The sequence below is a fragment of the Pholcus phalangioides genome, unplaced genomic scaffold (assembly GCF_987345545.1).
Source record: "Pholcus phalangioides strain wild (caught in Gottingen) unplaced genomic scaffold, Ppha-v1.0 ptg000032l_1, whole genome shotgun sequence".
NCBI classification, from domain to species: domain Eukaryota; kingdom Metazoa; phylum Arthropoda; class Arachnida; order Araneae; family Pholcidae; genus Pholcus; species Pholcus phalangioides.
The window spans coordinates 3,561,645-3,835,518 of record NW_028301622.1 but is presented as its reverse complement, the minus strand read 5'-3'; the positions used below and the strand labels follow the sequence as shown (position 1 = coordinate 3,835,518).

The window sequence follows — 273,874 nt, the reverse complement described above, 5'->3', positions numbered from 1 at the left end:
TTCATTCGGAAGACCGCCTTCTAATTTCCAGAAAGGTAACATAACGAAATTCCTGAAAAGATATCAACGACTCAACTACAACGATGTGGCGCTACAGTCGGCTGATACACAAGTTTGTGGACATTACGTCATTTATTACGTGCACTGTAAATGTCTGGGAGAGAGCATGAATTCGATTGTATTCCGCTTCAATGTAACCAACGATTTGCGCGTGTTCAATTTTGTAAGAAAATATTTTTCTTTCTAATAAAACTGATTTACATAGTACGCATCTCGTCATTATTCAAAATGGAACCATTAACATTACACCACCCGTTCACGGCAGTCTGTGCCGGAGCAAGCGGCAGCGGAAAAACTTATTTTCTGAAAGGGTTGCTTGAACACCGTGATAAACTCATAAAACCATTACCGGAACGAATAATATGGTTCTACGGTGAATCCCAACCACTGCACGCGGAAATTAAAGATGTCGAATTCCGAGACGACTATGATTTTGAGGGGGTTAATAACGCGTTGCTCATTTTTGACGATCTTATGTCTGAGCTTTCGTCCGAGCAGAAGATGTCTAAACTATTCACTAAATACAGTCATCATAGAAATTTATCAGTGATTTTTATAACTCAGAACTTTTTTCATAAAGGGCTGCGGGAAATTACGCTAAATTCACATTATATATTTTTGTTCAAAAATAGGAGAGATTTGAACCAAGTCACTCATTTGGGTAGACAGCTGTATCCTACAAAAATTAAGTTCTTCCAAGAAAGTTACGCAGATGCTACGAAATCCGCTTATTCATACCTCTTGATTGATCTTCGACAAGAGACCGATGAAAAAATGCGTTTACGCACTAACGTGTTACCTACGCAGGTGCAATACGTATATCAACCGAGACGTTAAAAGACTGCGGCAATGAGCGGAGCTTCTTATTTAACGTCATGTCTACGAGAAAGCAACAAGTGTTGAGGTTGTTACGCGCATGTCCTCAAAAACAACGTGCGACATTATTAAAAAGACTTTCAAAATCAGATGTTAAAACAGTTTGTGAATGCGCGTTGAACTTGCTGCACGGTAATATTCCGGTATCAGTCAAGGAGAAGGAGAAACTTCGAAAATATAAGAACACACTCCGAGTGTTAGCAGAGAAGAAGGTACCTTTGTATAGAAAGAGAGAAGTCCTTATACAAAAGGGTGGGTTTTTACAAGTTCTATTACCGGCGGCTATCGGGTTGATATCCAACCTAATAGGATATGGAATTCACGAAAAAAATGGTGGTCACCGTCCCAGAAGAAAGAGTAAATCGTCACGTTGTCAAAGAGTCACAGCTTTCGGAACTTGACCGCGAGATGGACAAGATAATAAACAGTAAACTACCCGACGATGTTAAGATAAAGTTTTATCAACAAGTTCTGAATAAGAGGAACACCACGCTGGAGAATAACTCGCCGTTAAATCTTTCTTCGCTTATTGAAGAGGAAGAAGAAAAACCGAAAGTGCGCGATCTCGACAAACCGCCGGACCCGTTGCTGACTATACCGAAATCTCACCGTCCTTTTTCAGGAAAAATTTTGAATTATTTAAAAGACTTTCCAGACGTCATCCGATGGTCGCCGAATGGTCGACTCATATATAAAGGTGTGAAGATGAAAAACTCAAACATTTCCGATTTGATATCGAAAGTTGTTAGTGTACAAAAAAAGAAGAGCCTTCCAGCCGAAAAAGAATTCTTAGATGGTTTACAAAAGATACGCCTACCGCAACACTTGATAAGAAACAAGAAGTTCAAGAAGAAATGGTTGACTCTGTGAAGCTGCGTGTATTTAGAGGGCTGTTAACCGCGGCTTCTCTTCTCTCGCTGATAACGGTAGTGACACTTGTCTCTGAACATATCGTGCTGATATCAAAGAACTGTACTGTTTCCGAGCCGCTCGGTGATAATGTTTTTTTAACTCACTGTAACACAACATACGATGTTAGAATGTTTGTGAATAATAAAACGCAGATAATATTGAATTCAAAACAATTGCGTCTCTTGATAAACTACATTTTGAAATGAATAAAAAATTTATTCAAAATCGTCGTCGCTTTCTGACAAGTATCACAACCTGCCTAAATACTCAATCTCAGGCATCGATGATGTTGAGGGATCCCCAGGTGATCCAGGGTTTGAGGGCGATTCGGGGCTTGAGGGATCCCCGTGGTTTGGAAATGGTTCCGTTGATGCTTCATCATGAGGGGGTGACCATCGTGCATCATCATCTCTGCGGGTGGGGGGAGGCCAAAGATCAGCGGATGGTTCTGATGATGACTCCGGAGTAACCCTCATCCTAGGGAACACAACAGCTACCGGTTTTACCACGACAACGGTTTGCTCTATCTTGAAAAAAAAACAAAAAAAAAACATTGGTTTTCTACTACTTATGTACATATATATATATATATATATATATATATATACACCATTTTTAGTGTATTTTCAAAAGCCAGGGGCCCCCTGACCCTGCCCCAAATGACGGGTCTGGTTCCTGGGCCTCAACAATCACTTTTGGACTGTTTATTCTACTTATCGTGATTCCCTAGCAATGTGCGTTTCAATACATACCCTTACAATGGTTTGCCACTTCTTCAATGCTGTTAGTATATATCTAAAATAGTTTATGCCTTTATAATGGTTAGCACTTTTTCAATCTTCCCATTATATAGGGCTTTTTGAATAGACGTCAGAATCATCATCAGCGTCAGTTTGAGGGTCAGGCAAAGGATGATCTCCATAGAAACCAATGTTAAAATTTCCGATTTAAATGCGGAAATTTAGTGGATTTTTCCGTCCCATCAATAATTTAAAAAACTGAATTGAATTCTTGATTTTTGATATATTGATATACGAAGCCCACAAAAAATCTATCTCTATATATATAAAATTGATTTTCTGTGTGTGTATGTTCTCTATACAAATCTACAATTTTTGATCGATCGTTGCCAAATTTTGCATATATACCAAATGGGACCCGACTTGAACGATAGGCTACTTTAAAATTTCGTCAGATCAGGGCAAATGCCCCAAATGGGCAAAAAACCGTAGGGCAACAATGGTTTTTGGGCCTCAACAATCACTTTCCGAACGTTTACTTTGGTTACCGTGGTTCCCTAGCAATGCGTTTAAGACGTGTATATACCTTTACAATGGTTTACCGTTTCTTTAATGCTGTACGTATATGTATAATATTTATGCCTTTATAATGGTTTGCCACTTTATTCAATCCTCCCAGTAATGAGAGCTTTTTGAATAGACACCATCATCAGCATCACTTTGAGGGTAAGGCAAAGGATGATGCCCCACAGAAATCAGTGTTAAAATTGCCGATTTTACTGTAGAAATGCTGAAATTTTGTGGAGTTTTCTGTCACATACATAATTTTAAAAATTGTGTTGAATTCTAGATTTCTGAAATATTGAGTTTGATTAGAGATAAACGAAGCCCAGGAGATCAAATATGAAGTAATTAGCCGGACCTACTTTTGAGTTGGACATTCATGCAATAACATTGATTTCAACTTTTTATTTATATCTTCTCAAGCGAAAATTAATGTCTCCGTAGTGTCTTTTGATATTCAACTGCATAAATTCATAGTTTAGGGTGTTTTAAAATTAATTATGGACCCGTAAAGTACATCAAAGAAATTCCACAGCTTCAATTAAGCATTTTTGAAAGCTGAAACAGGCAGATGGATAAATTAAAGTTCGGGGGGGGGGGATTGAAATACCTAGCACCCCTTAAAAAAGAAAAAAAATATATATTCGTTTCTATGTTGCTTTAAATCTAGATTTGTTTATATCATGAAGTCGCGCAGGAAGTCGTCATATTGGTTAACTTAGACACGGTTTGCATGTCCCTCAAAGAAAGAGGGAGATATCACGTGATCCAAAAAAGCCTCATTGAAGAAAACCCGGGCAACGCCGGGTATTATAGCTAGTTAAATATAAAATAATTAGTCAGACCTATACTTTTGAGTTGGATATCCATGCGATGACATTGATTTCAGCTTTTTATTTATATCTTCTCAAGCATGAAAATTAATGTCTCTTTATTGTTTTTTAATATTCAACTACATAAATTCATACAAATACAACGCCACAACAGGTGGATGTAATGCGGCCAGTACGCTCCATAGGAAACACTTGTTATCATCATTCTGTATGTTGATGACAGCTTTCTTTTTCGCAATCGATGGAGGAAGAGGAATATATGAGGCCGGCGCTAGGGGTATATATGACGCAACATGAATGTCTAACTTCAACACTTTTTCGAAGACCCAACCGCTTGATGTATTCGTCGAATGAGGATAAGATTTTGTTGCATGCGGTGTCCATCTTATCATCAAGCCCATCTTCTGAAAGTAGAACCTCAACCCTCGATCTAAAAAATGGTTCAACGTATTCTATCTCCCCCAACTCGGTTTGTCTCGAAAATAGAACCTTAACCACTATATAAAACTTTCTTCTAATTCTCGGATCAAAATATCCCGCAGCTGACCCCGGGTATGATTTAAAAATGTTATCAAATCAACCTGATTATCAGGTGATGGTTCTATCGTAAAAACGCTAAATTTATTTAACGCCTCTTGTTGTGGTTCTACCTCCGCTTCTGCAAGCGGGGGCTCCACTACTATAGGAGGTTGTTCTACAACTGGAGTTTCACGGATGCATGTAAGTTCATGCCTCTTCCGATTGTCATCTCGTGCGAAATACCTTCCACATTTTCTGCACGCGAATTTCTTTTCACCTGTGTGCTGCTTGACATGCCTGTTAAAGTGATATTTGTTTCGGAAAGTTTTTCCGCAAACCTCACAAAGGCGAGATGCATTAATGGGTCTGTCACCTTCACCCCGTTGGATGCTTGAACACGTAAGTTCATGTCTCCGCATGTTATCTTTCCTTGAGAAGTGTTTGCCGCACTCCCCACACGACAAGTTTTTTTCCCCTGTGTGGAGTTTACGGTGACGAATGAGGTCGCATGGTTTAGCAAACTCCTTCGCACAGAACTCACATATTCTTTGGGGTTGCTCTACGGTCACACGATCAACCCCTTTGCATACCGGAAAACGAGTACCGAAAATTAACTACCATTCGAGCGAATTATATTATCAATGTTCGCGAGCGAGGGTACGTTACGGTTATTTAAAAAATTTGATAAATGAAATTTTAAAAAAATAACACTCACAATTCCTACGGGTTGCTCTGCAGTCGAGCAACTAACCCCGACATTGATTTCACATTCCTGAAAACGAGCACCGAAAATTAACCACGACGAGGGATAATTATATTATCAACTTAATTATCGGAAATTATGGTTATTAAAAAATTACACGAACTGAATTTTTTTTTTAAAAAAGAGTACTCACGGTGACTTTCGTCTTCTTTACCGTTGGATTCAAATCCTCTGCCGGTCTTTTAACACAGATGAATTGATTTTTTTTTTTTTCAAAAAATCTTCTTCCAACTCGGGTATCATAAAGTCATCAGACATGTCCGAATTCTCAAATATAGAATCGAATTCCCGTTCGGAAATGCCGAAGTTGGCTAAGGTTGATGCTCTATCATCAACAGTTAAATCATGGAACTCTAGTTCCGAAATTCCAAAGTTGATAAACTACGACATCGTTAAAAGCAGAAACTCGAAGCGAAAAAAAAAACGTCTGAGGTGGACTCGACTAAAAGTGAGATGGTTATCATGGTATACCCCGAGTATTTAAACCCTCTTATCTAACACGGTGAGGGGTGTATATTTGAGGAATGAGGGTGAGGATTTTTGAGGTGCGTGAGGGGGAGGATATGAGGCGCGTTGGGGTCATCTGAACACAGATAACAATACGACACATTGCCAAAAATAAAGTCACAACAATACGTAGAACGAAACGAGGAGCAAACATAGGATAGAGAATACATTTAATCTTAGAATGTGAACCAGGACATCAGCGGGTCTTTTTTTACATACATTTCCTTTACCGCTGATAAAAACTTGTCGACGTTTATTCCATGTAAAAATTTTGGATCTACGTTAAAGTCCTTAGCAACGTCTTTGATATTTATCTTCACAAAAGCCCGATCGAAATACTTGAGAAGCCGTGTCTCGTGAGAAAACTGCAGGCAGTCATGGGAGAGTTGACTCCCCGCTTCGATATCACATCCATCGCACTCGATTATTTCACCTATGCATAGTTCAAGTTTATCACACAGCAGTTTCGCGAACTCGGTTTCAGGATCAGGCAGTTGCACGAAATGTTCTTTCACCCCCATACATTCGCGCATGAAGTCGGTGCACATTACACGGCGTAGGTAAGAAGAGCACTTTGAATCAGTTAGAGTATTGAGATACTCACTGCGGATGGAGATAAAGTTCTTACACGTTATGTAAAAACCATCGTCCTTTTTCATAATGGGTTGGAATGACACTTCGCTTCCGTTAGACCAAACTAATAAATCCTGACACACCGTGAAGAAAAATCGTTTTCGTGGTTGCGTAGGAATTAATTCTCTCAGTGACTCGAACACGAAAGGGCTCATTGAGACTCCTTTCTTGGTGGGTATTAGATAACCCTCTTCGTTGTATTCGTATTGTCGCAGATGCACTCGCAGAGTCTTTTTGAAAATGTTCACAGAGAGGTAGACACCGTCGTGCACATGGAAAATATTCTCTTGTTGTGGGTCAATTCGCGGACGTTTCACAGTATCGAAGACTTCAACATCGCGAGCGCGTTTGGTGTTGATGTTGAAAAACGTGAGGCTGATCCGGACGTTTTTAACTTCGGGATCGCTTGGAATGCTGTGGAACCAAAATTGGTTAGTGGGCGGGCGTACCACCAGAAGAGAGTTGTTCCGCAGTACATAGTTCACGGGTTCGAATCCAGAGCGAGTGAAGACGATGTTGCGTTGTGCACCGAGGGAGATAGTGGCAACAGTTGAGTCTTCTTCATCTCGATGACTGCCGATGCGATGCTTACCATTGGAGTACCTGTTTACGAGGACGAAGTTGAACTTGCACTCCGTAGCTAATTGAACTACGTCTCGTACTTTTTGGAGCACTGGAAGCCATTCTTTCGCCGTTAACGTAAGTCCACTGAAGCTGTACGAAACACCTCGGTCTCCATACGCTGCATGCTGACGTGGTATTTGGTAAACCTTTCCTTGCACCGTGACTCGAGACTGTTCGGGAGGTAGGTAATCAACTTCTCTTTCCAACTTTTCGAAGACGTCATCAGGCGAAGTCAGAATGTTTTCTTGATAATTCACGTCCATGGATTTAGCTAATTGAATGAATTTTTTTTTTCTTTTTTAGATTTCAGTCTCTACACTCCACAAAAGTTGCTAGCACATATTTTATTTTATTATTATTACTTTAAAAGAATTTTTTTTTTTCTCCTGCTAATGAACGCAGTTCAACCATTCCCTGAATGCAGCAACTTTGGCTAAAGTGCAATGACCTCTCTGCTTTGGGTGATATGGGCATGAAGCCCTACTCTTTGAAATAGATTTAGGACAATCCAGTAGCGTGAAGGAGTGAAGGCCGAATTGCCGCTTCAAAACATTTGCCTTTTCCTCACCCTTCACGTAGATGGTGTTGAAGTTCTCATTAATTCGGTTAATGTCAACCGTCACCATCTCATATGGGTTAAACTCCTTAGACCAATTTATGTTATGTATGTTCCTATACACCCATGAAACTTGGGTTAATTCCCAATCTGATAAATCATGTACGTCGAATGGTGGCTTATAAACGGTGTGATAAGTTTCACTTGATTCCAAATTGGAAAAACTTAATTCCTTCACGATGAATTCACGTGAATTCAATCTAAAACCTTCGATATCTAACACACAAGACATGACGATTCAAAAAGGAAAATACTTTACTTACAGGTAATGCTAGCTGTGGAGTGTAGAGACTGAGAGTACTCAAACAGGCGAAACGTTGAGTAAAATGAAGTGGTTGCAGTGCAACAGCGGCGCGTTTAAATAAATATGTGACGAGTTACGCCAAGTTGGCGTTTACCGCTTGCATGAAATAGTTTCTCAAAAATCAAAGTCTACGTTGTTGGGAGCGGTGCATTGGCTAGGGTGATAAGAGGATTGAGGGAGCGGATGTGAGGCGCGTGAGGGGGCGGATGTGAGGTGTGTGAGGGAGCGGATGTGAGGTGTGTGAGGGAGCGGATGTGAGGCGCGTGAGGGAGCGGGTGTGAGGCGTGTGAGGGGGCGGATGTGAGCCCCCTCACACGCGCGTCCGCGCCTCCCCCTGTGTTTGAACTGTCCTTTTTATACTACTTATGTTATTTCTTTCAATGACTTGTTGGAAACCAGATTCCGATAATTGTGATACCCCTTCTATTTTTTGTGGTGCCCCTTTACTCTTGATGCCCTAAGCACGTGCTTATTTTGCTTAATCGTTAATCTGGCCCTGACTCATATGGTCACTGACCCAATCTCTTGGTCACTAATACTCATTCACTTACTTGGTCACTCAATCGGTCACTCATGCTGTCAATGCTGTTGAAACGGAGCAGCGGGGAGAAATTTCCGGTTTCCCTCCAGGGTGTGAGAGGACATGGCCTCGTCTGTTACTGTTTTTCCTCTTCTGCCGGCCCCTAACTCCAACAGCGCACGCGCGATCCAGTTTCCTCAATTTTTTTAATAATACAATAATAGTCCAATGTGCTGCAGTAGACATTGGACCTTTAAGCAGTTTATGAGACCTTCTGAATTCCCTAAAAGCTATCACGGCATTGTACAGTCTGATGTAAAACAAGTAAAGCACGTTGAGGTAGGGTAGGGCGATTAGACGTCACTCTGAACAGGAAACTGATTTTTCCCACCCTCAACAAGTCCGTTAGAGTTTGATGTCACCTTTGCATAATTTATCTAGATATGCATGCTAGTGTGTACGTGACAGTAGCGCCAAACTCTCTGGTATCGGTGACTTTGGTACTTTTTTTGCGGAATTCATCTTTTCATGTCGTCCACAGTCTGTACGTGAAATTTAGTTTCGTTTCGCAAGTCTAGACGAGTAGACGTGGTCCGGGATTTGTGGTCCTGCTGGCCTGGTCACGTTAGAGGGCTCACACGAGCTACCAAGCCCCGAAGAGAAGACGTGGTCCAGGACCTGGTCTCGCCACGGTAGAGGGATCACCCGAGCGACCAAGCCTAGAAGAGAAGACGTGGTGGAGGATCTGGCGCCTGGCTCACTAGAGCTACAAAGTCATAGACATAAATTTTGTACACTGGGAATTTCTCTAATTGTAACTTTTTAAATCTCTATCTACTCTTTTTTTTATGTGTTTTATTAATGTATTATAGAAATTTTGGTGGTTTTCTCATCCACCTCGTTGGGCATTTTGCCTGTTGTGGCGTTGTATTTGTACGTATTTGCATAATAAGTAACTCGACGCCGTCTTCCCCCCCCCCCCCCAGGCAATGGTTAAAATTGATAATGGACGTTAGGGCCTGGGCGGAGCACGGTATGAAATAAAATCAAAGGGTTTTAGCAGCGAAACGCCTCCAAACAGGGGAAAATTATTTTATGACCACCCTGTAGGGTCTGAATTTTGAATATGATTTTTTTCAACGAGAACGCCATCTATTGTTGTACAAGTGAGTTAGGGATTTAAAAGGAAATCGGTATTTCTATTTAAAAAATTTACAGCAAGTTTAAAAAATTTTAAATAAAATAAATTAAAATTAATAAGCGATATTTTCTTTCCTAATAAAGGTGTATAGTTAGTTGATTTGTTATAAATATAAGTTATTATTTATATTATCTAAAACAAATTCACAAAACATAGTAGAAGTGTTGAGGAATGTTATTGTGCGATAATTTCGAGAATTGTTCGCGGCTCAACGACTGGTGTGGTTGACTTTTACATCACTTCAGCCTCGTCGTCGGAAAATTTTCGTTGCTGTGAGGGGTGTCTTCTGATTATGGCGATTTCATTTTTGTTGGGCAGTCAGTGCGCTTGAAAATGGAAAGTAAGAGTATGTCGAAACTGTTTTTTGCATGGGATTTCTTTTGCCAGCCATCGTGCGGCATGGGACAAGGTATCTAATGCTTATATTTCAGTAATTGAATATGATATGAATGCACGTAGTGACGAGGCCCCTAACGAAGCTAGTGTTAACACGACCTAATAGTCGCCATACTAAAAACTCACGACATGCATTCGTCCCGTACGAGACACGCAGAGATTAAATCGTCTTCAAGAGGCGCTTGCAGTGGTAACAATTCTTTCTGTGAACTTATTGAACTGGGCTTTAGGCGCGTAAACTGTGAATTTGATTATGACAAGTACGAAATTGAGGATGCTATGATATGGAAACTGGGTGAAGTGCTCGATGCCGAGGCATCATCTTGTGGTATATTTCGCAAAAACAGCCCTTCTCCCCGTCAATCATCTGATGACGATGCAAATAGCGTCAATGGAAAGGGAGGTCAGAAGAAAAAGAGAAATAAGAAGAAAAAGAAGAGAGATAATGGCCCGAAGGACATTATTTGTGAGCCCATTACTGTAGAAAGGTGTGAGGTGTCCCAGGGTACCCTGTGTAATGATGATTCAAACGAATTCCCACTTATTAGTGCCCACGCTGTGGCCAGCGCATCATAGGTCGATTTGACCGATGCTGTAACAGCAAGTAATGACGTCGTCGCTCCAGCCAATGGGCAAACAGCTACTTGTGACGTCATTGCTACAGCCAATCAGGACTCAACCAGCAATAAGACGCGCAGGAGCGATGTCATTGACGCTGTACCATCAACAAGTACCGTAGGAAATGCGGGAAATACAGGACAAAATATCGGAAACTCTGGAAATAATTCAGAAAATGAAGAAATTGATGATCCAGACCCTGATAATCCTAATCAATGGAGAGAAGTCTCTCATAAGAAAGTTCGCATTCCCACTTTGACTCTTACCAAGTATGGGAACTGGATGGAATTGCTGCAAAAAATCAAAAGCACCTGCCAAGAGACTTTTTCGGCAAAAACAGCCGGTAAAAATATGATGTTGTTTTTGAACTGTGAAAAGTGGTTATCAAGGACTTAGAAAGAAATACCCCCTGTGAAGTGATCAAAGAGTCGCTGGAAGCCGAGGGCTTCGAAATTATAAATGTTGCTCAGTTAAAAAGCCATAGAGGACAGGGCCCTGACAGAATAGTAGTACCAATTCCGATTTGGCTAGTGGAAATGCCCCGAAAAAATCGGAGTAAGGAAATTTATAAGTTGACTTTGAACTACATCAGAATTCGAGTTGAGATGTATAGAAAACGCCAGGGTGTGGGCCAGTGTTTCAATTGTCAGGCCTGACGACATACATCGAAGTCATCTCATAATGATCCACGCTGTGTCAAGTGTCCAGGGGAACATCACCCCTCTGAATGCAGTCTGAAGCGAGGTGAGCAAGACCCGATATGCACCAACTGAGGAGGAAAACACAGTGCAAATTACAGAGGCTGTTTATCGTGCCGCACTAGCAAAGGCAGAATGGCCAGAAATGAAAACACGACAAGACGTCCAGATATACCAAGAAACAGACCAAATATTGGTATGCATAATCGTGAAAATGATAGACAATCCGACAAGTTGAGACCAAGTCACAAATCTCAATATAAATCTCAAGATGACCATGATGATGACTGCTCAAGCGTCAGTTCAGCCAGAGGCTGGCCCAAAGGAAGGAAGGGAAGGTTCAACGAAACTAAAAGGACTTCTACTGTACCAACGGCCGAGGCAGTGCCAACTCATGATGACGAGAGTGTCGTGGTTCAGCGGGCTACCGACGAGATGGTGCCTTTTGCCAAAATACTGAGGTCCCCTCCTCGACGAAGTGAATCACCGGCAACAGCTGTTAGAGACGTGCGGGTCTCCAAAGCAGCTTCCAATAGCAGTAAAGTAACAAACTGCAATGTGGTGAAACCAACAGATTCGAATCAACGATCTGAAATGTGTGGTGGCAACCGTGTGGAAAAAGAACCCACGAAAATAGCAAATAACGATATCAATATGAACTCTAATAGCATAATTTTCCCGATTCAAAAACTAATATCTATTACGAAGGACTGCTTTCTGAAAATCCTCAGAGCTACTTCAAACGAGGAGAAAATATAAATCTTCTTCAACTGTTTTCTAACTGCAGCTGAACATTTATTTGCTTCAACACTCACAAATGTCTAGCTCATCAAACATTGTGTTGCATAGCATGAAGATCATGGCTTGGAATGCCCAAAGCTTGGTCTCTAGCATGACTGAGTTCAGGGACATCCTTGACACTGAGGGTGTTCACTTGGCACTGGTGGGGGAAACTTGGCTTCGTCCTTATCACACTGCCAAAGTAGCAAATTATGACGGTATCAGGCAGGATAGAAGCTTTGGTCCAGGTGGGAGGAGTAGCTATATATGTAAAGCGACACATTAATTATGATATTATTCAGCTACCTCCCTCGACACAATGTGAGGTAATAGCAATAGAGATCTACGTAAACAATCAAAAAATTAGGATAGGAGTGTGCTATAAACCTCCGAGAAACACTATAGACATTCCACTTTTTAACGAATTTTTCAATTGTCAGTACCCAGTGATAATGTGTGGCGACATGAATGCTAAATCCTTTCTGTGGAACTCGTACTCTACAAACACCCAAGGCAGGGTGCTCGAAAATTTATGTATCAGAAAGGGCATTCAACCTTATGCGCCATACACTCCAACTCATTTTCCTGACCAGGCTGGCCAGTCACCAGATATTCTTGACATAGCGCTTGCTAAGAACCTTACATTTGCTATGTCGGTTCACGTTCAACCTGTCACGGATTCTGATCACAAACCTATATTTCTGGTAGCGGATTTCCATATTCCTTTTATATGTAAACCAAAGAAAATAGTGATATGGCCATTATTTAAGCGAAAGCTGGCCAGAATCACTTTGCCTTCCTTCACGGGTGGCAATATTGATCAAATTGAATCTGACTTATTGTTTCTCACAGAAACCATCATTAACACTGCTAAGGAATCCACCCGAGATGCTCCCACTAATAATCCACTGGGTATTCCCCGCTGGATTAAGGAACGCATCAAATTAAAAAACAAATTTAGGAGGAAATGGCAAAGAACGTTAAATCCTACTACCAAGATAGATACAGATCTATAAAAAGAGAAGTATCTAGAGAAATCAAAGAATTTATGAGTGAGCGTTACTTCAGCTTTTTACGTGAGGCAAATTGTGCTGATGGCACGTTATACAAAGTGTATAAAACATGTAAGCCCACTTATTCGAGGATTCCTCCGATTGTCGGCACAAGCGGAACAGTATATAGTGACAGTGATAAAGCGGAAATATTTGCTGACACATATGAGAGACAGTTCTCTCCATGTGATAACACTCCTCCTCAGCTTATTGCCAGTGTTGAAAGAGAAGTTCAAGTATCCTTTAGGGATATTCCCCCAGAACAACCGTCTGCTTTATTTCCTACGAACACTGAAGAAGTAACAAACATTATCAAAACCTCAAAAAGAAAAAAAACACCTGGTCAGGACACCATCACCAACAACACTATCAAGAATCTCCCCGAAAATATGGTTCGCCAGCTGGTCAACATATTCAATGAATTACTCCGTACAAACCACTTTCCGGCAGAATGGAAACTCGCTAAAGTTAAGGTCATCCCCAAAGCTAGACATGACCTACACTATCCACAGAATTGGCGCCCAATCTCACTTCTCAGTTCATTAGGGAAACTTTTTGAGAGAGTGGTAGCCATCAGACTACATAAATTTGTAGAGGACAATAACATTATCGGTCCAGAGCAGCACGGTTTCCGCAGCAAGCACTCGACCACCACTCAATTATTGCGGTTCGTAGAACGAATTCAAGAAGCCAAAATTTATAAAGACACTGCAGCAGTAGCCTTTTTCCATTTAAAGACATCTTTTGATAAAGTTTGGCACAATGGGCTGCTGTTTCAGATGATTCGCATGGGAATGCCGTATGACATCATCAAATTTGTGAGCAATTATCTCGACTCGCGCTCTTTCCGAGTACAGATAAATGACTCAATATCTAATTCTAGACAGATTCGTTCATCAATAGCGCAGGAAAGTGTGTTAGGTTCCATCCTACACAATTTTCATATGAATGACTTCTCAGTTGCCCGTAAGTGTTTCACCGCTCTTTATGCCGACGACAGTGCTCTTTGTTGCACAGATAAGGACCCTGGCAAGGCCCTTTCAAACTTGCAAGAAATGGTAAGATTGGTCGAGCGCTGGTGTGTGCGAACCCGTGTTGAACTGAATGCAGATAAAACCAAATTCATGTATTTCACTAACAAGTCCTCATTACCACAACAAGCACACATAGAGGTACAAAGAGTTATAATCAACCCTGTCATGCACAATAAATATTTGGGGGTGATAATGAACAAGAGATTCAGTTTCTCCCGGCAGTGTGTTGATGCCATCCGTAGGGCGACCGTGGCCTCGGTCATGCTCAACAGACTAAGCCACAGGCACTCAAGTCTTTCAATTCGAAATAATATTATCCTGTATAAGATGGCAATTAGACAGATTCTTTTGTATGCTGCGCCTGTCTGGTTGTTCTCGAAGAAAATGAATATCATCGTTCTGGAGAGATTTCAGAACAAGACTCTGAGTTGATACACTGGACTACCCTGGAACGTTAGAAACGTTAATATCAGACGTGATTCCGGAGTAGCTGATGTAACGTCATATGCAAAGAAACTGGCAAAGAACTTATTTGATAAATTGAACGATTCTGAATTTCCACACCTTGCGGAGATTTCATCATACGACAGTAGACACAAAGCACGATTAAAAAGACCAAAAAATTTTCTACACATGCCTCGACCTGTGTTGCCAGGCTTTTTGAAAACTTTTGAAAAAAAAAAAAACAACCCCTTGGGTCTCAGGTGAACCCACGTCTTCACCCACCTTATTAGAATCTAACTATCATTGCAAAGCGCACTACTGCACAGGAATTGGCAGAGTCATGATGAAGGGGGTTTGATGGATTATAACTATCCATTGGAACCCCGTTTCACCAATTACGGTTTTCGGTGTGATATCTATAAATTGTTTGCGTTAATAATATGAAGCCTAATGATCTTGGCTTTACAATAAAATTTCCCATATACCGTATTTTAATGTGTATGTACAAGGAACCCACTGATTTTTTGGCTTATAATTTGGAAAAAAGTTGAAATGATATAATTATCTATATAATACTATCAAAAAATTATGTATAAGAAATCCTTCCTATTTTTGGGATAGAATTTTTGCCAAAAAGGGGTTCCTTATACACGTTAAAATACGATAATCTTTATCTCGTATAATGTTCAATGGCAGTGCGAAATTCAACTACAATCCACTGGTGTTTTTCCAGGAGAGAGAATGTGTAGCCCTGACTTTCGCAAAATTTAAAAAAAAACTATATTTTTTCACGAAAAAGTGGAAAGTGGGGGGGGGGGGAGTTAGTGATTATAACAGGAAAAGAGTTATAAGCCACTTTTGCAGGCTAGAATATCGTCAAAATGTAGCTCGCTTGTTGCTTCATAGATGGCAGCACAAGTTCAAATATTTTTGGCTACTTTTTGGCTACTTTTGAAGAGGATTTCGGTTGGAAATTTTTTAAGGACCTGGCAACTCTGCCTCTCTTGTATGTATAATAAATAGTCTTCTTCCTGACACCGACTCGTTCGCAGATCCTTCTTTAACAGTTAGCTCAAAGCCACTGTTTATGGCGATAATAACATAAACAATCTGCCGGAATTGAAAAATGCGATACACCGAAATGCGATACACCTTAACATTCCTCCTGATATGCTAAGAGCTACTGTTAAGAACGCAGTAATGCGATTTGACTTGCTTCCATAAAATGGTGGACGCCACATTGAACATATTTCGTAACACGTTTTAGAAACAATTAAAAACATTTTAAACCGAATGTCTTCATGTTTTATTTCGTTTAACAATATCGCATACAGTGCCATTCCCCTCTGGTGGTGAGTTTTTGAACTTTTTTTTTTGCGGAAAATTGAATCCCATGAGCTCCTGTAAACTACTACCAAGTTTGATAACATTTTGTCCAGTAGTTTTCCTTTTATGGGCATTTCAAAGTGGAACTTTAATTGTAAAGACCCCGTATATACCAATACCTGTTAATTTAAATGATTTTTAATTTTTATGCCCCTTAAACAGGTTGATCTTGTGTCCATGGCCCCCACATCCTGAAGCAGGCCCCTAGGCTCGGATCTTTCACGGGCCCCTTTATGATAAATTTATAGCGTGAAAAACAAAAAAAATGATGAAAATCATCCCGGGCCCCAGGGCTGGAGCCTTGTCAGCCCACCCCTTGTGGGGGCCATGCTTGTGTCCGTTCCTGGTCGGAGCCGCCTTCGGGGGTGTGCGGTAACAATAATTCCTCTCATAAATTCTGCATTTTTATGAATTATGGCAATGGGAATTTCGATCTGGAAAGAAATAATTCTGGAATTATTTTATTTATTCCGAATTTTTCCACCATATCTAGAATTTTTCTTTGAATCGATTCTGAATTTTCACCAAATCTGTAATTATTTCTCTTTCATATGTTTTGAATTTTCATGGGCGTTGGGGAAATATTTGTTTCATTTATTCTAAATTTTCACTATTTTCATTTTCTGAATTTTTGGTTTTCCTATCTCACGGAAGATGGAAATCGGGGTTAAAGGATCCCCTCATCTGGTAAGGGTGGCCCAAGGTAGAACATGGGTGCACAGCCTCAGGCCGCAGGCAAAATGTAACCCTCCAAGAGGTTCCATCCTCCCCGCGAAATATGTTCCGGTAGTAAAGTATCAATACCCACAACACTATAAATTTCTAGGCTGATCATAGAAATACGGAAATCGCATCATACAGAATACACAAAGTATCTCACAAAAATTATCAAACGAAAGTAAAGCTGAATTTATTTTTTTTTTTGTTAGCTAAAACAGTTGTCAATTACAGCCAAAGCAAAGTGTCTAATTCAGGTAAGGGTGCTCACAATCCCGCAACTAAGCTGGGACAACAGGGGCACTGCTCCAGGGCAGTTCAAGTGATCTGGTAATTGGCCGCAGATATGGAACTGCACCGCTGGGTAACTTGAGTGATGTGGAACTGCACCGCTGGTAGCTTAAGGGCTTTGGAACTGCGTCGTGGGTCACTAAAGTGATCTGTAAATGCGCTGCGGGCCACTTAAGTGATCTGAGAATATGTTACGTGACATTCAAGAACGAGACACTAAAGAAATATTTTCAAATATTGATATATTTTTTTTTAAATATAGCTGCGGGTAAGACGAGAAGACTTATTGCAGATGGAATTGCCTGACTCATGCCAGCAATCTTTTATGTTTCAGACAATACCTATAAAACATTGAAAATACATTTCTTTTAGTTTATTGAACATTGAGAATATTTTGATAATAGACTATTTTACAGGGGGGGGGGGGCTGGAGCCCCCCCCCCTCCCTTCTCTTCACAACCTATCTTGTTTATTTCATCCCATTTCATCAGCTTGCTATGGAAAGGCACATGTGAAGAAGCGAATTTTACAATAATAAAGCAACAAAAAAAAATGTGATTCATCAAGTACCCCCTGAAAATTTTCCCATGGGGATCCCCAGACTCCAATTCACCGAATTTTAGTGGGCCCACACTGGATATATCTCGGGCTACCGATATGTTGCAAATTTTACAATGTCAAACAACAAAAATCAATGAAATTAATCCAGGGACAAACGAATGAAACGCTGCATGGCCCCGACCTGCAGGCTTGTCGGACATCCACCTGTGAGGGGCCACGAAAATTTTTCATTTTTATCAATTTTACAACGAATAAAATCCAGTAGCGGGGACCCATTACGCAGATTTTTAGTGGGGGACCCAGACTGGATTTATCTTAGGCTTCCGCTGTTGCAAATTTTACAATGTCAGAAAAGAATGAGATTCATCCAGCGCCCCCAAAATGAAACCTGGACACATGGCGCTCCCGACTTGGAAGGTTGTCGGTCATCCCCCGATGCGAGTGCCATGAAAATTTTTCATTTGTAGTCATTTTACCAACGAATAAAATTCAGGGCCCCCAACCAATTACCCGGGACACCAATTCGCATAATTTTAGTGGGGCTCCAGACTGGCTTTACCTCGGACTTCCGCTGTTGGAAATTCTACAATGTTAAAATTAATAAGATTCATTCAAGACCCTCAAAATGAGACCTGTAAATGTCCACATGCCCCCCCCCCCCGACTTGGAAGCTTGTCGGACAACCCCCCCCCCCCCCACTAGTGCTATGTAAAAATTTCATTTGTATTCATTTTCCCAACGAATGAAATCCAGGGCCCCCAACCAATCACCCGGAACACCAATTCGCATACTTTTAGTGGGCCCCAGACGCGTTATTTAAGCCGGTATTACACTATAAAGTTTGATAAAAGTCCTTTTATAAAACTTGAAAAATTCAGCCAATAAGGTCAATGGTTGCATTTAATGTAACCAATAAACAGAGCTACCGATGTTGCAAATTTTACAATGTTAAAAAAATAAAAATCAATGAAATACATTCCAGGGCCCCCGAATTGGAAACTGTCACCTTTTCCCATGGGAAAAGGTTCCGACCTGGAAGCTTGTCAGATATCCCCCTGTGAGAGGTCACGAAATTTTTTCATTTTTATCAATTTTACAACGAATAAAATCCATGGCCCCACATCCAGTAGCGGGGACCCAATACGCAGATTTTTAATGGGGGACCCAGACTCGGTTTATCTCCGGCTTCCGCTGTTGCAAATTCTACAATGCTATACAAATACAACGCCACAACAGGCAAAATGCCCAACGAGGTGGCTGAGAAAAAGATGCCCATAAAGCAACAGAGAAGAATGAGATTCATCCAGGGTCCCCAAAATGAAACGGGGCCTCTGACTCGAAAGCTTATCGGGCATCCCCTCTGTGAGGGCCACGGCAAATGTTCATTTGTATTCATTTTACCAACGAATGAAATCCAGCCCCCCCCCCCCCACACCGTAAATGAATTCGCACATTTTTTTGGAGGGGCCCCCAGACTGGATATATCTTAGGCTTCCGCTATCGTAAATTTTTCAGTGTTAAAGCAGCAAGAAAACAATGAGATCCATCAATTGCTCCTTGAAATGAAACTTTCAACTTCCCCATGAAAGTTATATGTGCAATCCCCGGGTACCCCGACCCCGTGTGTTGGGAGCACTGATGATATATGTATATCCCACATATACATAACTCTCGGCATGACCCCCACAAGGGCAGGGCTGATAGGGACCGGAACAATTCTTATCACTTCTTGATTTTTCACACTATAAATTAACCACAGAGAGGAGCCCGTGAAAAAGCTGGTTTGGTGGCTCGCCATCTATTCCAGCCTAGGGGCCCTGCTGTAGGATGTGGGAGCCTCTCGGTACATGCGTATAACTTGGTCCCGGTATATGCAAAGAGTTAAATGAAAACTTGACCCAAAATCCTAACCGACTTCCGTAACACAAAAACGTAACAGATTTCCTTCACTCAAAAACGTCACCGACTTCCGTTACATAAAATCGTCACTAATTTCCGTTGCATGGGAACAGGCCCTTTCCGAGTTTGTGATTTTATATTATAGAGTAGATAAGTATGTGAATCACAGGTGCAACTTTTCACTGACAATATTTCACGAAATCTTAATAATTTTAAATAAGTATGTATTGAAATGTTGAGCTACTACTTCACCAAACACCAACTCTGGCCATATCGCTATATTGCAATTTACTGCCATTAGTGAGATGGGTTGGAAGTAAAGGCGCTGTCTATCGGTGGTCGCCTCGAGTTCGTTAGGGAAAATATCTTATCTATATCCTCCTTTGGGTTCGAACCCGGGATACTGACAACAACCTTCACGATGGTAGACGAGCATCTTACCACCATGCCACTCGGACACGAAATGTTGAGCTGGCGTCCCACCAAATATCTTTGATTATCTCTGCCTATGGTGTGAAAAATGCACATTCTCTAAGGGGTCGTTCAAGCATTACGTCATCATCGATGGGGGGGGGGGTTCCGATTTGCTGACTTTTGATGACAAGGGGGGAGTGGGGGGGAGTTTGGATAATGCTTACGTCATCAACCACCCTATATGAAAATCTGAGTTAGGATTCAGAGGGGCCGAGCTGATGACGAAATTTTGCTAACAAGCGGGGGGGGGGGGTCAGAAATGGCTAAAAATTCTATAATCTCAAAGACATGAACCTAATCACATGAATACCACAAAAAATAATAGCTACTCATACAATTGGAACAGGGATGTTGGAAATGTTTTGCACTAGTGGGTGTTCATCTTGAGCTTCATGTTTAAAAAAAACCGATTTCTGGATTGGTTTGGACTTTGTAAACAACGGTCGAAATTCACTGGATTCTTCTCAACCGAGCGAATTCAGTTTTATAGAATGAAAATAAGACACAATGTAGTAAAAAAATGACGAGCTATGTGTGTGTGTGCACACATACAAGAATATACTTAGATCGAGGGGGGGTTGATAAATTTATCAATTTTACCGGCGAATATGCATAATAGCCAAGCGTCGTTGGTAAATTTCATAAATACTAAGAAAATTATCACTTTCACCGGCGATTATGCTTATCACCTAAGGGACCATTCAAGTATTACGTCAGCATCGATAAGTGGAGGGAAGGGGTTTCCGATTTGCTGACTTTGCTGACGGGGGGGGGGGTTTGGATAATGCTTACGTCATCACCCACCCTTTATGAAAGTATGAAATATTCTTAATGGCACCTTACTCGGTGCGCCAAAGGCGAGAAAAGCCTTTCGATTGTTTGTGGGCACTAGAAGTAACACCCCCCCCCCCATTGATAAGTGTCCTAGAGAGTTACTTTAGTGATCTCTAAATGTTTCGCGGATCCAAGTGATCTTGAAATGTATCCGGGCCGCTGAAGTGCTGTGGAACTAAGCCACATATCACTCAAGTGATCCGCAATTATATGCCGCGGATCACTTAAATAATCTGAGAATGTGCCACCTGTAACTTGAGTGATGTAGAACCGCAACATGTAACTCAAGGGAATCTCTAAATGTGTCACGGATCGCTTAAGTGTTCTGGAACTGTGTCCCAGGTCATTTAAATGATCTGAAAATGTGCCACGAGCCACTTAAATGATCTGATATTGTACCACGTGACACTTAAGCGATCTGTATATGTGCCGCTTAATTAATTTTTCACAAAATTAGGTTTGAGGAGGGCAGGCCTCATCAGATAACACCTAGGGACATATTTGGTTCGCGGCCCAAAGGTCTTTATGCGACTTATCATTATATGGCTTGGAGGGTGGGGGGTAATGAATTTATTAAAAATAAATTTTGAGTTCATAGCCTTCAAATAACATTAAAATTAACAGAAATTTATTACAACAACATATAAAGGTATTTTCTTCCGAAATTTCCATTTAAAAAAAAAAAAAATTCCATTAAAAATTTTGATCGTCGGGGAAAGCCCCCAAGCCCACCCCCCCCCCCCCCGTGTATGGCTCTGATCTCACCAATATGCGTTAGGATACAAAGCTGATGACGAAATTTTGCTGACAAGGGGGTCAGAGTTTTGCTGACTTTTGCTGACGATGGGGGGGGGGGGCAAAAATGCCTAAAATTTTTCTTACGTAATACTTGAACGGCCCCTTTAGTCACTGTCATGGCTTCCTTTCTATTTGATTTTTACTTGTGCCCTCCTGAAGTGTCCCGGTACCATAAGGGGCTCATGTAGCCCCAGGTTGAGAAACACTGGTATAGATCAGTGGTTCTCAACCGGAGGGGGGCCCTAGGACATTCCAGGGGGGCCACTGATGACAATCTCGCAAAACGGGAGCCACGGTTACTGATACGGGGGCCACGAAGAAGTTTGTGATATTAAATTTCTTTTAGTCACTCTGACTGAAAAAATTTAATTTCAAACAAAATGCATAGAATATTTTTTTAGCAATTTTTCCCCTATTCAAGTAACATTAACATGAGGAAGGAAATAAAAAAGTGGTTCATGTAATCTCCGTGGTTTTACGACTTGGGGGTGACAGTAGGCCCTGACACAAACTATAGAAGAAGTTTAAGCAAAATGGAGTAACTGTAAAGACAGAAAATTGTGTGTGTTGGAAGACTTTTCGTTCAAAGAGGGCTGCCATAAAGGAAGCAGACAAGGATTTGTTGACCATTCTTTTGAGTGCTGGTAGTAAATGTAATCCAAGAAGTAGATGGGTGAAAAATGAAAGCTTGGTAAAAACCCCATCGTTTTCGTGCAATTACAGACGGATAGTCATCTAGTTTAGCACAACGCTATCTTCAGCCGGCATTGAGTGGTCTGATGGGGAATATATTTATAAAAATCGAATAAAGAATGATTGCTCTGGGGTATTTTTTTATGAATTTTGAGGGGGTGGGGTGCCAATCCATTGCCTCTGTTGAAAAGAAATAAAGTCGAATCCGTTATAACGAACTCCAAGAGGCCAAATACAAATACAACGCCACAAGAGGCAAAATGCCCAACGACACGTGGCTGAGAAATAGATGCCCATAACAAATATGGATGTCATATATTTAAAAAATACAGTAACCCAATTGAAAACACAATCACAAAAATTATAAACAATATATACACATGATAAAATATTATACAATGCCATTATGGTTGTCTTATTCTAAATATAGATAGCTTCTCGATTTACCCCAACATGTTTATCGTATTCAAATCATACATGATGAATAATCAGGGGCGGCTTAAGCGAGGGTAATTATAATGTTATATATATATATATATATACCCAATTTCACACCTACCATCGAAAATTTGACCAGGTCTGACTTTCACGAGGTGCTTTCTGCACTTGAGGTCCTCGGACCGTGCCGGGGTGAGCCCATGCGTTAAGACGGCAATGAACATGACAAACATGTGAGATTAATATCGATATTTATTAAGGCTGGTCCGATCAATCGACGAATTGTTAATCGCAGTTAAAAATTTCAGCTGAGTTAATCTACCCGATCAATTCGACTGAAAATTCGATTAAAATTTTTTATAAAGGTTGTTGTGAATTAACTTCAATTGTTTGAAAAATAACAGAGATTAGATCTCTTATAAATCATGTTCAATACAGCATAAATACAAATACAAATACAACGCCACAACAGGCAAATTGCCCAACGAGGTGGCTGACTTAAGAACATCATGGATCCCCGAGCCATTTTTTGGAGGCCCTACCTACTACTGCTACACCACACATGCACCCCCCCCCCCCCGCGGAACCCCCCAACGAAACCCCCCAACGAAACCCCAACGAATCGGTACATGCGGGAATGTGCGTGTACGTGTAGTGCAACCTGACGTAAAGTTTGTTTCTGTGTAATGCTTGTTATGTGTAGTGCTGTCATCTGCCCCCAGTTTTTCTAACTATGAGTGAAGTGTTATGATTGAATGATTTACCGTTGTAGGACTGTTGCTCTCTGTGGCGAGACTTTTTAACGGGGAGATCGGCTCGCATTTGCGCCTTGAAGTTGGGAACCACAGAAAACCAACTTCAGCCGACCACCACTGTGGGGTTCGAACCCGGATCCTCGCATCGCGAGTCCGTCACTATAACCACTCGACCACCACAGCGGCAGTAACTATATATTTGAATCAATATTTTGATCAAATTCGATTCAATGAAAACTGACGATTTCAATTTCAAATTGATTGGAGAATTGGATTCAACAATCAATTGGATTGGAGGATTGATTGGAATTTGATTAGGGGCCATTCAAGTATTACGTAACCAGTTTTTTGGCCATTTTTGACCACCCCCCTTGTCAGCAAAAGTCAGCAAAACACTGACCCCCCCCCCCCCCCTGTCAGCAAAATTTCGTCAGCAGCTTAGAATATTTCATATCTTCAAAAAAGGTGGTTGATGACGTAAGCAACTTTCAAACCCCCTTCCCCCCTTGTCATCAAAAGTCAGCAAATCCGAAACCCCACCCCCCCCCCCCCCGATGATGACGTAATACTTGAATGACCCCTTAGAGTTTTAGAAGACAAGAACAAAATTTATTGCCTCCACTATGTGAACAGTAATTTTTACGTATTCTTGCAAGCATCAGCTTATGTCTTCACAAGTGCCTGCCATTCGAGAGGAGTTTCTAGGAAAATAAGCAACAATATAATAGAAAGCAGTTTCGTGATCAGTCAATAATAACCAAAAATAACCGATTTCTTTAAAAAAAAACGACAAGATCCAAGTGAAGAAATTATAGGTTTTTGGCATATATTAAATTGCTTGAAGCGGGCAGCCTCAATTTCTTAACCTATTTCTATATTTGTTTACGTGTACGGAATAGGTGAGTGAAAAATCAATAAAATATATTTTTATGCCATCTTTTTTATTATATGATCAATATATATATATATTTATATAAATTCGATTGAACAGTTAGGGGCCGTTCAAGTATTACGTAAGCAAATTTTTAGCCATTTTTAGCCAATTTTTAGCCTTGTTAGCAAAATTTCGTCATCAGTTTGTCCCTCTGAATCCTAACTCATATTTTCATAAAGGGTGGTTGCTGACGTAAGCATTATCCAAACCCCCCCCCCAACCCCTTGTCATCAAAAGTCAGCAAATCGGAAACCCCCCCCCCCATCGATGATGACGTAATACTTGAACGGCCCCTTAAATATTTTAATCGTTTCTCGGCCGTAATATATATTTATACTCATAATTACGGAATTACGGTAAGGGGCCGTTCAAGTATTACGTCATCATCGATGGGGGGCACGGTTCCGATTTGCTGACTTTTGATGACAAGGGGGGAAGGGGGGTTTGGATAATGTTTACGTCATCAACCACCCTTTATGAAAATATGAGTTAGGATTCAGAGGGGCAGAGCTGATGACGACATTTTGCTGACAAGGGGGGGGTCAAAAATGGCTAAACATTTGCTTACGTAATACTTGAACGGCCCCTAAGGGGTATGAATAGAAAGGGTTATGAAATGAAGTGAAGTGAGAAGAGCTTTGTTAAAAAAGAAAGGGCATTTTTCATACGAAAAAAAAATGTCAAGAAGAGCAATATTACGAAATTTTCCGAAAACGTGTCATATTATCACCCTAATTATGATAAAACGGAATGATGACAAAAAAATTCGTCGTTATATCCGAGGTCGTCGCATTTTAATGGACAGTATAACCGAGGTCTGTTATCATTATTCTCCATCCAAAGTAGTCAGAACCATCAGTTAATGACGTTACAACTAAGATGTCGTTATAACCGAAGTCGCTGTAATCGAGTTCAACCGTACATAACAGGAAAAGAGGCCTACGGCGCTCCACCATAGAAATGATGCACTAAAAAGGGCTCTGTGAGTCGAAAATGTTCGAGAACCGCTGGTTTAGAAGATATTTTTAAATTATGTAGAAGAACCATTTCAAAGAATAAATGGGCGCACAAATCAAATTCTCCAGCTCACCGCGATACCCCTGTCGACAGGGCCGTCTTAAGAGTATAGGGGCCCCTGGCCAAGTGGTTTTTCGGAGGCCCTACCTGGTAAATCCTAGAAAATTTCAACTGGATCTCATTTTTGTGAGGCCCCCGGGCCGTGCCCGGGTGCGCCATGAGACGGGCTCTCACGATCGAGGGGGCACAAATGTCTTATGGGCGTGGGTCGCAATGCAGAGAAATTTTTCAGTTCTTAGCCCTCAAACTGCATTGAAATTGACAGAAATTGATTATAGTAACATGTTTGTGATATATATTATAATAACGGTGTTTTCTTCCGATATTTTTGTATCGAAAATAGATTTTGACTATCTGGGGGGGGGGGGGTGGAAATGGGGCAGAGCGGCACAGTGACACGAGGCTCCCCTTAGGAGCGCTTAGGTCTCTGATCCCGATATGCGTAAAAGGGTAGAGTGCATAGCTGACGAAATTTTGATGACCGAGGGGAAAATTGGGGGTGGGGGGAGTCAGAGCTTTGCTGACGGGGGGCGGGGACGTAACAAGGATTTTCGTCGCCCAGGACAATCATTATTTTGCCACCCCCACAACTTCGAAATTCGACAATTTTACAATGGTCCTCTTTGTCCCCACCTAAAACTCCTACCCAGGGCAACGAAAAATAACCGGACGTGGGGGGCATCCTGAAACAGGGACCCCCCTCCTCCCAAGTGAGACTTCTCATGGGTCCTTCTATAATGAATTTGTATAATTCAATACAGATGGCCCATGTTATTCAGAATTATTCATGAAAAACACAAAAAAATGATGGCAATTGTCCCGGGCCCAATGCTGAAGCCTTGTCACCCCCATCCTCGTAGGGGCCATGTCCCTTCATAGTTTCGGAACTGGGGAGGGAGGGAGAGAGGGAGGGGGGGGGCGTCAAAAAAGACTAGAAATCTGCTGACGTGGTACTTGAATGCAGGGGAAGATCTACAGCTCGCTGTTGGGAGGGGTGATTTTTCAAATTGTTGTGGACCGGGTGACCATACATCCCGCATTTTTTTCCCTGTAGAAAGTCAGTTTTCTCTGTTTTTTTCTCCGTCCAGACATTTTTATTCATATCATATATTGATTATCATTATCATATATTCGTATTTCGCTTGGGGGGGGGGGGGGTGAACGCTCCTGCCAGGGCCGTCCGTCTTAAGGACATCATGGGCGAAATGATTTTTCTGAGACCCTACCAGGCAAATTTTCAAAAATCTCAACCAGATCCCATTTTTTGTGACTCCCACTTTTCTCTTGAGGCCCCCGAGCCGTGCCCGGGTGGGCCCATGCCTTAATACGGCACTGGCTCCTGCTTGAAAACATCCACAAAGATCTTTTACAAAACTTTCACACAACAGTGTAGTGCCGGCTTCAAAGACGTTTTTGTTTACGATGAAGGCGTGGCGCCGAAACGTTGTTATGGCAACCGCTTCTGCCTGCCGAGTCGTGAATGGCTGAAAAGTTGCTCAAGTAGCAGGCAAGAGGTAGGGAAGGAAGGGAAAGGGAGGGGGCAAATGTTTCTGATCTTGCCGGCCGGGACCGCAATTTTTTCTTTTTCTCTTCTGCTTTTTTTTCTCTCGGGAGTTTTTCCTTGAAGAAGACAAAACCCGCCCTACTTTTTTCTTCTTTAAAGAGCGCTCTTTTTGGAGATGCACATGTTCAACAACCGGCTTCCAGCATCACAAGTAAAACGACCTTCTTCCGAACAACACACACACACACACAACAACAAGGAACAACTCCATTCAATTTCATATGCACACACAATATGCATCGAATTGTTGTGTAAGAGGAGAAAAAATATGAACGCAATACATTTAGGAACTATATACTATACATACCGGAACGAGATCAATTATCATAGATGTTGATTGGATATTGGGAGGAATATCGATTCTAATTTGGAATAATTTCTTGTGTGAAATCGAGTAGTTTAATTTACATAAAATTATGGCGTGGATTATCAATCCAGTGACTTTGGTGGTGAATGTGTTCGTCGTCATTAACGGTAAGAATTATTTATATAGTTTTTCCATTAATTTCTATAATAATTTTTCAACTGTATTGTTTTGCGATTACGTCAGAATTTCCGTGATTACATCACAGTTTTCGTTTTTTTGTGAATTTATTTTGAATAATTCTCGATATTAAATTAATGTCTGTATCTAGCCCTTTTTTTTAGATTCTTCACCACATAATTCCATTTATATAAATTTTTCTTAATTAATAAGATTTATGGAAACGTGAAACAGTTCTGTATTGCAATCGGTTTTTCTTTTCATTCCGATTTCGCTTAGATTCGTGTTTCTCGAATGGGGTGTCGAGGTACCTGATGGTACCCTGGGATCTAAATTGACATTCCCAGAAACTACTCCACTCAGAGACGTACGAAGAGACCAGCATAAAACAACCTTTTCCCATGGCAGGGTTCTTAACCCTTTACGTTCCAGGACCCCTTGTACTAATAAGTTCAAGGACGGCTTTACAGAATACCACTGCATTAAAGAAAAAGTATTATAAAAACCGTTTCAGCAAATGGTTCATCTCATATGGTTAACTATTAATTATCTCATTCAAGCTCACGAGTCCCCTCCATCCCCCGTAAAATCTTTCTGAGGACCTCTTGTTGAAAGGCAATCCAAAACTAAGAAGTACTTAGAAAAAAAAAGAAGTTAAAATTAATTAAAGAAAATGTCTTGATAGGCTATTTTTTATATATTTATTTCGATATAAAAAAGATATATTATATTTCGTTTTCCATCCGTAGCCGGGATTACACTCTATAAATGTTTGATAAAAGATCATTCACAAAACTTGAAAAGAATAACCAATAAGTCCATTGATTACATTAGCTCGAAAGTAATTGATGCGGCTATTAATTGCATTTTTTCCAGTTTTGTAAAAGAACTTTTATCAAACTTTTATTTTAGAGACTTATAAAATCCATGGAGGAAAGCCCCGTATCCTCTCTAATTCAGAAGTGTATCCCTCTCCCGCCACTAAAAATTTGCCCTTTTTAGCCCCTCGTTCTATAGGTCATCGTGGACAGCACCTTACGGGCAGAGGCGGTTTTGCCACCGTGAGCTACACGTAGACTAGTGTAATTTTCTTGACCACTCCTTCTGGAATTTGCCACCCTTTGCTATAAGTCGCTTGGCTTATCTCCCCTCCTGCAAGTACACCCGTTTATCTAAGTCACTCTTTTGGTCACTCCCACGCTCACACACTCTCTAAGTCACTCTTTTAGCCATTCACATGCTTGCACACACTCTAGGTCATTCTTTCGGTTTCTCATTGACATGTTTCCTGGCTGGGTCACTGTTTTGATTATATACACGTTTACATATGCTCTAGGTCATTTTGTTTGCTCATTCACATGATTGCAAACGCCCTAGGTCACATTTTTGGTGACTCACTGACCTAGCCTCTACCTGTCTCGGCAGAGGCGGATTTCTTGAGGGTTATACAAATTTTGCCGCCCTTTTCCATTCTACTAATTTTCTTAGTTAATCATTCCTCGAATTCGCCACCCTTTGAACTTGCTGCCCAGGGCTATATAGTCCGCTAAGTGCTCCCCCAATACGCCACTGCTTACGGGGTGAACATTTCCTCCTGGGCATTCAACGCTGGGATTATGTCGAAAGATTACAGACAATTTTGTGCACTTGATTTTCTGGTTAATTTTATATAGCGATTGAAACATTTATTAATTTTTATGCTAATCCCCTTTTTTGTGTGAGTTATATCAATTGTAGGTTCATATTTTAGTAAATATTACCCAGAATTCCTGAGCATTTTCTTATATTGCATGCTCTTTTGCTTTCCGATTTCCTATCCCGTAAAAGAAGTATAAAATTGGGCTCAATGGGGAAGCCTCAAAAATGTTTGGCCCCTGGCCACAGAAATCGTTACCACGTCCTAGTTCGTAAACCAGGGGTGCACAACTTCCGGCCGACGGGCCAAATGCTACCCATCAAGGGATTCCATCCAGGGCGTGAAAGTTCCGGTCACCGTTGGGACAAAAATATTCGTCCGTAAAAGAGAGGAGACCGTTAACCAGATGTTTGAAATGCACACTTTTATTATGACAGGGAAGATTATTATGTGGCCGTAAAAGAGGAGGGGGGGGTGACAGCATCTGATGTCGTGTCCGTTAAGAGGGGTTTTACTGTATGTTACTGCCAAAGCCCGAAGTTCGCCATTTCGCGAACTGGCCTGCCAGTTTATCCGGCCAATGTCCAAATTCGGGAATTCATCGAGCTCCCCCATATGTCGATCCCTATACATCCCTATGTATGGATCACCAAGATATCGATATCCAGATTCCGCTTATCGTTAGGGTTGTCATAGCTAGTTATAAATGGTCATAATTACCACAAAAAAATACGCCAACGTAGTGATGACCCCGAATCATAGAGATCAATACCATATATATCGAAAGCCCAAATTTCGGAGATTGACTGAATCAACTGGGCTAGCCAGTTTACGAAGCGGCCAACTTCGGACTCCGGCGGTAACATATACAATGTTCTGACCCGCAAACGGCAGAGATATCGCATATCTAGCCCCCAGACTAAAAAAAAAAGGTGCGCACCCGGGTTATAGACCCATCTTTGGTACATTGAAATTTACCCTCCTTCATCATTATTGAGACTCTATCAATTAATGCTATATATCACATCTCAAAGAAAAGGCAAGATTATTCAAAATTTTATAATGGAATGCGTGTTATCACTACGTATCCAGAAAAAAACACTTTCCACGAGAAACGTATTAATATTGAAAATGAACACGAATAAATATTCCCAAAAAAGAAAACGAAACTAAAATTAATCGATTTTTCGTAGAACGGGGGTCTATCCGTCATCATCAATCGCGCATTGAATCGCCCGATACATTATCGGATACGATCATGTCATCATGGCGTGCATGCATGGCATCATCATGCAATAACATGCCGGAGTCGGGGGTTTAATATGCTCGACCGCATTCAGGTATTTTCTGAGTCACGTGTGCGGAAAGGAAACAAAAAAACTTGCTCGTTGTGTGGTTTTTTTAATGGCGGGTTTTATACCCACTAAATATTGCACACCATAATAGTTAGTTGTGTGAAGAAAAAAAAAACACGAACGAGTTGTAATCGATTGTGCAAGAGGAGGTTGTTTTCAGGAAGGTGAAAGAATGGAAGCCACACGACATTATAGAGAAAACAGGTACAGACATGTCTTGACATGCGGGACCGCAAGACGGAAAAATATACGGCAGCAGGTGGCGGACGGTTACACGCGCCCGAGGGTCTGGGCCAGAAGGAAATATTAATTTGTCATTTAGTATTCATCCTCATAAGCCTGTTGTAACCTTCGCCTTTTTTTCTCTTCCACGACGTGACGCAATCTGGTGTATTTATGGCTGATACGAATATCGATTTAAGGTCGTAAAACTTAAGCCGGAGTGTTTGTTGCGTCAATGTGAATTCCTTAAGCGTTTTTGGGCGAGTCGGTATCCTTCCCCCCCCCCCTCCGTTTTGGCACGATGACGTCTTGATGTAGCTCGGAGGAAAACGTTAATGACTGGATTTATTTAGTTATTCCGCTGAGTTTAATGAAATCTGAATGTTTTCGCTTGGGAAATTGCCTGGTACCGGCTTGAAATTGATCAGATGAAATCTGAGTTTAGTCAGTTTTGTAGCGGATGCTTTTTTTTCTTCTTCTCAATAATGTTACATTGACACTGATTCTGAGTTTTCACCAATTCTGGAACTATTTCTTTTATTAACTCTCAATTTTAATTAATTCTGGAATTATTTACTTCATTAGTTTTGAATTTTCATTGATTGTGGAAATATTTCTTTCATTGATTCTGGAATTATTTCTTTCATTGATTCTGGAATTATTTCTTTCATTGATTCTGGAATTATTTCTTTCATTAATTATGGAATTATTTACTTCATTAATTATGGAATTATTTACTTCATTAATTATGAAATTATTTACTTCATTTGTTTTGAATTTTCATTGATTGTGGAAATATTTCTTTCATTGATTCTAGAATTATTTCTTTCATTGATTCTGGAATTATTTCTTTCATTAATTATGGAATTATTTACTTCATTAATTATGGAATTATTTCTTTCATTAATTATGGAATTATTTACTTCATTAATTATGGAATTATTTACTTCATTAATTATGGAATTATTTACTTCATTAATTATGGAATTATTTACTTCATTAGTTTTGAATTTTCATTGATTGTGGAAATATTTCTTTCATTGATTCTGGAATTATTTCTTTCATTGATTCTGGAATTATTTCTTTCATTAATTATGGAATTATTTACTTCATTAATTATGGAATTATTTACTTCATTAATTATGGAATTATTTACTTCATTAATTATGAAATTATTTACTTCATTAGTTTTGAATTTTCATTGATTGTGGAAATATTTCTTTCATTGATTCTGGAATTATTTCTTTCATTGATTCTGGAATTATTTCTTTCATTAATTATGGAATTATTTACTTCATTAATTATGGAATTATTTACTTCATTAATTATGGAATTATTTACTTCATTAATTATGAAATTATTTACTTCATTTGTTTTGAATTTTCATTGATTGTGGAAATATTTCTTTCATTGATTCTGGAATTATTTCTTTCATTAATTATGGAATTATTTACTTCATTAATTATGGAATTATTTCTTTCATTAATTATGGAATTATTTACTTCATTAATTATGGAATTATTTACTTCATTAATTATGGAATTATTTACTTCATTAATTATGGAATTATTTACTTCATTAGTTTTGAATTTTCATTGATTGTGGAAATATTTCTTTCATTGATTCTAGAATTATTTCTTTCATTGATTCTGGAATTATTTCTTTCATTAATTATGGAATTATTTACTTCATTAATTATGGAATTATTTACTTCATTAATTCTGGAATTATTTACTTCATTAATTATGAAACTATTTACTTCATTAGTTTTTAATTTTTATTGATTCTGGAATAACATCTTTCATTAATTTTGATATTATTTTCTTTCATTGATTTTGACATTATTTTCTTTCATTGATTATGGAATTATTTTTTTTCATTAATGTTCTGGAATTAGGCTTTTCCTTAATTCTGAATTTTTATTAATTCTGAATTTTCATTAATTCTGGAATGATTTCTTTCATTCACTCTGAATTGTCAAGTTGCTGACATAATTCTTTCATTTACGGTGTGTTTATTACTTTTAATTCACCAATCCTAAATTTTCATTACTTTTAAGATTATGCCTTTCATTAGGTCCCGATTTCATTAGTTTTGGAATCATTTCTTCAAAAACATATTTCTTCCGTTTTTTTCAAAATTTCCATAAATTTCTGTGTTAATGTACATTTAAATTCCTCTTTTATTTCTTCTTTTTTATGTATATTTTCCAGCATTCCTGTTTGTATATCCTGTAACAATGCATGGGTTTTTGGATGTCGATTTCCCCACAATTCGAAACTGTTAAGACTTCTCCCGGCCCAGCAATTATTTTCTCATCTGGGCCCCGCGGCTTGTAAGGACAGCTCCGGGTGCCCCGTAATGTTATTCTGATTGACGGTAGCTATTTCTGTCCATCACATCTGCAACAACACTTGCGACATCCCCGGTTACGTAGGATGGCCGTGCTTTCTTTCGGACATAATTTCGGGATTTGACAACTGAGATAACAGCAAAAATATGTGATGGAAAATAAGCATTCGCAAAACATTTCAAGATTTTATGTCCACATTAACTTAAAAATGACATTAACATATGATGAGGCTTCAATGGACCCCTTACCCCCTCAAAATCGATTGAGCCTGACTTCGAAATGACTCTTGTGTGTGTCACTCGATTCACTTCCATATCGTAAAAAATATCGAATTTTTTTGTTCTGTAATGTGCGTTTACACCAGGGGTCTTCAAACTTTCCCGAGTCGCGAGCACTACTTATACCGATCTCCATTACCTTACGGCAACTTTCACATATTTATCCCTGAGATTTCCATAATTGTAATCCTTGAATACAACTTTTACAGAGTGTTTAATCGAATGATCAAGTGTCCGCGAGCACGAAATCGGATGCCAGCATTGGTGCTTCCAGTAGCGCCACGGTGCTCGCGAGTAACAAGTCGAAGATGACCGGTTTACACAATTACCCCCCCCCCCTTGTGTTTACATTTACCTCAATTAACACTGATTACAGTCAAACCTCCGTTTCAGAGAGAATCTCTCGAATAAGAGACACCTCTATTCACTAACAAAAAAGTCTGGTCGCATTGGTGTGTATTATCGAGAGGTTTAACTGAGTTACCCTCCCATAAATTGATGGGATTTTTTTTTTTTTTTTCCGAGCAACTTTTGAGCAATCTTCAAAAACCAAAAATAACTTTGGCAGACATCTTGAAGACTATTTTTTTTACACCATTGCCCTTCGCGACTACCGGGGAAAAAAAAGAGAGACGAAATTGGCACATTGGTGAGTCCCGTAAATGAAAACGAGACATTTTTCAAGAGCAAAGACCTACGTCAAGGACAAGTATTATTAAATTCCCATACACTTTAATTTCATCTGAGAAAGCACACATTACATGAGTTAGAATATACGTAAAAAATGAAATCATGTTGGCTATTATGACATGATTTTTCCTCCTCCCCCCTCGTCCTTTCCCCCCTCGCTGATAAATTCCAGTAGCAAGTGCAAGGTAAAGAAATAACTCAAAAAAGTAGGAAAAAAAAATACATACATAACAGAGCCCCCCCCCCTCCCCCCAGGGGACCCTCAAAGACCGCCTTATATATAAAAAAAGAGCCACTGGAGGGTCTTAACATCCGGTGCGATTTTTCCCCCTTCAGAAAGGGGGGGGGGGGAGCGACCAAAAGAATCAGTTCGAATTACCTTCCGTTTTGGTCACACACACACAAGAAAAAAAAACGTAAACCCCATGTGTAACAGCTTATATACAGGGTACGTCTAGTGATGATACTTGGAATGAAGGTTCCTTAGCGACAGGTTATTCCATGGGGTTAAAAGCAACCAAAAGGAAGGAGGGGTTTCCTTGGCAGGAAAACCTGCCTTGAAAATGCCCCTTTCCCCCCCCACCACCACCTTCCATACACCTCTACGAACACCATCGCGCCCCTCAATCCCCCCCCCCCCTTAATATTAGGTACACCTTACTTCTAATACTTACGGTGAAGTATTTTTCCCAACGTCTCCAATTTCAAAACAGGGGCAGAATTGCGAAGAAAAGGGAAGGTTGTGAAGGGAATTTCTTAGGGAGTAACGAAAAAAAAAAAAGGAGCCCTACAATCATCATGGGATGTGTACTATGTGGTATTTGGAACGCACTGTACAACATATATGCTCAACCAATGGTACGCGGGCCAAATTTGGCCTTCGGAGTCATCTGATGTGGCCCGTGACCTCAAACCTTATTTTGTAAAAATGAACTTGGTGGCACATCCACAGATCACTTAAGCGACACAATTATATATAACTTGAGTCACCTTCGGTGCAGTTCGACGCCGGTTAAGTGATCCGCGGCATATATGACAGATCACTGAGTGAACCACAACACAGTTCCAGAGAGACTCGTGTTTTATATCGTTTCGTATAGTTTCAGAGCATTTAAGCGACGCGTGTTGTAGTTCCATATTCCCCATGGGGTTCTATAGGGGCCATTCAAGCATTACGTAAGCAAATTTTCAGTCATTTTTGACCCCCCCCCCCCTCCGCCAGCAAAAGTCAGCAAAACACTAACCCCCCTCCAACCTGTCAGAAAAATTTCATCAGCAGCTTAGAATATTTCATATCTTCAAAAAGGGTAGGGTGTTGACGTAAGCAACCTTCAACCCCCCACCCACCGATGCTGACGTAATACTTGAATGACCCCATATCACTTTAGTGACCCACGACATATTTAAAGATCATTGAGTGACCCACGAAGCAGTTCCAGAATACTCAGAGGGGAGTATGACACAGTTTCAGAGCACTCAAGCGAACTGCGTCATAGCTCCAGAGCACTGCATATCACTCAAGTGACCTGTGATTGAGTTCCACCTCACCCAAGTGACCTGTGGTAAAGTTCCACATCACTCAAGGGATTTGGGGTGCAGTTCCACGTCACTTAAGTGACACATTTATGAAATCACTTAAGTGAATCGCGGCACATTTATCAAATCACTTAAGTGCCGCGACATATCACTTAACCAGCCCTTGAAACCTTTTCAAACCTATGAAGTGGCTCGTACTCTCCTGAAGGTTGAGCCCCCCCCCCACCCCCTGACTTAAGTGACTCCAGCACGTTTCCAGATCACACAGGGCATGTTTCACACATGGGCAAATGGTGGGGCACGTGCCTAAGCCCCACAAATTTTCAGGGTTCACAAATTGTCTGCTTTTTTGTATACTAGGCAGAGCCTACATGCCACCTTTCCTTGCGGTCGCCTCTGTTCCAGAGGAGACGACTACATACGAGACCCCAACCCAAAAAAAAAAACCCCATATTTTCTCAGGGCCCAACTTACAGCCCGAAACAGATGCTGTATTTACAGATGACTCAGGTGACCCGCGGAACATTTATAGATCGTTCAAGGGGGATCCGTAGCATATTTACAGATCGCTTGAGTAATCCGTGGCACAGTTCCAGAGCATTTGAGTGGTTCGTGGCACGTTTACGGGTCACTCAAGCGGCCTAGGAAATATTTCCACATCACTCAAGTGACCCATACCACATTCTCAGTTCACTTAAATGACCCATGGCATATTTATAGATCACTTGTGTGATATGTGGCACAGTTCCAAAGCACTTGAGCGACCCGTGGCACGTTTTCAGATCACCTAAATGGCCCAATTCTCACATCACTCAAGTGGCCCGTAGTGCATTTCCCATGTCACTTATATCACTGGTGGCATATTTGCAGATCACTTGAGGGACATGCGGCACAGTTTCAGAGCACTTAAGCGTCTCGCGGTGCTGTTTCATATCGCTAAAGTTACCTGTGGCACAGTTCCAGATCACTCAAGCAGTCCCACGGTACATCTCCACTGATTTAAGCGGCCTGCGGCACATTCCCGGATCACTCGAATGATTTTCGTCGCATTTACAGATCACTTAAGTGCCCCGCAGCACGTTTCCAAGCCAATGAAGTGGTCCGCACTCCCCTAAAGGTTCATAACCCTTGCTGTGCATATTCTGTCTCTTTCATCGATTTTTATTCATAAATAAATATACATATTTACTTTTCTTGTGGTACCTTGTTTGTGGGCATGGTTGTCCCACTCGTCCTCTTCAGACTTCAAAGAAACCAATACAAAAACAGCTTTTGTATACTATAAAGATTGCATGTGCTGTTTACAGTGATTTCTCCCAGAACAGAACTTTCAACGGGGAGAAAGATTCAGTCGTTCTCAGGGTCGCAACTTGGGGAGGGCAAGAGGTCTAGTGCTCCGCTCCGGGCGTTGGACCACCAAGGACGCCAAACTTGGTCTTTGTTGGTTAGAAATTACGAGAAGGAGTCGCCGTAATGGATACTTACTTGCCCCGGGTCAGAGAGTAGATTTTTGTTTCTAGTGGTGGCCTCCCCAATGGTACTGAGCCTGAAAATAATAGGAGCGGTAAAACATGAATAAAAGACATTCAACATTTCGTCTTGACTTCAATTTCCTTAACGAGGCCCTACATTAAAGTTTCAACAACCTGTAGGCGTTTCATTAGTAGCAAACCCTTTGACATGCGTTATATAAACCCTCGCTCTAAGAACAGGACACTACTGAAGTGAATTTATACTGGGCAAAAAAAAAAAAAAAATTGAGGTGAATCGTCCCGCATTCCATTCTGTCAGACCAGAAAGGACCGGGGCTCAGTGCCGTCTTAACGCATAGGCGCACCCGGGCACGGCCCGGGGGCTTCAAGAGAAAGGGGCCTCACAAAAATGAGATTCGGTTGAAATTTACTAGAATTTACCAGGTAGGGCCTCAGAAAAACCACTCGGCCCGGGGGCCCATGATACTCTTAAGACGGCTCTGCCCGGGTTCTGTCCCTTCGGGTACGTAAGCCCTTTGCTAGTGAGGGTCCGCGTTCCCGGCTGGAGCTCGGTCTGCCCCACACTTCTGGGTGGCCACGCAGTTCGGGGTCTTATATACATAGCTAGAGAGAGTAGGGCTGACAGAGCTTTTTGGCCTGGAGCACTGGTGATCAATCTCTTGGTGTAGTCTCTGATCACATCAAAACTATTCTCGAGAGGGGGGGGGGAGGACGCTGATAAATTTACGGTGAAAAAAAACTGGTGTCACTGATAAAATTTTTGTCAAACAGTGGGGTCACCGACAAAATTACTTTCAAAAAAAACGGGGGAGATCATCGATAAAATTCTTGTAAAAATAAGGATGGTTCATCGATAAAGTTTTTGTCAAAAAATAGTGTTAAAAAAAGGGTTTGTACTCTTGTAAAAAAAGTTTTCCACCAAAGCCGGAACTGGGGCGGGGGCAACTGTCCCTAGCGGCAAAATTTGGTGGGGAGCAGTTTTAGGTGGGAACGAAGAACACCGTTACAAAATTATCAAATTTTAAAAATGTGATTGCGGCACAATGATGTTTGGGTGGGCAGAATTCCTAGTTACGGCCTTGATTTCTACACCGACGAAATTCTCGCGAAAAAGATAAAGACGCTGAAAAAACTTCTGTTAAATAGGGGGGAAGGTCGTCAATATATAAAATTCTTATAGCAGGGGGAGGATCACGCTTCAGAAATTCTGGTCGAAACACTGCTCCATGGGAATCAGAACGGCCCATCAATTAATGACGCAAGAGCCGAGGTGTCGTTTTAACCGAGTTTAACTGTGTATGGCAATAGACTGAGGTAGTGCACCGCAGTGATGCAAGCTTAGTTATTTTACAAATAGATCCGGCCTTTTTTTTCGGCCATTTAGTTGGAAAAAATACCTATCCAGCTGCTAAATTTAATTATTATTGTAAGTGATGAGCACAAGTTATTCCAGTCATTATGTGGGGGGGGGGGTGTCCGGAATCATTAAGAAGAGTGATCCCAGAATCATTGGAAGTGATTCCAGAATCATTAAGAGCGATCCCAGAATCATTAAGAGTGATCCCAGAATCATTGGAAGTGATTCCGGAACCATTAAGAGTGATCCCAGAATCATTTGAATGATCCCCAAACGACTAAGAGTGATTCCTGAATCATTAAGAGTGATTCCAGAGTCATTGGAAGTGATTTCAGAATCATTAAGAGTGATCCCAGAATCATTTAGAGTGATCCCAGAATTATTGGAAGTGATCTCAGAATCATTGGAAGTGATCCCAGAATCATTAAGAGTGATCCCTTAATCAATCATTAAGAGTGATCCCAGAATCATTAAGAGTGATCCCATAATCAATCATTAAGAGTGATCCCATAATCAATCATTAAGAGTGATCCCATAATCAATCATTAAGAGTGATCCCTTAATCAATCATTAAGAGTGATCCCAGAATCATTAAGTGTGATCCCATAATCAATCATTAAGAGTGATCCCATAATCAATCATTAAGAGTGATCCCATAATCAATCATTAAGAGTGATCCCATAATCAATCATTAAGAGTGATCCCATAATCAATCATTAAGAGTGATCCCATAATCAATCATTAAGAGTGATCCCATAATCATTAAGAGTGATCCCATAATCATTAAGAGTGATTCCAGAATAATTGGAAGTGATTCCCGAATCATTAAGAGTGATTTCAGAGTCATTAAGAGTGATTTCAGAGTCATTAAGAGTAATTCCAGAGTCATTAAGAGTGATCAAAGCATCATTGGAAATGATTCCAGAATCATTTGAAGTGATTCCAGAATCATTTGAAGTGATTCCAAAATCATTTGAAGTGATTCCAGGAACATTAGAGATGTTTCCAAAATCATTTGAAGTGATTCCAGGAACATTAGAGATGTTTCCAGAATCATTATAGGGGATTCCAGAATCATTGGAAATCTCTGGTGATTACAGAGAATCATTAGGTAGCTGTCTATAGTTTTGTTCCTTCAATAATGTTCTCCTTTTATTGAATATATATCATAGTCCTATGCCTATGATATAAATTCCATTAAAAACTACTCCGATAAATTTTCATCTAACCATGAATTAAAAATTAAATAAAATTTCAAGTTAGAGGAGTGTCAGGATCCGATATCCTTTAAATGTATAGCCTGTAATACCAAGGTCTTTTCTAATTTAGTCGTACGCAGAGATTGTCAAAATTTTCAGTTAAATCTTTTTTAATACAAAATCTTCAAGCAGAATCAGGCACGGTGAATGTTGCTTTTTTGGATTCATGCTAACCTTCGCATTAGTAATTAGGTGCTGCTACTACTACTACTACTAAACCAGACATGCACCTCGTCCATATTCCTCTGCGGAACCTCTAACGAATTGGTACATGTTGGAATGTGGGTGTATGTATAGTGAACCTTCCGTGAAGTTTGTTTCTGTGTAATGAGTAATAGGTGCTGCTGTTCTACTTTTGCTTATTTAACTTTCTGCATCGATCCTGAAAGAAAAAAAAAATTGTAACACTTGAGGCAACGCTAAGGTGGGGCGCACACCGGTTAGACGCGACAAGACAAAACAGCTTTAGAAAAGCTTAGTCATTTTTATTCACGTTGATTTGTATGGTAAAACGTTCCAATATGCATGACTAACCGGTGTGAGTTGTGTCATACAAGTCAACATGAACAATAGTGACTACTACTAAACATGCATCTAGTCCACATTCCCCTGCGGAATTTCTAACGAACTGGTGCGAAGGGAATAGGCATGTACGTGTGTTGCGAACCTAAGGTGAAATTTGTTACTGTGTAATGGTTGTTATGTGTAGTGCTGCCATCTGCCATAAATTTTTCAGAATATGCGTTAGATGCAATGACTGAAGATTTGTACCGTTGTAGGGCTGTTGCTCTCTATGGGGAGTTTTTTTTAACGGGGAGATCTCTCTGCTCGAATGAACAGTGGTGATTATAAAATTGTCTAAAGCTGTCTTGTCTTATCGTGTCTAGCCGGTGTGCTATCATCCTTAGACAAGCTAAGTCATTTTTGTTCACGTTGATTTTTATAATGCAGCCGGCGTGAGTTGCTCCGTACAAATCAACGTTAACAATAATGACTAAGCTTGTGAAAAGCTGTCTTGTCTTGTCTAACTGGTGTTCACCCAGCCTTGGTAATTTTTGTTCACATTGATTTGTGTGGTGCCATACAAATCAACATGAACAACAGTGACTAATCTTGCCTAAATCTGTATTGTTTTTTCTTAACCTAACCCGTGTGCGCCCCAGCCTAACATAACACCGAATTTCTATATATATAAATAAATAAATTTGTTGATAATAACGGTAGCGACTAAAATTATTTCTGGTTATTTAAACCCGGTTTCTAGTTGATTTTTGGTGATGAATAACCGGTGGGAAAATCTTTTAACTGTTGGCAACAATGCCCGAAAAATCCATTCATTTTATGTAGTAAGAAAATTCGTATGGGTTATCATGTCGGTGTGTATGGGAACTTCGTTACTCAGCGTAGTAGTGAGCACTTACGAGCACTCACGCCTCTCTTGGCGATGGAAAAACCAAAACATCGGAATTCTTATTATGTTAGTTCTAAACGGGCGGGGCAAGGAATGTGAATGTGCTTGTGTATACGTGAGTTTATATATCAGCGGTTTTTTTTTTTTAAAAGGAATGGGTGTTGCTCCCTCTTTGAAAAACTGACCTTTTCACGTGAACTTTCTTCGGTAAACAGGAGGGTCTTTCAGATGTCAACCCCACCTATATCTCCTTCTTTCTTCCTTAACTTTCTCTTTCTGCTTCTTCTTTGGTAAACCAAGTGTCTCTCTTTTCATGTCAATGCAACCATAAACACCTGAGAAATTGTATGTGCCTTATTTGCTCAAAGATCTTGATGAAGTGTGCCTCCAGGCGGCTTTTTTTTTCCAGATATGTCATTGATACTATGACTCCCTTCAGAATGACGTTTTCGCATTTAGCATCAGAATTGGAGAGCTGTATCGCCGTAAGAATTTGAAAGTTTTCGTTCTTTTGAATCTGATACTCGAATCCGATCTGTACTTGTTTCAGTTATAAAGAATGATTGCGAATTCACGACACAAACTTCAAAGTGTAGTAATAGACCACACTAAAACAAACATTTTTCGTGTGCATGGGCGTGAGTAATGTGTGTAGTCTTTAGTAGCCAATTCAGGCTAATTGAACTAAAATGCAATTAGGTGAAATCAACCACAAAGAACTACAGTAAGCAATAACGAATTCGTTCTTCACAACATAGCTTGAAAAATATCTTTCTATTCACATATTTTCCTTGAAGTGTTTTATTCATAATATTCCTTGAAAAATTCCATATTCTGGAAATTCCTTAGATTCTGGATGTCCTTTATTATGGAAATTCCTCATATTCTGGATATCTCTTGTTCTGGAATTTTCTTATTCTGAAAATTCTTTATTCATTATATTCTTTTAAAATTACTTGTCTAAAAAAATTCCTTAAAACTTAATTTTTTTTTCAAAAAATTTTGCAAAATTACTCGTTCAGTTCACAAAATACTTATTCAAGGTTTGGTAAAGTTCAGCAATAAACGTTAAGCGTAACATTCATTCATGCACTTCCTCAAGAATTTCTGTCTCAAAATATTCTATAAATTTTCTTCTTCACGGCATTCCGTGAAAGTCCTTAGAATTCCTTATTCACGAAATCCTTTGAAATTCCTTTTATTCATAACTACAGCCCGGATTATATGCACTAAAAAAGTGGTAAAATATTCTCAAAAAATATGCAAAAATGCTCTAAAAATATGTAAAAGTGCTCTAAAAATATGTAAAAGTGCTCTAAAAATATGTAAAAGTGCTCTAAAAATACGCAAAATGCTCTAAAAATATGTAAAAGTGCTCTAAAAATACGCAAAAATGCTCTAAAAATATGCTAAAATGCTCTAAAAATATGCAAAAATGCTCTAAAAATGCAAAAATAAGCACGTAAAATACTAAAATGTGCACTTAAAATCCCAAAATGTGCACTTAAAATCCCAAAATATGCACTGAAAAGGCCAAAATATGTACTAAACACCCCAGAATATGCATTAGAAATCTTGAAAAATCAAAAATTCCGAAATATGTATAAGAAATGAGAAAATATGCATTAAAAAAATCACCAGGCAAAAAACAAAAAAAAACCAGATATGTTTTTAAAATGCATCTATTTCCAAGTGCATATGTATTTCATTTACAAAAAAAAAAATCTCATATATACCGCATATGCAAACAAGTTCTACATATTTTTTATTCAGGCATTTTTTAATTTTCAGTTTTTTGTAGTTGCTAAATAACGAAAATACCAGCAACAAAATAATTTTGACACAATTTCTTATGAAAATTAAACACTTTGACATATCTCTAGAAATAGCCTTACAATAAAACGGTTGATATTCGTAAAATCTATATATATAAAATTGATTTTCTATCTGTCTGTGTGTGTGTGTGTGTGTGTGTGTGTGTTCTCTATACAAATCTACAATTTTAGATCGATCGTCGCCAAATTTTGCATATATACCAAATGGGACCCGACTTGAACGATAGGCTACTTTAAAACTTTGTCAGAGCAGGGCAAGTGCCCCAAATGGGCAGAAAACTGTCGGGCAACAATGCTTCTCGGCCTCAACAATCACTTTCCGAACGTTTACTTTGGTTACCGTGGTTCCCTAGCAATGCGTTTAAGACGTGTTTCATGCCTTTACAATGGTTTGTCATTTCTTCAACGCTGTCAGTGTATGTATAATATTTATGCTTTTATAATGGTTTGCCACTTTATTCAATCCTCCCAGTTATGAGAGCTTTTTGAATAGACACCATCATCAGCATCACTTTGAGGGTAAGGCAAAGGATGATCCCCCCATAGAAATCAGTGTTAAAATGCCGATTTTAATGTAGAAATGCGGAAATTTGGTGGGGGGGTTTTTTCTGTCACATTAATAATTTTAAAAATTGTATTAAATACTCGATTTTTTGAAATATTGAGTTCGCTTAGAGATAGATATACGATTAAATATGAAGTAATTAGCCCCGGACCTACTTTCGAGCTGGATATTCATGCAATAACATTGATTTCAACTTTTTATTTATATCTTCTCAAGCAGGAAAATTAATGTCTCCGCGAATTGTCTTTTGATATTCAACTGCATAAATTCATATAGTTTAGGTTGTTTTAAAATTAATTATGGGCCCATAAAGTGCATCGAAGAAATTCCACAGCTTTCATTAAGCATTTTTTGAAGCAGAAACAGGCAGAGATAGATAACTTGAAGTTCAAAGGGGAGAATCGAAATACCTAGCACCCTTTAAAAAAAGAAAAAAAAAATATATATTTTTTTTTACGTTTCTTTAAATCTAGATTTGTTTTTTTCATGAGTCGCGTAGGAAGTCGCCATATTGGTGAACTTGGATACGGTTTGCAATTCCCTCAAAGAAAGAGGGAGGTATCATGTGATCCAAAAAAGCCTCATTGAAAAAAACCCGGGCAACGCCGGGTATTATAGCTAGTACTTTATAAATATGTATCAATTCACAAAATTTCACCTGCCGGAGAAAAACTGATGTTGTGAAAAAATATTATGAACAATATTTATTTGAAAAATTATGAAGGAAATTGAGTGGACACTTGAGCAAACCGTCAAAAATATGCCCTTATACTGAAAAGTCTTTGTTTTTATGCATTTATATGCATTGATGCTAGAAAAAGCCAAAATATGCAAATGCATATGCACATATGCATTTGCATATAATCCGAGCTCTATTCATAACATTCTCCAAAATTTTTTGTTCACAAAAATTCATCATGGTTCTCTCTATCCACAATAGTCGTCCAAATGTAAATACTTCATGTTCCTTATTCACTAAATTCTTTTAAAACTCTTTTTCACAAAATTCCTTTTATTCATAACATTTATGGTATCGTTGGCATCTTTCTTGAATTGGAGTTGCTAGTACCCACCTCCCCCCTCATCAAATGCATATTAAGTATTTATTTACGGTAAAACAATTCTAATTTATTAGTTGATGAATAAAATTCAGTCAGTCTCGCGTTTCACCCCCGTAAAGTAGTTTCACTGACAACAACACTTTAGTGCGCAACACAGCGGTTTATCGTTATATCGAGTATCGTTGTAGTGAGGTTTCACTGAAATTAAATGTTTTATTAGACAGCTGGAACGTTTATAGGACACGAACACTCTACGAAAAAATGTCTTAGATAATCAATTTCACGACTGGAGAGTCCTGTTCATTCACGAATATTGGATCAAAACGATCTGAAAGACGATTGTAATCCAGATAAAGAAGGAATTTTCTGTAATTTATAACATGGCGGAGCAAAAAAAAAAAATGAAGTTCACATATAACGAGAAGTCCGTTATAAGGATTATTTTCATCGTGGTTGTCAGCTTTTATTATAACGGGCTTCTACTGTATTTCACACCTTTGAAATTTCTGCCATAAGTTCAAAACCATCGTGTACATATCAAGTGCGGATCCGGGGAGGGGGCGATCGTCCCTCCCATGAGCCGAATAATATGGGAAAACATTGTCTGACCTGTAAAATACGGGATGAGCCGATGCACTTACATAATAGTCGCTTCTCCGACTCATCGATCTGGATCCACCTGCCTGCGATCAGTTCAGAGCTAAAAATGTTTGCCTTCCCTCCAATCGAATCTTATATTGTCTACTTTCGCTCCATTCGCAGCTGATGTTGTCTGCCTCCACTCCAATTCAATCGCAGCTGAAGATGTTTGGCTTCGTTCCAATCGAATCTGTTACTACTCTATTCCATTCGCATTCGTAACTGAAGATGTTTCCTTTCACTCCATTTGCAGCTGAAGATGTTTGTCTTTGCTTCAATCGAATCTGATATTATCTGCCTCTACTCCATTCGCATTCGTAGCTGAATATGTTTGCATGCACTCCATTCCCATTCGCAGCTGAAGATGTTCTTTTGCTGGTTCCATTCACAGTTGAAGGTATCTGCTTCCATTCACAGTTGAAGGTATCTGCTTCCATTCACAGTTGAAGGTATCTGCTTCCATTCACAGTTGAAGGTATCTGCTTCCATTCACAGTTGAAGGTATCTGCTTCCATTCTATTCGTAGTTGAAGGTATCTGCTTCCATTCTATTCGTAGTTGAAGGTATCTGCTTCCATTCTATTCGTAGTTGAAGGTATCTGCTTCCATTCTATTCGTAGTTGAAGGTATCTGCTTCCATTCTATTCGTAGTTGAAGATGTTTGCCTTCGCTCCATTTAAATCTGAAGTCGTCTACCTCCACTCCATTCGCAGCTAAAGATGCCTTCCTTTGCTCCGGCGAGTATCGGGGGTGGGGGGGTGGGAGGAGGGGCGATACGAACGAAACGAATGATCTTTTCCATGAGCCGAATAATATAGGAAATTTTGTCTGCCCCGTAAAATACGGACGATCAAACGAACTTAAACAATTCGCCCCTCCCGTCACATCGGCCAGGTTCCGCGCTTGGTACATATAGTGAAAATGATGATAATAATCAGTTCCTAGACGTGATTTTTGTCACGATGGTAAAGATCTCCAGACAAGTGTTAACGGCTCTGGTTAAGTGTGAAACGTATCGACTGAAAATAATGTCAGTGATTTTACGCTCGATCGGAATCTAATTTCTTGCGGTTTTTTTTTTTTTTTTTTCTGTTCCGAGCGGGAAGCCGTTTCTGAGAATTGCCAGATAGAGTAAAGAATGTTTTGCGTTACACGTAACGAAAAATAAAATCAGAAGCTATCAACACCGAATCGACAGGAAACCTTCACTTTCCACTGGCCTTCGTTTTGAGCCGCGGTAGTTAGGCTATAATAATAATGAATGCGTGTCATCGCCGTCGTCGTTGGCATCTACGCAAAAGATTGCAGAAAGATGATGGATTGGGACCATAGACTCTCGTCCCCCGTTCCTTTATCTACGTGTAATTCACATTCCCCTCCCCCCACCCACTTTTCTTTTGAATCTCTGCAAAATAATAGTTCAGGAAACCGTATGTGTGTGTGTATGAATATAGCGTGAGCCGCCTCCGCTTTGCGGAATTCGATTTCAAAGAGAGTGCTATTATAATAATTGTACAATTGTGCCAACACCGATGTGGGAAAAGAAAAGAAAAATGTATTACAGGAGAGTTGCCGTGAAAATCGACGGGTGGTATGAAATCATAGTACCGTGAAATACTTGACAATGCCTTTCGTCAAAGAAGTGTTTGTGGGTATTTCTCTTTGATTTCTTTGAAACAGCCGTCGAGTAGGTACGCACAGGGTATTTTTAGTGTCCCGATATGCATCGTAACTGGAATTCTTTTCCGACAGTGAATGCAATTTTTAGGGGATTTGTCCTAGAGATAAATATGTGAGATTTATGCTGCCGTTTTTCAACCTGAATGAAATCTTTCAGTGCAGGTGCATTTTATTAGTATTCGGCTATTGCTGGAAAATGCTGGAGAAAATGAAGAGAATCGTACTTTTGATTGAATGTTTGAAGAGGCCTCCTTGTACAGCCTACAAATATGGCATGAAGATGTTAGTGCTCATGGCCGAATGATATGATTACGAAGCTTTTCGAGGTTTTGTTCTTAATTTGTTCGTCAATTTTAGCGCATGATTTATTTATTAACATGCACATTTCTTTCGGTCTGTGAATCTGTAGATTAAGATCTAAAACTGAGCCCCAGAGTATTTTTAAGAGAACGGTTTCGACAGCACTTTCCCATGATAGAAGCCAAAGAGGACCATCTATATACATCTCTTCCTGAGCTCAACGAACTCTATTGAAAAGAAAGGAGTTGATGGTTTCCGTTAACCCAAACAAACTCGCATGTAATTAGAACCCAGATAAATAAATAAATAAATAAATAGACGGCAATAATCTTCACTCTTGTCTATTAAGAAGACGTTTTAAAAATAAGAAGAAAAAGACGCCGCCACATCGTTGTATCGGATAACATAAACGTTCTCTTCTCCTCTTTGTGTCGTTGTTGCTGTCTGGTGATTGCGCGTATTATCTACGTTTCTTGGGCATCTATGCCTCTTTTTTTTTTTGTTAAATGCCTGCCTACCTCGACAGGGAATAAAAAAAGGTCTCTGTCTTTTTTGTTAATGTTTTAGTTCACATACTTGCAAGAACCAAAACAAAAGCCTCTCTATCAAGGTCTGTCTCTGAAGTCGCTATAGAGTTATCTTTGGTGAGTGTATGGCTCGGGAATTGTGATTGTCATCAACGTCGAGCACACACAAACGTTCCGAATGCTTGATGTGTCTTGTGAGCTTCCCCAAGACAGTTGAAGCCGGCGTCTTTTTTTTTTATGCCAATATGTCTTTAAAGTCGGCTATCACTGGCTGGAAGCTCGAAAAGCTGAGTGTCGCGGCATGAAAACCTGTCACTTTGAATATCGTTGTATCTCAATGAATACACTACACAAATAAAAGATATAATTATTTGTTGTGCGAAACGGGGTGTCTCTGGGGATTAAGTCTTATTGACATAAATTTTTGACGGTTTGATTTACGAGAATATGCCTCGAATTCCAGTACCAGGCTGTATCACGAAAACTGGTCACGGTTTAAAAACTAGCGCAGAGATAATCTCATTTGATCTGATAGATCCAATGACGGGCGGCTCGAGACAAGATTGTCACCCGTGCAAGACGTATTTTCGTGACGTCTGAGCCGCGCCAGTATAAGGACCCTGAATACTATCAAATTTGTGAAAGCAATGCATGTATATCAAGAATTAATTTTCTCCCCAAACTGGTCTATGAAATGGATCCATACTTTGAATTTTACAAACAATAATTTTTTTTCAAAAATTTTATTTTCTGTAATTATTTTATTTTTTCGCCCCCAATTTGGTGTTCTTCCTTTAGTGGCGCCCTCGTGTGGACGCAAGGGTAGTTCAGCCCCTCCCCCATATATATATAAGTATATTGGGAGAAGGGCTCATGTAGGCCGAGCCTCCAAGTTCTGATTCCTGTGTCTGTAATCATCGGTTGTTTCGTATGTTTCCAGCCGAAGCCTCTCATCATTACAGTGATGGTCAATATTCATAACTATGAGTTTCCAAAAATTTTAAACCCCATTATGGCTACTAGAAGTGCTCTGCTGGGGCTCCAGTTACACGGCAATCATCTCACGATATTTAAATTTGAGGGATTTCCGATAAGCCTTAGGAGTCAATCAAGTATTACGACAGCATCGATAGGGGAGGTGTTTCGGGTTTGCTAACAAGGGGGAGGGGGGGGGCTGAATGATACTTACGTCATCACCCACCATTTATAAAAATATGAAATAATCTTAATGATATCTTACTCGGTGTGTCAGAAACGAGAAAAACCTTTCCCTAGTTTGTGGGCACCTGAATTAACATTCTCCCTATTTGGTAACTTCAGTGATCCACGGCTCTTTCAAGTGATCTGGAAATGAGCCCGGCCCGTTCAAGTGTTGTAGAACTGTGTGGCGGAAAGCTCAAGAGCTCTAGAAATATGTCGCTTCCCGCTTAAGTGCTTTGGAACTGTGCCGCGCGTCATCCAAATGATCCGTAAATACGCTGCGGATCACTTAAGTATCTGTGAATGTGACATGGGCTTACTTGAGTGATCTTAAAAAAATGTGCCGCTTAGTTTATTTTTACAAAATTAGCTTATAGGTGGCGGGCCACATCAGATACCTTCGAGGGCCACATTTGGCCCGCGGGATATGGGCTTAGCATATATGGCTTTGACGATGTTTCGCAATGAATTTCTTAAAAATAAATTTTGAGTTTTTAAGAAATTCAAATGGCTAATTTCAATGTCATCAAATAGCATTCAAATTAACAGAAATTGATTATAATAACATATAAAGACATTTTCTTCCCAAATTTAAATTTAAAAAATATATAGTTTTGCATAAAAAAAAGAAAGATTTTTGATCGACTCCAAGGGTGTTATGCACCCCACTCAAGTACGTATCTGATCCCAATACGCATTAAGGTAGGGAACAGAGCTGAAGAAAGTTTTCTGACGGGGGGGGGGGTCAAAAATGGCTAAAAATCTGCTGACGTAATACTTGAACGGCCGCTTATTGGCATTCAATTTCATTTCAATTCATTTAGCGATTTCGGACATTTTGGACCTTTGGTTGAGCAAAAGTCATATTCACGTCCAAACATTCCAATCAGGAGTCATCATAATAGAGTCATAGACCCATGGGGAAGAGAGAAGGAAAGAAAGAAAGAACACATTCCACGCCTGCCACAATTTACGTCAATTTTAATGTAAGAATATCTCGATGCCAAATGCACCTGGGAGTCCCTGAGCTTCACTCTGGGGTGGCCTAAGATTTAAGACGGCTTCGTTTGTCACCGTTTTAAAACGGTGAAAAACCTTCTTACGCAGAAATATTATTACAAATATCATTTATATCCACATCCATTAATTTCAAATGTTTATCGCATATATTTGATTGTGTATGATATTTTATGACAGTACAAAATTATATACATATCTCAAGACTTTTTTTTCACAAATTTAAAAAAAAAACTGCATTAAAAACAGCTAGCGTGCATGATCATTTTTGTCGCACCACGGTCATTTGTTGCACACGAGGACTAATTAGATCGGGACCTACAATTTATTGCCGATCCCGAACGAGAGGCTTGTTTTTATACTCATCGAGAGGTTGGTAAGCTAACCCCTCGATGTGGGAATCCGTGAGGTAGCAATTTGTTCTGTGGTCACGTCGCCAGTTCTGTGGTACCCGTGTCAGTAAAGTTTTCTGACGAGGACGAACCGGGTATCGAACTCGCGACACCTCTAAACACCCTTTGATATTTCAGGCGAGTATCTTATCGACCTGGGCTACCACGCCCTAACGCTCATGATCAAATTGCATGAAATTAATGTAATTGAATAAAAAAGTAACGTTAAATTTTAATTTTTTTTAAATTTCATAACAATTATTTATGAATGAATCTCAAATCTTTTCCGTCATTTTATGAACTGAACAGTTTCCTTTATTTTGAACTAGGTCTGATTAATCGATTAATGGGATCGGTAAATCGATCATTTGTTAATTGCAGTTAAAAATTTCAATTGAGTTTATCGACTCGATCGATCCAATTAAAATTCGATTAAAATTTTTACTACCAGTTAATAAGTTTACTTGATTTATTTGACTAAACTGATTAAATCTCTTAAATTATGTTCCCGTACTTAACATTTCAGTTCAGTGACCGTATTTAAAAATATTTTGTAATCAGTATTTTGATAAATTTTTCATCACGGAGGAAACGCAATTCGGTTCAACGAAAACTAGTGATGATTTCTAAAATTTACTGATTTGTAAAAACGACAAGATCCAAGTTAAGAAATTCCAGGATATGTGAAAGCATGTTCAGCATATCGTTTCTCCCCATGCCATAGACATGAGTGTGCAAACTTTCACTTTTGGGTTTATCAGCTGGTTGAACAACTTATTTTGATAAGTTTTGACAGAAACGCGTCATGTGTCATTTCTAATTTGTAAAAAATTAAGTATTGAGATATGTATAATTTTGTACTGACAGGATAGCATACACAATCAAATATATATATGGTAATAATTTGAACATAAGTCAATGAATAAATGCTTTTAAAAATATTTCTACATAAAAAAGTTTTTCACCATGTTAAAAAGGTAAGAGACCCCCCCCCCCCCCACTTCCCATAAAGGATGAATTTTCCAAGATACTCAATTCAATTTTTTCCAGAAAATATACAACTGGGAATACAAATTTGAATTTCAGAGACAATTGACAACATTTTTCAGTTTCTTCCCTCGAAGAAACTTAAAACAATTCCTCACGCAATTATATTTTTCCTAATCAATTTTTAAATCGTTGCAATTTTTAATTTCGAATTCCTTAATTTCAAATTCTTCGACCATTTTAGTTTCTAATTCTCTTTTAGCATTTTTAGATTTCAGTTTCTTTAAGCTTTTCGTATCAATTTATTTTTCATTTGATTAAGGTATCCGACTACCTTTCTTGTCACTTTTCTTTAAAATGGTTCTGGAGTGAACTTTAAATACATTTTTTGATAGAAAGTGTCTCAAAATGGTGAAAACAGTGACAAATTTTGGTCTATCTATTATATTTTCTATGAAAAATTCGTTTTTCGTCAAATTTTAGGCAAAATTCATGTGATACTCGAAACACGATTGCAAAAAATTTTATCAATGAAATGCTTTGTGATTTTCACAGTGCATTTAGCTAGTTATGTTGCAGGTTATGAACCAAAATTTAAAGGATTGCATGATATGCTCATAAGTTACTCCAAAATATGTTTAAGTACGTGTGAATTTTTTGAAATTTCATCCAATATTTTGTCTATAAAACACTGTAATTCAAAAAATTTATGTGATAGACCTTAGATTTTGGTTCATAACCTCAACAATGTATAGTAAAATATCACATTAAAATTTCGTAAGGATGCAATGCATCAATTTTTACAAATCATGTCACAAAGTCAAGTAAAATGTCAAAAATAGCATTCTTCGTAAAACACGTTTAAAGTCTTTATTCGCGTATCACTTGTATGTAAAAACGCAACACTAAAGTGAACGTAACTTTGATTCTAAGCATCATATAAACAAAACAAGGCCCGTTTTGGAATCACAACAAATAGGGCTTTTATAAAAAACTAGCTGATACCCGGCGACGTTGCCCGCCCTGTAAAAAATTTACATATATATATAGCTTATTAATTATTTCTTAATCAAAATATTTCTGCATTAAGTAAGAACAAATTACTTTCATTTTTAAATATTTTAATTAAAAACTTCAGGCAATCGCTTGTGGATGCACAATATTTTTGTTTGTCCATCTGGTGTGTAGATGTACAAATTTTTAGGATTACCAACACGCGAACAGGCGACTTAAAGCCGTCCGTGTGAAAAACAGGGCTCAAGTAGGTTGATACCTGCCTTTGCTAACGACTGACCTTGCGTTCTGTTGATTGTCATGACAAAAGCTAAACGAATCTGGAACTATAATCGCTTGAAAGTGAATGGCATTTCTTCAGTGATAATTGGGGTACGTGGAATGAAGACGTCTTCTCCTTCAGCACATTCAGTTAGAATCGTTGCTTCAATGATGTAATTGTGCAGTTTCTTCACGCAGAGTCTGTTGCCATTGCAGAGTATCGGTGTCTCCAAATTTCTTAAAATCATTATAGGTGCTCCGACTTTGAGGGTCAAGTTGTGTGGTGGCACACCCGGAATATCCAAAGAGTTCAGAAGTTCTGCAGGGTACAGAACTGTCTGCGCTGTGTCTGTGACAGTGGCAACCGATTTGTAAGATGTGGAGTCTCCCGGAATAATTTTTAGGATTTTTTCGTTGATCTTGTTCACACTGTCATTTTTCGGTTCCAGAATTGCTCTCTCACAAACCCATTCATGGTTTCGGTGATTTTGTTGAATGTTTGGGAATACTTCGTCAGCAAGTTCTTGAACTGAGTTTATATATATAAGAACTGGCAAAATCCATTTGGGAACGTAATCAGTCCAGTGCTTGGGTCTACGGGAATTCTTCCATTGCCAAGTTTGATCAACTGATGTGAAAATGATAGCAGTGCTGAGTCATTTTGCAGTTGAACTCGCATGTTGGTGGATAATGATAATTTTTTAACTTCGTGCCAGAGTGTTGATGATTTGAGGCAAGCATTGAGTACATCAGTTGGCGTTGAAAATTTTTATTCCCAGTTTTGTCGTCGTAGTTGTTGTTCTCTGTTGTTAGCGACGTGACGTCATACGTCCAGCTTGTGCAGCGCATATTATTCAAACGCCTTTTAAGCATTTTTTAAATTGAAACTATACCTATACGATGGGCGGTTGATGAGATAAAGGCCGCATTATCACTTACAGGACAAACTGTATGTAAGCTAGCAGAAATACCCGGCGCTTCCCGGGTTTTTCTTCAATTACAGGGAGGATATAACAACCAGTATGGAACATGTGTCTCCTTGGTTGCCAATAATATAATATAACATGTATTCACACAAATTTTAAAATAAATTTGAATTGAAAAAAAATTGAATTGGATTGGAAAAGTGACAAACCGTTATAAAGCAATAAACTATAATAACAGATGTTAAGTTGTTTAGTTCTGGTGCGACAGTTATGAATTAAAGGTGTGACAAACTATTGTAAAGGCATATATATATACGCTTCTGAAACGCATTGTTGGAAACCAAGGTAACCAAAGTGAATGTTCCGAAAGTAATTGTTGAGGCCCCAAAACCATTGTTTCCCGACAGTTTTTTTGCCTATTTCGGGCATTTGCCCAGCTCTGACGAACTTTTAAAGTAGCCTACGGTTCAATCCCGGACCTGTTTGGTATATATGCAAAATCTGGCGACGATCGGTCTAAAATTGCCGATTTGTATAAAGAACATACATACATACATACTTTCACATTTATATATAAGATAAGAAAATGAAAATCCATATTTTCTTCAAAAATGACGTTTTCAACATAGTCGGATACCTTAATATAATTTAATATTTAAATTTATTTTATTCGGTTTTTACTTTATCCCCTAAGTTCTTGCACCTTAAATCATTCATTTCAACTTTTTACATTTTTAAAATTATTCATTTTCAAATTTTCCTGATTGTTGCTCTTTGAGTAATTTTTTATGTATTTTCAAACATTTATTTATTGACTTTTAATAATTTATACATATTTTTACTTTCGATTAGCTTTTATTAATTTTCTCCACACAAGTTGTTTTTTTTTCTTTAAATTTCTTTACCTTTTAATAATTTTTTCTCGGGAACTGCCCAACGAAAGCGAATAGCAATGGTATCGTCAGATGCACATTGTAAAGGTGCATTCAATCATATCACTCCGGTTTTAATATCTCTTCCTGTCTGGGCATCTCAGTCCTCATTCGTAACAATTTTTTTCCGCTATATTTTGAGTGGTTCACAACGAAAATAGACAACATTGGTATCGTTCGTTACTAATTCCAAAGACAAAACCTACTAAGAGATGCCAGGCATGAAAAACGCATTCACGTCAAAACTTGCGACCGTTCGTGGACACACAGCTATTTTACTCTATACTCTTTACTCTATCATTTCTATTTCTTTCAATTTTTCATATCAATTCATTTTTCATTTTATTATATTCGTTATTTAAAATTTATTTTACTTAGATTATGTACTTTATTGTCTTTAAATTTTAAAGTTTCAATTCTTTAGAATATTATTCATTTTTCAAGTTTACACTTTTAGAATTTTTCGTTCACGTTTCTTTTTCCAAAATTACATTTTTTGCAAAATTTTCAACTTTTTACCTTAATTTTTTACATTTTTTTCAAATTGTTCATTTTAATTTTTTGTTATTGTTTAATTTTTTATGTATTTCCAAATATCAATTTTTCATCGATTTTTATTCATTTATAATTCCTTTAATTTTTATGAATTTATTTCATATGAATATATTTTTTTGTTTTTACTTTCTTAATTTTTTCTCAGATTTTTTTTTTGCATTATATAATTACGTTCTACTTTACATGAACTTTTGGTTTGTTTTATTATTTCTCATAGGAAAGAGGTCCATATGTTTTTCATTTTCGCACTTTCACAAAAATCCTGCACCTTTTATTTTTGAAAAATAACCATTTTTACGTGAAAAAAAAACCACTCAAAACCAAAGAAAGATCGAATGATACCGATCGGTGCGAATCGATCCCGAAAAAAAAGAAAAATCCAAAAACATTAGTAAGAAAGGAAAACGCCGACATGATGAATGGGTATCATCAATATCATTATCTCATTCCTTTTTTTTTTTATACATCGCACTATTCATGTTAGATTACGCAGTGTCAAAACATTCACGATTGGCCAATCAAAAAGAATAAGAAAAGATCGTGTGACATTCAAGGTATCTTCTTCGTTTTTAGGAGACATTCCTATATATATATTTTTTCGTAATCTTCTTTAACGTCCTGTTTCTTATTTTCTTTCGGGTGATTCATGTTACTGGAATGTTTAGGTGGAGTACCCTGGACCGTTTCGCACCGCGGAGGCGATTAAACTGCGTAGGATGTACCTACACGCACACACTGAATGAACCCATGATAATTTTTTTTTTCCCTGTTCTAACAAACCGGCATGCGCCATGTTAAACCAGCAGCAATATTATGACTAGAGATGCTTTCTTTTTTTTTCGTATACTTTCATCTGGTTGTGGGTGGAAGAGGACATTACATATATAATAGTCTCTTCTGTGTTTGTAATAAAAGTAAAGGCGGGCACTCCCATGCGACCGACCACGGGGGTAAAAAAACGACGTCCGAGACCTTTAGGGAAAAGAAAAAAAAAAGTTCAATGTTAGAAATGTAATAATGTTCGGTAATGTCTTAATGAAGGACATTCGGGACCTGAGAGAAGTTGAAGATCACTTTCTCATGACCTACACGAGATTATCCGCCAGGGCGGATGCTCCAAAACAACTTCGTACGGCCTTGGCTCGGGGATGTATTTTTAATTTGATTATAAGGACTATGAACCTTCTAATTTTCTTCATCATCAAGTTTGCCGTCAGTCATCTTTTGTGAATGGATATTGAATATGAATCGAAAAAGTTTTTAGTCCTCGTATTACCATTAACAGAGTTCAAGAGGTCTTTAGCCTTTCAGACACTGCGGGCTGAAAATGATTTTCCACATGAAGCCCGATGGCCAAACAAGTCGTGCTTCAGAATCTAGATTTGTACAGTGGTGTTTTAACGGTGGGGAGGGGGGGAGCCCAATGGGGTTCAGAGCTCCAAGTCAAAAAAGGGTGTCCCTATGTTATTGGAGATTTTCATTTATTGTCAGATTGGTTTTAAGTTAAATATGAATTTTCATTAATTCTGAAACAATTTTTTCATCAATAACATGGATTTCCATGTTAAATGTTTTTCCAAATTTGTTATGATTCTGGAATTATTTTATCAATTAATATAAATTTTCATGAATTCTGAGGAATTGGTTACTTCATTAAATATGAATTTTCATCAATTTTTAAATCATTTTTCCATTAAATATTAATTTAATCAGTTTTGAAATTATTTTTCTTAAATTTTGAAATTATTCTTTCTTAAATTTTGAAATTATTCTTTCTTAAATTTTGAAATTATTCTTTCTTAAATTTTGAAATTATTCTTTCTTAAATTTTGAAATTATTCTTTCTTAAATTTTGAAATTATTCTTTCTTAAAATTTAAAATTATTCTTTCTTGAAATTTAAAATTATTTTTTTCTTTAATCCGGAAAATTTTTCCTACTCATTATGAATTTTTAATAATCCGGGAGTTATTCTTCATTGAATCTGAATTTTCATTAATTCCGAAATTATTTTTTCATAAATAATGTGTGTTTCCAGTAAATCAGAAATAATTTTTTCGTTGAATAATAATAATAAGAATAAGAAATTTCTTCTTAAATAATAATTTTGAGAAATTGCTTCTTTCACCAATTCGAGAACACATTTTTTCATTGAGGGGATTTTTTCCATCATTTCTATAAATTCTGCTACTATATAAACTATCGAGGGGCCGCTGTAAAGATCTTTAAAAATGCCACATGCTGCCCGCGGGCCATGCGTTGATGACCCTTTACCATCAGGATATTGTCTAATACAGTGCTGTTTGCCGGTAGCTACTGTAATATACGGATTTAGCAGCCCAAGGGTAAGTGACCCTTCATAACGCGTATTGAGCAAAATACTGTTGATTAAAAGAGAAAACCCTCCTATCAAAGAAATTATATCTCCTGAGAGCTCAAAAGGAGCCCCTCCATCTATTTTTAAGGTTTATCCCCACCGCCCTTATCTATGTACTGTTTTAAGATTTTTTTTTTTTCATTCTCCCTTAGCATTATTATTATAGATAATACACTCCCGTAAGTATAACGATGCCCTCGAGTGCTCAGTGTTACGTTTAAGCACCACCATCTTCAATTTTCTTTTCCTTACTTCTGCGTAAGATGTGGAAGAGCTTCAAGAGAAGAGAGAGAGAGAGAGAATCAACATCTGCGCGTGCCAGGTGCACGACGGGCACTGGCACGCGAACTGACGTCGGTAACTGTTTTTATGCTTCTTTTTCTTACTTCTTTTTTCTTTTCTTCACCTTTGATAAGTTTTTTTTTTCTTACTTTTTTTTTTTACTTTTTACTAAGAAAAAATATGGCTGTAGAGAGACCACGCGAGGATGCGAACGTAAATATATTCGGAGTACCTTATAATTTAGTTCCGTTGTCTCTCTTCAAAGGAAACTTCATAAACATGAGAAAATTTACATGCCGTATTAGTTACTACGTTAGCCGGCATTCCGCCTTGCATTTCCACTGAAATCGAGTTACAGATTCCGGAAAAAATTCTTAAATACCCGGACTCAAAGAATCGATTGAATTGGCTGATTTCAAACTTGTCTGTTCTCTATATTTTGTAATACAGGGTGGTCATCTCATTGATGCATCCCTGACCCACCCTTAAGGGTATACAGGATAATTTAGTAAATCCGACGCTACGGTCCTGCCCCGTACGAAAAATTTTCAGGGCGAAATGGGATCTCCGAGTCGAGTGCTACTGAGGCCAGATTTGAGTGAGGTGCCACTCTCTTAATGTCCGTCGCAGGGTTTTATGCTACAAATACAAATCTATAGTCTTTAACCTATAGGGCTTGGCACTGCATAACGGCAATGCCAAGCTGAAACCCTACCCTACACACAAGGGCAACGAATTACCCAACGTAAAGCTAACCTATCTCACGATGGTCATACAGTGTGTCATAAATAAACTCACACTACTCAGATATATGTAGCGCCAATTCTGATGGAACTTGGAGGATATATTGGACCATGAGAAAAGGAAGATTCAATAAAAAACAATAGTTCGATTTGTAACCACCAGGTAAAAAGTGGCGCTTTTTTATCACAGTTATATTTTTCCCACGGTCCAAATAACATACGTTCCAAGTTTCTATCAAATACGTCCACCACAACGGGCGCTGCATAAGTCGAAGTAATGCCAGTATAATTAAGCTGAGTAGTGTCAACCTCCATCAGAATGGGCGTTACATACGTCTGAGTTTATTTATAACCACCCATACATAAAATACCATGGTATATGAAAAATAAATCTGTTCTTACCACTCTTTCGGAGGACTTTGTGGTGAGTTCCTGGATACTCCTATCTTGTTATAAGAACGGATAACTCTATTCCAGTAACTCTATTCCTTTGAACACAATTACAAAAAAGCCAGGAAAACTTGATAATTTAATTTATATTATTGCTCAAAGAGTATTTGTCAGTATCACACCATATTGCTTTTTTCATGGTTTTTTTTTTTCAAGTTTTGTGAAATATCTTTTAACAAACTTTTATTCTGAAATCTTGGCCTAAGGCAGAGGTCCTCAGTCTTTGTTAGCCCACGGACGAGTTTAATTCATTTTGAGAGTGAAAGGCCCGGTCTTACATACGAATAACAGGAAAACGAACAAACGGTAAAAATGAAACGACGAATCACTCACAGACCGGTTTGACTAATGTTAGGACACCATATCGTGTCGCAGCCCGGTGGTTGAGAAACAGTGATATAAGGTAGCAGCATGGTATAGTATTTTGCCATTTCGCACATATATCGAAATTCTATACCGGTCGGTGCAGATTGAAAAAAAATACAATGTGTTCCCCATCTGGAAAAGAAAAGTTATAGGGCACATTTTATATGTTTGAAATGAATTTTTTCCTCTTCTCCACGAGCATCTCTGTGTTCATCATCCCTCCCATTCTGTAGCCAGCCCCCCCCCTCCTAGACTGAGATTTTTGGTGAGAGCCTTATCTATATTGAATTTACAGTGTATGAAGGAGTCATTCAAGTATTACGTTTTGCCGCTGTGGTGGTCGAATGGTCATAGTGACGGACTCGCATCGCGGGGACCCAGGTTCGAGCCCCACCGTCACCACAGTGGTGGTCGGCTGAAGTTGGTTTTCTGTGGTTCCCAACTTCGAGGCGCAAATGCGAGCCGATCTCCCCGTTAAAAAGTCTCACCACAGAGAGCAACAGTCCTACAAACAGTACAAATATTCAGTCACAACGCATCACTCACTTCACTTCTGAGATATAGATGGCAGCACTGAAAAATTATACACAACACTAGACATGCACTCAGACTGTTAGGTACACGCACTTACACTTCCGGCACAACTCACTAGGTAGTAAATTGCCTATGGCAATAGACCTGAGTTGTGCTCGTTGTGCTCGGTTTGAAAAAAAAAGAAAAAAAAGTATTACGTTAGCATCGATGAAAGGAGGGTTTCCGATCTGCTGACTTTTGATGACAATGGGGGGAGGGGGGGTTTAGATGATGCTTACGTCATTTTAACCACCCTTTATAAAAAATATTCTTAATGACGTCCTGAACTGTGGCTTGTTAATAAAGTTAACAATTTCCCCATTGATAAGTCTCCCAGACAGGCACTTTAGTGTTCTCTAAATGTTTCGCGTATCCTTCAAGTGATCTAGAAATGTGTTTGGGCCGCTTAAGTGCTGTGGAACTGTGCCACGTATCATTCAAGTGATCCGTAATTATGCCGCAGATCACTTAAGTAATCTGGGAATCTGTCGCGGGTAACTTGTGAGATATAGAGCCGAACTGAAGGCTGCTTAAGTGCTCTAAAACTGTGCCAACTGTCACTTAAGGATCCCTTGAGTCAAGGGATCTCTAAATGTGCCACGGATTGCTTCAGTGTTCTGCAACTGTATCGCGGGTTACTTAAGTCATCTGTGAATGTGGCACAGGCCCACTTGTGTGATCTGAAAATGTGCCGCTGGTGTACTCGAGTGATCTGAATATCTGCCAAATGCTATGGAATTTTTCCACGGATCACAGCGGTTTGTAAATGTGTCGCTTAGTTCATTTTTACAAAATTGGATTTGAGGGGTAGGACATAACCCCCAGATAAGCCCCAGGGCCACATTTGGTCCGCGGGCCAAGGGTTCGCCATATGTGGCTTAAAGGGTGGTTAGCCTTCAAATAGCATTGCCATTAAAATATATTGATTATAATAACACATATAAAGTTATTTTCTTTCAAAATATTAATTTAAAAAAATATTTTTTGCATTAAAAATGATTTTTTGATCGTTTGGGCAGGATCCCCCCTATGTCCCCCCCCCCCACACATACGTCTCTGATCCCACCAATATGTGATAGGAGGTAGGGGACAGAGTTGCCGAAATTTTGCTGACACGGAAGGAAAGGAGTCAAAAATGGTTGAAAAATTCCTGACGTAATACTTGAATGGCCCCTAATAATAATGAGATTTGTTCAAGGCGCTCGAGCTAGAGTCCTGCCAGCCCTATCCTTGTCGGGTCATAATCCCATCAACTTCAACCATTGAAGATAGGTGCTTGATATTGCACTTGAGAAATATTCACCGACAACACAGATGAACACCCTATGATTGTTTCAGTTGAAGCATAGAGAGTTGAAGCATTGTCAGAGTTCCCGTATGGAAGCTTTTCTTTTAGTGATGGTTAGAATCAAAGCTCTTGATTCGTGAAAATGTCTCCCGATAGTCTGACAGGGCTATAACCTCGTGAGTCTCAACCATGAGTTCAACCAGCCATGGCACGGAGACCTCACATCTCGCAGTAGGGCCTTTGGTTGAGATTTTTGGTGGGCTTTCAAGTCAGACTGTGGGGGGGGGGGACCATGAGGGAACTTCAGTTAAATAATGGCTTCCACGATAAGACCACGCAAAATGATTAATGACAATAAATATGTATATTAAGAGGTGGTGACAAAGTCCTTTTTTATTTTGCCCTATGATGCTGTTGAAAAGGCAATTCGCCCATTCCCCCTCATCCGGGGCAATGGCTAAAATTGACAATGGTTGATAAAGCCTGGGCGCGGTGCACAGTATGAAATGTTGGCAGCAGGGCAATAAAAGGCGGCAGGGACATATTTTTCGGGTAAATAATCCAAATCTAGTTTGAGTTTCTCTCATAGAACAGAATCATTATCATCAAGGGTTCGGTGGGAAGCCCTTGTCCTACAGGCATATTTCCAATTACAAAAATTAGAACTCGTAGACGTGTAGAACTCGGGGGCCTTCAGAAAAGCTATATAAATTCACATACATAGGAAATTCGTAGCATTTAAATTGGCTTACGGAAAATTCACCGCCATGCAATTCACCGCTAGGAAAATTCACCGCCGGAAAATTCACCGCTAGGAAATTTCACCGCTAGGAAAATTCACCGACAACAGTTCGATGAGAGTCAGAAAGCGAGGGAGTGAGCGCGCGAGAGAGCTACTGAGTGAGTGACCGAGCTACTGAATCCGTGAGTGAGTGAGCTACTGAGTGGATGAGTGATCTACTGAGTGGATGAGTGATCTAGTGAGTGGATGAGTGATCTAGTGAGTGAGTGAGCTACTGAGTGGATGAGTGATCTAGTGAGTGAGTGAGCTACTGAGTGGATGAGTGATCTAGTGAGTGAGTGAGCTACTGAGGGGATGAGTGATCTAGTGAGTGAGTGAGCTACTGAGTGGATGAGTGATCTAGTGAGTGAGTGAGCTACTGAGTGGATGAGTGATCTAGTGAGTGAGTGAGCTACTGAGTGGATGAGTGACCCAGTGAATAAGTTTTAATTTATTTAATAATAGATTTTTTAATCATTTGTGACACTACTAAGTTAAAACTAATTCACTCACTCACTAGGTCACTCGCTCAATCACTTAATCACTCACTCACATACTCACTAGGTCACTTACTCACATACTCAGTAGGTCACTCACTCACTCCTCTCTCACTGACTCAGTAACTCAATTGCTCACTCCCACACTAACTGACTCGCATCGAACTGTTGTCGGTGAATTGTTAGTCGGTGAATTTTCCTAGTGGTGAATTGCATGGCGGTGACTTTTCCGGCGGTGAATTTTCCTAGCGGTGAATTTTCCGGACACGATTTCAATTTCGTACGCGTTTCCGACATCGTATCGTTCTGACGGAGATGTCGTAACAAAGAAAACTGAATTGTCTTTCGTCTGTACGACAGGTTCTCTTATATACACGCATGGAATGGGAAAATATTTCGATCATTTCCCCAGAATTTTCTGGCCTTCTTGCAGAAATGAGGAAATGACGAATCATTAAAAAAAATGTTACATAATTAAATTGGGCAAGTGCTGCGCAGAGGAAATTATTGAATGGAGATCGGATTCCTTGCTGTGTTGAAATTTTTAGTGTTTTCTCATTTATTCATATACACACATGTGTTGGTGTCGTGTTTGAGCAGCTTTTGCACCGGAAGAGAACCTTTTTTTTATCCATATGCATCTCTCTCTCTCTCCCTCTCACTTCCATGATGTAGCGAAAAAGCTGTGGGAAACTGTTCATCTCTATAACAAGATGAATCGTTATCTTCTGATGATGTTTCTACAAAACTCACCAAGTCGTGGGTGTTTTCTCTTCTTCGTTTCTCCTTATTTTTTAGGGGGGGGGGGAGGGGGCGTCTGACTTCCGGTGACCCGTTCTTTTCTTAATGAAAATTTTTCCAGAGAGAGACCCCTGCTTCCCTCTTTTCTGTTTATCATTAAAATATAGGAAGCCGCTGCTGCTGTTTATGGTATAGCTTATGAAATATGTAGGATGCTCTATAACTTACATCATCAGAATATAATTAATTGGATGCGCTAAGGAATTCACTTAGTCACATACCTTTGAGTTTGGATCCAAATTGGTAAAAAGTATCTCAAACTCAACAAGAGTTCTTATCTTCTTGTCTCTGTACCTTAAGCAGCAAATAGAAAAATCGTCACAACTCGATAAATATGCGACCAATTTTGTTAAACTTTATAGTATAATCATTATATCATACTACAGCTGTTGTGAACTGTCCTCGCAATACAGGTCGATGCTAAAATCTAAAACTTTCCGTGATGCCCGCGGGTCACCAAGTCATGGCTATTTGGAACTGTGAGATTGTATCCAGAATCTGAAGGACACAATGTACTGACGTGGTGTCATCTAAACTGATCGGCTAATCACCACTAAGTTGAACGGGAAACCCCAGATTTACTGACGACTTATGTTTTCTGGAATTGTTTCTTGCGTTAAATATACATTCTCATTAATTCTAGAATAATTTCTATCGTTAAATATGAGTTTTCATTGATTCTATAGTTACAATATTTTCTTCCTTTAAAATGAGTTTTCATTGATTCTATAGTTACAGTATTTTCTTCCTTTAAAATGAGTTTTCATTGATTCTATAGTTACAGTATTTTCTTTAAAATGAGTTTTCATTGATTCTATAGTTACAGTATTTTCTTCCTTTAAAATGAGTTTTCATTGATTCTATAGTTACAATATTTTCTTCCTTTAAAATGAGTTTTCATTGATTCTATAGTATTTTCTTCCTTTAAAATGAGTTTTCATTGATTCTATAGTTACAGTATTTTCTTCCTTTAAAATGAGTTTTCATTGATTCTATAGTTACAATATTTTCTTCCTTTAAAATGAGTTTTCATTGATTCTATAGTTACAGTATTTTCTTCCTTTAAAATGAGTTTTCATTAATTCTAAGATAATTTTTTTCATTAAATATGGATTTTTATTGATTCTGAAATTATTTGATTCATTAAATATGAATCGTTGTTGATTCTGAAATAATTTCTTTCATTATAAGAAAAAAAAAAAGTTTGATTAAATATTTATTTCATTCTAGTACTGATATCCCTTTCAATAATTCTGGAAATATTTCTTTCGCTGATGCAGGAATTGTTTCATACACCCATTCTGAAGTTATTTCTTTCACTGATTCTGAAATTATTTTTTTTTCGCTAATCCTGAAATTATTATTTTTTTTTTTCAATCATGAATTTTGAAAAATATGCAAATTATAAAATAATTTTTCTCTCACGAATTCTTGAAATTATTTCTTTTATTAACTTTAGCGTTTTATTTTAAACGCAATCTTTTGTTTATCGAACGTTTTTTACCCTTACAGCGGCAATCCAGAGATATTTCGTCAAACTTGATTGGTCGGTCACCCCAAAATACATACCTCGGGTTCTTCACACGCTTTTATTTCCAACGTTGCAGTTACAATGCGGATCAGGAAAATTTTAAAAACCGTTAAAGGGTTAAAGGAGTCAGTTGTTTTATGCATCATGTCCATATATATGTGTACGCAACTTTTTCACTCAAATGTTCCAAAATTTGCTTATTTTAAACATTTTTTTCTTTTTCAGGATTTCCCATATGAAAAAACGCCAATATTTCTACTTTTTTTTCAGGATTTACCATCCCGCATAAGCAGTTATTTCTTTTCACGATTTCCCATTTCAAGCGCAGTTGTTTCTTTTTCGTGATTCATCATTTCAAGCGCAATAGTTCTTTTCACGATTTGTTTGTTTTTCACGATTTCCCATTAAAAATGCAATGCTTATTTTTCACCATTTCAAATGCAATATTTCTTTTTCACGATTTCCCATTTCAAATGGAATGTTTCTTTTTCACGATTTCCCATTTCAAATGAAATACAAGATATACAGAAGACTGGATGTTGTGAAGATATTTATTATTTGAGATGTTAAATTTTTAAGGAAGGAAAAAAACTCATCTCTGCCTCTACCGGGAGTCGAACCCGGGTCCCTCGATTGCCGGACGAGTGCTCTGACCACTAAGCTACAGAGGAGATAGAGATTTTCCTTCGCTAGAGCGTATATATGCCGAACGGAACCGTGCAATGGACGGTGAAACCGATCAGCTAATAGCTCATGGACGACGAGCCACCAGAGGGCTAGAGATGAGTTTTTTCCTTCCTTAAAAATTTAACATCTCAAATAATAAATATCTTCACAACATCCAGTCTTCTGTATATCTTGTATTGACAAGTGGAGAGCGACATTCATGTCATAAAAATGAAATGTTTATTTTTCACGATTTCCCATTTCAAACACAAATGTTTTGTCCTCATGATTTCTCATTTCAAACGCAGTAGTTTTTGTTCACAATCGCTCATTTCAAACGAAACGTTTCTTTTTCGCAATTTCTTATTTCAAACGCAGATGTTTCTCTTTCACCCATTTTAAATGCAGTTTTCTTTCTTTTTTGACTATTTCTCATTGTTTCTGTTTCACGATTTCTAATTTCAAACGCAATTGTTTCTGTCTCACTCTAAAATTCACTTAAACGTAGTCGTACTTTTTTTCCGAGAGTTGAACTTATAAATGCAACTGCTTTTTAAAATATGTATCTTTTCTGCTTCGTGAACAGTAATGTCTGAATTTTCTATTCTTGGATGCAGTTGGCCATTGGTTTAGTTAGGGGGCATTCAAGTATTACGTCAGCATCGGGGGGGGGGGGAAGGGGGTTTCGGATTTGCTGACTTTTGATGACAGGGGGAGGGGGGTTTTGAAGGTTGCTTACGTCATCAATCGCCCTTTTTGAAGATATGAAATATTCTAAGCTGCTGACGAAATTTTGCTGAAAAGGGGGGGGGGAAGGGGGTCAAAAATGGCTAAAAATCTGCTTACGTAATACTTGAATGGAACCTCATACGAAAATGTTTCTACTTCAATTCTTGGAAGTCCTTCAACAGATTTCAGGGATTCGTGAGTTTGGATGAGAAAAGAAGTAACTCATCATTTTTACTTCTCCAAAGTTTTTTTTTTCTTTTTAAAAAATCTTTTGACAATTTGTAAAAGGTATGTGGTCTTCATTTTTAATGGCACGTGGGGTCTATGACCTCATCTTATTGGCAACCCTTGGTGGAACACTAAAGGTTACAAACCCCTTGTTCTACAAGAACAGGAACGACAGCAATGTTCTTATAAAACGCAGTTTCTTGCGTGCTATGCAATTGCTAAATTAAATTTGTTTTTCTGTCTTCAAAGATAAGTAATCTTAAATGATTAACATAAAATAAAATTTTATACTTTCTATCTTCAACACAAGTCAATGTCTACTATGGTAAGAAATGCATCAAATCTGTCTGTCTCATTGATCCATAAAATGAATATGTTGTTATTTATGGACTGTGTGTGTGTGCGTGCACATATTTTTATAGTCTAGAATTTTTTTTTCTTTTTCCTCATCATAGAACTATGATTTTTCTTTCTTATGTCTGTACCAAAAAAAAAGTGCATTGACAAGTTGCGTAACGGACCATAACGAGAACGTTTTTTTTGGCTTACGCTTAGGAAAATAAACGATCAATATAATATCGACGGGTGGTCATAAGATCTTGGAAGAATGAAAATGAATAAAATTCCATTCGCATCATTCTTCTTTTATCTTACATTCCGATCGATTCTTTCCTCGATCGAAAAGAAGTCGCGACTTTTCCAATGAATCGAATCAAATCAAGCTATATGAATTTATCAATAGATATATACACGTGCATATATGTATTAGGAGCGAAGATTCTACTTTAATAAACAAGTTAATCATCTATCTTTCTTTTCTGTTTCCAAACCGGAAAATCGACCGACATTCTTGCAGCAGCAATGAAAAAGAAAACAAAAAAAAGCAATCCAAAACTATTCCAGCAATTTACCACAAATATGAAGACTTTTGTGCAAAATTGTGTTGTTTTTAAACAGCGATGCAGAAATTTTTCAAATGGCAGAACTTTTTTTTTGGTCCTATCGTTTGCGGGGCCCTTCCGTTTTATTAGATTCCTATATTGTTCTAATTGGATTAAAGACAGCTTTGTGTGGCAATAAATTGGATTACCAGATTTTCAACACACGCAATACGAACGACTATGACTGATCATATTCAATTGGAATGAAAGCGAGATATTTATCTGTGGCCGATTAGCATCTAATAACGAGTAAAATCAGTGTAATTACCAACCTTTCACACCAACAGTGTTCACACTCGAAATGCGTTGAAGGCTCGGGTACCCACTTGAAATGCTTTGAGAACGCATGTACCTTCTGGAATGCGTAGGAGATATGAGTATTCATAAGAATGGGTGAGAAGTTCGCTAACCCCCAAGAGTATGAGCCCTAGGCTCTTGTACGTCTTCACATACTGCGCCTCTAGAAATTCGTATCCATTTGAAACACGCGAGAAGTGTGTAACTCCATGAAACGCTTCGGACGTAAGTGTACTCCATGAAACGCTTCGGACGTAAGTGTACTCCATGAAACGCTTTGGACATACGTGTACTCCATGAAATGTGCGAAAGGCTTGCGTATCTCTAGAATTATGTAAGAGGTGTGCGTACCTCTAAAAACATTTGAAGTGCCGCGTAATCACTGAAATTCGTAGGACGCTTGTGTATTCCTAGAAGAGGAATAGAAAGCTCGCATTTCTAGTCTATTTGTGTATCCTGTTATTAAAACAACTGAGACGTTACTCAATCCGTACGTATCTGAGCTGGAAATGTTAACATTAAATCCTGAAAAGGCTTTCATTAATTTTGGAAATGTTTTCATTAATTCGTGAGATGTTTTAGTTAATTCTGGAGTTATGTGGTTCTTTCATTAATTCTGGAGTTTGTATTTCTTTCATTAATTTCAAGTTCTCATCAATTCTGAACTTTTATTAATTTTCGTCAAAATATTTTTGAGCATTTCTGCGCACTCTGGATACCTGTGCATTTTTGGATACCGATTTCCACGCCTCCTTCCCAAATAATAAATAAATTTATGGCTCAAGAGGGTCCCAGCCCAGGCCACTGAAGTCGTCAAAACGCTCTTGAGGTCAACGGCGCAACTAATGGATTATAACAGGATTTTAAATGGATGGACCCGAGTTTGGGTCGCGACCCAGAGGTTGAGAACGCCTGTCATAAGCTATACGGAAAGTCATCGTTTGCTTGGTTTTTTTTCCAGTCGGCGTATTTTCAGTTATTAGTAATTTTTAATTTACAAAACTAAAGCTTCTTTTTTTCCAGTATCGAAAATTTTCAAGGTTTAAATTGTTTTCCACGTTATTTTTTAATAGTTATATTACTAGGGATACGTAATTTTCGTATTAGGCGATAAATGAAAAATTTGCCATTTTTGATGAATAAATGCGAAAATTTGATTTTTTACCACTTTTCCGCAAAATCTTGATAATTTACACTTTTTGAAGCAAAAATAGGTAGTAATTTTGCTGAGCACTTCAATTCTAGAACAGTACAGCACTTTAATGCTTGGCTCTGTAATTGGCATGTTTAAAAAAATGTGTCGTTAGTGTAGTTCGTTTTTGCGAATGAACGCAAAATTTTTGATTTGGGAAATGTTTCTGGGAATGAATGCAACATTTTTGCTTTGGGTTTTTTTTCCTTTTTTTGCCAAAGAATGCAAAATATTTGAATCGAAAATATCTTTTGCAAATGAATGCAAAACTTTTGATTTTGAGATATCTTTTGCAAATGAATGCAAAACTTTTGATTTTGAAATATCTTTTGCAAATGAATGCAAAACTTTTGACTTGGAAATATCTTTTGCAAATGAATGCAAAACTTTTGATTTGAAAATATCTTTTGCAAATGAATGCAAAACTTTTGATTTTGAGATATCTTTTGCAAATGAATGCAAAACTTTTGATTTGGGAAATGTTTATGGGAATGAATGCAAAATTTTTGCTTTGGGTTTTTTTTTTTCCTTTTTTTGCTGAAGAATGCAAAATTTTTGCTTTGGGTTTTTTTTTTTCCTTTTTTTGCTGAAGAATGCAAAATGTTTGAATCGAAAATATTTTTTGCAAATGAATGCAAAACTTTTGATTTGGAAATATCTTTTGCAAATGAATGCAAAACTTTTGATTTAGAAATATCTTTTGCCGAAGAATGCAAAATGTTTGAATCGAAAATATCTTTTGCAAATGAATGCAAAATCTTAGTTTATTTCATTTTAATTGTTTTTTGCGGATGGACGCAAAATTTTCGATCAAAAACAATCTTTTGCGAATGAATGCAAAATTCTAAACTTGAAAAAAATGCGAAATTTCCGATTTAAAGAATATTTTTTGCGCAATATGGATTTCTTTTATTTGCGAAATTAACGTATCTCTAGATCAGCGGTTCTCAACCTTCTTTGACTCGCGGAGGCCTTTTTAAGTAAAAGAATTCTTTAGCGGAGCTCCGGAGGCCAATTTTTTAGTTATTTATCTCAAAGTTACTGAGTTACTTTTACTATTTAAAAATATTTGTAATTATTATTTTTTTTAAATTTTATTGTTTTTTTTTATTTTCATCAAACGGCCCTGGAGAGTGCACAAGGAGCCACAACGGCTCCGCGGATCACCGGTTGAGAACCGCTGCTCTAGATATTGCCAATCGTTTTGCATTACTGTTAAGAAACTACTCAAGGGAAACACACACAACACACACATTGGAATTTCCAAACTTCACTCATATTCTTAAGGACCCCACCAGGCCTGAAATAGAACAATTTTTTTTCTTGTAAGGTTGTCCCGCAGAGAAACCCGCATATTGAGATGGAGAGGCGCCATGGTTAAATGAATGCCCTCCGCCAACCGGGAGCAATTTCTTTCTCCTCATGTAGTATTTTGTTGGGCAATTTCAAACGGGCCGATGAATCTCCACTGGAGACCTTAATGGTCCATCGAACATTTTATTGTTCAATTTCTCTGTCTGTCTGACTCACTCATGCGTCCTTCTTTTTTTTTTTCTCTCATGTGGCCATAATTGCAGTTTTGTGTAAACACTGACCGCCCGCTGCTTGCGATGGCATTTTGGTGTGTTGAATTTTTTCGCACGTGTTGGTGATTCCCACGACATTGGTGGTGTCTACTGAGGGATGGGTTCGGGGTGATCGGAAATTCCTAGTACAACTAGAGCTAATAATTGGGAATTCTCGGAATGTTTTTTTTGCGAGTTCAATGTGTTTATTGGTGTAAACATTTATCAACAATTCACGACGCGTTAGGAATTTTTTTTTCTTGGGGTAAACACTGGCCAGCGTTTTCATAGTCTGTTTTCTCACCAAAATAATTTAATACGTTAAGGTATAATAAAATGCAAAAAAGAGTTTTGCTGATTGTAGGATGCATATTTTTCTACAAAATAAATTTTGACAAAGTTTCTGCGTCCAAAACAAAAATAACGATTTATTATGTGTTTTAATGTGCTAAACACCAATTAAACCAAAAAAAAAAAAATTGGATTGGCTACATTTTCTCTTGAAATTGCATGTTTTACCCTTTAATTGATAATCACTAAAATATCCAGAGGAGAAAGATTTTGAGAGGTTATGTATTAAGCAAATGCTGTAGGTACCCTGAATGCTATTACATGAAAAAAATTGTGAATATTTAAAAAAAGATATGTGATGTTGCACTTCAGGGCACCTTATTTATGATTTACATAGATTTAAATCGTTTAAAAATGACATTTATTGTTTGCCAAATTACTTTTTGTCATTATTGAAGAATTCACAGCAATATGTCTCCTCCGCATATGATATTTTCCTCCAAAATTAAGGGCCAAAAATTGTTATTGCTTTTCTTGTCAAAGAGACATTGGAAACCGTTGAGCCGTTCTTCTGGTTATTATAGAAACATCATGTACAAACAGCTCACCAAAGCGTATTAATAATACGCTTTGCAGGTTTAATACGCTTTGCAGCTCACAAGTAGAAATCGAATGTTTTTGGAGTTGCTTAGAAGCAGCAATGCTGAAACGAGCTAAAAAATACAAAATTTCTCTATTTCCAAAACAAAAGAAACTCATATTGCCGGACATCAACACGGTCAAATAAAGAGATAATGCACATATAATAATACAATACAGTACGATGAAACACAACATAAGTGTATAGAAAATGAAATAGATGTGCTGGAAAAACCAAATGTCCCCAATATACGGAGGCACAAACAAAAATACATAGAGACGTAAATGTATGACAGCACTATAGTTCCTTTAATCTGCGATTGGAGTGCACTTCGTTTTAGATTATGCTCGTACTGGATATTAGTAGCATCTCTTACATTAGTCCAACAACTGGTCAGTCTGGATTGAGATCGACTATTTTCCTTTATGGTCCTTACCACTTATTCACTATACAATAACGCTCGTGAAGCTCTTTTCAACACTTAAAAGGGCGGTATCTCTAAAATGAGAGCCAATAAAACTTTTTCATGGTGATTGATGTTCATGTTCAGCGCGTCAAAATCATTAGAATATTTCCATGTCGGACGCAATTTCATAGTTGTCCAGGTTGATTGCATGACCACAGTAGAGTGCTCACTCCAAGCTGGAAGGGGAGATGTGGCCCAGTGCCTGGGCTGCCACAGTGGCACGAAGGGCTCACCCGAGCCACCAAGCCTTGAAGAGTAGACGTTGTTCAGGACCTGGCCTGACTACGGTAGAGTGATCACTAGAGTCACCAAGCCAAGAGGACGAATGTGGCCTAGCACTTGGGCTGGCCACTGCGACACGAACGGCTCACCCGAGCCACCAAGCCGACAGGAAAGATTGGCTCAGCACCTGGGCTGCCCACTGTGACACGAAGGCGAGAAAAGTAGACGTGGTCCAGGACCTGGCCTGGCCACAGTAGAGGGCTAACTAGACCCACGAAGCCGAGAGGAGGGATGTGGCGTAGCAGCTAAGACGGTCACTACAACACGAATGGTTCATCCGAGCCATCCAAGCTGAGAAGATTAGACATTGGTCTAATCTTCAACGATATATAACGAAGGGCTCAATAGAGCTACAAAGCCATAGACATAAATTTTGAAAATTGGAAATTTTTTCTAATAGTAGCATTTGCAACTTTTTAAATTTGTAACTCCTTTTTTTTTTAACGTGCTTTATATTGGTCTATTATATATGCATAATAAACCATCAGACACCGCCCAGCCTCTCATCAAGGGCAATGACTAAAATTGACAATTGTCGATAGAGCCTGGGCGGTGCACGGTATGAAATTTCCCGGTAGATCAATCACCTATCTTTTGACTGAAAATAATGTTTCTGAGAAGTATGATTTTTCTCTGGATGTTGTGCCGAAACGAATCTTTTGAAAAAAAAGTGTCTCCTCCGGGAATCAAACCCGGGTCCCCCTGCTTACCGGGAAAGTGAATTTTCGAACCAATACTTCAGACATACACACTTTCCGTTCCCCTATAAATCACTTTTCTTTCCAAAGATTCGTTTCGGCATAATATCCAGTTTCTTAATACGTTTCGGACAGAAAAAAAGTAAAATCTCTAACGTTTCTCTCTTTCCGCAGTTGTCAGATGTTCCTGCTTCTTCCCGGTCGAATACCAGGGCACTTTCTATCTACAGACCCAGATGGGTGGAATATATGGAAACCATCTGTCCGGGGCCGCCACGTTCTCAGAAATCACTTTCGAACCAGACGCCATTCCACCCTGGGGAAAGTGTCATCAGAGGCGAGGTAACAACGTCATTCTGAAAGACAGGTACGTAACCTTCTTGCATACCTTTGATTGAATTCTCTAGTGTTCAATTTTCGTCCTAGTTTCGGAATATTTGCTTGGTGAGATAACTAAGGTTCGGATTTTTATGACATGCCATAATTCTTTTTTTTTATGAGAAGTCATATTCAAGGCATTTTCGAGGTAGGGCCGTCGAAGTATTACGTCAGCAGGGTTTTAGCCATTTTTGACCCCCCCGTCAGAAAATTTTAGTCAGCACTTTCCCCTACCTCCTAACGCATATTGGGATCAGATACGTACACGCGCGGAGGGGGGGGGGACGTGGCGAGCCCCACTATGTGCTCCCCCCCCCCCCTCCCATGATAATTTTTTTTATGCACAAAATATTTTTCTAAAAATTAAAACTTCGAAAGAAAATACCTTTATAATTACCTTTTTATACCTTTATAATCAATTCCTGTCAACTTCACCGCTATTTGAAGGCTAAGAACACAAAGTTTCTCTTTGAGAAATTCATTGCTACCCACCCTCTAAGCCATATATGCTAAACTTATGGTCCACGTGCCAAATGTGGCCCTCGGAGTTATCTGATGTGGTCCGCCACCTCAAACCTAATTTTGTGAAAAATGAACTAAGTGATACATTTACAGATCGCTTAAGGGAACCCTTAGAGCACAAGTCCAAAGTATCTAAGTGACCCGGGATACATTTTCAGATCACTCAAGTTGTCCCGTGACACGTTCACAGATCAGTTACCCGTAACACATTTGCAGAAGAATTAAGTGGTCCGTGCCACATTTAGAGATCCCTTGGGCGCATAGGCGTACGCATAATTTTCTCGAAGGAGTTTCAGATTTTTTTTCCTTCTGAGGGGGTTTATGTTTTTTCTGCAAAATAACACTATAATCAAGGGGAGGGGTTAGAACCCCCCCCCCCTGCGTACGCCAATGCTTGGGTGACACGTGGCACAGTTTTAGAGCACTTAAGTGGTCCGCAGTGCAGTTCTACATCACTCAAGTTAACCGCGAGACATTCCCAGATTATTTAAGTGATCAACGACATAGTTACAGATCATTTCAGTGACGCGCGACACAGTTCCAGAGCCCTTTAAGCGGCCCGCTACATATTTATTCAACATTTGAGCAGCTCGGACACATTTCCAGATCGCTTGAAGGATCAGTGGGACATTTAGAGATCACTAAAGTGTTTCTATAAAGGGCTTATCAGTACAAGAATATCAGTTCAAGTGCCCGCAAACTAGTGCCCAAAATGTAAGAAATGCAAATTACAACCACACTACATTGGCGATATTGGCTTCCTTTACTGCTCTTGAGAGTTCCTGGTGTGTTCTAATTTTTTGTAGCAAAATACATCCTGTACATTACTTCATATCAAGGGTGTTCAACCTTTATGAGAGTGCGGGACACACACACGCACACACACACACACTTCATTAGTTTGGAAACTTGTCACGGCAGGGCCGTCTTAAGAGCATCATGGGCCCCCGGTCCAAGTGATTTTCCCGACGACCTGCCTGGAAAATTCACGAAAAATTCAACCACTTCTAGTTTTTTGAGGCCTCTCTTCTCTTGAGGTCCCCCGGGCAGCGCCCGGGTGGGCCCATGCGTTAAGACGGCACTGGTCGCTGGCTACTTAAGCGATCTGGAAATGTGCCTCGGACCACTTAAATCATGTGGAAATGTGTCGTGGACCACCAATGTAGTAGTCTGGAACTGTGACGAGTGTAACTTGAGTGATGTGGAACTGCATCGCGGGACGCTTATGTGGTCTGGAACTGTGCCGCACGTCATTTAAGTGATATGGAAATGTGTCGTGGGTCACTTGAGTGTTGTCGAAATGTAAACGGGCAGCTTAATTTGCACTGGAACTGCGTTGCGGGTCACGCAATGATTTGTAAATGTGTCGCGGGCCACTTGAGTGATGTGGAACTGTGACCTTCAAGTACCTGGGTCACTCAAATGATCTGTAAATATGCCATAGCTCTCTTAAATGATATGGAAATGCTCAGTTCATTTTTACAAAATTCGTTTTGAAGTCACGGACTACATCAGATAGCTCCGAGGCTGCACATCCCATAGGCCATGGGATGAGCGTATACGCATTAGATCAGTGTTTCCCAAAGTGGGCAATATCTCCCACGATGGGCGATGGAATGATCCAGGGGGGCTACAGGAGCTACAGATTTAACATAGAATCCTATGGGTTCATTTGAGTTCGGGGCGATGAGGGAAAAAAATTTCTGAAGAAGGGGACGATGGAATGATAAGTTTGGGAAACTGCATTAGATCATGTTGATGTGAAATTTATCATCGCGCTTTCTCAACCACACGAGCGGTACGACGAAAAATTGACATAGTACCGATGATATAGCACCGTGACATAGTACATAATTGACATAGTACCGTGGTGATGATTTTCTTCTACTTTTCGATGAATAGAGATTGCCTTGCTCTGATCAATCAGAGATAGGTGGCTTTTTTCTTCTTTTTTTTAAATTATGGATTTCTTCTTCCTTAAAAATTTGAACGAGCAAGACTTAGTTTCATACCATACTTTGATAAAATTTTCTAATTACACTCTGTAGTTTTTGTCCATTATATTTGTCTCTGTGTCTATATGATGCCAGTTGTAACATTGAAAAAGTGAAAATACCAAATTCAAACTAATATTATTTGCTTTCTTGATATTCTTATACTTATAGCTCTGGTGGTGAAGATTGCATGAGGTGTTTCAGACTGACGTTGAAAACGCCGAACATCATCCAAATCCACACTGAAGGTGAACACGCTCTCTCTCTCTCTCTCTCTCTCTATTAACCCTTTCTGTGGTTTTATAAATTGCTCTGACCTGCATTTACAAATGGCACAGTGGAAGTCACTAAACCCCTCTCTATATCGCCACATCTTTTTTCTAGAAGACTATTTCCGATTTTGGACTCCAGTGCGGGATACCCCCCCCCCCCCCATAGTGGTGGTAGGCTGAAGTTGGCATTCTGTGGTTCCCGTCTTCGAGGCGCGAGCCGTTACAAAATCTTGCCGCAGAGACCGATATAAATTTTTGTATAGGTGAACTGTAAATTTATATTTTAGGAACTATATTGACTTTTCTATTCAATTTAATCTTAAGATTACCTGTTTAATTGGACATTTTTCCTCATGTTTTCGATAATCCGAGGCTTGATTCAGATATGTAATTTGCAAAATGTCTGTTTTCTCAGAAATTCTGGCTAAATTTTGGTCATCCATTATTTTATTCCGGGGTTTACTGATCATTTCTAAAATGAAACATGTAGCCAACATTGAAAAATTTACAGTATAAACTTTTTTCCTTGTGGCTCTGAGCAAGACGTTCTAGCAATATTTTCGTTTTCAGTTCCAAATGCTGGCGTTTGACTTTCAGTGGGCAGCTGGAGTTTCACCGGTTCTTGGATGATTTCACTAGAACCTGCCAAGAGCGCATGCAAATGACACTACTCAGGAAATACGGGAGTTTGGGGGTGTGTAGGCGAGAGTGGAAATCTGTACACCATCAGTTTCCAACTAGTCTTCCGCGGAACCCTGGGATTCTGTGACAGCTTTTTGGGGTTCCACATGATCAAACGCCACGGAACCCTTAAAAATTCCGGAACCCGGAGAGCTTCCAAAATTGAAAGTTTTCCTGTTACTAATACTTACAAAGCTGTGCTGCATTTTGAATTTTAACGAGATAGTGTCTTAAACAAAAATCCATCAGATTGAAAGAACAGCACGGAAAGAAGCGTTGGCCGTTAGTTTGTACTGTTTTTCACCAACTTTCCTCCGATTTGTGAATTCATGTGTCTGCGAATATTACACATATAAACGTGGAATTTTTTTTTGGGCTCAATAGAGACAAGGTGACAACTTTCTAATTAGGTTTTTAAGGACATCGTACCTGCACAAAAAGTTAATTTTTTTATGAATATACAACCCCTTGCAATATGAATGACTTCTCTGATGTCTTCACGTTATATTTGGACATTTTTTCTAATCCTGTCCAATCCTTAGTTCTGTCCAACACTTTCAAATGCTACGGACTTGTCATAAAAAAATACGCCGTTGAGAGAGAGAGAAAAACTCGAAAATTTCATCTCTTTCATCCTCTAACTTTATGGTTCCCCAAACTCTTTGAAGGTCGACCCCCTTTCGACAAAAACATTTATTTGTGACCCCCTACACAGGCTGATCATATGGACTGGTTTTCCGGGACATTCCGATTTTTTGCCAGTGAATGTGTTCCCGAAAGCCTTTTTCTAAACTCTTATTTCGGTTTTAATTAGGCGATATTCACTTATATCGATATTCTTTTTATATAATATTATATCGATATTCTTTTTATATAATATTATATCGATATTCTTTTTATATAATATTATATCGATATTCTTTTAATATAATATTATATCGATATTCTTTTTATATAATATTATATCGATATTCTTTTTTTATATTATATCAATATTTACTTTATTTTATTTTTTTGATTTACTTACTGTTCCATATGCAAGATGTAAAAGTAGCGAGGTGTGTGGCCCTCGAATTTCGTATACAGGGTGATTAAGAAATAATCGTCTGATTTGAAAATAATTCTACACTTGAAAAATTCACTATTAATGACATTTTCCATAAAACGAAGCCATGTTTAAGAGAATTCGAAAAAAAATTAATTACAAATCTAGAAATGAAATAATTTTCACGATCATTTTCGTTTCATAGGCATTGTAACATAGATGATAGATTCAATAATTACTTTTTAAAGTTTTTCATATTTGTAAAATTCCAATTAGATCAAATTACAATTCGAATTTTTGATAATACGATTTTTTTTTTTTTTATGCTATATCCTTGAGCTTCAAATTAATCAAATTAGAGTGTAGATAACTAATTATTTTTTACTATTCATGAAATCTGATGTTGATACAAAGCAAAAATCGATGATCGCGATGACAAATTTTTCCCATTGGAATAAATTTTGTACTTTCAAGTTCTCTGGAGAGTAGTCTAGATATTTGAAGCAATTAATAAAATTGGAAAATTTCAAATGCAACTGACCATCAAAGTAAAACATCACAAATTTCCTGTAACATATTGTTTGTATATCTTTTTAGCATGCATAAATTACTCGAAAATCTGTTATTGTCAAGCCCTTCATTTAATTTTTGAACATACATGAGAATAAACAAAAACTTTTACTCTTCAACACATCATTGTGACACAATGACACGTTGCCGAGTGATCACTAAAGCCCCGCTAAGGAAATAGATGATCCCAGAGTTCCAACGATCCAAAAAACCAACTCTTCCCCTGAGTAAACACTGTGGTCTTCCTCTTCGAAGGTAGCTAGTCGACCGACACATTCTCCTTAACTTGAAATTCAATTAAAAATCAAAGAGAAAACCGAAGAAACTTCACCCCCAATACCACCAGTTTCATGGAACGGGAGACAACCCTAAAAGGTCTATCTCATCAAGCTGTCTCACCTGACGAACGCCTGAACTGGATGGTATCCTACGTTTTCGAGTAGCTCCGCTAATTCAACCAAAGCCTCACCCTCCAAATGAAGAAGTAGAAGTGGAGGATTCTTCAATCTCTTCAGGGGTCGGACGATGGTCGACCTCCAAAGTGAACTACCACGTTGGACAACCACGTTCGCAGGAAAAACCAGCTGCCTCTCCAGATTAAAGTGGAAAGGTGCACGTTCCATTCCAACAGCTTAACAGGGGAATCAGTTCCCTCAGAAAACTCTTCGAAATTAATAAATCTCAGTTTGAAATGGGGAAATGAAGTCAGTCAACCAACTGAATAACCTTCACCGTCGGAACTCCAGGAATATGGCTCAGAAAGCGTTCTTTATATAAGTTGAAAAAAAGCAAGTGAATCCCGCTCGACATTGTTGCTGCAACAATGGGTCTTCAACAGTGTGGTCAACAGACCATTAGTAACAATATGACAATTCACCTATGGTAAGTAATGTCATCGCTAAGTTCTGGCATTGTTCGTTGTTGACGATATATCTGGAGTGGAATAATATGGGCTGAAATCCACTCTCTTCAGTGTGTAATAAATCTTGGAAATAATGATGCGTCTGATGAGTTTCAGACCCACCAGTGAAGTATAAAGTCATATACGTAGAACATTGTAGGACACGGAGCTATTTTATGATGAAAGGTTTGGGTTGGATCTCTAAAAATGATCGCTAATGATATGCTTTGACTAGATGTATAACCATGTCGCATTAATGTGATTACCAGCTGATATTGAGAAGAGGGCAATCGAGCAGTCCGGTCGAGGGTTTGGATAAACAATCAGAAATAGTTGATAAGGTTTTCGCGGCCATTCGGGTTCGAAGGATGTCGACTGTTTGAGTTAGCCCTCAACGAATTCTCCTGAAGATGCCAAACACTAGTGTTGAGAAAACATTGAGGACTAACTCAAACGGACGACGATCTTCACACACAAGTATACAATTTACATCAAACATTCAGCATTTGGTTATTTGTGGAGCAACAGATCTACAACGGTAAAAACATTACAAAACAACGTCATTAAACTTCCCTCATAATTTGAAAAATATATGGCAGCACTAAACATTCGCGACAAAAAAATATGATTCTCTTTCAGACTGTTAGGTAGTCATACACACTTCCATCACAATTCATTCTCGATACTGGCAGAGAATTCTAGATTTTTAAATAGATAATAGTTTTAGAGTTACAGATCGTTTTTATTTTTAACTACCGTATGTTAACGTGTGTAAGGAACAACATTTTCGCAAAAAATTGTTTTCCAAAAATAAGGGGTTTTTCTCATACATTGATAGTATCAGAGATACAGTCGAATCGAGTTGAATACCATTATAACGAAAATCTCCTTTTATTTAACACTTGTCTAATCCTCCAGATAAGTTTGCATAGGAATAACGAAGAAACATGGAATACTTTTTGTAACGAAATTTCGTTATAACGAAGTGATTTCTCCAGTCTCTTGGAGTTCTTATAATTAATGAGATTGATTAATAAGTTACCCCATTCCTTGCGATTTACGATGAAAGTAATCAGAATTGTGAACTTGTGGATAAAGATGATCGTCATGAAAACTAATTTCTTTTGATATCGTGAAATAAAAATTATCTTTGAAAAGAATTTTCCAAATTTTAGGCCGAAAAAAAAATCGAGTGTTTGACACGCGGGATCATCATACACGTTCGAATACGGTGTGAACGACTACCGCGGACCACCACTGTGGCTGCGGAATTCATCCGTGTGATGAAAGTCCGTCACTATAACCACTCGTCCACCACAGCGGTAGGAGCAAAGTCAGCCTGCGATAGAAAATAAAACTTATCGATTCATGAAACATTCGGAATCAAATTTTTACGTTGACGAACTCTATATAGTAATCTGGATATTTGACGCCATTAACGAAACTCGAAATTTTCAGAAGCAGCTCAACATAAAAATTAAACGTCATAAATTTCCTGTAACGTTTGTATATTTTTTCAGCATGTGCATAAAATGCTCGAAAATTTGTTCTCCATTTAATTTTTGAACATGCATGAGAATAAACAAAAACTTTTACTCTTCAACGCATCATTGTGATACAATGACACGTTGCCGAGTGATCACTCAAGCCCCGCTAAGGAAATAGGTGATCTCAGAGTTCCAACGATCCACAAAGCCAACTCTTCCCCTGAGTCAACACTGTGGTCTTCCTCGTCGAAGGTAGCTAGTCGACCGACACGGTCTCCTTAACTTGAAATTCAATTAAAATTCAAAGAGAAAACCGAAGAAACTTCACCCCCATATCACCAGTTGCATAGAACAGGAGACAACCCTAAAAGGCCTATCTCATCAAGCTGCCTCACCTGACGAATGCCTGAAATGGATGGTATCCTACGTTTTCCAGTAGCTCCGCTAATTCAACCAAAGCCTCACCCTCCAAATGAAGAAGTAGAAGTGGAGGATTCTTCCATCTCTTCAGGGATCGGACGATGTTCGACCTCCCAAGTGAACTACCACGTTGGACAACCACGTTCGCAGGAAAAACCAGCTGCCTCTCCAGATTAAAGTGGAAAGGTGCACGTTCCATTCCAACAGCTTAACAGAGGAATCAGTTCCCTCAGAAAACCCTACGAAATTAATAAATCTCAGTTTGAAATGGGGAAATGAAGTCAGTCAACCAACTGAATAACCTTCATCGTCGGAACTCCAGGAATATGACTCAGAAAGAGTTCTTTATATAAGTTGGATAAAAGCAAGAGAATTCCGCTCTATACATTGTTAAGGCAACAATGGGTCATCAACAGTGTGGTCAACAGACCATTAGTAACAATACGACAATTCAACTATGGAAAGTAACGGATTCTCTAAATTCTGCAATTTATCTTAGTAGATGACAGAATTCAAATTGCAAATAAGGAGCGATATCCATTCTCTTCAAAATCCATGTAAATTCTTGAAAAAAACGATGTGTTGATCAGTTACAGACTCACCAGTGAAATAAAAATTTAAAGTCAAGTACGCAGAATATGCCAGGACCCAGATCTATGATGGTAAGTTTGGCTTTGATCTGTCATTTCTGGATGAATGTACAGTCATGTCACATGGATGTGACTACCAGTTTATATTGAGAAGAACGGAATTCTGCAGCCCGGGTCGAAGTTTCGGGCAAACAAATAGCAGTTGGTTATCTGCGGAAATCAGATCTACAATGGTGCAAATATTCTGTCATTACTAGAGCCCAGAACTTTTAGGCATTTAAAATTCTCAAATTCCGCCGTTAAATAGGCCCAAGAAATGCCTGAAATAGGTATTAAAAAATAAATTTTCAATTAATATAGAAAAGTAACTAAAAGCTACGATGATAATGATCCGGAAATGGCTAGAAACTGACTGCACTCAATGAATCTACTTTTTCAAAAATAAATTATAGCAATTTGCCAGGAAATACAAAAAAAAAAGGGCAGGAAATGCTCAGAATATACATATTTAGAAAAATATTACAAATATAAATTTCACGCTGATAAAAATGCTACAAGAAATTTACACTTCGGAATTAGTTCATAATGACAAACTGGAAACTGGAAATGAACTGGAAAAATCTTGAGAAAAATAGCACAGTCTATCCGGCTCATAACCTTTTCCAGAAAACCATCATGGAAGAACTTTGCAAGCGAAAACGTTTGAAACGGGAAATTTCGATGAGTATTAGTGAAATTTGGGACCACGAAAGTAAGTCGTATCAAGCGGATGGCGTATAGTGGGAACGTTAAAAACCACAATACACTCTATACAATGACGCCAAAAGAAAAGGGATGGGAACACTTTTTCCAATAAGAAATCAGTACTTCTCATTATTCCGAAAATATCAGCTTCAACGATTGGAAATATGCAGTATATATACGTATATATGGAAAATATATATCGCACGGAAACGATCGAAAAAAATGCATTTCCGGTCAAAAATTTTACATGCCCTGGGCATGCCAGGCAATTTGTCCAGCCTGCTTCCTCTACATTCAAAACATAATAATCAATCCATTCAAATGGCGATGAGCGTACGTATTGAACAAGTGCAGAAAAAGTTTTTGAGGTCATTATTCCGGAAGACTTTTGTTGTGTACGTCCCAGATGTGCTTACTTCGGGGATCTTCCCTTTTTACAAGATGACATCTTTCGACAGCAGTCGTACAAAGCGAGATCTATCATTCCTTCACAAAGTTCTTCACGGCAGAATCGATGACTATTATCTGACGAGCCTAATCAATATCGCCGTGCCATCTCGCGAGCGACGGGTTCATAGTTCCTCACATGGGCGGAGATAGATACGGAGCGTCAAAGGTGGAGTCGACTGATCTAATGTATATATGTATATATGAATTGACATCATCATCATCGTGCCCCCCCCCCAGCAATAATGACCGTGCCCCCCAGACTTCCAAGTCTATCACCGCCTATGGTTCCCGAAATGTTTTTTATTTACCTCGTGCACGCACGAACATTTTAAATGCTTCACCAATTTTGCGAGCATGCATAATACGGGTGAATTCCTAGATATTTTTCATAAAGATTACATGTTCCACTAGGTTCTATATTAATTTGTATATATTTTCTAGTTTTCTCATATATTTTCGGACATTAATATCTTAAACCACGTAGACATTTCATCATTGTCATGTCATCATTGTCATGTCATCATTGTCATGTCATCATGATTCATGTCATCATTGTTGAATTAAAGAAAACAAACAAAACACACAAAAGAAAAAAAAAGAATTCAACTGTACTTTCCAGGCTTATTCAATTTCACCATTCTTTATTTTGGACGTTTTCTCTTCCTCATATTGAATTCTCAATGCGTGTTTCTGTTGCTCATATATACTTTTGTATTATATGTTTGTTGATGATCATATTTTTAACGTGTAAATTCGGTGAACTATTTTAGTATTTGTTTTTCTATTAATTTTCATTACTTGTATTTTTCATATTCTTTATGTCCGTGTGTTTCCCCATCTCTGTAATTGGGCTCAGCCTGTTGAGATGTGTAAATAAATAAAATTGAAATTAAATTTTATAAGTGGGCCCAACTTATGAAAATATTCAAAATTATTGAGGAATTTATTCCTCGGATAAAAAGAAGTGAAGTGATGGAATGTGAAAAAATCGATCAAAATTAATAAGTGTAAAATTAGAAAGTAATATTCAAAGTCAAAGATAGATGACGATATAAAAACAAAACTAATTTATTTAAGCATGTGTGTGTGTGTGTTATAACCAATATATTTTAATTTCAATGCTAAGAACCGCAAATTTCTTTTTCAGAAATTCATTGCTAACCACCCTTTGAGCCATATGTGGTAAACCCTTATCTCGCGGACCAAATATGGGGCCCTGGGGGTTATCTGATATGGCCTGCTCCCTCAAACCCAATTTTGTAAAAATGAACTAAGTGACACATTTACAGATTGCTTAAGTGACGTGTGGAACATTTGCATTGCAGTGTGTGGATCCATAGCATTTAGGCGACCCGTGGCACATTCACAGATCAAAGTGACCCGTGAAACAGTTCCAGAACACTTAAGCGATCCGAGGCGCATTTAGAGACCCCTTGAGTGGCATGTGGCACAGTTTTAGAGCTCCTAAGCCGCCCCATATCACCCAAGTTACCCACGGCACATTCCCAGATTGAACGATCCGAGGAACATTCAGAGATCAATAAAGTGATTCTATAGGAAACTTATCAATAGGGCGAATATTAGTTCAGATGCGAAACAAACTAGCGAAAGGTTTTTCTCGTTTCTGGCACTCCCAGTAAAGGTGCCATTATTTAATATTTTTATAGCCGCTGTGGTGGTCGAGTGGTCATAGTGACGGACTCGCATCACGGGGGCCCGGGTTCGAGCCCCACCGTCACCACAGTGGTGGCCGGCTGAAGTTGGTTTTCTGTGATTCCCAACTTCACGGCGCAAATACGAGCCGATCTCTCCGCTAAAAAGTCTCGCCACAGAGAGCAACAGTCCTATAGACAATACAAATATTCAGTCATTACACTCCACTTCTGAGACATAGGTGGCAGCACTAAAAATCATACACAACACTAGATACGCACTCAGACTGTTAGGTACACATACTTACACTTCCGGTACAACTCCCTATGTAGTAAATTGCCCATGGCGATAGACCTGAGTTGCTCGGCTTGAAAAAAAAATTATAAAGGATGGTTGATGGGCGTAATCAAACCCCCCCCTCCCCCGTCATCAAAAGTAAGCAAAATGGAACCACCCCCCTCCCGCCATAGATGCTGACGTAGTAATTGAATTATCCCTTACCTGTAACAAATATAATTTTCCATTATAATGCCCTTGGGCGAGACAATGAATCAAATGCAGTATCTGTAACAAGTACCATACACAAGAAGCAAATGTTGTGTACTATGTTTATGCATAGCTAATGTTTTGGACGTACGTCATTTACAGGTCTCGGTAAGTGTTACACAAAAGAAGAAGCCGCAAGAGCCACGTGTCCTGATGACATTGGAATCGCACAAAGAAAATTCAAAGAAATCATGTTGTACAGTGAGTATTTTCACTTTATGTACCGTTTTTGATACTTTATGAAAGTATTTCAGCTTGGTGCTGTATCACTTATAAGCTTGCTCGATAACTTACTTTTGTCCGATCTCCTATCCAAAAATTCTCTGACTAGTTTAAACCATGTCGATGAATTCCGCCCTTAATGATGCTATAGTTAGTGAGTGAGCGACAAAGTGGTTATTGTTCGAGAGTGAGCGTGAGTGAGAGTGAAATAGTGAGTAAGCGAGTGACAGAGTGAGTGACCTAGAGATATAGTAGGTGACCTAGAGATATTGTAGGTGACCTAGAGATAGAGTAAAGGGGCTTAGTGGGCGATGAATTTTCCATTCGGTGGATTGTTGGTCGATGAATTTTCCTGGCAGTGAATTTCATGGCGCTGAATTGCTGGTGGTGGATTTTCTGGACGCGAGCGGCATCGAGCTCAAAGCTTCCAGGGACCTCGACTTCCAGGAATACAAATTTGAAAATGCTGCTCTTGGATTGCTGCTTTGGATCTAGGTTAGGATTATGAATTTAAGTAAGCGTCCTTAAAAATACGGGATATTTCTAAAGAAGCCAAAAATAAAAAAATAACGGAATAAACGGGAATGAATGTCCAGTAAAATAGGGGCCTTGGGCGCCCTCCTATATAAGACTGAAAATTATAACCGCAAACAGGAGTGTCTGCTGATAAAGAGCGAAATGCTGTTAATTTTTACACAATTCCACGAAATTCGGAATGGAGTCTAGTATAACGGGACATTTCTAGTACGGGAAATGCCCGCTATGTGAAGTTCCACTAATATTAGAGAAAATCATTCGCATCGTGAAGGCAGTCACGTAATTATTTTCACATCGGCTCCGCGTCCGCTGAGGGCGGCCCTGTGGCAAGTTGTCGCGTGAGTGCTGTTGCTCTGAACCGGGATTCGGAAAATTCGTCCCTGTTACTTTTCGCACCCGGTCGTTTGGATGTTTTCGCCCCCGTCGTTTTCCCCCGGACATTTCACCCCTAACATTTTGACCGGGAAATTTCTCCCCGGACGGGGGCCAAGTGAGAGGGTGAGTCACCGACTGAATGAGTGTATATGTTACCGGCAAAGTATGAAATCCAGGCATTCTATAGCCCTCCACCCACTCACTTGTTCACTAATACGAGTACTCACTCATACGATCACTGCCTCGCTCATATGGTCACTCACTTGACACCGTCCGAGTTCAAAATGTCAGGGGCGAAATGTGAGGGACGAAATATCGTTTGCCAATGCTCATCTAGCTGCGCGCATCAAAATTCAATTTTGCTCCTCCAAATTTCGTTGAGGAGTGGAAATACTCCTTCAAATTTTACGTATAATCTACACATATATAATAACATGCCCTGACTGACTGACTCATCATCACCGAGCCGGAACCACTAAAGCTATAAATATCAAATTACAATAGTTTTGTTTCATAACGTAAAGACTCACTAAGAAGGGAAATTTTTTTTGAAATTCGCCCCCTATGGGGGTTTAAAGGTTATATAGAGTTCAATCATGCTGAGCCGAAACCGCTATAGCTATAATTATGAAATTTGGCCAGTAGTTTCGGTTTGTAAATATTTAGAGGCTCACTAAAAAGGGATATTTCAAAATTCATCATCCAAGGATGTCATATGCGGGGGGGTTCAAAGGGGTTATATAGAGCTCAATCATCGTTGAGTCCAAACAGCAGAAGCTATAAATATGAAATTTGGAGAGTAGTATATTTTATAATACAGAGAATCACACTATGACGGGATTCCTAAAAATTTGACCCTCCCCCCCAATGTGATGCAAATTTTATATGGGGGGGGGGAGAATCATTGCAGAACAATTTTAAGGTGACCAAATTCACGCGAGCGAAGCTGCGGGTTACTGCTAGTTAGGTATAATTTTTTTAATAGTTATTTTTTCTCACTGATAGAAACAAATACCCCTTAAAATTTTGGAAAGGATGGAGCTTCTGTTTAAAATTTTATTTTTGGAAAACATTGATCACAATCGTCTGAACCAGACCAGACAAGAATGTGAGCATTTGTGCCGGTTCCTGGCATTGCCATCACGGGGCTTAAAAAGTGGCTATTGGGACCCGCTGTTGGTCTCCTACGACTAAACAACACATTCATCCCATCCATACTCCGCTATGGAACCTCTACCGAATTGGTATGTGTTGGAATGTGTGTGTGGGTGTTGTGAACCTAACGTGAAGTTTCTGATGATCTATACATTGCTGCCATCTGTAATCTATTTTTCGAACTAAGAGTTGAGGGTAAAGATTGAATGTTTGTACTATTGTAGCATGTGTTGGTCTGAATTTCAAAAACTCCCTGCTTTACAGAATCAAACAAATCAGACTTTTGAGAATCAGTGACCACTGAAATAATCTGAATCATTCTGTGATTTGTCTGATATATACATATGAGTGAATTCACTGTTGCTTTTGTTTTGTTCATTGCAACAACAGGAAAACAGGATGTCTCGTCGGATGATGAAATCGCTCCGGATCCAGTTTTCTGCCCGTTAAGTGGGAAGTATCGCTTCACTTACAGTGCCAGCAACGGCGAGTACAGGTGTGACCAGACCTTGTCTGAATTGTCCAACTGCCCCTCGGGTAACACTTTGGTGGTTAGGTTCAAGCAGTGCTCTTTCCCTGATATCGGTAAGTGTACAAATGACCAATGGAAAAAAAAAAAAACTGTACGTGCGTGCGTTTGTTTGTTTTTACCACGTCAGTATTGTACACATTTGGTTTTCAATGTATTCAAATATTCACAGAGGTGCAATTCAAATGTCTTGGTGATTGGCCAGCAACAGGTGATAGTCGTTACTTGGCTGTGATGGACTTGAGAGCCAAGTCGGAAGAGCGGTCGAAATTCCGATGCGGGGTGAGAATTAGATATACTTTTGTTCTTATCATCACATTCCGTAGTTTATTTAAGACTTGTTTGCTTGTGGTCATTTATATCATAGCCCACATTACTGACTGTTGAATTGAGTGTGAACTTTGTTTATGGTGTCTGCTTTTTTTCTCCTTGATGCAGCTGTATCGAGTGGATCCAATGACAGGTCGGATGTACGTGTCACTGTCTGCCGATTCGACCTGCTTCAATCAATTGAGGTCACCTACAGATGGATATGAGTCTTTAATCCTTACTCCTTGTAAGTATACTATTTTCATATACTCTCGCAGCACTCGTTGATGCAGGCATTTCCCTGTAACAAACGACCTGCTTTCTCTAATTCGAGCCAGCCCCCCCCCCCCCCACCTTAAGTTTGAAAAAAATCTCCACAGTGTAACAGATTTCACAAAATTTAAACCGAACGTCATTTATTTATCGACAATTTTTTGTTCTTCAAAAGTCGATCAACGGAACGTTTTGCTGCATTACTGTAACATTCTCAAGACGTTTCGCAGATCTCTCAGCACTTTGGGGATCTCATTGCATCTTAGGCATTCTCACACTTTTTTTTATGCTTGTGAAAACCTCGGTAATGAGATGAGAATTTCACATCTCTTGTGACATTTCTGCTCAATATCAGAATTTTAAGACAAAACCTGAAGTACAGAGTAATTATGATTGAAGAGTTTCCGTTCTCTGAGTAGTTTTTCTCAAAAACTACTTATCCGAATACAGCCAAATTTTTAGGATATATTTATGAGACCATGGGAGAGAGATTTATGCAATTAAAAATGATTCAATGTTTTACCACCAGGTGAAAAAATGGCGCTTTTCTGTTGAATTTTTTCCCCCTATGGCCCATATAGAGTATGTACCACGTTTCAATGGAATACGTCTACCAAAACGGGCGCTACGTAGGTCTAAGTAGTTTCAATATAATGACACTGCTCAGGCATTGAAATTTGGTAAATGGAAAAGAAGAAAATTCAATTTAAAAAAAAACACCACTTTTTCACCTATTGCTCAATAATTGAACTTTTTTATATTGCAGAAATTTCTCTCTCATGGTCTCATTAAGATATCCTGAAAATTTGGTTGTATTCGGATGAGCAGTTTCTGGGGAAAACTACTCAGATTACGGGAACTTTAATTATAATAACCCTATACTATGACTCATCGGTTAGGTATCACCTATGGTATTGCCATTTTCAGTTTTATCATATGTCCAAAACATTCAGCTGCTTATTGTCCCCGCAAGACCGATGATGAATCTTATTGCACCATATAGCATCACTGAGAATTCAATGCTCTAGGGTTGTATCTTTAATTTAAAAAGGACTCTATCCCCCCCCCCCCCTCCACTTTGTACTTTGCCATAGAGCATAGAGAATCCTTCACAATAACATATTTCATTCTAATTTATGTTTTATTATGAAACACCTCCTTCGAAGCCCTTAGGAACCTTTCGCAATTGTCTGCGGACTACCTTTCGGAACCAACTTGGATTTCAGATGAACCCTCAGATATATATAAAGAGCATTTGTTTGTCTCTTATCTCTGCTCTTCTGATACCGGCCAAAAAGTTCATTCACGACTCAAACCAAGTCAAAGAATCCTGCATCAATTGCATGAAGGACGATGGAAAAATTCTTTCGAAAAATACTAACAAAATAATTTTTTTTCTTCCGTTATCGCAGTCCCACGGAAGAGTCCACCGCCAGCCGTACGTCAAGCCCACTGCCGTTTCCCAGAATGGGCGCAAGGCCGCTGGGACGACGTCAACGTCCAGGTCGACACTCTGACGTTCCGCGACCACGGCTCGATGCAATCGGTGATGGTCAATTGCATAAAGCGTCAAAACAACACGTCCGAAGACAGATTTATAGTCTTCTCATCTGCGCATTGGTAAGCGATTAAGGAATCATCTCTCACATGAAATATCTTATCAATGAATTCACATAAATTTTCATCGTTAATACTGGAAAATTTTTCGAGAAGCTGTAAACGTGTAGGTAATTGTTGATTGGATATATTGTTAATGAGTGCATTACTTTTTCCCACGCAGCGGAGAAGAAGCATACAATTGCATCTGGTTGAAGCGGAGGAATCCGAATGTCATGGAATTTCTCATCGGTGAGTCTTGATTCTTAAAAATAACACTCAGTCCACTCACATTAATATGACTACCTGTTAATATCCAGAATTATTACCATGTACGCTCCCCAGGTAGCGACTAGACTATTCAATGATTTACGGGAAATTCACCGCCAATAATTCATCGATAGGAAAATTCACCGACAAACAGCTCACAGACGGAAAAATCGAAGGAGGGAAAGTTCATCGACAAACAATGTACCGACAATAGTCCGTTATGAGTAAGTGACCGAGTGATTTAGCTAGTGAATGGGCGAGTGAATGAGTGAGGGACGTATGAGTGAACAAGGGAGTGGGTGAATGAGTAACCGTTTGAGTGATAGAGTGAGCGGGTGAATGACCAAGACAGTGGTTGAATGATCGATTGAGATAACCGGTGAATGAGTGAGTGAGCGATTCGATAATGTATGAGAGAACCGGTGAACGGATGAGTGAGGGATTATTGAAACAGTGATCGTAGGGGTGACTGAGTGCGTGACTGGCAGAGTGAGAACGAGTGAGAACCGTATGATTGGCCGAGTGAATAAACGATTGAGTGAGCGACCGCATGAGAAACTCGCTCACTTTCTCACTCACTCGATCATTTGCTCAGCTGGTCACTCTTCTGCTGACTTATTTTCTCATCTATTCACACTCGCTTGCTCACTCACCAACTTTCTCACTCTCTACCCATTTGCACACATTCACTCACTCATTTTGGAATTGCTCACTCCTTTACTCCCTCACACATTTGATCTTCGACTCACTCACTATGTCACTCTGACGATGAATTAATTGTGTGTCGGTGAATTTTTCCAGAAATTTTCCTTTCGGTGAATTGTATGGCGGTGAATTTTCCGACAGTTAATTAATGGTGATGAATTATGCACACACACACACGACTTAGGAAAGTGTATACGGGAATATACGGAGCCTTGCTGACCGCAGCGCGATTGCCATCTGCTGAAGAGCGCGCGTAAGAGGGTCTACAGAATGAACAACTGAGCAACCCAATCGAGGTAGTCCCTTAGAAACTCGATTGGGTTCGAGTCTGGGGGAATTTCGAGGCTAGGGAAGTGTAGTAAGTTTTTCCTCGTGATTTTCCAATCACTCACGAACATTCCCCAATGTGTGACCCGTCTCATTGTCGTGCTGCAAGATACCGTCATTCCTAGGCAACAGAATCCGCATTTATAGGCATAAGCATGTTCTGCAGGGATCGATGCATACTCGATTCGATCAATAAAAGCTATTCACGTCGATGAGTGCACCCAGAAAATGCCATGAAATCACATCCCAGATCATATCGCTGATATTTTGTTTTTGTTTTTTTTCCCGTCCACAAATGGCGGAAGGGTGTTTGTTCTCCGATGTTTTCCCGCCGTTTGCGCCAACATCCATCCGTACAGTCAAACAGGAGAGAGAAAAGTGATTCACGCCAAACACTACAGGTTCACAGTTGGTACTGCCGTGCAAAATTCCAGCCTCTGTCGGTGACGCCATACACAAGGTTTGTTGAACTGTCGTTTTAGACACACTTGGACGCCTATATTTTTGGACAGTGCATCGAGTCAGCACCTCCTAGGGATAGAAAGCCTCCGCACGCTGCTCGTGACGTCGCAAAGTAGTCCATTTTCCCTCAGAATATTCAGGGAAAAAAATTCCCTGCTAGTATCATCGTTGCGCGGAAAAGAAATGATCGGGCTTAGAATTGACGATTTCTATGCCCCACATCCAATCACTATGCGGTATTTGTGAGCCAACCAGGAAGATTCTACGCCAAAATAAGAAGAAACGAAATAGGATGCTGCGCTTCAAAATGTGGATTTATAACGGTTTAAACGTTCTATCTCCAAATGAACCACAGGTCACTTTAGTGATCTGTGCCACGGGTCACTTACGTGATCTATAAATGTGCCGCAAACCATTTAAGGAGGCTTTAAATGCACCTCGAGTCACTTAAGTGATCTGTAAATATGCTGTGAGTCACTGAAGTGATCTGAAAAGTGCTGCTCAGTTTATTCTTACAAAATTAGGTTTGAGATCACAGGCCACATCAGATGACTCTAAGGGCCACATTTGGCCCACGCGTTATGGGTTGAGTTGATCGTATGGTCTAGTTGTTAATCATGTTTGGGAACAAAGAACTATTTGGTGTTGCTGGTACACTGTCTTGGTCCATATCAGTTCTTTTCTGCTGAGTTCTATCTCAGTATTGTAAGCCTAAATTTTAGGATGCCAAAATAGCGCCATATATACACTATCTACCAATAAGTATTTGGACACCTGTGATAGAAAAGAAAAACTAACTTTATTCAAAATCAATAGTTGGTAGAGCCTCCACGAGAGGCAATTACAGCGTGAACCCTCCGGGGCATACTTTCCACAAGTCCTTGTGTGACGGCTAGTGGTATTTTCTTCCACTCGGCTTGGAGAAGACATGTCAGTTCCTTCACCGATTTTGGACGGGTAGGGCACCCCTTAATTCGGCGATCCAACTCGTCCCAGAGGTTCTCGATAGGGTTCAGGTCTGGGCTCTGGGCAGGCCAGTCCATTCGATGAACCCCATTGGCACCATACCAAGCCTTGGTTAACCTCGCAGTATGACAGCTGGCATTGTCGTCCTGGAAGTAACAGGGGTCCACCCCGTAAAACTGCCACAACGTAGGAAGCACATTGTCATCCAAAATAGTGCAGTAGGCATCGGCGTTGAGCTTACCATGAATGGGGACCAAGGGTCCCAGTCCATACCAGGAGAAACACCCCCAGACCATAATTCCACCTCCGCCGAACTTGACTGTTGGCACAATGCATTCTGGCAGGAGACGTTCTCCAGGCAGACGCCAGACCCAGACCCTGCCATCCGAACGGTAGAGGGTGAACCTTGATTCGTCGCTCCAAAGAACCCGTTTCCACTGACCTACGGTCCAATTTCGATGTGCTTTGCACCACATTAACCGAGCAACGCGGTTGGACTTTGTGATCAAAGGCTTATGGGCAGCAGCACGACCATGAAAACTAATCAGATGTGCTTCCTTACGGATGGTATTCATTGAAACAATACTCCCGGATGCCTGTTGAAACTCCTCTCGGATGAGGGCCATCGGTTGGGTGCGGTTCTTTCGAATTTCTCTGGACAGCACTCGTCGGTCTCTATCTCCCAGTTTCGTTGGTCTGCCGACTCGGGGCTAATTCCGACAATCACAGCTCACCTTCCACTTCTTAATCACATAGGTCACTGTCGATTTTGGGTACTTCAGCTCGCTAGATATGTTCCTTAAGGATCGGTCATTTTTGTGATACCTGATAATTATACCTTTCTCGAAATCAGAGAGCTCCGAACTGCGCGGCGGGCATCTTGCATGCGACTAATGCCGATGTTGTTTCCTACACGATATATACCGGCGGAGGGCGTGACGTATCTCAAGACCACAGATATCGTCATTTGCATAGGTGTCCAAATACTTATTGGTAGATAGTGTATAATAGATTAATAAATTAGTATAATATTATGGCGTAATCATTATTCTAATATAATCAATTGTATAATTATCGTAATCAATTACAGAACGGATCATCATTTCACATGTTATATGGATCGCAAATTTTAGTTTTTTTTGCCCCGTTCAGAATAAAAACGTCTCTTCCCAATAACGGCCACATGTTCAAGGTCCCGCTAGTGACCGTTGTTGGGAGGTTTTACTGTGTATTGTTTTTTTTTTAGTGACTAACGTTCCGTTTTATGGCGATTTCTTGTTTTTCAGGGGCCCAGGCGAGCCTGTCTCCCCACGACGCCCTCTGCCACGACCAGCAGTTCGATTACGGGGCCTGGATCACTCAAGGAAGTAAGTTATCATATTACGGATTCATTGACAATTTTATTCAAATAATGATTTGTGAGAGTCCGTTTGAAGGTCGAACATTATCTAAATAGTTTTATATTCCGAGGATTATTATCTCCCGGTTTCTCATCTTTCTATATAACTGTTTTGTTTTCTACTCGTTTTTCCCAGGAGATGAGACACTACAGGTAGCTCCTTGCCCAATAACCGGTGATTATACGGGAGTTCTGCCCGAGAGTTCTGGAACTCTGTGTGCTAAAGTCGCTTCGGACTGTAACAACCCGGATGTGATGTTTTACACTGTCAGCAACTGCCTGAATAAATCTCAAGTTTACGAAGGTAAGGATTTGACACTCTATGTACCGTATTTTCCTGCTTATAATCTGAGGATTATACCTGAATAGAGCATCGAAATTTCTTATTGCGCATTATTATACGCTACTGCATTTTATCTGCAACTTCATTTTCTGAGATATCGGGATAGAAACAATTATTTTGAAAATTAATTTGTAAAAAAATCATTTTTTTAAGGATTTATAGATGGCGTATGTGGATGTGAGTAGATGAATCGGCATTTTTTCTACAAAAACGTGACAAAAATTCCTTCAATTATTTAACTGAATCACTCTTGGCACTTTAATTAAAATTAATTTTGACAAAAAACAGTTTTGATCTATTTATATTTCATATTGAACTTAATGTATTCATAAAGTCTAAAATAAATTAATTAAAACAATGTATTCCAACTAAAAAAAATTAAACTGTAAAAAAATTGTTATTTTTTTTATTTTATGAAAATCAAAATAAATTACTTTGAATGAAATTAGAATTACTTTGAATGAAATTAGAATTACTTTGAATGAAATTAGAATTACTTTGAATGAAATTAGAATTACTTTGAATGAAATTAGAATTACTTTGAATGAAATTAGAATTACTTTGAATGAAATTAGAATTACTTTGAATAAAAGTGTTTTTCTGAAAAACATCTCAAAATGAATCAAAATTTGTATTGTTAGTTGTTCGCGCACGCTATGGATAACATATTCTATTATGCCAATATAAATTTTCACTATTGAGGAAAAACTAGGGCACTTAAAATTTCACACTACAAATCAACTTATAAAGAATATGCAATATAAAAAAAGACACATGCACACACATCTTTGTCTTTCTTTTTCAAGAGTATTATCTGATTCAAACCAGTCACTGCCGGAATCACTACTTTTTCTTTCCGGTAAGGTAAATATAGCAGAAAATCATGATTTTTGTTGTTAGAGTTTGTATCCTAAGTCGCCTCAGATTTTTATGATAAGAGATAATAAGAGATATTTCTACACACTGTGAATGAACGTCGGTTTCGTAGGAAGCTTTCAGATCAGATGGTGTCATGGAGAGTTATGAAATGTCAAGCCAAAACAAAAACTGAGCTTGCCAGGTGAACAATCCGAAAAAAAAAGTTCCCTCAATTTGATAGCAGAGCTCAATAAGATATAGGGTTTTGATTGATTATACATACTGTCTCTGTCAATAGACTCTTTAGATTGCCCAGTAACATGATGCAACGAATAGCATTATTTTATTTATTTTTTGTTATTGGTATGTTATTCCTGAATATATGTTGTGTTGTGTGTGCCATCAGGTAATGATAGGAAATAAACCTAAAATTAAAGTTTATATTAACGCCCACCACAAGGAGAGAATATATAATATACAATTTACATATAGCAGTCGAAATGGCCGCTCTTGGCCGTTCTAAGTATAAACGTCGTATCTCCCAAACAAAAACTTCAATGTCTTCAAATTTTTTTACACAGAAATAATGAAAAGCCACCAAAAATGGAGTGTGTACGTCTAATACTACCGAGATTATAGCTTTTCAAAACCAAAAAACCGTCAAAATGACTGCTCCGGCCGTTCTAGTGTTAAAAACTGTCATAATCGTCAAAGATACGAATTACGAACTACTAATTATTGAAATCACTAAATTTCGGTAATATTTATATATTAACACAGATTTTGTCGTTATTATTTACCAAAAAAAAGTAATCCGTTACATCGAATAATTTCTTTAAAGAATTTCTCTCCATAAGATAACTTTCCTATTAAAAGTTTTTGCGAATTTTTCTTTTCAGCGTCCAATGCGATATCACGTAACGCCATTGTTTTCGATCACGAGATTTTTCACATAGGATATCATTTTCTCTTTCTTTTATATACAAAAAAAAAAGTAATTTTAAAGAAAAAAAGTTATGTATAAAACAAATTAAATATCCCGAGAAAAAGAGAGAATTCTTAAACCAGGTGGAGAAGGTCAATGCATCCAGGTCAAGACTAAGTAAGAAAAGAGCAAAAATAAAATAGAGGTGGAGGAATATTAGAAGACAAGGAGGATGGGTTCGAACCAAATAACTTTCCGCATCGTCTATTTCTCTTCTCCAACATTTTTTTATTTTGCTCTTTCTTGCAATAGCCAAAGAAAAACTCATCAAGTTCTTGGCACTTCTTCTTCTTATTTTTTTTTTTTTTATCCAGAACTATTCCAAGTTGTCGTATAAAGTTCTTATTGCGATGTGGCTGGCGGTATAGTGGCATTGCAATCTTGAATACATACGTCTAGTGGTGTTTTTACGCTCAGTTGAGGAATAAGACCGCTCATGCCGACTTCCGGCTCACTTATGTGACACTGACACCACATTGCACATCTCACATAACACCAGATTAATGACCTTTAAAAGTTTGTTGGCATCTGTTGCTTGCTTGCTTGCTTACTTACTTGTTTGGTTGGTTGACATCTCTTGCCCAAGTTGAACGAATTGGTGCGCGTTGTATATGTTGCAGATGGATTAACTTTGGTAGTAAGAATGTCAAACGCTCGTATACTAACAAAAAACATGTCTGCTTTTGATAGGTTTTTTTTTGCGATGTCTACTGGAATTGGAGTCGGGTCGTGTTTTGTGATTCGTTTAGGCAAGTGTTGGGAAGTCCTATACTGTTCCCCCAATCGCTTTGTAACAGTCATGTTTCTCTGTAATAAATGATTATTAACATAACCTGTTGTCAATGTTTTTCACACTGTAGTCCGGGGACACCTCTGGGAGTCTGTGAGTTCATTGTAGGTGGTCCACGAGATCATTTCCATTATTTCTATTGCATACATTTCACACATTTGCAAAACGACATTTGTACTGCAAAATCGGAATTCATTACTTCAGTTTTCATAATATGCAAGTAAAAAAAATTATGTATATTATTTTGCATTAGCTTTCACTTCAAGGAGGCTGTAACATCAAAAAGGTTCGGAAACAGCGATTTATGCGGTGGACATCATATTTATTTGTGATAGAATCAACCGTACCTATCTCAGAGCAAAAGACCGTCCAGTATCTTTATACAGCGGCATGGGTGAAGATACGGGGGGGGGGGGGCGTCAAAGGTGAAGTTGACTGATCTAATGTAAATGTGTATATGCATATATGAATTGACATCATCATAATCGTACGCCCCCCCCCCAGACTTCCAAGTCTATCTCCGCCTATGTACAGCAGAATAAGACAGCTACAAGCCATGCTGGCCACATCGCATTTGTGTTTGTCTTAGGTGAATGTGCTCAAACTTTAGGGTAGTGCGGGCCACTCCATATTGGTTTGAAAATTTATTGCGGGCAACTTTTTCGTTTGAAAACATGTCGCGGCCCACTTAGTGGATCTGGAACAGTGTCGCAGTTCAGCGAGCCGATCGCCCCGTTAAAAAGTCTCGCCGTAGAGACCAACAGGACTACAACGTTACAATTATTCATTCTTTCACTTCACTCACTACAAGTTGAGAAAAACACATAGTTTAAAAAATTGATTGCAGATGGCAGCACTACACATAACAAGCATTACACAGAAACAAACTCCACGGGAGGTTCACTATACGGGCTACACACACATTCCAACATGCACCAATTCGTTAGAAGTTCCGCAGAGGGATATGGACGAGGTGCATGACTGGTTTAGTAGTAGTAGTGTCGTAGTTCAATAAGTGATGTATATATTTGTCACCGGCCGCTTGAGTGATGTGGAACTATACTACGTGTAACTTGAGTGATGTGGAACTGCACCACGGGCTGCGTGTGTGCTCTGGAACTGTCGCACGGTTCACTCAAATGATCTGTATATATGCCGTGTTTCACTTAAGTAACTGATATCGGTCTCTTAAGTGATCTGGAAATGTGCCGCGGGTCAAAGTTATGTGGACCAGCACTGTCGTTCACTCAAGTGGTCTGTAAATGTACCGCTTAGTAAACTGCTACAAAATTCATTTCACGGGTCAAATCAAATGGCTCCAAAGACCACATTCGTCCCACGGGTTATGGGATGACCATGTATAATCTAAGGCAACTCTATCGCTAGGGTTTCCGACTGCACCTATTTATTTTACATCAAATCTAAATTTGAAAGACATCTTATCGATACTTCCTTTGATTTCATCGATAAAAAGCAGGATACAAGACAAATGACACCACCTTGTGGCCCCTTTATTGAACTGAAAAACAGTTATAAACAGTTTCGCTGACTGGTGGAAATTAGAAAAATAATGTGCGGACAAGCAAAAGAAAAAATAGGGAGATAATTGCGGACTGGCGAAAAAAGAAATTCATTGGAGAAATAACTTGCGGACCGGCATAAAATATTGAAAGAAAATGTAATTTGCACATGCCGCCATGGAATAAATAAATAGGGAGAATAATTCGCATGGTCCGACATGAAATAAATACTGGGGGGAATAATTTGCTGGCCGGCATGAAATGAATAAATAATTTGCTGACCGAACAGAAAAATAAATAAATTCGAGGAATAATTTCCTGACCAGCAAAAATATATTCATAGGAGAAATAATGTGTGGACCAGCAAAAGAAAAAAAAAAGAATAATTGCGGACCGGCAGAAGAGAAATTAACAGGCAAATAACTTGAGGGCTGTCATGAAATAAATAAATAGGAGGAATAATTTGCAGAGCAGACCGTGAAAGATAAATGGATAGAAAAAAATAATTTGCGGACAACTTGACACAGGCAAAACAGAAAAAAAATTATACACATTATTTAATTTTTTAAGTCTCAAATTATGTAGCAGTTACAAAGATTGACACTGATCAGGGGACCAACAGTTCTAGACTATTCCGGGAAGCCTAGGATAAACGATGATAAGGCAGAGGGAGCCACAGGTGGGAAAACGTTTGGCAACCACTGGTCTAAAAAATTGTAGTCGTTCACCAGCTATTTTTATCAAGCTATTTGTTTTTTGTCTGAATTGTTAAAATATTGTTTTATTCCCTTCTATTAACATGCTGATGATGGTATCTATATTATTTTTTTAGAGCGTGAATATCGCTGCTACGGAAGCTGGGAAGAAAAAAATGGCATCATGTACACTTACGCCAAACGAAGGGAGATGGAAGGATTTCAGTGTTTTGTAAGCCGCCGCATATAAGCATTACTTTTCAATTGAAGTTAAATTAAATGAACAACAAATGAAATTTATTCATTCTCACGCATACAGAAAGATTTCAAAATTAAATTTTTTTAAACATATTTACCAAATATATTTCAAATTGCTATTATTTACACTTCAAAAAATAATATTATTATATTAATATTTTTTAAAAACTTGCATGATAATTAAGGAATAAAATAGAAATATGACATGAACACACACACACAGAAACATTAAAAAACTCTCATATAAATACAAATGCGAACACCAACGCCACAATAGACAAAATGGCCAATGAGGTGCCTCAAAGAAAAAGATGTCCGAGAAAACTATGGATGTGTCAAATACAACCGAAATACAGCAGCCCAATAGAACAGTATATATCACGTGAGAGAAAACTAATGATTAGTATTACAGTGGAACTTCGATTAACGAGCTTAATTCGTTTTGCCAACGAGCTCGTCAACTGAATAGCTCGTTATTCGAATCAAACTTTCGCCTAGGAAATAATAGAAAATCGGATAATTCATTCCACAATTATTCATTCACATAAAAATGCTAACGAAAACGTCATTCAATCAATAATTAAACGCAATAATAACAAAATATGCATAATATAAATAACGCCAAAAATAAACATACAATGCGATAATGTTTACAAACATTGTTGGCTATAAACTTACTCTAAACCACGAGAGAGATAGAGAGACACAGGAGGACTATCGTTTATATATAGGACAATTTACAGACCCCTTGTTGTCTGCAAATTTTTTTTGCATGACTTTCAAAAATAGAATACAATGAAACTTGCTTTTGCCTCCTTTTTAGGATTTCAAGGAAATGGGAAATTTCAGTATTCTTGGGCAGATTCATTGCTCGCACATTGCTACACATCTGCACATTCTGCACATTTCTCTAATCTTAGTTTATACGTGGGACATCTCCTTATTTCTCTCTTCTTTAGATGAGATACCGTCCATAAACTCTTGCTGGTGCGCGCTAAAGAGATCCATCACTTCATCTATCGTCAACTCCTTGGCATTTTTTATCACTAGTTCTTGAATGTCTCCACCGTCGCCGCAGTGGTGGTCGGCTGAAGCTGGTTTCCTGTTCGAGGCGCAAATGCGAGCCGATCTCTTTATTAAAAAGTCTCGCCACAGAGAGCAACAGGCCTACTACGATTCAATCATTACACTTCACTCATAGTTAGAAAAACTGGTGGCAGATGGCAGCAATGCACATAACAAGCATTACACGGAAACTTCACGTCAGGTTTCACTACACGCATATTCCCACATGTACAAATTCGTGAGAGGTTCCGCAGAGGAATATGGACGAGGTGCATGTGTGGTTTAGTAGTAGTCTTCCCCAACCACACAATCTCTTCGACATGTAGTGGCTCCTGTTCATGAGCTAGCTCCTTCAAAGTCACGTTTAATAATGCAAATCAGCCCACAGTTTTCTCCAAGCAAGAATATGAAAAACTTCAAGTGGCTTCGATGCTACATCTAGTTTCGTACCGTAAATATTCACATTCGCACGTGTGTTAATTTTCCGAGTGAAGAATGCGAATCATCGCTCGCTAACCGCCTCACAATTTGTTCGAAATTTTTGCTCGTTAACCGAAGTTCCACTGTTTATAATATACACTACCCATGAAAAAGGTTATGGTTGTTTTTATCTAAGTATGAATAGCTTCTCAATTTATCCCAATATGTTTATAGTACTACTTCTTTTTGAACGTGTTGCAATTGTGTGCTAGAATTCACGACCCCCAGAGGTAAGCTATTCCATTTAATGACAAACTCCATGAGACACCAAAACTTGGAATTGTTCCTTACTAAACGATACCGATGTCCTGTTGTCGAAGCAGTCGATGGACGGTTTATTAATAAGTCATGGTCCATCCCGTTGCCAAATGGTAAAAATTTGGATCATATCCCACGACACCTGCGCACATCCAATGTAAACACATTCAAAAATGAAGTCTCTCTTCATAATTCAAGCCTCGTGGTGCCAACAAAGACGCGCGTAGCTCTTCTCTGCAACCCCTCAACCAAGCCTATGTCTCTCTAATATGGGTCTCCAAAATGTTACAGCATATTCCAGTCTGGGACGAACACTAACTGTGGAAAAAAATGAAACTCGCACGTGTACACAATAGACAACACAAACAAGGGCAAATTTTTCTGCACTAAAAAAACATACATAATCAAAGTGAATTCCATAACTATTGTATAATTGTTATTATCACCTACACGTTATATACTGATGATGAATGTTTTTACAGTCAGGTAAAGTGGTCCAGAACGGAAAGGAAGCCTTCATCAAAGAAGCTGGACGTAGTTGCATACGAGGTGAAGATCCTTCCGTGTACGGGATGAAAATCGCCAAACATGGTAAGCTACCTCTCTCTCTCTCTTGATGACACTTCGGATATTCATGATATTCAATAAAGTCAAAAGCAGTTTTAACGACCTCGGTTATAACATCAATAATTGGCACTTTGGGATTATCCTCTTATAAAATAATGGTTATGAATCTTGCTTATAACGTCGATGAAAATGCCTTGAACTCGGATATAACGACACATTTTTTGTCGTTTTGTGACGTTTTTGGTACCTAACGATGGAAAAAAAACCAGATTTTTAAAAATTTTAGACTCCAACGTGATACTAATTAATATGACCCGTATACGGGACATCACTGTATTTTCATGTAATTTTGCCCTTACTGACCTTTTTCATTACAAGAATGTCCCGTTTTTATGGTTTTTGGGCGAAATTATTTAAGTTATTTTAGGTATTTTTGATGTCGTTATAATCGAGTTGGACCGTATTTTCTTATAAGTAGCCGTTGCAAATTACAATTTGGCTGAATCAGTAAAGCATTTTACATTGAATCGTCAAAGTCCTTAATCGTTCAGAATTGACCAGTGGTCGATGCAATTCAATAGACTGGGGCAAGGTACTGAGATGAGCTTGAATAGACTTTGGTCAGCAGCAGAATAATGGCTTTTCCACCTGCGGGCCATTCAAATTTTGCTGTCCTTCTCTCATGTTATGTAATTATTTTAATGTTTTCGATCAACAATTACTGAAATTTTCCGCCCTTCCGAACTTACTGACGTGACCTATAGCCCGCTTTCTTTGCCTGTAAATACTCCTCTGACTTTGGCAAAAGGCACAAATATAGGTTAAAAAATACTTTGGCAAGGTCTTGCTAACATTATACTTGCACAAATTTAAACTTAGGCAAGGCACAAAGATGAGCGAACATAAAATTGTTGGCCCAATGGCACAATGTTGGGTTAAATAAGGATGATGTTATACGGCGATGGTCAAATATTGGTTTAATAACTCTTGGCGAGGCAGAAAGATAAGCTAATATAGACTTGGAAAGGACTTTCTAACATAGACTTCCACAAAGATGACCCTAAATAGACGTTGGCAAGGCACAAAGACGGGCTAAATCAGACGTTGGCCATGCACAAAGTTAAACTCCGCTAGGATACGGTCACATAGAATTGGGTGAGACACAAAGATAAACTCAGACAGACTTTGACTAGGCACAAAGGTAAGCCAATATAGACTTCAGCAATTCACAAAAACAAGCCAAAGACTTTAGTGATGCGCAAAGATGCGATTGAATAGACTTCGGCAAGAAGCTCTTAATACAGTGACTTTGGCAAGGCACAAAGACGAGCTTGCGTAGACAGTAAGACAAGGTTAAATAGAGTTTGGCAAGACAGAAATATGAGCTTAAATGGATTCTGGAAAGACACAAATATGAGCTTAAATGGATTCTGGCAAGACACAAAGCTCTCGGATGACTTGCTGAACTCGCGACTCATGTTGATAGCGCAAGTCAGTTGGCTGCTTTCTTTTTTGATGATTTATGCTTGACTTTCGAATCCAGTTGCACAAAAGCTTGTTGGGAGGCTGAAGTGAATCGAAACAGACAAAACACGCACACACACACACAAACTCAGACGAGTCCGCTGACGCGCAAGAGTCTTGAGTTGCATGGATATTGTCTTCACATGTTCTTGAGGCACGTTGCATTAATACTATTCATTTCCTTGACAGCCTCTTGTCCGGATTTCGGCCATCCAGGATTGAATTCTCCGAGGCATCCGACGTACCACGGCACATCCTCATCAGGCAATAGTGACTATGTATCTTCCGGTGATGTAGTTAGATATGGCAAAGGAAGTACGGAGAGTCCAGATACTAGGCAGAGGATACCCGAACCTCCATCCAGTATGTTCTTACCTTACCCCTTATTTTGTAAACCAGTAAAATTTCCATACAATACATCAAAATTGTTAAGTTTTAAGTACCTAAATAAAGTTCATTTTCTGTTTTTTGTCCAATAGGTACAACGGAGATCGAGAAGCAGCAAAATGGCGGCTCAACCCCAACTGCCAGCCACGTGATGCTGATTCTCTTGTTTAGTTCCTATCTTTACAGTTTATCCACCATGGAGGTCCTTTGAGCAAAACAAAAGTTCCGATCGTTCTGGAAAGACATTGTATTCTTGTTCTACTTTTATTATTATTATGCCTTTATAAGACATCGAGTCACGTATAAAAGCGAGAACACGGAAATCGACTGAGAATGGCGCGGGCGCATCGTTCGATTTCGCAAGTATGGCATTACCGAGAGCCAATTTTTGTTCATTATTAACGTGCTAGAAAGCCAAGATGGCCGATACTTAAAAACTGATTTTCACTAAATAAATTTTGTAATGCCGGCAATGCATTGTCAAAAAAATTAAGTATTGAATATCTAGGAAATATGGAAATATTTCAAGGAATTATGACTGCGTGGCATTTTCTTCTTGGTTGTTATGTCGAAGGAACTAACCCAGTGCATCTACTGATGATGTTCGACACAGTTACAGATGAAACTAGTGGTTCTAACATCTTTATTAAGACATGAAGAGCTAAAAAAAAAATATTTTGCAATCACACTGACTCAGGTCGTAGAAGAGGATATTTCTAAGCGTACCCGCAACTAGAAGCTTGGTCAGCCGGGATAAGCATGCATTTTGGCGCCCATGTTGAAGGCGATGTTAAAGTGTGAAATTTGCGTCTCCTCTGGTCCAGCGCACGGAGCACCAGACCCGCCTGCCCCCCAGTTGCGGCCCTGCGTCTAAGGTGATGAATTTTTCTTTCAAAAGGGAATATTAATGTTTGGAAAGTTTTCTTTGGAAAAATTAATTTTAAAACACTCAAAAAACACTCTAAATGTGTTTTGCCTTTGAACAACCACATAAATTAGGAAATGTTAATAAAATACATCGTCTGTCTGATGAAAATACGGTTTCTAGTACATAAAGTCTGTTGGTGTTGTTTTGATGTTGAAAAGAAAAAAAAAACTGTTTAAACATAGGCAGTGTTTTCAGCTTTAAAGAAATGTTTTTTTTGTATAGCAATGTTGTAATAAATTTGTTTTTTTTTCCTTTGTTTAAACAACTTTGTCTCATTTAATTCTATATCATGGTTGTTTGCACCTTCAACATATCGAAATTATTATACAGTAGTTCTTACCATCATTATAGCTCGGCGAAATGCTTGTAAAATGTAGCTTTGTTAATGAAGCCAATGACTTTTCGTACAATGCTGCAAGAATCACCTACTAGTAAAACAATGATGTGAAAGAGTTTAAAACAAGACTAGTACAATGGAAGCTCATAATGGACAACCACGAAACCAACATTTTTATCCGCTTAACGGAAAGTGTCCGTTAATATACAGTAAGCCAAATACATCGAAACATCCCATTTGCATCGAACCCCTGTTCGATGCTAATGGGAGTATCCGTCATGGACGATTTCACTGAATGGGGAAACAAAAGCTCTTCAAAAATGAGACGAAAAGTAATGGTTCTTAGAATAAAGACACAAGACTATTCAAAGGATGAAAGGAGAAAAAGTACATAAAACATGAAGGCTCCTTAAACAATGCTTCAGAAAGCGAAATCTCTTTAAACAATGCTTTGTAAAGCGAAAGTTCTTCAAACAATGCTTCGGAAAGCGAAAGTTCTTCAAACAATGCTTCAGACAGTGAACGCTTTTTAAAAATACTTCAGGAAACCAAAAATTCTTTGAACAAAGCTTCAGGAAGTGAATTCATTTTAAAAAAATGTTTCGGAAAGTAAAATCTCTAAACTATAATTCGGAAAGTGAGAGCTTTTTAAAAATGCTTAGGAAAGCGGAAGTTTTTCAGTAAAAGTGAAACCTTCCGAGGATGACGTCACTCTCCGCTATCCATACAAAGGTTATTAACAGCTGGCTGATGCGAAGATATATTTTTTGGAAAGAGAGAAAATTCATCTGCCCCTGCGGGGAATCGAAACCCACGTCCTTTTACTTTTGATAAACTGAACGCACTTTGACCAATTTTTTAAATAGAAACTAAAAGTTTACGATGGTCGTTGGATGAGATAAAGTCTGCATTAGTAGGACAACCCTGTATGCATATGCATTTGCATATTTTGGACTTTTTTCGCATTAATGCATAGGGGAGAGCGGAGGGTAATGCCGAACACTTAAGGGAAATTTCTAATTACTCAGTTATTTGCAATAGTTCATGAAAAAATTTACTATTGGTAGATATCATTACCTACTAAAAAACCACAAAACATTTGACTTTATAGTTGAGAATATATTCGAATATTGCTTTTTGTAAGAGCTTACACTGTTCAGAATCGCCCCGTGGGTCGAGGCAATACCAAATGGGGTCAGCTGAGTAAGGAATGTAGCTTCCGTTACGTAGTTTTTATGAAATAAATTACTTTAACTCTTTAACGCCCAGATAGATAACCTAGGAGGGTCGTGAAAATACCAAGTTTTTTGTGTCCGAAGTGGACTCGTCCAAATTTCGGCCACTCTCCCTGTCCCCACCCTTTCTCCATGAGTTTCTATTCATGCCACCCTTTGCATTGACGTTCACCCTTTCATTTCAATGGATTTTCGGGAGATAATTTGTCTACTGAAAACACCCTTTCCTCACAGTATTATCTCTTTTTAAAATGCATTGAGTACCCTTGGTCTATTCTCAAGGAACATTCTAGTACATCAGCTTTTAAAATCCCATTGATAGGGTGTCGCAGTTGTATTTCCGGTCCCGCCTCTGACAAGAGCTTTCATCTTCTTCCCCGTTGGTGACAAAAGCCCAACAAAACATACCCATACCCCCTAGCTGGGCCGACTTGAGGCGGTTATGGGCATTAACCTACTCGGCCGACTTCGGGCGATCTTGGCATTATAGAGTTAATGGCATAATCAACTCTAAAATCAATTGTTCCTCTGAAAATATACAACAAAGGCAAATATAAAGTTAGTAATTATTTCAATCGATATGAATTCTTTTCATGTTCTAAAAATTTAAGTAATATTTGCATCTATGTTCTTAAAAAATAGCAAAAATAACATCAAAACAGCAGAATTGAAACTGACTTAACGCTGCCTTCAAAAATCACAAATAAAATTTTCTGCAGTCTCTGCACCACAGCACTCCGATTGCATCCACTGAACAGTGTTCGGAATCACCCCCCAAACGACACCTCGTGGCAATTTCTCAATCTAACCTGAAAATGTACACAGCAACCAAACTTTCTTCGTACTTTATAAATAGCTAAAGAAACGTATAATTGTGAATGATTCCGAGCTCACTACTCTAAACGCAAACGTATTTTATTTATCTCTTATCCAAATTAGCACCAACTTACTAAGTTCCGATAAAACTCACACCATTCGCAATAACAAACAGCTAGAGAGACATTCGACCGCTTGATGAGTTTACGGTGGATGCCGTCAGACTGCAACACCAGACCATATTTCCTCGAAAGAAATACGGGAAATGTGTATTCCAAGTACGGGACATCTCCCAGAACGACACCAAAAGTGAACAAAGTTGCCAAATATTGCTGAAATTACTAAATAAAACGCAATGGCGGAAAACGAAGCATTAGTGCAATTGCACTGGATTAAAATCAATTCCACGGAATTAAACGTTCACCAAGACAAATGTGGGAGGTTAATGTTCTTATTTATATTCGTAATTATCATAATATAATTTACGAGTTGAAAAATAATTTCAATCTTTGGCTTCAATAAAGAATAAAAATCCAAGTAGGCGTCATGCAAAAAACGGGGAAAACCAGGACAATTTTGCCAAAATGTCGGAACGGCGAGAAAAAGAAAGAAAATCGGGACGTATGGTCTGATAAAATATAAAAGTGAAGCTTTTTTTTTATATAATGGCTGGTTATGCCAAAATCATGAAGAATATTGTAGTTCATACAAGATATACAGAAGACTGGATGTTGTGAAGATATTTTTTAAGGAAGGAAAAAACTCATCTCTGCCTCTACCGGGAGTCGAGGGACCCGGGTTCGACTCCCGGTAGAGGCAGAGATGAGTTTTTTCCTTCCTTAAAAAATTAACATCTCAAATAACAAATATCTTCACAACATCCAGTCTTCTGTATATCTTGTATTAACAAGTGGAGAGCGACATTCATGTCAATATTGTAGTTGACCTGCAGTGAAGAAGCTGTTAAATAGAATGGCTTCCCGTACATAAAACAGTGATGCTGAAGGACGTTGCGTTTCTTTGTGTGAAGAGTGTCTTTCACATATAATCGATGTATTCAATCCACCCACCGCCAGGAGAAGTCAAACAAGTTGTCAATTGAAAGGAAGTGAATTAATAGTCAATCTAAATGACCAAGAAGTGCAAGTGACACCTCCTGAAACCTCTCTAACGGATACCTTTACCCGACTTGAAGCATGCAAAGCAATGGTTGGAAATTCGAAACAGCCTATAAACACTGCGAATCAACCTCCAGATGTTAGAAGAAGCAAGAGACAAAGAAGACCTACAAGTTTTTATGGGGATCCTGTGCCATACAAAGCTGTCAATGAAGAGCAACCTAATGCTGATATTCGGATTGAAGATCCCACAACCGTCAAAGAAGCGATGAAATCATATAATGCAGAAATCTGGAAAGGAGCCACAAAGGAAGAAGCAGAATAAGTGGCTGTTGAGGAAGCTGGCAAAGGTGAGTGACGCTGCCGTTGAAGAGAAACCGGCAACCAAGAAACGTGGTCGGGCCGCTAGATTGGCTAAGAAGACGACCGATAACGATGATAACACTGGTCGGGAAAGGCGCGAGAGACCCGCTAAAGCAGCTGCCAAGGAAAGCGACCAAGATGACGACTCCGACAAGGATTGTACCACCGGCGTGAAAGCCAGTCCAAAAAAAACGCGAGCGCAAGGCAGCCATGACAAAAGCCGAAGAAGATGAGAAGGAAGAGAATGAGCTATAAAATAGCAATGAGCTTATATAGCAATAATCAGCTATAATAGCAATAATGAGCTTATTAGCAAGTCCAGCTGCAGACGAGAAGGACGAAGCCCATCATTGTTATTTTTCCTTTCGTCATGCTTTGGCAAAGGAGGAATGTTACGACATAAAAGTGAAGCTTTTATAATGGCTGGTTATGCCAAAAGCATTAAGAGTATTGTAGTTGACCTCTTGGCAGCATGTTAACCCTAGATTCATAAACATTCGTCTCGCAGACCGCGCAAAATACGTAAACACTTGTAACTTTTAAAGTGAAAGAGATAGAAAGATGAACTTCTAAAATTACCTTCCTAGATCGTTCAATAATTAGTATTGCGCCTGCCGCATGTCAGAGTGCACTTATGCTAATGGAGTTACAGCGAATAGGTCGTCCTACAGACGAATGTTTATGGAATAGTGTTGCGATTAAACAGCAGATGCAAATTGCAGAAACGGGGGAAAATTGCAGAAGTTCTTGGTGAGACTTCTTCCGCTGATCAAACACAACCCTGAGGATCTCGAAATAATATTTGTGCCTTCTACGATTATAAAAAGCTTCGAATGACAAGGTTCTGTTGTACATAATGCAGGGGCGTAACTAGAAATTTCGTTCGGGGGCGGGGAGGGACCAAAGTGACAGAACAATGGATTTGGCCATCTTTTTCCCTTTTTTCGGTCATTTTCTCACATTTCGGGGGGGGGGGGGGACCAGACCCCCAAGTCCCCCCCCCCTCGCTACGCCCTTGACCCAATGTAAAAAATTAATGTGTATGGATCACCGCGGTTTATTATGTGTCGATTGCTCAGAATAACTACTGTTGTCATTTTCATTTCAGATCATTTTCATTCAGATCATTTCAGAAAATGAATGATTAATAAACAACTTTTCAGATTAAAGTATTTATTGCTCCTTGTATTCTATAAAACAAAAATCATCAATGTAATATGTTCGTCTGAGAGACGAATGTTTGTGAATAGTGTATCTCCCATGCATGTTTATGGATCTAGAGTTAAGTAGAATGCCCCCGCCCCCCGTAAACAAAACTGTGATGCTGAAGGACGTTTGTATCCTTGTGTGAAGAGTGTCTTTCACTTATAATCGATGTATCCAGTCCACCCACCCCCGTTGTTTCGCAACACGATCATCGTATGCAAAACTATCCACACCCCCTCTAGATCAGTGTTTCTCAACCGCCGCGCCGCCGCCCTAACACTAGTCACACCGGGCCGTGAGTGATTCGCAGTTTCATTTTTCCCCATTCATTTCTCGTTAATTGTGTATATGAACGGGCCGCGAAAGCGACTCACCGGGCCGCGGGCTTCCAAAGGTTCAGAACCACTGCTCTAGATTCAAACAGCGGCAGAGAACAACGGTGTTCGGAATTCGCCGCTGTTCGGTATAATCCCGCTCTCCCCTGTAAATGCATGAAATCAAAGAATTTTCAGAATAAGTGCACATTTTTAAAGGTTTATTTAACACAATCACTTTTTTTTTTTGGCAATTCTTTTGTTACTGGTATTTCGTTACTAAGCCAGCTACAACAAAATAGAAATTAAAAATGCCTAAATAAAAAATGTGGGGAAATTATCCACATATGCGGTATATGTGGTGTGAAATTCCTTAGAGGAATGTGACGGTTAAGTAGTAGTAGCATATGTAATGCAGTATATGTATATTCAGTTACAGTCGAATCCAAAGCGCAATTAAAGATTTGTATTCTTAATACGCTTTGATCGAGTCCCGTTATAACGAACTCCAAGAGACCGGAGAAATCACTTCGTTACAACAAAATTTTCGATGTAAAGGAATTCCAGGTTTTTTACATTGTTTCTATTTAAGCTTATCTGGGGGGTATTAAAAAAGTGTTCGCGTTCAAACGAGATTTTCGCTATAACGGTATTAGTTAAAACGGGATTCGACTGTATATGCTAGCGCGCATTCAATTACAAAAGAATATTCCAAGGCAGGGATGCGCAGCAAACTTTTTGAAGCGTGACCTCTTTTATTGACGAAAAAAAATTTTCAAATCGGTGACACCTACTTAGGCTGACCATATGTTCCGGCTTTCCGGGACAATCTGATTTTGCCAGTAGATACGCTATACCAAAAACACTGTCTGCTTGTTTCGATTTCAATTAGGCGATATTGACTTCCAAAGGTATTCAAATTCAATATTTTGATATCCAAAAAACAAAGTAAATATTTATATGATATCAAAAAAAAAATTGAATATCTGTAAGTCAATATCGTCTAATTGAAATCGAAACAAGCAGAAAGTGTTTTTGGTATAGCGCATCTACTGGCCAGCTGTAGAACCATTTTGAAAAATCGGATGGATCTTTCTTAATCACCCTGTACACGAAAATCAAGGACCATACTCCTCGCTACACTTCCATCTTGCATAAGGGACACTATAAGTACATAAAAAAATAAAGTAAATATTTATATATGTACTTATAATGTCCCTTATGCGAGATGGAAGTGTAGCGAGGAGTATGGTCCTTGATTTTCGTATACAGGGTGATTAAGAAAGAACCATCCGATTTCAAAATGGTTCTACACTTGAAATCGACCATTATAAAAATTTTTTTATAAAATGTAGCCCCATATAGTCACATATTACTTATCATTCCATTCTGTGTTTTCGATTTTTAAGAAAAATACAATTTTGAAATCGGTTGATTCTCTCTCAGATGAGTCATCTTGTAAAAGTACTAACTTAATATCGTCCGCCGCATGCCAGAAGCGTGAATGAGCAATTTTTCCTTGTTTTCCCATCAGTTATTTGGATACTTCATTTTTCTATGTAAGTTGTGCCTGAAACACGAATGTGTATCTGTATCCCAATTGAAACCACACGTTACAAAACATGTTAGGAAAGTAACTTCCATAGAGTAACATGAGTAGAGTAAACGTTCAAATGTCATTTCCTACGTTTTTCTTTCGCAAGGACATTGCATATCCGTGATTCTGGCATGACGTAGCCGATGTATTAAGATTATTGTACAAGTTGAATTTGATAAATTTACATTTCATGGTAATTAGCTCAGCTGAATAAAGGCATATTTTAGTTTTGACATATTTTTAAATATAAATGAATTTCTTATTTGGAAGTTTTATGTTAGAGAATCTCTCGCGCCCCCTCCCCAGTACATTTACATGCATGACCGGTGGGGAGGGGGGCCGCGACCTACTGTTTGAGCACCACTGCACTAAAATAGCAAATATGTATTTTAAAAACATGTCTGCCCTTTTTATTGCACGGAGATTTTCTTGAATATACAAGTGCATATTTTAGGTTTTTGATGCACATTTTGGCCTTTTCTTGCATATGTCGGCATTTTTTATGCATATTTCAGGATTGTTTATGCATTTGTATGCATACTTCAGGATTGTTTATGCATTTGTATGCATACTTCAGGATTGTTTATGCATTTGTATGCATACTTCAGGATTGTTTATGCATTTGTATGCATACTTCAGGATTGTTTATGCATTTGTATGCATATTTTGTCATTTTTATGCTTGTTTTGGCATATTGGCATTTCAAGCGTATATTTTGGCATTTTAAGTGCATATTTTGGCATTTTTAAGTGCATATTCGCTTGTTTTCAGAGCATATTTCGCCACTGTCTTTGTGCATATAATCCGAACTCCCTTTATAATTATTCATTTTACGTATGGTATTTGATTGAATATAGTAGATTGAGGATGGCAACGTTTGGGTATTCCATTGTGTGTCGCTTCAAGCTGAATCAAACAATGAGTATTGTCCGCAAAAAAAAAAAAAAATGGCGGAACAAATAATTTCTCCTCCCAACCATCTTTAGTTGTTTTTTTCTTTGCGAAGTTATTACCTGAAAATACAGCCTTCCTTTTTTTGTTAACGTTGAAAACTATCGTAAATGGGGTTCGCTGTGGGAAGTCTTTCTTTTTTTAACGTATTCGCGCAGCGGAAACTTGAGGAAACCATTTGCTTGTAAGGAGCGCGGGTGGTCTTTGTTGTAGTAGCCATTTTCTGGTTCTTGTATCGAGTTCGATTGTAACAATTGCGGCAAAAAAAAAAAAAAATTAGACATGGCTAAAAGAAAAGGCAATAGCCAGCGACGGCACGAGTTTAACTGCCGCCCGGTTGTAAAGCCTCACGCGCCGCCCCTTAAAGAAGACTTGCGGGAGGCTGACAGTGCTTTACCATTGAGGACTTGGATGAAGGTACTGAGAGGAAAAAAAAGGCCCACACACTAGTTTACCTTTACTAAATCGAATGTGCGTGACCATATGTCCAGCTTTTAAAAAGATCGCACTGTTTCTCGTATAAAGTCATTTTACCGTTCTTAATTATGCCAGATACTTGAATTCGCATTTCAGCTCGTTACTGCCCATGGCCCCCCCCACAAGGGGTGGGCTGGCAAGGCTGGGAATTATCTCTTTCATTAATTTTGGAGTTATCACTTTTTTTTATTAATGTTGGAATTATCTCTTACATTAATTCTGGAATATTTTCTTTCATTAATTCTGGAATTATTTCTTTCATAAATTAATTATTTCTCAGCTAAGTATTGCAAAGCAAAAAGACAGGTGTATAAGACGCGGTGAAGGAGGCCGTCATCTTAGTGTACGTGACAAAGAAAAATAAAGTGTGCGAACTGCACTCTAGGGAGTGTAAAACAAATTTCCCAATATAGACCATTTATGTACGAGTGAGGGCAACTGAACGCACGAGAAATCGTAAGACGTAGAAATACAGTGGGAACCTCCACCCGTTAACTAACACTTTTCCGATCCCCGGTCCCGTGGGGTGGAGATAGACTTTTATGTCTGGGGAGGGGCACGGGGTCATTATTGCTGGGGGGGGGGGCACGATGATGATGATGATGTCAATTCATCTATGCATTAGATTAGTCGAAGTACGAAAGCCTGAATAACTAAGCGGAGATCGAGATGTTGTTCGGAAAGAAAATTCACATTCCTCTGTGGGGAATCGAACCACCAATCTCTCACTGTCCGGGCGAGTGTTCTAACCATTGAACTACAGAGGACAGACATTTTCAATCCTTAGAGCATATGTATGAATGCTGAACGGGACTGCGCATGGACAGCCTCCAAGCTCAGCTAATAGCCCTTACGACGTTAGCCCCCAGATGGCGACATATAGAGAGAAACGATGTCACTCTCCGCTCCAGGCTTTCGTACTTCGTATGAATCCCTAATTGCACATTACCTTCGTGCCAATTGCCAGAAGGCACAACTGACAAAGTTTCTTTCAGTGGGGAGGGGTCTTTCTTGTTGCCTGGCAAAAAACTGAGTGTCTCTTCTTTTGCTCACTGCGACCGTGAAGGGTGGGGGGGGGGGGGGGATTGGAAAGCAATGATATTGAAACCGAAATAACAAAAAATTACGCTCTATGAAGAATAGGTGCCAGAACCTAGAGGCTGTTTCGTGCCCGAGTGGCATGGTGGTAAGATGCTCGTCTACCATCGTGAAGGTTGTTGTCAGGGTCCCGGGTTTGAACACAAGGGAGGATATAGATAAGATATTTTCCCAAAACGAGCTCGAGGCGACCACCGATAGACAGCACCTTCACTTCCAACCCATCTCACTAATGGCAGTAAATAGCGATATGGCCAGAGTTGGTGTTCGGTGAAGTAGAACCTAGAGGTTGAGGCCATTTGAGCCTCACCGCACTATATATTTCGTAAGAGCACCGAGTCCCCCCCCCCCCCCCAGTAATTACTGAAAAACCATTGCGATGCATCCTCCCTCTCCTTCGTTGAGTCCCGTATATACGGGAGAACAAATAACCATGATCTCCAATTCTCCCTCGGTGAAAATCGTAGGTGCCCGAAGGCGTGCCTCTCTGGATGGCATCTGGAGCAGTGATGGTAACCTCTTCCAGCAAAATTTCCCTTTTGACTAAATTTTTCCCCCACGCATTCAGAAAAATGTGCTGCCATCTAGCGGGGGATATACGTAATCAAGAATTTTACAATAGAAATGTAATTGCACTGCATTAATTTTTTTTTATTTCTTGCCAAAAATTCTTTTGCTTGATGAACTCTCAAAATTTCCCACAAATGCTAAGAAATTTCCCACTTGGGTGAATTTTGCCCAATTTTTCCCACGAATATGGGAAATTTCCCACGAGTTACCATCAGTGAGAGGATACGTTCCATCTGGAGACGATATGTGGTGGAGGCACCAAGACAAATAAACAATAGCTAAATGAAATGCAGTGAAACCTCGATAATGATTACGGACCAAAAAATATCGTTGTAGAGGGATTGTTGTTATATCGAGAGGTAACATTATCATCACATGCCCTGAAATTTCTGTTGCTGTTGGCATCTTTTCTGAATCATGTTGTTAGTACCACCAACAAAATGCGCTTTTGAGTATTTATTCACCGCAAAAATAATTTAATTGATTAATAAAATTCATTTGGATGTACAGTTAATGAGTAATCGTTAATGAGTCACTCTTGGGAGAGCAAAAATATGACTTAGTAAGCGGAGTGACTCGTTAAACGGAGTAAGCCATAGCTTGCCAATTCCTGCCTGAGGACAATTGGGAATTCTAAAAAAGTGATCCGATAAGCGGAGTGACGTGTTAACCGGGTGACGCAATAACGATGTTTGACTGTATTGCCCCCGTAAAGAGCTTAATCGCAATACGCCGTGGCATGACCCCATGGCCCGGGACGGTTATCATCATTTTTTTGCTTTTTCACGCTATAAATTAACTACAAAAGGGGCCCGTTAAAAGTCTGACCGAGGGGCCCGCAAATATTCCAGCCTAGGGTCCCGCTACAGGATGCGGGGGCCATGATGGCCCTCATATCCTGTAGCAGGGCGCCAAGCCTGGGATCTTTGGTGAGCCCCGAACCAGACTGATTCACATGGGTCCTTACATAGTAAATTTATAGCTTGAACAATTTTAAAAAAATGACAAGAATCATCCCGGGCTCCCGAGCTGGCACCCTGCCAGCCCCACCAGTGTGGAGAGGGGCATGCAGAGGCACTCACATGAAGAAAACAAGGGGGCTGAAACTTGCTGGTAGTCCCGAATATATGGGACACAAGCGCGTACGCAGGAGATAGAGAGAGACAGAGGGTGCCATGCCCCCACATCCTGTAGCGGGGCCCCTAGGCTGGGATCTTTTGCGGGCCCCTCGGTGAGACTTTTAACGGGCCAATTTACAGTTAATTTATAGCGTGAAAAAGCAAAAAAAAAAAATAACGGTCCCGGGCCCCAGGGCTAGAGCCCTGCCTGCCCTCCCTATGTGGGAGCCATGGCTGCGGTCGTCGGGGGCGTAGCTCAGATGGTAGAGCGCTCGCTTAGCATGAAAAGACGTACCGGGATCGATAACCGGTATTTACAACTTGAGTAAATGATTTGCGCTCATTAATTCCCATTTTCAGTTTTGCTGGATCCCTTTTGACAATGCCGGACCGGATTAAGCATGTTCATTAACGAACGTGCGTGCGATTAACGAACGGATTAAGGCACTCATGTAAAGACGGATGACACAGAGGTAACAATAAACAGGTTAATTGCAACAATTAACAGTTAAACACGATTACTTTAGAATTTAAGATATGCTACACAGCACTAAGAGCTGCGAGCAGACAGAACATAAATTCACATTGAGAAATATCGGTTATAGCAAGCAAGCGAGCGAAGCGGAGCAGCGACAACATAGCTCAGTCCTTTTATACACAACGCACATTTCACAATCTGAGGATATGAAAATGATAGGATCCCTGCTACAAGCAGAACGTTCCCCCCGAAGCTGTGATGTAAGTTAGCGGTGTCAATTTAGCATACTGCCACAAAGTAATAGTTGAAAGAATCCCCCTCGACGCATGAGTGGCATTTCCATCTCCGAAGATTTCTCACCGGAGACCCGCAGAATGCGGGGACAGATTTGGGGAGCACTTCCAGAAATTCCGCGATACTGGTTTTGAAAATTAAACTATTTCATAACTTTGCCCTTATCGACAAAACTAAATACATTTGGGATCCTAACACTAATGATATTTTTCCGATTTTCTTATCTCATTGTAGTCCTACCCCACCCCCTCTGACTTCACTGAATCTGCCTCAAAACCCCGTTAGGCCTCGCCCAGCGAACTTCGCCACCTTGACCTTGTATAGCACCTCAAAAAAGTACCTTCAAAATCGGAACTATTAATACAACAAGCATAATAAATGCTTGTTGTATAATATTATAGCTTGTTGCTATAATAAAATGCATTCTTTCGAATCCATATTGTTAGTTCATAATCCCAATTTTCTTGCTGTCACTGAAACCTGGTTACATAGTAATCATGGGAGATACGGGGGGGGGGGGGGGAGGGCCCAGCATCAAAGGTAAATTCGACTTATCTACTGTATATGTGTGTATACGAATCAACATCATCATCATCGTGCCACCCCAGACTTCCAAATCTGTCTCCGCCTATGAATATCAGCAATTCCGAATTCTTACCACCCAACTACCTTGCGTTTCGTAGACCTATGGAGGGAGTGTTGCCCTAGTCTTTAATAGCTCCATCCCTCTTCTTGAAATTCCTTTGGACACCAATCTTATGAAATTGTTGGTGCTGAGTTGCGTTGCCCGAACTGCACCCCTATTGCAATATTTTCTCTTTATTTACCCCCGGGATTTACCCCCCCCCCAGATCTTCACTGTTTCGCGGAATGAATTAAAATAAATTTTAGATAGATTTTTTAATTCACACACCTCCTATTCATAGCTGATGACTGGAACCTACCCGGAATTGACTGGCACAAATTGTAGTCCCTCCATTTATAAATAACACAGATAACCATTTTATAAATAACACAGAGTTATTTTTCTTTTCCTTAAGTTTAATCTCGTTCAAATTATTCTATAACCGACAAGAATCTCAAACCACTCTAGCTCCACATTAGATCTAATTGCTGTTTCAAATAAAATCTCGGTTTCCGATTTCTCAGTTTTTGATGGCATTTCCGATCACAAAATTCCTTTTGTAAATTTTTTCCTCCATCACACTCGCCCTTCTTTTAAACACGCTGCAAAACTCAACTTTAACGAGGCCGATTATCCCTTTATGCAAAAAAAATATCCTTCACACCCATTTTACCGGATTTCGTTTCATCATGTCCCTTAAATGATGTTCGTATTCTCTGGAGTAAATTCAAAAAGCTGTTATCGAAAAATGCAAAGCCTATGTTTCCATCAAAAATACCTCTTCAAAATTACTCTTTAACCCCTGGATTAATGAAATATTATCCATTTAAAAAGGAGAATTCACCGAAATATCTCCAAACTCAAATTCAGTAACTCCATTTCTCTCAGAAATAAGATCTCAATCTCTGCACGTAACCTTAAAGATCTCATCTCTCACCAAAAACAAATTACCTAACTAACTCCTTGCCTCAATACCTCAACACTAACCCCTCAAAATTTTGGAATTTTCTTCACCCTAAATCAGTTGTCCAGCCCTTCTTTTCTTAAAATTGATAACATTGATCTGACTTCTCACCTTGATATTACCATAGAATTTAATCGGGCTTTTTCCTCTGTTTTTCCTATGAATCATATTCCTATGTCATATGAATCAGGTTCTCTTTCGAATCCCCTAATTTCAGACCAGTCGCTATCACATCTACATGCTGCAAACTTTTTGAGCACACAGTTGCCAAGGAAATTCGCTTACACACCTTGATTCAATAAACTTTTTTCCTAATCAACACGGCTTTCGACCATCTTCATCAGTAACTACCCAATTAGCTCTTTTCATACATGATTTATCAAGCAATATCGACAAAAATGTTCAAACTGATATAATTTTATTGGATTTCCCTAAAGCTTTTGATAGGATGCCCCACAATAAACTTCTACTTAAACTCCAAAACCTTGGTCTATGTGTTCAACCGCTTAAATTGGTGGAAACCTTCCTTACCAACCGCTGTCAGTTTGTCTCCTTCAAGGGCCAGAACTCCCCATTTCTCCATGTTGAGTCTGGCAGCCCCAGGGTTCGGTCCTCTCTCCATTATTATTTTTGATTCATATAAACGATCTTCCTAATTCTATCAATTATCATATCAGACTCTTTGCGTCATCTACCAAACATCTCTCCAAAACAATGTCAACATTATATCGAAATGGTGCTCGTCCTAGCAATTACCCCTTTATCCTTCACACAAAAACAGTTTTTAAAACTTACTCGCAAAAAGGACTTCTTCCTCGATTCTTCTTACTCTATAAATTATTCTCTAATCAACGAGGTTTCCTATTATAAATATCTGGGTGTAATTATTTCTGCCGACCTCCGTTGTAACCTCCATGTTGATTACGTCTCTCATAAGTGTCTCTAAAAACTCTTTTTTTTTTCTTCGTCGAAACCTTAATTCATTCTTAACTGTTGGTCAAACAACCTTTGCCTCCGTCACTGAACTCAAGCTCCAACTGGATGTCTAACCGCTTTCCACCCGTAGACATATTAACCGGATTAATTCCTTTTCAAATTCCTTCATGGCCATTTTCATATCTACACTTCCAATTTCATAACTCCAACTTCATACTTTCCCAATAGAATTAACCATTCCTATAAAATTGAAGCCCATCTTTACATCCACTGACTGTTTCAAAGTTAGTGTCTTTCCTCGAACAATAACCGATTGGAACGACCCTCCGTCAAACATCATTGATTGTACAACAGTTACCGATTTCTTTTGTGTCTTCTGTCAACCATGTCTTCTGTCAAACTTCACCATAGCATTTTCTTGTATAGGTTATAGGTCTCGGCCAAGCAATATTGAATAAATAAATAAATAAATCTGTCAAAACAAGCCAGTTAAAGGTGGAGGGGTGGGACGGAAATCGAGACATATTTGGCTCCTGCTTGAAATGCTAGGTTTGATGAAGTAAGAGTGAACGTTGAGACCATATCGTGTTCGTACAAAAGGTTTCCAACTTGAATGGTAATTTTTCGAAAGAGTGCACTCACAAAAGTGACTTCTTAAGCGGACTTGGGTGACGCATTATCTCTCTAATAACATTAGAACTCCATAAAGGACAATTGGAATTTTTAAAAAGGGGCCCGGTAAACGTAGTGACGCGCTAGCGAGGTTTTACTGTACATGCCCAGTAAAAATTCTAACATGTCCCGGGCATGTCGGGCAATAGATTCGGCCAGCCCTGGTTTAAAGCCTTTATTGGAAGGGATTCAGACACATCAAGGAAAATCACCTCGTTCTACCTAAACTATTCATGCCTTATAAACACACACACACACATCTCATTGTATTTATACATAGTAAGTATGACCTTGGTGGAATTCCGTAACTGAGGTGGTCCGCAAGGGCGGAGAAAGTGGTCCGAAGAAAATTTATTATTATTATATTTTTTCTTGATAAAGGTTATAATGTAGGCAGAAAAGAAACGGCCTTGTGCGAATTCCGGACATCCGTGAGATGATGAGAGCGAGAGAAAAAAAGAAAGAGCCTACCCCATCACTCGGGCCTAGTTCTTGTTACTTTTTTTTTATCTATAATAGGCATGACGGCGACATCAAACATTAGCCTACCTCTATATTGTTTAGAAATGGGCGTTAACAGAGAAAAATCATTTCTCTTTTTTACCTCTATTTCTAATTCCCCTTTTTCAGTACAGTCAATAATTGAAAAACTGAAGAAATTGTTGCGGAGTTGTTATTAATTGATAATTTCAATAATGATTGCGATAATGTTAATTGTCATTAATTAATGAGTTTATATTATGTGCCCAGAGGGGCATTTATGGTTTTGCCGCCTGTGGGCTACATGAGTTTTGACACCCTTCTCTAGTCTAATTTTCTTGACTATTTCCTCGGATTCGCCACCCTTTGTTATGGATCCACTTGACTTCCCCTTACTCTTGAAAATACACCTAAATCACACTTTTGCTCACTCTCATGGCCACACACTCTCTAAGTAACTCTTTTTAGTCATTCACATGCTTACACACTGTTTTGGTCTCTCACATGCTTGCACACTGTTTTGGTCTCTCACATGCTTGCACACTGTTTTGGTCTCTCACATGCTTGCACACTGTTTTGGTCTCTCACATGCTTGCACACTGTTTTGGTCCCTATATGCTTGCACACTGTTTTGGTCTCTCACATGCTTGCACACTGTTTTGGTCCCTATATGCTTGCACGCTGTTTTGGTCTCTCACATGTTTGCACACTGTTTTGGTCTCTCACATGCTTGCACACTGTTTTGGTCCCTATATGCTTGCACACTGTTATGGTCTCTCACATGCTTGCACACTGTTTTGGTCACTATATGCTTGCACGCTGTTTTGGTCTCTCACATGCTTGCACGCTGTTTTGGTCTCTCACATGCTTGCACGCTATTTTGGTCTCTCACATGCTTGCACACTGTTTTGGTCACTATATGCTGGTACACTGTTTTGGTCACTATATGCTTGTACACTGTTTTGGTCACTATATGCTTGTACACTGTTTTGGTCTCTCACATGCTTGCATACTGTTTTGGTCTCTCACATGCTTGCATACTGTTTTGGTCTCTCACATGCTTGCATACTGTTTTGATGTCTCCCACGCTTGCACGCTGTTTTGGTCTCTGACATGCTTGCACACTGTTTTGGTCACTATATGCTGGTACACTGTTTTGGTCACTATATGCTTGTACACTGTTTTGGTCTCTCACATGCTTGCACACTGTTTTTGTCTCTCACATGCTTGCACACTTTTTGGTCTCTCACATGCTTGCACATTGTTTTGGTCCCTCATATGCTTGAATACTGTTTTGGTTACTCTGTCACGCTTTTGGTCACTGTCAACTCCTTGTTTTAAAGGTCACTCTTCTAATCATTTACACTTTTATACATGCTCTATGTCATTTTTTTGGACATTCACATGCTTTCACACTCGTTTGATCATTTACGCTTTTACACATGATGTCATTTATTTTGGATATTCACATGCTTTCACACCTTCTAGGTCACTTTTTTGGACATTCACATGCTTGAACACACTTTAGGTCACTCACTGACCTAGTACTTCCCTATGCAAGTCACTCTTTTGGTCATTTACATGCTTGCTCACGCTCTAGGTCACTCACGTGATTGCAAACTCTCTAGGTCACTCACTAATCTAGTCCCTTGCTGTCTGGGCAGAGGCGGATGTATCGAGATTTATAAATTTTGCCATCCTTCTCCCATTCCGGTGATTTCCTTGACCACTCAGTCCTCGAATTTACCATCCGTCTGAACTGGCTACCCTTGGGTTATAGCCCGCTAAGCCCCCTCCCTGTAAATACGCCACTGTATGTGTCAAGTAAAAAATGCTAAAATTAACTAGTGATGAGTCGTCGTTTTTCATAAGAGCTGTTTAGAATGTTTTGTTACGAAAGTTTATTAATGGCCGTAGGAGTGGTTAAAGCGATGGTGTAAGGTGCGCGATGCACCCCAGGGCGGCAGGCTGCGGGGGGGGGGGAGGGCAGTATAACCTTTTGTGTGTATCAATTGATTGATCTTGTAAAAATGGTTACGTGGGATACTGTTTACAGTTGTGAATCTGCAAACTCGGCAATGAATACTTTCTTGGATTTAATTAGGAATTGTGTTGATGCTTCTACTAGAGTAAAGTATAATAAAAGAATAAGAAAACCCTGGATTACGAAAAAATTTATGAAAAAATTAAAATTAAACATAGATTATTAAAAGAAATTAAAAAGAAACCGTTTGATATTGAGCTGCGATATAATTTCAAGACATTTAGAAATATGTTAAACAATGAGATAAAGCAAAATAAGAATGACTATTATACTGCAGCATTTATTCAAGCAAACAGTGATTCAAAATCTCAATGGAATTTAATTAACAAATTAATTGGTGAGGATAAATATGGCAGCATTGACGCGGTTTTTACTGAAACAACTGGTGAAATAACGGATCCAATTGATATTGCTGAATGTTTGAATGACTTTTTTTTCTAATTTTTGTAACAATGATGTTCCTAATAATTGTATTTAATTAAATTGTTCAAATTTAAATTTTTTTGAGAAATCCTTTTTTATATACCCTACGGATAGTCATGAAATATTGAGTATAATAAATTCTTTACACTCCAAAAAATCGTCAGGATTTGACAAAATTAATTCCATAACATTGAAGTGCATTGCACCATATGTAAGTGATGTCTTATCGTTTATTTTTAATTTAAGTTTTATCACTGGCGAATTTCCAGAGAGTGCCTGAAACTTGCAATTGTTTCTCCAATACACAAGAAAGAGGACAAAAAGAATGTCAATAATTACAGACCGATTTCTTTACTATCTGTCTTCTCAAAGGTCATAGAAAAAATAATTAAATCCAGAATAATTAAATTTCTTGACAGCATTAATTTTTTGAGTGAGAACCAATTTGGATTCAAAAAGGCAAAAAGTACAGAGAACGCTCTTGTTAATTTTCTTTAAAATGTGCATATAGCAGATAACAATAATTGTAAAGTTGCGTCATTATTTTTAGATATCAGCAAAGCTTTTGATACCGTGAATCACAGTATTCTTCTAACCAAACTAGAATATGCAGGAATTCGGGGTTTGCCACTTAAATTTTTCAAAACATATCTTATCAACAGAGTTCAAAGTGTGAAAGTAAATTCCATTTTGAGTTCTAAAAGACAAATTACATCTGGTGTACCTCAAGGATCAATACTTGGACCTATTTTATTCCTAATATATATAAATGACCTGTATAAATTTGAAAGGAAAAATCACTGCTTTTGCTGCTGATTTAGCTCTTTGTTACACTGAAAGTTCTTCAATTAACTTGAGGAATAACATGCAAAATGATCTTAACTCAATAAATATCTGGTTTAGAAATAATAATTTTAAATTAAATATAGATAAAACTAAATATATGTTATTTGGTTCTGGTACTTTCGATGATTTTGGTGTCCTAAAATATCATAGTATGACAGATGGTTGTATCTCGGATTGTATGTGCACAGTTGTAAATAGAGTAGACACCTTTAAGTATTTAGGGATTTTTTTTAGATTCAAAACTATCCTGGAAAACACATATTAATTATTTGAGTGTAGAATTAAATCGGAACATTAGGAAATTTTATTTTATCAGGAATAAATGTTCCCAATCCATTTTAAAACTCCTTTATTTTGCGTTTGTAGAATCTAGATTGAGTTACGGCATTACATGTTGGGGTGGGACATACGTCAGCAATCTTTCTTCACTTTTTGTCACACAGAAGTCCTTCATCCGTATCATTCTGAATAAAAATAGACTCACGCATACATTTCCACTTTTCAATCAGTTAAAGCTACTCCTTCTGCAACATCTGTACGTTTATAAAAGTTTAAAAATGTTTTATAAAAGAAGTGGCCATCTCAATCTGAAATTACATAAGTCTGGAATGCAATTTAGACCTCATACTATACAGGTACCAAGGCCAAATAAAACTCGTTTCCAAAACTTTTTTCTATATTTACCTCCCAAAATATTTAATTTACTTCCTCAGTTAATAAAAGAACAATCTTCATGTACATCTTTTTTGTCAATTTAAAATCTTGGTTGTTAACTCAAGAAGATTTAAATTATCTGCTTGATATTGTAATGTAATCTTCTTTTATCTTGCATACGCTGCTAAATGCCAAAGTTTTCTGTTTATCAATTCCATTCCTGTTGCCACTTATTTCTTGGTGTTATATATATGTGTGTTTTTTTTTCTTTCTTTTTCTCTCCCGTTATTATTTATGCCGACAGATATGTATCGGATATTGTTTTGTGGGCTCACAAGCTTGCTTAGCCCCTAAATGTTTTGTAACTGTGTTTAAAAATCTTAAATAAAGGAAATTTAAAAAAAAAAAAAATTGTTTAGACACATAAATTTTTAAAATTTTGAAGTAATAAAAATTCACGAGACACCACGCACTTTCATTCTTTTGGGCCATTCTTTGACAACGAAGATATTGAGAAAACTTGAGGAAAACGGGAACGGCAATACCTCCTAGATAGGATTACCAGATTCGAGAAATTTGAAAGGCGGATATCTGCACGAGCACTCGTAACGCCACTTTGCCACTTTACTAATTTTTTTTACTATAGATGGCACCACTATAGTTACAAGAAAGACAATCTTTATGAGAATGTACACATTTTTTCTATATTTCTGAATGGAGGAGGTAACACTCCCCTCCCTTAAAAGCGTCTTAACGATATCAGAGGCCCCTGTGCAAAGTGATTTTTTGGGAACCCCCCTCCCCACCTCGCCAGAGATACTTAATCCTATCAATGAAAAGATATGTGTTTCAGAGTGAAAAAAAAATTCCAGTAACCTGAAAAGGAGGACAAAATGACAATTTTTTAAAAAACGTAGTAAGACGCTTGAAATGACATTAAAAGCGAGGTAACCCTGCTTCTATTATTTCTTTCATTGATTCTGAAATTATATCTCATTAATTCTGGAATTATCACTTTCATTAATTTTGGAATTATCGCTTTCGTTAATTTTTGAATTATCACTTTTCCATTAATTTTGGAATAATCACTTTTTCATCAATTTTGGAATAATCACTTTTTCATTAATTTTGGAATAATCACTTTTTCATCAATTTTGGAATAATCACTTTTTCATTGATGCTAAAATTATTTCTTCCATTAATTCTAAAATTTTTCTTTCATTAATTTTGGAATTACCTCTTACCTTAATACTGGAATTACCTCTTACCTTAATACTGGAATTATCACTTTCATTAATTTTGGAATTATCATTTTCATTAATTTTGGAATTATCATTTTCATTAATTTTGGAATTATCACTTTCATTAATTTTGGAATTATCATCATCATCTGAAAAGAGCAAAAATAAGAATGGCAATTCATGAAAGCTAGGTCAAATTGGAAGCACCGGGTATCGATCCCGGTACCTCCCGCACGCAAAGCGAGCGCTCTACCATCTGAGCTACGCCCACAACGGCAACACCAATTGAAAAATATCACCGATACCGTTATACTCACGTTTGTAAGTAAAAATGTTACGAGGTAATGGTTATAATTTTTTTATTTGTGTCACATTGCAAACGAACAGTGAAGGAAGCATTGCAACATCTAAAAGAGAACAATAAGAATGACAATTGACGAACGCAAAATATTTGATCAAATTGGAAGCGCCGGGTATCGATCCCGGTACCTCTCGCATGCTAAGCGAGCGCTCTACCATCTGAGCTACGCCCCCGACGACAGCAATAATGGAAAAATCTCACCGATACCGTTATACTCACGTCTGTAAGAAAAAACGTTACTATTTATTGCTTATAATTTTTTTATTTGTGTCACATTGCAAACGAACAGTGAAGGAAGCATTGAAACATCTAAAAGAGAAAAATAAGAATGACAATTGATGAACGCAAAATGTTTGATCAAATTGGAAGCAACGGGTATCGATCCCGGTACCTCTCGGATGCTAAGCGAGCGTTCTACCATCTGAGCTACGCCCCCGACGACCGCAGCAATGGAAAAATCTCACCGATACACTTATACTCACGTTTGTGAGCAAAAATGTTACTAGGTATTGCTTATAATTTTTTTATTTGTGTCACATTGCAAAGAAACAGTGAAGGAAGAGCTGCAACATCTAAAAGAGAAAAATAAGAATGACAATTAATGAACGCGAAATGTTTGATCAAATTGGAAGCGCCGGGTATCGCGCCGGGTATCTCTCGCATGCTAAGCGAGCGCTCTACCATCTGAGCTACGCCCCCGACGACCGCAGCGATGGAAAAATCTCACCGATACACTTATACTCACGTCTGTAAGAAAAAATGTTACTAGGTATTGCTTATAATTTTTTTATTTGTGTCACATTGCAAAGGAACAGTGAAGGAAGCATTGCAACATCTAAAAGAAAAAAAAAAAAACAATTGAAGAACGCAAAACGTTTGATCAAATTGGAAGCGCCGGGTATCGATCCCGGTATCTCTCGCATGCTAAGCGAGCGCTCTACCATCTGAGCTACGCCCCCGAAGACAGCCGCAATGGAGAAATCTCACCGATACACTTATACTCACGTTTGTGAGCAAAAATGTCAAGGGGTATTGCTTATAATTTTTTTATTTGTGTCACATTGCAAAGGAACAGTGAAGGAAGCGCTGCAACATCTAAAAGAGAAAAATAAGAATGGCAATTGATGAACGCAAAATGTTTGAACAAATTGGAAGCGCCGGGTATCGATCCCGGTACCTCTCGCATGCTAAGCGAGCGCTCTACCAGCTGAGCTACGCCCCCGACCACAGAAATGATGGAAAAATCTCACCGATACCGTTATACTCACGTTTGTAAGTAAAAATGTTACTAGGTATTGCTTATAATTTTTTTATTTGTGTCACATTGCAAAGAAACAGTGAAGGAAGAGCTGCAACATCTAAAAGAGAAAAATAAGAATGACAATTAATGAACGCGAAATGTTTGATCAAATTGGAAGCGCCGGGTATCGCGCCGGGTATCTCTCGGATGCTAAGCCAGCGTTCTACCATCTGAGCTACGCCCCCGACGACCGCAGCGATGGAAAAATCTCACCGATACACTTATACTCACGTCTGTAAGAAAAAATGTTACTAGGTATTGCTTATAATTTTTTTATTTGTGTCACATTGCAAACGAACAGTGAAGGAAGCATTGCAACATCTAAAAGAGAAAAATAAGAATGACAATTGATGAACGCAAAATGTTTGATCAAATTGGAAGCGCCGGGTATCGATCCCAGTACCTCTCGCATGCTAAGCGAGCGCTCTACCATCTGAGCTACGCCCCCGACGACCGCAGCGATGGAAAAATCTCACCGATACACTTATACTCACGTCTGTAAGAAAAAATGTTACTAGGTATTGCTTATAATTTTTTTATTTGTGTCACATTGCAAACGAACAGTGAAGGAAGCATTGCAACATCTAAAAGAAAAAAAAAAAAAACAATTGATGAACGCAAAACGTTTGATCAAATTGGAAGCGCCGGGTATCGATCCCGGTACCTCTCGCATGCTAAGCGAGCGCTCTACCATCTGAGCTACGCCCCCGAAGACAGCCGCAATGGAGAAATCTCACCGATACACTTATACTCACGTTTGTGAGCAAAAATGTCAAGGGGTATTGCTTATAATTTTTTTATTTGTGTCACATTGCGAAGGAACAGTGAAGGAAGCGCTGCAACATCTAAAAGAGAAAAATAAGAATGGCAATTGATGAACGCAAAATGTTTGAACAAATTGGAAGCGCCGGGTATCGATCCCGGTACCTCTCGCATGCTAAGCGAGCGCTCTACCAGCTGAGCTACGCCCCCGACCACAGAAATGATGGAAAAATCTCACCGATACCGTTATACTCACGTTTGTAAGTAAAAATGTTACTAGGTATTGCTTATAATTTTTTTATTTGTGTCACATTGCAAAGGAACAGTGAAGGAAGCGCTGCAACATCTAAAAGAGAAAAATAAGAATGGCAATTGATGAACGCAAAATGTTGGATCGAATTGGGAGCGCCGGGTACCGATCCCGGTACCTCTCGCATGCTAAGCGAGCGCTCTACCAGCTGAGCTACGCCCCCGACAGCAACAGCAATTGAAAAATCTCACCGATACCGTTATACTCACGTTTGTAAGTAAAAATGTTACTAGGTATTGCTTATAATTTTTTTATTTGTGTCACATTGCAAAGGAACAGTGAAGGAAGCGCTGCAACATCTAAAAGAGAAAAATAAGAATGGCAATTGATGAACGCAAAATGTTTGACCAAATTGGAAGCGCCGGGTATCGATCCCGGTACCTCACGCATGCTAAGCGAGCGCTCTACCATCTGAGCTACGCCCCCGACGACCGCAGCGATGGAAATATCTCACCGATACACTTATACTCACGTTTGTGAGCAAAAATGTTACTAGGTATTGCTTATAATTTTTTTATTTGTGTCACATTGCGAAGGAACCGTGAAGAAAGCCCTGCAACATCTAAAAGAGAAAAATAAGAATGGCAGTTGATGAACGCAAAATGTTTGATCAAATTGGAAGCGCCGGGTATCGATCCCGATACCTCTCGCATGCTTAGCGAGCGCTCTACCATCTGAGCTACGCCCCCGACGACAGCAATAATGGAAAAATCTCACCGATACACTTATACTCAGGTCTGTAAGAAAAAATGTTACTAGGTATTGCTTATAATTTTTTTATTTGTGTCACATTGCAAACGAACAGTGAAGGAAGCATTGCAACATCTAAAAGGGAAAAATAAGAATGACAATTGATGAACGCAAAATGTTTGATCAAATTGGAAGCGACGGGTATCGATCCCGGTACCTCTCGGATGCTAAGCGAGCGCTCTACCATCTGAGCTACGCCCCCGACGACCGCAGCAATGGAAAAATCTCACCGATACACTTATACTCACGTTTGTGAGCAAAAATTTTACTAGGTATTGCTTATAATTTTTTTATTTGTGTCACATTGCAAAGAAACAGTGAAGGAAGAGCTGCAACATCTAAAAGAGAAAAATAAGAATGACAATTGATGAACGCGAAATGTTTGATCAAATTGGAAGCGCCGGGTATCGATCCCGGTACCTCTCGCATGCTAAGCGAGCGCTCTACCAGCTGAGCTACGCCCCCGACCACAGAAATGATGGAAAAATCTCACCGATACCGTTATACTCACGTTTGTAAGTAAAAATGTTACTAGGTATTGCTTATAATTTTTTTATTTGTGTCACATTGCAAAGGAACAGTGAAGGAAGCGCTACAACATCTAAAAGAGAAAAATAAGAATGGCAATTGATGAACGCAAAATGTTGGATCGAATTGGAAGCGCCGGGTATCGATCCCGGTACCTGTCGCATGCTAAGCGAGCGCTCTACCAGCTGAGCTACGCCCCCGACCACAGAAACGAAGGAAAAATCTCACCGATACACTTATACTCACGTCTGTAAGAAAAAATGTTACTAGGTATTGCTTATAATTTTTTTATTTGTGTCACATTGCAAACGAACAGTGAAGGAAGCATTGCAACATCTAAAAGAGAAAAATAAGAATGACAATTGATGAACGCAAAATGTTTGATCAAATTGGAAGCGCCGGGTATCGATCCCGGTACCTCTCGCATGCTAAGCGAGCGCTCTACCATCTGAGCTACGCCCCCGAAAACAACAGCAATTGAAAAATCTCACCGATACCGTTATACTCACGTTTGTAAGTAAAAATGTTACTAGGTATTGCTTATAATTTTTTTATTTGTGTCACATTGCAAAGGAACAGTGAAGGAAGAGCTGCAACATCTAAAAGAGAAAAATAAGAATGACAATTGATGAACGCGAAATGTTTGATCAAATTGGAAGCGCCGGGTATCGATCCCGGTACCTCTCGCATGCCAAGCGAGCGCTCTACCATCTGAGCTACGCTTTCGAAGACAGCTGCAATGGAGAAATCTCACCGATACACTTATACTCACGTTTGTGAGCAAAAATGTCAAGAGGTATTGCATATAATTTTTTTATTTGTGCCACATTGCAAAGGAACAGTGAAGGAAGCGCTGCAATATCTAAAAGAAAAAAATAAGAATGGCAATTGATGAACGCAAAATGTTGGATCGAATTGGAAGCGCCGGGTACCGATCCCGGTACCTCTCGCATGCTACGCGAGCGCTCTACCAGCTGAGCTACGCCCCCGACCACAGAAATGATGGAAAAATCTCAGCGATACCGTTATACTCACGTTTGTAAGTAAAAATGTTACTAGGTATTGCTTATAATTTTTTTATTTGTGTCACATTGCAAAGGAACAGTGAAGGAAGCATTGCAACATCTAAAAGAGAAAAATAAGAATGGCAATTGATGAACGCAAAATGTTTGATCAAATTGGAAGCGCCGGGTATCGATCCCGGTACCTCTCGCATGCTAAGCGAGCGCTCTACCATCTGAGCTACGCCCACGACGACCGCAGTGATGGAGAAATCTCACCGATACACTTATACTCACGTCTGTAAGAAAAAATGTTACTAGGTATTGCTTATAATTTTTTTATTTGTGTCACATTGCAAAGGAACAGTGAAGGAAGCATTGCAACATCTAAAAGAGAAAAATAAGAATGGCAATTGATGAACGCAAAATGTTTGATCAAATTGGAAGCGCCGTTTATCGATCCCGGTACCTCTCGCATGCTAAGCGAGCGCTCTACCATCTGAGCTACGCCCCCGACGACAGCTGCAATGGAGAAATCTCACCGATACACTTATACTCACGTTTGTGAGCAAAAATTTTACTAGGTATTGCATATAATTTTTTATTTGTGTCACATTGCGAAGGAACCGTGAAGGAAGCCCTGCAACATCTAAAAGAGAAAAATAAGAATGGCAATTGATGAACGCAAAATGTTTGATCAAATTGGAAGGGCCGGGTATCGATCCCGGTACCTCTCGCATGCTAAGCGAGCGCTCTACCATCTGAGCTACGCCCCCGACGACAGCAATAATGGAAAAATCTCACCGATACACTTATACTCACGTCTGTAAGAAAAAATGTTACTAGGTATTGCTTATAATTTTTTTATTTGTGTCACATTGCAAACGAACAGTGAAGGAAGCATTGCAACATCTAAAAGGGAAAAATAAGAATGACAATTGATGAACGCAAAATGTTTGATCAAATTGGAAGCGACGGGTATCGATCCCGGTACCTCTCGGATGCTAAGCGAGCGCTCTACCATCTGAGCTACGCCCCCGACGACCGCAGCAATGGAAAAATCTCACCGATACACTTATACTCACGTTTGTGAGCAAACATTTTACTAGGTATTGCTTATAATTTTTTTATTTGTGTCACATTGCAAAGAAACAGTGAAGGAAGAGCTGCAACATCTAAAAGAGAAAAATAAGAACGACAATTGATGAACGCGAAATGTTTGATCAAATTGGAAGCGCCGGGTATCGATCCCGGTACCTCTCGCATGCTAAGCGAGCGCTCTACCAGCTGAGCTACGCCCCCGACCACAGAAATGATGGAAAAATCTCACCGATACCGTTATACTCACGTTTGTAAGTAAAAATGTTACTAGGTATTGCTTATAATTTTTTTATTTGTGTCACATTGCAAACGAACAGTGAAGGAAGCATTGCAACATCTAAAAGAGAAAAATAAGAATGACAATTGATGAACGCAAAATGTTTGATCAAATTGGAAGCGCCGGGTATCGATCCCGGTACCTCTCGCATGCTAAGCGAGCGCTCTACCATCTGAGCTACGCCCCCGAAAACAACAGCAATTGAAAAATCTCACCGATACCGTTATACTCACGTTTGTAAGTAAAAATGTTACTAGGTATTGCTTATAATTTTTTTATTTGTGTCACATTGCAAAGGAACAGTGAAGGAAGAGCTGCAACATCTAAAAGAGAAAAATAAGAATGACAATTGATGAACGCGAAATGTTTGATCAAATTGGAAGCGCCGGGTATCGATCCCGGTACCTCTCGCATGCCAAGCGAGCGCTCTACCATCTGAGCTACGCTTTCGAAGACAGCTGCAATGGAGAAATCTCACCGATACACTTATACTCACGTTTGTGAGCAAAAATGTCAAGAGGTATTGCTTATAATTTTTTTATTTGTGCCACATTGCAAAGGAACAGTGAAGGAAGCGCTGCAATATCTAAAAGAAAAAAATAAGAATGGCAATTGATGAACGCAAAATGTTGGATCGAATTGGAAGCGCCGGGTACCGATCCCGGTACCTCTCGCATGCTACGCGAGCGCTCTACCAGCTGAGCTACGCCCCCGACCACAGAAATGATGGAAAAATCTCAGCGATACCGTTATACTCACGTTTGTAAGTAAAAATGTTACTAGGTATTGCTTATAATTTTTTTATTTGTGTCACATTGCAAAGGAACAGTGAAGGAAGCATTGCAACATCTAAAAGAGAAAAATAAGAATGGCAATTGATGAACGCAAAATGTTGGATCGAATTGGAAGCGCCGGGTACCGATCTCGGTACCTCTCGCATGCTAAGCGAGCGCTCTACCAGCTGAGCTACGCCCCCGACCACAGAAATGATGGAAAAATCTCACCGATACCGTTATACTCACGTTTGTAAGTAAAAATGTTACTAGGTATTGCTTATAATTTTTTTATTTGTGTCACATTGCAAAGGAACAGCGAAGGAAGCGCTGCAACAACTAAAAGAGAAAAATAAGAATGGCAATTGATGAACGCAAAATGTTTGATCAAATTGGAAGCGCCGGGTATCGATCCCGGTACCTCTCGCATGCTAAGCGAGCGCTCTACCATCTGAGCTACGCCCACGACGACCGCAGTGATGGAGAAATCTCACCGATACACTTATACTCACGTCTGTAAGAAAAAATGTTACTAGGTATTGCTTATAATTTTTTTATTTGTGTCACATTGCAAACGAACAGTGAAGGAAGCATTACAACATCTAAAAGAAAAAAAACAAAAAAACAATTGATGAACGCAAAACGTTTGATTAAATTGGAAGCGCCGGGTATCGATCCCGGTACCTCTCGCATGCCAAGCGAGCGCTCTACCATCTGAGCTACGCCCCCGAAGACAGCTGCAATGGAGAAATCTCACCGATACACTTATACTCACGTTTGTGAGCAAAAATGTCAAGTGGTATTGCTTATAATATTTTTATTTGTGTCACATTGCAAAGGAACAGTGAAGGAAGCGCTGCAACATCTAAAAGAGAAAAATAAGAATGGCAATTGATGAACGCAAAATGTTGGATCGAATTGGAAGCGCCGGGTACCGATCCCGGTACCTCTCGCATGCTAAGCGAGCGCTCTACCCGCTGAGCTACGCCCCCGACCACAGAAATGATGGAAAAATCTCACCGATACCGTTATACTCACGTTTGTAAGTAAAAATGTTACTAGGTATTGCTTATAATTTTTTTATTTGTGTCACATTGCAAAGGAACAGTGAAGGAAGCGCTGCAACATCTAAAAGAGAAAAATAAGAATGGCAATTGATGAACGCAAAATGTTGGATCGAATTGGAAGCGCCGGGTACCGATCCCGGTACCTCTCGCATGCTAAGCGAGCGCTCTACCAGCTGAGCTACGCCCCCGACCACAGAAATGATGGAAAAATCTCACCGATACCGTTATACTCACGTTTGTAAGTAAAAATGTTACTAGGTATTGCTTATAATTTTTTTATTTGTGTCACATTGCAAAGGAACAGTGAAGGAAGCGCTGCAACATCTAAAAGAGAAAAATAAGAATGGCAATTGATGAACGCAAAATGTTGGATCTAATTGGAAGCGCCGGGTATCGATCCCGGTACCTCTCGCATGCTAAGCGAGCGCTCTACCAGCTGAGCTACGCCCCCGACCACAGAAAAGATGGAAAAATCTCACCGATACCGTTATACTCACGTTTGTAAGTAAAAATGTTACTAGGTATTGCTTATAATTTTTTTATTTGTGTCACATTGCAAAGGAACAGTGAAGGAAGCGCTGCAACATCTAAAAGAGAAAAATAAGAATGGCAATTGATGAACGCAAAATGTTGGATCGAATTGGAAGCGCCGGGTACCGATCCCGGTACCTCTCGCATGCTAAGCGAGCGCTCTACCAGCTGAGCTACGCCCCCGGCCACAGAAATGATGGAAAAATCTCACCGATACCGTTATACTCACGTTTGTAAGTAAAAATGTTACTAGGTATTGCTTATAATTTTTTTATTTGTGTCACATTGCAAAGGAACAGTGAAGGAAGCGCTGCAACATCTAAAAGAGAAAAATAAGAATGGCAATTGATGAACGCAAAATGTTGGATCAAATTGGAAGCGCCGGGTATCGATCCTGGTACCTCTCGCATGCTAAGCGAGCGCTCTACCATCTGAGCTACGCCCCTGACGACGGCAGCGATGGAAAAATCTCACCGATACACTTATACTCACGTCTGTAAGAAAAAATGTTACTAGGTATTGCTTATAATTTTTTTATTTGTGTCACATTGCAAAGGAACAGTGAAGGAAGCGCTGCAACATCTAAAAGAGAAAAATAAGAATGGCAATTGATGAACGCAAAATGTTGGATCAAATTGGAAGCGCCGGGTATCGATCCTGGTACCTCTCGCATGCTAAGCGAGCGCTCTACCATCTGAGCTACGCCCCTGACGACGGCAGCGATGGAAAAATCTCACCGATACACTTATACTCACGTCTGTAAGAAAAAATGTTACTAGGTATTGCTTATAATTTTTTTATTTGTGTCACATTGCAAAGGAACAGTGAAGGAAGCGCTGCAACATCTAAAAGAGAAAAATAAGAATGACAATTGATGAACGCAAAACGTTTGATCAAATTGGAAGCGCCGGGTATCGATCCCGGTACCTCTCGCATGCTAAGCGAGCGCTCTACCATCTGAGCTACGCCCCCGAAGACAGCCGCAATGGAGAAATCTCACCGATACACTTATACTCACGTTTGTGAGCAAAAATGTCAAGGGGTATTGCTTATAATTTTTTTATTTGTGTCACATTGCAAAGGAACAGTGAAGGAAGCGCTGCAACATCTAAAAGAGAAAAATAAGAATGGCAATTGATGAACGCAAAATGTTGGATCGAATTGGAAGCGCCGGGTATCGATCCCGGTACCTCTCGCATGCTAAGCGAGCGCTCTACCAGCTGAGCTACGCGCCCGACCACAGAAATGATGGAAAAATCTCACCGATACCGTTATACTCACGTTTGTAAGTAAAAATGTTACTAGGTATTGCTTATAATTTTTTTATTTGTGTCACATTGCAAAGGAACAGTGAAGGAAGCGCTACAACATCTAAAAGAGAAAAATAAGAATGGCAATTGATGAACGCAAAATGTTGGATCGAATTGGAAGCGCCGGGTATCGATCCCGGTACCTCTCGCATGCTAAGCGAGCGCTCTACCAGCTGAGCTACGCCCCCGACCACAGAAATGATGGAAAAATCTCACCGATACCGTTATACTCACGTTTGTAAGTAAAAATGTTACTAGGTATTGCTTATAATTTTTTTATTTGTGTCACATTGCAAAGGAACAGTGAAGGAAGCGCTGCAACATCTAAAAGAGAAAAATAAGAATGGCAATTGATGAACGCAAAATGTTGGATCAAATTGGAAGCGCCGGGTATCGATCCCGGTACCTCTCGCATGCTAAGCGAGCGCTCTACCATCTGAGCTACGCCCACGACGACCGCAGCGATGGAGAAATCTCACCGATACACTTATACTCACGTCTGTAAGAAAAAATGTTACTAGGTATTGCTTATAATTTTTTTATTTGTGTCACATTGCAAACGAACAGTGAAGGAAGCATTGCAACATCTAAAAGAAAAAAAACAAAAAAACAATTGATGAACGCAAAACGTTTGATCAAATTGGAAGCGCCGGCTATCGATCCCGGTACCTCTCGCATGCCAAGCGAGCGCTCTACCATCTGAGCTACGCTTTCGAAGACAGCTGCAATGGAGAAATCTCACCGATACACTTATACTCACGTTTGTGAGCAAAAATGTCAAGAGGTATTGCTTATAATTTTTTTATTTGTGCCACATTGCAAAGGAACAGTGAAGGAAGCGCTGCAATATCTAAAAGAAAAAAATAAGAATGGCAATTGATGAACGCAAAATGTTGGATCGAATTGGAAGCGCCGGGTACCGATCCCGGTACCTCTCGCATGCTACGCGAGCGCTCTACCAGCTGAGCTACGCCCCCGACCACAGAAATGATGGAAAAATCTCACCGATACCGTTATACTCACGTTTGTAAGTAAAAATGTTACTAGGTATTGCTTATAATTTTTTTATTTGTGCCACATTGCAAAGGAACAGTGAAGGAAGCGCTGCAATATCTAAAAGAAAAAAATAAGAATGGCAATTGATGAACGCAAAATGTTGGATCGAATTGGAAGCGCCGGGTACCGATCCCGGTACCTCTCGCATGCTACGCGAGCGCTCTACCAGCTGAGCTACGCCCCCGACCACAGAAATGATGGAAAAATCTCACCGATACCGTTATACTCACGTTTGTAAGTAAAAATGTTACTAGGTATTGCTTATAATTTTTTTATTTGTGTCACATTGCAAAGGAACAGTGAAGGAAGCGCTGCAACAACTAAAAGAGAAAAATAAGAATGGCAATTGATGAACGCAAAATGTTTGATCAAATTGGAAACGCCGGGTATCGATCCCGGTACCTCTCGCATGCTAAGCGAGCGCTCTACCATCTGAGCTACGCCCACGACGACCGCAGTGATGGAGAAATCTCACCGATACACTTATACTCACGTCTGTAAGAAAAAATGTTACTAGGTATTGCTTATAATTTTTTTATTTGTGTCACATTGCAAACGAACAGTGAAGGAAGCATTACAACATCTAAAAGAAAAAAAACAAAAAAACAATTGATGAACGCAAAACGTTTGATCAAATTGGAAGCGCCGGGTATCGATCCCGGTACCTCTCGCATGCCAAGCGAGCGCTCTACCATCTGAGCTACGCCCCCGAAGACAGCTGCAATGGAGAAATCTCACCGATACACTTATACTCACGTTTGTGAGCAAAAATGTCAAGGGGTATTGCTTATAATTTTTTTATTTGTGTCACATTGCAAAGGAACAGTGAAGGAAGCGCTGCAACATCTGAAAGAGAAAAATAAGAATGGCAATTGATGAACGCAAAATGTTGGATCGAATTGGAAGCGCCGGGTACCGATCTCGGTACCTCTCGCATGCTAAGCGAGCGCTCTACCAGCTGAGCTACGCCCCCGACCACAGAAATGATGGAAAAATCTCACCGATACCGTTATACTCACGTTTGTAAGTAAAAATGTTACTAGGTATTGCTTATAATTTTTTTATTTGTGTCACATTGCAAAGGAACAGTGAAGGAAGCGCTGCAACATCTAAAAGAGAAAAATAAGAATGGCAATTGATGAACGCAAAATGTTGGATCAAATTGGAAGCGCCGGGTATCGATCCCGGTACCTCTCGCATGCTAAGCGAGCGCTCTACCATCTGAGCTACGCCCCCGACGACGTCAGCGATGGAAAAATCTCACCGATACACTTATACTCACGTCTGTAAGAAAAAATGTTACTAGGTATTGTTTATAATTTTTTTATTTGTGTCACATTGCAAAGGAACAGCGAAGGAAGCGCTGCAACAACTAAAAGAGAAAAATAAGAATGGCAATTGATGAACGCAAAATGTTGGATCGAATTGGAAGCGCCGGGTACCGATCCCGGTACCTCTCGCATAAAAAGCGAGCGCTCTACCAGCTGAGCTACGCCCCCGACCACAGAAATGATGGAAAAATCTCACCGATACCGTTATACTCACGTTTGTAAGTAAAAATGTTACTAGGTATTGCTTATAATTTTTTTATTTGTGTCACATTGCAAAGGAACAGTGAAGGAAGCGCTGCAACATCTAAAAGAGAAAAATAAGAATGGCAATTGATGAACGCAAAATGTTGGATCGAATTGGAAGCGCCGGGTACCGATCCCGGTACCTCTCGCATGCTAAGAGAGCGCTCTACCAGCTGAGCTACGCCCCCGACCACAGAAATGATGGAAAAATCTCACCGATACCGTTATACTCACGTTTGTAAGTAAAAATGTTACTAGGTATTGCTTATAATTTTTTTATTTGTGTCACATTGCAAAGGAACAGTGAAGGAAGCGCTGCAACATCTAAAAGAGAAAAATAAGAATGGCAATTGATGAACGCAAAATGTTGGATCAAATTGGAAGCGCCGGGTATCGATCCTGGTACCTCTCGCATGCTAAGCGAGCGCTCTACCATCTGAGCTACGCCCCTGACGACGGCAGCGATGGAAAAATCTCACCGATACACTTATACTCACGTCTGTAAGAAAAAATGTTACTAGGTATTGCTTATAATTTTTTTATTTGTGTCACATTGCAAAGGAACAGCGAAGGAAGCGCTGCAACAACTAAAAGAGAAAAATAAGAATGGCAATTGATGAACGCAAAATGTTTGATCAAATTGGAAGCGCCAGGTATCGATCCCGGTACCTCTCGCATGCTAAGCGAGCGCTCTACCATCTGAGCTACGCCCACGACGACCGCAGCGATGGAGAAATCTCACCGATACACTTATACTCACGTCTGTAAGAAAAAATGTTACTAGGTATTGCTTATAATTTTTTTATTTGTGTCACATTGCAAACGAACAGTGAAGGAAGCATTGCAACATCTAAAAGAAAAAAAACAAAAAAACAATTGATGAACGCAAAACGTTTGATCAAATTGGAAGCGCCGGGTATCGATCCCGGTACCTCTCGCATGCCAAGCGAGCGCTCTACCATCTGAGCTACGCCCCCGAAGACAGCTGCAATGGAGAAATCTCACCGATACACTTATACTCACGTTTGTGAGCAAAAATGTCAAGAGGTATTGCTTATAATTTTTTTATTTGTGCCACATTGCAAAGAAACAGTGAAGGAAGCGCTGCAACATCTAAAAGAGAAAAATAAGAATGGCAATTGATGAAAGCAAAATGTTGGATCGAATTGGAAGCGCCGGGTACCGATCCCGGTACCTCTCGCATGCCAAGCGAGCGCTCTACCATCTGAGCTACGCCCACGACGACCGCAGCGATGGAGAAATCTCACCGATACACTTATACTCACGTCTGTAAGAAAAAATGTTACTAGGTATTGCTTATAATTTTTTTATTTGTGTCACATTGCAAACGAACAGTGAAGGAAGCATTGCAACATCTAAAAGAAAAAAAACAAAAAAACAATTGATGAACGCAAAACGTTTGATCAAATTGGAAGCGCCGGGTATCGATCCCGGTACCTCTCGCATGCCAAGCGAGCGCTCTACCATCTGAGCTACGCCCCCGAAGACAGCTGCAATGGAGAAATCTCACCGATACACTTATACTCACGTTTGTGAGCAAAAATGTCAAGAGGTATTGCTTATAATTTTTTTATTTGTGCCACATTGCAAAGAAACAGTGAAGGAAGCGCTGCAACATCTAAAAGAGAAAAATAAGAATGGCAATTGATGAAAGCAAAATGTTGGATCGAATTGGAAGCGCCGGGTATCGATCCCGGTACCTCTCGCATGCTAAGCGAGCGCTCTACCAGCTGAGCTACGCCCCCGACCACAGAAATGATGGAAAAATCTCACCGATACCGTTATACTCACGTTTGTAAGTAAAAATGTTACTAGGTATTGCTTATAATTTTTTTATTTGTGTCACATTGCAAAGGAACAGTGAAGGAAGCGCTGCAACATCTAAAAGAGAAAAATAAGAATGGCAATTGATGAACGCAAAATGTTGGATCAAATTGGAAGCGCCGGGTATCGATCCCGGTACCTCTCGCATGCTAAGCGAGCGCTCTACCATCTGAGCTACGCCCACGACGACCGCAGCGATGGAGAAATCTCACCGATACACTTATACTCACGTCTGTAAGAAAAAATGTTACTAGGTATTGCTTATAATTTTTTTATTTGTGTCACATTGCAAACGAACAGTGAAGGAAGCATTGCAACATCTAAAAGAAAAAAAACAAAAAAACAATTGATGAACGCAAAACGTTTGATCAAATTGGAAGCGCCGGCTATCGATCCCGGTACCTCTCGCATGCCAAGCGAGCGCTCTACCATCTGAGCTACGCTTTCGAAGACAGCTGCAATGGAGAAATCTCACCGATACACTTATACTCACGTTTGTGAGCAAAAATGTCAAGAGGTATTGCTTATAATTTTTTTATTTGTGCCACATTGCAAAGGAACAGTGAAGGAAGCGCTGCAATATCTAAAAGAAAAAAATAAGAATGGCAATTGATGAACGCAAAATGTTGGATCGAATTGGAAGCGCCGGGTACCGATCCCGGTACCTCTCGCATGCTACGCGAGCGCTCTACCAGCTGAGCTACGCCCCCGACCACAGAAATGATGGAAAAATCTCACCGATACCGTTATACTCACGTTTGTAAGTAAAAATGTTACTAGGTATTGCTTATAATTTTTTTATTTGTGCCACATTGCAAAGGAACAGTGAAGGAAGCGCTGCAATATCTAAAAGAAAAAAATAAGAATGGCAATTGATGAACGCAAAATGTTGGATCGAATTGGAAGCGCCGGGTACCGATCCCGGTACCTCTCGCATGCTACGCGAGCGCTCTACCAGCTGAGCTACGCCCCCGACCACAGAAATGATGGAAAAATCTCACCGATACCGTTATACTCACGTTTGTAAGTAAAAATGTTACTAGGTATTGCTTATAATTTTTTTATTTGTGTCACATTGCAAAGGAACAGTGAAGGAAGCGCTGCAACAACTAAAAGAGAAAAATAAGAATGGCAATTGATGAACGCAAAATGTTTGATCAAATTGGAAACGCCGGGTATCGATCCCGGTACCTCTCGCATGCTAAGCGAGCGCTCTACCATCTGAGCTACGCCCACGACGACCGCAGTGATGGAGAAATCTCACCGATACACTTATACTCACGTCTGTAAGAAAAAATGTTACTAGGTATTGCTTATAATTTTTTTATTTGTGTCACATTGCAAACGAACAGTGAAGGAAGCATTACAACATCTAAAAGAAAAAAAACAAAAAAACAATTGATGAACGCAAAACGTTTGATCAAATTGGAAGCGCCGGGTATCGATCCCGGTACCTCTCGCATGCCAAGCGAGCGCTCTACCATCTGAGCTACGCCCCCGAAGACAGCTGCAATGGAGAAATCTCACCGATACACTTATACTCACGTTTGTGAGCAAAAATGTCAAGGGGTATTGCTTATAATTTTTTTATTTGTGTCACATTGCAAAGGAACAGTGAAGGAAGCGCTGCAACATCTGAAAGAGAAAAATAAGAATGGCAATTGATGAACGCAAAATGTTGGATCGAATTGGAAGCGCCGGGTACCGATCTCGGTACCTCTCGCATGCTAAGCGAGCGCTCTACCAGCTGAGCTACGCCCCCGACCACAGAAATGATGGAAAAATCTCACCGATACCGTTATACTCACGTTTGTAAGTAAAAATGTTACTAGGTATTGCTTATAATTTTTTTATTTGTGTCACATTGCAAAGGAACAGTGAAGGAAGCGCTGCAACATCTAAAAGAGAAAAATAAGAATGGCAATTGATGAACGCAAAATGTTGGATCAAATTGGAAGCGCCGGGTATCGATCCCGGTACCTCTCGCATGCTAAGCGAGCGCTCTACCATCTGAGCTACGCCCCCGACGACGTCAGCGATGGAAAAATCTCACCGATACACTTATACTCACGTCTGTAAGAAAAAATGTTACTAGGTATTGTTTATAATTTTTTTATTTGTGTCACATTGCAAAGGAACAGCGAAGGAAGCGCTGCAACAACTAAAAGAGAAAAATAAGAATGGCAATTGATGAACGCAAAATGTTGGATCGAATTGGAAGCGCCGGGTACCGATCCCGGTACCTCTCGCATAAAAAGCGAGCGCTCTACCAGCTGAGCTACGCCCCCGACCACAGAAATGATGGAAAAATCTCACCGATACCGTTATACTCACGTTTGTAAGTAAAAATGTTACTAGGTATTGCTTATAATTTTTTTATTTGTGTCACATTGCAAAGGAACAGTGAAGGAAGCGCTGCAACATCTAAAAGAGAAAAATAAGAATGGCAATTGATGAACGCAAAATGTTGGATCGAATTGGAAGCGCCGGGTACCGATCCCGGTACCTCTCGCATGCTAAGAGAGCGCTCTACCAGCTGAGCTACGCCCCCGACCACAGAAATGATGGAAAAATCTCACCGATACCGTTATACTCACGTTTGTAAGTAAAAATGTTACTAGGTATTGCTTATAATTTTTTTATTTGTGTCACATTGCAAAGGAACAGTGAAGGAAGCGCTGCAACATCTAAAAGAGAAAAATAAGAATGGCAATTGATGAACGCAAAATGTTGGATCAAATTGGAAGCGCCGGGTATCGATCCTGGTACCTCTCGCATGCTAAGCGAGCGCTCTACCATCTGAGCTACGCCCCTGACGACGGCAGCGATGGAAAAATCTCACCGATACACTTATACTCACGTCTGTAAGAAAAAATGTTACTAGGTATTGCTTATAATTTTTTTATTTGTGTCACATTGCAAAGGAACAGCGAAGGAAGCGCTGCAACAACTAAAAGAGAAAAATAAGAATGGCAATTGATGAACGCAAAATGTTTGATCAAATTGGAAGCGCCAGGTATCGATCCCGGTACCTCTCGCATGCTAAGCGAGCGCTCTACCATCTGAGCTACGCCCACGACGACCGCAGCGATGGAGAAATCTCACCGATACACTTATACTCACGTCTGTAAGAAAAAATGTTACTAGGTATTGCTTATAATTTTTTTATTTGTGTCACATTGCAAACGAACAGTGAAGGAAGCATTGCAACATCTAAAAGAAAAAAAACAAAAAAACAATTGATGAACGCAAAACGTTTGATCAAATTGGAAGCGCCGGGTATCGATCCCGGTACCTCTCGCATGCCAAGCGAGCGCTCTACCATCTGAGCTACGCCCCCGAAGACAGCTGCAATGGAGAAATCTCACCGATACACTTATACTCACGTTTGTGAGCAAAAATGTCAAGAGGTATTGCTTATAATTTTTTTATTTGTGCCACATTGCAAAGAAACAGTGAAGGAAGCGCTGCAACATCTAAAAGAGAAAAATAAGAATGGCAATTGATGAAAGCAAAATGTTGGATCGAATTGGAAGCGCCGGGTACCGATCCCGGTACCTCTCGCATGCCAAGCGAGCGCTCTACCAGCTGAGCTACGCCCCCGAAAGCAACAGCAATTGAAAAATCTCACCGATACCGTTATACTCACGTTTGTAAGTAAAAATGTTACTAGGTATTGCTTATAATTTTTTTATTTGTGTCACATTGCAAAGGAACAGTGAAGGAAGCGCTGCAACATCTAAAAGAGAAAAATATTAATGGCAATTGATGAACGCAAAATGTTGGATCGAATTGGAAGCGCCGGGTACCGATCCCGGTACCTCTCGCATGCTAAGCGAGCGCTCTACCAACTGAGCTACGCCCCCGACCACAGAAATGATGGAAAAATCTCACCGATACCGTTATACTCACGTTTGTAAGTAAAAATGTTACTAGGTATTGCTTATAATTTTTTTATTTGTGTCACATTGCAAAGGAACAGTGAAGGAAGCGCTGCAACATCTAAAAGAGAAAAATAAGAATGGCAATTGATGAACGCAAAATGCTAGATCGAATTGGAAGCGCCGGGTACCGATCTCGGTACCTCTCGCATGCTAAGCGAGCGCTCTACCAGCTGAGCTACGCCCCCGACCACAGAAATAATGGAAAAATCTCACCGATACCGTTATACTCACGTTTGTAAGTAAAAATGTTACTAGGTATTGCTTATAATTTTTTTATTTGTGTCACATTGCAAAGGAACAGTGAAGGAAGCGCTGCAACATCTAAAAGAGAAAAATAAGAATGACAATTGATGAACGCAAAATGTTGGATCAAATTGGAAGCGCCGGGTATCGATCCCGGTACCTCTCGCATGCTAAGCGAGCGCTCTACCATCTGAGCTACGCCCCCGACAGCAACAGCAATTGAAAAATCTCACCGATACCGTTATACTCACGTTTGTAAGTAAAAATGTTACTAGGTATTGCTTATAATTTTTTTATTTGTGTCACATTGCAAAGGAACAGTGAAGGAAGCGCTGCAACATCTAAAAGAGAAAAATAAGAATGGCAATTGATGAACGCAAAATGTTTGACCAAATTGGAAGCGCCGGGTATCGATCCCGGTACCTCACGCATGCTAAGCGAGCGCTCTACCATCTGAGCTACGCCCCCGAAAGCAACAGCAATTGAAAAATCTCACCGATACCGTTATACTCACGTTTGTAAGTAAAAATGTTACTAGGTATTGCTTATAATTTTTTTATTTGTGTCACATTGCAAAGGAACAGCGAAGGAAGCGCTGCAACAACTAAAAGAGAAAAATAAGAATGGCAATTGATGAACGCAAAATGTTTGATCAAATCGGAAGCGCCGGGTATCGATCCCGGTACCTCTCGCATGCTAAGCGAGCGCTCTACCATCTGAGCTACGCCCCCGACCACAGAAATGATGGAAAAATCTCACCGATACCGTTATACTCACGTTTGTAAGTAAAAATGTTACTAGGTATTGCTTATAATTTTTTTATTTGTGTCACATTGCAAAGGAACAGTGAAGGAAGCGCTGCAACATCTAAAAGAGAAAAATAAGAATGGCAATTGATGAACGCAAAATGTTGGACCGAATTGGAAGCGCCGGGTACCGATCTCGGTACCTCTCGCATGCTAAGCGAGCGCTCTACCAGCTGAGCTACGCCCCCGACCACAGAAATGATGGAAAAATCTCACCGATACCGTTATACTCACGTTTGTAAGTAAAAATGTTACTAGGTATTGCTTATAATTTTTTTATTTGTGTCACATTGCAAAGGAACAGTGAAGGAAGCGCTGCAACATCTAAAAGAGAAAAATAAGAATGACAATTGATGAACGCAAAATGTTTGATCAAATTGGAAGCAACGGGTATCGATCCCGGTACCTCTCGGATGCTAAGCGAGCGTTCTACCATCTGAGCTACGCCCACGACGACCGCAGTGATGGAGAAATCTCACCGATACACTTATACTCACGTCTGTAAGAAAAAATGTTACTAGGTATTGCTTATAATTTTCTTATTTGTGTCACATTGCAAACGAACAGTGAAGGAAGCATTACAACATCTAAAAGAAAAAAAACAAAAAAACAATTGATGAACGCAAAACGTTTGATCAAATTGGAAGCGCCGGGTATCGATCCCGGTACCTCTCGCATGCCAAGCGAGCGCTCTACCATCTGAGCTACGCCCCCGAAGACAGCTGCAATGGAGAAATCTCACCGATACACTTATACTCACGTTTGTGAGCAAAAATGTCAAGGGGTATTGCTTATAATTTTTTTATTTGTGTCACATTGCAAAGGAACAGTGAAGGAAGCGCTGCAACATCTGAAAGAGAAAAATAAGAATGGCAATTGATGAACGCAAAATGTTGGATCGAATTGGAAGCGCCGGGTACCGATCCCGGTACCTCTCGCATGCTAAGCGAGCGCTCTACCAGCTGAGCTACGCCCCCGACCACAGAAATGATGGAAAAATCTCACCGATACCGTTATACTCACGTTTGTAAGTAAAAATGTTACTAGGTATTGCTTATAATTTTTTTATTTGTGTCACATTGCAAAGGAACAGTGAAGGAAGCGCTGCAACATCTAAAAGAGAAAAATAAGAATGGCAATTGATGAACGCAAAATGTTGGACCGAATTGGAAGCGCCGGGTACCGATCTCGGTACCTCTCGCATGCTAAGCGAGCGCTCTACCAGCTGAGCTACGCCCCCGACCACAGAAATGATGGAAAAATCTCACCGATACCGTTATACTCACGTTTGTAAGTAAAAATGTTACTAGGTATTGCTTATAATTTTTTTATTTGTGTCACATTGCAAAGGAACAGTGAAGGAAGCGCTGCAACATCTAAAAGAGAAAAATAAGAATGGCAATTGATGAACGCAAAATGTTGGATCAAATTGGAAGCGCCGGGTATCGATCCCGGTACCTCTCGCATGCTAAGCGAGCGCTCTACCATCTGAGCTACGCCCCCGACGACGTCAGCGATGGAAAAATCTCACCGATACACTTATACTCACGTCTGTAAGAAAAAATGTTACTAGGTATTGTTTATAATTTTTTTATTTGTGTCACATTGCAAAGGAACAGCGAAGGAAGCGCTGCAACAACTAAAAGAGAAAAATAAGAATGGCAATTGATGAACGCAAAATGTTGGATCAAATTGGAAGCGCCGGGTATCGATCCCGGTACCTCTCGCATGCTAAGCGAGCGCTCTACCATCTGAGCTACGCCCACGACGACCGCAGCGATGGAGAAATCTCACCGATACACTTATACTCACGACTGTAAGAAAAAATGTTACTAGGTATTGCTTACAATTTTTTTATTTGTGTCACATTGCAAACGAACAGTGAAGGAAGCGCTGCAACAACTAAAAGAGAAAAATAAGAATGGCAATTGATGAACGCAAAATGTTGGACCGAATTGGAAGCGCCGGGTACCGATCTCGGTACCTCTCGCATGCTAAGCGAGCGCTCTACCAGCTGAGCTACGCCCCCGACCACAGAAATGATGGAAAAATCTCACCGATACCGTTATACTCACGTTTGTAAGTAAAAATGTTACTAGGTATTGCTTATAATTTTTTTATTTGTGTCACATTGCAAAGGAACAGTGAAGGAAGCGCTGCAACATCTAAAAGAGAAAAATAAGAATGGCAATTGATGAACGCAAAATGTTGGACCGAATTGGAAGCGCCGGGTACCGATCTCGGTACCTCTCGCATGCTAAGCGAGCGCTCTACCAGCTGAGCTACGCCCCCGACCACAGAAATGATGGAAAAATCTCACCGATACCGTTATACTCACGTTTGTAAGTAAAAATGTTACTAGGTATTGCTTATAATTTTTTTATTTGTGTCACATTGCAAAGGAACAGTGAAGGAAGCGCTGCAACATCTAAAAGAGAAAAATAAGAATGGCAATTGATGAACGCAAAATGTTGGATCAAATTGGAAGCGCCGGGTATCGATCCCGGTACCTCTCGCATGCTAAGCGAGCGCTCTACCATCTGAGCTACGCCCCCGACGACGTCAGCGATGGAAAAATCTCACCGATACACTTATACTCACGTCTGTAAGAAAAAATGTTACTAGGTATTGTTTATAATTTTTTTATTTGTGTCACATTGCAAAGGAACAGCGAAGGAAGCGCTGCAACAACTAAAAGAGAAAAATAAGAATGGCAATTGATGAACGCAAAATGTTGGATCAAATTGGAAGCGCCGGGTATCGATCCCGGTACCTCTCGCATGCCAAGCGAGCGCTCTACCATCTGAGCTACGCCCCCGAAGACAGCTGCAATGGAGAAATCTCACCGATGCACTTATACTCACGTTTGTGAGCAAAAATGTCAAGAGGTATTGCTTATAATTTTTTTATTTGTGCCACATTGCAAAGGAACAGTGAAGGAAGCGCTGCAACATCTAAAAGAAAAAAATAAGAATGGCAATTGATGAACGCAAAATGTTGGATCGAATTGGAAGCGCCGGGTACCGATCCCGGTACCTCTCGCATGCTAAGCGAGCGCTCTACCAGCTGAGCTACGCCCCCGACCACAGAAATGATGGAAAAATCTCACCGATACCGTTATACTCACGTTTGTAAGTAAAAATGTTACTAGGTATTGCTTATAATTTTTTTATTTGTGTCACATTGCAAAGGAACAGTGAAGGAAGCGCTGCAACATCTAAAAGAGAAAAATAAGAATGGCAATTGATGAACGCAAAATGTTGGATCCAATTGGAAGCGCCGGGTACCGATCCCGGTACCTCTCGCATGCTAAGCGAGCGCTCTACCAGCTGAGCTACGCCCCCGACCACAAAAATGATGGAAAAATCACACCGATACCGTTATACTCACGTTTGTAAGTAAAAATGTTACTAGGTATTGCTTATAATTTTTTTATTTGTGTCACATTGCAAAGGAACAGTGAAGGAAGCGCTGCAACATCTAAAAGAGAAAAATAAGAATGGCAATTGATGAACGCAAACTGTTGGATCGAATTGGAAGCGCCGGGTACCGATCTCGGTACCTCTCGCATGCTAAGCGAGCGCTCTACCAGCTGAGATACGCCCCCGACCACAGAAATGATGGAAAAATCTCACCGATACCGTTATACTCACGTTTGTAAGTAAAAATGTTACTAGGTATTGCTTATAATTTTTTTATTTGTGTCACATTGCAAAGGAACAGTGAAGGAAGCGCTGCAACATCTAAAAGAGAAAAATAAGAATGGCAATTGATGAACGCAAAATGTTGGATCAAATTGGAAGCGCCGGGTATCGATCCCGGTACCTCTCGCATGCTAAGCGAGCGCTCTACCATCTGAGCTACGCCCCCGACGACGGCAGCGATGGAAAAATCTCACCGATACACTTATACTCACGTCTGTAAGAAAAAATGTTACTAGGTATTGCTTATAATTTTTTTATTTGTGTCACATTGCAAAGGAACAGCGAAGGAAGCGCTGCAACAACTAAAAGAGAAAAATAAGAATGGCAATTGATGAACGCAAAATGTTTGATCAAATTGGAAGCGCCGGGTATCGATCCCGGTACCTCTCGCATGCTAAGCGAGCGCTCTACCATCTGAGCTACGCCCACGACGACCGCAGCGATAGAGAAATCTCACCGATACACTTATACTCACGTCTGTAAGAAAAAATGTTACTAGGTATTGCTTATAATTTTTTTATTTGTGTCACATTGCAAACGAACAGTGAAGGAAGCATTGCAACATCTAAAAGAAAAAAAACAAAAAAACAATTGATGAACGCAAAACGTTTGATCAAATTGGAAGCGCCGGGTATCGATCCCGGTACCTCTCGCATGCCAAGCGAGCGCTCTACCATCTGAGCTACGCCCCCGAAGACAGCTGCAATGGAGAAATCTCACCGATACACTTATACTCACGTTTGTGAGCAAAAATGTCAAGAGGTATTGCTTATAATTTTTTTATTTGTGCCACATTGCAAAGGAACAGTGAAGGAAGCGCTGCAACATCTAAAAGAGAAAAATAAGAATGGCAATTGATGAACGCAAAATGTTGGATCGAATTGGAAGCGCCGGGTACCGATCCCGGTACCTCTCGCATGCTAAGCGAGCGCTCTACCAGCTGAGCTACGCCCCCGACCGCAGAAATGATGGAAAAATCTCACCGATACCGTTATACTCACGTTTGTAAGTAAAAATGTTACTAGGTATTACTTATAATTTTATTATTTGTGTCACATTGCAAAGGAACAGTGAAGGAAGCGCTGCAACATCTAAAAGAGAAAAATAAGAATGGCAATTGATGAACGCAAAATGTTGGATCGACATGGAAGCGCCGGGTACCGATCTCGGTACCTCTCGCATGCTAAGCGAGCGCTCTACCAGCTGAGCTACGCCCCCGACCACAGAAATGATGGAAAAATCTCACCGATACCGTTATACTCACGTTTGTAAGTAAAAATGTTACTAGGTATTGCTTATAATTTTTTTATTTGTGTCACATTGCAAAGGAACAGTGAAGGAAGCCCTGCAACATCTAAAAGAGAAAAATAAGAATGGCAATTGATGAGCGCAAAATGTTGGTTCGAATTGGAAGCGCCGGGTATCGATCCCGGTACCTCTCGCATGCTAAGCGAGCGCTCTACCATCTGAGCTACGCCCCCGACGACCGCAGCGATGGAAAAATCTCACCGATACACTTATAATCACGTCTGTAAGAAAAAATGTTACTAGGTATTGCTTATAATTTTTTTATTTGTGTCACATTGCAAACGAACAGTGAAGGAAGCATTGCAACATCTAAAAGAGAAAAATAAGAATAACAATTAATGAACGCAAAATGTTTGATCAAATTGGAAGCGCCGGGTATCGATCCCGGTACCTCTCGCATGCTAAGCGAGCGCTCTACCATCTGAGCTACGCCCCCGACGCCCGCAGCAATGGAAAAATCTCACCGATACACTTATACTCACGTTTGTGAGCAAAAATGTTACTAGGTATTGCTTATAATTTTTTTATTTGTGTCACATTGCGAAGGAACCGTGAAGTAAGCCCTGCAACATCTAAAAGAGAAAAATAAGAATGGCAATTGATGAACGCAAAATGATTGATCAAATTGGAAGCCCCGGGTATCGATCCCGGTACCTCTCGCATGCTAAGCGAGCGCTCTACCATCTGAGCTACGCCCCCGACGACCGCCGCGATGGAAAAATCTCACCGATACACTTATACTCAGGTCTGTAAGAAAAAATGTTACTAGGTATTGCTTATAATTTTTTTTTTTGTGTCACATTGCAAAGGAACAGCGAAGGAAGCGCTGCAACAACTAAAAGAGAAAAATAAGAATGGCAATTGATGAACGCAAAATGTTTGATCAAATTGGAAGCGCCGGGTATCGATCCCGGTACCTCTCGCATGCTAAGCGAGCGCTCTACCATCTGAGCTACGCCCCCGACGACCGCAGCAATGGAAAAATCTCACCGATACACTTATACTCACGTTTGTGAGCAAAAATGTTACTAGGTATTGCTTATAATTTTTTTATTTGTGTCGCATTGCGAAGGAACCGTGAAGAAAGCCCTGCAACATCTAAAAGAGAAAAATAGGAATGGCAATTGATGAACGCAAAATGTTTGATCAAATTGGAATCCCCGGGTATCGATCCCGGTACCTCTCGCATGCTAAGCGAGCGCTCTACCATCTGAGCTACGCCCCCGACGACCGCCGCGATGGAAAAATCTCACCGATACACTTATACTCAGGTCTGTAAGAAAAAATGTTACTAGGTATTGCTTATAATTTTTTTATTTGTGTCACATTGCAAAGGAACAGCGAAGGAAGCGCTGCAACAACTAAAAGAGAAACATAAGAATGGCAATTGATGAACGCAATATGTTTGATCAAATTGGAAGCGCCGGGTATCGATCCCGGTACCTCTCGCATGCTAAGCGAGCGCTCTACCATCTGAGCTACGCTCCCGACGACAGCTGCAATGGAGAAATCTCACCGATACACTTATAATCACGTTTGTGGGCAAAAATGTTACTAGGTATTGCTTATAATTTTTTATTTGTGTCACATTGCGAAGGAACCGTGAAGGAAGCCCTGCAACATCTAAATGAGAAAAATAAGAATGGCAATTGATGAACGCAAAATGTTTGATTAAATTGGAAGCGCCGGGTATCGATCCCGGTACCTCTCGCATGCTAAGCGAGCGCTCTACCATCTGAGCTACGCCCCCGAAAACAACAGCTATTAAAAAATCTCACCGATACCGTTATACTCACGTTTGTAAGTAAAAATGTTACGAGGTATTGCTTATAATTTTTTTATTTGTGTCACATTGCAAAGGAACAGCGAAGGAAGCGCTGCAACAACTAAAAGAGAAAAATAAGAATGGCAATTGATGAACGTAAAATGTTTGATCAAATTGGAAGCGCCGGGTATCGATCCCAGTACCTCTCGCATGCTAAGCGAGCGCTCTACCATCTGAGCTACGCCCCCGACGACCGCAGCGATGGAAAAATCTCACCGATACACTTATACTCACGTCTGTAAGAAAAAATGTTACTAGGTATTGCTTATAATTTTTTTATTTGTGTCACATTGCAAACGAACAGTGAAGGAAGCATTGCAACATCTAAAAGAGAACAATAAGAATGACAATTGATGAACGCCAAATGTTTGATCAAATTGGAAGCGCCGGGTATCGATCCCGGTACCTCTCGCATGCTAAGCGAGCGCTCTACCATCTGAGCTACGCCCCCGACGACAGCTGCAATGGAGAAATCTCACCGATACACTTATACTAACGTTTGTGAGCAAAAATTTTACTAGGTATTGCTTTTAATTTTTTATTTGAGTCACATTGCGAAGAAACCGTGTAGAAAGCCCTGCAACATCTAAAAGAGAAAAATAAGAATGGCAATTGATGAACGCAAAATGTTTGATCAAATTGGAAGCGCCGGGTATCGATCCCGGTACCTCTCGCATGCTAAGCAAGCGCTCTACCATCTGAGCTACGCTCCCGACGACAGCTGCAATGGAGAAATCTCACCGATACACTTACAATCACGTTTGTGGGCAAAAATGTTACTAGGTATTGCTTATAATTTTTTTATTTGTGTCACATTGCGAAGGAACCGTGAAGGAAGCCCTGCAACATCTAAAAGAGAAAAATAAGAATGGCAATTGATGAGCGCAAAATGTTGGTTCGAATTGGAAGCGCCGGGTATCGATCCCGGTACCTCTCGCATGCTAAGCGAGCGCTCTACCATCTGAGCTACGCCCCCGACGAACGCAGCGATGGAAAAATCTCACCGATACACTTATACTCACGTCTGTAAGAAATGTTACTAGGTATTGCTTATAATTTTTTTATTTCTGTCACATTGCAAACGAACAGTGAAGGAAGCATTGCAACATCTAAAAGAGAAAAATAAGAATGACAATTGATGAACGCAAAATGTTTGATCAAATTGGAAGCGCCGGGTATCGATCCCGGTACCTCTCGCATGCTAAGCGAGCGCTCTACCATCTGAGCTACGCCCCCGACGACCGCAGCAATGGAAAAATCTCACCGATACACTTATACTGACGATTGTGAGCAAAAATGTTACTAGGTATTGCTTATAATTTTTTTATTTGTGTCACATTGCGAAGGAACCGTGTAGGAAGCCCTGCAACATCTAAAAGAGAAAAATAACAATGGCAATTGATGAACGCAAAATGTTTGATCAAATTGGAAGCGCCGGGTATCGATCCCGGTACCTCTCGCATGCTAAGCGAGCGCTCTACCATCTGAGCTACGCCCCCGACGACAGCTGCAATGGAGAAATCTCACCGATACACTTATACTCACGTTTGTGAGCAAAAATTTTACTAGGTATTGCTTTTAATTTTTTATTTGTGTCACATTGCGAAGGAACCGTGAAGGAAGCCCTGCAACATCTAAAAGAGAAAAATAAGAATGGCAATTGATGAACGCAAAATGTTTGAACAAATTGGAAGCGCCGGGTATCGATCCCGGTACCTCTCGCATGCTAAGGGAGCGCTCTACCATCTGAGCTACGCCCCCGACGACAGCAATAATGGAAAAATCTCACCGATATCGTTATACTCACGTTTGTAAGTAAAAATGTTACTAGTTATTGCTTATAATTTTTTTTATTTGTGTCACATTGCAAAGGAACAGTGAAGGAAGCGCTGCAACATCTAAAAGAGAAAAATAAGAATTGCAATTGATGAACGCAAAATGTTTGATCAAATTGGAAGCGCCGGGTATCGATCCCGGTACCTCTCGCATGCTAAGCGAGCGCTCCACCATCTGAGCTACGCCCCCGACGACAGCTGCAATGGAGAAATCTCACCGATACACTTTTACTCACGTTTGTGAGCAAAAATTTTACTAGGTATTGCTTTTAATTTTTTATTTGTGTCACATTGCGAAGGAACCTTGAAGGAAGCCCTGCAACATCTAAAAGAGAAAAATAAGAATGGCAATTGATGTACGCAAAATGTTTGATCAAATTGGAAGCGCCGGGTATCGATCCCGGTACCTCTCGCATGCTAAGCGAGCGCTCTACCATCTGAGCTACGCCCCCGACGACAGCAGCAATAGAAAAATCTCACCGATACACCTATACTCACGTTTGTGAGCAAAAATGTTACTAGCTATTGCTTATAATTTTTTTATTTGTGTCACATTGCGAAGGAACCGTGAAGGAAGCCCTGCAACATCTAAAAGAGAAAAATAAGAATGGCAATTGATGAGCGCATAATGTTGGTTCGAATTGGAAGCGCCGGGTATCGATCCCGGTACCTCTCGCACGCTAAGCGAGCGCTCTACCATCTGAGCTACGCCCCCGACGACAGCAGCAATGGAAAAATCTCACCGATACACTTATACTCACGTTTGTGGGCAAAAATCTTACTAGGTTTTGCTTATAATTTTTTATTTGTGTCACATTGCGAAGGAACCGTGAAGGAAGCCCTGCAACATCTAAAAGAGAAAAATAAGAATGGCAATTGATGAACGCAAAATGTTTGATCAAACTAGAAGCGCCGGGTATCGATCCCGGTACCTGTCGCATGCTAAGCGAGCGCTCTACCATCTGAGCTACGCCCCCGACGACAGCAGCAATGGAAAAATCTGACCGATACACTTATACTCACGTCTGTAAGAAAAAATGTTACTAGGTATTGCTTATAATTTTTTTAATTGTGTCACATTGCTAACGAACAGTGAAGGAAGCATTGCAACATCTAAAAGAGAAAAATAAGAATGACAATTGATGAACGCAAAATGTTTGATCAAATTGGAAGCGCCGGGTATCGATCCCGGTACCTCTCGCATGCTAAGCGAGCGCTCTACTATCTGAGCTACGCCCCCGACGACCGCACCGATGTAAAAATCTCACCGATACACTTATACTCACGTCTGTAAGAAAAAATGTTACTAGGTATTGCTTTTAATTTTTTTATTTGTGTCACATTGCAAACGAACAGTGAAGGAAGCATTGCAACATCTAAAAGAGAAAAATAAGAATGACAATTGATGAACGCAAAATGTTTGATCAAATTGGAAGAGCCGGGTATCGATGCCGGTACCTCTCGCATGCTAAGCGAGCGCTCTACCATCTGAGCTACGCCCCCGACGACCGCAACGATGGAAAAATCTCACCGATACACTTATACTCACGTCTGTAAGAAAAAATGTTACTAGGTATTGCTTATAATTTTTTTATTTGTGTCACATTGCAAACGAACAGTGAAGGAAGCATTGCAACATCTAAAAGAGAAAAATAAGAATGACAATTGATGAACGCAAAATGTTTGATAAAATTGGAAGCGCCGGGTATCGATCCCGGTACCTCTCGCATGCTAAGCGAGCGCTCTACCATCTGAGCTACGCCCCCGACGACAGCAGCAACGGAAAAATCTCACCGATACACTTATACTCCCGTCTGTAAGAAAAAATGTTACTAGGTATTGCTTATAATTTTTTTATTTGTGTCACATTGCAAACGAACAGTGAAGGAAGCATTGCAACATCTAAAAGAGAAAAATAAGAATGACAATTGATGAACGCAAAATGTTTGATCAAATTGGAAGCGCCGGGTATCGATCCCGGTACATCTCGCATGCGAAGCGAGCGCTCTACTATCTGAGCTACGCCCCCGACGACCGCATCGATGTAAAAATCTCACCGATACACTTATACTCACGTCTGTAAGAAAAAATGTTACTAGGTATTGCTTATAATTTTTTTATTTGTGTCACATTGCAAACGAACAGTGAAGGAAGCATTGCAACATCTAAAAGAGAAAAATAAGAATGACAATTGATGAACGCAAAATGTTTGATAAAATTGGAAGCGCCGGGTATCGATCCCGGTACCTCTCGCATGCTAAGCGAGCGCTCTACCATCTGAGCTACGCCCCCGACGACCGCAACGATGGAAAAATCTCACCGATACACTTATACTCACGTCTGTAAGAAAAAATTTTACTAGGTATTGCTTATAATTTTTTTATTTGTGTCACATTGCAAACGAACAGCGAAGGAAGCGCTGCAACAACTAAAAGAGAAAAATAAGAATGGCAATTGATGAACGCAAAATGTTGGATCAAATTGGAAGCGCCGGGTATCGATCCCGGTACCTCTCGCATGCTAAGCGAGCGCTGTACCATCTGAGCTACGCCCCCGACGACCGCAACGATGGAAAAATCTCACCGATACACTTATACTCACGTCTGTAAGAAAAAATGTTACTAGGTATTGCTTATAATTTTTTTATTTGTGTCACATTGCAAACGAACAGTGAAGGAAGCATTGCAACATCTAATAGAGAAAAATAAGAATGACAATTGATGAACGCAAAATGTTTGATCAAATTGGAAGCGCCGGGTATCGATCCCGATACATCTCGCATGCTAAGCGAGCGCTCTACCATCTGAGCTACGCCCCCGACGACAGCTGCAATGGAGAAATCTCACCGATACACTTATACTCACGTCTGTAAGAAAAAATGTTACTAGGTATTGCTTATAATTTTTTTATTTGTGTCACATTGCAAACGAACAGTGAAGGAAGCATTGCAACATCTAAAAGAGAAAAATAAGAATGACAATTGATGAACGCAAAATGTTTGATAAAATTGGAAGCGCCGGGTATCGATCCCGGTACCTCTCGCATGCTAAGCGAGCGCTCTACCATCTGAGCTACGTCCCCGACGACAGCAATAATGGAAAAATTTCACTGATACCGTTATACTCAAGTTTATGAGCAAAAATGTTACTAGGTATTGCTTATAATTTTTTTATTTGTGTCACATTGCGAAGGAACAGTGAAGGAAGCATTGCAACATCTAAAAGAGAAAAATAAGAATGACAATTGATGAACGCAAAATGTTTGATCAAATTGGAAGCGCCGGGTATCGATCCCGGTACCTCTCGCATGCTAAGCGAGCGCTCTACCATCTGAGCTACGCCCCCGACGACAGCTGCAATGGAGAAATCTCACCGATACACTTATACTCACGTTTGTGAGCAAAAATGTTACAAGGTATTGCTTATAATTTTTTTATTCGTGTCACATTGCGAAGGAACCGTGAAGGAAGCCATGCAACATCTAAAAGAGAAAAATAAGAATGGCAATTGATGAACGCAAAATGTTTGATCAAATTGGAAGCGCCGGGTATCGATCCCGGTACCTCTCGCATGCTAAGCGAGCGCTCTACCATCTGAGCTACGCCCCCGACGACAGCAGCAATAGAAAAATCTCACCGATACACCTATACTCACGTTTGTGAGCAAAAATGTTACTAGCTATTGCTTATAATTTTTTTATTTGTGTCACATTGCGAAGGAACCGTGAAGGAAGCCCTGCAACATCTAAAAGAGGAAAATAAGAATGGCAATTGATGAGCGCAAAATGTTGGTTCGAATTGGAAGCGCCGGGTATCGATCCCGGTACCTCTCGCATGCTAAGCGAGCGCTCTACCATCTGAGCTACGCCCCCGACGACCGCCGCGATGGAAAAATCTCACCGATACACTTATACTCAGGTCTGTAAGAAAAAATGTTACTAGGTATTGCTTATAATTTTTTTATTTGTGTCACATTGCAAAGGAACAGCGAAGGAAGCGCTGCAACAACTAAAAGAGAAACATAAGAATGGCAATTGACGAACGCAATATGTTTGATCAAATTGGAAGCGCCGGGTATCGATCCCGGTACCTCTCGCATGCTAAGCGAGCGCTCTACCATCTGAGCTACGCTCCCGACGACAGCTGCAATGGAGAAATCTCACCGATACACTTATAATCACGTTTGTGGGCAAAAATGTTACTAGGTATTGCTTATAATTTTTTATTTGTGTCACATTGCGAAGGAACCGTGAAGGAAGCCCTGCAACATCTAAATGAGAAAAATAAGAATGGCAATTGATGAACGCAAAATGTTTGATTAAATTGGAAGCGCCGGGTATCGATCCCGGTACCTCTCGCATGCTAAGCGTGCGCTCTACCATCTGAGCTACGCCCCCGAAAACAACAGCTATTAAAAAATCTCACCGATACCGTTATACTCACGTTTGTAAGTAAAAATGTTACGAGGTATTGCTTATAATTTTTTTATTTGTGTCACATTGCAAAGGAACAGCGAAGGAAGCGCTGCAACAACTAAAAGAGAAAAATAAGAATGGCAATTGATGAACGTAAAATGTTTGATCAAATTGGAAGCGCCGGGTATCGATCCCAGTACCTCTCGCATGCTAAGCGAGCGCTCTACCATCTGAGCTACGCCCCCGACGACCGCAGCGATGGAAAAATCTCACCGATACACTTATACTCACGTCTGTAAGAAAAAATGTTACTAGGTATTGCTTATAATTTTTTTATTTGTGTCACATTGCAAACGAACAGTGAAGGAAGCATTGCAACATCTAAAAGAGAACAATAAGAATGACAATTGATGAACGCCAAATGTTTGATCAAATTGGAAGCGCCGGGTATCGATCCCGGTACCTCTCGCATGCTAAGCGAGCGCTCTACCATCTGAGCTACGCCCCCGACGACAGCTGCAATGGAGAAATCTCACCGATACACTTATACTAACGTTTGTGAGCAAAAATTTTACTAGGTATTGCTTTTAATTTTTTATTTGAGTCACATTGCGAAGAAACCGTGTAGAAAGCCCTGCAACATCTAAAAGAGAAAAATAAGAATGGCAATTGATGAACGCAAAATGTTTGATCAAATTGGAAGCGCCGGGTATCGATCCCGGTACCTCTCGCATGCTAAGCAAGCGCTCTACCATCTGAGCTACGCTCCCGACGACAGCTGCAATGGAGAAATCTCACCGATACACTTACAATCACGTTTGTGGGCAAAAATGTTACTAGGTATTGCTTATAATTTTTTTATTTGTGTCACATTGCGAAGGAACCGTGAAGGAAGCCCTGCAACATCTAAAAGAGAAAAATAAGAATGGCAATTGATGAGCGCAAAATGTTGGTTCGAATTGGAAGCGCCGGGTATCGATCCCGGTACCTCTCGCATGCTAAGCGAGCGCTCTACCATCTGAGCTACGCCCCCGACGAACGCAGCGATGGAAAAATCTCACCGATACACTTATACTCACGTCTGTAAGAAATGTTACTAGGTATTGCTTATAATTTTTTTATTTCTGTCACATTGCAAACGAACAGTGAAGGAAGCATTGCAACATCTAAAAGAGAAAAATAAGAATGACAATTGATGAACGCAAAATGTTTGATCAAATTGGAAGCGCCGGGTATCGATCCCGGTACCTCTCGCATGCTAAGCGAGCGCTCTACCATCTGAGCTACGCCCCCGACGACCGCAGCAATGGAAAAATCTCACCGATACACTTATACTGACGATTGTGAGCAAAAATGTTACTAGGTATTGCTTATAATTTTTTTATTTGTGTCACATTGCGAAGGAACCGTGTAGGAAGCCCTGCAACATCTAAAAGAGAAAAATAACAATGGCAATTGATGAACGCAAAATGTTTGATCAAATTGGAAGCGCCGGGTATCGATCCCGGTACCTCTCGCATGCTAAGCGAGCGCTCTACCATCTGAGCTACGCCCCCGACGACAGCTGCAATGGAGAAATCTCACCGATACACTTATACTCACGTTTGTGAGCAAAAATTTTACTAGGTATTGCTTTTAATTTTTTATTTGTGTCACATGGCGAAGGAACCGTGAAGGAAGCCCTGCAACATCTAAAAGAGAAAAATAAGAATGGCAATTGATGAACGCAAAATGTTTGAACAAATTGGAAGCGCCGGGTATCGATCCCGGTACCTCTCGCATGCTAAGGGAGCGCTCTACCATCTGAGCTACGCCCCCGACGACAGCAATAATGGAAAAATCTCACCGATATCGTTATACTCACGTTTGTAAGTAAAAATGTTACTAGTTATTGCTTATAATTTTTTTTATTTGTGTCACATTGCAAAGGAACAGTGAAGGAAGCGCTGCAACATCTAAAAGAGAAAAATAAGAATTGCAATTGATGAACGCAAAATGTTTGATCAAATTGGAAGCGCCGGGTATCGATCCCGGTACCTCTCGCATGCTAAGCGAGCGCTCCACCATCTGAGCTACGCCCCCGACGACAGCTGCAATGGAGAAATCTCACCGATACACTTTTACTCACGTTTGTGAGCAAAAATTTTACTAGGTATTGCTTTTAATTTTTTATTTGTGTCACATTGCGAAGGAACCTTGAAGGAAGCCCTGCAACATCTAAAAGAGAAAAATAAGAATGGCAATTGATGTACGCAAAATGTTTGATCAAATTGGAAGCGCCGGGTATCGATCCCGGTACCTCTCGCATGCTAAGCGAGCGCTCTACCATCTGAGCTACGCCCCCGACGACAGCAGCAATAGAAAAATCTCACCGATACACCTATACTCACGTTTGTGAGCAAAAATGTTACTAGCTATTGCTTATAATTTTTTTATTTGTGTCACATTGCGAAGGAACCGTGAAGGAAGCCCTGCAACATCTAAAAGAGAAAAATAAGAATGGCAATTGATGAGCGCATAATGTTGGTTCGAATTGGAAGCGCCGGGTATCGATCCCGGTACCTCTCGCACGCTAAGCGAGCGCTCTACCATCTGAGCTACGCCCCCGACGACAGCAGCAATGGAAAAATCTCACCGATACACTTATACTCACGTTTGTGGGCAAAAATCTTACTAGGTTTTGCTTATAATTTTTTATTTGTGTCACATTGCGAAGGAACCGTGAAGGAAGCCCTGCAACATCTAAAAGAGAAAAATAAGAATGGCAATTGATGAACGCAAAATGTTTGATCAAACTAGAAGCGCCGGGTATCGATCCCGGTACCTGTCGCATGCTAAGCGAGCGCTCTACCATCTGAGCTACGCCCCCGACGACAGCAGCAATGGAAAAATCTGACCGATACACTTATACTCACGTCTGTAAGAAAAAATGTTACTAGGTATTGCTTATAATTTTTTTAATTGTGTCACATTGCTAACGAACAGTGAAGGAAGCATTGCAACATCTAAAAGAGAAAAATAAGAATGACAATTGATGAACGCAAAATGTTTGATCAAATTGGAAGCGCCGGGTATCGATCCCGGTACCTCTCGCATGCTAAGCGAGCGCTCTACTATCTGAGCTACGCCCCCGACGACCGCACCGATGTAAAAATCTCACCGATACACTTATACTCACGTCTGTAAGAAAAAATGTTACTAGGTATTGCTTTTAATTTTTTTATTTGTGTCACATTGCAAACGAACAGTGAAGGAAGCATTGCAACATCTAAAAGAGAAAAATAAGAATGACAATTGATGAACGCAAAATGTTTGATCAAATTGGAAGAGCCGGGTATCGATGCCGGTACCTCTCGCATGCTAAGCGAGCGCTCTACCATCTGAGCTACGCCCCCGACGACCGCAACGATGGAAAAATCTCACCGATACACTTATACTCACGTCTGTAAGAAAAAATGTTACTAGGTATTGCTTATAATTTTTTTATTTGTGTCACATTGCAAACGAACAGTGAAGGAAGCATTGCAACATCTAAAAGAGAAAAATAAGAATGACAATTGATGAACGCAAAATGTTTGATAAAATTGGAAGCGCCGGGTATCGATCCCGGTACCTCTCGCATGCTAAGCGAGCGCTCTATCATCTGAGCTACGCCCCCGACGACAGCAGCAACGGAAAAATCTCACCGATACACTTATACTCCCGTCTGTAAGAAAAAATGTTACTAGGTATTGCTTATAATTTTTTTATTTGTGTCACATTGCAAACGAACAGTGAAGGAAGCATTGCAACATCTAAAAGAGAAAAATAAGAATGACAATTGATGAACGCAAAATGTTTGATCAAATTGGAAGCGCCGGGTATCGATCCCGGTACATCTCGCATGCGAAGCGAGCGCTCTACTATCTGAGCTACGCCCCCGACGACCGCATCGATGTAAAAATCTCACCGATACACTTATACTCACGTCTGTAAGAAAAAATGTTACTAGGTATTGCTTATAATTTTTTTATTTGTGTCACATTGCAAACGAACAGTGAAGGAAGCATTGCAACATCTAAAAGAGAAAAATAAGAATGACAATTGATGAACGCAAAATGTTTGATAAAATTGGAAGCGCCGGGTATCGATCCCGGTACCTCTCGCATGCTAAGCGAGCGCTCTACCATCTGAGCTACGCCCCCGACGACCGCAACGATGGAAAAATCTCACCGATACACTTATACTCACGTCTGTAAGAAAAAATGTTACTAGGTATTGCTTATAATTTTTTTATTTGTGTCACATTGCAAACGAACAGCGAAGGAAGCGCTGCAACAACTAAAAGAGAAAAATAAGAATGGCAATTGATGAACGCAAAATGTTGGATCAAATTGGAAGCGCCGGGTATCGATCCCGGTACCTCTCGCATGCTAAGCGAGCGCTGTACCATCTGAGCTACGCCCCCGACGACCGCAACGATGGAAAAATCTCACCGATACACTTATACTCACGTCTGTAAGAAAAAATGTTACTAGGTATTGCTTATAATTTTTTTATTTGTGTCACATTGCAAACGAACAGTGAAGGAAGCATTGCAACATCTAATAGAGAAAAATAAGAATGACAATTGATGAACGCAAAATGTTTGATCAAATTGGAAGCGCCGGGTATCGATCCCGATACATCTCGCATGCTAAGCGAGCGCTCTACCATCTGAGCTACGCCCCCGACGACAGCTGCAATGGAGAAATCTCACCGATACACTTATACTCACGTCTGTAAGAAAAAATGTTACTAGGTATTGCTTATAATTTTTTTATTTGTGTCACATTGCAAACGAACAGTGAAGGAAGCATTGCAACATCTAAAAGAGAAAAATAAGAATGACAATTGATGAACGCAAAATGTTTGATAAAATTGGAAGCGCCGGGTATCGATCCCGGTACCTCTCGCATGCTAAGCGAGCGCTCTACCATCTGAGCTACGTCCCCGACGACAGCAATAATGGAAAAATTTCACTGATACCGTTATACTCAAGTTTATGAGCAAAAATGTTACTAGGTATTGCTTATAATTTTTTTATTTGTGTCACATTGCGAAGGAACAGTGAAGGAAGCATTGCAACATCTAAAAGAGAAAAATAAGAATGACAATTGATGAACGCAAAATGTTTGATCAAATTGGAAGCGCCGGGTATCGATCCCGGTACCTCTCGCATGCTAAGCGAGCGCTCTACCATCTGAGCTACGCCCCCGACGACAGCTGCAATGGAGAAATCTCACCGATACACTTATACTCACGTTTGTGAGCAAAAATGTTACAAGGTATTGCTTATAATTTTTTTATTCGTGTCACATTGCGAAGGAACCGTGAAGGAAGCCCTGCAACATCTAAAAGAGAAAAATAAGAATGGCAATTGATGAACGCAAAATGTTTGATCAAATTGGAAGCGCCGGGTATCGATCCCGGTACCTCTCGCATGCTAAGCGAGCGCTCTACCATCTGAGCTACGCCCCCGACGACAGCAGCAATAGAAAAATCTCACCGATACACCTATACTCACGTTTGTGAGCAAAAATGTTACTAGCTATTGCTTATAATTTTTTTATTTGTGTCACATTGCGAAGGAACCGTGAAGGAAGCCCTGCAACATCTAAAAGAGGAAAATAAGAATGGCAATTGATGAGCGCAAAATGTTGGTTCGAATTGGAAGCGCCGGGTATCGATCCCGGTACCTCTCGCATGCTAAGCGAGCGCTCTACCATCTGAGCTACGCCCCCGACGACAGCAGCAATGGAAAAATCTCACCGATACACTTATACTCACGTTTGTGGGCAAAAATCTTACCAGGTTTTGCTTATAATTTTTTATTTGTGTCACATTGCGAAGGAACCGTGAAGGAAGCCCTGCAACATCTAAAAGAGAAAAATAAGAATGGCAATTGATGAACGCAAAATGTTTGATCAAATTGGAAGCGCCGGGTATCGATCCCGGTACCTCTCGCATGCTAAGCGAGCGCTCTACCATCTGAGCTACGCCCCCGACGACAGCAGCAATGGAAAAATCTCACCGATACACTTATACTCACGTCTGTAAGAAAAAATGTTACTAGGTATTGCTTATAATTTTTTTATTTGTGTCACATTGCAAACGAACAGTGAAGGAAGCATTGCAACATCTAAAAGAGAAAAATAAGAATGACAATTGATGAACGCAAAATGTTTGATCAAATTGGAAGCGCCGGGTATCGATCCCGGTACCTCTCGCATGCTAAGCGAGCGCTCTACTATCTGAGCTACGCCCCCGACGACCGCATCGATGTAAAAATCTCACCGATACACTTATACTCACGTCTGTAAGAAAAAATGTTACTAGGTATTGCTTTTAATTTTTTTATTTGTGTCACATTGCAAACGAACAGTGAAGGAAGCATTGCAACATCTAAAAGAGAAAAATAAGAATGACAATTGATGAACGCAAAATGTTTGATCAAATTGGAAGAGCCGGGTATCGATGCCGGTACCTCTCGCATGCTAAGCGAGCGCTCTACCATCTGAGCTACGCCCCCGACGACCGCAACGATGGAAAAATCTCACCGATACACTTATACTCACGTCTGTAAGAAAAAATGTTACTAGGTATTGCTTATAATTTTTTTATTTGTGTCACATTGCAAACGAACAGTGAAGGAAGCATTGCAACATCTAAAAGAGAAAAATAAGAATGACAATTGATGAACGCAAAATGTTTGATAAAATTGGAAGCGCCGGGTATCGATCCCGGTACCTCTCGCATGCTAAGCGAGCGCTCTACCATCTGAGCTACGCCCCCGACGACAGCAGCAACGGAAAAATCTCACCGATACACTTATACTCCCGTCTGTAAGAAAAAATGTTACTAGGTATTGCTTATAATTTTTTTATTTGTGTCACATTGCAAACGAACAGTGAAGGAAGCATTGCAACATCTAAAAAAGAAAAATAAGAATGACAATTGATGAACGCAAAATGTTTGATCAAATTGGAAGCGCCGGGTATCGATCCCGGTACCTCTCGCATGCGAAGCGAGCGCTCTACTATCTGAGTTACGCCCCCGACGACCGCATCGATGTAAAAATCTCACCGATACACTTATACTCACGTCTGTAAGAAAAAATGTTACTAGGTATTGCTTATAATTTTTTTATTTGTGTCACATTGCAAACGAACAGTGAAGGAAGCATTGCAACATCTAAAAGAGAAAAATAAGAATGACAATTGATGAACGCAAAATGTTTGATAAAATTGGAAGCGCCGGGTATCGATCCCGGTACCTCTCGCATGCTAAGCGAGCGATCTACCATCTCAGCTACGCCCCCGACGACAGCAATAATGGGAAAATCTCACCGATACCGTTATACTCACGTTTGTAAGTAAAAATGTTACTAGGTATTGCTTATAATTTTTTTATTTGTGTCACATTGCAAAGGAACAGTGAAGGAAGCGCTGCAACATCTAAAAGAGAAAAATAAGAATGGCAATTGATGAACGCAAAATGTTTGATCAAATTGGAAGCACCGGGTATCGATCCCGGTACCTCTCGCATGCGAAGCGAGCGCTCTACTATCTGAGCTACGCCCCCGACGACCGCATCGATGTAAAAATCTCACCGATACACTTATACTCACGTCTGTAAGAAAAAATGTTACTAGGTATTGCTTATAATTTTTTTATTTGTGTCACATTGCAAACGAACAGTGAAGGAAGCATTGCAACATCTAAAAGAGAAAAATAAGAATGACAATTGATGAACGCAAAATGTTTGATCAAATTGGAAGAGCCGGGTATCGATCCCGGTACCTCTCGCATGCTAAGCGAGCGCTCTACCATCTGAGCTACGCCCCCGACGACCGCAACGATGGAAAAATCTCACCGATACACTTATACTCACGTCTGTAAGAAAAAATGTTACTAGGTATTGCTTATAATTTTTTTATTTGTGTCACATTGCAAACGAACAGTGAAGGAAGCATTGCAACATCTTAAAGAGAAAAATAAGAATGACAATTGATGAACGCAAAATGTTTGATAAAATTGGAAGCGCCGGGTATCGATCCCGGTACCTCTCGCATGCTAAGCGAGCGCTCTACCATCTGAGCTACGCCCCCGACGACCGCAACGCTGGAAAAATCTCACCGATACACTTATACTCACGTCTGTAAGAAAAAATGTTACTAGGTATTGCTTATAATTTTTTTATTTGTGTCACATTGCAAACGAACAGTGAAGGAAGCATTGCAACATCTTAAAGAGAAAAATAAGAATGACAATTGATGAACGCAAAATGTTTGATCAAATTGGAAGCGCCGGGTATCGATCCCGGTACCTCTCGCATGCTAAGCGAGCGCTGTACCATCTGAGCTACGCCCCCGACGACCGCAACGATGGAAAAATCTCACCGATACACTTATACTCACGTCTGTAAGAAAAAATGTTACTAGGTATTGCTTATAATTTTTTTATTTGTGTCACATTGCAAACGAACAGTGAAGGAAGCATTGCAACATCTAAAAGAGAAAAATAAGAATGACAATTGATGAACGCAAAATGTTTGATCAAATTGGAAGCGCCGGGTATCGATCCCGGTACCTCTCGCATGCTAAGCGAGCGCTCTACCATCTGAGCTACGTCCCCGACGACAGCAATAATGGAAAAATTTCACCGATACCGTTATACTCAAGTTTGTGAGCAAAAATGTCACTAGGTATTACTTATAATTTTTTTATTTGTGTCAGATTGCAAAGGAACAGTGAAGAAAGCGCTGCAACATCTAAAAGAGAAAAATAAGAATGGCAATTGATGAACGCAAAATGTTGGATCGTATTGTAAGCGCCGGGTACCGATCCCGGTACCTCTCGCATGCTAAGCGAGCGCTCTACCATCTGAGCTACGCCCCCAACGACAGCAACAATGGAAAAATCTCACCGATACCGTTATACTCACGTCTGTAAGAAAAAACGTTACTATTTATTGCTTATAATTTTTTTATTTGTGTCACATTGCAAACGAACAGTGAAGGAAGCATTGCAACATCTAAAAGAGAAAAATAAGAATGACAATTGATGAACGCAAAATGTTTGAACAAATTGGAAGCGCCGGGTATCGATCCCGGTACCTCTCGCATGCTAAGCGAGCGCTCTACCATCTGAGCTACGCCCCCGACGACCGCAACGATGGAAAAATCTCACCGATACACTTATACTCACGTCTGTAAGAAAAAATGTTACTAGGTATTGCTTATAATTTTTTTATTTGTGTCACATTGCAAACGAACAGTGAAGGAAGCATTGCAACATCTAAAAGAGAAAAATAAGAATGACAATTGATGAACGCAAAATGTTTGATCAAATTGGAAGCGCCGGGTATCGATCCCGGTACCTCTCGCATGCTAAGCGAGCGCTCTACCATCTGAGCTACGCCCCCGACGACAGCAATAATGGAAAAATCTCACCGATACCGTTATACTCACGTTTGTGAGCAAAAATGTTACTAGGTATTGCTTATAATTTTTTTATTTGTGTCACATTGCGAAGGAACCGTGAAGGAAGCCCTGCAACATTTAAAGGAGAAAAATAAGAATGGCAATTGACGAACGCAAAATGTTTGATCAAATTGGAAGCGCCGGGTATTGATCCCGGTACTTCTCGCATGCTAAGCGAGCGCTCTACCATCTGAGCTACGCCGCCGACGACCGCAGCAATGGAAAAATCTCACCGATAGACTTATACTCATGTCTGTAAGAAAAAATGTTACTAGGTATTGCTTATAATTTTTTTATTTGTGTCACATTGCGAAGGAACCATGAAGGAAGCCCTGCAACATTTAAAGGAGAAAAATAAGAATGGCAATTGATGAACGCAAAATGTTTGATCAAATTGGAAGCGCCGGGCATCGATCCCGGTACCTCTCGCATGCTAAGCGAGCGCTCTACCATCTGAGCTACGCCCCCGACGACAGCAGCAATGGGAAAAATCTCACCGATACCCATCTACTCACGTCTGTAAGTAAAAATGTTATTAGGTATTGCTTATTATTTTTTTATTTGTGTCACATTGCAAAGGAACAGTGAAGGAAGCATTGCAACATCTTCAAACAGCAAAACTAACAATGGCCATTGATGGACGGAAAACGTTCACTCAAAATGGAAGAACCGGGTGTTGATCCCGGTAGCTGCGACTGAGCATGCGATCCCCAGGGGACCTTTTTCTTTGCGTCTCCAGCTTTCCAACGCCTTGTATTTCTGGGTGTTACGATCGTTGTTGGCACTTTTTAGAAGTTCTTTCAGCTCTCTGATGATGTCCGCGCTAGTGTCCTCTACAACAGCACCGCGGACCATTCGTCGTTCTCTCCTCGAAGCTTGACAGGCTGCCTCGTACTTCCTGGCATAGACAAGAGCAATTGTCACGTCCTTGTACTCGCCCAAACGCAGCGCCTGCTGGATGTTGGGGTCTTTGACAGCATCGACGAAACATTGTAGGGTCAACCCCTCCCTGATGTCCGGCAGGCAATACGGGTATGCCAACTGCGAGAGCATCTCGATGTCCATTGCCAGTTCTTGCAATGTTTCCCCGGTCTTCTGCTGCTTCGTCTTGAGTTGCAGCCTGTGGAAGTCCTTCAGAGAGTTTTCGCCGAACCTCATCTCGAGCGCATTCGTCAGGGCTGCATAGCTAGATCGGTCTTCAGCGGCGATCGTCTGTAGAACCTCGGCGGCTTCCCCTTGAAGAGCGGCGGCTAGGTGGAAGGCCTTGAGAACGCAGTCTCATCCGTTCGCAGAGGCGATCATCTCGAACGGCGTCCTGAAGATCGACCAGGACGACTTTCCGTCTAAGTCGAGGGCTTGTCGGTTCTGGATTTTCTTCTCGAGCTCCAGTATTCTTTTTGAGAGCTTTTCGTCGACTGCGGTAACAGCTCCTTCTACTGCGTTCATCCTACTTTCAACTGCGGCGATGTCGTTCTTTACATTGGTGATGGCGGTGACATCCTCTTTTACGTCAGCGATGGAGGCGTTGACCGTGGCAATGGAATTCGTCACATCTTCTTTCACGTCCGTGATGGAGAGATTGACAGCGGCAATGGAGTTGGTGACGTCGTCTTTCACGGCAGCAATGGACGTGTTGACGGCTGCGCTCGAAGCCTGGATCTTTTCTTCGATGCCCGATTTCATCTGGCCTATCAAAGACATCAGTTGGTTCAACTGTTCTCGCACTTCATCCATGTCCATTCTTCTCGTCTTCATACAAGTCTTGAATTACCCCACTCCTGACACCAAATTGTTCCGGATAATTTTAAAGACTTCGAGATTGCAGAACAAGAAGCGGTTCGATGGACAAACACAGATTTACAGAACAGCAATTTATACACGTATCTACAAGCTAATCAAAGAGCTAACAACTTTCTCTCAACGTTCAATCGCAACTGACTTTTCATCGAGTCTCTGTCTATTCGAGCCTCCATCTTGTGAGCGTCACACTATTTATAACCCTGGTAGAAACTTCGAGGAAAAAGAACATTCCACAAATTTCAATTTCCTAGTGCCAGGTTTGTGGCGCCACTGTCTGGGGATAGATCTCTCTGGAATTTTCTCTACACGCACTCCGCCAGTTCCCCACCAATCGCACATCCTTGCGATTAACTGAAACCGGCATCAACTCTCGTTGCCAACAGAAGATTCCGATAAAGAATTGCGCCATCTATCGTTTAAAGTTCGTAACAATATTTAAAATAAGTTGTTTTCTTTTTTTTTTAGTTTGCTCTTGATCATTCTCAGTTTGATTCAACATACTTTGGCTTACAACAATGGCTTTTTTTCCTGGGTCATTCTTAAAATATTTATTAGAAATTCTCAGAAACTTAAAAATAGTGATTAAAAACTATAGACTTAAATTACTTTTGATTCAAATTATAGAAATAAAAACTATAGAATAATGATTAAACTATTAGAAATTTAATAGAATGAATTCTATTAAAATTCTATTCTCACAAAAAATTCAATTCTAGTACATCTGTTTTCACTCCCTATTTTTAACTCATTTGTGATTGCTCCATGTATTTTATTTTCCAGCATCTTTAAAAGATTTTCAATCTCTCGTTTTACTTCCAAGTTTTCTATCGGCTATAAACTGTAGATCCCAGTACAATTAGCCATAGTATGCAGAATATGATAATGATGTTACAAAAATGGTCACTGTAGCTGTGGGGTATAATAGCTTGTTACCGTATTATTTTCATTATCAGTGTCTACTACATACCCGAAGAAAAGTTTAGTGAATTTTTTACCTCTCCTTGTCTGCTTAAATAAGCTTTGCTGGAATCTTACATCAAATATCTTTCACACCAACCACGACCATGGTCTAGACCAGTGTTTCTCAACCGTTGGGCTCTGACATAATTCCTACCGGGACGCGAGTGATTAGCCGTTTCCTTTTTCCTCATTTATTTTCTGTTGCTTGTGTGTTTGACTGGCTTTTCAACTTATAGAAATGGATGAAACCGAGCAGCGGGCTTGCAAAGGTTGAGAACCACTGGTCTAGACAAAGTAATTTTAATTAATGCGTAGCTGGAAACCATTTTCCATTGAACACTAAACATGGTGGTGAATGACATATCAAGAGAAAGAATAGTAGAAAATAAATAATAGAAAACTTGGAAGCAAAACAAGAGACTGAAAATCTGTTAAAGATGCTAGAAAGTAAAATACATGGAGTAATCACAAATTAGTTAAAAATAGGGAGTGAAAACAGATGTACTCAACTGAATTTTCTGTGAAAATAAATCAAAGCTGTCTACTTTTTTTTTTCGGAAAAAAAATAGCTGGAAGCAGCAATAGAAGGGTTTTTGTTCTATATACAAACAGCAATTCGCTTAGTTTGATCCCATTTTATACACGGTTGGAAGCCTAGGCGCCAAAAATCCTGGGGGGAACCTGAAGCTAATTCCATTTGCAGCCCCAAGAAATAAAATTGCAGGGTAGAAAAATGACGTCATCAAAAAGTCAACTTCTATTGTGATGCAACTTCGTTTCTTAAGGGGAAATTTTATTTTTGGCGCAAGATGGTACAAAATTAAAGAATTCCTACATTTTTGCAGCAGAATGTTGCAAACGAAAGGGATATGGTCGAAATTGTAGCAGATTTTCCACCCCTGAACCTAACAATGACAATTAAAGAATGCAAAACATTTACTCCAATTAGAGGTGCCAGGTATCAATCCCTGTACCTCTCGCATGATAAGCGAGCACTCTACCATCTGAGCTATGACCCCAATGTAAGCAAGCATGGAATAATTACACACATCGATACCCACCCTTATACTCACGTCACTTAAGCCAAAATCATGATAATAGGAATTGTTAATGATTTCTTCATCCACATGCTGTACAGGGAAAACCATGAAGAATATTACAATATCTAGAAATCAAAACTATGATTTTGACAGTATTCACTGTTTAACACATTAATATTGACTTTCAATATCTGGTAATGCAGTTTTGCCACCTTCAATTACTAACATTTAAAAATAAATGAACTTCTATTGATATATGGCAGCTTTTACTCAAAGATAGTCTTTCTCAATGAGTACACTCCCAAATTATTGACTTATCTGAGACCATCAAATTACTGTGTTACACTGTTTTAGAATCAAAATTTAGATCTTTGTGCATATAGAAATTGGATTTCATGGATTATTGGTTGGTTGCATAAGGTGCATTATTTTCCACTTGCTGCAAGTGATTGCCAAAAAAAAAAAAAAAAAACCCACACAAAATAAATACTAAAAAATATTTTATTTACATTTTTGTTCCCTTTTAAATATGCAAAATGAATTTATTTATAAATGAAATGGCACTGGTTCTTTCCATAATTCTTAACAACTAAAGGCATTACTTCTCAATTTTGTCTCCTATAAATGAATTACTTTTTAGCAACTGGAATTTTTTTAGATGAGAGGTCAGAACGTTTCTGGAGTTCAGAAGTGGCTTCTGCAGCTGATGCAGTCTGTTTTGAAGGACGCGATAATTTAGTATTGGAGGCACTATTTTTAGCTGTAGTCCATGCTGGAATTGGAGACTTTTTCAGAATTTTTTTGGTAAGAAGATGCTGCTTTCTGCTGACGTCTTCACTTCCATCAATGAGCAAATTATTGTTCTTCTGTAAATACTTAGGATCAAGGCCACGGTTACTGAAAAAAAGATATAAATATAGAATGTGAAATAAAATTAATTGATTTTGTGATCATTTATGTGACATTATTGCCAAACTGATCAATTCTTTTTGATGTGGCAGAAAAATGCAACACTAATGTTTAAATGAGCAGCCATTAGCATACAATTGCACTCTAACCAAGTGCTATTTCATATTTCGACCAAATTTTTTACAGAATATGAACACAAATATACAGGGTGATTATAAAAAAACTATCCCAACATATGGGCCCCTAACTATCATACCATTCACAGAAACTGAATGAAATTTTGGCATAAGGTATTCTGATGTATGCGCTCAAGAATGATATGGAAAACAACAGTGTCACTCTAACAGTTACGGTTACAGTGAGAAAATTTCGAAAATATCAAATGGCAACACCAAGTTTTTTGTATTGGAATATGATCTCCATTGTGAAAAACCCTAAATAACGTTCGAACGGCAACTGTAGCATGAAATTCACCGGCGGTAGATAGGCTAAAAGTGAGGACAACCAATAAGGACAGAGAAGCAGCATAAAATAAAGCATTTTATTGTGTTTCACAAATTTTCCACATGACCTTGTGGAGGACTAATCAGGCTGGGATCTCAGCCGAAGAAACGGTGTGACGAATGAAACAAACATTAATGCTCTGGTGCACTGTAAAGTCTTTTTTACTTTTTCCTTGCCTAGCTCCGGGGATTTTCGTGCTACAGGTGCCATTCCAACGCTATTTAGTGTTTTTCAGTATGGAGATCGCATTCCAATACAAAAAACTTGGTGTTGCCATTTGATATTTTTGAAATTTTCTCACTGTAACCGTAACTGTTAGAGTGACACTGTTGTTTTCCATATCATTCTTGAGCGCATACCTCAAAATACCTTATGCAAAAATTTCATTCAGTTTCTGTGAATGGTATGATAGTTAGGGGCCCGTATGTCGGGATAGTTTTTTTATAATCACCCCGTATATATAAAGTCACATATATATATCGGCAAAAGTCTGATGACATAAGATATGATTCGGGACCATTGTGAAGTTAGCATATTTTTTATGATAATTATGTCCTTGTTAATTATGACAATCCATCAAACCACAGTCACGATGAGATGAAATCTTTTTTTTTCCCCTTCTCCAAAATTTTGCAGAAAAACTACGCTTATATAATTATTTTTATGGTTTTTTCTCTCTTCTCACAAGGAGCTAATCCACTACAGCTGCTATACATAGACATATATGGTGGTATCACTGGCATAGAAAGTTGTGTACTGACACTTAAATTGAAGTAGCTAATTAGTTAAGCTTAAGCAGTAGCTCAACTTTGACTCCACAATAATTATTTAAATTCCAGAGAACAGATAAATATAAAGTTTATTAATTTGACTAAGTACACGGTAAGTTGCACATATAAAAAAACGAGTATACAAGGACACATAGAAAATAACATCTTGACTCTGTAAGAAACGAAAGCCTTCTCTCTCGAACAGTGAAAGAGATGTAAAGAAAAAGGCAAGCTCACAAAAACTATGTGTTGGCAGATTTATGATACTGGAGCGGCAACTTCTGCGTACTCTTGCCAACAGTGCCACCATACATATACATGCTTGCAATTAAAAAATGGATTTGGCTCCTACAGAGTCGTCTTATATAAGCACATCAAGCATTGGATTGGGATCTCCGGCCACTTTGCCAATTGGCCGCACTTCAGGCTTTGGCAGTAACTTTTATATATATATATATATATATATATATATATATATATATATATATTAATAATATTGTACTGATTTTCAAGTTAGGGGCAGTGGGTCCCAAACTTTTGACAGCAGCAGCTTTCTCACCGTGAGATCATAAACCTACAGATTTGCAGACATGACAGCCCAGAGAGACCATCTTGAGATGGTTTGCACTCTTTCCCAAAGGGTTCTACAGTGCCCTCATTAAACCAATGATTGTATGAATCAAATGAATTTTGGTTCCTTCGAATAACTGATTAAGCAAACAACTTAGAAACACTTACAGCCGCTTTAACAACTGAGTTAATGGGACATTGTGAACTAAATGGATTTAATATTAGTAATTTGCTTGATTATTTCCGCAACCAAAAGTCAAAAAAATTTTCTACTTCTGACAGAGTGTCGAGGAGGAGGCTGATGAGAGGTCAGGGCGCCCATCAGTATCCATAACAGATGAACAAATCCACATTGTCAAAGAAATGGGAAAAAATGAAATGGGAAAATTGTTGCAGAGATCCGAACTTGTTGCCATCCGAATCGGAAAAGTTGCCCTGCCATTTTAACTGACAACTGAGCATGTATCATGTGTGCAAAACAATTGTTCCCAAAACCACAAAGTGACCCGTTCTTTAGAAGGCCAAGTCATGGGTGCTACATGACGATAATGCACCAGCTCACAGGTTTCTCTGTTGTCAGACAACCTGTCAAAATATCAAATTCCGATACTTCCACAATCAGCTTATTTCCCTGATTTTGCCTCATATGACTATTTCCTCAGATAAAGAATTTACATCAGGGAGCAACAATTCACAGGTTCCGAAGAGGTGCAGAGACGAAGGCACTGGAGGATATGGTAAAAGGAGGCATGTAATCCACATTTACATCTTTGTATGAACAATAGCAAAAATACACAATTACATGGGGTTAGTTACTTCGAAGGAAACACCAAATAAACAGGTTCTATCTGTACTCATTCTTCCATAACAAAATAAGTGCTGAAACTTTTTTAGCATAGTGGTAATTTAAATTTATCCTATCTTTCCAGGTCACTGGAAACCCTGTCTTGTCAAATATGTGCACATTTCCCTGACTTTTGCCCTGTCTAGGAACTTTGTATGGCATTAGTTTTCAAAGTGTGCGAAGCATCTTACAAGAGAGAAGCTTCATCTCTGCTTGGTATTCAGTCTTTTTTACTTTTCATCTTACAGGATTATCATCAAACAAAATAAAAAAAATTGGTGCAGGCAGTCATAGACACAGCAAGAAATTTTGATATGAATATGGTTTTCATGCTTTGAATCACATCGTAGGTACTGACATAATATTATGGCTATCATCGGGTTTGACAGTGAAATATCTATCCCATGATATCATCGTCGTCCATTTGCATTCAAACTTCGCGAGATATAGTGAAAAACAGTTTTGTTACGAACGTGGATTGTGAACCTCGTGCCCAGATTAGAATAACTATTGAAACCAGAGTGGTATCATAAATATCTGACCACTCAATGTCTCAAAAATATCTGACAACATCATTGGCTTGTACTTGTATTGCGAACCTCGCAAAATATAACGTAAAACAACTTAATTATGAAAGTAGGTCGTGAGCCTGGTGCCCAGACTGGAAGAGGTATTAAAACCAGAGTGATATCGTTGGATTTGTTTTAACAAGATCTACCTGCAGACATAAAAAAACATTGATGCATTCCAAATACTCCCTGAGATACGAACATTAAATTTCGCAACTTCTTGCGAATGTATTGTCAGCAGACGTATTCACAAGAAAAAGTGAAAAAGTTACCTACTTGAAGCTGAGGTGACAATACTGATAGTGTCTACCCATCAATCACAAAGATTCCCAGTTCACAGATTCATACGATTGCCACTGTCATGAAAATATACAGGGTATAAAATCTTCTGGGCAAAAATGCCTTTCCTATTTGTACAAATGCACTGGGGCAATTTAGTTCACTTCTGATGGAGCGAGATGATAAATTTTCCCTCTAAGCAGCGTGCATGAACAACCATGTGCATGGAAACGGTGCATGCAAAATCCAGAAATTTACTAGTGTTTGTATCAACAAATTGTGTTGCAACACACAGAGGAAACTGCTCTGTGCAGGTTAAAAAAATAAATTAGAGGGAACGTTGCAGTTGATGATGTGTTACAAAAGCGATTCTCAGTAAAATACAAGAGAAAACCCACCTCTGAAAAGTGACAGAGCGTTTTTGCTTAGCACCAGAATTGGTATTGGATGCACCTAGACTATTTTCATCCGTTCCCTGAAAAATAATATGCCAGCATAAGTCCAGTTATAACTAATGAAAACAGTGTATTAGCATCATAGAATGATGATATGAAGAGACATTCCTGTATACTTCCATAATTTCAGTCCTCCCGACCATTTTGAAAGAAAAAATAAAAATTTCAATTTGCAATCTTGACTGAAATCATGGAGAAAGATAATTTTCATTGCTCATAAATTGAATTACGATAATTATGACAACAAATACAGTAAAAGTTATTATAACGAGTACAGCTAGTAACAAGAATCTCACTATTACGAATAATTTGCAAGTGATTGTCATACAACAGATGATGTTAAAGATACAAAAAATATTCCCTTATAACGAGTTATTTATGAATTAAAATCAGAACCCATTCGCTATAACGACAATGGAAACTCTTGAAGAAAAAAAGAAAAGCATGCTTTCTTTTCTTCTTTAAGAATTAATACATAAAACAGACCAAAAAGAGTGGCATTTTTTCAAAGTCTCCTCACCCTATGGTGTTCATAAAGATTTATGGAAAATTCACCCCACCATCAATTCTCCGCTAAGAAAATTCACCGACCAACCAACAATTCAATGCAAAGTTCAGTTCACATCTGGAGAAATTCACAGACAACAGTTCCGCACGAGTCAGTTAGCCAGAAAGTGAGAGAGAAATGACCAAGTGAGTGAATCGGTAAATGATACAATAGTTAGTTAAAGAGTTAATCACTCTTTAGTAGGGACCGGAAGTTCAGGCAAAACATCATAAATGTCTTTTGTTTTGCCTATCTTCAACGTTCTTTGTAGAAATGCTTCTTTTGAGATTCTTCTGCTGTAAATGTCTGTTTCAACATCATTCTTGTTTATTTGTTGTATTTTAGAGGCGATTTTCTGTAGGATCAGATATTTTTAGCATTGAGAACTTCAAAAAAATTCTTCTTTCCAAAATCTGACCCTCAATATTAATTCTCAACAGAAATCCTTTTTTCCTCTAACCCTATTTAGACACGAATAGGCAAAAATGCCTGAAAGATAGGAAAATTGGTGTTAGGCATAGAAGTTACAAAGGCTTTTAATCTCCGCTAAACGTAGCTTTCAGTTACTTTTCCTTTTTACCATTAAATATAAGTGCCTTTTTGGTGCGTATTTTAGGCATTTTTAGTGTCGTTTTGCCTGCCTATTTTGGCTATTTTTAGTGCTTAAACTTCCGGGCTCTAGTGATTAGTGTTAGTGAGTAAGTGACCTAGTGAGTGAGTATCATAGTGATCGACTCTGCGGAAGACTGAGTAATCTAATGGATGAGCAAGTGACGAAATTACTGACCTAGTGAGTAAATGTGTGACCTGGTGATTGAGTGAGCGAGTGAGTAAACCTAGAGTAAATGAGCAACCTAGAGATCAAGTAAGTGGCCTACCTACTGATAGTGTGATCAAGTGGCACAGTGCGCAACACTGTAATTGAGTGAGCAAGTGAGTGACCTAAGGAATGAGTGATATAATGAGCAACTCACCAACTCAATGGTTCACTCACTGGCTCATCAGCTCATTCGCTCACTCACTGAGTAATTAGCACACTCAGTGACTCATTTTTTCACTCCATTTCTAGCAACATTCGATAGATTTTTTTTTCCCCATCCATTTATTTACACCGAAAAATAACAATATCCTGCAGTTTCCCATATTTAGAATTTTTATTTTCTATATTTTCCTTGATGAAGTATGGTCAGCAAAAATTAATAACTTGTATAAATGAGGGAGGAAAAAGATGGCATACTGATTCTCACAATATCGCCATCACAAAAGAATTCTTTTGCATACTCAGGATAACTGATATAACACACATAACTGATAAAAGAATCAACGTTTAATAAGACATAGGAGAAATGGTTGTGCCTTGACCATAGTAAACCTTGCAACACTTAAAACAGTTTTGACAGTATAGTTTTCTAGCTGATGTTTTTTGAGTGTGAGGGATTAAAAATGCATACCTTACAACTGAACATGGTTTCAGCTCTTTGTCTATGGCAGTGGTTCCTAAACTTTTTGAAGTGTGCGCCCCCCCCCCCCTTAAAAAGAATTTTATCAGAAGCGCCCTCCCGCATAGCCATACGTCTCAGTTTCCAAGACCTTCTTGATTTTTTGTTAATGAATCTGCTTTAATCTCCGTAATCAATGATGAATGAAATCAGATTATTTCTTAATATTTAGTGGGCGGAACTGTTTTATTATGAAATTTTTAACTACCCCACACATTTTTTAGCTTTGAATTCTGCAAATTGTGTCATCAACACAGCCGCAAGTAACGGAAGAAACGCATATCTTTCGCATCATAATGGTGCTGAGTGGATGACTTGGTAACCAAACTCAGGGCCACCATTACCAAACGCAAGGCCTGTTGATGTTATGGAATGCAATTTCCATATTGAGTACAGCGCCCTCATGCGGTAATATGGACTATTCGTCAGTTGCTATTTGTCCGTCGTACCGTACGCACGTTTGTAACTTTGTTAATCCCGCTTTACTTTATTATGTGTAGTAAATGTTTATATTATACATAATGTGTGTCTATGGATTCTTTCACCTACGTCCAAAGGTTATGGGCCCAGGCACACACCCATAGACCTTGGTGAAAGCGAGGATTCGTTTTTGAGATAAGAAACAACGCGGTGACGAAAGAGATGGCGGCAGTTACATTCGGGAAGATCGAAGCACTAGGCAAAGGAAATTACGAAACATGGCGTATACAGATGAAAGCTTTACTAGTGAAAAATAACGAATGGACATACGTCACGGGTGAACGACCTACTGAGGGAACAGAACTCTCAAGATGGGAAAATGGTGATGATAAGGCGAAAGCGGACATTATTCTTTCAATTCAGCCGTCGGAGTTGAAACAAGTAAAGAAATGCGAAACAGCAAAGGAAATATGGCAGAAGCTCGAGGACATTTATCAGTCGAAAGGTCCTGCTCGTAAAGCAACTCTTCTGAAGTCGTTACTACATCTAAAAATGAAACCAGAATCAGATGTTCAAGACCATCTGCGGAACTTTTTTGATGTTGTCGATCGACTCGAGGAACTGGATATACATATCGACGACGATTTGCTGACTATCATGCTGTTGTATAGTCTCCCGGAGAGCTTCGAGAACTTTCGGTGTGCAATCGAATCACGAGACGACCTTCCGAAACCAGACGCGTTACGGATAAAAATTTCCGAAGAGTTCGTTGCACGTGGTGTTAGCAATCAACGTCAAAGTGATGGTGCTTTTTCGGTACATGCCAAGAAGAAATCGTTCACGAAAAGAAAGCAGTTTCGGTGCTTCCGGTGTAACAAGGTAGGCCATAAAATTTCGGAATGTTATTTGAATAATGATAAAAAGAAAGAGCTATCGAAACCGGCAGTGGGTCTGCTGACAGATAAATTGGAAACTAATATGGTAGGCTCAATTGAAACTGATCTGTGGTGTTTGGATAGTGGCTGTACGAGTCATATGTGCAAGGATCAGAAGAAATTTAGTAATTTGGAAACTTCGACGATAAGCAACGTGAAGCTGGCGGATAGTGGACATACTCAAGTGCTTGGAAAAGGCAAGGTGGATATCAAGACAAAAATCAACGGTCGTGATGGCGAGGCATATATGGAAAGCGCATTTTATGTTCCCGACTTGCGTACGAATTTGATGTCCGTGGCTAAAGTTTGTGATAAAAACTTTACTGTGACTTTCAACAAGGAGAAAGCTGTCTTATGGAATGCTAGTTCTAAAACGCGTATCATCGCTGACAGAATTGGGGACTTGTATTTCCTACAGAGTAGTGAAATGGCAACTACAGCAAGTGAATCTTTCGACACGCGAACCAAACGGAAAGTGGATCCCCCGAGATGGCATGAAAGAATGGGTCATCTAAATGTTCGTGATATCGAGAGGGCTGTGAATCAGCGGTCAGTCAGTGGTATGGTCAACGTGAATTTTCCGGACGATTTTGTGTGTGAAACCTGCATTGAAGGAAAGCTGAGCCGAGCATCGTTTCCGAATCGTGCCGTGAGATGTTCAGAGAAGCTTGGGATCGTTCATTCGGATATTTGTGGTCCTATGCGAACACAATCTAAAGGTAAAGCTTCTTATTTCATAACTTTCATTGACGATCATTCACGTTGGTGTGAGGTTAGATTTTTGAAACATAAAAGCGAGGCGCTTGCTGCTTTCAAATCGGTTAAAGCATTGATGGAAAAGAAAACTGGTTGTAAAATTAAGGTGCTGCAATCAGATAACGGTGGTGAATATTTAAGTGAGGAATTCAATAATTATTTGAAGAGTGAAGGAATTACTAGGAGATTAAGTGTTAAAAATACTCCTGAGCAAAATGGAGTTTCTGAGAGGAAAAATCGCACGCTATTAGACATGGCTCGATGTTCTTTGATTCAATCGAAGTTGCCTACATCTTTTTGGGCTGAAGCCATATTAACGGCAAATTATATCAGAAACAGATGTCCTTCAAGTACTCTTGATTACAAGACACCATTTGAAATTTGGAATGGCCGAATTCCTAATGTGAGCTATTTCAAAGTATTCGGCTGCAAAGCATATGTTTGGAATAATAATAAAAGTAGGGGTAAATTTGAAGCTCGTGCGAAACCAGGTGTATTCGTTGGATACTCTGAAGAATCAAAGGCTTTTCGTATTTGGCTAACTGATGAAAAACGAATGGAAATATCTAGAAGTGTCAAGTTTTTGGAGACTTTTACTGACATCGCTGGTGAGCGATTCGAGGACTTTGAACCCGAAAATCAGTCAAAATCCGAAAATCGTGACATTGAAGTACCGTTAATCCAGGTCAACCCCGATGATGGTGTTTGCGAAGAATCTGAAGATGTCAATGGAGATACGAGTGCTGACAGGACTGTGACCAGCAGTTCAACGAGGCATGGCAGAGGACGACCGAAGATGATTCATACCGGTTCGAGAGGACGCCCTCGGAAGCAGTATCAAACAGTGGATTGTGATACAGCTCAGACAGCCGAGATACCCGTTGACTCAGCGCTATCTTCTTCGAACTCAAGAGAATGGAAAAATGCATTAGCTGAAGAACTAAAGTGTATTTTAAAAAATGATACATGGGTAATAGTTGATCGACCTGAGAACTGTAATATAATTGGTAGTAGATTTGTGTTATCAAATAAGTATAATGCTGATGGATCTTTAAATCGCAGAAAAGCTAGGCTAGTTGCTCAAGGTTTTAATCAAAAACCTGGTGTAGATTTTGGCGAAACGTTTGCACCTGTTGCTCGCCAAAGCTCTATCAGATTGTTAATGGCTCTAGCTGTAAAAATGAATGTAAATGTGCATCATTTTGATATTACAACTGCATTTCTAAATGGCATTCTTGAAGAAAATATTTTTATGGAATGTCCTAAATATTTGAGTGACATATTATGTGATATTGTTTATGCTGAAAAGGATCATAATTTAGTTGCGAAAGCTAAAAATATGTTGAACGAATTATCAAGTGGTAACAAAGTATGTAAATTGGTCAAAACATTGTATGGTTTGAAACAGTCTGGGCGACGCTGGTTCTTGAAACTTGATCAAATTTTGAAATGTTTTGGTTTTGATAATACTGTTACAGATCCTTGTGTATATTTTATGTCACGTAAAGGTATTTTAACTATTTTAACTGTATATGTGGATGATATTCTGGTATTTTCTCAAGATTGTGATACAATTTTTGAATTGAATGAGCATTTGAAAAGAGAATTATCTGTTAAATACATGGGACTAGTCAAACATTGTCTTGGTGTGGAGTTCAATCAGAAAAATGGAAAAATTTCAATGAGTCAATCTGGTTATATTAGAGATCTTTTAGATCGTTTTAACATGGCTGATTGTAATCCTGTTTCAACTCCAATAGACATTAGCACAAAGCTCAAAAAGTCTGATGGTAATGAAGAATTTGATTTTCCCTACAGGGAACTAGTTGGGGCTTTGATGTATTTAGCTGTTTGTACTAGACCAGATATTGCTCACGCAGTCAGTAACCTAAGTCAATATTTAACATGTTTTGATAACTCTCACTGTATTGCTGCAAAACGTGTATTGAGATATTTGAAGAAAACAATTAATTATGGTTTAATTTTTGAATGTTGCAATGATTATTTATATGGATATACAGATGCAGATTGGGGAAATGATAATAATGATCGTAAATCTTATACTGGATATTGTTTTGTACTAAGTGGAACTGTAATTTCATGAGAATCACGTAAGCAAAAGACTGTTGCTTTAAGTTCAACTGAAGCGGAATACATGGCACTCACAGAAGGTGTTAAAGAAGCCATTTATTTACAAAAAGTGATTTCAGAGTTAGGAATTCATGATATATGTGAAACTAAAATATTTGTTGATAATCGTAGTTCCATAAAATTAGCCGAAAACTCTGTGTATCATAGTCGTACTAAACATATCGATATTCGACATCATTTTGTTAGAGATGCTTTAAATGAAAATATTATATCATTAGAATATGTGCCGACGACTGAGATGGGAGGTGATATTTTAACCAAAGGTCTCCCACAATGTAAACATGTAAACTGTCTGAAATTGCTTGGTGTGCATAATGTTTCTGAATTATAATTTTTGTAAGCAATCGAAATTTGCATTCAGGGGGAGTGTTGATGTTATGGAATGCAATTTCCATATTGAGTACAGCGCCCTCATGCGGTAATATGGACTATTCGTCAGTTGCTATTTGTCCGTCGTACCGTACGCACGTTTGTAACTTTGTTAATCCCGCTTTACTTTATTATGTGTAGTAAATGTTTATATTATACATAATGTGTGTCTATGGATTCTTTCACCTACGTCCAAAAGGCCCACCGCAAAAATTTTCAGATTCCTTTTGTTGGAAGAATAGTTTTGTTTATTTTACATTATTTTGAATATTCATAACATTTCGTGGTTGTGGCACAGCCATCTTCTCTACTTTATCATATAAAATTATTTTTCAATTACAGTATTTTCTATTATAATGAGTACCTGAAGTACAGTATATATTTTTGATCCTTCTCCCTCCTTCTCCAAGATATTTTTGAGCCCTCCCAATATTATATCAATAACTTTACTTTTTCATCAAAAGAGCTTCATAAACAATACATAAGCATTATTAACTGTTCATAATTTAAGAAGGCATTTCCCCCTTATACATTCACACATATTACTCACCATTGTGTTTTTAATTAAAAATAATAATAATATGGAAAATCTTGAGATTTTTTCTGAATTCTCTGTTTTGATATTAACTTGATCTTGGTTAAATCGTCACTCGCACTTTAAGAACCACTGGTCTATGGCATTCACAAAAATTTTGCAAGACAACACATAAAGTAAAAAAAAAATGTTATTGTTTTTGCTCGAGTAAAAACCAGCCTTTTGAGTTTAGTGAACTATATTTAGTAATTATAACCAGGATTGAGTTTTTGACATGACAAGCATCAAAAACTGGTTTAAACTGTAAAAAACTGCCGAAAACCATCAAAAACAATCAAAAACCTAAATTAATGCTTCTGGATGTTTTGAACACAATAGTATATAACATGATGAAGAAATTACCTTTTTTGCATATTACAAAGCTTTATTTTTAAACACTAATTTATTATAATAATTAAAACAGAATACCAATTATAATTTGCAATTTTGAATTTTTCGGCACACAGAATCTAGAACAAATAATACATAAATATAATTTTATGGTTCATTTTATCTAAACTATTGATCATCTTTGTTCAATTTACTATGTCGAAGAGCAATAATTCAAAATATGTGTGATAAGGGATCAGGGTTATGTTTTTGACTTCGGAAGCACAGTATTGAAACAGTGAAAAACTTATTGTCAATGTTGTCTAATAGGTTTTTTTTTTTAAATCTGATATATTAAAAAAAAAATAAATAAATAAAAAACACTTACTTTCAGGTAGATTAAAGTGTATTATATTTTGAATTATAATTACTGTGTATAAAATACATATTTCAATATTTTAAATTTTCTGATCTGCCCAAAATTTCATTCCATATTAGAAGTTTTCACGCAGCATCTGTCAATACACTAACTAAACAAATTTATTCTCACCCAAAAATTTCTTAGCTTAGGTTGTATAAATTCAGAGTTAAGAGTATTTTCAATCAAAGCAGAGCTGGCAGGATTTGATATATCCAAAGCATTGTTTTGCACGTTTAAATACAGCTTCATTTGGAAAAACATTGCATTATATAAATGCCAATAAATATACCATATCATAGTAAAACTTAGTTATTCTTACTTTTGTATTACGAACGAGTTGCGGGAATTTCTTAAGCACTATATACAAGCCAACACTCCAAATTTTAAAAGACTAAAAAATATTTTAGTCCTACAATTTAGTATTTTTATTGCTAGATATATATTCTAATGTCACAATTAAGACATTATTTTATATAAGTTTCAGTGATTATCTAGATCAGTGTTCCCCTGGTGGGCAATGGAATAGTTCAGGGGACGATAGAAGCTACAATCCTATGGGTTCACTTGAGTTGAGCGATGAGAGAAAAAAAATTTTTCTGGAGGATGGGGTGATGGAACAAAAAGTTTGGGAAACTATGATCTAGATAATTTAATAATAACAGAAATCAACATTACATATATGGCATTTTTAAACACCAATTTCTAATGAAAAGAGTACTGCATGTGGTTTATATCATACACATATATAAGCAGTTGAAGAAATTTTGGAAGGTTGAAAATCATCTGGAATTGAAGAATATCAAATAGTGCCATAGTTTTTCCTTCAGCTTTTATGGTATACTCTATTAAAACTGTATATTTTATAAGAAAACAATATATATATATATATATATATATATATATTAGTACAAGATAATTCTGTAGAGAGTAGAAAATTATTTTACAATCATATCAAGTATTTATTCTTTGTATAACATAGTCATTTTAAACATTGCATGCAATTAACCTGTGTATTTCCAATGGAAATTTTTGTATTGAAAAGCAATATTTGAGGTTTTTGGCAAAGGTTTTTGACGTGACAGTTTCAATCATGGTTTAAATGGTCGAAAATTTGCCAACCCTGATTATAATCGATGCAATCTTCAGATAAAGTGCTCAATCATACTAAGTATCATGAATAAGTATTTATTATTTTTCACAAATAATAGCACACCGTGTACCTTGAAACAAAAAAGATTGTGTGCCTTAGAGCAGTATAAAAGTTGAAATTTTCCTAGTTTACCTTACAATACTCAACTTGCACTAATTTTGAATATTACTTTCTTTTTTTTTAACTTTTAAAATACAATTTATATTTTAAATTTTAGTTCTATACTTTTCAATTTCTATATAAACTTCATCTATACTCATTTCTTCTCTTCCATTCACCAAAAAAAAAAATTTCCTAGTCGAATTGGGAAAAAACATGAAAATTTACATTGTTGCACGTGTCCAAAAAAAATTTATCAAGCAATTTCCTTAGGAGAGAGAAACATAATGTTTCTTTCTACAGACATAATAAAGAATATTTATGCATTTCATCTACATAAATACATTCCTACCTCTATTATTGTTACTTTTGTTTATATTTATTAATGATCAATATTGTATCATTATTTTGATATTTTATATTTCAATATATGTTTTGCATTAAAAAAAAACATATCTTTTTATAGCATTTGTGTATTTAAATCTTTGTACTTTTACCCCATTTCAAGGTACAACAGTGCATGCTTCAAAGCAGTGTTTCTCAACCTGGGGCCATATGGCCTCCATTGCAGTCTTGGGAAATCCTAGTGGGCCACGAGGGAAAATCAGATGAAAGGGGGATCAAGTCACGAAGCTGGTGAATGGAGCCATGGAGAGCTGTAAAGAAATAACTCCTTCAAGTGAAGCTAAAAAATCGAAGGCTAAAAACTCTACTGCAGTAATACTTGAACGGCCCCATAGACCTATTTTTCCCATACAATAAGGCTCTTTGGAGGAATGATCACCTACTTTCTGGACCTGTGCTTAGTCTAGGGGTTCCAGAGATTGAATCTTATTCATAGAAGTATTTTTCATCCTAAATTTAGTTTTGATTACACTCAGCTTGATGAGTGGAAAGGATCTCGTTCTTGGATGAGGATAGGTGCCCTGGGTAAGACAAGGGGCCATGAGAAGAAAATATGGTCCAAAGGGGGCCCCATGGGCTAAAAAAAGATACTGCTTCTCTCTCAAGGTACAAGACCCCTTGTTGTACCTTCAAATGTTTTTGACTACTTATATCAAATATTCAAAAAATATTTCATATCTACAGTAAGAAAAAAAAAATAATTTAAAATTTATGTGATGTTTCATACAGTATACGGTTACTAAAAATTAATTTATTGAATTGACAGAGAAAAAAGGTTTGAAAAATGTGTCAAGGTATAACAGCCCTAGAGCAGATAATAATAATAAAGTATGCAGACTCACTTTCTCTGCATGAGCCAATGAATCGTCATCACTACTGTGAACTGAGGGAGGAAAAATATGCATTAATCAAGAGACCAAAAAAAGTACAAAGCATATACAGCAGAACCTCATTTTAACAGACCTTATTATAACAGGAAGGCTAAAAAAAATTCTAATGATAAAGGGTGCTTATTTTTATCTGACGAGTTTTACATTTCCAAGCAAGCAACTAAACTTCTATCATTGTTGGCACGAACATGTATGTGCTGCATGATGGCAAACATGAGTTTACCGCCCCCCCCCCTAATTGTACAATCCAATGATTTTATGGTGGCTTTTGTGTTCTCCCCCCAATATTTGATGCCCTCAAAAAGTTTTCAACCAGGGAAGTTTCCCCCTTTGCCCCCCCTCCCCTAGTTCCGGCCCTGACAAGTACTACTTAACTATACAGCTTTTTGTATACATTCCTTTGCAAAATTTCTGACCAATCTGTAGATGCCAAAATGTGTGTTCTGAGCATGTGCAAGGCTGCAACTAGAAATGAAAACTTGTTCTGTTATCAGTATCCATTTTGTCTCTTCGCTGCCTTCAAATAGGAAAAGAATAAAGCCAATGTCCTTCCCTGTTCAGTGACCAGGCACCAGACCCCAGAGTGGTCCAGTATATCTGTGTCCTCTAGTATATTCATGTTGTCAGAGTAGTGGTTGTTTGATGTTGTTAGAATGACTTATACCACTTGCCAGACAGACGAGTCATTGTCTCAAATTTAACAAATTGCCACTCGATGCTAGCACCTGCTACAGCACTTTCATTGATGTACATCCTGTTGCATTACACCGCTATAAGAATTATTTGTTATAAACCAGACTTCCATTAAAACAGACAACCTGCAGCTCCCATTTGTCTGTTAATAATGAGGTTCTACTGTAAAGAGATTGATTGATTGTAAAGAGAAATTAATAACTCATAATCAAAATTTCAAGGAAGGATAGACAGACCTCATCCAAATAAGCAATTTTTGTCAAGCCATGTATGGCCATAGTGCACGAGGCACTGGTTTTGCTACTTAAAATTGTCATTTCTATCAGGGGATTGTAGGAGAGACTAAGGAAAAAATATATATACAGAAATGATGTGAACAAATATGATCTGCGCGAATGACCCCAAAATCATGGGAAGATGAAGAGCATTAAAGAAGAAAAAAGCATTAATTTTTGAAGACTGACTTTTTGTGACACTTGCTTGACGTTTTTTTTTTTTTTTTTTTCCATTTCACATGGGTGATGATGTCAGTCATGACATGACCAATGTTTATGTCCGTAGCACAACTTGTTCAAAAAAGAAAAGTCGACCCTTTTCTGGAACGTTTGATGAAAGGAATTCATTGTGGAATAAGTATGTTTAAAATTTATTAAATAGTTTTTGCTTATCAGTATTCATGTTTTGCTATCGCACGTACGTAACTTCAACAAAAGATGAAGTTTTGACCACGTGCCCGCAACTATAATCTTCAATTATTATCCAGGACAATTGGCTGCTAAGCTATTTCCCTGCACAATAAGACAAACAACTTTTCTTGTTACCATCAGAGGGTTTGTAAAACTTCCTTAAAAGAGGAAATTCCCACTATTCCCCTATTTATGACATGTGATGTCATTTCGAAATAGAAAAAAACAGAGGCAAGACTTTTTGACCCACAAGAAATTCCTTAGGGATTGTTTTCAGAAGCGGGGATTCTTTTTAAATGAAGTAGGGAATTTTAAGGGACAATTTGGGATTTTTGTAAAAATTTGGGAGATTTAAGAACTTTTCGGGAGGTTGAGGGATGAAGCTAAAATTCAGGAGACTTGGCAGCTATGTCCGATTATCCCAGCTTAGCTGAGCTATTGTGGACCACCCCTACCTCAGATAATACAGAGCTTACAGAATTTTGACAAAATGAAATAAATGAAGCCATAAATGGAGGTTGGGGGGGGGGGGGGGAAGGGAATGTTTACAGAAAGGTTATTTTTAATTACTGTATATTGCAGAAAAGCAATTGAATGAATATACAGTCGTATAAAGTTACATAAAATACAGTAATACATCGGCTAATAAAGATAATTTGTTCTAGAATCACACTTGTAAGCTGAAATGTGATTTTCCATAGGTTTCTATGAAAAATTGTTTAATTCATTCTATTCTGCCCAAAATCTAAAGATAATTTTTTAATACACGAAGGAGCATATAAGAAAAGACAAAAACTGACTGAAGGATAAAATTAATATGGTGTCACATTGGCCCTGCTTACAATCCTGAGATATTCTAAAGGGGCCCACAGATAAAAATCAAATGACAGGGGAGTCATTACAAGTGGCTAAGAGGCAGCAGATGGCAGTGAAAAAATTTGATATGGAAAAATAAAATCTTAAGAGAAATATTGTTATAAAATAGTAACTACTTCCACATTCCAGTAGTAACACCCATAAAACCAGGTTCATCTGAGCGCATGGGTCCATCAAGCCATAACCAGGAAGGGGGGGGGGGGGCTCATGTCAATAGGAAGGGCTACATAACAAGATCTGGTACCATGCTTTTTGAGAGTAAGCATATTGATGTGTAAGCTGCTACTTCCTGCATATTACGGGGCCTGAGGACATAGTTTTGGCTGAGGGGAATGAAGGCACTGCATAGAATGCTCAAAAGAGAGTTTACCACTGAACCCCAGCTCAGAAGTACAGAAGTCGACCATACTTGAAAAATATTTGCTCACTACAAATTTACTTGAAAACTGAATTCAATGAGCAGAATCGTCCTAGATTTGGGGGGGAAGGGGGTAAAAAATACATGCAAAGTAGTACATGCCCTTAGCTCACATTCCTCTGCGGAACTTCTAACAAATCGGTACATGACAGAATGCGTGTTCTAAGTGTATAGTGTATACGTGGCCCCTCATATATGTATTTATGCTGTCAGAGTTGTGCTTCTTTCGTGTTCTTGCTGGTGCTACCTGTCTTCCATATTCTTAATTGAAAATGGTAAAGGCTTAAATTTTCATGTTATGTAATATGTAAGTAGCACGTTGAAGGACTGACTGCTTGCTCTCTGCGGGAGAAACTTTTTCAAATGAGAGACCAGAAGGCTTGGCAGTTACAGAATTAACTAAATTTTCCTCCTTTTAATGAATATTTTAAAGTGAAAGAACAGAATGTTTGAAACATGGGGAACATGAGTGACAATTTGAGAAGTAAAGAAACTACAGACTAATATTTTTTAAAATTTTGTTTAATGACTAATGAATATCAATGATTCGGATGAGACCAACACTTTCATTTGCTTAATTGAAGAATCCGAAGAGAGATGAATAGAAATATACACATTAGGACTAACAAAAATGATTGAATCAAGGGTCAATGTTATGTGGAAAAAAATAAATGAACATGCAATAATAACAAACAACATGAAATTATGCTTACTGCTTTCATCTTTGCCAAATTTATCTTTCAATTCAATCAGTTCAGCTTGAAGCTCCCCATTCTCCTTTCTTAACCTTTGAATCTGAAATGAATAACTTATTGAGAATTGTTTTTAAAATTCCATTTTAAAATAACGTACACTGGTGTTCAAAATTAAAAGGTTTTTTTTTTTTTTCACTTTTAGTCGATTATCTCAGTAACTTCTGAACAAATGTTTATGAAATTTGAAATGCACACAGTTTGATATAATGCAAACAAAATAGGCATACACCAGTTATTTTACATATATGCATGGAAGTGCATAAGATGCATCAGTGCCGGACAGTCTAATGCAGAGCTTAGGATACCAAACAAAAAAAAAAGTTAATAGGAGAGTATGGTTCTCTTCTTACTGTTACACAGGTCCCACAACTTGAATTCATACTGGAAATCCAGCTTTTACAGGTCTCTGTGGCCAAAAACCATCAAACCTCTGCTGCCATAGTGCTACTTTACTGCATACCAACTCCAGTTATATATCGCTATACAACAATTTCCAACCAGAGGAGTTGGGTGGGTAATGAAGGCTCCATCCAACAGTGGTCACCCCAGGTTCGGTAGGCAAAGAATTTGCTTCTAACGTTCTATGCCCGGATTCAAACCCATGGACCTTGATACAGGGCCGTCATTTAAACTTTTCCGGGGGGGGGGGGGGGGCAAAGAACATGTATTAAAGGTATGCATATATATATATATTTGTATATATATACTATTTGTACTATTTGTAGTGTATTTTCAAAAGCCGACCTGCCCCCCCCGACTCCCCCAAATGACGGGCCTGCCTTGATAGTAACCTTCATAGTGGAAGACAAGCATCTCACCACAGTGCCACTCGGGCGCTCTGCTGCCATAGTGGGCTCTTTCTCTGATGTTGGGGGAGGGGGATAGTTAGTGGGTCCCAGTTCAGCCTAGCCATAGATTCTCGACATACATATATCTGGGGAAAACTGTACATAATTCCCACCTAAACCATGGACTATACAAAGTTCAATCAAGTCAACAGCAAGTAAATTTATACCTCTTTTTCATATGCTCTTTTCACGGTGTACAATTTGTTTGTGACACCCTCCAGCTTCAGCTCTTGTTTTTCTTTCTCTTTCAAAAGTGCTTGGAGTTGATTCACAAGCATGTTTTTATCTTGCATCTATAGGAAGAAGTTTTAATGGAGTTCATTATTATCATTACTTAAAAAATAAACGCACATGCAAAATTTTACGACGAGAAGTAAAAGAATGTAAAAGGACTGCAAATCAACCAAGTTTGACTTGTATTTGCAAACATTCAATAGTTTTTTAAATTTTTTGTAGTTCTTTTGCACGTGATAGAAAGGAGAAACGTAAGTGTGAGTAAATATCCCACTCCTTCCTTCTCCTCAACTTGCTCTACCTCACGTTAAATTAAACTAATTGTATTGCTTTTCTATTGGTTAGATTTTAATATGCATTTTTTAAGGTGGTCGGTCCTTGCAGTTGAATCGTGCCACATTTGTTATTTCAAATACAAATATTTGGATTTATGACAATAGATTCACATTTGTTTTCCGGTCATTACCACTCTAATATCTTGTTGATCAGCTCTCAATATTTTTTTTAATTGGAAATTGAGTCGCATTCTGAGTGCCTGCCCTCCCAGCAAAATGCAATGATCATGCTCTTGAAATAGTATTCACTTGAACTTAATTGTGCTAGGCACATCGCTGGCTCCAATTCGGATAGTCTTGTCTTCTCATGCTCATCATCCATGGTTCTAGTCATCAGTTGTCCCCCTGTTGCTGTTCGCCATTCTAGCTCTAATTGCATAAAGGTAGAGACCTTTGGGAAAGAGCACAAACCTGTGTGCTCAGCAGTCATGTCTATCTGTCAAGGTCGACGATGCCACAGGCTACATGTTCCAGGTTTTGTTGTTGTGCTGCAATAGTTTCTTCCGTGCACATATTGTCTCTGTGGACTCACAAGCACTCTTCATTGTCGGTATGAATATATATTCACATTTGTTTTATATTTTCATTTTATTTTTTAATTGTAATCCAAATAATCATGTTAAAACAATAAATTTCTTACACCAAATTCAAAATCTGTATGGACTTTATTTCTCTCACTCTTACTGTCCTTTGCACAAATTCTCAAGATTGGGACCTGGGTCAGCCCAGCCAACCAGTATTTTGGGAGTTTGTTTTACAAAAAAATTAACAAAATTGCCATTGAGTGTGTTTGACCATGACCTTTGATGCTGGGAGAAGAGAAGATAAATTGTTGTCACTTCCACAGAAAACAATGTAGTTAAGTAGTGCCATCAGTGGAAACCAAGCAAACCAAAGCAAGGTGCAATATGCTCACTCGACTGGATGGGTGTTGATGCTTCTTTCCTTCCCTTTTCTTGAAATTTTATTTTCTCACATGGTGGCTCACTAACCCTTCCTACATGGTCCCTTTTTTGGCAATTTCTGAATTAGAGAATATACAGGCAAGTGAACTTACTTTCTCATTCTAAAAATCATCTATTCGACACAGTGGAGCACTCTATCTTCAGATTTCAAATTGAAGGTTTTGGCAGAAGTTAACTAGAAATTGATGAAAGCCAAACAGCAGAATCATTGAATATTCCAATGAATATTGTTACGAAAATTGTCATCTTTGACCTGTAAATAATCAATAACACATTTTTTCGGAAATCCCTCAAAATACCACCGAGTTGGCCCATTTGGCAACAGCTCAGATTGGGCAATCTGATGATGCGAAACCAGATGTCACTCGAACCATGAAGATTATTCTAGAAAGATGCTACTGCTTATAAATATATGGCACCACTTTTCTAGAACTATGCAGTTGTGAAATTGTCACAAATTGTCAAAATCAACGCAAATAAATTTGAGAAGACAACACATTATTTGTTGATAACATTCTATCTTTAGGTCACGCTCCATCAAGATCTCTGCTTGTAAATAGCTGTTTTATAAATAAATCTGACATCCTGCATTTTTTTTATCCTCTGATCATTTCAAGGATTAAGTGAGACACATTATTCGGAACAGTATTTTGTTCACCATAACTGAAAACCCTGATTAAATTATGAAAGCAGAAGAGTTGGGGTTTCCTTCTTCATGTAGCCTATCATGGAAAGGGAAATTCAAACTGTTCAAAAAAGTGGAGAAGCTAAATTTTATAATTTTTCAAAAAGTTTGATATAAGAACCTCTCAATATAATATCTGTTTTTCATAGAACAAATGGAGTCATTATAACAAGCGTCCACTTTTGTACTGCTTAATCGTACATGCACCTTGTGCACATATATCTGCAGAATTTGAATTTCTAATGAATTGGTGCACATGCTGGAATATGTGTTTTGTGTGGCTTCTAAGGTATTTATGTTGTCAGAGTAACATTTTTTTCATATGCATTTTCTACTGATGCTTGCCATCTGTCTTTTATATTTGGAAGTGAAGATGATAAAAAAATGCTTGAGTTTTCATGTTACGTAAGTCACAGCCGGAACTAGAGAGGGGCAGGGAGGCAACTGCCAGGATGGTAAAATTTATGGAGAAACAGTTTTTGGTGGGAACAAAGAACCCATTTACAAAATTATCTAATTTTAAAGTTGGGGTGGCGAAATAATGTTTGCCTCAGGCAGCTGAATCATATTTGGCAAAAATCCTAGTTATGGCCCTGATGTAAATATTGTGATATAGGTCTGCCAGTTGTCCACGGAGAGATTTTCTTCAAATGGGGAACAGGTTTGCATTCACGACACAAAACCACAGAAAACTAACTTCAGCCAATTACCACTGTGCAACCAACTGGGTTTGAATCTGGATCCTCATGATCAGAGTCCAGCACCATGCTCACATGATTGCTCAGCACTTCACCATTATATCATTAGTGTGGTTCAAACCTGAGTCCTTAAAATGTGAGTCTATCATGATGCCCACACTACTATTACTACTTAACCATACATGCACCATTCTTCTATGGAATTTCTAATGAATTAGTACATGTCAGATGTCTAGTGGACCGAACGTGAAGTTTGTTTCTTCTGTTTAATGCTTGTTACGTGTAATGCTGTCATCAATTGCCAACACTACTGCATAGCAGTGCAAATACAGACTGCAAAATGAATTTCTTTATGACTATGAAAGTACTGTCATCTCACAGTATCACAAGGTCCTAAAGTGGAGCAATTTGCTTAGGGGGCATTCCCTTGAGGATCAAACCCTTTCTACTTCTTGAATTGATTTTTTTGAGTAAAATTATAGTGAACGAAGGTTGTAAATAAGGTTTATCCCCAGACCTATGGACTACAGTTTAATTAGCTTGTGGGGGGGGGGGATCTATTCAGGGCAGGCTGAATGTCAGGTCAGAACACTTCATGATCATAAGCACGCCATATGGCTTCAGGTTGAGGGAACACTGATCTAGCACACTTGTCAGGGAAGCTAGTTTGATCCACCAAAAAAAAAATGCTTGCAGAATTTTTCTACCAGAAAATTCCTCACTGTTTCTTATTCAATTGTCTATACTTTTTAGACAGGGTGATTACTTAATTCCCCTTGCCCCATTTTACTGGGGAACCACTGATCCTAGAAGCATGCTTCGAGCCAGAAAAATTATCCAAATAACGGGTAGAACTTAGATACATCATTCACGTTGCAATGGGATGTGTAGTTATTGAAATAAAAAAAATTGAATTCTTATACAGACACCCTGTACTCAAAAACTCTTCCAATGAGAAAGTTGTTGCGCTGTCTTTACTGAGGCCAACAAAAGAAATTTCACATTTCTAAGTGCAATATTCACTGAGATATTTGAATTGTCTGAGGAGAGAAAGGGCAACAACTTTCCGATTAGGTTCTTGAGGCCAGGGTATCTGTATAAAAATTTAATTTTTTTTGTTTAATAACTATACAACCCCTTGCAACATGAATGATGTATCTGAGTTCTACACCTTATTTGGATAATTTCTCTGATTGGTAGTAAGCCTCTAGTATCTAGGGTTCACCAGTAAAATTGCGGCAAAAAGTGAATTAAATATAATCATCATGAATAGGTGTTACACTATATATCCTTACACAACAAACATAGAAGATTATACTACTGTAAAGCATAATCATAGTAATCATTTTGCATATAAAACGTCAAAATGAATTTATCAAAGAATCATTTCAAAACAATTACATGGAAGAATTAGATGAAAATGAATACTTTTCATTACCTTGTTATAATTGGCATGTGCTTCAGTTTGCATCGCTCGGACAATGTTGTTGCCTATTTCGATATCTTTGCTTAGTTCAATCATCTTTTGCCGATCTTCTGATATTTGATTTCGAGCTTGTCTGAGTTCTTCTTCGATTCCAAACTAAAGTATCAGTTTTATATAAAAATGTGATGTTTACATGGAAATGTAATTTGAAAAGCACGAGCATAATATGAATTTTTTCATGAATAATCTACTTTTTTCCCCGCTTGGGGTACATGTACAAAGTTGGGTCCAATGCAATATTACAAGTTTGCAATGCTTATAGTTTCTGACAACTGGAAAATAATGGCTGCCAACCTTGGAAAATAAAAATTAGAGAGATTTTTACATGAACACTAATTCTGCACAAAACTTTAAGCTCTATGTCTTTACACTTGTGCTATACATTGTCCTTGATCTATTCTCTGAGCTCTTATATGCAAATTGGATGATAGGTGATTGATGACAAGTTTATGAGATGAAAAATGATAGTCATACTTGTGATGATCCATGAAGTCAGTACATCAGACTCATGTTGGATTCATTAATCATTCTTGGATTTTGTGTAGCAAAGGGTTGATGTGGTGGGATAAATCAGAATAAAAAAGAAAAACAAAAAAAAGGCATATTTATAACCCCCATGGTCAAAGTGAGCAAGCATGCGTAGAAACAAATTTATCCCTAGAATACTAATTCTACGTCACAGAAATGTCAATGTATAGGCATTTAACATTCAGTTTTTAGTTCAGTTAGTATTCTAGAGTTCAAAAGGAGTTTTTGTTAATAAAAGAATATTTTTCTCCCACCACCTCAAGTGAAACTAACCACCAAAAAAAATTCTAATCATGATCTAAAGCTGCATCAAAGAAATATTTAAAAAACAGAAGCAAATAACACAGGATAGGGGATAGTCAGAAAAATGGAGTTCATTTCAAAAATAAAATTTGCATGCTCGCCAATCAAAAAAAATACATCATGCCAGGTGTTGCCAATTATCGTCTAGCAGTATGTTAAAGCAGCGGTTCCCAACCTTTCTTTAGCCTATTCCCCAGCTGCTGTGGTGGTCGAGTGGTCATAGTGATGGACTCGTGACGTGAGGTCCCGGGTTTGAACCCCACCATCACCACAGTGGCGGTCGGCTGAAGTTGGTTTTCTGTGATTCCCAACTTCAAGGCGTGAATACGAGCCGATCTCCCCTTTTAAAAGTCTCGCCACAGAGAGCAACAGACCTACAAACGGTACAAATGTAATTCAGTCATAACACATCACTTCCTTCACTTCTGAAATATAGATGGCAGCACTGAAAAATCACACAAAACACTACATAAGCACTCAGACTGATAGGTACACACACAGTTACACTCACTAGGTAGTAAATCGCCCATAGATGGTGATACTCACAACCCCTATCGTCTTCCCTAGGGCCTCCTACCTTCATGAAGTAGTAAGACCTTTTCTACTTATTGAACTGAATTTAGTCAAAACTAAATTCATAATGAGCAAAAAAAATTTTTTTAATTAGATCAATCTCAGTTACCCTGTTCTGGCACGGATCCAAAAGGGCAGAAGGGGAGATTTCCATCCCTCTCAAGAGACAAATTATATGGGAATAATAGATCTTTGTGAGATACTGGATGATCCAACAAGCCTAGATAATAAATCACTCCTCCTGACATATCACTATGGGAACACACCCACCCTGGGCTAGAGTTCAGTGAGACTCCTTCTTTTGGGGGTTGTTCTTTATGCATGGCTCTCTCTCACCATCATGGGTCCCTGAGTAAAGTGATGTGTGTTCTCCCATACTTAGCTGGAAGTAACCACAACAGCATACATATTTACATTAAAAAAATCATAGTACCAGATGCCATCATGAACAGCCCCTATGGACATAAGGACCCCAAGCCATGCCCACATTGGTATAGATAGCCCTCGCTCTATGGACAGCTTTGCTGGATTCTGAAAGTAGGTTCATTTCTCCCAACATTATTTCACTTGAAAACTTTATTTCTCCACATCTCTCTCTGTGCCCCCCCCCCTTCACCACTTGTCGTGGCCCTCCTTTCATCTGATTTTCACCAATGCACCCCCCCAGGACCGCAGGGGGGGGGGACATATGGCCCGAGGTTGAGAACCACTGGGTTGAAATACCTAGCATTTTAGCTACACTCAAATCAAAATCACCAACATAAAATCACCATTGGGCTGAAAATGGGATGCATGGTCACCAAATACTCTAAAGATTCTGCCAATTCAACTGTTAGGAGGCAAAGTCGGCTCCGGCTTTATGTTAAATTTCATTTTCTTCTCATTAAAATGAGAAATTTTGCCCTGATTTGGATCAATGCATGGTAGCAACTAGTGTCAACCATGTGAAGTTGTTTCGAGGGGAAAAAAGCATTAACATAATTTTCTGGAGAAATTCTTTGGAATCAAATTTTTTTCTATTTCTGTAATTACGGTGGAAATTCAGGAGTCCGGAGATATTTAGAAACTTGAGAGCCTAACAGAAAATTCAGGAAGTATGCTAGCTATGCCGGGGTTGAGAAATCTGAAGCACCAGGTTGTCATGAATATTTAAAAGATTAGTATTGGCACCTAAAATTTTCAATGTGTGATCATTAAACTTTTTTAAAATGCATTGTTGTTCATGTTTGACATAACCAAATCTGTTTTCTCAATTAGTTGAGTACAAAATTATGAAATATTTCAAGTTTTTTCTATTTTGTCTAAACAAGGTTCAATTGCATACATAATCTAAGGAAGGGGTCTTCAACATATGACCTGTGAGCCAAACATGGCCATCAGAGTTCTTTGCAGTGGCCTGCCGAATATTTTAAGGAAATATCTGAAAATACATTGAAAGACGATTAAGTTTAAGAAAGTTGAAACTATGAAGCCTGCATACTTAATTCTAATCAGTGAGAGAAAGAAATAATTTGGGAATTAGTGAAAGAAATAATCAAGAAGGCATTCTCTTAAAAGAAAGGCTTGTTTTTTTTTTTGTTTTTTTAAACACATTTTACATCAGCTGTAGCTTTAATTTGACATGATATGGTTCAAAAACTTTCAGAAAGAGAAGGCAGGGGTTCTTCTTTCAGTACATCTGGAAGAAGATTTTGAGGTAAACATGACATAATCAGGCTCGAGTGATAATAATTCTGAAGATGATTCATGCTAAAATTCAGCTCCCAGCGCTACAGTTTCATGTTAGCGCATGTACCCATATCAATTAAAACATTCATTAGCTTAGGAAGAAAACAAAAGAATCCGTGTTAGAAGGAGTATCACTGTACCGCGCTAATGAAATGCTCAAAAATGAGCATGTTTTGGCACTACATTGAGAATGTCATCAGAATTTTAATCAAACGAAATTATAGTAGTACTATATTTTCCCATATATATATCATCAAGCATGTTATGAATCTGGGGTGGGGGGGGGGGGGTAAATCAACTTTTTGAATGTCGAAAAGTAGTCTATTTCCATCATGCTGGGAAAAGAGGTGTTTGAGAAGGATCACAGAATACATTCAAAAGACCAATGCCAATTTACAGTAGCTTCTGAATAAATAAGCAAATTGAAATATAATAATAGGCATACACTATTTTGTACAAGAACTTGATAATGATATTCAGAAACTGAGCACATACTCAAATTGCTCTAATTTAATTACAGTCAACCAAATATGAGATGCAGATACTGTATTCTGCATGTTTTTCTGCAGAAGAACAAATGTGCAGTGTGAAATAAGTGAATCGAAAAAAAAGCAAGTGAAATTATTTCACATTAATAATAATAAAATTTTCAATCACCTTTTCTTCTTCTAAATGTTCTACTTCTCGCCTGAGGAGTGAAATCTCTTCGTCTTTCTTAGTATCATGCTGTTTCAACATTGCCATATCCGATTCGAAATATGCTATTTTCGTCTGAGCCTCTCTCAAATCAGACTCAAGTCCTTTGTTCTGTTGTTGAAACATTTCTAGACGTTTTGACAGACTTTTTGAATCTTTTTCCAAAGCCTTTATTCGATCTTGAGCTTCTGAATGAGATTCTCCCATTTTCTTCAAATTTTCTTGTGACTCCTAGAAATATAAGACTGCATAATTAAATGAAATACAGTATATCCTGCTTATAACGTTCCCACTCAGTATGACTAATTGTCGTAAATTAAACTTTTTCCGTTATATTGATTATTGTTAACTTTCCCAGATACAACATTTAAATTTTTGCTATATTCTCGTTTACAAAGTTTTGAAAATTCACATTGGGACTCCCCCCCCCCTGAAATCAGCGTACTTTTTCATCTTTCTCATGCAAAGAAACAAAAATGGTGATTACGTGTGCACTAGCGATGCGTGAAAATGAGAGGTGGCATTTTTCTTTTATGGCTATCTGCAATAATTATTTTCTACACATAGAATCAACTGAAAAATATATTTCTTTTTTCTCAAGGATTAGAGACAATAATAATTTGAACATTTTTTCTTGTTCTTTCACTTTGTCTAACAATAGTGTGCATAGCATAACTGCCCTTATCACTGTTCAAATACACAAGGTTAATTGAAGTTATGTGTCTGAATAGGGAGACTAACAGATAAGAACTGTAGAAAAAGTTCTCTGAAAAAGTTAATTTTTTGCCTTTGTGGTCTTATTCAAATTTTTTACATTAGGTTGATTCCATAATATGAATCTTCTGGTTGTAGATGACTGCATACAACAAAGGAATGAACAGAGGTCTTTCTCATCTTCTTCTAGATCTATTGATACAAAATCAAGCCGCAAAAGAGTGGCATGGACACAAAACATAAACAACTTGACAGATTTTAAGATGCCAACATCAAGTAGCATTTGAAAGCGGCTTTAGGAAATCAGGTTTCCCCCACTGTACTTCTCAGAATTTAATTCTTCACAGAACAGCCCAATACAATACTTTCATGACTTTTGAATATGCAAAAGCAAATGCACATATGCATTTGCATATTTTGGCCTTTTTTAACATTAATGAATATAAATGCATAAAATCGAAGAATATTCAGAGAATAAGTGCATATTTTTGAAAGTTTATTTAAGTGTAATAACTTTTTTTATAATCTGTCAAATAAATATATTTTTTTTATTTGCAAAAACAAACACAAAATACAAATAAAAGATAGAACAAAAACCACATAGAAAGAACAACACAATAGTCATATTGGGCCCCAAGGGACATAACGTCCTTCCAGGCAGCCCAATGGATTAAATTATATTTTGCCACCATTTTCCAAGTACTGTATGTTATGTTAATAAATGTTATGTAATAAGATATGAATATTTCAAAAATTTATGCATTCTAAGAATGAATTATCAGATCTGAAATTGTTCAATTACAATATTTCTAATATAAATAATGTGAGTCTATGGAATAACTATAACTTTTCGTTTCACAATACTATTCATATATACACACACATAAATACATACATGCTCATAGAGATACATATATACATACACACATATACACCATGACATCGTGAAAAATGTTTGTTTCAGCTGTGATTAAATTATCCCAATATTTCCCATTGATGTCATTATTTATATTGTATTACATGAAAACAATCTTAAAATATATTTTCGTAATTTTGTACGTTTTTTGCATACATGAAAGCATCATATTTATTGTTACGATTATGAGCTGTCGACTGAAATGAATTCACTATTTTTGAAGCAGTAAATGAGAAACATTTTTGAAAAAGGTATTTATTTGTTTTGGGGACTTCAAATTTATGTTTGATTCTTGCAAAAGTTCTGTTTGTTTTCTGCTTTAACCAGTTATTGTTTTTGAACACAAAATTTATAAGTCTGTAAATGTATAGCTATCTAATGTCCAGTGTATGACAAATGATATTGCTATCGTAGGTATTAAATGTGTATTATTAGTGTTCTTGCTTTGTTGTATGTGTTATTTAATTTCGCAATATTGGTTAGGTAAGCCCCACCCCAGGCACATAATCTATAGGTTATAATTGAATAAATCCATGCATAAAAAATGACCTTCAAAAAATCTCCATCTATTAATTTTTTTTTTTTTAAATTTATATTTATATATAAAATATTTTAATTTATAAAGTAAAACTATATAAAATCTGATTTTATTAGTTAATTTATCACATTGCAAGTTCCATTTTAAATCATCCTGTATATTAACTCCTAAGTATTCATATTGGTGCACTCTTTGTATTTCATGACAATTGCAGTTCCGTTGTGTTTGTTGGTAGCAAGTGTGTATTTTAATGGAGATCTCAAAATTAGAGTTTATGTTTCTTGTTTCAATGCATTGATACTGGGTTTTGTGTAAGTTTAATTTGTGTTTGTTTTCGGTCATCCACTGATTAATGCATCTGAGGTCGCTTTCTGTTTTTTCTATAAGGTTCTCAAAGTTGTCATCTTCCACGTAAAGAGCTGTATCATCACCGATATAAGTTGTCCATTTAGATTCAGCAAAATGAAGTCATTAATATAAATCAAGAATAATGTAGGGCCCAAAACTGATCCCTGAGGGACACCCTTTTGAACCTGTAGGTATTCGCTTATTTTCTTATTGATGACGACTGCCTGTTGCCTTCTACGATAATAAGTTTTGAACCATTCCAGAATACTTCCTTGAACACTAGCTCTATTACTTAAGAAAAATAATATTGCTAATAATACTGTAAAACCTCTCTTTTGCAGTCACCAGCGGAACAAAAAAAGTTGTTCGAAAAATACAAATACAATGCCACAACAGGCAAAATGCCCAACAAGGTGGCTGAGAAAAAGATGCCCATAACAAATATGGATGTCATATATTTTGAAAATACAACCCAATTAAAAACACAATCACAAATATTATAAACAATATATACACATGATAAAATATTACACAATGCCCATAAAGAATATTATGGTTGTCTTATTCTAAGTATGGATAGCTTCTTGATTTACCCCAACATGTTTATCTTGAAGAGGGGGTGACCTTTGATTGGTGTATTTGAAATGCATACTTCTATTATATAAGGGCAAAATATTATTTGGCCGTAAAAGAAGGGTGTCTGTTAAAGGGGGGTATTTTTATAACATCGGTTTTTCTGCCGCAGGTGGAATTTAGTGAATTAATATAGAGATGATCATATTTTCCAAATATCAAGTGTTCTATTATTAAGGCTATTTCTAGAGATATATTTGTTTCATGTATTCTTCTCTACACTGTTTTAATACTTGATCGTTTGAAGCTGATACATTTAAACATTTTTTTTCAAAACTCTACAAACATATGTGTTCAGATTCATACCTTCCATAAACCTTGAATAAAATAAAGGACAAACCTTATACAACTTTTCTGTAGTGCGAGCTCTAGTTCCCAAATCCTTTATTTCCTTTTGATACATGGAGTCTTTGTTTTTCAATTGAATATCCATCATTTTTCTCTCTTCTTCGAAACCCTTCAAAAGCAAAAAGTAAATTAAATATTTTCATAGAGTAATTGAATAAATATGCATATTTTTGAAATTGAAATTTAATTAAAAAATTAAATTCTGGAAACACAAATGCCTTGAAATTCATCGGAAGATAAAAATTTGACCCATTCATCGAAAGAGGCTATTCTCACAAAAATGTTTTGTTTACGAAATGTAAGGAAGAAGGAAAAATTTGAAAATATCAACAAAGATATTGTGATTGCTTATAATTTTTCCCCTGGAAATATGTTTTGGTGAATTTTGGTGTTTTCTGAGCAAACATTTTCATTTGCTTATTTGTTCTCTACTGCAGTAGAATCTCCCAAATTCACAACCAAAAATAATTTTCCATACATCAATTTTCAAAGGTGTGTTTGGACTGAGACAGTGAATACAAGGTCAATGACTCTCAAAATATGCACTGTGACTCCTTAAGGATGTTGTCAACCTATGTTGGGGGGAATAGCGTCAAGCTGCCAATATTGTTCATGCCCACACAGTTCCCAGTAAAATCTGCTCTATCATTTCCCTGACTAAAACTATGGAAGAAAGGAATATAATTCAAAACCTTAACCTTTAATATTTCAAACTTTTGTTTTCCGAATTAGTTTTTTCCCCCCTTCACAAAACTTTCCCCTGACATCTATGAAATATTTGCATATTTTTCTGACTTTTGCCACACATTTAAAAATTTTCCTGACTTTCCCTGACATTGCGCGAATTGCTTTTACTTGGTGTAGATACTTTTTTTGTAACCTGAGTTCAGCCCCGACTTCAATGATACAACACCCATAATCCTTAAAGTCAGAGATAAACTTGCTGATGTTAAAAAAAGAACATCTACACAAAAAAACTACTCCACATTTGTGAGTAAGACTACTAGGTTTGAAAGGGTTAAAGAATGTTTTACGCCTGTCACAATATAACTATGTGTACAATTATAAGCTGAACCCTTCAAACAGCAGAAATCACTCAACCCCCCTTCAAATTGTCATATCTTTTTTAATGGAGTAAGCTTTCTTTCAATTTTTAGCAGGTGTAAACTAAGGGATATAAGGAAAAGTGTTCGATTGAGAAATATACTTGACAAAGTATTTGAACTTGTCAATGCTAAAATAAGAGGCCTTCAAATACAAATACAAATACAAATACAACGCCACAACAGGCAAAATGCCCAACGAGGTGGCTGATAAAAAGATGCCCATAAAAATATGGATGTCATATGTTTCAAAAATACAGCAACCCCATTAAAAATGCAATTAACACAAATTATAAACAATATATACACATGATAAAATATTACACAATGCCCATAAAGAATACTTATGGTTGTCTTATTCTAAGAATGGATAGCTTCTCGATTCATCCCAACATGTTTATCGTATTTCTCTTTAAACGTGTCAATTGTGTTACAATTTACTACCTCCGAGGGTAAGCTATTCCATTTATTAACAACCCTATTAGAGAAAAATTCCCTGCGACACCATAACCTTGCATTGTCCCTCACCAATCGATACTGGTGTCCCCTTGTAAAAGCAGTTGATTGGCGGTGTACTAAAAGTTCATGGTCCATCCTATCCATCCCATTGAAAATTTTGAACACTTCGATCATATCTCCTCGACACCTGCGTTCATCCAATGTAAACATATTCAAAAAATGAAGTCTCTCTTCATAACTCAAGCCCTGTGTGCCAATAAGGACACGCGTAGCTCTTCTCTGCACCCCTTCAATCAAGTCTATGTCCCTCTGTAGGTATGGTCTCCAAAACCTTACAGCATACTCCAGTCCAGGACGAACTAAGCCTCGAAAAAGCGGAAGAATGACTTTAGGAGAACGCGAAGAGACTTTTTTGAAAATGAGACCAAGCATTCTATTCGCTTTTTTGACAACCGCTGAACAATGTTCAGAAAACTTAAGTCGCTCGTCAATGAGAATTCCCAAGTCGGTGACTCTAGTTGCATCCGGGATAGTGACACCATTCAACTCGTAAGATAACCATGGGTTGTTCGAACCAAAATGAGCGACCATGCACTTATCTACGCTAAACGTCATGCCCCATTCATTTGCCCATGCTGCAATCTTGTTTAAGTTGGTCTGGAGCAACTCCCTATCGCTTTCATTCCCGATTACCCCCATTAGCTTCATATCATCTGCGAATTTGCTAGTAATTCCATCGATACCCTGATCGAGTTTGTCAATAAAAAGTGAAAAAAGTATGGGGCCAAGGACACTTCCCTGAGGAACCCCACTTGTGACGTCTGTCCAACCAGAGAATTCCCCGTTCACCATAACTCGTTGCGACCTATCTCTTAACCACGATTCTATCCAATTCAGCAAGTTGCCCCCTATTCCAATCTCGTGTAAACGCTTCAAGAGTTTGCCATGTTGGACCCGATCGAATGCCTTCTGGAAATCAAGGTAAACAACGTCGACATTTTTGATCTTACCCAAAGCCTTAGTCACGTAATCATAGAAGCAAAGGAGGTTAGTTACACATGACTTCCCCTTCCTGAACCCATGCTGATTCTCCGACAATACATTATTCTCGTCTATCCACTTCACAAACTGCCTTTTGATGATCATTTCCAAAATTTTCGAGAGGGAGCTCGTCAAACTCACTGGACGATAATTAGACACCACTTCTCTACTACCCTTCTTAAATATCGGAACAACGTTAGCCAGTTTCCAATCTCTCGGGACGATACCCTCAGCAACACTACTCCTGAATATCTGTGCGACTGGCCCCAACAATTCATTAGCACCTTCCCTGAGAACCCTGGGATAGATATCATCTGGTCCTGGTGCTTTGCTTGCACATACATTTCTTAGAAGATTTAGGACCTCCACGTCTTCTACTTGAATATCGTTGAGGGTTTTATTACCCCACGCAACACCCGTATATCGAATATCATTATCTCCATTAAAAACAGACGCGAAAAAGTCATTGAAAGCACTATACATGCCTACATTGCTCTCTACCTTAGAGCCTCCTATCGAGAGCGGGCCAACTGTCCCCTTACATCCATTATTGACGTATCGAAAAAATGATTTTGGGTCAGAGCCAATGTTATCTGCCAACCTAGATTCAACTTCCTTTTTATTATCCCTTATCGCTTTCTTCAACAGTCTTCTTTTATCAGTAAACAATGATAGGTCACCACGTCCACTTTTATACTCTCTGAATGCTCTTTTCTTTTCAAGATAAAGGTTCCGCACACTATCCGTGAACCATAGAGGGTGTGATGTACAAACACGCTTTTTTCGAACAAAGGGTATGACGTCGTGCAAAACAGAGGACAGCTTCGTACTAAATTCTTCCCATTGACTTACCACCCCTACTGATTCCAACCGGTCTTTGAAAACTTCCGCTAACCTTCTTCTCAAAACATCAAAGTTAGTTCTCCGAAAACAAGGAACCAGTCTTTTGTTATCAACCTTACCCGAGGAAAAGTTACAGTGAAATCTGACGATACGATGATCACTGGAAGAAAACTCTTCCCCCACCGAAACATGTTCAACTAGATCCTCAGAACTAGTAAGAACTAAATCCAAAATAGCAGTACCCCTAGTGGCTTCTGATACATGCTGATACAAAAAATTTTCGAGCACCAACTTAAGAAAGTCTCTTTCATACTGATTTCCAGATGAAAGGTTCTCCCAATCAATACCCGGGTAATTGAAATCCCCTAGTATGAGAACCCTCTTTCGCTTACACATGTAGGAAATTTCATCATGCATTTTGGCAATGTAGTTTTGATCCCTATTCGGTGGAATGTAACAAACCCCAACAATAAGCTTATGACGTCTTTTGCTCTCAAGTTCAACCCATATGGTTTCAATATCACTTCTCTGCACGTTACACTCTCTAGCCTTCAAACAGGATTTCACGTATATCAACACTCCACCCCCTTTCCTATCAGATCTATTTCTCAAAAAAGTATCGTATCCTGAGATGTGTAAGAAAGATTCATCCCCATCCTTTGCCCAAGATTCTGTAATGGCTATAAGATCCAAGCCCTCCACAACTATCATAGTTTCTAAAAAATCTTTCTTATTACCCAAGCTCCTGGCATTTATTAACACACATTTTAATTTGCCCGGTGATTTAGTGTCAATCGAGAAGCCATCCAAGTCAGAGGTGGGTAATTCCCCGTCAGTACTGTTGTGATTATCATTAACTAACCCGCATTCCCGACTACGTGGTCTGGGAGTAAAAACCCTGACCTAAGACTATCGTAAACCTCCCAGACCCCTCTCTTATTTAGATGGATCCCATCCGAACGAAGCCACCTATCGGTAAATGCGGGAAGCTCCAAGAACGTGACCCCAAGTGAGGAGCAAATGTCCTTCAGGCCTATATTGAATTGGTGGATCCTACTCCTATATCCCCTACTACCCCTTGACAGCACTGGAATCACTGCCACATCTGAACCCCCCTCCCTAGCGGATAATAGTAAATCCCGGTATTCTGACAGAGACTCACTAATATTCGCTCCTACCTGATTTGTTCCCACCCACAGAATCACCCGCAAGGGCAACTTTCGGCGATGAAAAACGTCTCGAACGTTGCCAATCTTCCCCCCAGGAAGACAACAGCGCTCGAAACCCCGAAAATCCCTACACACTCGGTTCCCAAGTTCCCTAACCATAGAATCGCCGATGATTAAACCCCTATCACTATCCCCCTCTACCTCATCCACGACTACCCATTCGCCCTCTAAAATGTCGTTGTTCGTGGAGATTGCTTCTTCATCAACAGGTGGCTCGACGACCAGACGCTCCGTTATAACCGGGCCCTCTAGCACCCTAACTTTTTCCCGTAAAGCTTCGACCTCGAGTTCCAGCCTTTTCCTAACCAAGCACCCTTTACAATTGAAACTATCAGCTACTATACCCCTAGACCAGGGAAACCTCCCGTCGCAAGCTCTACACAACACTAGTCGAGGTCGAGGCATACTAACACTATTGCTAAAGCTAGATAATAATAATAATACTTAAAAATAGGAAAATGAGAAACGTTAACTGGAAATTAAAATAATGTAAAATACATTACTATGCAAAATATACGTAAGAGATTATACGAAAAAATTACGTAAAGTAGAATGCTCAACACTAAATCAAGAAGAATAAAATAAATATGTATATAAAGAATACAACACCCTCTAAAAAAAGTATTAAGCTACGAAGTACAATTTATACTTATTAGAATTAGCTAACTATCTCATCACACTTACACTACAACAATAGGCCCAAATGGAAGGAAAACAAAGTTATTGAGAGTACCCGGGAAAAAGTATCAAGGAGGCAAGATGTCAATGATGCTTAAAGGGACGCTCAAAAACTACCTGAATAAGTTTCTGTTTTTCATTATTCATTTCATCAAAGCAGTTTTTCTTGTTCTTCTCTTTCTCAGACTGCATTTGTTTACGTAATGCGGCCAACTCTTCATCTTTGGATCTCAGAGTCTCTTGAGTATTCTTTACATACTGTGAATATTGGCGCTCTATTTCGGATTTGCTCCTAATCACAGATTCTTTCTCTTCCTAGATTGATCAAAAAAATGCTTTATTTTAGAAAATATATACAGGGAATCCCACTTATAATGTTCTTAGTTAGTATGTTTTCCCCGCTCAATATGACTCATTTTCATAGTCTCAACTCTGAGTATAATGAAACCTTGATGTAGCGATACCCTGCAGACCAAGAAAAAAATACTGTTGTAGAGGGATTATAATGAGAGGCAGCAGTTTAACATTAGAGTATAGACTTTTCTAAACGGACTTGAAAAAATACCATTGAAAAGGGTTTATCATTATATCTAGTGTCATTGTAGTGAGGTTTTCTTATAATGCTCATAAAAAAATTTCCTGTTTTAAAGCATTTTCATGCTTACAGCATTTTTTCATGGTGGTTTTTTAAAAGACGTCATAAGCGGGATCCAATGCATTGCAGTGATCACTCATTTATATGTTGGGAATACGTAAAAAACTCATATGTGAAAGAGCTGTATAAGTGTGTGCTATATTTATGCCCGGGAAAGCAGAAAATTGTCTTATAATTGAAAGAAACATTTAAGTGTGAGAGTATATAAGTGAAAAAACACTGTATTGCTTAATCAGTAACATCATATGTAAATGCAACATAATTATGATTTTCCTCCCTTAATTTGTGAATATTTGCTTATTTTTTAATTTGCTTAAAAAAGAAATTGTCATGGTACTAAATTCATGGCATGCCCCAAGGGAAAAAAGTGCATACAAATGTAAAAAGAAAAAAAAACCAAAAACAAGACCAGCTAAGATTATTACTTTCATCTTTTTTAAGCTCTGGAACAGACATTCTTTCAGATGTTCATCACTCAGTGCAGCCAGCTTCAAAGACAGATGCCTTATCATTTTGAAGTGATTCTCCTCAACGATTTCTAACTGCGCACATTTAGACTTGGTATCCAAAATCAAAGAAAGCACATACCTACGGAAAGATAAATCAAATTACATTAAAGCTAACAGAAAACATTATAACAGAGAGAGAGGGGGGGACTAAACATTTCTTTAATGCTAACACAATTTCTTGTGAGAGGACAAGAAAGTTTGGCAAACATACTACTGTCGACTGTATTTGGCATAATGGCCAGCATTGTCCGGTGACAAACCAACTTATACAAGGTGGTAATTGTATCAAAAGGAAAATATATTGGAAAGTTGTTGTATGAAAACATATAGGACTTATCATTCATCAGTGTAATGGAACAATTGCTATAACACACGATCATTTTAACGAGCCTTAACTATAATGGACAAGATTATTAAAAAAAAAATTACTACCACTACTACTAAACCCCACACTTACCTCATCCATATTCCTCTGAAGAACTTCTAACATATTTTTACGTGTTGGAATGTGCGTGTACTTGTAGTGAACCTAATATGAAGTTTGTTTCGGTGTAATGCTTGTAAAGTGTAGTGCTGCCATCTGCCATAATTTTTTCTAACTATGAGTAAGTGTTCTGATTGAAAAATTATATGAAAAAAAATTCCTTTTTGATCTAGTAATATCTTGCTCACTATTAGAAGTGAGATAAATGCACAAATATGTGTGTACGGCTAAACAACATGCTGATGTAGATTATTTTCATTTGTATTTGTGTGTATGCTTTATTTTTGATTTTTAAATGACAATGAAAAAGCTTATTTCACAAAAATATGATTTTGGAGTTATCATGTTCTGACCAAACACCACAGAATTGTATTGTTACAGGCCTGTTGCTCTCTGTGGCAAGACTTTTTAATGGGGAGATCAGCTTCATGTGGCGATTATGGGGTTCAAACCTGGGTCCTTGTAAAAAAGTCTCAATTTCACAACGGGGCCATTCAAGTATTATGTAAGCAGATTTTCGGCCATTTTTTACCCCCCCCCCCCCGTCAGCAGCTTAGAATATTTCATCTCTTCAAAAAGGGGTAGTTGATGAAGTAAGCAACCTTCAAACCTCCCCCCCCCCCAAAGCTGACGTAACACTTGAATGACCCCAAAGACATACTTCCAAAAAGAACTTCATACAATATACTGTCCCGTAATTCCCTGGATGTGAAATTTTATTCACCATTTTCCCAAACTGGCAGGACTACCCACAGTAAGTCAGTAACTGAATTCTCCGCAAACACATTTCAGCATATTGGATTCCACTGTGTCCACAACTGTTTTGATTAGATTTTGAACAGGGGTATATAAAGGAGTGTTTTCGTGCACCCACTTTAAACTGACCTGGATGACCTAATACTGAATCACTCTGGTGGTAAAATAAATGAAGCACAGATGACTGGATACAAAGCAAAGCTACTATTGGAAAGAAAAGTTACATTCCTTTGTGTGTGTGTGTGGGGGGGGGGGGGGATCAAGCCATCAACTTTTTACAATCCAGATGAGTGGCTTAATGGTGGAGCACTTGCCTGGACAAACTGAGGGCCACATTTGGCCCTCTGTGCCATCTGATGTGGCCCACGACCTCAAACCTGATTTTGTAAAAATGAATTAAGTGCCACATAAACAGATCACTTAGGAAACCAAGGCATATTCACAGATCACTAGAGTAACATGTGAAACAATTCCAGAGCACTTCAGTGGCCAGCAATATTTTTCCAGATCACTTAAGTGACCCACAGAACAGTTTAACATCCCTCAAGTGGCCAGCAACACTGTTCCAGATCACTCAAGTGGCCAGCCGCACTGCTCTAAATCCCTGAACTGCCCCATGGCATATTTTCCAATTACTTCAGTTACCCACGGCACAGTTCTAGAGCACTTTAAAACTTGCGGCACATACACAGATCAGTTAAGAGATTGACTGTGCCATTCCAGAGCGCTTGAGCTGCCCACGATACATTTCCAGATCACTTAACTGACCCATGGCACAGTTTCAGATCCCTCAAACAGCCAGCAGCACTGTTCTACATTGCTCAAGTGTCCCATTGCAAATTTCCAGATTACTGGTACCCCACAGCACACAGTTCCAGATCATTTAAGTGCCCCATGGTGCAGTTAAACATCACTAAAGTATCCAACATAGCAATTAAAGATTATTTAAGTGTTCCCCTGCATAGTTCCAGAGCACTTAAGCAGTCAGCAGCACATTTACGGATGGCTTTAGTGACCTGTGACACTATACTATCCCAGATCACTTAAGTGGCCCGCAACTCGTTTTCAAACTAATGAAATAGCGGCACTCTCCTAAAGGCTGAGCACCCTTGGTTTAAATGAAGCTCAATACATACAAAGTATTTGGGAGAATTTAGTTACCAATTCAATATATGACATGTATGAACGGTTGCATGGTTACAATTCAAGACAGACCTGCATTTTATCTTACACGATGGGACAGACTTTATTTACACAACATATTATGTACAGGACAAGAAACAAACTGAGAGATAACTCGAATAATCACATGATGGCGCTTCGAGTGCGTACATCCATCACCGCTCTGGCGGGAGGCGTGGCTTTCTCTTGCCGCATGTGTCTGTGGCGACGACACATATTCCCAATGCTACAGGTATACACTATGATGAAAACTTATGAGATGATGTACAAATTTCATACTAGATATGATCAAAGGACAATTCATTGCAAATATGTAAGAAACTCTTTCATCTTGCACAAATATTCCCATCTGTAGCTGCCAACTTTAGAGAATGAGAATTATAAAGAGATTTCCGTGTGGATATAAATAACCCAGAAATAAATATAAAAGGGAATTTTGAAAAACAATGAAGGGATTTTCTATGGATAAAAATTAAATAGTAGAGTTTTTTCTTATTTAAAAAAACATGGCCTTGTGCTAGCCATCAGTAATTAGAGGGAAGTCGTTAATAATTACCAAACAGTATCAAACATGTCAACATTGGCTTAAAGCTAGTCAGTAGTAATAATGTTCAGCTTTGCCATGCCGCCCCCCCCCCCAGGACCACATAATCATAGTACAATAAAAAATAATTCACTCAAAAACTCAATTTTTTTAAATTTTAATTCAAAGTTCATTAAATACTGCATCTCACTAGCAGCACTGGAACCTAGAAGGCTCAGGCCACATGAGCACTCCCCTTCCCCCACCTCCCGAAACAACTTTCCGAGGTCACCCTTAATAATTCATGAATATTCAATGCAATCCCAACCTGCATACTCGTGGGACGTCTAGAAACCCTAGACCCCATCCCCAGTTTATTCATATCACAGGGGTGCAAGTGCCCCTCATCCATTTCGGAGCAGCAAATTTCATTTTTGGAGCAGAAATTTTGAAAATGGAGCAGAACTAAACACGAACTATATCTGCAATATAAGGAGTAATTTTTTTGTGAAATGCCAAAAGTTTTGACAAAAATGGTTGGAACAAATAATTCTAAATAAATTTCCTTCACAAATTAAAATTCATTTAAATTTTTTCTGAATTATCTTTTCTGTCATTAATAAAACGACGAATGGCGAATAAAAATTATTACTCTTTTCAAATTAAGCAACATGCATACTGAAAACCTAGGCAGCAAGAATTTCTGCTGCTTGAACACCAAAATCTTATTCCTCCTGATATAGCAAAAAAAGTGCGTGCAGAATATAATAAGAGTTTCCGTGAAAAAAAAAATTGGCTTCTCACAGAAGTTAAAGGAATTATTAAATTTAAAAGCAAAATGCAAAAAACGAGAAAAATATAAATACCTTATTTACTTAAAAAATTTCTCAACCTAATAGCATGTTAATAGATTACAAATCACGAGTTGCTTTCAGAAAGTTCAGAATCTCAATGACAATTTTTTTCAAATTTTTTATGCCCTTGAACATAAGATTATTCCATTAAACATTAAAGCATTGCATGGACAGATTTTTCAATGTTTGAACAGACTTTTATTTATTTGTTAACAATGAACTCTTTTTCACTATGTGTTACCATATGCTGAAGATAAAAAAGTCTTCACCAAAACTGGCAAAATTTTGAACTTTGGGCAGGTTACAAAGTTTGAATATGTCTGCCCAATATCTATCTATCTATTCTCTGAACTGATTTCACTTCTTGTAATTGTTGGATTGTAATGCAACCCATTCATCACACATAATCAATAGTTCTGTTGGTGATACAATGTTAAACAGCCTCTCAGCAATACGTGAGGGAGTAATCTACCATCCCAGCAATGCACGAGATGGAGTACGAAAAACAAGAAAGGGTGCAAATATTTCATTCTCTCCAACAACATGTTTTGGAAAGGTAGGACATTAATATATATTAGGTATCTCACAGAAGTTATGTAAAATGAGCATGCTCCTAGTACAAACTCCTTCCTCTGACTATTGTTAAGAGCATGCTCCTCCCCCACCAATGCAGTGACGGACCGTGCGGCCATATTGGGCGCCGCTCAAGGAGGGGTGCCAAATGGAGTTGAAAGGGTGACAAAAGGTTTGTCGACCAAAAACATGTGGTCAGTAGCACCAAAAAAAAAGGTTCTGCATGGGTAGAGATTTTTTTCCCTCGAGCCGGCCCCGTTCGCCAAATCCGGATTTTCGCGATGTGAAATTGTTACAATCGGCAACCGCCGACGATAACCACACGACCGCATAGTGGCTAGATGACAAAACTATGAATATTTTAGCTGGAGTTTTTACAGATTCTATTTTTTTCCCAACGATCTCCGAAAAATTTCGGTAATTTAAACGAGTAAACCAATCACCTTTTCGATGTATGCCGTCTTTGAACGCAGGTTGGCAGCCGCGAAATTACCGTTATTTTCAGTATATAACCTATAACCAGCAGGAGAAAAAACGGTCTCCAAAATCGGAAAATTTGGCATATTTATTCAGGGACTCATGATAGAACGCCGGTTATACCAATAACAGTACAGGACTTTATACTTTAAGGTAGTATAACTACTTTCCAAAGTCACGAGATAACGCGATTGTGGTAGATGGTGGGAAGTGAAAAAAAATTGAAGTTTCTCTTTCCCCCCCCCCCCCCGTATATTTTTCCGTGTCTCGGAAAGAACGCGTCCCGTGAACAATTTCATGCGCCTTCTTCCTAAATTAAGGGTATTTGACGTACTACAGTGCATTAGCGGTACCTCCGCTAACCACAAACAAGAATTGGCGCAAATGCGCAGGGATTCGGCGCCTTGGCGCACCGTGTAGCAAGAGAACCATTTCGGCGCAGTTTGGCGCAACTCTTGCACCCCTGATATCAGAGCTCCTATGGCACTTATGACGAAACCTTTCCAACACAAGTTTCATGAGCTTGACCATGCACTACGCAAATGAAGCTGGGTCCTCACCTGCCACGCTGAACCACTCAAAAATTTGTATTTAGACCACAGCATTGGGGGGGGGGGGGTGGGTTCCGGCGGAAAACAAGGTTTGTGTGCATTTGGGCATCGAGTAGAGCAACTGGTTTAGACGTGGCTTTACAGATTGCCTTCCACACACAGACTAAAACAGATCGACACCCAGTTAGCTCTCACATGCATATAAGAATTCATCGTTATTAACGGTAGATGCATTTTAAAAAATAATAAAAAATAAGTAAAACACAAACACACCACAAGAAACTCAAAGACCCTATCTTTTTTTAAACCAATTTCCACAGTATTGAGAGTGTCTCCCGTAGTTTATAGCAGCTGTCTGTAGAAACTACGCGCAATCTGTAGCATTTGGCAACTTTGCGGTAGGTTAAGTTACCTGTCATTACTCTCTACACCCAAATCACCATCAGGCTATAAAAATGAGACAGACTTAATAGGATGTACTACCATTCTAGATTCAAGTTATCACGCTAATTCAATTGTTGATAGGCTGAACTGACAGCAGCTCTTAGATGTGAGAATTTTGACTCCTCCCCTGCCAAATTAAAGCATTTCTTTGTGATTTGATGCAATGGTGATGATTTGCATTGCATTCCCCTTGTGACATTATTTTGGAAAGGGAAAAAACAAAAGTCCACCGAGGGAAATTTTTGGAAATATTTATCTTCTCCAAGTACAGATTTTTTGCAATGATAGTGAAAATTCTGGAGGTAGAAGGATTTTAGAGAGATGAAGTAGAAATTTGAGAGCCTCCCTCCCAGAAAATTTGGCTATGCCATTTAAAGTGACTAAGAAATAGCCTCAATTCATCCGACACGTTCCCAAAATATCAATAACTAATACAAAAACCAATTAGCATGTAACAGCAAAATGATGAAATTGGAAAGAGCGAGAATAGCTTCACTGAAGTTCTGTTGTTCACCTTTTTCAATGAAATTCGGATATAAAACAAACTCACTTTGAATCACATTTTTCCTCATTTGATGCACAAAGTTCCAATAAACTGATGAAGCTTTGAGGAAATGAAATAAAATCTATAAGAAGTCCTTGCTGTTGTTTCAACCTAGAAAATAATTTTAAACAAGTGAATTAGTAATAATGGAAGCTTTTAATGTTAAAATGCAAAAATTGTTAAGAAATCGTTCTTCTGAAATATTATTTAAAGGGGACTCTGGATATACCCAGTTATTACCGGGTGCATAGCTTACAGCTAGGACTATAATTTATTGGCAAACTGAATTGATCCTAGTTGGCATAAGGCTGTTGATCCTAGAGGCATGCTTCCATTCAGAAGAATCATCAAAATAACTTGTAGAACTCAGCTCATATTGCAAGAAAATTGTATGGTCGTCAAAATTTAAAATAAAATTTACTTTTTATGCGGACATCCTGTGTTCAAAAACCCGGTTAGAAAGTTTTTGTCCTGTATCTCCTGAGGCCAACAAAAGATATTCAACATTTCTATGTACAATATTTGCCGAGATATTTGAATTTAAAAAAAATGGAGAAAAATTAGGAAAGAACAGCATAAATGAGGGAAAGAAGCATTGTCCGTTATTTTATGAAGTTCTTTCCCAAGTTTTCTCCAAATTATTAAATTCAAATATCTCAGCGAATATTGCGCTTAGAAACACAGAATTTCTTTTGCTGGCCTCGGGTGAGATTGGGCAAAAATTCTCTTTTGAATTAGAATATCTAGTCAACCTTGGCAACCATGTATGTTATACTGCCAACTGATTTGTTACGTCACCAGTAGATGTGTGTACTCGCAGAGAGTAAGTTGTATACATGTGTGAGCATTAATGTAATTTTCCACTTTCTTTTCACATTTCACTTCATGATTAATGAACGTTAATAATTAGTTATGTTAATCATATTGTTACTCAAACTCTGCCGCACCTTGCGTTAGAAAATCTGAAGTCCTTTTAATTAGGTTTTGAATGCAGGGTGTCCATATAAAAAGTTATTTTTTGCTATTTTAATAACCATACAATCTCTTGCAATATGAATGACGCACCTGAGTTATTTGGATGGTTTTTCCTGATTGGAAGTATGCCTCTGGGATAAACGGTTAGCCAGTAAAATGCGGCAAGTGGAATCAAGTAATCAACGATATATTAAGCAGCCAGAAAACCAGCGATTGAACAGGAGATATTAGTTTCCTCCAGTTAAACATAGTGGTGATACCATCATGGTGTGGGGCTCCTTTGGATCATCTGGTGCTGGTCTTTTGGTGCAAATGACAGGCATCATGGACCAGAAAACAATATTTGGTCTAAAGCAGTGGTTCTCAACCTTTGGAAGCTTGTGGCCCGGTTGAGTATTTTTTTTTTTTTTCGAGTGGAGGCCCGGTCATAAGCACAACTAACGGATAAAATTAAACGATAAATCACTCATGGCCTGGTTTGACTGATGCCAGGGCCCAGCGGTTCAGAAATGCAGATCTAAAGGCCCACACGTTACCCTACAGCAGAGCTCAAATACTTCGAGGAGGGATTTTCCAGCAAGACAATTATTCGAAGCATAAAGTCACTTCTGTGAAGTCGCGGTATAACCCCCCCCCCCTTAACCAAAAAAAAAAAGAAAAGAGAATTATAAAATGGACATCGATGTTACCTGATCTAAATCCAATAGAAAACATATGACAGGTGCTTGAACATCACTGTAAAGCTATGAAATTTTCTAATCTGGGTGAGAAATTTCAATTTTTGCAGAAAGGGAAAAAAATACCTATCAAAAATTTGACGGATTTGGTACTCAATGCCCCGATGTCCTGCACATGCAGTGCAGTAATTAAAGCCGTGAAGAACACTACCAAATACTGAAAAATATGTTATTTATTATGTTTATTTTTGATAGTTTGATAATTCTTGTGAATCATCCAATTTTTTTTAATCTCACAAGTTATATTTTTGTTATAAACAAAGTATGTGATTTGATTGCGGGTCCATTTTCTCACAGATATGCATTTTACATTATCATACACTTAGATATGCATTTAAAGAATCAAATCTATATACCTTACATACTGATGTACCCATGCATTAAAATATTTTAGCAAAAATAAGGTCGTCCAACTTTTTATGAATGCAACTGTACACAGGACTGCAACTGGAAATAAAAATTTACACTGTCACCCAAAGCCATTTTGATGATTTTTAATGTGAAAAAGAGCAAACTGTTCCAGCCATAAAAAGAGCACCCAAATGGTGCAGCTGTAAGATGCTTGTCTTCCACCACAAATGCTACCGTATTAAACTTAATCTTCCAACTTTTTATGAACGCAACTGTACACAGGACTACAACTGGAAACAAAAATTTACACTGTCTCCCAGAGCCATTTTGATGATTTTTAATGTGAAAGAGTAAACTGTTCCAATCATAAAAAGAGTACCCAAATGGTGCAGCGCTAAGATCTTTGTTTACCGCCACAAAGGATCCAAGGGAAGAACATAGAAAACAAGTTCTTCACATACCGAGCCTAGGGCGACCATTGATAGATGGCACCTTCATTTCCCACCCAACTCTATTGATGAGAAATTGCAGTAAGGCGATATAACTGGAGTTGGTCTGCAGTAAAGTAGTAGTAGTCATAAAAAGAATTCAACTGATAAGATACTTACTTGGTGTATGCTTCATTATCTAGATTCAAGATATATGAGAAGAAAGGGTCATCTTCATCAGATGCCTTCACTGTAAGTATCTATAAATTCAATAAATTGAGAAATAGTGTCACTCTACACTTTCTTGAAAATCAATTAGGAAAATACATGAAAAACTCTCTTTTAACATGTAAAAAAATCTGATGAACAATTTATAATATAGAGTAACCCCCTCCATGGCATCACTACAAAGGAACTTTGGTTTACAAATACGATTCTTCCAGAAATGTGCTCGTAATCTGAGAAACACTTGTATTTTATCCAAACAAACATCCCCATAAGAAATAATGGAAGCTGAAATTATATATATATATATATATATATATATAATGACATGTCCTGATTCACTGACGGGTTCATCATTGCCGAGCCAAAACCAGCGAAGTTATGAATATGAAATTTCGTCAGTTCTGAAACAACTCTAGTTAAGGGCCTGCAGTTTATCGCCAGCCGCTATGGTGGCCGAGTGGTCATAGTGACGGACTGGCATAGCGAGGACCCGGGTTAGAACCCCACCGTCGCCATAGTGGTGGTCGGCTGAAGTTGGTTTTCTGTGGTTTCCAACTTCAAGGCGAGCCGATCTCCCTGTTAAAAAGTCTCGCCACAGAGAGCAACAGACCTACAAACAGCACAAAAAATTCAATCATAACACATCACTCACTTCACTTCTGAAATATAGATGGCAGCACTGAAAAAACAAACAACACTACATATGCACTCAGACTGTTAGGCACACACACAGTTACACCTCCAGTACAACTCACTAGGTAGTGAATCGCCCATAAATGGTGATAGACCTGCGTTGTGCTCAGTTTGAAAGAAGAAAAAAAAAAGTTTATCGCCAATTCCCAAAATTCAACAATTTCTGTTTTTTCACATGCTCCACAAACAGGTTGGGTGAGACATATTATTTGGGTGGATCATTATTGGGTGAATCATTATTCCCGAACCACTCCTGATCAACAACCATGTTGTAATTTTAAGTCATCAATTGTGCAGTTTCACGTAATTTTATAATTCTATGAATTTATTTTTGATAGTTTAAAAGAGATGTTTTCCTTAATTGTTATTACTAGATTTTACTAGGTAAAGTTTATAAAGCTTCACCATTTTCTTGTTTATTTTTTTCCACACGCCTCTGCTTTTTATTTTTGTAATGCAAGTGTTGAACCTGCCATTCACAAATATCTATATTCGGCTGGCCTTCAGCTATAGGTAATTTTCAGAATGTTAAAATTTTGCAGCTCCATCAAGCACACATTTTGAAAAAAATTCAAGTGATGATTCTCATTACGAGCAAAAATTTTGGGCTTTGTTTGTTTATTTTCATGTTATCACAACTGAGCTGAGAGTTTTTTTATTTTCGTCCACACACACTGTGGAAAGTTGTAAAGTTTGTTACTGTGTAATGTTTGTCCCCAAAGCAGAATGTTTTGCGTTGTTCTGCAACGATCCCTCAGCTGATTTAAAATGTTCTGCGATAAAAATGTGCATCTACATAATAGCGTTTTTCTACACTTTTCTTAAAATTCTTCCAGATTGTTCTGCAACAGCACTGGTTGTTCTGCGACGTACGTCTCACATTTGTCATATTCTGCTTTGGGGATGCTTGTTATGTGCAATGCTGCCACCTGCCATCAATTTTTCTAACTATGAGTCAAATGCAATGAATGAATAATGTACAGTTGTAGACCTGTGCTTTCTGAGGCGAGACATTTTAAAAGGGGAGATCTGCTCACATTGGTCCTCAAAATTGGGAACCACAGAAAACCCACTTCAGCCGACCACCACTGTGGAGCTCGATGCTGGGTCATTGCGATGCGAGTCCATCACTCCGACCACTCGACCACCACAGGGATAATCTGACAACTTCTGGGTGACCCTCAAACGCCTTGAAGTTGGAACATAGTAAACAATGTTAATTCCTTATAGGCAATGTTTAATTCCATCCAAAAAAAAGTGGTATACTCCTCTGTATCTCAAACATTTCTTTCCTTATTAGAAAAATTTATGAGGGCAAATCCAGGCAACCTCTGCAATTGTTTATACAAATACAATGCCACAACAGGAAAAATGCCGAAAGAGGTGGCTGAGGACAAACATTCTGAATCAAATTTCTCGAAAGTGAATTCGAAAAATACCTGAAATAACTTGTAAAAAACAGAAACATTAGGTTTTTAATACAGTAAAACCTGTCTTCAACAGAAAAAAATATTGATTCCGTGATTTCAATGCCAAAATACACATTAAAAACCTGGATTAAACGGGACCTGTCTAACGCGGAAACGGAAAGAAAAATTTTACCCTTTAGCGGAAAATTTCACACAAACACTTCAACTGTTTCATGAACAATTGACCCAAAGAATCATACAAATCATAGTAATTCTATCGAAATATATGCAAGCATTCAATCTAATGTAATGAATGCTTGCCAATGCGAGTTCTACTTCACCCACCCCTAGATTCGTAAAAACCATTGCCATACTTGATGCTGTGGTTTTTGAAATGCCATATGTAGTGAACAGTTGCTTTCTGAAATTGTAACAAAATTTTTCGGTAAAGCAGGCTTTTCTATGGAAGAAATCAGTGTCATAGCTGCCAACTTTTAAAAATGAAAATTCAGGAGATTTTCGCGTAAACCCGTATTTTATGCTAAAACCACTCCCTAATAAATACAATAGGGATTTTTCCAAATAAAATAGGGATTTTCCAAACATAAAAGTTAAAGCATAGGGAATAAAATCCCTACTCAAAAACTGAAGTCAAATTAAAATAGGGATTTTACACACATGGAAGTAAAACCCTTGGGAATGTGAAATTCCTACGCAAAAAACAAGTGAAATTGGAGGCCAAAACTTCAATGATGTAAAAATAAATATTGTGTTCAATCAGAAACGCTGTGAACAAACATTCTGCGCAAATGACCCCAAAATCATCGGAAGATGAAGGAAAAAAGCGTCAATTTTTGAAGAACACTGACTAAGACACTTGCTTGATTTTTTTTTTTTTTTTCCATTTCACGAGTGATGATGGCAGTCTTTCCATGACCGATGTTTATGTCCGTAACACAACTTGTACAAAAAGGAAAAGTCGGCCCTCTTCTGGAACGTTTGATGAAAGGAAATTCATCGGAATAAGTATCTTTAAAATTGATGAACTATGTTTTTGTTCATCAGTATTCATGTTTTGTTATATCGCACGTACGTAACTTCAACAAAAGAAATTTTGACCATATGCGCGTCACTATAATCTTCAATTATTATCCAGGACTATTGGCTGCTAAGCCATTTCCCTGCACGATGAGACAAACAACTTTCTTGTTACCATCAGAGGGTTTGTAAAACTTCCTTAAAAAGGGAATTTCCCCATTTACGACCTGTGACGTCATTTCGAAAGGGGAAAAAAAATTCATGCCCCACAAGAAATTCCTTAGGGATTGTTTTCATGAACGGGGATTTTTTTAACGAAGTAGGGAATTTTTAGGGACAATTAGGGATTTTTGTGATTTTCGTAAAAATTTGGGAGATTTAAGAACTTTTCAGGAGGTTGAGCGATGAAGCTAAAATTCGGGAGATTCCCGAAAAATTCGGGAGACTTGGCAGCTATGCAGTGTAATGGTGAGATTTCCAAATGATATACGACCGACTTAGGAAATTTTCAAAAAAAATCGGCAACAAATACGCCAAAAAAATACCAGGAAATACTAAAAAATTCCTAATGCATTTTGGCACGCTATGGGTGTCGTCTTCATAGGATAAGTATATCACGCTGATTGAGTTTCCCACTTGGATTGCGTACCAAATCTTCAATCTCAGTTACTCAGCAGAAAGGAAAAAACAATACGTCTCTTCAAGTCAAACCTTATGGCAAGAATGAAGCGAAGCACCTGCGTGTAAGTCTTTTGCAACAACCTGATTGGCTGCTTACGAAATGAAGCTGATTGGTTTATTTGAATTTTCTTTAAATTCCTGTTCGTAATGAATTTAAGCCATGGCGATGCGATTAGTGGTATTGATTTACTGTCATTTATTAATTTATTTTTGAAGGCCCGGATATGTGTGCCTTCGTAAAAGTCTAAATCGGGCGTGGATTTCACTTTGTGAAAAACTCTCGCTTCCTGAAATTTGAATCTATGGCCCTCTTGCCAGCAGCAATGGTCGATTTTTCACATTCTTAATTTTTAACACACCGAGCATGTTCATTAAATCTAGTTTTTATGGGTCTCAGTGTTTATCCTATGTAACTTTTAAAATGTTGTAAAAATATGAGCCACCGCCATATATATAAATGAAATAAATAAATAAATAAGAGCATATGAAAATTCGAAAGTAAATATTTTTAGAAACTCTCATGAAAACTGTTTTTGTTGCGTTGAGAGGCATTTGCCACGATGCCAGTCAGAGATGGAAATTGGATTAAGTTCTTGATTAATGATACAGTAAATTACACAATCATAGGAAAAGAATCTAGCAGTGCAGTGTGGGGTTGCTGAGAGATCGTTTATGAGAATTGATATGGAAGAACAATAATGGTGAGCGTACTGATCCCTTAAGAGTATCCGAATCTATGCTGGCAAATGGGGGAGCTATAACCTTTAAAATGGACAAACCATTTATAGCTTATTAGAAAATCTTCTATCCATTGGAACAGTTGTACGTTCAGATCAAGATTATAAAGATTAAATAATATAATCTAACTCTTGCATCGGGAGTAACAAAAGAACAGAACTCACTTTTCTTTGCATGGGAGCAGACTGAGGTTGCCATTCCAAAGTTAACAACAGCTCTGCTGTCCTATAAATGAAAATATATTATTGTATTTACACATAATGACCTCAGAAATTAAAAAAATAAAATAACAACATATGATAACATAAACCAATTTGTATTGTATTGTAGGGCCACAGCGTGCCTTTTCAGGGCCTGAAGGCAGACTTTTTCTTGCCTCCCCAAAAAGGTTACTATTATGAAAAATGAGTATAAATTTTTTTGTGGAGGTCCAATCAACTTGGGGCCTAAGGGTGGTGCCCTGGTTGCCCCCAGCCTAGTTACTGGCCTGTGAGATGAATTTGAACTTCGAAACTGATGACTTTATTTTCGACACTCAAGAGTTATGATTAGTGATATGGCTGTTTCCAAGCACCACTGCCCACAGTTTGACACACAGGTCACGCCAATTTAACTCATGATAAAAATCACTTGATTTCTTTTTTAAAATATCATTGATTTAAATCACAAAATTTAAATTTTGTCTTTTCTTTACATAACATCAATGATATTTAAGTAAAAGTAACCTAGTATGGCATGCATGTTGTTGATATGTGGTATAGGCTCGCGATTAAAAGAAGTAGCCTATAGAAGATCTTCAGTTTAAATATAGACCTGAACTTAAGCCCTAGATACAGTGCAGAAAGAAAGCTGCTCTATTCCTAGATTTCGTGCATGGAAAAGTTGCAGAAAAATATAGGGAGTTAAACTTAGCTAAACTGCCCTAAGTATTTTTAATGCATTACAACGAGGCACTGGAGTTTCCCTGACTCAAAAACAGAAGAGTAATTTTTTGCATAAATCCTTGAAGTCCATGCCCTAATTACTGATTCAAAATAATTATAGAGATGTTGTACCGACATAAATATCATTAGGGCTGATATTTATGTTGGTACATAATAAGGCTTTAAGTACTTAAAGGCTTTCGACTTTATTTTTTGTATTAAAATATTAAGTTTGCTCGTTTTCTCACAAAAACCAATTGAATTCGTGAAAAACATTAAGCAACATAATGCAAGTCAGAAACACATCCACAAATTGCATACGAAACAATCTTGTCAATAGAATTTGTTTTATGTAAGTACCCATGCACATGATTTGTAAAAAAATAGAATACGGAGCTATATACAGGGTGATCAGCGAATAAGCCCTTATTTCAAAATCAAATATCTCTACAACAAAGATCAATAGAATTATGCAGTAAACGGTACGTTTATTAGCAAAACTGTAAGAATGTTGTACAGAAATTTCAAAAATTTAGATTTTTTTTAATTTTTTAAAATTAAAAAAAAAACAAAAAAAACTGGAGATTTTGGGGTTCCGAAAAACCTCATTTGTGTGAAGAGAAACCACTGCATTCGCCTAAAGTTACTGCATGGGCTGCGGTATGCACCAGAGGCATTATCGGCCCCTTCTTCATGCGAGAAACGATTACTACTGAACGTTACGTTACAATTTTGGAACAATTTGTCAGCACACATGGCGCATACCGCAGCCCATGCAGTAAATTTGGGCGAATGCAGTGGTTTCTCTTCACACAAATGAGGTTTTTCGGAACCCCAAAATCTCCAGTTTTGTTTTTTTTTAAATTTTAAAAAATAAAAAAAATAAAATCTAAATTTTTGAAATTTCTGTACATTCTTACAGTTTTGCTAATAAACGTACCCTTTACCACATAATTCTATTGATCTTTGTTGTAGAGATATTTAATTTTGAAATGAAGGCTTATTCGCTGATAACCCTGTATATAAAATATATATGAACATATAGCAAACACATTAAAATATATAAAAAAAACTGTTTGACTCTAACCTTATATCGGCCGACTGAACATTTGCAATTTGAAATTTCAACGACTTGTTGAACAAGTTTCCATCGTTTTCACTTGACCAAAGCATCTTCCACTGTATGATGTCAATGTAATTGCACTCCACAAATAGAAATGCTGTAAAACGACATTTTTAAATTTATAATCATCATTGGTTTAAAAAAATTATTGCCATCAAAAACCTTTGTTAAAAAGGACATAGGGAAAGAAACATAAGGGCAGAGTCGAACAAATCACAAAAATCTAGGTGCTGGAAAAAAACTTATACCCGAAGAAAAGGGTCTTAAATAATGCTTCCTTCGGCTTTTTCAGGGCATAGTGACCTCCCTTTCACGTTGGCAGATATGCTGCTATAAATTCCAAACACTTTGTGCTGATCTCAGCCTGCAAATTAGAAACTACAAAAAGAAAATTTAAGGTGTCAATACTAGTTTTTTAATTGTCATGACAACCTGCTAGTGTCTGGGATTCGTCCAGCCCTACATGGGGGAGGAAGTTGTGACGATGAAAAATTTAAAGAAATTCAAATCAATTTTTTCCAGATATTATGCTAGGTGCATCACGTAAGAAAAGTCAACTTGTCTCCACTGGGAATCGAGCCCAGTCCTCTTGCAAATCGGGCAAGCACACTATCCATATATGCCACTGGTAATGGATTACATGATTATATATGAGTAATCCCCAATACAGTCAAACCTTGTTAATGCGTCACTCCTGGGAGAGCAAAAATATGACTTAGTAAACGGAGTAAGCCATAGCTGTGCCAATTCCTGCCCAAGGACAATTAGGACTTCCAAAAAGTGACCCTGTAAGCAGAGTAACGTGTTAACCGGGTGACACGCTAACAACGTTTGACTGTATATGAGTAACTCCCAAAAAAGTGTACACACCGTTTACGAGATTTTGTAATTTTTTTTATGAAATTTCAGAGCACTCTGGTATTAATTACCTGGTATTAATTTTTTTTCTAGCGATTCATTTACCGTATATACTCATGTATAAGCCGAGTTTTTTTGTGGAAAAATTTGTTCCTCAATTGGTGGGGGGGGGGGGGGGGTCGGCTTATACTCGGGTCAGTTTTTGATGAGAAAATATTGACCCCCACATTATTGGTATGGGATATGTTCAAACCCCACAGAACCGATAATGTTAAAGCCAACGCAAAGAAATTGAAAACATCAGTGGCTTTGATGCCAGGTGGGCTAACGTCGTTTGCACAGCCTTTAGATATGAGCATCAAAAAGCCTTTCAAAGACTATTTGAGGAGATCGAGTGGATGAGTTCTGATGATCAAGAAACTACAAAAAGTGGTGCCTTGAAGAAACTTGACATTGGCCTAGTGTGCCAACGGGTACATGAAGCGTGGAATTCTGTTTTCGCTGATCCTTCAAAAAGTGTTGCATCAGCAATGCGATAAACAGAACTGAAGATGATATCCTCTTTGAAAACGACAAGGGCAATGACAGCCCAGATGAGAACAAAAACAAAGATGCCGCACCCTGTGAGAATCTAATGAATTACGATGAGTTTAGAGGATCAGAAGAAATGGATTAAAAAGTTTGAATCATTTTCCGTTATAAATTTCCGCAAGAGCTATTCATTTCCTATGAAAATATAAGAATTTTTTTTTCCTCTAAAATGCATGGATTTTTTGGGGTCGGCTTATACACTGGTTTTCAATTTATTACTGTTTTAGTGGTCCTGAAGTGGGGGGGGGGGGTCGGCTTATACACGAGTACAGTCAAACCTCATTAGTGCGTCACCTGGTTAACACGTCACTCCGCTTACCGGGTCACTCTTTGGAAGTTCCAATTGTTCTCAGGCAGGAATTGGCACAGCTACGGCTTACTCCGTTTAACGAGCTGCTCCGCTTACTGAGTCATTTTTTTGCTCTCGAGAGAGTGACTCATTAACGAGGTTTGACTGTATATACGGTGATTCCCTGTCATATGACATTTCTTAATTTGTTTCAGATGGTACCTAATTTTTTTATAAAAATCGTCGTTTGTAGCAGAACCTCAAAATGAGGCTGTCCCAGCTTCCAAAAAGTGTTAAACAAAGAGATTTGGTGCAAATCTGGAATTTTTTTCCCAAAAACTTTGAATCACGTTTCATATGTGCGTGCCATAGATGAATAAAACTGACAGTAAACTTTTGAAGGAAAAAAAATTCTTTCTAAAAAACTATTTTTTTGTTTATGTCCCGAAATTTGTCCCATTTTAAAATGTCCACTCTGTTACGGTCATTTGGGAAATGTATTTTTATTCCAGATTGAATCTGAAACACTTTTAAGCTCATTGAATGGTTTACTTTATATGCTTGATCAACAATTTTGGATTTGACTTTTGCAAAACGACTTAATATTCACGTTACGGCTTTAGTACCAGATTTTCCTCTGTCAGATGTCCATTTTGTTACGTCCATTATCATAAATAATTAAGATTTTTTTTTTCATCTATATCAACATGAAGTGATAGTACATGGAAATGTGCTTCAAAATATAATAAAAGTTTTCATCAATAATTTAAATTTATAATGAAAAATAATAATTTAGGCTAATTTGTCTATTCCGTTACATCTTCCAAAAACTCAAGAAATGCAACAGAATGGAAATTATGATTTAAAGTAAATTTTTCTTAAAAGGTTTTGAAGTTTTAAATTTAATTTAATAAGAGTTATCTATTCAATTTAAACCCTTTACCACATTCTTCATCAGGCTATTTTTTTCAGCAAAATACGAAAGTAGTACAGATCGTTAAAATCGCTGCCAGGCACAGATCCAGGGAGATGTGTCATAAGGGCAGGCCCGTCATTTGAGGGGGTCTCAAGTATATGTATATTTGGAAAAAATTTATATTTATATATATACAAATTCACATATATATACACACATTGAGTACATGTTCTTTGCGCCGCCCCCCCCCCCATGGAAAAAGTTGAAATGACGTCCCTGCAAAAGTGAAGGTCATTATATGATAATACATTCTATATTTCATGGGACAGAACCATTATCTTACTAAAAATTTTTTTACAGGCCCAATTCCCCCCACTCCAAATCTATTCTAGTCAACATTCTTTGACTCGCAGAGTCCTTTTCAGTATATAATTTTTATGGTGGATCCCTGTTTGACAAGAGGAGTCCTTTTTTTTTTTTGTATAATTTTTATGGCGGACCCATGCAGACCACTTTTTTTTAATTTACCTATCAAATTTACGGATTTATTTTGTTTTCCTTGAGTCGCCGCAGAGCCTCTGGGAAGTGCACACGGAGGGACTCTGCAGAGCACCGATTGAGAACCGTTGATCTAGATCACAGTTTCCCAACCTTTTTTTGTACCATCGCCCCCTTCTTCAGAAATTTTTTTCTGTCATTGCCCCCTATGCAATCTAACCCATAGGATCCTATGTTATACCCGTAGCTTCTACCCCCCCCCCTCCCCGGAACATTACACAGCCCCCTAGGGGGTGTTAACGCTCACGTTAGGAATCATTGATCTAGATCAATTATTATTCAATATCGACAAAAAACTTTGAAATAAAAGAAAAATCATAATGATGATATAATATACAGCTGAGCAAGCCGGACAGCTGGACATTTGGTGACAGCTAAACTTTTTGTTTTGCTGTGATGTGTGATCTAGAGATTAATTGTCAATAGTTAAAAATTTTACTTTTTCAATTTCACCATTAGAATGGGAAATCAAAATGCTAACCATTCATAATTGATAATTTGTGTTTATTGTGTACATACTGAATAAATGATCCCTGTGAAGAGTCTTTTCCATTCCATTCAGTTGTCTGCTCAGATTCCTCGAAACATAAAACTAAACCTAAGTATGCAATAGCATACTGCACCTTGCTGAGTGACTGTATGGGGGATGCAGAACATCTTGGATATCTACCACTGGAAATTACCAATTAAACCTTCCTTTATTTATGCATTCGCTGATGTAGAGGCAAGATGCCCCCCCCCCCCCCCAAGTGACAGCAATAGCAAGAGTAACATCTACCGGGCTGCAAAATTCAAATCACTAAATTTGACGGAACTCCGCTTACAAAATCTTTAGACATAGAATACATTTCGTTGAAAGAAGGGGCCGAGGGAAGAACATAGAATTTATTTTTGAATTAAGAAATTATAGCGTAATGAATTCGTTAAATTCTTCAATGATAGAGCACTCTAGTGACGATACCTCTAGGGAAGTTTCCCATATTTGTGGGGTAAATTGGTCAAAATTGGTCCATTTCGGAAATTTCATAACGCTGGAAATTTTGAGATTTCATCAAACAAAGGAAGAATTTGACATTTGTTTTTTTGCAAATGTAGTGCCATGCTTTTCTATATTAAATACTTCATGGCATACTTCTATCGACAGATGGCAGCACATTAATTTTGAATGCTTGGAAAAAATTCGCTCAAAGGGGAAAATATTTTGAGACAAGCTTTGTTGGCCAAAGGTTACTATTACTAGAGCACTCCTACTTATCCGACTCCTCCATAATACAGCGAAACCTCGATATAGCAACACTTTGCAAACCAAGAAAAAATACCGTTGTAGAGAGATTTATCGTTGTATGAAGTATCGTTATAGAGAGGTTCCACTATAATATCTTTATAATTAGTTTACTAATCACAATAAATAAACCACAATTATATAATCGAATCCCAACAAATTAATTCCTAAAACATACAAACTAATGAACTAGCATTATAAAAGAATTAATGAATGATATCCATTAATAATATATTGATCAAAATAAATAATAAATAAATTTACATTAACTTAATAACAACTCAGCAATGACACATTTTCAAGATTTGCTAAAATACCGCCAAATAGCGTTTTCAAACAAAACATCACATTGATGTTGATGATGAAAACAAGCAGACTTCGGCATTTTTTTTCGTGACCATATGATACGCAATTTTTACACCATGCCCGTATTTTCATGGAGTTTTGGACTTTGTGATGGAAATGACCCGTTTCTTTTCCAGTTTTTAGGACAGCTTACTTGAGTTTACATTAAAACTGTTGAAGAGTTTTTCTAATTTTGACATGAAAATTACCCGTATTTTGTTTTTTGAATATGGTCAGTTGTTGAATCAGAACAAAAGGATTGCTCATGCTCAGAACTTATGCTGCCATCTATGAGTTATAAGCGTAACGACAAGGCTTCACTATGAATCAAAAATAAAAGTGGTCATTCAAGTATAACGTCAGCATCGGGGGGGGGGGGGTTTCGGTTTTTCACCGGGGGTTCCCCAAGGGGCCCCAGCCCTTATGTTGGCTAATGGCCCACTTTAAGGGCCAGTCACAATCGTCAAAATCTGAGTCTGGTCTGGTCAGGGGGTTTCGGATTTGCTGACTTTTGATGACGAGGAGGGAGAGGGGAGGGGGGTTTGAAGATCGCTTACGTCATCAACCACCCCTTTTTGAAGATATGAAATATTCTAAGCTGCTGACGAAATTTTGCTGACAGGGGGGGGGGGGGAAGGAGTCAAAAATGGCTGAAAATCTGCTTACGTAATACTTGAATGGCCCCAAAGATCTCGTGCGACCGTATGTCCCGTGTAATGTTGTCGTATTTTGACGAAATTCGCCACCCCAATATTTTTTGTGAAAATATCCCGTCCCGTTTTTTTCACGTATTTCAACAGAGCCAAATTGAATTTTTATTCTTTATTGAAATCAAGAATTAAAATTAGGGGTAATATTGAATTCATATGTTTTGCCCTTTATACAGAGGCGGTTTAACGGTGGGCGTTCCCCGACTTCCAGAGAGGCCCCGAAAAAACCCCAAACTTAATCATACTTTTTTATCATCAGGGGGCCCCTAGACTGAAATCTTTAGAGGGCCTCCCAAACTATTCACTGGTATACTTGTATAGTGAATTTATAGCATGGAAAAGCAAAAAAAAAAAAAAATTAGTAATTGTCCCGTGCCCCAGAGATGGAGCTTTGTCAGCTTTACCACTACCTCCTATATACATGTATATAGGAGGTAGTGGCTCTATGACTCTACCCCTGTCATGCCCAACATCTAGGCGCGAAAACGAGAGCCCACCTCCTCAGTAAAAAGTCTCGCCACAGAGAACAACAGGCCTACAACGGTGAACTTATTCAATCATAACACGTCAGTTTCAGTGTCAAAAAATAGATGGCAGCACTACACATTACAAGCATTAAACAGTAATAAAAGGTTAATCACACACACGTACACGTACATTCCAACATGTACCAATTCGTTTGAAGTTCCGAACAGGGCCATCTTACGAGCACCATGGGCCTTCGGGCCAAATGATTTTTCTGAGGCCCTACGTAATGAATTCTCGGAAATTTCAAACACATTTAATTTTTGTGAGGCCCCTGCGCCGGGCCCGGGTGGGCCCGTCTTTAATGAATCAATTAACCAACATGAACTCATTGACACTTATTCCTTGACACTTACTAAATAATTATCATAATTAATATTTAAAAAAAAAACCAACTGATGATCGCATGTTATCACGTTTGAAAATCAATTACTTTTGTATCGTTTTTAAGACGTGCACTATCGCTCTACATGTCGGAGGGGTTAAGAGGGCCATCCCCCCCAATTGCGAACGTGGCGAGATGGAGATACGGGGGGGGGGGGGCATTCGTGGCTCCGACACTCGTTATAGTGATTATCTTTATACTGATTCAAATAAGATTACGCTGTCCCAGCGTGGCATATTAATTAACGAATCCACTTTCATTATGTCATAATTACTTAACGATTAGTAATAAGAATAATAATAATTACAAAAACGCCGTTGGATTCAGTATTCCACTGTAAAACGGATAAGTAAGTAAGCGTTTTGAAGTGCGAACCATCAGTTTTGTAGTGGAGATCATCCAAACTAAAGTGCAGTTAATTCCCATCGCCAATTTTTTTGGTTGTAATTGGCAACTTGTACAGGGATTCGGCAGTTTCATTTTAGCTGTAAATGGCAATTTTTACTCATCTTTCACATTTCTGTAATTATGTAACTTTGTAACGGCAACCTTACTTCACTTTCACAATTCTTTCGGCTGGAACTCGCAACTTTACTCATCTTTGACAATTATTATTATTAATTTTTTTGTCTGTAATTATATTAATTGTGTAAGTGGCAATTTTGCTACACTTTGGCAGTTCTTTTTGCTATAACTGGCATTTTCATTTGCCTTTGAAATATATATTTTTTTTGGGGGTTTGTAATGGCAACTTTAATAGCACTTTGATCTTTTCTTTTGTGACGATTGGTGATATCTCGTAAGCAGAGGTGCCGACGTGAAGAAAACATTGGAGGTGCTGAAAGTTGCTGGTCGTCCCGTATATACGGGAAGAGGAAGGTGCATCGCATTTTTTTTTCAGAAATTATTGGGGAGGGGGGTTCAGCCTCTTTACAAAATTAATTGGGAAAGTTCAAATGGACTCAGCCCCTAGGTTCCGGCACCTATGCTCGTAAAGATCCTGATTTTTATGAAGTAAATATAATCAGCCTAGACGCTTATCATACTATGTGGATTGATACTTTTATTACTGGAACACTTTTCGCGGGACGGACAGAGGCGTATTTACGGAGGAGGGGGGGGGTAGCGTGCTATAGTCTAGAGCCAAGTTCAAAGGGGCGGCAAATTTGAGGTATTAGTGGCCAAGAAAATTAGTTGCAAGTGTATTCTGCTCTCTTACCTTCTGTTACATTGATTGTACACAACAGCATTGATACAATGGACAAGGGGAAAATTTTGATGGAAAATAAAATTGTCATCTCTATATGCCTATCAAACTTTATCAATGCCTCGATGGTATCGGGACCAGTGGCGTATTTACAGGGGGCTTAGCGAGCTATAGACCATGGCAGTGAGTTCAGAGGGGTGGAAAATTTGAGGAATGAGTGGCTAAGTAAATTAGTTGAATATGGGAGAAGGACGGAAAAGAAAAAAACGTTCGTATAAACAAAAATAAATCCGCGTCGACAAGACAGTGAGGGACTGGGTTAGTGAGTGACCTAAAGTGTTTGCAAGCACAGGAGTGAGAAAAGAGTGACTTATAGTGTGCGTTAGCGTGTGAATGACCAAAAGACTGACCTAGAAAGTGAGAAAACTCATGAATGAGCAAAAGAGTGACCTAGAGTATGTGTAAACATGAAAATGATCAAAGAGTGACCCATAAAGCAAGGAACCATGTCAATGAGCAATCAGAAGAGTAACCTAGAGCATGTGCAAGTATGTGAGTGACCAAAAGATTCATCTAGAGTGCCTGCAAGCATGTGAATGACCAAAAGAATGTGTAAACGTGTAAATGATCAAATCAGTGCCCTAGGGTGCTTTCTCGGGGCTTCGGGCAGACTTTTCTTTGGGGAGCCCCTTGAAAAGGTTATTATTATGCAAAACAAGTGTAAATTTTTTTGTGAAGACCAAATTAGGGTTACTGCCCCGATTGTCTCAGACTAGTTACGGGTTGCAAGGAACCATGTTATTGAGCAACCAAAACAATGGCCTAGAGCGTGTGCAATTTACCAAAACAGTAAGCAGGCATATGTGAACAGAACAGTGTGTGCATGCATGTGAGTGACTAAAAGAGTTACTAAGACACAAGGTGTACTTACAGGAGTGGGGGCGAAGTGGGTTATAGCACAGGGGTGGGGGGGGGGCGTATTCGAGAAAAGGGGCTGTTCAGGCATTACGCCAGCAGATTTTTAGCCATTTTTCACCCTCCTCCCTCTTGTCAGCAAAAGTCAGCAAAACTCTGACGCCCCTCCCCTTCCCCCTTGTCAGCTTTGCCTCCCACCTCCTATGGCACTTGGAATCGGAGACGTACGCGAAGGGGGGGGGGTGTCTGCCCCCCCAGACGATCAAAAAAATATTTTTTTGAAGCAAAAAAAAATGTTTAAAAAATTAAAATTTTGGAAGAAAATGCCGATGTTATAATTGTTATCATAATCAATTTATGTTAATATTTCAATGTGCTATTTGATGTCTAAGCACAACTTTTTCTCAAAATTTCTTTTTAAGAAATTCATTGTGGCCTACCATATCAAGGATATATGCTAAACCCATGACCCGCGGACCAAATGTGGCCCTCGGTTATCTGATGTGGCCCACCACCTCAAACCTAATTTTGTAAAAATGAACTAATTAACACATTTACAGATCGCTTAAGTGCCCCCCCTCCCCCGCGACAATTTTCCAGACCACTTAAAGGATTTGCGAAATATTTAGGCATGACCCCTCACAAGAGTGGGACTGACAGAGCTGCAGCCCGGGGCCTTATATGGTTTTTATCATTTTTTGTTTTCACACTAAAATTTAATATAGAGGTGGGGCATGTGAAAAATCTAGCCGGGGGCCTGCGAAAAACCCCATCCTAGAGGATGGGGAACCCCATTCTACCTGCTGCAAAATTTAGGCGGTGAGGCCCGTTTGGGTCCACGCCCTAAGACGGTCCTGGTTTTGATGGATTCTGTAAGTGTATAGTCACTAATATAAAAGCATATAAATTATTTCTTCACACCTTAATTTTTCTTCGCAGCTCTTTGCGGCCCTCCAAACCACCTGTCATGGCCCCTTTCTAAATTTTCTTCCGTGGCCCCCCCTTAAAGTATCCCAGTACCAGTGCTCTAGCGTTGGAGAATAGCGCTCTCATTGAGAACCAGTGCTCTAGAGCAGTGTTTCTCAACCGCCGGGCCGCGGTCCGGTATTGGGCCGTGACATCATTCATACCGGGCCGTGGCTGATCTGCCTTTTCCTTTTCCCCCATTCATGTTCCGTTAATCATGTGTTTGACCGAGCTTTCCACTTACAAAAATGAATGAAACCGGGCCGCGGGCTTCCAAAGGTTGAGAACCACTGCTCTAGAGGACTTAATCAGTAGGGGGGGGATGTTAGTTCAGGTGCCCACAAATTAACGAAAGATTTTTCTTGCTTTTGGCACACCGAATAAGATGCCATTAAGAGTATTTCATATGTTTATAAAAGGTGGTCGAGATGAGGTAAGCATCATTCAACACAACCCCCTCCTATCACCAAATGTCAGCAAACCCGGAACCCCCCCCCCCTCCCTTTATCGATGTTGACGTAACCTATCAGGCCGCATTTCGCCCGCGGGACCGGAGGTTGTACCCGAATGCACTAACAGCACCTGCCACATTTTACGTAATTTATTCGATTGCGTAAGTAAAACTAATTTTTCCATCATTTATTCATAAATTCACAATGCAAAAATGTTTAGAAAATTGAATCAAGATCTCAAAATAGATGAGAAAAAATGTTTTCCACGTGCGAAAATGCAAAGCGATTGGATGATTCACTCAGGAAGCCTAATTGCTTTCACTATCCGGAGTTGCTGAACGACTATTGTCTCATAACAAGTTACTTCGGTCATCTCGGGGGTCAAGACTATTATTGTTATAGTTTTTTTTCGATTGTAGGCAAAACGAAGAATGAGTAGAATTATTTGACGCTAGAAGGCAGAAAAAAGAATAAAAACTGTAAGAAAAATGATAAGATAAAAAGAGACGCGGAATGGCTACTTCCCGCTGCCCATAAATAGGCAAATGAGTTATGTCCGCGGCATCTGGCAGCTGGACATCACTCGACTTCACTGTCCGCTTAAAAAGAAAAAAAGAAGCAAAATAATAATAAGGAAGAAGATTACAGAAAGAGTAAATGACTTTCTTTTTTTTACTGCCCCGAAAGCGATGATAACGATGATGATGATAATAATAACAGGCCTAACGCCTCTGGCCGTATTGCACGACTCAGAAAATGGAGGAAGAGGGAAAAAAAAATAAATATTAATAAATGCTTAAATGTTTTCCCGCTGCCTAGCTGACAGCACAACTGTTTCAATTACTTCGTCACATGAAACTATCACGATACTGTGTAATAATTACGAAACATATCTGCCCGCTGATCCATGATCGATCGATCGATCTTCCGCGTTGAATTATCTAAATAATATATGGTACATAGTCTCCTTGCAGATGTCACGTTATAATGAATTGCAGTGATGTCCATCTCTCTAAATGGTTTCGTAAACCTTGTCTTCATTTCTAAATAATCGAATTGTCTCCAGCTGTTTTTCCCGAATCATTCCATGCCAACCATACCTTTGTGGTGCTATTTATTAGTACAAGAGAAAAATCTTATATCCGTAAGTCAAAAATGATGACATTACCTGACTCAACTCGCCTTCGTGGTGGATTCATTTGATTGTCTGAAATGCCACGAGAATACAACCAAGTCCAAAGAAAAAAAGCTTATTTGAAGTTCCAGAAATATCCGAATTGAATGGAAGTCGTTGTGGCACTTCAATGTATTTCAATAGTGCGTAATATCCTCCATCAGGAATGCCATAATTGAGCTGTAAGTGTTATGCGTGGAATTCGCTTTTAATATTAAGTGTGTCTGTGAGATTGAAGTTCAGCTGTTCCGACTTGTCTAGAGCAGTGTTTCTGAATCTTTCTGAACCCAAAGCCCAGTAAAATGTCTGAAACAATCCGACGGACCACTCACGTCCCGTATTAAGGGGCATTTCTGTATTTTTAGTGGTTCTGAATTTCTTTTTATGCATTTGTCCCTTTCTTCAATGATGTTTATTTAAATTTATAATTTTCACTAAAATCGTTGATAAACAGCGTTTTTATAACTTATGATAAATTTTGGGTATAAATGCAAATATTCTTCTCACATTGTCAAGTGTTAAACTGGTTTTCCTCAATTTTTCAGCAGTTTTAATTACAATTGGAGATTTTGCTGACTTATGGCAACGTTTAAAGACAATTGGTGACGTCCCGTATTTCACAGTAATCGGGTCATTTGAATGTTTCTTTCCGTCAAATTTTTGTTTACTGCGGTTAGTAGCAACCTTTTATTTCCCCCACCCTTAATACCTTTCTCGCAGTAATTAGTAAATTTGTCATAAATTGCATTTCTAGGCTGCAAATTAGTGATACCCCGTATTCAGGATCGTAATTTCTCGCATTTTCCTTGATGAACCTAAGTACGAAGGTACAATGTTTATTTTTGAATCAATAATGATACTGATATCAATTATACAAATATAAATACAACGCCACAACAGGCAAATTGCCCAACGAGGTGGCTGACTTAAGAACATCATGGATCCCCGAGCCATTTTTTGGAGGCCCTACCTACTACTGCTACACCCCAAATGCATCCCCCCACGGAACCCCCCAACGAATCGGTACATGCTGGAATGTGCGTGTAGTGCAACCTGACGTAAAGTTTGTTTCTGTGTAATGTTTGTTATGTGTACTGCTGCCATCTGCCACCAGTTTTTCTAACTATGAGTGAAGTGTTATGATTGAATGATTTATCGTTGTAGGACTGTTGCTCTCTGTGGCGAGACTTTTTAACGGGGAGATCGGCTCGCATTTGCGCCTTGAAGTTGGGAACCACAGAAAACCAACTTCAGCCGACCACCACTGCGGGGTTCGAACCCGGATCCTCGCATCGCGAGTCCGTCACTATAACCACTCGACCACCACAGCGGCCAACAATTGAATAATAACAATTATAACAATTGAATAATTTTCCATCCAGTTAGAATTGAATTATCAAGTCTGCCTGCGGATCACCTACACCATCGTCGCGGACCATAGGTTGAGTGAGAAACGCTGGTCTAGAGCTAAGACACTCGAGCCGCCCTTAGTGTGTGACGGGTGCGGTAGCACCGGGCCCCGCACTGACGGTAATGATAATTTCTTTCGCTAATTCTGAATTTTCGTGAATTTTGGAATTCTGAAATTTTATCAATTTTATGCAGAAAAAAGTATTTCTCTTTAAGTTATTCTGCTTATTTTGATTTTTCATCAGGTCTGGAAATTATTTCTTCCATTTATTCAGAATTTTCATAAGTGCTGGGATTGGCTCTGCCCAACCCGCAAGGGTAAAAGGCTTACATCCTTGGAGGGACAGAGCCTGGGCCGTGACTGGTTTGTCAGGGATTGGCTCTGTTGACTATTTTCTCCTTTTTGATTCATCGATTCTCTGAATTTACATTAGTTCTCAGACAATTTCTTTCATTAGGCCGCAATTTTAATTGGTTTTGAAGTTATTTCTTTCACATCGATTTAAATTTTTTACTGAAAAATGTACATTAATTTCTTTTGTTAATTAAAATCTAATTATGTGACTGTATTTTTTTGTATGAAAATTGTTCAGCATCCCTGTACATTTTGTTATAATGCATGAATTTTTTTGGATGTGTCGATTCTCCCCTTTCTCACAGAATATGTAAAATCAAGACTAGAGGCCCCGAAAGTATTAAGACGCTTCTGGCCCCCCCCCGCTATTATTTTTGCAACGGGCCCCGCGTCTGGTAAAAGTGGCCCTGATGACACTCAAGGGTAAAAAAAAATCATGGTATCGCACTTGTGTGGTATAGTCATGGTATCATCATTATACTGCAAGCTCCGAGAAACGTTATGATCTGAATTACTTACCTTGGGCCGAATCAGGAATGGCTAACTTCTCTCTGTTCGAAGGCCAACATAATGGTCAACTGCAGTGTCGCGGGTCGCACCAGAGGCAAAATCAAATTCTGGCGTATGAGCCGCACCAGAAAAATAACCAAAAAAAACTCGCACATTTGTGCCTGTATAGTCATTAAACTTCTGTCCTAGGCTTTATACAGGGTGTCCAGTAAGTGCTAGCACGACGTATATCTCATCAACCGTCCGTCGTAGAGGTATGATTCCAATTTAAAAAATGTTCAACTGGCGTTTTAAAATTACCCGGCACCAGTGATGAGAGTGAAAATACAGTGTGTAACAAAATAATAAAAAAATTTAAATTTTTATATTTGCCTCCCCTGTGCTCTAACTTCCAATTGGAAAGTTGTTGCCCTGTCTCTCCTGATGCCAACAAAAAAAAAAATAATAATCCACGTTTCTAAGTGCAATATTCACAGAGATAGTCGAATTCGAAAAACTAACAAATTTTTGGAAAGAACAGCGATAAATGCGGAGAAACATTTTTACCCACATTGAACGCTGTTCTTTCCTAAATTTCCTCCGTTTTCCGAATTCGAATATCTCTGTGAATATTGCACTTAGTAACATGGAATTTTTCTTGTTGGCATCAGGGGAGAAAGGGAAACAACTTTCCAATTGGAACTTGGAGCAAGTGGGGGGGGGGGGCTCATATAAAAATTTAGATCTTTTTATTTTGTTACGCACTGTATTTTCACTCTCACAACTGCCACAGTGTAATTTTTGAACGCCTGTTGAGCATTTTTTAAATTGGAATCATACCTCTACAACGAATGGTTGATGAGATATGGGCCGTGCTAGCACTTACAGGACACCCTGTATATTCCTCCACTTCTTCATAAACTGAGATATTCATTATTTATCTTATTGTGTTCCCAGCTAGATGCAATGCATCAAAAAATTGAAATTTCTCCTGCAAATTATTCAATCCAAAATGCGCATAGTTTGAATTTTACAGACAAAATATTTTTTTTTTTCAAAATTTTTCTGCAAGTAATTTTTGTTTCCTTACTCCTGATTTGGCACCCCTTTCTTATAGCGGCAAGCCGTGCTTCCGAACTGATCGACCACGCATTGAAAAAATTATTGTGATTATAAAATTTGTGAATTTATTTTGTAAAAAAAAAAGCTTATGCATAAATAAAGTATAATTATCAATAATTAATTAATAAAAATTCATTATTAGGTAATTTTTTTATTAATTTCACAAATTTAGAGGTAGCTCACTTTGAGAGTTTTGTCCAATAATGTGCCCAGAACTATTAAAAGAAAGAAAACTTTTATCTTGGAATGAAATAAATTCCTTAAGTGACCTGGAACTGTGCTGTTGGTTACTCAAATGAAGTGAAAATTTGCTGCGGGGTCATGTAAGTGATCTGAAATTTTGCTGCTGGCCACTCAAGTGAGGTGAGAATGTGTTGCATCTGGAAATGTGCCGCTAGACACAGCTTAAATGAGGTGAGAATGTACAGCAGGCCACTTAATCGATCTTGCGGTCTGGGAACGTGTCGCAAACTACTCAAGTGAAGTGAGAATGTGCCGCGGGCCATATAAGTAAACTGAACATGTGCTGTGGGTCACTTGAGTGATCTGGGGTACATGTTAAGTGTTCTGCTCAGTGTGCGAAAACGTTTCCAAAGTTTATGCCAGGTCACAATGACTCCTGGAAACTTCAAGCAAATAGGAAAGCATATTTTTCCTATGGGGGAAAATATGCTTTCTCGATTTAAAGAACATTTAAATAAAACTTTCCATTCACTTTAGGCACGAAATTTTTTCCCTCAAATATTTAGAATTAACTATAGATATTTTTATACAATTAAACACGAGCATTTAGGATTCTAATTCTTGGTTATTTTTCTCTCGAATTTCAACGTTAACAATATGCAACTTTCTCAAAAATCACTAAAATTTACTCCTATTTTGAGCTATACATTTTTTTTTAAATAATTTTAATAAAAAGTTCTCATGTTAAAGTATTTAACACCATGGGGCTGAAAAACGCAAAAAGTTTCAAGGCATTTGAATGAGTGGTGGTTCGAAAAAAATGCTCCTTATCCATGAAAAAAACTTAGTTTTTGAGAAAAGAGCATTTTTAGTGGAAAACATTAGCATATGTAATGCCTGCCAGCAGTTTGTATTAAAATATTCTAAAAAAATATTTCTAGTACAGGTAAAAATAAAACTTGAACACAGTTGGATGTAGAAAATTTCACAGTATTTGAAAATTGAAAAATTCGAAAATGTGTTTTTTGGAAAATTTGCGTGCGCACCAACCCCTTAAAGAAATATCACATTTTGACCAGAATTTTTTCTGACTAGTTTGCACTTTGAAGCAATAAGAGAGTTAGTGACAGAAAATCAAATTACAGAAAAGTAATAAGAGAAAATTTGAGGAATTACATCAGAAAATATTTTGTCAATAGTTTTCGAGGGATCAAACATTTGGAATGAAATTGTTAAGTGATCCATGGTGCATGTACCCGCGACACGTTTTTAAACCAATGAAGTGGCCAGGAGCGTACGCAGGATTGACAGGCACACAGGATTTGAGAGGAGTACAATGAATTTCTTTCTTAAGAATTCTCGACTATCAACTTTCAAAAAGCATTTTGAGTTAACAGAATCTTATTAAGTGAGCATACAAATGTATTTCCTTGCGATGTTTTAATCATTTCCCGAAGATATTTAAAAATATCCCTAATGTTTGATCGACTTAGGGAAAGGGAAACGGGCCCCTGCGCCCCTCTCTGCTTACGTCACTGGAAATGGCATGCACTATCCAAAAGGTTGAGCCCCCTTGATCTATTGTATGCATTAATTTTTTTTTTCTAATACGTGTAAAAAGGTCTATTTTCTCTTTAAAATAATTATAAATATATTTCCAATAAAAATAATTAAAATATTTAAAAATAATTATTTCCATGGAAATGCTAGCGCCGGGAGACAAATTTTATTTTGGATAGCAATTTTTCAAACTAGCATTTTCTACGACACATTTTCTAGTACAAGAGTGTGATTTGAAAGAGAAAGTAAACCGACAGAAAATAAATCAAAAATTATAAGAAGGAGCAGGTGCCACTGACGGGGCCAGACATGAAAGTTACATTTTCAGTCGTAGCCCAATTATCCACGAATAAGAAAGAAGAAAAATAGTAATTCTCAAATAAGAAAAAGAAAATCAGTTTATATTCATGTAACGCACACACACACAATCAGTTGGCGACCTTCTTCTGGTACCAATCCATCGTCTACCGGAGGACGTTGCCAAAAGCCCCCTGACGTTAATTACCGACGTTACATTCGAATCTTTAAAAGAATAAAGTGCAAAAATTGTTTCGACTTATTTCTAATTGCAAACTGCTCCATTGCAGATGAGTTCCTGAATGCGTTTGAACAGACTCGTCCAGTATTTCACCGAATATCTCAAGAAAGAAAAAAAAAAAGAAAGAGTAATTTCATTGTTTTCTCGTTGGTTTTTAATATTAGCGGGGTTTTATTTGTTCTTGTGGCTTCCAAAACTGCCGGTGACATACCGCACGTGCTGACAGACAGGCGTGCTTCTACAGCAAATTATGGCTGTGTATGTATCAACGGGGTGCAGGGATGTTTGTTTGTCGGCTCGAACTGACAATGAGAAACATGCTTCACATGTGTTTTGCATACTAATTTAGTATATGACGAACAACGAAGCATTCGCTTACCGTTCGATATTCCTCTGATGATCATTGGTACAATATAAAGCATCCCGGTAGGTTTCATATTTATTGTAGACTGCATTTACCCTATTCGACAAAATTTGGCATATTGATCCTAATCGAGTTGCCAAGAGAAACAGAATTTCTTTCAAGAGAAAATATTTTTTTTAAATACAGTCGATCCTCGGTTTACGAACTTAATTCGTTCTTAACTCTATAATGCCCAGATCGCCCGAAGTCGGCCGAGTAGGTTAATGCCCATAACCGCCTCAAGTCGGCCCAGCTAGGGGGTATGGGTATGTTTTGGTGGGCTTTTGTCACCAACGGGAAAGAAGATAAAAGCTCTTGTCAGTTAAACCGAATCATTTACAAATCAAAATAATTTTTCCTCTAAGGAAATCGATGTAAAATTGATTAATTTGTTCCTGGGACCCCGAAAAGATTTACAGTGTTAACTTTTACCACACTGCTTTTCGCTCAAAGTGCATAACGTAAAACCAATTGAAATCATCGTACTGACAAACGACATTTTCCAATTAGAGAGGGACAATTCCAAGTCAAATTTTAGTTAATGGGCTTATGTATATTTCATAGAGCAGAGCCGGACCCACGTCTATAGTCTCATTAATATCATTTATTAATCTCAGCGTCAAAGCCCTCGAAATTTCTGCCTGCAATGTAATCGGACCCACAATGGCTTCAAAACCGAATTCAAAATTCTGTTAGTCACTTGATGCAAAGCACAATGAATAATATAGGACATTAAACTGATGTGTCCAGACGTCAGTGATTGTTGATTCTCTGTCAGAGTTTATTGGAAAACATCTCAAAAACTTTCTTTGATGTAAATCTGCTCAAAGTTGAATTCTCAAAAATGACATGAGCTGGATAAGAGGAGTCGTACAGTAGCCACCGCTTATAAGAATCACGTTTTGTTCAGCCATTTTGATTCTTATAAACGGTTGATTATTATACCCGGTAGTTCTTGCTGTTACTCTTCCAGTTACCACCGGAGTACGCAAGGGGTGAGGGGAAGACTTCAGGTGAGATTATGGTGTTTTTAATTTGAAAATCGAAAAAAAAAACACTTTTAATTTTTTATTGAATATTTTAATTTCTAAAATACATTTTAATTTTAAAATTTTAAATCTATTTCAATAGCATATTATTGTCATTATTGTTCGCTTTCAATGTGGACGGACTAAAATGTTGCACAGCAATTGAACTACTATTGTGTAGTATTATTGTCATGGCCCCCTCCAAGGGTGGGGCTGACAGGGCAGGAACCCTGGGATCCGGAATGGTTCTCATCATTTTTTGTGTTTTTTCACGCTATATATTCACTATAGAGGGAGGGCTCTGAAAAGTATGGTTCGGGGACCCACCAAAGATTCCAACCCCTCGCGGATTCCATCTCCAACTTTTTTCTAGTCGCGAGCACTGCCTGTACACATCATCAAAAGAAGAGCACCCTTACGGAAAGTTTGACGTACGAATGCATGAAAAATCAGGATTGATTTTAATCATTGAATGCAATTCGTACAATTTCGGGACGTTGATCAAGTGTTCATGAGCACAAAATCAGGCACGATCATAGAGCACTATGGGTGCTCGAGAGCAACAGGGTGACGATACCTGTCGTAGGGGATCTGCTCCAGGACACTCTAGATCAGAGGTTCCCAAACTTTCCACTGAACCCCCAAAAATATTTTTAAATCATCGCCCCCACTTTGGGAAGCACCGCTCTAGATAGATCTGCTTATCAGTAACTCAGTTTATCAGTATCTCAGTCTTTTTTAACCATAAACCTGTTGCGGATAAGTTCTATCATTCATGGAAGGTAGCGCACTTCACTATGAAGCTGTAATCCTTACACCTTTGAGGAGAAGGAAGGAAAGGCTGTAGGATGGTTTTATTACAAAGGTAAAAGTGACAATAAATGGTCTTCCAAATAACCTTGTGAATAATCAAAAATATTCTACAAGTTTCTACCACTGAGATAAGCGGTGACAGTTTTTGAGGACTTTTTTTTTATTCTTATAAGCAGAAATCTGATTCTAAACCGATGACTTTCGTGTGTTAAAACAACGTTTGGTTTTTGTTTTGCCGATTTGATTCTTATAAACGTTGATTCTTATAACCAGTGATTCTTATAAGCGGTGGCTACTGTATTTGGAGAAAAAAAGAACTAAAAAGAAAGATCGCCCCGTCGACATCTAAATTTCTCTGTTGTTCCAATTTTTCTGGCTCGCATGTTCGTAAATCACGACAAGTTCGTAAACCGAATTATACGCAAACCGAGACGTTCCTAAACCGAGGGTTGGCTGTACGTATTAAATTTCCTCGAGTATTGTCGAGAAATAAACAACACAAACCGTTCGAGAGCCAATGTGGCAAAATGTAAATTATTTTTACCATTAGTTTCAGTTTTCTTTTTCCGTCCGCGGGCCAAATGCATATTGTTACTGCTCTCGGGACCTGGAACGAGACTTTTTGGATCGCGTGATTTACCTCTCATAGTTTGAGGGACGTACAAACCGTGCCCAAGGTAACCAACATGGTTACTTCCTCGGCAGCTCATAAAATAAACAAATCCAGATTAAAGAAACATAGAAATGAAAAATAATTATAATAAATTATAATTAAATTAATAATAATAGAAAAAAATTTCGCAATTTTTTTCCTTGAGGTTATCGATCTGGAATCGATCGAAATTATCGATTTGGCTCCTCTTTTGTTTAACAACTGTTTCAATTAAAGTTGCGGAACTTCTCGAATATAATTAATTAATTGGCAATTATTAATTTTAAAAAATCTTAAACAAAAGGAATTCATGCAGTTAAATATTGAACGATAATATTCTCTTCGCTCTTGAGGTACAAACATGTGTACCTTTATTTTTAATAGTTTTGAATGGCTTTAATGATTTTTTTTTCAAGATTTGAGGTACACATAGATATACCTAACTCAAATGGTCGTAGTAAAAATATTGACCAAAACAAATAGATAAATAAATAAATTTAAAGGATATTTCTACATACAATAAACACAAATGAATTATTTTTTTAATAGCCAGTTTTGGCTCGAGTTTGAAGAGGATATGGAAACGCGTTAATTTTCACTTTCATACTTGAAAAGATGTAAATAGAAAGTTGAAATTAATGTTATTGCATGATTATCCAGCTCGAAAGTAGGTCCGACTAATTATTTATATTAAATTAGCTATAATACCCGGCGCTGCCAGTGTTTTCTTTAATGAGGCTTTTTGGATAACGTGATATCTCCCTCTTTCTTTGAGGGACATACAAACCGTGTGCAAGTTAGCCAATATGGCGACTTCCTGCGCGATTCATGAAAGAAACAAATTTAGATTTAAAGAAACGTAGAAATGAATAAATATTTTTTCTCTTTTTTAAGGTGGAGTTAGGTACTTCGATTCCCCCCCCCCCCCTCCTGAACTCCAAGTTATGCATCTGTCTGTTTCTGCTGCAGAGAATGCTTAATTAAAGCTGTGGAATTTCTTCGATGTACTTTACAGGCCCATAATTAATTTTAAAATATCCTTACCCACATGAATTTATGCAAATAAATATCAAAAGACAATCCGGAGACATTAATTTTCATGCTTGCGAAGATGTAAATAAAAAGGTGAAATCAATGTTATTGCATGGATATCAAACTCGAAAGTAGGTCCGGATAATTACTGCATATTTAATCTCCTGGGCTTCGTATATCTCTAAGCGTACTTCAAAAATCACGAATTCTATGCAATTTTTAAAATTATTGATGTGGCAGAAAATCCCTCTAAATTCCCGCATTTCTACAGTGAAATCGGCAATTTTAACATTGATTTCAATGGGGGATCATCCTTTGCCTGTCCCTCAAAGTGATGCTGATGATGATTCTGACATCTATTCAAAAAACTCTCATTACTGGGAGGATTGAAAAAGTGGCAAACCATTACAAAGTCATAAACTATTATACATATATATATACTGGCAGCATTGAAGAATTGTCAAACCATTGTAAAGGCATATACACGTCTGAAACGGATTGCTAGGGAACCACGGTAGCCAAAGTAAACGTACCGAAAATGATTGATGAGGCCCAGAAACCATTGTTGCCCGACAGTTTTTTGCCCATTTCGGCATTTGCACTGCTCTGACGAACTTTTAAAGTAGCCTGTCGTTCAAGTCTAGTCCCATTTGGTACATATGCAAAATTTGGTGACGATCGATCTAAGATTGTAGATTTGTATAGAGAGCACACACACACACACACACACACACACACAGAAAATCAGTTTTATGTACATATATTTTCTGCCTTCGTATCTCTAATTCAACTTAATATTTCAAAAATCAAGTATTCAATTCAATTTTTTAAATTATCAATGACAGGAAACCATATTGAATTTCCGCATTTCTATAGTGAAATGTAAGTTTACATTCATTTTTATCTGATGATGATTAGGACATCTATGCAAAAAGCCTCACTGGTATGTATAGGGTGGCCATATGACTCGAATTTTCTAGTTATTTTAACCGTTCCGACTTGTAAAATTGTCCCTTTTTTTCAACATTGCATACTTAAATTTTTAATCTTAACTGAAACTAAGAATTAATATTATTTTCATGAAAAAATTGTTATGATATTTTCTGCAATAATTATAATTAATTATCTTCAAATGAATATTCATCTCAAAGGGGCTGTTTCTCGCATAAGGAACTACAACATGTGCCGAAGACCCACAGATTTTCAGAGCCCCAAAATTGACTGCCTTTTTTTGTTTCAGGCCCAGCCCACACACACATGACTCCTTCTCTTGCCCGTACCTCAAAGAAGACTACATATAGGAGACCCTCAGTATCCATATTTGCCCAGGGCCCGAACTTGTGAGGAACAGACCCTGCTCAGCGGTCACATAACTGTCAAACTGAATGATTACCTCGTGAATTACATTTTAACCTTTTATTTAAATGATGCTTCACCTCCCTTTCCCTTGTATATTCTTCAACGACTTCAAAGATAAACGGCAACTTTGTTGAAAATTGGCGCAATCCCGTATTTTTTTCGTATGGATTCCGATTACATGTATTTATCTCGAAGAAATATGGTTAGCCCAAGTATATAATATCGTTTTGTGTGCATTGATACTTTTCTTGCAGAACTGTCGTGTCGCGTTAAAAATTTCTCCATTTTCAAGATGATAATGGCTGCTTAGTCCTAAATTGAAAAATACAGGGAGTCCCAGAAAATACGCAACTCCAGACTTCTGCAAATTCCGATAGAGATTATCCAGAAGAGCATGAATTTGATTAGAAATCTGCGTACTCATCGGGGCGCCTTATATGAAGAAATTCAACAAATCGGGTAAACGAAAAGCATCATTTGATTTTTTTTCAACTATTCATTTTACTCCCATATCGAGTTTCCCTTAAAGTTCTTAGAAAACACTCATAAAAAAAAGTGATGCTTCTCTCAACGCTTTAAAAATAGTGCAGAATTTGTCATTGTTTCTTTCATCCTAATGTGTTTCTTTTGATACAAAAAAAAAACTCCATTTCCAAGAAGAACCAAAAATAGATAGCAATAAATACTAAACGGCAAAAGAGAGTTACAATCATTACCACCTGTGGGTGATTGTAGAAAAAAAGCAAATAGATATTTACTGATATAGGCAAGACCTTTTCTCTGCCCAAATACAGGAATATTACACCTGAAAAGCATTATTTCTATTTCCAGGAATAAAAACAAACGCGACCTACGGAAGCAGCGGCAAGAAGACCCGCGTTGAAAAACGTGTTTCCAACAGGGGGGGAAACGGTGTATTTTTACAGTTTTCTTTTCTTGATGGAACAGAAAAAAGACAACACAGACGAAAGAAGTTGAATAAAGAACTGTAATAACCTTCAAAAGCAAAAGAAATAGAAGACATTTCTGTGCTCTCTCCAACCCTAGAGATCGTTAGTGGTGATCAAAAAGCACAGACAGTCTCGTACGAAAAAAAAATGAACAAAAGTGAACTTAAAACACGAGATGTACCAAAACAAGAAAAAATAGTAGGACGAAACCAAGCATCTAACCAACCATCCATTCAACATTCACGCGCCAAAATGCACGCAACAAACTGAGAATAGTGTTATTCGGATTTGCTTTCTTGTTTGTTGAATTCGTCTTTCTGTCGCTTTCTTGTTCATGGGAAATTCTAATATTCGTTCCAAAAGCTTGAAAAGATGTCTCTCTGCCATGTTTCTTTTTTGGTCGGCGTCGTTTTCTCGTATGACGGATGACTTTTATTTTGCAGACATCGAATCGCGTACCAGAAACTCGTTTCAAAGATAGAAAACAAGAAAAGGGACATGGAATACTTTTCTGGAATAGCGGTATGGTGATCAAGAATGGGAACCTTTAGAGGGGGGTGAACTATTTATAAATTGTGGAGGTAGTAGGGATGGAGTGGAGTTCCCTTTTTATGTATCTTTTGGTTTTCTTTTTCATTATTTTGGATCTAACATATTTTGATTCTACTTTTTTTTTTTCAGATGCTAATTTGAATCGTTGTGTGGCAGCTGCCACTGTCGGTAAACATGGCGGTGAAACTGAACGTTTTTGGCTACTTTTTTCGAAGCAGCCGAACGACCAGCTAGAAGCTGAGCACAAACATCCGAGTTACCACCTCGATTTGGTTTAAAAAACTTTTCTCCAATATTACATAGCTGCCAGGTAGAGGCGTAAGCAGGGAGAGGGAGGCATAAGGGACTCGTGACAACCCCTCAAGCCGACGGAAAATTACAAAAAGCAAAACAAATATTTTCGTGAAAAAAATTAAAATATCAGAAGAAAACAACTTTTATACGCTATTTTAACCAATTTCATTTAAAGCATTTAAATTAAATGCTTTTTGAGGAATATAGCAACTCAAAGTTTTCTCTAAGCCCCCTCCAAAGCCTTTTGCGACCCCTCGAAAGGTCGATCTTGCGTACGCCTCTGCTGACAGGTCCCCCGGATTCTCCGAGACGCTTCCCGATTTCTACTCCATTCCCTGAGCTCCCGAAAAATTATTAATTTTTTCGAGTTTTAATCTGATTGAGAGAAATCCCTATTTTTCGGTAGGGGGAGGAGGAGGAGGAAATTGTTCCCAAGGAATTTACCCGGAAAAAGTCTGTTGCCTGTGCTTTTATTCCCTCTAAAATGATGTGACATGAGCAGATTGTCACCATTGCGCCAAATTAAGAAGATATGTTTCATTTTGGTAACACTTACGGCTTACCATACTTCATTGATTCAAAGGCAGAACATCAAGCAGGGTCGTCTTGATATCATCAGTGACCCAGGATCATGTGCCCAGGAGCGTACGCAGGATTGACTTTTAGACGGAGTACACCGGGTGTGAAAGGTCACAATAAATTTCTTCCGGATAAGTAACGATTATCAATTTTCAAAAAGCACTTCGAATTAACAGAAATTGATTAAGATAGCATATGATTGTTGTTGGTTTTTCGATGTTTTAATTACTTTACGAAGATATTTAAGAATATTTTTAATTATTGATTGTTTGGCTGGAAGTATATGTTTGCCAATTTGCATACTTGCTCTTGAAAATTATATTATCAGATACCCAATTATCGTGAGGCCCCCGGGACGTTCGAGGGTGACGCCGCGTATTAAGACGGCAATGTAGCCAATAATCACCAGCTGGCTCCCAAAAAATAGGACTAAATTACCTGACGTTACCGCAATCAAATCAAAAATGAGTCAAGTAAATTCGTCGATTCGGTTGCGAAAGTAAAATAGATGCTGCCTATTTCAAAATGGCGTGCATCAAAGAAGTAACAAAAACACGTGCTGCTTCCTCAATTCTTCAACAACAATTGACGTCGCTTCTACTGAGATTGCGTCATAGTCCATTCCGCCAACGATGCCACATCATGCATAATTTAGGAAATGACCCTGATTTGTAGATTTATGAATAAAAGTGGAATAAAATCCGAACGTGACATATAATAATCCCATGCATAACTTTGAAAAAAAAAACCACACAATTCAAACAAAACGACATTCATACGTCGCAGAAACGACAAAAAATGCATGTGCGACAACATCCACATAACTGCAAAGTAATATCGTGTAACATCATCAGGAAAGTTAATTAAAACGCAGTGGGAGAATTCCGAATTTGAACATGGGGGGGGGGGGGGAAATCATGAAAAAATATAATAAGTCAAACGACATCTCGAACCATGTCAATGTCGAATGACGTTCTTAATTACATGTCCAAACACTCTTGCGAGTCTAATGGGTGGAGGGAAGAAACAAAATGTTCTTTCACGATCATGAATTAACATTACATAAATGAAGCATATGGAAATTGAGTCAATCGACGTAGTATTAGCAGTTTCTAAGAAGGAAGCCCTAATCATTAGTCAATCCAAGGGAGAAAATGCTAATGAAGGCTCCCTTCTTTGATGTTAGCTGACGTAATGCATGCATAACGAAACATTTTAACGATACGTACGTTAATTACCATTAATTATAGATACCGCCTGATAAGCTAATAGGCCCACGTGGATCATCGCATAAGCGACCAGAAAAGAATCGTTAGGGCGTGGAAAATTTTGTTCTTTTTCACTTATTATAGCATTCATTAATCTTCATTTGTATAAGTTACTTTTTATTCGTACTGTACACAGTTATAGAAATTTAATTTCATAGGTCTGTGGAAGGCGTTTTACGGGTCCAAATGACACCGAAATCCAGATAACAGAAGGGTGACCATATGACCCAGATTTTCCGAAATGTTCCCATGTTTTCTCCTAATTTCGGGATTTTTTTAAATAAAAATATCCCATATTTTCAACGAAGCCTACTTTAATTTTTAGTCTTTGCTGAAATCGAGGATGAAAATTATTTCCCTACACACTATAAATTATGTTACCATAATTTTTTAACGAAAAATGAATGCTTTTATTTGTTTTAATAATAACGTGATCAGCACGTATTCCCAAGAGATCTGTCGAAGGAATTTGTTAGTGTAAGTAGACATCCATGCCCGACCCCAGACCTGCACAGTCAGAAGTTAGCTCCCTAACCACTGAACTGCCAGGCGGCCAATTTTCATCCATTGTGATTCGTTGTAGAACCTTCATTTCATGCGGTTAATGAATCTTTGGTGAATTCTGGAATAATTGGTGTGACTCTACTCTGGCACCTTTCTTGACAACAACTAGCGATTTCCCGTATTAGCACGTATTTATGATCCCAATTTACCGTTTTTTTTTCCGGAAAGTGTATGGTTAGCCACCACTTCAGGTAATGTGTGCATTATACAGGGTGTCCTGTAAGTCCTAATCCAAACGTTATCTTATCAACCGTTCGTCGTAGAGGTATAGTTCCAATTTAAAAAATTCTTAAAAATTACCCTGTACCAGCTTCCAGCCATCTGGCTTCCATTTTCTGAAGTAAAGACGGAAATGCTTGAATTTTCATGTTTTGTCAGTATCGTGTTGTAGGCCTGCCTACTAAACCACACATGTATCTTGCCCATATTCCTCTGCGGAACTTCTAACGAATGCCCACACGACCGCACAGCGGCCGGTGGTTGTGCGGCTGGTGGAATTCAGACTGGTGGTTGTCACTGCCAGTAACTTTCGAGCTGCGGGGATGGTGAGAGGAGAGAGAGAGAAACAATATTTAAGGTATCCTTCAGAAACTTCAAATGATGCTCAAGTTTAAAGCATCTATAAAAGTTGTGTCCATATGTCTGGTTCATATATACACATAGACTCAACGATGTCTCAAAATAGTTAGTTTCCGCCTGCTTCTACATCGTTGCTGCAGCGGGTGGTAATGCATAGTCACGAAAACGCCCTATTTGTTGTCCAATGCCGGCACCTTATGGCACCAAAACATGAACACCAAACAACATAGTAATATTTTACATAAGCAAAAACTGAATTTTAAAAAATTTGAAATTTTCTAAATTTATTCATAGGTAACTTTGTCAAGGATATCGGTACCGAAGTTGCCTTATTTCGAAGTCGAATTAACAGAATGGCCGAATAAGATTAATTGTGAAGGCTTTCCTTGATTTATTGTTAACACCTACGCGATCGCCGCTGTCACTAAACCTTTTATAAAGATTTCCGGTCTTTATTGCACGAACTATGTTAGTGGAACGATGCACAGGATGCGTGGGAGCCGATGGACACTTACTTGAAGGAAAGAAATGAAGCCTCCTCCTCAAAATGTCAACACAAAACTTTTGTTTTTCAATGATGCGTGATATATATATATATATATATATGTAATCACGTAATACATTCTATAAATTTAAGGAACATCAAAGTAATATCGAATCATCGAAGTTTTCTGTCCTATTCTGATTATCCTATTCCTTTATGAGGGAGAAAGGACAATGTTCCCCAGAAAACAGGCACCCCTAAATAGAAGCGAATTAATACTTTGGAATTAATTCGCAACAAAACATTTTAACCCTATTAGGGAATTAATTTTTAATGGGATGGTAATTTCGAGAGATTCAATTGTATGAATAACACATTGAATGTATATAATTATACATATAGTGCATATATATTTTATGAATAATACTCTACTAACGATTGATTCAAGGCCGTAAGAAACGGAAGCGACGGGAGGGGGGGGGGGGAGTTCAGAAAAGAGAAAGGAAGGGACAAATTCAGAAATAGTCAAAGTACAGAAGTACAGAAATTTAGAAGAGAAAAATGAAGGCTTAAATTCAGGAGAGGGAAAAGAAGGGAGATAAATTCAGAAAAAAGGAAGTGGTAAATTCAGAAGACAACGAAAAGGGGCCAGAAAATTCGAAAAGGACAAAAAGGGACAGAAAATTAGAAAAGGACAAAGGGGAGTCAAAAACTCCGGAAAGGACAAAGGGCGACAGCATTCAGGAAAGAGAAGGGAAAGGTTAAATTCAGAAGAGGGAAAGGAAGGGAAAAATTCAGAAGAGGGAAAGGAAGGGAAAAATTCAAAAATGGACAAGGGGGGGGGGGCAGAAATTCAGAAAAGACAAAGGAAGGGATAAATCCAGAAGAATGAAAGCAAGGGTTAAATTTAAAAGAGAGGAAGGAATAAATTAACAGAATCTCTACAGAGAATATGCCTTCCAAAAAAAATCAATTGTTTATGTTTCAAATATAAAACACCGTCAAAATAGGCATTCACGACAGGAAAAATTTCAAAAAGGCATTTTCACAAAAAACAAAAGTTCGAAAATATGCAAAAAAGGCATTTATGGCATTTTGCCTGAACTTCCGGGCTCTAATTATAACTATCACTAGAAGAAAAACTCCCGTACAAAAACTCTGACATATTATTCAACTGAAATAATCATGATGCTAATCCTTGAATCTTAGGGTGTTCATCCAAGTTGTTGGTGAATATCTCCCGATTACGAAATCAAACATATATCCGCAATGGTTTAAGTGACCACCATGACATCCCTCCGCCGCAAGGGTAGGGCTCTATCGCGGGGACCCGGAACAAATAATAAGATTTGTCCCGGGTTTATCTTATTTCTGTTGTTTTTTTTCACTATAAATTCATTAAAGAAGGAGGATCGTCAAATATCTCAGCCCAGGAGACTGGCTCTGAGTTGTGGGGCCATTAGTGAGCACCGAGATGCTCGCGGGGAAGGAGAATTTTTATTCCTACATAAAATGTGCCCTCCAACTGTTTTTCCAGATACGCATTCTCTTTTATTTCATCTTCACAGATCTGTTGTGTCTCTGCTCACAGAATTTTGACATCTCGATATCTGCTCGAAATGATAACCTAACACGCTTACCTTATACAATACAGGGATTTTTTTCTGCTCAGCAAGGAAATCTGTGTACAGGGAAGCCTTCTCAGTTATTCTCAGACTCTAGACGTCCATACTTTGCAAACTTATTCACCAAGGAAAAACTATGACTTTCTTTTCTCTCAGGGCCGTCATTTCAACTTTTTCCAGGGGGGCAAAGAACATGTACTCAAGGTATGCATGTATATATATATTTGTATATATATATATACGACTTGTAGTGTATTTTCAAAAGCCCCCCCCCCCCTAAATGACGGGCCTGACTTTCTTTGTAACTTTTGTCCATAAATAATAAACGGGTAAGAACGGAATTTTATCAGTAAAAATTCCAGAAAATATTGAAAATAAATGAAATGTGTATATGTATTATATTACATTATATTAAAATGTAGAAACACCATCGCACTGGAACTGCTGCTGCCACCTATCAAATAAAAAATACAACTCTTGTGATTTTTCTATTGAAATTGATGACGGGTTTTAAATTAATATGCTGCATAAAAATAGCCAATATAGTATGATATTGATAAATATTTTTCGAGCAATAATGTTGGATGAATTGTCAAGTTTGCTTCAAAATTTCAACAGTTGTTGTTTGTGCGCGGTAAACTAACGTTTGTAAGAAGATGCGTAAGATGTAGTTCCTTCTGGCTTTTTGTAATTGTAATCGAAAAGGATATAAATAAGAATCGAACTGAGTTTAGTCTATATTTTTTGTGATTATAATTTCGAAAAGCCAAGGATGATGTTCTGCGCATCTTACTAACGTTAGTTTACCGCACACAAACAACATTTGTTAAAATTTTGAAGCAAACTTGACAATTCATCCATTATTGCTCAAAAAGTATTTATCAATATCATACTATATTGACTTTTCTTATGCGGCACATTAGTCAAAAACGAGTCATCAATTTCAATCGAAGAATCCCAAAAGTTGCATTCTTTATTTGATAGGTGACAGCAGTAGTTCTAGTTCAATGATGTTTCTTATATGTAATATAATTATATACTGTACTGTATACTTATTTTCAATATTTTTCTAATAAAATTTTATTTTCAGCCGTTTATTGGTTATGGACAAAAGTCACAAAGAAAACACAAGTTTTTCTTGGCACGGGGGCGGATCGAGCTTACCTGCCGTCCGGGTGAAAAACTTCATGCGCTGCTCTTAAAGGCGACTCTTGCGGGAGGCTGGCAGGGCTTTAGTCTAAAGAACCACCCTTGGATAAGCCTGATGCTGTTTAGTACAAAGCCGCGCACCATTGTTTACTGAACAAAATGTATGTGGCCATACGGTCCGCTTTTGAAGAAACTGTCTCGCTCTTTGGACTTTATTGTTCTTAATTATGCCAAATAACTTCGTCCCCTTTAGAGTTCTATCAGCCATCATCACTTAGGGGGTCACTCAAGTATTGCGTCAGCATCGGGGGGGGGGGGCGGGTTGCTTACGTCATCAACCACCCTTTTTGGAGATATCAAATATTCTAAGCTGCTGACGAAATTTTGCTGACAAGGGGGGGAGGGGGTCAAAAATGGCTAAAAAATCTGCTTACATAATACTTAAATGGCCCCTTACACTTCAATTGTGAAGACAGGCGACTTTTATTGAGATAATCATTTTTAAGGCTTCTCTGGTTAACAGAGACTGTAAAGGAAAAAAGGAATTTTTTCCTTGGCGTTTATTTGAGCGTTCCGGAGAAATTAGTGGGTGTTATCACCAAAATGTGCACTTGCCCCTTGTGACAGAGAACATTCTTATTTCTGGTATTACGGTTGCAGACCTTGTCTGTGTCCGTAAAGTTTTCTATAAGCATCTCCGCCGTCAAGATATGGCTCAAAAGCGTGGTGTCATGCAAATTTTTGAAAATTTTGGTATCAAACTAAAGTCTAAGCTGCCACCCAGGTGATTCGCAACTCTTGCACCCTGCCAGAGTGGTCACATTTGAAGAATGATTGGCGAAGAAAATCAAACTAGTAGAAGGACGGAGAGAAATTTGTGTAGCCCACAGGCAGCAAACATATAAATCTGCCTTTGTACCCACGTAGTAGAAGAATAATAAGGATTTGACGAGGGAAGGACTTAAAAATATCGGTTTCGACGACTATAGTATAAGAAAAAAAAATAGAAAAACATAGAAACGGGAGGTTCGTGTCTCCACGCAAAGTCAAAGATACACCCCGGGACTATTCCACCATCCAAGCCAGTCTGGCATCACCATCGTCGTCGTAAGATCCAACTTTGCACTCTCTCTCTCTCTCTCTCGCTGCTATTTCTGAAAAAAGCCTTATATACTATTCAGACATAGGGATGTTTGAGGAGGGGAAATTTCTAAAAATAAATAATTTCGGCAAATGTATCCGCCTACAATTTCAACGTCTCTTTCGTCTTTTCACTGCGAAAAATACTTTATTTTCTCACTCTGGAACAGTTTCGGTTTACACACACACACATCTCTGGGGGTTTCTCTTTTTTCCTTGACTTTTTAGCGAAAATATTATTATGGGATGAAGTAGAAGGAAGACAGAGAGAAGAAGAAGACATCATTCCTCGTTTATCTGATTAATTTATGTACTTTCGGAGGACTTATTTTCCTCTTCCGATATATGTTGGAGTTGATTCAGTGGCGTAAGAGAAAAAAAGAGGCTGGAGATATCCGTGTTGGTTTTAAGGATCAGCGGGGGATATGTTTCTAAAGATAGATTGTAAGTCGGATTATTTACTCCGATCGCGTGTTCGTGACTAAACCAAACTCTACAGAGACGTCAGAATCCTCTTACAGGGCTGGGCTTGGTGCGCAGGCATGCAGGGTCGGAAGAAAGTGACTGAAAAGTATCGATTTTGTATTGCAATTGGAATTCAACTGCTTAAACCTTCACCCGACTCAATTATTTTTAGTGATCAGGATTAGAAATAGTACAGTAAAAAAATCATTAGATCTCCTACAGTAAGATCCTAAAAATCAATAGTTCGGGATGGGGGCTTTTTTACCGATTTTCATAAGGTGCAAAATAAATCTACTATGGAAAATATCTGGGCTTGTCATAGCTCAAATAATTCTGTTATACAAAGCGTCTAGTTTTGCGAGATATCTTTGCAATGCCGAAATACAAAGCATCCAAATCTGGGATATATAGTACATATAATATTAGTTAACGTAGGTCATAAGCAATTCACAAAAGTCAGTGGACACTTTGGGCTGAGCTCATAGTGAGCGAAGAGGTATTAGTCACAAGAATTGCGATGAGGAAGTAAAAAATGCATAGGGTGGAGGAAGAGACGTTCGCACATAGTAAAAGAGGAGGAGGGTAGAGAAAATGACCAGAGGGGTTCTGAAATGTAAGGGTGGGATGATGATGATGATGATTATGATCCCTCCGCAGGAGAGGGAGAGAAAAAAGGGGCGAAACGGACCAATCAGCAGATCGAGGTCTTTCGAACACGATTGGTACGTTTAAAAAGAAATACGATAAAAATATTGGGATAAATCGACAAGCTGTCCATAATTACGTGAGAAAACCACAATTTTTTATGCGCAGTGTATTTGCATTTTATCATAGTTATTGGTATTTTTATTGCATTCATTGGGTTGCTGTATTTTTGATATAGTTCAGATATATATTCTCGACATCCATATTTTTACGTTATGCTGTAGAAGGAGTGTAGCGGTTGAAGACAAACACTTCCTTCTGCAATTCATCGGGGGTACTGTGGCGACAGCGTCCACCACTGGATGGCGCTGTCTGCGTAATATAGAAAAGAGCGTGCCTGCGCGATGGTGAGGATGGCCTTGGGTTGTACCGCTCAAACGAGACAGTCACGCGGTTCACTCGTCTTGTAGGTTCTGTAAATTTAATTGTATAATAAATGTTAATTATTTCTTTGAATTGTAGAAGGAAGTGTTTGTCTTCAACCGCTACACTCCTTCTACAACACATTCCTGTCTCACCCTGATATGCTTGAACCCCCATACGTAGCTGGAAAAAATTTTAATAATTTAATTTAATTTATTTAATTTAATTTAAGTAATAATAATTACATATTTACATTCAAAAATTAGAGTACCCCAGATCTCTCATTGTGTGGGGCCTCTCTTCACTACTTCTCTTTGCTCTCTTTCCCACTGATTTTCACCCGTGGCCCCCTCAGAATACCCCTGGACCATATGGACCATATGGCTCTAGGTTGAGAACCACTGATGTAAACCATATGGTTGTACTCCCAATTTTCAATGAAAATTTAGCCCGGCTCATTTAGACGTGCCCAAGAGGAACATAAAACACCGTAGCCACCTTGTCCTATCTATAGCCGGTTTCAAGTTAGAGTGGATAATGAACTATTAAAGAAAAATGCACCTAGTCTGAAAAAAACCTAAATTTGTGAAGTTTCTGAAATAACTATACGCAAATTAAGCACATATTTGGAAAGAGCAGAGAAAATTCTGTAAGGTGACACCATTTTTATCAGATTATCTGGATTTAATGGCGAGCTACAATATATATTTATATTTATTCCACAAACCACACTTCTAGCTATAATCGACCAAATTTACCAAAAATATTTCCATCGTACCAGCTATTGAAAGAGCCTGCAACAAACCATATCGGTCCTTTGGTTCGGGAAAAATTTAGCTTTTTGTTCGCGAAACATCACTGAAATCAGCGTTTGTCGAAGTAGATATTCGACGAAAATTCGGAATTCGCGGCAACAGATTTTAGCGACAACTTGATTTTGCAGAAAAAATCCTATTAGATGACACCATCTATATCCGGATATCAGGATCAAATGACGAGCTACTAGTGCTGGGAGATCGGCGAAGTGAAAATCGAATCGTCACCAAACTCTACTAAAATGTATACGTCGACAAACGCTGCTTCCACTTACGGAAGGCAAACAAAAGGCTAAATTTTTTCTAAACCAGAACACTCTGGTTTGATTTATTGTAGACTCTTTCAGAAAACTGGTACGATGGAAAAGTTTTTCTTGAATTTCACCCATTTTAGCTACAAGGGCAGGCCCGTCATTTGAGAAGGGAGGTCAGAGGGGAGAGCTGCCCCCCCCCCCCGGCTTTTGAAAATTCACTAAAAATGGTATATATATACATACATACATTGAGTACATGTTCTTTGCTCCCATCCCCCGGAAAAAATTGAAATGACGCCCCTGCGTACAAGGGTGTTTGCTGAATTGGCGATTAAAAATTTTGGCGACAATTTGATTTTGAGCTTTGCCAATCTTTCAGCGCTTGTAGCATGGGTGTAGATACGGAGGGGGCCCAACGTCAAAGCTGTAGTCGATGTATATGTGTATGTATGTATTGGCATCATCATCATCATCGTGCTCCCTCCCCAGGCTTTCAAGTCTATTTCCACCTATGGCTTCTAGTCAGCCATTAAATCTAGATGTTTCAATGAAGCTGGTGTTATAGGAAGTTTCCTATTCTTTCCAAATATGTTCTTAGTTTGCGTTTAGGCGCTTTAGAGCGCCCGAGTTGGCGTGGTGGTAAGATGTTCGTCCGCCACCGTGAAGGTTGCTGTCACGGTCCCGGGTTCGAACCCAAGGAAGGATATAAATAAGGTATTTTCCCTAACGAATTTGAGGTGACCATCGATGGACAGCGCCTTTATTTCCATCTCATTAATGGCAGTAAATAGCGAAATGGCCAGAGTTGGTGTTTGGTGAAGTAGTAGGTGTTTTAGAAACATCACAAATTTAGGTTTTGCCGGCTTAACGCATTTTTTTTTTCCATAATCGATTATCCGTCATATTCCGGAAACGGTTAGGGATATGTCCTATCCCTAACCGTTGCAACCAGCAGGGTTGCTGCGGTGTTTATGTTCCTCTTGGACTCATCCATCTCCCCCTTCCGTTTGGCAGATTAGATCAGTGTTTCTTAACCTTTTTGTGTTTCAAACCCTCAGTGTTTCTACCCTCATCCAAGAGTGAGATAGTTTCTATTTTTTTTATTATGAATGAAATTTTAATAAATCAGATCAATCTCTGGAATCCTGGCTAGGCATGGATTCAAATGGTGGATTATCATCTCTCTCAGGAGTCAAATTATACGGTAAAAAAACGATCTGTGTAAAATATGGGACGATCCAACGAACCCCTGCACGGTAAATTGACCCTCCCAGCACTTCAACCGTTGCTCTGGCGGCCCTCCATACTTAGCTGGAAATAACAGCTTTCACATGAAAATCATAGTACCAGATCCCATATAGAGCAGTCCCCCTCCCTCTATTATAGACATGAAGACCCGGGTCATACCCACGTAGACCCAAGGATTAAGATGTTCCTGGTTCTATGGACGGATCTGATGAACTCTGAAAGTAGTAATAATTTTTCAACCATGTTTCACTTTTAAAGCTTTTCTCTTCACAGCTCTCTATGACTCCCTTCACCACCTGTCGTGGATCATCTTTCTTCTGATTTTCTCTCGTGGCCCCCTAAAATATCCCAGGACTACAAGGGGGCCATATGGCCCCAGGTTGAGAACCACTGGATTAGATTACAATTCATCCTGTATAGAGCAAATTTCTTGGAAATTACAATTGAATATCATGACAAAAACAGAAAGATGTAGGGATATCGAGGGATATATTCAGGTTACTTGCTAAAAGTAGGTGGATGATGAGAGATTTTCCACAAATTGATATTTCGATTATTTTCTGTTATCTGATTATTTCCTTCAGTTTTCTCATTTTGACATCATACACAGGTATTTTACTTAAAAACTTTTACATAGCATCGGACACGTTTCTTCGCTCATTCACATAATGCTGGAAGCTTATTCTAGAAATAATCAAATGACAGAAAATAATCGAAATATCAATTTGTCAAAAATCTCTGATTATGTAGATACTTTTATAAAGTAACTTGAACGGCATCGCTTGTGTGTGTCTCTGTTTTTTTTTCTATGATATTCAACTGAAATGTTCTTAAAAGATGTTCTATAGCAGGCATCTTCAACCCGAGCGAGCACCACGGTGCTCCCTGAAGCATCCAGTGTGCTCGATGCTCGCATCCGATTTCGTGCTCGCGAGCACTTGATCAACTTTACAATTAAACACCTCGTACAAATTGCATTCAAGGACTGAAATCATGCGTTCGTGTGCCGATGCGTTGCCGTCAGGGGTGCTCTTCTTTTGATGATTGGTACAAGCAGTGCTCGCGAGTGGAAACAGATTGAAGACCTCTGTTCTATAGTATAGTAGGCGATCAGATTATGTGAATGTCCATTCAAAAAAAAAATCAATTGGTTTCATTTCAAATTGCAGTATAATGTGCAGCATTTGCGTTGTCAAGCTCTCTGTGAGTATCGTAAAAATTGGTTGAAAACTCCGCTTGTTATAGGCAAAAACCGTGCGATAAAAATTAGAATTTTTAGAAGAAACATTCGTATCTTCGTGCATATACGAGCAATTTTAACGAAAAATGAAACAAGGATTTCAGTCTTCACCAATCAATAGCCTCTCTTCTCATGATATTAAAAAAAATTAATTTACATAATATGCACGTGGTTCAGTGCAATGTACTGTGAGTTTTGGTCCCCCTCTAACAAAAATAAGTTGCTCATTACCGAAAGAGATTTCTGGCAGCGACCCTCTAACAGGGGCTACTAGCCGTTAATTCTCTCAAGACGGTGGTATTATTGGGCCATCTTCGGTCATTTTTTAGAAATCCCGTATCGATTCATCTCTTGTTATCAACTTCATCACAAAGCCCCCATACATCCTAAAATGTCATAAATTTCATCTTATCACAAGATATCTCATGGCATCTTTGGCGGATCTCACGTCTACAGAATGCGTTGCATGTCCGCTAGGAAAATTCACCGGCCAACTATTCTTCGACAGCAGTTTGACATGAGTGAATGATCGAGTGAATGATCGAGTGAACGAGTGAGTGAATGAATGATTGACTGAGTGAATGAATGATTGACTGAGTGAATGAATGATTGACTGAGTGAATGAATGATTGAATGAGCAAATGAGTCTCTGAAGGAAAAAATGACGAGAGCTTTTAAAAAATGAGTCCAGGACTGAGCTAATGAATCAGTGGGTAAGCTAATGAGTCAGTGATTGACTTAATGAATCAGTGAGTAAGCTAATGAGTCAGTGATTGACCTAATGAATCAGTGAGTAAGCTAATGAGTCAGTGATTGACCTAATGAATCAGTGATTGACCTAATGAATCAGTGATTGACCTAATGAATCAGTGATTGACCTAATGAATCAGTGATTGACCTAATGAATCAGTGAGTAAGCTAATGAGTCAGTGATTGACCTAATGAATCAGTGAGTAAGCTAATGAGTCAGTGATTGACCTAATGAATCAGTGAGTAAGCTAATGAGTCAGTGATTGACCTAATGAATCAGTGAGTAAGCTAATGAGTCAGTGATTGACCTAATGAATCAGTGAGTAAGCTAATGAGTCAGTGACTGACCTAATGAATCAGTGAGTAAGCTAATGAGTCAGTGAAGTGCTGCCAGTGCATTGTTGGCGATGAATTTTCCGTAAACTAATACGTCGTAGCACCGGATTTAGAATTCACTGATTCCGTCATTTTTATTGATGAATCCCACCCACCAATTCTTCCATATCTGTCACGCTTTATCAATCACTGAATTCGAACTATTTGATGCTTTTCCACAAGAAATTCTCACTTCGTGTTGAATGCTTCAATCCCCCAAGATTCCAGGAAAATGTTGACAAACAATCTTCCACTAGGAACTAAAAGAAAACAAGAGGTTGACAACCAACGAGTTGTAAAACCTCAGAGAAGACTTCCCTCTTTCTTCCGCCTCATGCCGCCATCAAGGCATCAAAGGAATAAAAGATGCGCCGCATTTTGTCAAGGCTTTCACGCGGCTAAAAGGCTGCATTAATTTCTCCAGCTCCTCTCTACGCTGCGTATTATATCAACCTCTAAATGCACTCTTCCAACTCAACCACCATTAAAACTACACTTGACACTTTAGGGACACGGAACAAAACAAACACTGCCATTCCATTCTCCCAAGTCCAGACAGACAGAGCCCTATCAGTTGTGCGTGCGTGTGTGTGTGTGATAGTTAAGAGATTTCAAGAAAGGGAGCCAAAATGCACTCTCAACTATGGGATGGATATCTCTGTCTCTCTCTCTCTCTCTTGTTCTTCTCCCGAAGGTTTAACGACCCTTCTTATTCCCCTCTAGGATCGACTCCTAACAGATAGATGTTAAGGCGTAGCTAATAGAATGCGAGTGGTTTTACCTGGCTGTGGGATGAGACTTATTTTTGGCTGAACTCACCGTCTGGTGCATTCGCCTTTAATGTCATTTATATACCTCATCCTCCGTAACTTTTCGCTCTTCTGTCGATTTCGCAATAGCGAGGTTTTTTTGTTTTTGTTTCTCTGGCACATGCACGAGCACCGTGAGGTGTGACATTAGTATTCTGTATTTTGCACACGCTGTTCGAGAATTTTAAACGAATAATACTCGTTCTTTTTTTTTGCCAGAAATTATTTTCAATATAGGTGTTAAATAAGCGATACACCCTTCCACGAAGTTTAAAGTCCTTCGCCATGAGTTTACTCGTATTACATCGATGATTACAGTTGGCTTGAAGCCATTCGTATCCTTAATTTGAGCAGATAAATTGTTATGATGCTCTTTTGCTCTGCTGGCTTATTTTCACTACTGCTACTACTTAACCGTACCGGGTACCAGGTGTCTCCCGGTTTTTCGATATTTTTTGACTTGTCCGGACGCCTGTTTGTCCCGTTTTTGGTTGCGCAATGAAGTAGAATTATTTTCAATATTTTTCCAAATCAACTTTTAGCTACGTTAGATATTATGCTAAGAATTTGTTATTTTACTGTTATATTTTTGCCTACTGCATTGCTGATAGCTCTTATTGATATGACAGTACACTTATTTAAATACAAATACAAATACAACGCCACAACAGGCAAATTGCCCAACGAGGTGGCTGAGAAAAAGATGCCCATAAAAATATGGATGTCATATATTTCAAAAATACAGCAACCCAATTAAAAATGCAATTAACACAAATTATAAACAATAAATACACATGATAAAATATTATACAATGCCCATAAAGAATACTTATGGTTGTCTTATTCTAAGAATGGATAGCTTCTCGATTTACCCCAACATGTTTATCGTATTTCTTTTTAAACGTGTCAATTGTGTTACAGTTTACTACCTCCGGGGGGTAAGCTATTCCATTTATTAACAACCCTATTAGAGAAAAATTCCCTGCGACACCATAACCTTGCATTGTCCCTCACCAATCGATACTGGTGCCCCGTTGTAAAAGCAGTCAATTGGCGGTGTACTAAAAGTTCATGGTCCATCCTATCCATCCCATTGAAAATTTTGAACACTTCGATCATATCTCCTCGACACCTGCGTTCATCCAATGTAAACATATTCAAAAAATGAAGTCTCTCTTCATAACTCAAGCCCTGTGTGCCAATAAGGACACGAGTAGCTCTTCTCTCCACCCCTTCAACCAAGTCTATGTCCCTCTGTAGGTATGGTCTCCAAAACCTTGCAGCATACTCCAGTCCAGGACGAACTAAGCCTCGAAAAAGCGGAACAATGACTTTAGGAGAACGCGAAGAGACCTTTTTGAAAATGAGACCAAGCATTCTATTCGCTGTTTTGACAACCGCTGAACAATGTTCAGAAAACTTAAGTCGCTCGTCAATGAGAATTCCCAAATCGGTGACTCTAGTTGCATCCGGGATAGTGAAACTATTCAACTCGTAAGAGAACCGTGGATTGTTCGAACCAAAATGAGCGACCATGCACTTATCTACGCTAAACGTCATGCTCCATTCATTTGCCCATGCTGCAATCTTGTTTAAGTTGGTCTGGAGCAACTCCCTATCGCTTTCATTCACGATTACCCCCATTAGCTTCACATCATCTGCGAATTTGCTAGTAATTCCATCGATACCCTGATCGAGTTTGTCGATAAAAAGTGAAAAAAGTATGGGGCCAAGGACACTTCCCTGAGGAACTCCCCTTGTGACGTCTATATATTTATTATATTGATTATACAGATTAGCATCAGGGGACTTGCAAAAATACGAATTCAGTTTTGGAGGAATTGCGGCCAGATTGCTTTGCAGGCAGAAATGTCCAGAACGTTGACATTGAGAAATTATGGATATGATACAGTAAAACCCATCTTAACAGACGAATTCTTTTGCAACATTGATGAACATACTCCACAAAAGAGAGGTCTCATTGTATTTAAGAAACCAGACATGGCTCCGCTGTTCCAATATGGAATATAAGCCCGTTAGTTAGCTCGTAAGGCTGGGATTGGCTCTTCTAGGGAAAAGCGTTTTCAGTGTTAATGATTTCAATCGGTTTTACGTTATGAACTTGATTTCAAAGCACCGCTGTGAAAGTTTACGCTAAAAATATTCGGAGTCCTTGGAACGAATTGATGAATTTTACATTGATTCCTATGGGTGGGGGGACTATTTTGGTTTCTGAACAATTCGAATGTTTACGAATGGACTTCCGGAACGAATTGCATATTGTAAGTTCGTAAACTGAGGGTCAACTGTTCGTAGATGCATAGACGTTATAATATGGGACTGAGAGTACACAAGTCCCCCACTCCTACTGATTCATGACTATATAATGTAACGCATCTCACCCTTCATGCCATACGTCCTTCAATCACATATATACGGGACGCCTGACAATCATAATTCCATCCAAATGTTTTACTCGTTTTTTTTGTTTTTGCTTCTGTGTGGAAATGGTGATAATATTTTTCGTAATAAATTATTAGTTTGCAATTTTACACTGTAATGCCCACCAAGTGAGAGGTTTGAAAATGTCCCGATTTTGGCCCGGTTATTATTAATGGATGTCCCGATTATTAACAACGATTTCAGGGATTTGTCCCAATTTTGCAGGTACCTCATCTGGTCACTCTACATGCATCTCGCACACGTTTCTCTGCGAAATTTCTAACGAATCCGTATCATGACGGAACGTGTTGGAGAGTGTACGAATATGAATGTCCTCCACGTATTTATGCTGTCAGAGTTGTGCTTGTATCGTATTGTTGCTGGTGCCACTCTCCATACTCTCCACATTTTGAAATAATATAGTAAACGCTTGGATTTTTATTCCATGTAAGTTTCATACAGGGTGGGCAAAAAGTCCGTAGAAAGTTTAAAAATTCATAAAACCGAAAAAATAACTGACACAAAAAACGGTTTGCAGAGGTAGCATCGCTAGGTCACGGGAAATTTTTTAAGACAGGAAAAAAAACCAGCCGATAGGTGGCGCTGACGTACACGAGTCAAAGAAAAGATACGCAAATAACGAATGGAAATCCTCCAAATCGTTTATTACACCAGTATGTGTTCCACATGACCATAACACCAAACACGGCCCCCGCTCTGTCCCTTTTAGGATATAAGCGGATTACCTTGCGGCTGGGCCATGCTGGAAGATGTTCCACATGACCACCACCATAGGGGATAACACATTGCAGGCGAGTCACAAATCTAGCAACGGTAGAGTGCAGCACGTCCACATACACGGTTAATAACGGTGAACTGGTTGTGAATTAGGAGCGCAAGTTCTTATAACCGTCTCATCTGCGTATTTCCACCGAAGTCGCTCGTACCAGCACCACCTATCAACTGTTTTTTCCCCTATTTAAAAAAAATTCCCGTGACCTAACCCTGCAAACCGTTTGTTATTTCGGTTATGTTTCCGGTTTTTATGAATTTTAATATTTCTACGGAATTTTTGTCCACTCTGTATTTGAGGAGTGTTTGCTCTTTGCGGAACATGTTCAACGGACTCGCGATGCGAGGATCCGGGTTCGAACCCCACAGTGGTGGTCGGCTGAAGTTGGTTTTCTATGGTTCCCAACTTCAAGGCGCAAATGCGAGCCGATCTCCCCGTTAAAAAGTCTCGCCACAGAGAGCAACTGTCCTACAACGATAAATCATTCAATCATAACACTTCACTCATAGTTTGAAAAACTGGTGGCAGATGGCAGCACTACACATAACAAGCATTACAGAGAAACAAAAACTTCGGTTTCACTACACGTACACGCACATTCCCGCATGTATCGATTCGTTGGGGGTTCCGCGGGGGGGGGGGGGGTTCATGTGTAGTGTAGCAGTAGTAGGTAGGGCCTCCAAAAAATGGCTCGGGGATCCATGATGTTCTTAAGTCAGCCACCTCGTTGGGCAATTTGCCTGTTGTGACGTGGTATTTGTATTGTACTTTGTATTTGTATTGTAAATGGGAGACCGACTGCTTATAAACAATCCCTACATTTCTAGCTACGTTGTAGAAATTTAGCACATCGTGATTGGCCGAAATGAGTGATGAACCATTACGTCACTCATGGTGAAATTTTTGCACAGGCAACGTTTAACAATAAATACAATTAATTGTGCTCGAGTCTAACAACCGCCGTTGGAGTAATGGTTGGAATACGAGGCTCACGTGCCGAAGGTTGTGTGTTCGATTCGGTCTGAAACTCACATTTTCTTCCATCTTTGTTGCCATTTTTACTGGAAAAAAAAATGTTTTCATTTTTGTTTCTGATTTAATAAAATGCGGTTCACGTGCATCGAGAAGACAATAATAACGGTTCGCGAAGCGAGGGCACAGCTATCATTTACTGATTCCATAAAAAAATGCTTTCATTTTTCGTTAATGAACTTTGAAATTCAGTTTCGCCCAAAACTCCGCCTCTCGTGACGTCTTGCTAGATTTTTGCTCGAAATAACCAATCACCGGCGTGCTAATGCTTCCCGTGTTACTAAGAAAGTAGGGATTGTAATTACGCAGACCGGCTCGTATTCACGTCTCGAAGTTTGAAAACCGCAGAAAAGAAACTCAGCCGACCAGCACTGCGCTGCTAACGGGGTTCGAACCTGGATCCTCACGATGAGGGCCAAGCACGATGCCCACACGACCGTACAGCAATTCGCTTTTTGACACTGCCTGGTCGAAGTCGTAAAAGCCGTAACCTATTTTATTGCTCCTGTGCAAGTCTCAGGAGGAAGTGTTGTGTGACCAGTATTCGCCGCAATACAATTTCGCTATAATATACGCATTCTAGATTCATGATCCACGAATCAAAATTCAAATTTACTCCTCCAAATTGGAATGAGGAGCGAAAGTACTCCTTCAAATTTTATGTAATTTCTGGTTTTTTTGATGGAGTTATTTTTCTCTGATTTTCATAAAAAAATACCCCTTTTCTACAAAATTTTGGAGAGGAGTGAAATTACTCTTCAAAATTATTTTCTTGGGTAACACTGGTTTGTGACTAGGCCTTCTCCCTGTTGTTCTGGAGTGCGGTCAGCTCCACTAACTACTACTACTACTACTTAACCGTACATGCACATCCTAAACATTTTTCTTCTGAGGAATTAATAACTAATTAGATACATGAATGAAACGCCAGAACACAGCCACCGGACTTATCCCGTTGCCCAGATCTCTTCCAGCCAGCTTTGTGGCGGAGCCTGGAATAAAGTGTGTATGTGTATCTAGTGGTTGTGTTTGATTTTTCAGTGCTGCCACCAATATTTCGGAAGTGAAGTTATTGAAGTGTAATGAACGAATATTTGTACCCTTTGCAGGCCTGTTTCTCTCTGTGGCAAGAGTTTTTTTTTAACGAGAAGATCAACTCTCGGGGTTTCTTAACGTATGGGTCACGCGCGACCCCTATAGGGTTCTTAACCATTTCTTTCTTCCAAACCGAGCACAACCCCGGTCTATCACCATGGGCAATTTACTAGCAATTGAGTTGCGCCGGAAGTGTGTATCTAACAGTCTGAGTGCGTATACAGTGTCGTGCCGGATTTTTCAGTCACTGTACCGTTGTAGGGGTTTGTTGCTCTCTGTGGGGAGACTTTTTAACGGGGGGGGGGGGGAAGAGATCGGATCGTATTCGCGCCATCAAGTTAGGAACCGCAGAAACCAACCGACCACCACTGTGGTGCAGTTTGGGTTCGAACCCAGTCCCTCACGATACGAGTTCGTCACTATGACGACTCGACTGCCACAGCGGCGGATACAATTAGATGTGAACCGATCTTCGTCAAGAGATCGTCCAATACCCGTAACACCCATATAAGTTTTTGATGCACAATTTTAACCTTTCAACAGATAAGCCCCCTACTTATCATATCTATTTAATTGTGATTTATTATATTATCCTTGTGCTCTAATAGTCTTTGACTTTCAAATGCGAGGAATTAATATACAGGGTGATTTAAAACTCGACTTACGAACTTTTAGGGGAGGTAGAAAACACAAAAACAAAACAGAATCACATAGAAATTTATCACAACTCTTTCTTTCTTTGTTGCATAACTGTGAATGGTGAGAACTTTGAGCACTTTTTGTGAGACTTAACGTGTACACGTACTGTCCTCGTGTAAAGTATCGCTAAATAAAGTGTTTTTTTCACGCATTATGGGCTTGTCATTTCTGCATCTTCCGTTTATCCTCCAGCTGATCAGGTCGAGGTTACCGGTCATACATTCCTATCTGATTCTGTTTTGTGTTTTTTGTGTTTTCTACCTCCCCTAACAGTTTGTACGTTGAGTTTTGAATCACCCTGTATATATATAGCAAAAAATTTATAAGGGTTGTTTAAGTGAAACATAGATTGGAAGTAAAATTACTGATACTTTACTGGGAAGAAAGAACACTATAGCAATGAAGAAGAGAGCCTCACTATAGTAATGAGGCTTCAAAAGTGCCTATATACAGATAATCACCCCCATTGTACAGGGAAATGTCCCGCCGATATCTTCCGTGAAGAAGGACGAAGGCTGATGAGGGAACCACTCTCTTCCACAGCATGACGCACCGCTTGCTTGCAGGTGAAGCGCTGACCTATCAGGGCCTTCTTTTAACGGATCAAACACCTGGTAATTGCAAGGTGATAGATCCGGACTGTAAGGTGGGTGATTCAACATTTTCAATCAGAAAGCACGGACAGTGTTCTTAGTCGCTTTGGCAGTGTGCGACCTTACGTTATCCTGAAGCAGAATCACATCTCATGACGATTTGCCTGGCCCTTACTTTTAATGGCCCTTCGAAGGTTATGTAATGTGTCGCAATAGCGTTGAACGTTGATTATGGCCCTGACGTGCATCCACTCTAGCATCAATGGCGCTTTTTTTGTGCAACACCTTCTTTACACAAAAACTGAATAACGCCACGTTTACTTGCTTGGACGTATCCATCACACACATCGGCTGTTAAAAATGGTTGTTGTCTCTGGAAGTTCACACTTTCTGCTCAGTTTCGTCACATCGCCAGCTCGCTTACGCTGCCATCTTGGGGGCCGTTCAAGTATTACGTAAGCAAATTTTTAGCCATTTTGACCCCCCCCCTGCCCCCCTTGTCAGCAAAATTTCGTCATCAGCTCTGCCCCTCTGAATCCTAACTCATATTTTCATAAAGGGTGGTTGATGATGTAAGCATTATCCAAACCCCCCTCCCCCCCTTGTCATCAAAAGTCACCAAATCGGAAACCCCTCTTCCCCCATTGATGATGACGTAATACTTGAATGACCCCTTGTGGCAGCATGACATATATTTCAGACGTTGCAGATTTTGTCTATGTTTCACTTGAACAACCCTTACATTTCGGAATGTCAGGATTTTGGTGTTGTCGAATTTTTGACTTCTCGGGATGCGGTATTTTTGAGTTTGTGACCTGTTAGGATTTGCGTATTGTCCGGTTTGTGACCTGTTGGGGGTGGGGGGGGGATTTTGGTACTGTCACGTTTTTATCTCTTGAGGGATTATCGTATCTCGAGTTTTTGACTTGCCGGTTTTTCGGTATTGTCGAGTTTTTAACTACTCTGGATTTTGGTGTTGTTGGATTTTGACTTGGAATTTCAGACGTCGGAATTAATTTGATCATTTTTGTCGCACCATGGTAATTTTCTACACTGCTAATTAGATAGGGACCTGCAATAGGTGTCGGAATTATGACCTGATTCCATTCCGGGGATGCAAGAAGGGATCCTCGGTTGAGAACCACCGGAATAAAGTATCCACATAGGCGTAAACTTCTATAGGGCCCATGGGCCCGAGCCCCCCCAACATTTTTGAAGACGCGGCTCAGCCCCCCCAAAAATTCGTATGAATATGGCTTATTCATTTTGCAATGATGAAAAAAAATTTTTTAACCAAAAGTTGTCCTAATTATGAATTAGTTAATGGAAACAATCTGCTCAAAATTTTAGTTCTTTTAAAAAATCTGGATGGTCTTTGGCTTTCTTGTTCCATGACAATACGTTTATCTCATTTCTTCCCTGCCGTTCAATCCCCAATTGCACCCTCCATCGGTTCCAATCCTTACTGCCAGAAGGCACGGCTGAGAGGAAGATTCTTTGAGGTGTTGAGGGGGCTCTTTCTTCTTTGCCTGTGGCAAAAACTGAGTGTCTCTTCTTTTGTTCACTGCGACCGGAGGACGGCCATGGCGCCGACATGAAAATAAGCCCAAAGATGCATGGTGGGGGGGAGGGGGAGGTTGAAAATTGGGAAGCAATGATATTGAAACCGAAATAAATTACACTCTATAAAGAATAGGTGCCAGAACCTAGAGGCTGAGGCCATTTGAGCCCCCCCCCACCGCAATAAATTTTGTAAAGGCCCCTACACACGCTCAGTTATACCTGCGCAGTTATGCCTGTACAGGCCAACTGTGCAGGCATAACTGAGCGTGTGTAGGGGCCGTCAGTTGACCTGCACAGGCGACCTGAAGGGAATGGTTTTTCGATTCGGTATAACTGTGCAGTTATGCCTGCGCAGGTATAACTGAGCGTTTGTATGGGCCATCAGGTATAACTGCGCAGTTTTTTTTCTCCGCTTTCTTATATTCGCCCTTCTCTCTCTTTCTTCCCTCTTCTTTTTTCACTGATAATGTAATAGAACAATAATAACTGAATAACTTGTTTTGGAGAGGGATTCCATTTAATTAGAAGGAATTTTTCTAATGGCGTAATTTTCACGATATTTTCTTGCAATTTCATATCGAATAAAAAAAATCGAAATAAAATTTTAGAAATATTTCGACCATTGTTAAAATTCGCAATTTTGTTTCTGAAATCACTCTTTTCAATAAATTTGCCCGAAATTATGCACCGAAACACACAAACTCTATATTCAAATAATTTGCTATGACTATTAACTGTTTATTGATTATTTAGAGAAGAGGTGTTTTTAACCACGGTTCTTGGAGATTTTAGGGGCCCCGTGACATCAGATTATTTTAGTATTCTTTCACATGTACTTCCTTTAGAAATCAAGCACGTGTTTATACGAGTCAGTTAATGTTTGCAATTTCAAACGCAGGATTCCTACTCCTTTCTTGACCGAAAACCAGCAAGCATCAACAGGACAAAAATCACTGCAATTTATTATTTTCTTTTACATGTAATTCTTAATGAATCTCATTGAATTTGTTTTTTGGACACTTCTCGTCAGATTGCAACGAATTTCAACTTTCAGCTCAAACATTGAAAGAAAAAAATTCAGATGAAATTACGCTAGTTAAACGTAAGAAAACAATCGAAAAATTCTTTGAGAGAGATATACGATTGATAATATAATTATATCATTGAGTAATACTATGAATATACATACTATGCTTCATAATAAGTCAATTTCTAATTGAGTTGAATTAATCGTAAGAGGTCGCGTGAAAATGCAGTTTTCTTTCAAGGAAAAACACTATGTAAGTTACCGTAAAAATTTTCAAGTCAAAAAAATTATTTTTTTTAAATCGACGCTATCGCGAAAATAAAATACTATCATACGATGCTGAAGGAGCATGTATCCCCTATCTGTATATTCAAAGGAGAAACGATGCTTGTTTTCGAAGATAAAGTCGACGCTCGTTATGAGAACTTCACGTTATAGCGACAAAGACTGGTAGGGTAAGTCCCAAATGTTTTATGTTTTACTTATATAACGACCGTCCCAATCAGGCCCGACCACACCCCCAAGTCTCCCCCTCGCTACGACCTTGCTCCAAATATAACGTCCATTCTCGACGAGACGAAGGGGTCGTTATATCGGGCGTCGATTGTAATACCAAAATTTCTCTTTTATTGCCTATACGTATTGTCGTAATCACTGTAGATATGGATAGCATTCTTGATAAGCATGAGTAGGCAGTGGTGTCTTTTACTGAAGTCATGAAAATCGGTCATTATGAGAGGTTTTAGTAACATCAAAATGCATTATTGTACTTATGGTGTAGATTCAACAAACATCTTCCGTTACAGCAGTCTTCCTCAAAGTGTGCGTCGCGGCTCTTGAGCGTCACCCCCCTGCCCCTTCCCACCCACATCCTGCCGCAGGGCACAGAGGCTATTCTCTTTGCCGAGCCGCCACTATAGTGAATTTTTCAACGTGGGAAAAAAGAATGATTGGAATCATCTCGGGCTCTGAAACCAGAATCCTGATCCCAATCCCATCTTTGTGGGGGTTGGGGGGGAAATGGCTCGAATAATGACAATATTCAT

At 38.8% G+C, this 273,874-nt stretch overlaps 2 protein-coding genes and 93 non-coding genes across 96 annotated transcripts; 1 reads left to right on the top strand and 94 right to left on the bottom strand.

The window, feature by feature from the left end:
* The first annotated feature begins 27,262 nt into the window (after positions 1–27,262).
* Positions 27,263–105,057, top strand: LOC149066791 (uncharacterized). Its single transcript, XM_089253196.1, has 15 exons — positions 27,263–27,589; positions 72,937–73,129; positions 75,828–75,904; positions 85,118–85,216; positions 87,695–87,889; positions 88,006–88,115; positions 88,272–88,389; positions 89,828–90,035; positions 90,196–90,263; positions 94,028–94,108; positions 94,277–94,444; positions 99,469–99,563; positions 101,875–101,983; positions 103,673–103,846; positions 103,963–105,057. Exons 1-15 carry the CDS (start codon positions 27,532–27,534, stop codon positions 104,079–104,081), a joined length of 1,872 nt encoding a protein of 623 aa, XP_089109322.1. The 5' UTR covers positions 27,263–27,531; the 3' UTR covers positions 104,082–105,057.
* A 21,059-nt stretch (positions 105,058–126,116) lies between these two features.
* TRNAA-AGC (transfer RNA alanine (anticodon AGC)) lies at positions 126,117–126,189 on the bottom strand. The gene has a single exon. It is a non-coding gene; the product is annotated as a tRNA-Ala (tRNA).
* Positions 126,190–126,902: 713 nt separating this feature from the next.
* On the bottom strand, positions 126,903–126,975 carry TRNAA-AGC (transfer RNA alanine (anticodon AGC)). The gene has a single exon. It is a non-coding gene; the product is annotated as a tRNA-Ala (tRNA).
* Positions 126,976–127,165: 190 nt separating this feature from the next.
* TRNAA-AGC (transfer RNA alanine (anticodon AGC)) lies at positions 127,166–127,238 on the bottom strand. Its single transcript has one exon. It is a non-coding gene; the product is annotated as a tRNA-Ala (tRNA).
* Positions 127,239–127,691: 453 nt separating this feature from the next.
* On the bottom strand, positions 127,692–127,764 carry TRNAA-AGC (transfer RNA alanine (anticodon AGC)). Its single transcript has one exon. It is a non-coding gene; the product is annotated as a tRNA-Ala (tRNA).
* A 188-nt stretch (positions 127,765–127,952) lies between these two features.
* TRNAA-AGC (transfer RNA alanine (anticodon AGC)) lies at positions 127,953–128,025 on the bottom strand. The gene has a single exon. It is a non-coding gene; the product is annotated as a tRNA-Ala (tRNA).
* Positions 128,026–128,215: 190 nt separating this feature from the next.
* Positions 128,216–128,288, bottom strand: TRNAA-AGC (transfer RNA alanine (anticodon AGC)). The gene has a single exon. It is a non-coding gene; the product is annotated as a tRNA-Ala (tRNA).
* Positions 128,289–128,478: 190 nt separating this feature from the next.
* TRNAA-AGC (transfer RNA alanine (anticodon AGC)) lies at positions 128,479–128,551 on the bottom strand. Its single transcript has one exon. It is a non-coding gene; the product is annotated as a tRNA-Ala (tRNA).
* A 190-nt stretch (positions 128,552–128,741) lies between these two features.
* On the bottom strand, positions 128,742–128,814 carry TRNAA-AGC (transfer RNA alanine (anticodon AGC)). The gene has a single exon. It is a non-coding gene; the product is annotated as a tRNA-Ala (tRNA).
* A 716-nt stretch (positions 128,815–129,530) lies between these two features.
* On the bottom strand, positions 129,531–129,603 carry TRNAA-AGC (transfer RNA alanine (anticodon AGC)). Its single transcript has one exon. It is a non-coding gene; the product is annotated as a tRNA-Ala (tRNA).
* A 190-nt stretch (positions 129,604–129,793) lies between these two features.
* Positions 129,794–129,866, bottom strand: TRNAA-AGC (transfer RNA alanine (anticodon AGC)). Its single transcript has one exon. It is a non-coding gene; the product is annotated as a tRNA-Ala (tRNA).
* Positions 129,867–130,056: 190 nt separating this feature from the next.
* Positions 130,057–130,129, bottom strand: TRNAA-AGC (transfer RNA alanine (anticodon AGC)). The gene has a single exon. It is a non-coding gene; the product is annotated as a tRNA-Ala (tRNA).
* Positions 130,130–130,845: 716 nt separating this feature from the next.
* TRNAA-AGC (transfer RNA alanine (anticodon AGC)) lies at positions 130,846–130,918 on the bottom strand. The gene has a single exon. It is a non-coding gene; the product is annotated as a tRNA-Ala (tRNA).
* A 452-nt stretch (positions 130,919–131,370) lies between these two features.
* Positions 131,371–131,443, bottom strand: TRNAA-AGC (transfer RNA alanine (anticodon AGC)). Its single transcript has one exon. It is a non-coding gene; the product is annotated as a tRNA-Ala (tRNA).
* Positions 131,444–131,896: 453 nt separating this feature from the next.
* TRNAA-AGC (transfer RNA alanine (anticodon AGC)) lies at positions 131,897–131,969 on the bottom strand. The gene has a single exon. It is a non-coding gene; the product is annotated as a tRNA-Ala (tRNA).
* A 190-nt stretch (positions 131,970–132,159) lies between these two features.
* TRNAA-AGC (transfer RNA alanine (anticodon AGC)) lies at positions 132,160–132,232 on the bottom strand. The gene has a single exon. It is a non-coding gene; the product is annotated as a tRNA-Ala (tRNA).
* A 979-nt stretch (positions 132,233–133,211) lies between these two features.
* TRNAA-AGC (transfer RNA alanine (anticodon AGC)) lies at positions 133,212–133,284 on the bottom strand. Its single transcript has one exon. It is a non-coding gene; the product is annotated as a tRNA-Ala (tRNA).
* A 453-nt stretch (positions 133,285–133,737) lies between these two features.
* Positions 133,738–133,810, bottom strand: TRNAA-AGC (transfer RNA alanine (anticodon AGC)). The gene has a single exon. It is a non-coding gene; the product is annotated as a tRNA-Ala (tRNA).
* A 190-nt stretch (positions 133,811–134,000) lies between these two features.
* TRNAA-AGC (transfer RNA alanine (anticodon AGC)) lies at positions 134,001–134,073 on the bottom strand. Its single transcript has one exon. It is a non-coding gene; the product is annotated as a tRNA-Ala (tRNA).
* A 190-nt stretch (positions 134,074–134,263) lies between these two features.
* TRNAA-AGC (transfer RNA alanine (anticodon AGC)) lies at positions 134,264–134,336 on the bottom strand. Its single transcript has one exon. It is a non-coding gene; the product is annotated as a tRNA-Ala (tRNA).
* A 190-nt stretch (positions 134,337–134,526) lies between these two features.
* On the bottom strand, positions 134,527–134,599 carry TRNAA-AGC (transfer RNA alanine (anticodon AGC)). Its single transcript has one exon. It is a non-coding gene; the product is annotated as a tRNA-Ala (tRNA).
* A 716-nt stretch (positions 134,600–135,315) lies between these two features.
* Positions 135,316–135,388, bottom strand: TRNAA-AGC (transfer RNA alanine (anticodon AGC)). Its single transcript has one exon. It is a non-coding gene; the product is annotated as a tRNA-Ala (tRNA).
* Positions 135,389–135,578: 190 nt separating this feature from the next.
* TRNAA-AGC (transfer RNA alanine (anticodon AGC)) lies at positions 135,579–135,651 on the bottom strand. Its single transcript has one exon. It is a non-coding gene; the product is annotated as a tRNA-Ala (tRNA).
* A 190-nt stretch (positions 135,652–135,841) lies between these two features.
* TRNAA-AGC (transfer RNA alanine (anticodon AGC)) lies at positions 135,842–135,914 on the bottom strand. Its single transcript has one exon. It is a non-coding gene; the product is annotated as a tRNA-Ala (tRNA).
* Positions 135,915–136,104: 190 nt separating this feature from the next.
* On the bottom strand, positions 136,105–136,177 carry TRNAA-AGC (transfer RNA alanine (anticodon AGC)). Its single transcript has one exon. It is a non-coding gene; the product is annotated as a tRNA-Ala (tRNA).
* Positions 136,178–137,945: 1,768 nt separating this feature from the next.
* Positions 137,946–138,018, bottom strand: TRNAA-AGC (transfer RNA alanine (anticodon AGC)). Its single transcript has one exon. It is a non-coding gene; the product is annotated as a tRNA-Ala (tRNA).
* A 2,031-nt stretch (positions 138,019–140,049) lies between these two features.
* TRNAA-AGC (transfer RNA alanine (anticodon AGC)) lies at positions 140,050–140,122 on the bottom strand. Its single transcript has one exon. It is a non-coding gene; the product is annotated as a tRNA-Ala (tRNA).
* A 190-nt stretch (positions 140,123–140,312) lies between these two features.
* TRNAA-AGC (transfer RNA alanine (anticodon AGC)) lies at positions 140,313–140,385 on the bottom strand. The gene has a single exon. It is a non-coding gene; the product is annotated as a tRNA-Ala (tRNA).
* Positions 140,386–142,153: 1,768 nt separating this feature from the next.
* On the bottom strand, positions 142,154–142,226 carry TRNAA-AGC (transfer RNA alanine (anticodon AGC)). Its single transcript has one exon. It is a non-coding gene; the product is annotated as a tRNA-Ala (tRNA).
* A 1,768-nt stretch (positions 142,227–143,994) lies between these two features.
* TRNAA-AGC (transfer RNA alanine (anticodon AGC)) lies at positions 143,995–144,067 on the bottom strand. The gene has a single exon. It is a non-coding gene; the product is annotated as a tRNA-Ala (tRNA).
* Positions 144,068–144,520: 453 nt separating this feature from the next.
* TRNAA-AGC (transfer RNA alanine (anticodon AGC)) lies at positions 144,521–144,593 on the bottom strand. Its single transcript has one exon. It is a non-coding gene; the product is annotated as a tRNA-Ala (tRNA).
* A 190-nt stretch (positions 144,594–144,783) lies between these two features.
* TRNAA-AGC (transfer RNA alanine (anticodon AGC)) lies at positions 144,784–144,856 on the bottom strand. The gene has a single exon. It is a non-coding gene; the product is annotated as a tRNA-Ala (tRNA).
* A 190-nt stretch (positions 144,857–145,046) lies between these two features.
* TRNAA-AGC (transfer RNA alanine (anticodon AGC)) lies at positions 145,047–145,119 on the bottom strand. Its single transcript has one exon. It is a non-coding gene; the product is annotated as a tRNA-Ala (tRNA).
* Positions 145,120–146,098: 979 nt separating this feature from the next.
* TRNAA-AGC (transfer RNA alanine (anticodon AGC)) lies at positions 146,099–146,171 on the bottom strand. Its single transcript has one exon. It is a non-coding gene; the product is annotated as a tRNA-Ala (tRNA).
* Positions 146,172–146,624: 453 nt separating this feature from the next.
* Positions 146,625–146,697, bottom strand: TRNAA-AGC (transfer RNA alanine (anticodon AGC)). Its single transcript has one exon. It is a non-coding gene; the product is annotated as a tRNA-Ala (tRNA).
* A 190-nt stretch (positions 146,698–146,887) lies between these two features.
* TRNAA-AGC (transfer RNA alanine (anticodon AGC)) lies at positions 146,888–146,960 on the bottom strand. Its single transcript has one exon. It is a non-coding gene; the product is annotated as a tRNA-Ala (tRNA).
* Positions 146,961–147,676: 716 nt separating this feature from the next.
* Positions 147,677–147,749, bottom strand: TRNAA-AGC (transfer RNA alanine (anticodon AGC)). Its single transcript has one exon. It is a non-coding gene; the product is annotated as a tRNA-Ala (tRNA).
* Positions 147,750–148,202: 453 nt separating this feature from the next.
* On the bottom strand, positions 148,203–148,275 carry TRNAA-AGC (transfer RNA alanine (anticodon AGC)). Its single transcript has one exon. It is a non-coding gene; the product is annotated as a tRNA-Ala (tRNA).
* Positions 148,276–148,465: 190 nt separating this feature from the next.
* On the bottom strand, positions 148,466–148,538 carry TRNAA-AGC (transfer RNA alanine (anticodon AGC)). Its single transcript has one exon. It is a non-coding gene; the product is annotated as a tRNA-Ala (tRNA).
* A 453-nt stretch (positions 148,539–148,991) lies between these two features.
* Positions 148,992–149,064, bottom strand: TRNAA-AGC (transfer RNA alanine (anticodon AGC)). The gene has a single exon. It is a non-coding gene; the product is annotated as a tRNA-Ala (tRNA).
* Positions 149,065–149,254: 190 nt separating this feature from the next.
* On the bottom strand, positions 149,255–149,327 carry TRNAA-AGC (transfer RNA alanine (anticodon AGC)). The gene has a single exon. It is a non-coding gene; the product is annotated as a tRNA-Ala (tRNA).
* A 453-nt stretch (positions 149,328–149,780) lies between these two features.
* TRNAA-AGC (transfer RNA alanine (anticodon AGC)) lies at positions 149,781–149,853 on the bottom strand. Its single transcript has one exon. It is a non-coding gene; the product is annotated as a tRNA-Ala (tRNA).
* Positions 149,854–150,306: 453 nt separating this feature from the next.
* TRNAA-AGC (transfer RNA alanine (anticodon AGC)) lies at positions 150,307–150,379 on the bottom strand. Its single transcript has one exon. It is a non-coding gene; the product is annotated as a tRNA-Ala (tRNA).
* Positions 150,380–150,569: 190 nt separating this feature from the next.
* TRNAA-AGC (transfer RNA alanine (anticodon AGC)) lies at positions 150,570–150,642 on the bottom strand. The gene has a single exon. It is a non-coding gene; the product is annotated as a tRNA-Ala (tRNA).
* A 190-nt stretch (positions 150,643–150,832) lies between these two features.
* Positions 150,833–150,905, bottom strand: TRNAA-AGC (transfer RNA alanine (anticodon AGC)). Its single transcript has one exon. It is a non-coding gene; the product is annotated as a tRNA-Ala (tRNA).
* A 190-nt stretch (positions 150,906–151,095) lies between these two features.
* TRNAA-AGC (transfer RNA alanine (anticodon AGC)) lies at positions 151,096–151,168 on the bottom strand. The gene has a single exon. It is a non-coding gene; the product is annotated as a tRNA-Ala (tRNA).
* A 453-nt stretch (positions 151,169–151,621) lies between these two features.
* Positions 151,622–151,694, bottom strand: TRNAA-AGC (transfer RNA alanine (anticodon AGC)). Its single transcript has one exon. It is a non-coding gene; the product is annotated as a tRNA-Ala (tRNA).
* A 189-nt stretch (positions 151,695–151,883) lies between these two features.
* TRNAA-AGC (transfer RNA alanine (anticodon AGC)) lies at positions 151,884–151,956 on the bottom strand. Its single transcript has one exon. It is a non-coding gene; the product is annotated as a tRNA-Ala (tRNA).
* Positions 151,957–152,146: 190 nt separating this feature from the next.
* TRNAA-AGC (transfer RNA alanine (anticodon AGC)) lies at positions 152,147–152,219 on the bottom strand. The gene has a single exon. It is a non-coding gene; the product is annotated as a tRNA-Ala (tRNA).
* A 190-nt stretch (positions 152,220–152,409) lies between these two features.
* Positions 152,410–152,482, bottom strand: TRNAA-AGC (transfer RNA alanine (anticodon AGC)). Its single transcript has one exon. It is a non-coding gene; the product is annotated as a tRNA-Ala (tRNA).
* A 189-nt stretch (positions 152,483–152,671) lies between these two features.
* TRNAA-AGC (transfer RNA alanine (anticodon AGC)) lies at positions 152,672–152,744 on the bottom strand. Its single transcript has one exon. It is a non-coding gene; the product is annotated as a tRNA-Ala (tRNA).
* A 190-nt stretch (positions 152,745–152,934) lies between these two features.
* TRNAA-AGC (transfer RNA alanine (anticodon AGC)) lies at positions 152,935–153,007 on the bottom strand. The gene has a single exon. It is a non-coding gene; the product is annotated as a tRNA-Ala (tRNA).
* Positions 153,008–153,194: 187 nt separating this feature from the next.
* TRNAA-AGC (transfer RNA alanine (anticodon AGC)) lies at positions 153,195–153,267 on the bottom strand. Its single transcript has one exon. It is a non-coding gene; the product is annotated as a tRNA-Ala (tRNA).
* Positions 153,268–153,457: 190 nt separating this feature from the next.
* TRNAA-AGC (transfer RNA alanine (anticodon AGC)) lies at positions 153,458–153,530 on the bottom strand. The gene has a single exon. It is a non-coding gene; the product is annotated as a tRNA-Ala (tRNA).
* A 453-nt stretch (positions 153,531–153,983) lies between these two features.
* On the bottom strand, positions 153,984–154,056 carry TRNAA-AGC (transfer RNA alanine (anticodon AGC)). Its single transcript has one exon. It is a non-coding gene; the product is annotated as a tRNA-Ala (tRNA).
* A 189-nt stretch (positions 154,057–154,245) lies between these two features.
* Positions 154,246–154,318, bottom strand: TRNAA-AGC (transfer RNA alanine (anticodon AGC)). The gene has a single exon. It is a non-coding gene; the product is annotated as a tRNA-Ala (tRNA).
* A 190-nt stretch (positions 154,319–154,508) lies between these two features.
* Positions 154,509–154,581, bottom strand: TRNAA-AGC (transfer RNA alanine (anticodon AGC)). Its single transcript has one exon. It is a non-coding gene; the product is annotated as a tRNA-Ala (tRNA).
* A 452-nt stretch (positions 154,582–155,033) lies between these two features.
* On the bottom strand, positions 155,034–155,106 carry TRNAA-AGC (transfer RNA alanine (anticodon AGC)). Its single transcript has one exon. It is a non-coding gene; the product is annotated as a tRNA-Ala (tRNA).
* A 453-nt stretch (positions 155,107–155,559) lies between these two features.
* On the bottom strand, positions 155,560–155,632 carry TRNAA-AGC (transfer RNA alanine (anticodon AGC)). Its single transcript has one exon. It is a non-coding gene; the product is annotated as a tRNA-Ala (tRNA).
* A 453-nt stretch (positions 155,633–156,085) lies between these two features.
* Positions 156,086–156,158, bottom strand: TRNAA-AGC (transfer RNA alanine (anticodon AGC)). The gene has a single exon. It is a non-coding gene; the product is annotated as a tRNA-Ala (tRNA).
* A 190-nt stretch (positions 156,159–156,348) lies between these two features.
* On the bottom strand, positions 156,349–156,421 carry TRNAA-AGC (transfer RNA alanine (anticodon AGC)). Its single transcript has one exon. It is a non-coding gene; the product is annotated as a tRNA-Ala (tRNA).
* Positions 156,422–156,874: 453 nt separating this feature from the next.
* Positions 156,875–156,947, bottom strand: TRNAA-AGC (transfer RNA alanine (anticodon AGC)). The gene has a single exon. It is a non-coding gene; the product is annotated as a tRNA-Ala (tRNA).
* Positions 156,948–157,137: 190 nt separating this feature from the next.
* TRNAA-AGC (transfer RNA alanine (anticodon AGC)) lies at positions 157,138–157,210 on the bottom strand. Its single transcript has one exon. It is a non-coding gene; the product is annotated as a tRNA-Ala (tRNA).
* Positions 157,211–157,400: 190 nt separating this feature from the next.
* TRNAA-AGC (transfer RNA alanine (anticodon AGC)) lies at positions 157,401–157,473 on the bottom strand. Its single transcript has one exon. It is a non-coding gene; the product is annotated as a tRNA-Ala (tRNA).
* A 190-nt stretch (positions 157,474–157,663) lies between these two features.
* TRNAA-AGC (transfer RNA alanine (anticodon AGC)) lies at positions 157,664–157,736 on the bottom strand. Its single transcript has one exon. It is a non-coding gene; the product is annotated as a tRNA-Ala (tRNA).
* Positions 157,737–157,926: 190 nt separating this feature from the next.
* On the bottom strand, positions 157,927–157,999 carry TRNAA-AGC (transfer RNA alanine (anticodon AGC)). The gene has a single exon. It is a non-coding gene; the product is annotated as a tRNA-Ala (tRNA).
* A 189-nt stretch (positions 158,000–158,188) lies between these two features.
* Positions 158,189–158,261, bottom strand: TRNAA-AGC (transfer RNA alanine (anticodon AGC)). The gene has a single exon. It is a non-coding gene; the product is annotated as a tRNA-Ala (tRNA).
* A 190-nt stretch (positions 158,262–158,451) lies between these two features.
* TRNAA-AGC (transfer RNA alanine (anticodon AGC)) lies at positions 158,452–158,524 on the bottom strand. The gene has a single exon. It is a non-coding gene; the product is annotated as a tRNA-Ala (tRNA).
* Positions 158,525–158,714: 190 nt separating this feature from the next.
* Positions 158,715–158,787, bottom strand: TRNAA-AGC (transfer RNA alanine (anticodon AGC)). Its single transcript has one exon. It is a non-coding gene; the product is annotated as a tRNA-Ala (tRNA).
* A 189-nt stretch (positions 158,788–158,976) lies between these two features.
* TRNAA-AGC (transfer RNA alanine (anticodon AGC)) lies at positions 158,977–159,049 on the bottom strand. The gene has a single exon. It is a non-coding gene; the product is annotated as a tRNA-Ala (tRNA).
* Positions 159,050–159,239: 190 nt separating this feature from the next.
* On the bottom strand, positions 159,240–159,312 carry TRNAA-AGC (transfer RNA alanine (anticodon AGC)). Its single transcript has one exon. It is a non-coding gene; the product is annotated as a tRNA-Ala (tRNA).
* Positions 159,313–159,499: 187 nt separating this feature from the next.
* On the bottom strand, positions 159,500–159,572 carry TRNAA-AGC (transfer RNA alanine (anticodon AGC)). The gene has a single exon. It is a non-coding gene; the product is annotated as a tRNA-Ala (tRNA).
* A 190-nt stretch (positions 159,573–159,762) lies between these two features.
* Positions 159,763–159,835, bottom strand: TRNAA-AGC (transfer RNA alanine (anticodon AGC)). The gene has a single exon. It is a non-coding gene; the product is annotated as a tRNA-Ala (tRNA).
* A 453-nt stretch (positions 159,836–160,288) lies between these two features.
* On the bottom strand, positions 160,289–160,361 carry TRNAA-AGC (transfer RNA alanine (anticodon AGC)). Its single transcript has one exon. It is a non-coding gene; the product is annotated as a tRNA-Ala (tRNA).
* A 189-nt stretch (positions 160,362–160,550) lies between these two features.
* TRNAA-AGC (transfer RNA alanine (anticodon AGC)) lies at positions 160,551–160,623 on the bottom strand. Its single transcript has one exon. It is a non-coding gene; the product is annotated as a tRNA-Ala (tRNA).
* A 190-nt stretch (positions 160,624–160,813) lies between these two features.
* On the bottom strand, positions 160,814–160,886 carry TRNAA-AGC (transfer RNA alanine (anticodon AGC)). Its single transcript has one exon. It is a non-coding gene; the product is annotated as a tRNA-Ala (tRNA).
* A 452-nt stretch (positions 160,887–161,338) lies between these two features.
* Positions 161,339–161,411, bottom strand: TRNAA-AGC (transfer RNA alanine (anticodon AGC)). Its single transcript has one exon. It is a non-coding gene; the product is annotated as a tRNA-Ala (tRNA).
* A 453-nt stretch (positions 161,412–161,864) lies between these two features.
* On the bottom strand, positions 161,865–161,937 carry TRNAA-AGC (transfer RNA alanine (anticodon AGC)). Its single transcript has one exon. It is a non-coding gene; the product is annotated as a tRNA-Ala (tRNA).
* A 453-nt stretch (positions 161,938–162,390) lies between these two features.
* TRNAA-AGC (transfer RNA alanine (anticodon AGC)) lies at positions 162,391–162,463 on the bottom strand. Its single transcript has one exon. It is a non-coding gene; the product is annotated as a tRNA-Ala (tRNA).
* A 190-nt stretch (positions 162,464–162,653) lies between these two features.
* On the bottom strand, positions 162,654–162,726 carry TRNAA-AGC (transfer RNA alanine (anticodon AGC)). The gene has a single exon. It is a non-coding gene; the product is annotated as a tRNA-Ala (tRNA).
* A 453-nt stretch (positions 162,727–163,179) lies between these two features.
* Positions 163,180–163,252, bottom strand: TRNAA-AGC (transfer RNA alanine (anticodon AGC)). The gene has a single exon. It is a non-coding gene; the product is annotated as a tRNA-Ala (tRNA).
* Positions 163,253–163,442: 190 nt separating this feature from the next.
* TRNAA-AGC (transfer RNA alanine (anticodon AGC)) lies at positions 163,443–163,515 on the bottom strand. Its single transcript has one exon. It is a non-coding gene; the product is annotated as a tRNA-Ala (tRNA).
* A 190-nt stretch (positions 163,516–163,705) lies between these two features.
* Positions 163,706–163,778, bottom strand: TRNAA-AGC (transfer RNA alanine (anticodon AGC)). The gene has a single exon. It is a non-coding gene; the product is annotated as a tRNA-Ala (tRNA).
* Positions 163,779–163,968: 190 nt separating this feature from the next.
* On the bottom strand, positions 163,969–164,041 carry TRNAA-AGC (transfer RNA alanine (anticodon AGC)). The gene has a single exon. It is a non-coding gene; the product is annotated as a tRNA-Ala (tRNA).
* A 189-nt stretch (positions 164,042–164,230) lies between these two features.
* TRNAA-AGC (transfer RNA alanine (anticodon AGC)) lies at positions 164,231–164,303 on the bottom strand. The gene has a single exon. It is a non-coding gene; the product is annotated as a tRNA-Ala (tRNA).
* Positions 164,304–164,493: 190 nt separating this feature from the next.
* Positions 164,494–164,566, bottom strand: TRNAA-AGC (transfer RNA alanine (anticodon AGC)). The gene has a single exon. It is a non-coding gene; the product is annotated as a tRNA-Ala (tRNA).
* Positions 164,567–165,019: 453 nt separating this feature from the next.
* TRNAA-AGC (transfer RNA alanine (anticodon AGC)) lies at positions 165,020–165,092 on the bottom strand. The gene has a single exon. It is a non-coding gene; the product is annotated as a tRNA-Ala (tRNA).
* Positions 165,093–166,071: 979 nt separating this feature from the next.
* Positions 166,072–166,144, bottom strand: TRNAA-AGC (transfer RNA alanine (anticodon AGC)). The gene has a single exon. It is a non-coding gene; the product is annotated as a tRNA-Ala (tRNA).
* Positions 166,145–166,334: 190 nt separating this feature from the next.
* Positions 166,335–166,407, bottom strand: TRNAA-AGC (transfer RNA alanine (anticodon AGC)). The gene has a single exon. It is a non-coding gene; the product is annotated as a tRNA-Ala (tRNA).
* A 190-nt stretch (positions 166,408–166,597) lies between these two features.
* On the bottom strand, positions 166,598–166,670 carry TRNAA-AGC (transfer RNA alanine (anticodon AGC)). The gene has a single exon. It is a non-coding gene; the product is annotated as a tRNA-Ala (tRNA).
* Positions 166,671–166,860: 190 nt separating this feature from the next.
* TRNAA-AGC (transfer RNA alanine (anticodon AGC)) lies at positions 166,861–166,933 on the bottom strand. Its single transcript has one exon. It is a non-coding gene; the product is annotated as a tRNA-Ala (tRNA).
* A 453-nt stretch (positions 166,934–167,386) lies between these two features.
* Positions 167,387–167,459, bottom strand: TRNAA-AGC (transfer RNA alanine (anticodon AGC)). The gene has a single exon. It is a non-coding gene; the product is annotated as a tRNA-Ala (tRNA).
* Positions 167,460–167,649: 190 nt separating this feature from the next.
* On the bottom strand, positions 167,650–167,722 carry TRNAA-AGC (transfer RNA alanine (anticodon AGC)). The gene has a single exon. It is a non-coding gene; the product is annotated as a tRNA-Ala (tRNA).
* A 453-nt stretch (positions 167,723–168,175) lies between these two features.
* On the bottom strand, positions 168,176–168,248 carry TRNAA-AGC (transfer RNA alanine (anticodon AGC)). Its single transcript has one exon. It is a non-coding gene; the product is annotated as a tRNA-Ala (tRNA).
* Positions 168,249–172,064: 3,816 nt separating this feature from the next.
* On the bottom strand, positions 172,065–230,104 carry LOC149066697 (uncharacterized). Of its 2 annotated transcripts, XM_089253139.1 has the most exons (16): positions 230,018–230,095; positions 225,508–225,637; positions 225,224–225,356; positions 223,378–223,438; positions 218,607–218,686; positions 215,942–216,046; positions 209,464–209,626; positions 208,501–208,698; positions 203,023–203,139; positions 199,495–199,764; positions 195,658–195,801; positions 191,470–191,595; positions 190,413–190,494; positions 186,979–187,019; positions 176,424–176,500; positions 172,065–172,477 (listed from the first exon to the last, which is right to left on the bottom strand). In XM_089253139.1, the coding sequence occupies exons 3-16, from the start codon at positions 225,307–225,309 to the stop codon at positions 172,210–172,212; spliced, it is 1,818 nt and encodes a 605-aa protein (XP_089109265.1). In that variant the 5' UTR covers positions 225,310–225,356; positions 225,508–225,637; positions 230,018–230,095; the 3' UTR covers positions 172,065–172,209. The 2 variants fall into 2 exon arrangements, with proteins under 2 accessions (XP_089109265.1, XP_089109264.1); XM_089253138.1 differs by lacking the exon at positions 225,508–225,637 and having other exon boundaries at positions 230,018–230,104.
* Between the last annotated feature and the right edge of the window lie 43,770 nt (positions 230,105–273,874).

What these genes read in the sequence shown, in the direction of transcription:
- LOC149066697 (XM_089253138.1), bottom strand. Translation starts at nt 225,309, where the DNA reads ATGCTTTGGTCAAGTGAAAACGATGGAAACTTGTTCAACAAGTCGTTG. An exon ending in GAGGAAAAATGTGATTCAAA is followed by an intron (nt 209,627 to 215,941) that starts GTGAGTTTGTTT and finishes ATCTTTCCGTAG; the next exon opens with GTATGTGCTTTCTTTGATTT. An exon ending in ATTTGGCAAAGATGAAAGCA is followed by an intron (nt 187,020 to 190,412) that starts GTAAGCATAATT and finishes TTCCTCCCTCAG; the next exon opens with TTCACAGTAGTGATGACGAT.
- LOC149066791 (XM_089253196.1), top strand. Translation starts at nt 27,532, where the DNA reads ATGGCGTGGATTATCAATCCAGTGACTTTGGTGGTGAATGTGTTCGTC. An exon ending in GTCTTTAATCCTTACTCCTT is followed by an intron (nt 88,390 to 89,827) that starts GTAAGTATACTA and finishes CCGTTATCGCAG; the next exon opens with TCCCACGGAAGAGTCCACCG. An exon ending in TGTCATGGAATTTCTCATCG is followed by an intron (nt 90,264 to 94,027) that starts GTGAGTCTTGAT and finishes CTTGTTTTTCAG; the next exon opens with GGGCCCAGGCGAGCCTGTCT.